Source organism: Panulirus ornatus, chromosome 47 (genome assembly GCF_036320965.1).
Source record: "Panulirus ornatus isolate Po-2019 chromosome 47, ASM3632096v1, whole genome shotgun sequence".
NCBI classification, from domain to species: domain Eukaryota; kingdom Metazoa; phylum Arthropoda; class Malacostraca; order Decapoda; family Palinuridae; genus Panulirus; species Panulirus ornatus.
In genome coordinates this window covers 17,082,482-17,324,859 of record NC_092270.1, presented here as the reverse complement: position 1 = coordinate 17,324,859, position 242,378 = coordinate 17,082,482, and the positions used below count along the sequence as shown (strand labels likewise).

Here is a 242,378-nt window from a genome sequence, read left to right as displayed (position 1 = left end):
TTTCTTTTCGAGCACCTGTTCTTACAGACACACTCGTCTTTAATAGTTTTTTTTATTGCCTTTTCCAGTATTGTGCAGACATGCATTTTCAAGAAGTGGTTAGTAGTTCGGGCAACTTTCCAATCTCCCTTCATAAAGATAGGCATGACATTTGTCCTCTTCCACTTCTGTCTCTTTTCTTGTCTTCCTTCAGTGATATCTTTGGAATACTACTCCTAATCCATGTTCACCCAGTGCCTCCACAAGTACCTTCCTCTGTCCTTGTTCATCTAATGCCTCCACAATGGCCACTCCTAGTTCTCCTTCATCCAGTACCTCTACAGTTGCCACTGTCAGTCCTTCTTCATTCAGTGTCTCTACAAGTACCACTCCAAGTCCTGGTTCATGGGGTGCCTCCACAACTGATACTCCAAGTCCTTTACATAGTTCCTCTACGAGTGCTACTTCCACCTCTGGACCTTCTCTTTGAGCTCTGTACTTCATTAGGTGTGATGACCAAATCTGAGAAGCATATTCTAGTTTTGACCTTCAGTAGGATATGAATAGTTTGTTAAATATTTCCTTATCCATACACTTGAAAGCTATCCTGACATTCACCATAAGACACTTGTCTCCCTCGCTATTCTCCTATCATGGGACTCTGGTGACAGGTTAGGATGATGTTGACTCTCAAGTCCTTCTTATGCATAGACTACTGAAGCTTGTTTCCTGCAAGGTAACAATCATACTAAGGTCATCTTCTGCTTTGTCTCATCATTACTTTACATTTGCTTTGGTTGAATTTCATCTACCACGACTCAAACCAACTTTGGAGTCTGTTTAGGTTCTCTTATAAGCTGATACAATCCTCCTTGCTTTTCACTTCTCTCATGACCTTTGTATCATTTGCAAACTTACCCAGGTAGGATTCCATACCTTTAGGCAAGTCATTAATATAGATTAAGATTAGTGGTCCCAGAACCAAACCCTAGGACACTGCTCCTCACCTCAAAACATCTGGAAAAGACTTCTCTAAAATGTGTCCTTTCTTTCCTCCCAATTAGATGATCTACTTTGCACTGAAGGAGTTTCTCCATTATTCCTGCCTTGTGATCCTCCTGTTTCTTAATCAGGCTGCCATGCAGTACAGTGACAAATGCTTCCTGACAGTCCAGGTTCATACAGTCCACCTAGTTTTCTCTCTTGTCCAGGACTGAGCTCACTCTCATAGAACTCTAAGAGGTTAGTTACAAATGAATTTCTTTCCCTAAAATCATACTGTCTTTCTCTTACGGAAATTTCTCCTCCAAAGAAAGTCATCCATTTCCTTTCTAACAATCTTTTTCAAAACCTTACACGCCACACTTGCTAGTATGACTGGTCTGTAGTTCAGTGTCTGTTTCCAGCCTCCTTTCTTATAAGTAGGTTTGACATAGCCCTCTTCCATTCCCTTGGCACTTTGCCTCTACCCAGTGACATCATGGAAAAATAATTCCAGCAGTTTATCTAGCATATCTGCACACACCTTTAGCTTACGTGGAGAATTTCATCAGGACTATGAGCCTTATATTGGTGTTCTTTTAGTATTCTGATGACATCTTATCTAATTATTTCATTGATTTCAAAGCTCCTTACCATTCCATTTTACTGGTGTTGTGCCTATAGCATCTTCCAAAGTGAAAACATTTTTGAACTTGTTAATGAGCTCCTCACATATCCCTATGCAATGCTCTGTAATTTTCCCCATGAATCCCTTGGCCTGATTAGCTGCACCTTAACTGTCAGCCGACTCCTGATGAATTTATGGAAAACTTTTGGATTTTATCTACTTTGTCCACAATATTCTTATCAAAGTTTCTTGATCCTTCTTGCTTATTCTGCTATACTCGTTCTGTGTTCTCCTGTCCCATGCAAATGCTGGCTAGCTAGAGTGCTGTCCATATCTTCACCACTGCACATCTAAAAGCTTCTTTCCTTTGTGATATCTTTTATCAAACCTTACCTTCCCTTTCTTACTGTTCCCTCTATATTTGCACTTTCATCATAAATTTCAAACATTCATCATTTAAATTCTCTCTTTTTTATGTTGAATACTGATTTGTACTGATAACATGCATATTTTCTTGGGATCACTTTCATACACTACTCACTTAAAAGGGGTCAATTCTAAGATTTCTTTCTCTTTTCTTTGCTCATACTTGAAAATAACACTCTTTGGGTTCTTTTCCATGTGTTGTATCATTCTATGGGCTATTTTTCTTTTGACTAATATCAATGCATTGATCTTTTTGGATTGATTCTAAAAAAAAAATTCTGTATTGTATTTGAAGACATCATTCCAGCTTGTACATGCAATCTGAATACTCTAATCACATTTCATTCTGTTTTTTCAAACTGGAAATTATTACTGGATCTACTTATATTTTCAATTACTGCCTCATGTTAATCTCACCATTTTTCAAGTTATGTGCTGAAGTCATTTCCATGATTTTATTATCAACAAGTTTGTTGTTTCAACTTCTAAGTCAGAGAACAGTGCCACATGATTTGAAAAGAGGTCTGCCATCTTGGTATGTTGTTTAAATTCCTTATGTTCCAGAATCATTATTCTGAGCCTCTTTCCTTCCATTTAACAATATAAATATTCACATTACCAGATATGTTTCAGGAAAGGAACCTGGATGTTTTGGCTCTGAGTAAAACAAAGCTCAAGGGTAAAGGGGAAGAGTGGTTTGGGAATGTTTTAAGAGTAAGTCAGGGGTTGGTGAGAGGCCAAGAGCAAGGGAAGGAGTAGCACTAGTGAAACAGGAGTGGTAGGAGTATGTGAGAGAGTGTAAGAAAGTAAACTCTAGATTGATATGGGTAAAACTGAAAGTGGATGAAGAGAGATGGGTGATTATTGGTGCCTATGCACCTGGGCATGAGAAGAAAGATCATGAGAAGCAAGTGTTTTGGGAGCAGCTGGGTGAGTGTGTCAGTGGTTTTGATGCACGAGACCGGGTTATAGTGATTTAAATGCAAAGGTGAGTAATGTGGCAGTTGAGGGAATAATTGGTGTACATGGGGTGTTCAGTGTTGTAAATGGAAATGGTGAGGAGCTTGTAGATTTGTGTGCTGAAAAAGGACTGGTGATTGGGAATACCTGGTTTAAAGAGAGATATAAATAAGTATATGTATGTAAGTAGGAGAGATGGCCAAAGAGTGTTATTTGATTACATGTTAATTAATAGGCATGTGAAAGAGAGACTTTTGGATGTTAATGTGCAGAGAGGTGCAACTGGAGGGATGTCTGATCATTATCTTGTGGAGGCAAAGGTGAAGATTTGCAGAGGTTTTCAGAAAAGAAGAATGTTGGGGTGAAGAGAGCGGTGAGAGTAAGTAAGCTTGGGAAGGAGACTCGTGTGAGGAAGTACCAGGATAGGCTGAGTGCAGAATGGAAAGAGTGAGAGGGTTAGGGAGGAGGATTTGGTAACAGAGAAGAGGTAGTAAAAGCTTTGCGGAAGATGACAGCCGGCAAGGGAGCAGGTTTGGATGGTATTGTAGTGGAATATATTAAAAAAGGGGGTGACTGTGTTGTTGACTGGTTGGTAAGGATATTAAATGCATGTACAACTCATGGTGAGGGGCCTGAAGATTGGCGGAATGCATGCATAATGCTATTCTACAAATGCAAAGAGGATAAATGTGAGTGCTTAAATTACAGAGGTATAAGTTTGTTGAGTATTACTGGGAAATTATATGGGAGGGTATTGATTGAGAGGGTGAAAGCATATACAGAGCATCAGATTGGGGAAGAACAGTGTGTTTCAAAAGTGGTAGAGGATGTGTGGATCAGGTGTTTGCTTTGAAGAATGTATGTGAGAAATTTGAGAGGATTTGCATGCATCATTTATGGATCTGGAGAAAGCATATGATAGAGTTGATAGAGATGCTCAGTGGAAGGTATTAAGAATATATGGTGCGGGAGGCAAGTTGCTAGAAGCAGTGAAAAGTTTTTATCGAGGATGTAAGGCTTGTGTACGTGTAGGAAGAGAGGAGAGTGATTGGTTCTCAGTGAATGTTGGTTTGTGGCAGGGGTATGTGATGTCTCCATGGTTGTTTAATTTGTTTATGGATGGGGTTGTTAGGGAGGTAAATGCAAGAGTTTTGGAAAGAGGGGCAAGTATGCAGTCTGTTTTGGATGAGACAGCTTGGGAAGGGAGTCAGTTGTTGTTCGCTGATGATACAGCAATGGTGGTTGATTCAGGTGAGAAACTGCAGAAGCTGGTGACTGAGTTTGGTAAAGTGTGTGAAAGAAGAAAGCTGAGAGTAAATGTGAATAAGAGCAAGGTTATTAGGTACAGTAGGGTTGAGGGACAAGTCAATTGGGAGGTAAGTTTGAATGGAGAAAAACTGGAGGAAGTGAGGTGTTTTAGATATCTGGGAGTGGATTTGGCAGCAGATGGAACCATGGAAGCAGAAGTGAGTCACAGGGTGAGGGAAGGGGTGAAAATGCTGGGAGTGTTGAAAAATGTGTGGAAGGCAAGAACATTATCTCGGAAAGCAAAAATGGGTATGTCTGAAGGAATAGAGGTTCCAACAATGTTGTATGGTTGCTAGGCGTGGGCTATGGATAGAGTTGTGTGGAGGAGAGTGGATGTGTTGGAAATGATATGTTTGAGGACAATATGTGGTGTGAGGTGGTTTGATCGAGTAAGTAATGTCAGGGTAAGAGAGATGTGTGGTATTAAAAAGAGTGTGGTTGAGAGAGTAGAAGAGGGTGTTTTGAAATGGTTTGGTCACATGGAGAGAAGGAGTAGGAAAGATTGACAAAGAGGATATATGTGTCAGAGGTGGAGGGAACGAGGAGAAGTGGGAAACCAAATTGGAGGTGGAAAGATGGAGTGAAAAAGATTTTGAGCGATCGGGGCCTGAACATGCAGGAGGGTGAAAGGTGTGCAAAGAATAGAGTGAATTGGAACAATGTGGTATACCGGGGTCAACGTGCTGTCAATGGATTGAACCAGGGCATGTTAAGCGTCTGGGGTAAACCATGGAAAGTTTTGTGTGGCCTGGATGTGGAAAGGGAGCTGTGGTTTCGGTGCATTATACATGACAGCTAGAGACTGAGTGTGAACGAATGTGTCCTTTTGTTGTCTTTTACCAGCACTACCTTGTGCTCATGCGGGGGAGAAGGGGTTGCCATTTCATGTGTGGCGGGGTGGTGACGGGAATGAATACAGGCAGCAAGTATGAATTGCGTACATATGTATATGTGTATATGTCTGTGTATGTATATGTATGTATAGGTTGAAATGTATAAGTATGTATATGAGCGTGTGTTTGAATGGAGAAAAACTGGAGGAAGTGAAGTGTTTTAGATATCTGGGAGTGGATCTGGCAGCGGATGGAACCATGGAAGCGGAAGTGGATCATAGGGTGGGGGAGGGGGCGAAAATTCTGGGGGCCTTGAAGAATGTGTGGAAGTCGAGAACATTATCTCGGAAAGCAAAAATGGGTATGTTTGAAGGAATAGTGGTTCCAACAATGTTGTATGGTTGCGAGGCGTGGGCTATGGATAGAGTTGTGCGCAGGAGGATGGATGTGCTGGAAATGAGATGTTTGAGGACAATGTGTGGTGTGAGGTGGTTTGATCGAGTGAGTAACGTAAGGGTAAGAGAGATGTGTGGAAATAAAAAGAGCGTGGTTGAGAGAGCAGAAGAGGGTGTTTTGAAGTGGTTTGGGCACATGGAGAGGATGAGTGAGGAAAGATTGACCAAGAGGATATATGTGTCGGAGGTGGAGGGAACAAGGAGAAGAGGGAGACCAAATTGGAGGTGGAAAGATGGAGTGAAAAAGATTTTGTGTGATCGGGGCCTGAACATGCAGGAGGGTGAAAGGAGGGCAAGGAATAGAGTGAATTGGAGCGATGTGGTATACCGGGGTTGACGTGCTGTCAGTGGATTGAATCAAGGCATGTGAAGCGTCTGGGGTAAGCTATGGAAAGCTGTGTAGGTATGTATATTTGCGTGTGTGGACGTATGTATATACATGTGTATGGGGGGGGTTGGGCCATTTCTTTCGTCTGTTTCCTTGCGCTACCTCGCAAACGCGGGAGACAGCGACAAAGTATAATAATAATAATAATATGAGCGTGTGTGGACATGTATGTATATACATTTGTATGTGGGTGGGTTAGGCCATTCTTTTGTCTGTTTCCTTGTGCTACTCTGCTAACGTGGAAGACAGTGACAAAGTATAATAAATACATAAATAAATCACCAGATAATACAACAATCACTTCAGGGTTATCTCAGCCATTCAGTGTCTCTTCGACTATTAATATTTCATTAAATCATTTTAGTTTTTGCTTTGAAGAATGTATGTGAGATACACTTAGAAAAGCGAATGGATTTGTACGTAGCATTTATGGATCTGGAGAAGGCATATGATAGAGTTGATAGAGATGCTCTGTGGAAGGTATTAAGAATATATGGTGTAGGAGGCAAGTTGTTAGAAGCAGTGAAAAGTTTTTATCGAGGATGTAAGGCATATGTACGTGTAGGAAAAGAGGAAAGTGATTGGTTCTCAGTGAATGTAGGTTTGCGGCAGGGGTGTGTGATGTCTCCATGGTTGTTTAATTTGTTTATGGATGGGGTTGTTAGGGAGGTGAATGCAAGAGTTTTGGAAAGAGGGGCAAGTATGCAGTCTGTTGTGGATGAGAGAGCTTGGGAAGTGAGTCAGTTGTTGTTCGCTGATGATACAGCGCTGGTGGCTGATTCATGTGAGAAACTGCAGAAGCTGGTGACTGAGTTTGGTAAAGTGTGTGAAAGAAGAAAGTTAAGAGTAAATGTGAATAAGAGCAAGGTTATTAGGTACAGTAGGGTTGAGGGTCAAATCATTTGGGAGGTAAGTTTGATTGGAGAAAAACTGGAGGAAGTAAAGTGTTTTAGATATCTGGGAGTGGATTTGGCAGCGGATGGAACCATGAAAGCGGAAGTGAATCATAGGGTGGGGGAGGGAGCGAAAATTCTGGGAGCCTTGAAGAATGTTTGGAAGTCGAGAACATTATCTCGGAAAGCAAAAATGGGTATGTTTGAAGGAATAGTGGTTCCAACAATGATGTATGGCTGCGAGGTGTGGGCTATGGATAGAGTTGTGCACAGGAGGGTGGATGTGCTGGAAATGAGATGTTTGAGGACAATGTGTGGTGTGAGGTAGTTTGATCGAGTAAGTAATGTCAGGGTAAGAGAGATGCGTGGAAACAAAAAGAGTGTGGTTGAGAGAGCAGATGAGGGTGTTTTGAAATGGTTTGGTCACATGGAGAGAATGAGTGAGGAAAGATTGACCAAGAGGATATATGTGTCAGAGGTGGAGGGAACGAGGAGAAGTGGGAGACCAAATTGGAGGTAGAAAGATGGAGTGAAAAAGACTTTGAGTGATCAGGGCCTGAACAAGCAGGAGGGTGAAAGGCATGCAAGGAATAGAGTGAATTGGAACGATGTGGTATACCGGGGTCGACGTGCTGTCAATGGATTGAACCAGGGCATGTGAAGCGTCTTGGGTAAACCATGGAAAGTTCTGTGGGGCCTGGATGTGGAAAGGGAGCTGTGGTTTCGGTGCATTATTACATGACAGCTAGAGACTGAGTGTGAACGAATGTGGCCTTTGTTGTCTTTTCCTAGCGCTACCTCGCACACATGAGGGGGGGAGGGGGTTGTTATTCCATATGTTGCAAGGTGGCGATGGGAATAAATAAAGGCAGATTGTATGAATTATGTACACGTGTATATATGTATATGTCTGTGTGTGTATATATACGTGTACATTGAGATGTATACGTATGTATATTTGCGCGTGTGGACGTGTATGTATATACATGTGTATGTGGGTGGGTTGGGCCATTCTTTCGTCTGTTTTCTTGCGCTACCTCGCTAACGCGGGAGACAGCGACAAAGCAAAATAAATAAATAATAAAACTTTTAGTTTCATTTTTCATGATCTATATGAATCGATGTTTACTGTGTTCATGACTGGGCTATTCACTGTAATATGCTAACAGTCAATGCGACAACTTCATCATCTGTTTTCCTTCATTTTTATGATGCATGTATGTATTTTACTACACTTCTACAACTTAATTGATTTTAACTCTATTCACTTAGAATGTTTAACATTGTTCCCAGTCTGATCTTTTCTCACTTTTTCTTTTCACCAACTTTCTGTCATATTACTAGTAAATTTACCAAGTGACTTTACTTTTAGTCCAGAATACTTTGCTATAAAGTTTTGTAAATTCTTAGATGAGATCTCCATGAGTTTTTGTAGATTTTTGCTGATTTGCCTTTGTATATTTATGCACAGTATCTTCCCTGGATTTCTGTAGTATTTACCTCATCTCCCACTGACTTTTGTAATTTTGTTCCTTAGTCATTTCTTTCAATTTCTTGTTTAGTTCCCACTTGAGTATTTTTCTTGTTTCGTTCTCACTTGGGAATATTTCTTTCTTTTGCTAGATAAATTTTTGTTATCACATGTGTTGCTTATTCTCACAAATGCTCTACCCTGAGTCTCCCTGCAATTTTCTTAATGGTTTTTTGGCTAAGAGGTTCCAACTGTTTGATGAGTTAGTGAAGGTAGTATAGCTCTGGTCGTTATATTACTGTGGTTTCTTGTTTTGTTCCAGAATAAGTTTCAAATACTTGCTTATATTGGTTTATGCCATCATCTCATCTTGATCTGTTTGGTGCTGGTAAAGGCACATCACTGAATTTCCAGAAACTGATGGTTCAGCACCTCCTTTAGTCCAGACAAGATTATGTGAGAGAACTTGAAATTACCACAGCCACCAGACTAATTAACGGGTCAGCCACTTGTGGCACTGTGTGTAGGGCGCACTTATTTACATTCTTTACACTGCACTTACTGGTGGTGATACCACAAATCTGTGAGATTCTTAGCTTATTTTGCTTAAATTCAAACCTAGCTATGGCTTCTAAGACATATGAGAGTGTCCGTCATGGTGTCAAACGTAAACATCAGTCCATATCGATCCAAAATAAATTAAAAGTTGAAAAAATGGACTGTGGTGTTTCGTTGCATAAGCTGTGTGACATCTACAGTATTGGTTCATCAACCGTTTATGATATAAAGAAGCAAAAGAAGAAAATATTGAAATTCTATGCAGACAGCGATTCCAAGAAGCAAATGACCATTAGAAAAACTATGAAAGATGGTAAGAGTACGGGGCACGATTGAGTGATGATGGAAGGGTTTCGACAGCATCAAAGTGATGGTTTGGACTTGTAAAGTAGCACGATAATGGACCAGGCTAAGTTGTTCCATAACACACTTAAATTACAACATGAGTGTGACTATAATGAAGGATGGCTTCAAAGATTCAAGCAGCATCATGGAATTTCCATGAACAAAATGTAAGGAGAAAAGCAGTCTGCAAACCATGAAGGAGCTGTTGAGTATGTGGACGAATTTGCACAACTTGTAGCTGATGAGCAACTCAGTCCTGAGCAGGCGTATAATGCAGATGAATACTTCAGACACATGGTATACTTTAGACACAAGGGAGATGTATAATTAGTGGGTTAGAGGTGTGTTGATGAATTATTATTAAGTGACCACGGTTTGTCCGGCAAAATGGTTAATCCAGCAAGGCTTTGGAACCAACAGTGCCAGAAAATCGGTGGTGTACCTGTACTGTGTATAGTTTTCTTATTCATGTTTTGAACACTTATAGTTATGTAAGAACATGGTATTTGTTTTATTGTTTTTCATTGATTTTTGGGGATGGAATCCATGTGGAGGGGAGGGGTGAATGTAAGAATTCTTTTATAAAATACATAGCTTTGTGAAGGAAAACATTCTGATAATCTTCATACATTTTGTCAGCTAGAAATGAAGTCTTTAATAATCCACACAACCCTATGTTTCAAGAGGCTGGAATAAAAACTGTCATGTAACGTGGAGTAGAAGCAATAACACACCTAAATGGTGGCTTTCTGTCTTCTGGGGAATATTGGTGAACTTTAGTTACCCACAGGAAACACTGAGAATGAGGAAACAGGATTGAAAAGTCCTTATTCTAGGCCACACTACAAAAGAGCTTGCCACTGTTGTTGTTGTCCCAACTTTGCATGTTTACCAAGCTGATGAACCTTAGGTATCAGTCAACCTGTACCACTTGCAACTGGAGATCTGCACAAGAGATTTGAAGATCTATCAGTGCTGGGTAAAGGAAGGGCAAGCACCAGCAATGATACCATGTGTTTGTTGGCATGGGAGTGTGGGCAGTGGGTTTATGAGATGGCTGAGCTTGTGCTGATATTTGGTAGAGGAGTGGATGGTGGCCAGAGTGGAATCTAGCTTAGTAAACTAATTTCACATGAAAGTGTTGCAAGGGTTGCAACGTGTTTGTGTATGTATGTACATGGTTGTATTGTATGTGAGTTGCTTTGTGGTCCAATTTTTGTTTAACTCTGTAGGAGTGAGGTTAAGCAAGAAGCGGGAGGGGTGTAAGGAATGTTGTTGGGCTGGAGCTATAAACTCAGTACCCTTCAGAGAAGAATTTCTGTTTTGGCTTTCATGAAGTTGATGGATTTGCTCCAGTATATTACTATCTGGAGTGCTTTGCTATGCCTTTTCTAAGGTTCACAAAAGTTCTTTGACGAGTAGTGGGAGCCCATATAATTTCCACAGTATACTACGGTATAGATTAACTGTTTATGTGTTATGCTGTAATCTTATTGTCAATGTAACTTACATGTTACGTGAATGATGTGTGTATCAAATGCATTGCCGAAATGGCTGGGCATGTACTGAGCAGTAATGGTCATCTGAATGGTGTGATGCTTGGAGTTCTGGATGCAGTCATATTTTCTTGAAGAAGACAGTTTTTTGATTCAGTTGTACTATTGAAGTGAGTTTGACTCTGTGATTTCAGGGTGTTTATAGGATGTCTGTTTAAAACAAAAGAATAAAGATTTAAGTGTTCAGAGGCCTCTTGGGTTTTAAGATGGAATAATGATAGAGGGGTATTTTACTGTGTGGAGTGTTTTAGATACCTTCTGGTGAACATGGAAATGGAAACAAAAGCGAATCTTTGGTGAGTGATGTATGAAGGTTCTGGAAGCACTGGGGAATGTGTGGGAATAGAGGTCATTATCTGGGAGGGCAAAAATGGGTGTGTTTGAAGGTATAGTAGTTCTAACTATGTTCTATGGATGAGAGGCATGGGCTACAGATGGGAATGGCTGGAGGGGGTTGAACCATAAGAAATAGAATATTCAAGGACAATATGTGTGTGAGGTGCTTTTTGTTAAGTAGGTAATAAAAGGGTACGAGAGAGGTATGGTAATATGAAAAGTAGAGTTGAGACAGCTGAAGAGAGTGCATGGATGTGGTTTGGATATATGAAGAGTATGAGTAATGAGGGGCTGACTAATCTGTTATATGTAAGAAGAGGAGGGAACAAGGAGAAAAGGGAAAGGCCATATTGGAGGTGGAAAGATGGAGTGAAAAAGATTTTCAGTGCCCCAGGCCTAAGCATACAGGTAAGTAAAACCCATGCATGGGATTGAGTGAACTGGAGTGATTTGGTATATAGGGGCCAACATTCTGTCAATGGACTGAACCAGTGCATATAAAGCAGCCAGGGAAAACCATACAAAGGTCTGAAGGGAGCAGTTTTGGTGCATTACACATGACAGCTAAAGAATGGACATGAATGAATGAGGTCTTTCTTTGTCTGTTCCTGGCACTAACATGCTAACATGGGAAACAGCGAAGTATGAAAAAATTTTTCAGCATATTATGCAGTGTGCACTAAATAACTGAATGGGTGTTCAGTGTTTAATAGTTAGCAAAATATCCACTAAAGTGAGAGAAACCTTTACTTTACTTTTTTTGTTCATGTAAAGGTAACATTTAATATGTAGCAGACTTAGAAAAAAAAAAAATTCATGAGTGACTGAAGGCAATGAAAAAACGTCATCAGCCACACTATTTGTGTGTTACAGGAATAGAGTTTTACACTAGTGATGACCTGTCTCTTACTCTTGTACATATGTATGGTGTGTGTGTGAACACACACACACACACACACCATAGCATGCGTCAGGTACCTATTTTATCAACCAGTCCTAAGGGAGGACAAGTAGATGGGTGGACTAAGGACTGGCTGTCAAAATTGGGGTTTGAACCTATGCAGGTATGATCCCAGGTGGCCTATGCATGTGTGATGATCAAAATGGCCACTCCAACATGCAGGTCTGTCATGTGCCACTGACGGCAGTGAGATGTGCTCATATTGAAATGTTATTTGTTGCAACAGCTATCCTGCTATGTACTGAATATGAAATTTTCCATTGAAAGAAACATAGGTCTACAAGTAACATGACATTCTGGTAAGGAAGACATATACTACCTGTGCATCTAAGAAACTTTTCTATTTTCATGGTGAAATAAAGAACAGTTACAAAAATAGTTTCAACTACAGATATAAAACTTCTAACTTTGACTAAAACTAATCATAAACTTGTTGAAAATACTGTCATGTTCTTAAGAATTTTCATCCTACTACATCTAATATTCATAGTTCTTTCCCTTTTATGTGGGCTAGTTTAGGTAAACATCTTGTAAAACATTTACATGTGTCTACAACATAATTACAGCAAGAATATAGGACAAAGCACACAGGTGACTACACTAACTACAGAACTTTCCATGCATTAATTTTGCACCATGATATATGTGCAAAATAAATTAATATGAAGTCCTCCAGTTGGTGTTAAAAAGTATTCAATGTCACCATTAAACATAATGCTCTTTATGCTCCATAAAAATATCTATGATAGGGAAGTACATATAAAGAGATTAATCTAGATTGTGCCCTTTTATGAAAATGCAATAGTGAATTCAATATTCTCTATATTGATATCTGACTCACAAGACTAAATAAATGTCAAATCCTGTAATCTGTGATATATTTCAGTTAAATGATAACTATTACTTTGCATGTAACTCTTCTGACCCAGGTAGTTATCTTTTCTTTCTGCCTCAACCTCACATGGACTGTTAGCATTCTGTCCAAGAACATACAATCTTTCCTTGTCACATAACACTTGACAACACTTAATTATCACTACTCATTCTCTGTAAATAGATTCTCCTGCAGTGAATCCTGTGGGATGGCCCTGCCTTTTGGCAAAATGACAGGAGCAATAGACAGAAGCAGGAATTAGGAACATTAAACAGGAGCATTAGACAGAAACATTGGGTAGGAGTAGCAGACAGGAACATTAGGCAGACAAAATACATAAAAGTAGTCAGGAGGAACATTAGGTAGGAGACTCTAAAAGCACTATCCTAGAGTTACCCTCTGCCAGTGGCCAGTTAAGGGTGAAGCACTAAAGGCTAAGAAGTGGCACAGGACTTTACCAGTTATGGAGACTATTTTGCTGTGATTAACCCTTTCAGGTAGGAAATGGGCATCAGAGATATAGATGGATAGATAGATAATATCAATGATAATAATGCCGTCAGTCTTATGAAAACACGGTAATTACATAATAATAGTCTAAATAAAATCAAGCTTGCCTTAGTATACAGTCATGAAAATTGTAATATGAATAAAGGAAAACATAGAGAAATCAAAAGGCGTTTCAACTGTTCTGTGCATTATTCTACTCATCATCTGATCCTTACAGATAACTCCTCTACGAGTCCACTATAACAGGAGAGGGAAAATCCTTCCAATTTGTCCAAGCGTAGCCCCAGTATTTTGGATTGGCAGTGGGATCCCAGGGTTTGTTACGTGGTGGAACAGCAGTTGCATTGTACCGCCTAAGTTTGATCTTCATTAAAGCTAAAACATCTGGGTAAGTTGCAGCTACATCTTTGTATTCACAAGGGTCAGTAGGAATGTGGAACAAGCAAGGTGATTCCTCAGAATCACAAGATGCTGTAGCATTTTCTGGAATCAAACCACAACTTACCTGCAAACAATCAGATTTCAAACAAATTACTATTTCCATGTCAAAATATTACAAATGAAGAAATCTATTTATACTTTACATGATAAAGAGAGGTATTATTATATGTAAGCAATCTAAGCACTTTCAAATATTCTCAGCCACTCCTTCCTGTACAACAAAATCCCTAACATATGGAAATTTGCCCAACTAATACCAATCCTAAAACCCCTTAAACCACCTAAATACCCTTCCTCCTACCACCTTTTGTCTCAGGTATTAAAACTCTGATAAATTGATCCACAACTGAATTAAGCACATATCCAACTCGTACATGCACAACTTGGCCTTAGAACCAACCATTCCACCATCACAGACCTCATAAAACACATCCTAGATGGCTTCAGTCAACCATAACTCCTGTCTCAAACAATGCATATGACAAAAAATATCAACAAAGCACTTGACATTATCTCCTGACATATCTTCACACTAAATATACTTGACACCACCCTCCACAAAGATGAAAAAAGTGGTTGGCTGACACTGTAGCCAGCTGCCATATAAGAGTCACTCACAAAAGTTTATCTCTAAAATCCTTTGGCTCTATAATGGAGGTCCCAAAGAAGCTCTTTCTTGAAGAGGGTCCTCAGTCTCTTCCTACATGATCTCCCATTTTCTCCAGCAAACCCAAATATGAAGGTCCTCCCATATTCCCATATCCAAACCTTTCAATCTCATCACAGCACCTTGACACCACGGTAGCAACAACAACCATCCAGCAGTCAATCACACAACTGGAACAATGGTTTGCCCATAAGACATTGTCTGCATCTTCACAGAAATCATCAATTACCTTTTTAACCCCAGAGAGATATGAATCCAACCTACTCCCTCCAGTTTCCTTGAATGGACCATAACTCCCTTTAAATGAAACATGATACTCATTTCCCAGAGGAAAACAACAAAAAAGCAGCATATAATTTCAGTGCCATCAGAACACTAATTGGTACCAGATTTGAACAAGAAAAAGAACTCAATATCTTTCACAAATAATTCATGTTTCACCCTAAAAGTAACTGCCTATTCATCCATCCTCTCAAAAGCAAATATAACAAAACCGCAAAGTATGAAAACAGTGCACCTAGAAAAATCACTAAGAGCCTAGCCACCACAAATGTATACACAATGAAATAAAGATCCTCTCTAGATACAATCCCACTTCAACATGCTTGGCACTCATTTTCCAACAACAGCACTAAAGACCTCATTTAAACCACTCTATACATAATCTTCAACCCCAAACAGAAATAAAAAGCTTACCCTTACCTGACAATTCAGCAACCTAGACTCACAGATCCTCCCCAACACCCCCAAAAAAAACAATGAAAAAACATATACATAGAGAAAGGACCCAGCAGGCACTAAACATTATTCTCCCAACTCAGTCTGAAGTGTCACTTTTACAGATATACACTCATCTAAAACCATGCTCCCCATACATACATCAGCTACACTTACCTATCTATGCTCTAGACATCATTTATCCCAATGACAAAGCAAGCAACAATTCAACATACTTTTAAAACCCCTCAGCCCCATGATGCATCTACCACAGTTAAGACACCAAACACTTACTGCTTATCTACCCTTATCTCTCTCTATACATTCACATCTCAACACTTTATAACCTGCTAAGGGAATCTTTCAGTGTAACAGTCTTCATTACTTTACATTTATGTGGATTGAGCTTCATCAAACATCAACCATGAAGTTTGTATATATCCCCTTGTACATTGATGTGCGTTTGTGAGAGTGTGTAATTACCTATTTTTACTGTCCAGGTAGGGAGTTTTTAAACCCATGGGGCCCCATCTTTTAAACATTCTCAGCTATCATACATCTTGAATTTATGTATGCTATCTGCATTAACCATATCCCCAGCCATATTATTCCATTTATCTACCACTCTCATACCATAAGAGTACTTCTTTCCAAGTTCCTTGTTTAATCTCATGTTGTGTCCTCTGCTTGCTTTATCCCTACATCACTTGAAAGACTGTTCACTGTCTGTATCGTCCTTCTGTTTTATAAACTTCAGGGTTGTTATCGAGTCTCCCCTCACTCCTCTCTCTTCTAAGGTGGGAATGTTAAAGTCTCTGACCTTTCCCTATAACTCAGCTCTTAAAATTCTCTGAATCTTCTCTATCAGATCATCCCCTCACACCTCTCTCTTCTAAGGTGGGAATGTTAAAGTCTCTGACCTTTCCCCATAACTCAGCTCTTAAAATTCTCTGAATCTTCTCTATCAGATCATGTGCTCCTTTAGGTGCAGTGACCAAACATAGAAGCATATTGTAGTGCTGGCCTGATGCTGGATAAGGAAAACTTGCTGAGTATTTCCTTATCCATATACATATTTGAATGCAATGCTAATATTTACTAGCAGACAATTGTCTCCTTTACTATTTCCTAAGGTAGAACTCTTGTAACAGTTGAGGAATGATGTCAACTACTGTTCCTTTCACACAGATTCCTGGTAGATAACATTCACTCTGAAGCCTTATTTCATTATGTCCCATCCTCATTACTTTAAATATTTCATGTCAAATTTCAACAGCCATATATCAAACAAACTGGTGTTTACCTAGATCCCCTTGTAGGCTGAACTAAAGCAATCCTCCTCACTTTATCCCTCCCTTATTACCCTGGAATCATTTGCAAACATATTTAGGCAGAAGGCTAATCCTTTTGGCAAGTCCTTCACATAGATCAAAGACAGCAATGGTCGCAAAAGAGTACCCTCCATCCAATATGAGAAGGCTCCACTGATATTCATCTCCTTTTCCTTCCAATGAGATAATTTTCTGTCCATCAGAGTAGTCTCCCACTTCCTGCCTGAAGACCTAACGCTTAACCAACCTCCCATGTGGCAAAGTGTCAAATATTTTCTGGCAGTCCAGATACAGACAATCCACCCAGCCTTCTCTATAATCTCAAGAGGAGCTCACTCTCTCATAGATATCTAAAAGGTTTATTACACGTGATCTTTTGCTGATGCTATATTATTGATCACATAAGTAGTTTTCCTTTGCAAGTAGTTATTCATTTGCTCTCTTATTACCTTTCTCAGTACTTTACAGACCATGCTCATTGGAGATACTGGTATGAAGTTCTGAACATCCTCTTAGTCTTCTCAAACATAAATATGAAGTTTGCTCTTTGTCATTCCCCTTGGCACTTTACCTTTCTCCTGTGACATCTTGAACAGGATTTCACAGGTTTGTCAAATGCATCAGCATACATATTCAGTGCATTTAGAGAAATTTAATCTTATATGGGTGAAAATCCTTTTGTATTCTATCCAGATTTTTCTAGTTATTTCAATGAGTTCTAAGATCTCCCCATTCCACCTCACTGGTGTTGTGGCTACTGAATTTTTCACAGTGAAAACACTTTTGAACTCGTCCTTCAGTTACTCAAATATCTCTACATCATCTTCTGCAACTCTTACCCCTTAATCACTTAGCCTGTGCATGTGTAAGCAGACTTCACCAGCAGGTGATAACACCAACAGCAAAAAGGCACCTTCAATGATGCTGAATCACTGTCAGCAAGTGGAAAAAAGTATACCAATGTAAAGAAGCTTCTTGCCCCAAACAAAGCTACTGTACCCTGCTCTCATATGAAGCACAGCCTAAGAACTGCTGAAGCTCCAAAAAAGGGGTACTAGGGTTACATAATAATATTAACGTGTTAATGCGTTAATCATGTCAAATGAAATCTAAAATTTCTTTTTGCATTTATAGGATATTCCCTAGTACAGAATCATATTTACAAGCTAATCTCAGTACAGATTTTTGGTATAATTAAGAAATTTATCTTTAAAATATAATGAAATAAATTTTTTTCTACACTAACCTCTGCTTTCTTTCTGAGAGATGTCATGTTTTCATAAACCTTGGGGTTCAGAGCTGTAACAGACTTGGCAACTCTAGAATTGAGGACTTGCTTCAGTATTACATCCAAGTCAGTTTCTGGCGCTGTCTCATTACGGCCAGATGGCCCAAACCAACCGTCCCAATGGTGGCCAAAGGATTGAGGATCTGCAAAAGACATGAAACTGATACTGCTGCTTCATTAAGTTGGCTTCCTCAAGTGATGAGATTTTCTGAACCTCTCTCTGAGCATTATGCATGTAACTATTTACAGTAAAACCATCAAAAAATATGTAAAAGGGAAAACATATAATTTTTACAATGTAGCAAAAGTACATCCAATATAGTTCCATCTCAATATCTAAGGAAGGTATAGCACTACTCCTGAAGCAGGAGTTGTGGGAGTATGAAATAGAGTGCAAGAAAGTAAATGCTAGATTGATGTGGGTAAAACTGAAAGTAGATGGGGAGAGATGTGTGGTTAATGGTGCCTATGCACCTTGTCATGAGAAGAAAGATCATGAGAGGCAAGTGTTTTGGGAGCAGCTGAGTGAGTGTGTTAGCAGCTTTGATGCACGAGACTGGGTTATAGTAATGGGTGATTTAAACATGAAGGTGAGTAATGTGGCAGTTGAGGGTATAATTGGTGTACATGGGGCATTCAGTGTTGGAAATGGTGGAGAACTTGTGGATTTGTGTGTTGGAAAAAGACTGGTGATTAGGAACACCTGGTTTAAAAAGAGAGATATAAGTATAGGAATGTGAGTAGGAGAGATGGTCAAAGGGCATTACTGGATTACATGTTTAGTTATAGGTGTGTAAAAGAGAGACTTTTGGATGTTAATGTGCTGAGAGGGGCAGCTGGATGGATGTCTGATCACTATTTTGTGGAGGCGAAGATGAAGATTTGTAGAGGTTTTCAAAAAAAGAAGAATGTTGGGGAGAAGAAAGTGGTGTGTAAATGAGCTTGGAAAGGAGACTTGTGTGAGGAAGTACCAGGAGAGATTGAGTGTAGAAAGGCAAAAGGAGAGATCAAATGACATGAGTGGAGTGGGTGAGGAATGGGATGTATTTAGGGAAGCAGTGTTGGCTTGTGCAAAAGATGCATGTGGCATGAGGAAAGTAGGAGGTGGTCAGATTAGAAAGGGTAGTGAATGGTAGGATGAAGAGGTAAGGCTGTTAGTGACAGAGAAAAGAGAGGCATTTGGATGATACTTGCAGGGAAGTAGAGCAAATGACTGGGAGATATATAAAAGAAAGCAGTAGCAGGTCAAGTGAAAGGTGCAAGGGTTAAAAAAGAGGGCATATGAGAGCTGGGTTGAAAGAGCATAATTAAACTTTAGAGAGAATAAAATGATGTTTTGGAAGGAGGTATATAAAGTGCATAAGACAAGAGAACAAATGAGAACATCGGTGAAGGGAGCAAATGGGGAGATAATAACAGGTATTGATGAAGTGAGGAGATGGAGTGAGAATTTTGAAGGTCTGTTAAGTGTGTTTGATGATAGAGTGGTAGATATGGTGTGTTTTGGTTGGGGTGGTGTGCGGAGTGAAAGGGTCATGGAGAATGGTTTGGTTAAGAGAGAAGAGGTAGTGAAAGCTTTTCGGGTTTGGATGGTATTGAAATGGAATTTATCAAAAAAGTGGGAGGCTCTGTTGTTGATTGGTTGGTAAGGATGTTCAATGGTTGCATGGACCATGGTGAAGTGCTTGAGGATTGGCAGAATGCATGCATAGTGCCATTCTACTAAGGCAAAGGGGGTGAAGGTGAGTTTTCAAACTACAGATGCATAGGTTTGTTGAGTATTCCTAAGAAATTATATGGGAGGGCATTGATTGAGAGGGTGAAAGCATGTATAGAGCAGTGTGGCTTCAGAAGTGGTAGAAGATGTGTGGATCAGGTGTTTGCTTTGAAGAATGTATTTGAGAAATACTTAGACAAACAGATGGATTTGTATGTAGCATTTATGGATCTGGAGAAGGCATATGATAGGGATGATACAGATGCTTTGTGGAAGGTTTTAAGAGCATATGGTGTGGAAGGTAAGTTGGTATAAGCAGTGAAAAGGTTTTACCAAGGATGTAAGGCAGAGAGGATGTTGGTGAATGTTTGTTTGCAGCAGGGGTGCGTGATGTCACCATGGTTCTTTAACCTGTATGCAGTCTATTGGGGATGAGAGGGCCAGGGAAGTGAGTCAGTTGTTGTTTGCCAATGATACAGCTCTAGTGGCTGATTTGTGTGAGAAACTGCGTAAGTTGGTGACTGAGTTTGAAAAAGTGTGTGGAGGAGAAAGTTGAGAGAAAATGTGAGTAAGAGCAAGGTTAGTAAGTTCAGTAGGATTGAGGGACAAGTAAATTGCAATGAAAGTTTGTATGGAGAAAAATCGGAGGAAGTGAAGTGTTTTAGATATCTGGGAGTGGACTTAGCAGCAGAAGGAACCATGGAAGCGAAAGTGAGTCACAGCATGGAGGAGGGTGTGAAGGTTCTGGGAGCGATGAAGAACGTGTGAAAGGAGAGCATGTTATCTGGGAGAGCAAAAATGGGTATGTCTGAAGGAATAGCAGTTCCAAAAATGTTATGTAGTTGTGAGGCATGGGCTTTAGGTAGGTGTGAGGAGGAAGGTGGATGTGTTAAAAACGAAATGTTTGAGGACAATATGTGGTGTGAGGTGGTTTGATTGAGTAAGTAATGAAAGGGTAAGAGAGATGTGTGGAAATAAAAAGAGTGTGGTTGAAAGAGCAGAAGACGGTGTGCTGTAATGATATGGACATATGGAGAGAATGAGTGAGGAAAAATTGCCAAAGAGGATACATGTGTCAGAGGTGGAGGGAACAAAGAGAGACAGGACATCAAATTGGAGGTGGAAGGATGGAGTTAAAAAGATTTTAAGTGATTGCCTGAACAAACAGGTGGGTGAGAGGCAGTCAAGGAATAGAGTAAATTGGAATGATGTGCCGTCAATGGATTGAACTAGGGCATGTGAAGCGTTTGGGGTAAACCATGGAAAGGTTTATGGGACCTGTGGATAGGGAGCTGTGGTTTTGTTGCATTACATATGACAGCTAGAGACTGAGCGTGAACGAATGTGGCCTTTTTTTGTATGTTTTCTTGGCTACCTCGCTGAAGCAGGGGGCAGTGATGCTGTTTCCTGTGGGGCAGGGTGATGAAGGAAAGTATGTATGCATATGCTTTGCAACAATACAATACTGTTGGAACTACTATTCCTTCAAACATACCAATTTTTGCTCTCCGAGATAATGTTCTCTCGTTCACACATTCTTCATTGCTCCCAGAACCTTTTCTCCCTCCCCCACCCTGTGACTCGCTGCTAAGTCCACTCCCACATATCTAAAACACTTCACTTCCTCAGATATTTCAAAAGTTTATTTATAAATGCATAAATTTTTGTTCATTAAATTTGAAATATCAATTTTTGTTGATTAAATATGAACCAAAAGAAAACTAAGATACCATATTTCTAAATATTTTCACTAAAATCCATCAAAATAATTTTCTTTGTCATCATCTTCAGCACCAAACAGCTCCTCCCAGTCCTCTCCTTGAACAGCATCGTCATATGGATCAACACCATCATCAGCCATAGGATCATCAATATCTTCATCCTCTATCATGATGTTATTAACCTCATAATCCCACAAGTCATCTTTTGTTCCATCAAGAACATTTGAAATCCCACATTCCTTAAAAGATTTCACCACAAGTTTTGGTCTGATTGTATCCGAGGCCTCTACAATTCATTCACATAATGTTACCAATGATGGAGCTTGGATGTTGCCTCCCATTGTGTATATCTTATCTCCTTCCGTCATCCAGTTGTTCCACTCTCATTGCATCTTTGAATGGTTTGCTTATGGGAACATCCAGTGGTTGGACAAGACATATATCCACCAGGAATCCCAGGTATATCTTTGTTTTCCTTCCTAATCCCAGCAGTAACACTGTAAAGAAGAAGTTATTGAAACGTATACTTTATTCACTGTTTGACTAATTAACATATAATTCATGAGCATTTTGTCCATGTTTCCATTACATGAGTCTCTATGCATTCATATTCCTGTGTTTGATTATGAACCTATGAAATCCAATTATATTGTCATCAAGTTCTTGTGGAAGACGTGATATTTTTTTCTCCTCAGTACAAAATAATTTCTTTGTGTAAATCTTGTGCACCAACCATGGCTAAGTTTAAAATCTGTGATGCTTAATTTCTTTCCTAGTTTCAAGGCAAAGATTTGAATTGATCCTCAGAAAACACCATATCCATTCTGTTGGTTTCCAATGACATACTTTGCCACTGTAACTTCCAACTGTGGCCACGTGTTACACTTTCCTCTGTCAGCACATTTGTTTTTTGGCATAGGCTGAAACTGTGCACCTGTCCCTAAAAATTCTTTTGGATGCCATAAATTACTTTGATGCTGCACAGTTGTTTGTCTGTTCAGCATATTCAATCATTTGGAGCTTGAACTATGCTGCGAACTTGTTTCTTCTTGAATCCAAGCTGAAGATGAGTCGAGCATGTTTGGTGTTTTCTGGCTGGAGAGTTACACAAATACCCGTATTGGTATTTGTTTGATGTCTGATATATGTATTTTCAAAAAAAAAAAATACTTGTAAATTAAAAGCACCGTAACACTTCTTTTCAGAAAAGAAGAGTGAATGTTGGGGTGAAGAGGGTGGTGAGAGTAAGTGAGCTTGAGAAGGAGACCTGTGTGAGGAAGTACCAGGAGAGACTGAGTACAGAATGGAAAAAGGTGAGAACAATGGAAGCAAGGGGAGTGGGGGAGGAATGGGATGTATTTAGGGAATCAGTGATGGATTGCGCAAAAGATGCTTGTGGCATGAGAAGAGTGGGAGGTGGGTTGATTAGAAAGGGTAGTGAGTGGTGGGATGAAGAAGTAAGAGTATTAGTGAAAGAGAAGAGAGAGGCATTTGGACGATTTTTGCAGGGAAAAAATGCAATTGAGTGGGAGATGTATAAAAGAAAGAGACAGGAGGTCAAGAGAAAGGTGCAAGAGGTAAAAAAAAAGGGCAAATGAGAGTTGGGGTGAGAGAGTATCATTAAATTTTAGGGAGAATAAAAAGATGTTCTGGAAGGAGGTAAATAAAGTGCGTAAGACAAGGGAGCAAATGGGAACTTCAGTGAAGGGCGCAAATGGGGAGGTGATAACAAGTAGTGGTGATGTGAGAAGGAGATGGAGTGAGTATTTTGAAGTTTTGTTGAATGTGTTTGATGATAGAGTGGCAGATATAGGGTGTTTTGGTCGAGGTGGTGTGCAGAGTGAGAGGGTTAGGGAAAATGATTTGGTACACAGAGAAGAGGTAGTGAAAGCTTTGCGGAAGATGAAAGCCGGCAAGGCAGCAGGTTTGGATGGTATTGCAGTGGAATTTATTAAAAAAGGGGGTGACTGTATTGTTGACTGGTTGGTAAGGTTATTTAATGTATGTATGACTCATGGTGAGGTGCCTGAGGATTGGCGGAATGCGTGCATAGTGCCATTGTACAAAGGCAAAGGGGATATGAGTGAGTGCTCAAATTACAGAGGTATAAGTTTGTTGAGTATTCCTGGTAAATTATATGGGAGGGTATTGATTGAGAGGGTGAAGGCATGTACAGAGCATCAGATTGGGGAAGAGCAGTGTGGTTTCAGAAGTGGTAGAGGATGTGTGGATCAGGTGTTTGCTTTGAAGAATGTATGTGAGAAATACTTAGAAAAGCAAATGGATTTGTATGTAGCATTTATGGATCTGGAGAAGGCATATGATAGAGTTGATAGAGATGCTCTGTGGAAGGTATTAAGAATATATGGTGTGGGAGGAAAGTTGTTAGAAGCAGTGAAAAGTTTTTATCGAGGATGTAAGGCATGTGTACGTGTGGGAAGAGAGGAAAATGATTGGTTCTCAGTGAATGTAGGTTTGCGGCAGGGTGTGTGATGTCTCCATGGTTGTTTAATTTGTTTATGGATGGGGTTGTTAGGGAGGTAAATGCAAGAGTTTTGGAAAGAGGGGCAAGTATGAAGTCTGTTGGGGATGAGAGAGCTTGAGAAGTGAGTCAGTTGTTGTTCGCTGATGATACAGCGCTGGTGGCTGATTCATGTGAGAAACTGCAGAAGCTGGTGACTGAGTTTGGTAAAGTGTGTGGAAGAAGAAAGTTAAGAGTAAATGTAAATAAGAGCAAGGTTATTAGGTACAGTAGGGTTGAGGATCAAGTCAATTGGGAGGTGAGTTTGAATGGAGGAAAACTGGAGGAAGTGAAATGTTTTAGATATCTGGGAGTGGATCTGGCAGCGGATGGAACCATGGAAGCAGAAGCGGATCATAGGGTGGGGGAGGGGGCGAAAATTCTGGGGGCCTTGAAGAATGTGTGGAAGTCGAGAACATTATCTCGGAAAGCAAAAATGGGTATGTTTGAAGGAATAGTGGTTCCAACAATGTTGTATGGTTGCGAGGCGTGGGCTATGGATAGAGTTGTGCGCGGGAGGATGGATGTGCTGGAAATGAGATGTTTGAGGACAATGTGTGGTGTTAGGTGGTTTGATCGAGTGAGTAACGTAAGGGTAAGAGAGATGTGTGGAAATAAAAAGAGCGTGGTTGAGAGAGCAGAAGAGGGTGTTTTGAAGTGGTTTGGGCACATGGAGAGGATGAGTGAGGAAAGATTGACCAAGAGGATATATGTGTCGGAGGTGGAGGGAGCAAGGAGAAGAGGGAGACCAAATTGGAGGTGGAAAGATGGAGTGAAAAAGATTTTGTGTGATCGGGGCCTGAACATGCAGGAGGGTGAAAGGAGGGCAAGGAATAGAGTGAATTGGAGCGATGTGGTATACCGGGGTTGACGTGCTGTCAATGGATTGAATCAAGGCATGTGAAGCGTCTGGGGTAAACCATGGAAAGCTGTGTAGGTATGTATATTTGCGTGTGTGAACGTATGTATATACATGTGTATGGGGGGGGGTTGGGCCATTTCTTTCGTCTGTCCTCGCAAACGCGGGAGACAGCGACAAAGTATAAAAAAAAAAAAAACACTGTATTATATACAAACTAGTCATATTTCTGGAAAATAAGACGCAAAACAATAAGAGGATAAACACAATTTCAATGTGCGGTAATATCAAAGGCTGCTTAGACAGGACAAATGCAAAGGCAAAGCCTTCGTGATCAGGGCCCTGCTGTATGAGCGAGATGGTATATTTTCTTAATTGTTTTCAGTTAAAAACTGTTATATCACAAGTATATTTTACCTTAACTGTACCTTAATGAATCTATTCTCAAAAATATATAGTAGTTTTGCTGAAAAGTGATGTATTTCAAAGTGAAATAGGATAAAATACATGACAAAAACAAAAGACCTTACCCAACTTTCTGATGTTCAAGAAATGTTACTCATTTTTCTAATATTTTTCAGTTATAATACTGTTATATTACAATGATATTCAATACATACTGTACTTGATATAATACATTCATTAAAATGTAATATTTGTGCTAAAATTATATACATTTTATGGTGGAAAAAGGGATAAAATCATGACGAAAGCAATTGACTTTCGCTCTCTTTCGTTGCTCAAAAATCTTTTACCATAATTGCTTTTCTAATTATTTTCCGTTAAAAAGCCTGTTGTATTACAGGTACATCACCAAATTTCTAGCAACTGATGGTTTGGCACCTCCTTTAGTCCAGACAAAATTACGAGAGGGCATTTGAAATCACCACGGCCCTCAGACTAGTTTACTAGGAGGCAACAGATGGCACTGTGTGTAGGGCACACTTATTTACATTCTTTACACTGCACTTGTTAGTGGTGATACTGCAGTTCTGTGAGATTCTTAGCTTATTTTTCTTATATTTAACCCTAGTTACGGCTTCTAAGACATATGAGAGTCTCAGCCGTGACGTCAAACGTAAACACCAGTCCATATCGATCCAAGATAAAGTAGAACTGTTGAAAAAATGGACCGTGTTGTTTTGGTGCATAAGCTGTGCAACATCTACAGTATTGGTTCATCGACTGTTTATGATATAAAGAAGCAAAAGGAGAAAGTATTGAAAGTCTATGCAGACAGAGATTCTAAGAAGCATGAAGGCTAGAAAAACTATGAAAGATGGTAAGAGTACTGGAATGGTTTCGACAGTGTCAGAGTGATGGAGTGGATTTGTCAGGTAGCATGATAATGGACCAGGCTAAGTTGTTCCATAAAGAATTTAAATTACAACAAGAGCGTGACTATATTGAAGGATGTCTTCAAAGATTCACGAAGCATCACGGAATTTCCATGAATAAAGTGTGCAGAGAAAAGTGGTCTCCACACCACAATGGAGCTGCCAAGAATGTGGAAGAATCTGCAAAACTCGTAGCTGATGAGCACCTCAGTCCTGAACAGATGTATGATGCAGATGAAACTGCATTATTCTGGCAATGCACACCTAGGAAAACATGAAAAACAGAAGATGAAAAAGACCCCACATGATTCAAACAATCTATGGACAGACTTACCATCTTAGGATGCTCAAACATTTAATATTTGTTTAATTCAAATTTCTAGCAGTGCATGGTATACTTTAGACACATGGAAGATGTATAATTAGTGGGTTAGAGGTGTGTTGATGAATTATCATTATGTGACCACGGTTGGTCTAGCAAAATGGTTAATCTGGCAAGGCTTTGGAACCCAGAGTGCCAGAAAATCGGAGGTGTACCTGTACCATGATGTTCCATCCTAAGTGACTTGAAAATATTTGAATGGAAATATGCAATATTTTTGCAAAAATTGCCCATGTTTCAGAGCAAAGTGCCAAAACAATAAATGGTAAACAATTTGCCTTTGGCACTTGGTGTTTCAGATTCAGTGACGCTCAGTATATAGGATGTAGAGTGTTTTTTAGTCAGGATTTTCTGAGATGAGTTTTATATGCCATAAAATATGGTGATTTATTACCCTAATTAGTTATTCCACTACCCTAAAAAATTTGGGTTGACCTATACACGAGGAATGTCACAAATTACTGATTTCTTGGCCAAAAATCAAGGGTCGGCCAATACACGAAGTAGACTTATAAACGAGTGCATACAGTATATATATTAATCATATATAAAACAAAGGTAATCCATCAACTGAAATACAAAAGGAACTAGCAAATGTATCCACCACCATCTTTGTTTACATTCTCTAAGCCAGTTGTGTACAGCCTGCCATAATTTGTGTCATTTCAGTTTCAGTCACTCTTGTTGTGTAATCTTCTACATGTAATTGGAGAACATTTCAAACCCATCACACCTGGAAAATGGCCCGCAAAATGTGAGTATAGGTATAGCACCTGATGTGCCCAGAAAAGTGATTAATACAGACTTAGAGAAGTGAAATGCATGGCTGTGGTAGGAAGGCATCAGACATATGTGGGTCATTCTCTCATGTCTGAGACACGAACCCATCATCATTCTCTCATGTCTAAGACTTGTACCCATTATCATTAGCTTCCTCTACCATTAAGAGAATATCTGATAACAGTAAGTGGAAAAAAAGATCCAGCCAGTCCACCACATTCTAAGTTGCAAAAATTTTTTCTCATGGAATAAATCACCGAAGATGTTGAAGACCAGGTCAGAAAGGTGTGGGTATGCTGCTGGAGCATTGAGCAGTGATCAAAAACACTGCAGGCCCCAACAAATTTGTGAATGTTGATTGAATTTAGTTTCAAGTGGTATTTCTATCAACAATGTCTTCATTCTATCTATAAAACTACAAAACAACATCTGCAGAGCCAGCAATGTTACTACAGGACACTATTCTATAGATACTACTAGTGTAAGAAGTGACAGTCAGGAATGCATCTCCACAGACACCATGTTGTAATGACCCCTATTATCAGATTTTTCACTTTGTGTACACTTCTCAAGAATGCGTCCCATCTGTTAAAAGAGGTCTCTGTGTATAAGAATGATAGATGGATGGAATAGAATGACTGAGGACATAATAAATGCAAACAGCATACTGTATGATAGAGAATGTTCAAGAGATAGGTCCCCACTCCCTCCCTGTATAATACAAATATGTAATTACACCTCTCTCTTACTACATAATATCTTATTTGATTAACCCTTCTCATATCACACTGTACTCAAGCATGTCACTTCCAACACACCCATTCTCTTCTGTACCTAGGGTCCAAACAAACAAACCAAACAAAACTGATAGGACCTCTGTATCATCAAACATATCTATCTTTGCCCGCTCAGGTGCTGACCTCTCTTCCTATACATATCTTAACATGCCTAGTTCATTCAGACACCCTATGTCCCACCTCAGCTCCCACAATTCTATCTGCTGCCATTTTCACCCCCAGGTATCTAAAACACTCCAATCCCTCCAGATTCTCTCCATTCAAATTCACACTCCAACCTACCTATGTCTCTCCACTTCTAAACGTAATAACATTGGTTTTATTCACATACACTTACAATTTTCTCCTTTCACATTCAATCTGACTGTGAGGACTGATCAGAGTGTGCTGAAATGACTCAAGCAAATAGAAAGGATGAATGCAGAAACACTAAGCAGATCTATGTATCAAAAGAGGATGAAGAAACCAAGAAGGTGATGAAAGGGTGAAGTAAAGGAGGCACTGGGGTGTCTAGGTCTGGACATTAAAAGGATTAAGAACTGTACTGTTTACAGAATGACCTGCATCAATATGGTATAAGGGGGCAATGTATTGTCAATGGGCTCAACCAGAGAATATGAAGTGGTCATAATAAATCACTGAGTAGTCTGTGGGACTTGCCTACTGATGACAAGCTTTGGTTTGGGTTCAGTAAACATGCCAGCTAAAGACTGGATGTATGCATATGTTTGTTTGTATCTGATACTACCCTAATAAGGTTGAAAAGGCAATCAGGTAAAAGAAAAAAGATAACGGATAGCTATTATACAGAAATTAGTATTAGCTGTACGGGATATTTACTTACTAAAAATCAGCTTCCAATCACCAACCCTAACTGCTCCACTATTCGTAACAGGGTCGATGTTCACCAGAAATTCCTTTCTGGGTGATGACAGATCTTGGGTTAATGTGTCCCACACATCCATTCCATCAACAGGACCCAAGGCTGAGAGGTTCCCGCCTGTAAAAGTTCAAAATGTTTCAAGCAATTGAATGAGGTTATTATCAAACAATATCTGCCTATCTTTCTATATCTCTAATGCCTTTTCTCTTTAGGAACTTCCTTAGGGGGTGGCCATGGCCAAAGAGTCTCCAAAGAGTTAATGAGAGGTATATTACTGGCCTGGGTATCAGGAGGGTAAGTGACAGTTGTGTAGTGAGCCAGTATTTCACTGGTTGTAATATTGCACTCCTATGACCCAAGTAGATGCCTTTTCCTTCTGCCTCACCTACATGTGAACTGCTGGCATTCTGTCCACATACAATCTCTCTTTGTCATTTATAACATTTGACATCATTTGACTCGCACAACTCATTCTTTGTAACTAATGATTTTCCTGGGGTGAGAACTATGCACATGCCCTACCTTTTGGAAAACTGGTAAGAGCAATAAATAAAAGCAGTAAGTACGAACATTAGGCAGGCAGTGCCAGATTTATAAGGATGCAAAGGGGCAACTGTCCTGGGCCACCTTGCCAGAAGAGGGGCCATCCTCTATACAAAAATATAATAAAGAAACTAGTTTACTGAGCCAAAATCTCAAGTGAACTTTGGCCAACTGTTCCATCAAAGCAGGATTTTCCTAAGACATAATCAAAGTGAAGTGAAGGTTAAGTAGCCTTATTTACAGCCAAACAAAGAAAAGATTTGTTGAAGCGGTGGACACAGATGCCAAGCGTAGAAAGAAAGACCTTTTGTAGTTATTGTAGTGTTTCTATGTATGTATGTATGTACCTTGTATAACATGCCAGTTCTAATTACATGCAAAGAACTGACATTGATTTGTAAATTTGGAGATTTGCCCTGTATTCTAATTTCTGTGTATGAGGGGCCCACCAAATCTGAGGTGCCTCAGGCCCCTCAAGGTCTCAATCCTGCCCTGTAAGTAGGAGCATTAGGGGGAAACATAGGTAGGAACATTAGGTAGAAGTTGTAAGTTTAAACAATAGGCAGGAACATTAGGTGGACACATTTGGTACAAGTAGTTGGTAGAAACATTGGTTAGGAGCCTCTGGACATACTACACTGAAGTTGCTCTTTGCCAGTGGCCTGTTAATGGTGAGGCATAAAGGCTAAGAAGCAGCACTGGAGTTTGCCATTATGGAGACTCTTTTGCCATGGTTACCCTGCTAAGGAAGTTCCCAGAGGGAATGGACATCAGAAATATAGATAGTTCATGAGAAGGAGAAACAAGAAGAAATTAGGAAATATTATTTTTTTTTTTTATTATACTTTGTCGCTGTCTCCCGCGTTTGCGAGGTAGCGCAAGGAAACAGACGAAAGAAATGGCCCAACCCCCCCCCATACACATGTATATACATACGTCCACACACGTAAATATACATACCTACACAGCTTTCCATGGTTTACCCCAGACGCTTCACACGCCTTGATTCAATCCACTGACAGCACGTCAACCCCGGTATACCACATCGCTCCAATTCACTCTATTCCTTGCCCTCCTTTCACCCTCCTGCATGTTCAGGCCCCGATCACACAAAATCTTTTTCACTCCATCTTTCCACCTCCAATTTGGTCTCTCTCTTCTCCTCGTTCCCTCCACCTCCGACACATATATCCTCTTGGTCAATCTTTCCTCACTCATTCTCTCCATGTGCCCAAACCACTTCAAAACACCCTCTTCTGCTCTCTCAACCACGCTCTTTTTATTTCCACACATCTCTCTTACCCTTACGTTACTCACTCGATCAAACCACCTCACACCACACATTGTCCTCAAACATCTCATTTCCAGCACATCCATCCTCCTGCGCACAACTCTATCCATAGCCCATGCCTCGCAACCATACAACATTGTTGGAACCACTATTCCTTCAAACATACCCATTTTTGCTTTCCGAGATAATGTTCTCGACTTCCACACATTCTTCAAGGCCCCCAGAATTTTCGCCCCCTCCCCCACCCTATGATCCACTTCCGCTTCCGTGGTTCCATCCGCTGCCAGATCCACTCCCAGATATCTAAAACACTTCACTTCCTCCAGTTTTTCTCCATTCAAACTCACCTCCCAATTGACTTGACCCTCAACCCTACTGTACCTAATAACCTTGCTCTTATTCACATTTACTCTTAACTTTCTTCTTCCACACACTTTACCAAACTCAGTCACCAGCTTCTGCAGTTTCTCACATGAATCAGCCACCAGCGCTGTATCATCAGCGAACAACAACTGACTCACTTCCCAAGCTCTCTCATCCCCAACAGACTTCATACTTGCCCCTCTTTCCAAAACTCTTGCATTTACCTCCCTAACAACCCCATCCATAAACAAATTAAACAACCATGGAGACATCACACACCCCTGCCGCAAACCTACATTCACTGAGAACCAATCACTTTCCTCTCTTCCTACACGTACACATGCCTTACATCCTCGATAAAAACTTTTCACTGCTTCTAACAACTTTCCTCCCACACCATATATTCTTAATACCTTCCACAGAGCATCTCTATCAACTCTATCATATGCCTTCTCCAGATCCATAAATGCTACATACAAATCCATTTGCTTTTCTAAGTATTTCTCACATACATTCTTCAAAGCAAACACCTGATCCACACATCCTCTACCACTTCTGAAACCACACTGCTCTTCCCCAATCTGATGCTCTGTACATGCCTTCACCCTCTCAATCAATACCCTCCCATATAATTTACCAGGAATACTCAACAAACTTATACCTCTGTAATTTGAGCACTCACTCTTATCCCCTTTGCCTTTGTACAATGGCACTATGCACGCATTCCGCCAATCCTCAGGCACCTCACCATGAGTCATACATACATTAAATAACCTTACCAACCAGTCAACAATACAATCACCCCCTTTTTTAATAAATTCCACTGCAATACCATCCAAACCTGCTGCCTTGCCGGCTTTCATCTTCCGCAAAGCTTTCACTACCTCTTCTCTGTTTACCAAATCATTTTCCCTAACCCTCTCACTTTGCACACCACCTTGACCAAAACACCCTATATCTGCCACTCTATCATCAAACACATTCAACAAACCTTCAAAATACTCACTCCATCTCCTTCTCACCTCACCACTACTTGTTATCACCTCCCCATTTGCGCCCTTCACTGAAGTTCCCATTTGCTCCCTTGTCTTACGCACTTTATTTACCTCCTTCCAGAACATCTTTTTATTCTCCCTAAAATTAGGAAATATATTAGAAAAATTTGAAGGGAGTGTAAAATCTGCCTTTTACAATGGGCTAGGTCATAGACAGCAGGAAAGACATTAGATGGTATGGATTTCCAATGCTTTGTGGTGTTGAAAAGTAACAAACATCATAACAGCCTCCCTTTGAGTTAACAATAGCCACAAAGTATTCATATGATAAGGCAGCTTGCTGAGAATTACATAGTCTAGCTAAAGGTAGGGGGCGTATAAACAGCCAATGCTCTTGAACAAAAACGAAAGTAGAGGGAAAGCAAACCAACACTGTGGCATAAAGTGAATAATGTTAGATCAAACTGGGATAGGTCATAAGATGGACTGATTTAGACTCAATTCTGCTTAGTAAACATGTAAAGCTAGAATCTCCAGGATATGAGAGCAACTATTTAGAAGATAATAATTTATGGCACTTGTGCTGGACTCTCAGTTTCTTAGAGGGAGATTTAACTAATTATACAATGTAAGGTTTACATAAAAGGTTAGATGCTACACTGATACAAAGTTTGTTCATTAAGTAGTGGCATGACAATTCCATTAAATAGAATAGGAAAGTTGTGAAGGGTTTTAGATAGAAAGATTGACAAAAATTGGGTTTCTGAAGCATTAATCTTAACCTGGCTGTATCTACCATGAAGTGTTCTGTCAATGTCTGAGTTTACATAGGAGGTTGTGTTAAGATGAGCTTCAGATCAAATGAGAGTGGAAGGAGCAGATCTGAAATAAATGAAGGAATGAAATACTGTGTTGACAGCATATAAGTGCATGTAGGTTACTTGCTGAATAAAGGAAATTTTGATACAGATAAGAAAGTGTAGAAGGATAAAATTTTGAGAAAAACTGCCACTGATAAGGAAAGGAGGATCCATCAACAACTACAGAGGCTCATTAGCCAGAAAGGCAGCCAGATATGATGGTGCAAAGTATGAGAGAAAACTAAAACAGGCAAGCTTGGAGATGAGACCCTTATGCCAATATCTAAATAATGTTTGCATTGTTGGAGTGATGGGTGGAGTCCAGGGTGACTCCATAAGTAGGAGGTGTGGTTTCTGACGGCATTTAAGGCTGGGTTGGGAGGACAGTTCTTATTTTACCTGGTGGCTGGTTATGGAATGGTTTGGCTGAGAACAGTAAAATGCAGCTGTAAAACAAATGAGTGCTTTGCACATTAAGGTAAGACTATAATGGAAGTATGTATTAGTGTTGTATATTTGTGACTGCTTGGTAGATGGTGATCATTCCAAGTGCTTTGTTCTATGTAGTTTGTAGCTTTGCTATATTTGCTTTTGACAGGGTGGGTAACCAGGCAAGTGGAGTACAGTTTAAGAAGTGGATGAATAGGAAAGGGATTTTTTTCCTTGTCTGAATCTGGTACCAGTAAGTGTTCTGGGAGCATCATGCTCATGTTTGTGGCATAGGCAGTAAATGTCAAGTGTGTTTCATCAGTTGTGCCCACTATAATTGGGGTTTTGTTGCATGGTAGAGGTTACCTATGTAGAGTGAAAGATATGTGCATGTTGGATTTATTATGTCCGTTAAGAGTTAAAAAGTGTTAGTGGACTTGTAGTGAGGCGAGCATTGTTGAGCAAGTGTTTAGATGCATATTGAAGGGTTGCATGTCTGTTATTGATTGGATAGTGCTAAGGAGCTGCGATGGGAATGTGTGGAACCTCCACATCAGAGGACCTTCACATTATGGTCTGTAGAAGGTAATAGAGGTAGATGAAAAAGAATTCTACCCATATATTCCTTACCTGTCATAGAAGGTGACTTAAGGGAGTGGGAGAGGGAGGCTGGAAACTCTCACCTTCTTGTATTCAATTTCTAAAAGAGGAAAGAAGAGCCAGATGGGGAGTGCTCATCCTCCCTGAAGGATCAGATTGGGGTCTCTGAATGTGTGTAAATGTAATCAAGATGAGAAGACAAGAGAGATATATAGTATGTTTGAGAAAAGAAACCTGTATGTTCTGGTTCTGAGTGAAATGAAACTCAAGGGTAAAGGGGAAGAATGGTTTGGACTGTCTTAGAAAAGAAGTCAGGGGTTGGTGAGATGACAAGAGCTAAGGATGAATTAGGAATACTGCTGAAGCAGAATTTGTGGGAGTGTGTGATGGAGCATAAGAAAGTAAATTCTAAACTGATGTGGGTAAAACTGAAAGTGGATGGAAAGAGATGGGTGATTACTGGTGCTTATGCACCTGGCCATGAGAAGAGAGATTATGAGATAAAATTGTTTTGGGAGCAGCTGAGTGAGTATATCAGCAATTTTGGTGCATGATTTACATGTGAAGGTAAGTAATGTAGGCAGTTGAGAGTATAATTGTTGTGCATGGGGTATTCAGTATTATAAATGGAAATGGTGAAGAGCTTGAGGAGCTGTGTGATGAAAAAAGACTGGTGATTTGCAATACCTGGTAAAAAAAGAGATATATACAGGTTTATGTATGTGAGTGGGAGAGATGGTTAATGGGCATTATTAGATTACATATAAATTGATGGGCATGTAAAAGAGAGGCTTTTGAATGTAAATGCATTGAAAGGGGCAGCTGATGGGATGTATGATCACTATCTTGTGGAAGCAAGGGTGAAGATTTGTAGATGTTTTCGAAAAAGAGAGAACACTGGGGAGAAGAGAGTAGTGAGAGTAAGTGAGCTTGGAAAGATGACTTGTATGAAAAGACACCATGAGTGATTAAGTGTAGAATGGCAAAAGGTGAGAGCAAATGAAGTGAGGGGAATGGATGAAGAATGGAAGGTATTTACGGGAGCAGTGATGGCATGTGCAAGAGATGCATGTGGCATGTGAAAGGAGGTAGGTGGGCAGATCAGAAAGGGTAGTGAGTGACAGTGGGATGAAAGACTACAGTTGTCGGTGAAAGAAAAAGACAGCTGTTTGGGCAGCACTTACAGGGATGGAGTGCAAAGGGTTGGGAGATCCATAAGACAAAGCAGAAGGAGGTCAAGAGGAAGATGTATAGGTTGAAAAAGAGGGCAAATGGAAGCTGAGGTGAGAGAGTATCATTAAACTTTAGGGAGAATAAAAAGACGTGTTTGAAGGAGGTAAATAATGGCAAAAGACAAGAGAAAAAATGGGAATATTGATGAAGGAGGTAAGGGGAGAAGTGATAACTGGTAGTGATGAAGTAAGGAGTCAGAGTGAGTACTCTAAAGGACTGTTAAATGTGTTTGATGATAGAGAGGCAAATATAGAGTGTTTTGGTCAGGGTGATACGTGAAGAAAGAGTGTCACGGAAAGTGGTTCAGAGAAGAGAGAAGGTGGCAGGAGTGAATGGTATTGCAGTTCAATATATTGAGAAAGGGGGTGACTGTGTTGTTGACTGGTTGTAAGGATATTCTATGTACGTATGGATCATGGTGAAGTGCCTGAGGATTGGTGGAATGCATGTATAGTGTCACTGTATAAAGGCAAAGGGGATAAAGTTCAAACTACAAAGGTATAAGCTTGGTGGGTATGCCTGTTAAATTGTATGGGATGGTACTGATTGAGAGGGTGAAGGCATGTATAGAGCATCAGATTAGGGTGGAGCAGAGTTGTTTCAGAAGTAGTAGAGGATGTGAGGATCAGATTTTGCTTTCAAGAATGTGCGTAAGAAATTCTTAGAGAACCACCTGGCTTTATATGTGGCATTTATGGATCTGGAGAAGGCATATGATAGGGTTGACATAGATGCCTCGTGGAAGGTCTTAAGAATATATGGAGTGGAAGTACACTGCTAATAGCAGAGAAGTTTTTATCAAGTGTGTAAAGTGTGTGTATGAGTAGAAAGAGAGGAGAGTGAAAGCGTATGAGTAGGAAGAGAGGGAAGTGATAGGTTATCAGTGAATGTCAGTTTACAGCAGGGGTGTGTGATGTCTCCATGGTTGTTAAATCTGTTTATGGATGGTGTGGTTAGGGAGGTAAATGCAAGAGTTTTGGAGAGAAGGGCAAGTATGCAGTCTGTTGTGGATGAGAGGGCTTGGGACGTGAGTCAGCTGTTTGCTGATGATACAGCGCTGGTGGCTGATTCGGGTGAGAAACTGCAGAAGTTGGTGTTTGAGTTTGGTAAAGAGTGTGAAAGAAGAAAGTTGAGAGTGAATGTGAATAACAGCAAGGTTATTAGCTTCAGTAGGGTTGAGGGACAAGTGAATTGGGAGGTAAGTATAAATGGAGAAAAACTGGAGGAGGTGAAGTATTTTAGATATCTGGGAGTGGATTTAGCAGCAGAAGTGAGTCACAGGGTGGGGGAGAGGGGTGAAGGTTCTGGGAGCATTGATGAACGTGTGGAAGGCAAGAATGTTATTTAGGAGAGCAAAAATGGGTATGTTTGAAGGAACAGTGGTTCCAACAATGTTATATGGCTGCCAGGCATGGGCTATAGATAGGGTTGTGCGGAGGAGGGTGGATGTATTGGGGTGCTATTCCATGTGTGGCGGGGTAACGAGAGGAATGGATGAAGGCTGCAAGTATGAATATGTACATCTGTATATATGTATATGTCTTTGTATGTATATGTATGTATACATTGAAATGTATAGGTATGTATATGTGTGTGTGTGTGGGTGTTTATGTATATACATGTGCATGTGGGCCATTCTTTTGTCTGTTTCCTTGCGCTAACTCATTAATGCGGGAGACGGCGATTAAGTATTATAATAACAATAATAATAATGGATTTGTATGTAGCATTTATGGATCTGGAGAAGGCATATGATAGAGTTGATAGAGATGCTCTGTGGAAGGTATTAAGAATATATGGTGTGGGAGGCAAGTTGTTAGAAGCAGTGAAAAGTTTTTATCGAGGATGTAAGGCATGTGTACGTGTAGGAAGAGAGGAAAGTGATTGGTTCTCAGTGAATGTAGGTTTGCAGCAGGGGTGTGTGATGTGAGAGTTTTGGAAAGAGGGGCAAGTATGAAGTCTGTTGGGGATGAGAGAGCTTGGGAAGTGAGTCAGTTGTTGTTCGCTGATGATACACCGCTGGTGGCTGATTCATGTGAGAAACTGCAGAAGCTGGTGACTGAGTTTGGTAAAGTGTGTGAAAGAAGAAAGTTAAGAGTAAATGTGAATAAGAGCAAGGTTATTAGGTACAGTAGGGTTGAGGGTCAAGTCAATTGGGAGGTGAGTTTGAATGGAGAAAAACTGGAGGAAGTGAAGTGTTTTAGATATCTGGGAGTGGATCTGGCAGCGGATGGAACCATGGAAGCAGAAGTGGATCATAGGGTGGGGGAGGGGGCGAAAATTCTGGGAGCCTTGAAGAATGTGTGGAAGTCGAGAACATTATCTCGGAAAGCAAAAATGGGTATGTTTGAAGGAATAGTGGTTCCAACAATGGTGTATGGTTGCGAGGCGTGGGCTATGGATAGAGTTGTGCGCAGGAGGATGGATGTGCTGGAAATAAGATGTTTGAGGACAATGTGTGGTGTGAGGTGGTTTGATCGAGTGAGTAACGTAAGGGTAAGAGAGATGTGTGGAAATAAAAAGAGCGTGGTTGAGAGAGCAGAAGAGGGTGTTTTGAAATGGTTTGGGCACATGGAGAGAATGAGTGAGGAAAGATTGACCAAGAGGATATATGTGTCGGAGGTGGAGGGATCGAGGAGAAGAGGGAGACCAAATTGGAGGTGGAAAGATGGAGTGAAAAAGATTTTGTGTGATTGGGGCCTGAACATGCAGGAGGGTGAAAGGAGGGCAAGGAATAGAGTGAATTGGAGCGATGTGGTATACCGGGGTTGACGTGCTGTCAGTGGATTGAATCAAGGCATGTGAAGCGTCTGGGGTAAACCATGGAAAGCTGTGTAGGTATGTATATTTGCGTGTGTGGACGTATGTATATACATGTGTATGGGGGTGGGTTGGGCCATTTCTTTCGTCTGTTTCCTTGCGCTACCTCGCAAACGCAGGAGACAGCGACAAAGCAAAAAAAAAAAAAAATAATAATGATAATAAAAATATATATATCTATTCATATTCTACTTTATTATACTCTGCCTCTGTCTCCTGTGTTAGTGAGGAAGCGCAAGGCAACAGACGAAAGAATGGCCTAACCACCCACATACACATGTATATACATACAAATCCACACATGCACATATACATACCTATACATTTCAATGTATAGGTATGGGGGGTGACTGTATTGTTGACTGGTTGGTAAGGTTATTTAATGTATGTATGACTCATGGTGAGGTGCCTGAGGATTGGCGGAATGCGTGCATAGTGCCATTGTACAAAGGCAAAGGGGATAAGAGTGAGTGCTCAAATTACAGAGGTATAAGTTTGTTGAGTATTCCTGGTAAATTATATGGGAGGGTATTGATTGAGAGGGTGAAGGCATGTACAGAGCATCAGATTGGGGAAGAGCAGTGCGGTTTCAGAAGTGGTAGAGGATGTGTGGATCAGGTGTTTGCTTTGAAGAATGTATGTGAGAAATACTTAGAAAAGCAAATGGATTTGTATGTAGCATTTATGGATCTGGAGAAGGCATATGATAAAGTTGATAGAGATGCTCTGTGGAAGGTATTAAGAATATATGGTGTGGGAGGCAAGTTGTTAGAAGCAGTGAAAAGTTTTTATCGAGGATGTAAGGCATGTGTACGTGTAGGAAGAGAGGAAAGTGATTGGTTCTCAGTGAATGTAGGTTTGCGGCAGGGGTGTGTGATGTCTCCATGGTTGTTTAATCTTTTTATGGATGGGGTTGTTAGGGAGGTAAATGCAAGAGTCTGGAAAGAGGGGCAAGTATGAAGTCTGTTGGGGATGAGAGAGCTTGGGAAGTGAGTCAGTTGTTGTTCGCTGATGATACAGCGCTGGTGGCTGACTCATGTGAGAAACTGCAGAAGCTGGTGACTGAGTTTGGTAAAGTGTGTGGAAGAAGAAAGTTAAGAGTAAATGTGAATAAGAGCAAGGTTATTAGGTACAGTAGGGGTGAGGGTCAAGTCAATTGGGAGGTGAGTTTGAATGGAGAAAAACTGGAGGAAGTGAAGTGTTTTAGATATCTGGGAGTGGATCTGTCAGCGGATGGAACCATGGAAGCAGAAGTGGATCATAGGGTGGGGGGAGGGGGCGAAAATTCTGGGGGCCTTGAAGAATGTGTGGAAGTCGAGAACATTATCTCGGAAAGCAAAAATGGGTATGTTTGAAGGAATAGTGGTTCCAACAATGTTGTATGGTTGCGAGGCGTGGGCTATGGATAGAGTTGTGCGCAGGAGGATGGATGTGCTGGAAATGAGATGTTTGAGGACAATGTGTGGTGTGAGGTGGTTTGATCGAGTGAGTAACGTAAGGGTAAGAGAGATGTGTGGAAATAAAAAGAGCGTGGTTGAGAGAGCAGAAGAGGGTGTTTTGAAGTGGTTTGGGCACATGGAGAGAATGAGTGAGGAAAGATTGACCAAGAGGATATATGTGTCGGAGGTGGAGGGAACGAGGAGAAGAGGGAGACCAAATTGGAGGTGGAAAGATGGAGTGAAAAAGATTTTGTGTGATCGGGGCCTGAACATGCAGGAGGGTGAAAGGAGGGCAAGGAATAGAGTGAATTGGAGCGATGTGGTATACCGGGGTTGACGTGCTGTCAGTGGATTGAATCAAGGCATGTGAAGCGTCTGGGGTAAACCATGGAAAGCTGTGTAGGTATGTATATTTGCGTGTGTGGACGTATGTATATACATGTGTATGGGGGTGGGTTGGGCCATTTCTTTCGTCTGTTTCCTTGCTCTACCCCGCAAACGCGGGAGACAGCGACAAAGTATAATAAAAATAAAAAAATAATCTATTCATATTCTATTTTATTATACTCTGCCCCTGTCTCCTGTGTTAGTGAGGAAGCGCAAGGCAACAGACGAAAAAATGGCCTAACCACCCACATACACATGTATATACATACAAATCCACACATGCACATATACATACCTATACATTTCAATGTATACATATATATACATACACAGACATATACATATATACACACGTACATAATTCATACTTGCTGTCTTTATTCATTCCTGTCGCCACCCCGCCATGCATGAAATAGCAACCCCCTCCTCCCCACATGCGTGTGAGGTAGTGCCAGGAAAAGATCACAAAGGCCACATTCATTCACACTCAGTCTCTAGCTGTAATGTATAATGCACCGAAACCACAGCTCCCTTTCCACATCCAGGCCCCACAAAACTTTCCATGGTTTACCCCAGATGCTTCACATGCCCTGGTTCAATCCAATGACAGCATGTTCACCCCGGTATACCACATCATTCCAATTCACGCTATTCCTTGCACACCCTTCACCCTCCTGCATGTCCAGGCTCTGATCGCTCAAAATCTTTTTCACTCCACCCTTCCACCTCCAATTTGGTCTCCCACTTCTCCTCGTTCCCTCCACCTCAGATACATATATCCTCTTTGTCAATCTTTTCTCACTCATTCTCTCCATGTGAACAAACCATTTCAAAACACCCTCTTCTGCTCTCTCAACCACACTCTTTTTATTACCACACATCTCTCTTACCCTTTCATTACTTACTCGATCAAACCACCTCACACCACATACTGTCCTCAAACTTCTTTCCTCCAACACATCCACCCTCCTCTCCACAACCCTATCTATAACCCACACCGTGCAACCATATAACATTGTTGGAACCACTATTCCTTCAAACATACTCATTTTTGCTCTCTGAGATAATGTTGTTGCCTTTCATACATTCTTCAACACTCCCAGAACCTTCATCCCCTCCCCTACCTTGTGACTTGCTTCCGCTTCCATGGTTCCATCCACTGCTAAATCCACTCCTAGATATCTAAAACAGTTCACTTCCTCCAGTTTTTCTCCATTCAAACTTACCTCCCAATTAACTTGTCCCTCAACCCTACTGAACCTAATAACCTTGCTCTTATTCACATTTATTCTCAACTTTCTTCTTTTACACACTTTACCAAACTCAGTCACCAGCTTCTGCAGTTCTCACCCGAATCAGCCCCCAGTGCTGTATCATTAGCGAATAACAACTGACTCACTTCCCAAGCCCTCTCATCCACAACAGACTGAATACTTGCCCCTCTCGCCAAAACTCTTGCATTCACCTCCCAAACAACCCCATCCATAAACAAATTAAACAGCCATGGAGACATCATGCACCCTTGCTGCAAACTGACATTCACTGGGAACCAATCACTTTCCTCTCTTCCTACTCGTACACATGCCTCGATAAAAAATTTTCATTGCTTCTAGCAACTTACATCCCTCACCATATACTCTTAATACCTTCCACAAAGCATCTCTATCAACTCTATCATATGCCTTCTCCAGATCCATAAATGCTACATACAAATCCATCTGTTTTTGTAAGTATTTCTCTCATACGTTCTTCAAAGCAAACACCTGATCCACACATCCTCTACCACTTCTGAAACCACACTGTTCTTCCCCAATCTGATGCTTTGTACATGCCTTTACCCTCTCAATCAGTACCCTCCCATATAATTTCCCGGGAATACGCAATAAACGTAGACCTCTGTAATTTGAACACTCACCTTTATCCACTTTGTCTTTATACAATGGCACTATGCATTTATTCCACCAAGCCTCGGACACTTCACCATAAGCCATACATACACTGAATATCCTTACCAACCAGTCAACAACACAGTCACCATCTTTTTTAATAAATTCCACTGCAATACCATCCAATCCACCGCCTTGTTGGCTTTCATCTTCCGCATAGCTTTCACTACCTCTTCTCTGTTTACCAAACTATTCTCCCTAACCCTCTCACTTTGCACACCACCTCGACCAAAACACCCTATATCTGCCATATTATCATCAAATGCATTCAACAAACCTACAAAATACTCACTCCATCTCCTCACTTCATCACTACTTGTGATTACCTCCCCATTACCCCCATTCACTGATGTTCTCATTTGTTCTCTTGTCTTACACACTTATCTACCTCCTTCCAAAAATTTTTATTCTCCCTAAAATTTAATGATACTCTCTCACCCCAACTCTCATTTGCCCTCTTTTTCACCTCTTGCATCTTTCTCTTTACCTACTGTTGCTTTCTTTTATACATCTCCCAGTCATTCGCACTACTTCCCTGCAAAAATCGTCCAAACGCCTCTCTCTTCTCTTTCACTAATAATCTTACTTCTTCATCCCACCACTCACTACCCTTTCTAATCTGCCCACCTCCCACTTTTCTCATGCCATAAGCATCTTTTGCACAAGCCATTACTGCTTCCCTAAATACATCTCATTCCTCCCCCATTCCACTTACATCATTTGTTCTTGCCTTTTTCCATTCTGCATTCAATCTCTCCTGGTACTTCCTCACACATGTCTCCTTTCCAAGCTCACTTACTCTCCCCACTCTCTTCACCCCAACATTCTCTCTTTTTTTCTGAAAACCTCTACAAAACTTCAGCTTCATGTCCACAAGATAATGATCAGACATCCTTCCAGTTGCCCCTCTCAGCACATTAACATCCAAAAGTCTCTCTTTCACATGGCCATCAATTAGCACGTAATCCAATAATGCTCTCTGGCCATCTCTCCTACTTACAAATGTATACTTATGTATATCTCTCTTTCTGAACCAGGTATTCTCAATCACCAGTCCTTTTTCAGCACACAAATCTACAAGCTCTTCACCATTTCCATTTATAATACTGAACACCTATGTACACCAATTATACCCTCAACTACCACATTACTCACCTTTGCATCGAAATCACCAATCACTATAACCTGGTCTCATGCATCAAAGCTGCTAACACATCCATTCAGCTGCTCCCAAAACACTTGCCTCTCATGATCTTTCTTCTCATGACCAGGTGCATAGACACCAATAATCACCCATCTCTCTCCATCCACTTTCAGTTTTACCCATATCAATCTAGAGTGTACTTTCTTACACTCTATCACATACTCCCACAACTCCTGCTTCAGGAGTAGTGCTACTCCTTCTTTTGCTCTTGTTCTCTTACCAACCACTGACTTTACTTCCAAGATATTCCCAAACACCCCATATTATCCAGGCTCCTTTCCTCAAATGTACTACATATCTCTCCTTTTTTCTCATCTTGGTTACATCCACACACATTTAGACACCCAAGTCTTAGCCTTCGAGGAGGATGAGCACTCCCCACATGACTCTTTCTTCAGTTTCCCCTTTTAGAAAGTTAAAATACAAAGAGGGATGGGTTTCTAGCCCCCCCCCCCATTTAGTCACCTATGACACGTGGGAAGTATTCTTTCTCCCCTCTCCCCAGGGATATATAAACATGTGTGTATGTGAATGGATGTATCTTTGTTCATCTGTTTTCTGCCACTACCTTGCTAATGTAGGAAACAGTGATCAAGTATGTAAAGATAAAAGGTAGTAGAATATTTTGTATGATGAGATTAAAGACGTTTGTGGAAAGAAATACTACTTGGGGAACTAAACTGTAAAGCCTGAGGGATTTGGAGGTGAAGCCTTTGTGAATTTGGCTTGACAACTAGCCATGAAATTGTCCAGCCACTTTCTGTCACTGTTGTGGAGGGTAATGTCAAGGATTTTGTATGTGAAGTTGTGTTAGGGACAATGTTAAATGCTCTGTTGACATCTCATGCCACTACGTTATGCAAGAGGAGGGTTGTAGTTTCCTGAAGTCTTCTAAGATGCATTATGTGAGGTCTGTGTGCAGTGCTGTAGTAAAGTGATCAAGTTTGAAGCCATGTGTAGGTGAGGGTAGGATATTCTGGGTGATTCTGTTGTAGATTAGTTCTTTAAGAAGTTTGGATACTTAAGGCAGTAGAGATACTGGGCAGTATATGGAGAGGGAGTTGAGTGGTTTGAAACATTTAAGGATGGGTATTATACTGGTAACCTAATCTTTTTTAAACATATCTGACATTTCCCACATTATCGAGGTAATGCCAAGAACAAACACAGAAAACAGACTTAATCACTCACATCTACTCTCAAGCTGTCATGTAGGCACCATATGCTTACTGTCTAACCAGGTTGAAGATATATATAAGAACTTGGTTGTAAAGGGGCTAAAGTGTTTTATAACAAAGTATGAAATGCTGTCTGGTTCTGATGCAGTAAAGTTGTTTAACACTTTTATGCACTTGTCACTTTACCTAAATTCATATTGCACGTAAATCCAAGTCTAAATCACCATGCATGGTACCTGTTTTGACAATAAATACAGTGAGTATTTGTAGTAATACTACTTGTTTTCAGTAGCTATGCTCCAAATTCAACTTTATGGGCTTGCTATGAAAATCAAGATTTCTCATGATTTAACTATAATAAGAAAGCCGGCAAGGCAGCAGGATTGGATGGTATTGCAGTGGAATTTATTAAAAAAGGGGGTGACTGTATTGTTGACTGGTTGGTAAGGTTATTTAATGTATGTATGACTCATGGTGAGGTGCCTGAGGATTGGCGGAATGCGTGCATAGTGCCATTGTACAAAGGCAAAGGGGATAAGAGTGAGTGCTCAAATTACAGAGGTATAAGTTTGTTGAGTATTCCTGGTAAATTATATGTGAGGGTATTGATTGAGAGGGTGAAGGCATGTACAGAGCATCAGATTGGGGAAGAGCAGTGCGGTTTCAGAAGTGGTAGAGGATGTGTGGATCAGGTGTTTGCTTTGAAGAATGTATGTGAGAAATACTTAGAAAAGCAAATGGATTTGTATGTAGCATTTATGGATCTGGAGAAGGCATATGATAGAGTTGATAGAGATGCTCTGTGGAAGGTATTAAGAATATATGGTGTGGGAGGCAAGTTGTTAGAAGCAGTGAAAAGTTTTTATCGAGGATGTAAGGCATGTGTACGTGTAGGAAGAGAGGAAAGTGATTGGTTCTCAGTGAATGTAGGTTTGCGGCAGGGGTGTGTGATGTCTCCATGGTTGTTTAATTTGTTTATGGATGGGGTTGTTAGGGAGGTAAATGCAAGAGTCCTGGAAAGAGGGGCAAGTATGAAGTCTGTTGGGGATGAGAGAGCTTGGGAAGTGAGTCAGTTGTTGTTCGCTGATGATACAGCGCTGGTGGCTGATTCATGTGAGAAACTGCAGAAGCTGGTGACTGAGTTTGGTAAAGTGTGTGGAAGAAGAAAGTTAAGAGTAAATGTGAATAAGAGCAAGGTTATTAGGTACAGTAGGGTTGAGGGTCAAGTCAATTGGGAGGTGAGTTTGAATGGAGAAAAACTGGAGGAAGTGAAGTGTTTTAGATATCTGGGAGTGGATCTGTCAGCGGATGGAACCATGGAAGCGGAAGTGGATCATAGGGTGGGGGAGGGGGCGAAAATTTTGGGAGCCTTGAAAAATGTGTGGAAGTCGAGAACATTATCTCGGAAAGCAAAAATGGGTATGTTTGAAGGAATAGTGGTTCCAACAATGCTGTATGGTTGCGAGGCGTGGGCTATGGATAGAGTTGTGCGCAGGAGGATGGATGTGCTGGAAATGAGATGTTTGAGGACAATGTGTGGTGTGAGGTGGTTTGATCGAGTAAGTAACGTAAGGGTAAGAGAGATGTGTGGAAATAAAAAGAGCGTGGTTGAGAGAGCAGAAGAGGGTGTTTTGAAATGGTTTGGGCACATGGAGAGAATGAGTGAGGAAAGATTGACCAAGAGGATATATGTGTCGGAGGTGGAGGGAACGAGGAGAAGAGGGAGACCAAATTGGAGGTGGAAAGATGGAGTGAAAAAGATTTTGTGTGATCGGGGCCTGAACATGCAGGAGGGTGAAAGGAGGGCAAGGAATAGAGTGAAATGGAGCGATGTGGTATACAGGGGTTGACGTGCTGTCAGTGGATTGAATCAAGGCATGTGAAGCGTCTGGGGTAAACCATGGAAAGCTGTGTAGGTATGTATATTTGCGTGTGTGGACGTGTGTATGTACATGTGTATGGGGGGGGGGGTTGGGCCATTTCTTTCGTCTGTTTCCTTGCGGTACCTCGCAAACGCGGGAGACAGCGACAAAGTATAAAAAAAAAAAAAAAAAAAAAAAAAAAAGAATATAATGCCTAAAACATTCTAGCATTTCAGTTTAAGTGAAAAACCCAGACAATTTGTATGACCATACTTTTAATAACTTGTCTACTATTAATCAGAATGTAATGTCTTGGGTACCCTAATTGTTTTTTATCATAAGTAGTTGATACTAGATACACTGTATATTACAGAGCAATTTTCATTTTCAATGTCTGAATGTTAAAAAATTTCTAATTCAGCATCAGACTTCTCTTCTTTTAAAGGGTGAGGACTAACTAACTGATAATGAGTTTATTGCAATACATATCCTTTTACAAAGCCTCCAACTGAAATCAAGTAATTTTCATCCTTACCAAAGTATGGTAAACACTTAGCTGCTATTATTGTACTCTAAACCTAAAAATAGTTAACTTTTTCATGTTCAGAAGACTGCCATTTTCATCACTAAAACAACAATACTCAATCATGTATCTTACAGGCCGGCTCTCACTCAATCCTAGTCCTTTATGACAAAGTAATGGTTACATCAATCTTCTTATAGAATTTCTACATTGAAAAAAGATAACCAGACAGTACCGGCAGCAGTAATTAGTGTAGGCAACCAATCAGTAATATGAACCATCTGGTCAGCCACTCTCCCAGGGTTGACTATGCTTGGAGACCACAGGAGTCCAGCTCCTCTTACTCCACCCTCCCATACAGAGGCTTTCACCTGAAAATGTTAAAAAATGTATAATACCCCAAGAACTTTCATCAAAACACTGAGCCCAGCTATCTTCATTGTTCATATAAAAAAATTCTTCCTTGACATCATAAGTAGAAAATAATAACAATGTGATAAAACAGATTGGGGATGCAAAAGATTATGAGTCTTATAAAAAGTACTTGCAGGGACAAAAGAATTTTCCTCTTGCAGAGAGTAGAATTCAAGCATTTGGGTTAGATTTTCAGAAAAACTTTGGTGAAAAAAACTGTGAAGAATGAGGAAGTCACAGAGTAGATATAATATCATGAAGATGCTGAGAAATGAACTAAATATGTAATTACAGGGACTAAATAACACTAAGATTAGATTCTGAAGTTTAGCATTCAAATATGCTTACAATATCTGTTCACTATATGAGAAAGTGCTGTGGATAAGTAGACTACAAGAGAGGTAGGGACATATTAAGATAGAATAAAAAAGTCTGAATATTATCAGAATAACACTGAGAGGGTAAAGAGTAAAAGGACCAAAGGTAATATGGAAGAATAGCATAAGATTATCACATAAAGACTATCCTGATGCAAAGTAAGAATGAAAATGTGCCAAAATATGAAACATGGGAGAGGTTCTGCATTAGTTACTCTGCTCTACTGTAGACAGCAAGGTACCAAGCTCAAGTGTGGGGGTATAAAGTTGAAAAGGAAGTAAGGAGGTAAATGGGATTTAGCAGTCTCTGAAGGATGATTTTGCATGTGTAAAATTATGAAAGATCATGTACAATGACCATCTTATTACAGAAAATATCTTTGCTAGAAATAATAAGAGCTGTAAATTTCTCCCCAAAGTCAAATTCACACGTCAGGATGATTAAATGTTATGATGACTTTCTTGAGGATGATGCTAAAAGGATAAGATATAGTTCAATATAAAGTTTTATCAGTAAAATCACAAGGATCGATAAGAGTCATCTAACATATTACCCCTCTTAGTGGCCAATTAGATGCAGCATTCTCGTTGAAGCCACCTGCTGGACCCCCATTATCAGTGGTGAAGAGGATTATTGAATTGTGAAGCATCTTCCTTGTATGAAGAGCCTCAACCACAAGCCCAACAGATTCATCCAATTTCCACAACATTCCTGCAACATACAAATTTCTCTTCATAAGCTTCTAAATAATGAATGAGAGAAACTAATATGAAATCATATTAAAGAAATAAGTAAACAAATGTAAATTTTATCAAGTAAAAAGACTTACCTTCATCCATTCCTGGCACTACCCCACCCCACAGGAAACATCATTGCTACCCCCTGCATCAGCAAGGTAGTGCCAGGAAAACAGACAAAAAAGGCCACATTCGTTCATACTCAAGTCTCTAGCTGTCATGAGTAATGCACCGAAACCACAGCTCCCTATCCACATCCAGTCCCCACAGATATTTCCACGGTTTACCCCAGAAGTTTCACTTGCCCTGATTCCGTCCATTGACAGCATGTCGACCACAGAATACCATATCATTCCAATTCACTCTATTCCTTGCATGCCTCTCACCCTCCTGTATGCTCAGGCCCCAATCGCTCAAAATCTTTTTCACTCCACCCTTCCATCTCCAACTTGGTCTCCCACTTCTTGTTCCCTCCACCTCTGACAAACATATCCTCATTGTCAATCTTTCCTCACTCGTTCGCTTTTTATGTCCAAACCATTTCAACACACCCTCTTCTCTCTCAACCACACTCTTTTCATTTCCACACATCTCTCTTACTCTTTCATTATCTACTCGATCATTCCACCTCACACCACATATAGTCTTCAAACATTTCATTTCCAACTCTTCCACCCCACTCTGTACAACCCTATCTACAGCCCATGCCTTGCAACCATATAACATTGTTGGAACTACTATTCCTTCAAACACCCATTTTTGCTCTCCGAGATAATATTTTCTCTTTCCACACATTTTTCATCACTCCCAGAACCTTCACCTGATACCCTACCTAATGACTCACTTCTGCTTACATGCTTCTATTCACTGTTAAATCCACTCCCAGATATCTAAAACACTTCGCTTCCTCCAATTTTTCTCCATTCAAACTCATATCCCAAATAACTTGTCCCTCAACCCTGCTGAACCTAATAACCTTGCTCTTATTTACATTTACTCTCAACTCTCTCCTTTCACACACTTTTCCAAACTCTCACCAACTTCTGCAGTTTCTCACTTGAATCAACCACCAGTGCTGTATTATTGGCAAACAGGTGACTCACTTCCCAGGCCCTCTCATCCCCAATAGACTGCATATTCACCCCTCTCTCCAAAACTTGCATTTACCTCCCTAACCACCCCATCCATAAACAAATCAAACCATGGAGACATCATACACCCCTGCAATGGATCGACCTTCACTGGAAACCAATTACTCTCCTCTCTTCCTACTCATATACATGCCTTACACCCTTGATAAAAACTTTTCACTGCTTCTAGCAGCTTACCTCCCACACCATATACTCTCAAGACCTTCCACAAAGTATCTCTATCAACCTTGTGACTCGTCAGATCCATAAATGCTTTGTACAAATCCATCTGCTTTTCTTCCATAAATGCTACATACAAATCTGTCTGTTTTTCTAAGTATTTCTCACACACATTCTTCAAACAAACACCTGATCCACACATCCTCTAACATTTCTGAACCACACCTGCTCCTCCCCAGACTGATACTCTGTACATGCCTTTACCCTCTCAATCAATACCCTCCCATACAATTTTCAAGGAATACTCAACAGACTTATGCCTCTGTAGTTTGAACACTCACCTTTATCCCTTTTGCCTTTGTACAATGGCACTACACATGCATTCTGCCAATCCTCAGGCACTTCATCATGATCCATACATACACTGAATATCCTTACCAACCAATCAACAACACAGTTTGGGAGAGTGTGTGAAAGGAGGAAGTTGAGAATATATTTGAATAATAGCAGGCTTATGAGGTTCAGCAGTGAAGAGGGACAGATAACTGGGGTGTGAGTTTATATGTAGGGAATTTAGAGGATGTGGTATTTCAAATACCTGGGAGTGATCATAATAGCAAATGGAACCAAGGGATGGTGAGGTGGCAAAGCTTCTGGTAGGACTGAGAAATGTGTGGCACAAGAGGTCATTATCTTAGAAGGCAAAATGGACATGTTTGAAGGTATAGTAGTTATAACAATGTTTTATGGATAATGCATGGGCAATGAATGAGAAAAATAGCTAAGGAGGGTGGATGTGACACAAATGAAATGTTTGAGAACAATATATGGTGCAAGATGGTTTGATTAAGTAATAAAAAGGTAAGAGAAAGATGTGTTAATGAGAAGAGTGTGGTTGAAAGAGTTCAAGAGGGAGTGCTAAAATGGTTTGGGCATATGGACTTCCGTGGTGTAGAGGTCAGCATTCTTGTTCATGATGCATTCACAGGCCACCCAGGATCAAGTGCACAGGTTCAAAACCCGTGTTGCGGCAGTCGGTCCATAGTCAATCAGGCTGTTGGTCAATAAAATGGGTGCCTGGCTCAGGCTAGGGTATCTATATTTCTAGAATTAATGGGATGGCCTATATTAGGGCCTCAGCTGCCCATGCTGTCTCAGCTAACATGCAGGGAGTGCTCATCCTCCTCGAAGGCTCAGATTGGGGTGTCTAAATGTGTGTGGATGTAACCAAGATGAGGAAAAAGGAGAAATAGGTAGAAACCTGGATGTTTTGGCTCTGAGTGAAATGAAGCTCAAGGGTAAAGGGAAGAGTGGTTTGGGAATGTCTTGGGAGTGAAGTCAGGGGTTGGTGAGAGGACAAGAGCAAAGGAAGGAGTAGAATTACTCCAGAAACAGGAGTTGTGGGAGTATGTGATAGAGTGTAAGAAAGTAAATTCTAGATTGATATGGGTAATACTGAAAGTGGATGGAGAGAGATGGGTGATTATTGGTGCCTATGCTCCTGGTCATGAGAAGAAAGATCATGAGAGGCATGAGACCGGGTTATAGTGATGGTGATTTGAATGCAAAGGTGAGTAATGTGGCAGTTGAGGGAATAATTAATGTACATGGGGTGTTCAGTGTTGTAAATAGAAATGGTGAAGAGCTTGTAGATTTGTGTGCTGAAAAAGGACTGGTGATTGGGAATACCTGGTTCAAAAAGGGAGATATACATAAATATACGTATGTAAGTAGGAGAGATGGCCAGAGAGCATTATTGGATTATGTGTTAATTGATAGGCATGTTAAAGAGAGACTTTTGGATGCTAATGTGCTGAGAGGGGCAGCTGGAGGGATGTCTGTTCATTATCTTGTGGAGGCAAAGGTGAAGATCTGTAGAGGTTTTCAAAGAAGAGAGAATGTTGGGGTGAAGAGAGTGATGAGAGTAAGTAAGCTTGGAAAGTAGACAAGCGTGAGGAAGTACCAAGAGAGACTGAGTGCAGAATGGAAAAAGGTGAGAGCAAATGGCATAAGGGTAGTGAGGGGAGGAATGGGATGTATTTAGGGAATCAGTGATGGCTTGCAAGAAAGATGCCTGCGGCATGAGAAAGGTGGGAGGTGGGCAGATTAGAAAGGGTAGTGAGTGGTGGGATGAAGAAGCAAGATTGTTAGTGAAAGAAAAGAGAGAGGCGTTTGGATGATTTCTGCAGGGAAGTAGTGAAAGTGACTGGGAGATGTATAAAAGAAAGCAGCAGGAGGTCAAGACAAAGGTGCAAGAGGAGAAAAGAGGGCAAATAAGAGTTGGGGTGAGAGAGTATCATTAAATTTTAGGGAGAATAAAAAGATGTCTTGGAAGGAGGTAAATAAAGTGGGTTTGACAGGAGAACAAATGGGAACATTGATGAAGGGGGCTAATGGGGAGGTAATAAAAGAAGCGGTGAAGTGAGAAGGAAATGGAGTGAGCATTTTGAAGGTTTGTTGAATGTGTTTGATAATAGAGTGGTAGATATATGGTATTTTGGTCGAGGTGGTGTGCAAAGTCAGGGGGTCAGGAAGAATGGTTTGGTAAACTAAGAAGAGGTAGTGAAAGCTTTGCGGAAGATGAAAGCCAGCAAGGTGGTGGGTTTGGATGGTACTGCAGTGGAATTTATTAAAAAAGGGGGGTGACTGTGTTGTTGATTGGCTGGTAAGGATATTCAATATATGTATGGTTCCTGGTGAAGTGCCTGAGGCTTGGTGGAATGCATGCATAGTGCCATTGTACAAAGGCAAAGGGGATAAAGGTGAGTGCTCAAATTACAGAGGTATAAGTCTGTTGAGTATTCTTGGGAAATTATACGGGAGGGTATCGACCGAGAGTGTAAAGGCATGTACAGAGCATCAGACTGGGGAAGAGCAAAGTGGTTTCAGAAGTGGTAGAGGATGTGTGGATCAGGTGTTTGCTTTGAAGAATGTATGTGAGAAATACTTAGAAAAACAGACAGATTTGTATGTAGCATTTATGGATCTGGAGAAGGCATATGATAGGGTTGATAGAGATGTTTTGTGGAAGGTATTAAGAGTATATGGTGTGGGAGGTTAGTTGCTAGAATCAATGAAAAGTTTTTACCAAGGATGTGAGGCATGTGTACAAGTAGGAAGAGAGGAAAGTGATTGGTTCCCAGTGAATGTCAGTTTGCGGCAGGGGTGCGTAATGTCTCCATGGTTGTTTAATTTGATTATGGATAGGGTGGTTAGGGAGGTGAATGCAAAAGTCTTGGAGAGAGGTTCAAGTATGCAGTCTGTTGTGGATGAGAGGACTTGGAAAGTGAGTCATTTGTTGTCTGCTGATGATTCAGCGCTGGTGGCTGATTCAGGTGAAAAACTGGAGAAGTTGGTGACTGAGTTTGGTAAAGTGCATGAAAGAAGGAAGTTGAGAGTAAATGTGAATAAAAGCAAGGTTATTAGGTTCAGTAGGGTTGAGGGACAAGTTAATTGGGAGGTAAATTTGAATGGAGAAAAACTGGAGGAAGTGAAGTGGTTTAGATATCTGGGGGTGAATTTAGCAGAGGTTGGAGCCATGGAAGCAGAAGTGAGTCACAGGGTGGGGGAGGGGGCAAAGGTTCTGGGAGCATTGAAGAATGTGTGGAAGGCGAGAACGTTATCTAGGAGCAAAAATAGGTATGTTTGAAGGAATAGTGGTCCCAACAGTGTAATATGGTTGCGAGGCATGGGCTATGGATAGGGTTGTAAAGAGGAGGGTGGATGTGTTGGAAATGAGATGCTTGAACACAATATGAGGTGTGAGGTGGTTTGGTCGAGTAAGTAATGAAAGGGTAAGAGAGATGTGTGGTAATAAAAAGAGAGTGGTTGAGAGAGCAGGGTGTGTTGAAGTGGTTTAGTCACATGGAGTGAATGAGTGAGGAAAGATTGACAGAGAGGATATACATGTCAGAGGCAGAGGAAACGAGGAGAAGCAGGAAACCAAATTGGAGGTGGAAGGATGGAGTGAAAAAGATTTTAAACAATCGAGGCCTGAACATACAGGAGGGTGAAAGGCGTGCAAGCAATATAGTGAACTGGAACGATGTGGTATACCGGGGTCGATGTGCTGTCAATGGATTGAACCAGGGCATGTGAAGCATCTGTGGGAAACCATGGAAAGTTTTGTGGGGCCTGGATGTGGAAAGGGAGCTGTGGTTTTGTTGCATTACACATGACAGCTAGAGAGTGATTGTGAACAAATGTGGCCTATGTTGTCTTTTCCTAGCACTACCTTGCACACACAGGGGAGGAGGGGGGTGCCATTTCATGTGTGGCCGGGTGGCAACAGGAATAGATGAAGGCAGCAAGTGTGGATATGTACACGTGTATATATGTATATGTCTGTGTATGTATATGTATGTATACGTTGAAATGTATAGGTACAGATATGTGTGCGTGTGTGGGTGTCTATGTACATCTGTTTCCTTGCACTACCTAGCTAACGTGGGAGACAGCGACAAAGTATGATAAAATAAATAAAATATATATTAGCAGGTAACTGGGTTTGATAAAGTGTGTGAACGAAGAAAGTTGAGAGTAAACATGAATAAGAGCAAGGTTATTAGGTTTGGTAGGGTTGAGGGACAAGTTAATTGGGAGGTAAGTTTGAATGGAGAAAAACTGGAGAAAGAGAAGTGTTTTAGATATCTGGGAGTGGACTTGGCAGCAGATGGAACCATGGAAGCAGAAGTGACTCACAGGATGGGTCAAGAAGAGAAGGTTCTGGGAGTGTTGAAAAATGTGTGGAAGGTGAGAATGTTATCTTGGAGAGCAACATTGGGTATATTTGAAGGAACAGTGGTTCCAACAATGCTATATGGTTGCAAGGCATGGTCTATAAATAGGGTTGCGTGGAGGAGGGTGGATGTATTAAAAATGAAATGTTTGAGGGTAATATGTGGTGTGAGGTAGTTTGATCAAGTAAGTAATGATAGGGTGAGAGAGATGTATGGTAATAAAAAGAGTGTGGTCGAGAGAGAAGAAGAGAGTGTGTTGAAATGGTTTGGACACATGGAGAGATTGAGTGAGGAAAGGATATATGTGTCAGAGGTGGAGGGAAGAAGAAGCAGGAGACCAAATTGGAGGTGGAAGGACAGAGTGAAAAAGATTTTGAGTGATTGGGGCCTGAACATACAGGAGGGTGAAAGGCATGCAAGGAATAGAGTGAATTGGAACCATGTGGTATACCGGGGTCAACGTGCTGTAAATGGATTGAACCAGGGCATGTGAAGTGTCTGGGGTAAACCATGGAACGGTCTGTGGGGCCTGAATGTGGAAAGGGAGCTGTGGTTTCGTTGCATTACACATGACAGCTAAAGACTGAGTGTGGGCAAATGTGGCCTTTTTCATTTGTTCCTGCTGCTGCCATGCTGGGGAGGATGCTATTTTGTGTGTGGTATGGTGGCAACAGGAATGGATGAAGCCTGCAAGTATGAATATGTACATGTGTATATATGTATATGTCTGTGTATGTATATGTATGTATATGTTGAAATGTATATGTATGTATATGTGCGTGTGTGGGCGTTTTTGTATATACATGTGTATGTGTCTGGGTTGGGCCATTCCTTGTTTGTTTCCTTGCGTTACCTTGCTAATGCGGGAGACGGCAGTTAAGTATAATAAATAAGAAATAAAAAATATATATGGAGAGAATGAGTAAGGAGAAGGTTCCTTGTTGTTATCCTACATATCCATTCTTCATTCATATCCACCACAGCACCTCTTACAGAGTTCTAGTTTTTCCAGTGGCTCCTGCAGCCCAAGGCTGCACTGCTTCCATCAGTACGGAAAAGTGGACTCCTTCGGTGTGAGAAGAAATGATACCACAATTATTTTCGTTTTTGCAAATGATGTAGCTCTAACTATAAACACTGAGGGCACAAATATGAGTATCTCTGACCATAATATGATTGGAATTTGCAATGAAATGAATACATGTAGAAAGAATGAGATAAAAGATATGTCTGGAAACTTCAATGTCTACTTTGAAAAAAACTGAATGGAACAAGGTAAATAACCCAATAGGTAAAACACAATGGTTGGACAGTAATGCAAAAACAAGCATACCAATTTTCTATCAACAAATTAATGAAATTAGTGTAAAATCATAGCTGAGTAATAAAAGAAAAATATAACATGAAGAGACAGATAACATGGGATAGAAAACAATGGATGAACAGATAAAGAGAATGGAAGAAAAACTATGATTTGCAATTAGCAAAGACATACTGTAACAGTTAGAACAGAAAATCAGTAATGCTGATGGGGAAATAATGGAATTACACAGAAGAAAACATAGGTTTAAGGAAGGAAACCCAAAGTCGTCTTTGCTTACATGAACAGAGAAAAGATAAAAAGTCAGAGACTAGACCACTCAAGAAAGAAGACAGTTGTGTAAATGACCCAAAAGGAATATGTCAAATATGAATTAACCAGTATAAAAGTCAGTGTTTAGTGCAAGAGAGCATGAAAAAATAAAAGATGAAATTCATAATGATTATGATGAGTAAGTACTAACATAAATAAACTCTAATCATAGTAACTGATCAACTTAAAGGCTTAGCCCCAGGGCCAGGTGGAATTCCAGCAATTCTTTTAAAGAAAATTAAAGAAACTGTAACAAAGCCTCTTACAATACTGCTGTGACAAAGCATAACTCAAGCATTGCAGACCTAAAAATATGGAATACATAATACCAATACACAAAAGAGCATCCAAATTACTGCTAAAACAATACAAACTTGTCAACCAAACTTCATACATAATCAAGGTATATGAGAGAGTAATAAAAAACTTATAATAAGACAGCTCATTTGATAAAACTCAAATAAAGGATAGCATGGATGTTCCAGTCAAAAACATACAAACACAACTACTGGCTCATTCATAAGAGCATACATATGAAACATGGATGAACACAAAAAAATGAACACTGTTTTTCTTACTTTGCAAAAGCATTCAATAGAATACACTATAGTGTTACTAAAAAAAGAGACTAGACAAAATGCAAAAGGAAAACTAAGAAAATGGATCAGAGAATTTCTAAGCAACAGAAAATTTAAAGTCAAAGCAAATGGAAACATGCCTGAGGAAGATGTATCATCAGGTAACACAAGGAACAATTCTGGCTACAATACTAATTGCAATAATGAGCCCTGACACAGATTAGAAGGTAAGAGAGAGTCTAGTCAAATGTTCCATAGATGACACAAGAGTAACTAAAATGATGGAAAATGTGTAGGATCAAGAAAAACTACAAAGGGATTTGGATAGTATCTACAAATGGGCAGATGTGAACTTAACAGAATTTAATAGAGAAATAACTGGGCAAATAATGCTATTCCAATGCCTCCATATAGAAGTCCTACAGGGAAGAAATACCATGAAAGAAACATTAGAGATCTAGGAATTCCAGTAAATTGAAAACTTGGGTTTAAGGAATACATTGAAAAGATTGTACTTTCAACCCAAAGAATGAGCGAAATGGTACCAAGAACATTTCGCAATAGGAGACAGACAATTAATGATGACACTGTTCAGTGTGTACACAACAAAACTGAATACTGCTGTGCTGTATGACCACCAGAAAAACAGACTGAACTAAACAAGACTGAGGGAATAGAGAAACAATTCACAGGCAAAACAAAAAGACTGGAATAAGGTACTACCATGAAAGATTAAAAGTGCTAGAACTATATCGCCTTAAATGATGTCAGGAGAGATTAATGATAATATAAGCCTGGTAATAAATAGAAGGAATAAAGTACAGGTACACCACCAAATTTCTGGCAACTGATGGTTCACCACCTCCTTTAGTCTGGACAAGATTATGTGAGGAACTTGAAATTACCGTGATCACCAGACTAATTTACTGGGCAGCCACAGATGGCGTGTATAGGGTGCACTTATCAACATTCTTTACAACGCACTTGTTCGTGGTGACACCGCAATTCTGTGAGATTCTTAGCTTCTTTTGCTTATATTCAACCCTAGCTATGGCTTCTTAGGCATATGAGAGTGTCAGTCGTGGTGTCAAATGTAAACACCAGCCCATATTGATCCAAGATAAATTAGAATTGTTGAAAAAAATGGACCGTAGTGTTTCAGCGCATAAGCCGTGTGACATGTACAGTATTGGTTCATCAACTGTTTATGATATAAAGAAGCAAAGGGAGAAAATAATGAAATTCTATGCAGACAGTGATCCCAAGAAGGTCCATATAAGATCTCCCCAAAGTCATCCCAGGTCTTACAGAGTCCTTCTCAAATCTTTCCCAGTTCCTCTAAAATCTTTCCTAAGTCGTTCCCAAGTGTTCCTTAGATCCTCCACATGTCTATCTAGTCCTTCCTTAACTTTTTCAAGAATCTTCCAAGATATTTAGTTATTTCTCAAGTATATTCCAGGTCTTCCAAAAATATTTCTGGATCTTTCCCAACTCTTCCCAGGCCCATCCCAAGTTTTCCTCACATTCGCCTTAAGTCTTCTTAGGTCTTCTACAAACCCACCTCAGGTCTTCTCCACGTCTTCACAAGTTTTCCCTAGGTCTTTCCCAAGTCTTTCTAGGTCCTCTCCAGGTTTTGCCAAGTCCTTCCTAAATCTTTTACATGTCTTCCTCAGGTCTTCTCTAAGCATTTCCCAAGTCTTTCCCTGATCCCTAAGGTCTTCTCAAGGATTCCCTAGGTCCATTCCATGTCTTCCATAAGAATTCCCAGGTCTTCCCCAAGTATTTCTCAGATCCTTCCAAGGTCCTTCCCAAGTCTTCTCAAGGTCCATTTTGTTGTTCCCTAAGTATTCCCAGGTTTCTCCCAAATCCTTCCCAGGTCATCCCAAGTTACTCAAGGCCTTTCCTAAGTCTTCCCAGGTCATCCCAAGTTACTCAAGGCCTCTCCTAAGTCTTCCCAGGTCATCCTAAGTTACTCAAGGCCATTCCTAAGTCTTCCCAGGTCCTTTCCTGGTCTTCCCTAGATTATCCACAGGTTTATCCTGTCTTCCTAAAGTATTCCCAGCCTTTTCCTATGTGCTTCTCAAGTCTTTCCCATATCCTGAGTTCTTCACTTGGTTTTTCTAAAGTCTTCCTAGGGCTTCCCCAGGTCCTTCCCTCATCTTTCCCAAGTCCTCAGATCTTTCTCATGTCTTCCCAAGGCTTATTGCAAGTCTTTCTCATCTTCCCAAGGTCTCCAAAGGTCCAATTCAAGTCTTCCTAAAGTATTCCCCTGATCTTCTCAGGTCCTCCTTGGGTTTTCCATAGGTCCTCTGGAAGACCATCCCAAGTTTTCCTCAGGTCTTCCTAAAGTCTTTCCAGGCCTTTAACAAATACCCCATGTCTTTCCTAGGCCCTCCTCATGGAATTTATTATGGAGTCAAAAAAGAGAACAATGCACCGGCAAAGATGAAAGAACAATTTAACAGGCTGATTAGCTTATAAAAGGCATACAACCAAATACAAATTATAAGCTAACCAACAAGAACTGATAACACAATCTGACAATCAGATTTTCACAAATGACAGCTTTGATTACGGACTCTCATCATAATATGATGTTTTCACTAGTCCCTTTTTCATACCTAATTATAACCTCCAATCACAATTCCAGTTCAAAGGTGGTGTTTGTGCTTATTCCAACATAAACACACCTGTTGCACACCTTGAGTCTCCAAACTTTGATGTTATGTGGCTCAAAACCTGTCCCCCTACTACTACACTTGTCCTCTGTTTCACCTATTGCTCCTGATTCTACAAATCTTATATCTTTCTTCAACTATCTGAATTCCTGCCATGAGATCCTCTACCTTAGGGATTTCAACATTCACCTTAGGAATGGTTGAATTCCTCCCATATGGATGGTGGAGGGATCGAAGCTCTTATGTTCTCCATTCTCAATGATTTACAGCAAAGTATCTCCCACCCTACCCATATACCTGATTGCTGTGGCCACTCCCCTAATATTCTGGATTTGTTTTCCACCTCTAGTCCATCTCGCTGTAAATACACAACCTCGCCCTCAATTGGTTAATCCAATCAAACTCATAAATGTATCTATTCTAATAGCACCTCCCCCTCCAGCAGCCCGTTCTAAGCTTAAATACTGGCACCTAATCGAAGCTGACTAGAATAACTTACATAACTTCTTTTCTGGCTTTCCTTGGGCAAATTACTGTCTCTCATGTGGTGATGATTCTGTCTCCACCAAACACATAGCACAGGTTATTCTTGCAGGAATCGAAGCATTTACACCCTCTTCCTAAAAGACTACTACTTCATCCAATCCATGGTTCAACCATCCCTGTTCTGAGGCCATTCAGAAAAGGTATCAAAGCCAGTCCCCCTACTACTACATTTGTCCTCTGTTTCACCTACTGCTCTCCTAATTCTACAAATGTTATATCTTTCTTCGATATCTATCTAAACTCCTGCCATGAGTCTGTGACATCCTCTCATCCTCAAGCTGAGATCCTCTACCTCAGGGATTTCAACATTCACCTCAGGAAATGGTTGAATTCCTCCCATACGGATGGTGGAGGGATCGAAGCTCTCACGTTCTCTATTCTCAATGATTTAGGGCAAAGTATCTCCCACCCTACCCATATACCTGATTGCTGTGACCACTCCCCTAATATTCTGGATTTGTTTTCCACCTCTAGTCTATCTCACTGTAAATACACAATCTCGCCCTCAATTGTTTCATCCAATCACACTCTCATAAATGTATCTATTCTAATGGCACCTCCCCCTCCAGCAGCCCATTCTAAGCTTAAATACTGGCACCTAAACAAAGCTGACTAGGACAACTTACATAACTTCTTTTCTTACTTTCTTTGGGCAAATTACTGTCTCTCATGTAGTGGTGATTCTGTTTCTGCCAAACACATAGCACAGGTTATTCTTGCAGGAATCGAAGCATTTATACCCTCTTCCTCCAAGACTACTACTTCATCCAATCCATGGTTCAACCATCCCTATTCTGAGGCCATTCAGATAAAGGATTAAGCATATGGAGATTGAAAAAACTCTCCTTCCTCTGGCTCCCATTTAGCTTTTATCACTCCATATAATCACTGCAAGCATGCTATCTGTGAGACAAAGCATTCCTCTATTCAAAAGAAGTACGATAACCTCTCCTTGTTATCATGTCTTTATGGTCTTTAGCTATGGACATCTCTAACAACTTCTGTCACTCTACCTTTCCCTCACTTTCCCATTCTGACAGTACTATAGCTGTCTCTCTCACTGACAAAGCAACTCTCTTTGGTCCCAATTTCTCCTCTAACTCCACCTTCAATGACTCTAACATTCCTTCACCCCCTGATGCTCCTCTTACTAATCCTATGCCTCTTCCCATAATTTCTTCTTGGACTGTCTGAAAAGCGCTTCCTTCTCTGGATACAAACAAGGCTTATGGTTCTGATGGCATCCATCCCCTTGTACTGAAAGACTGTGCCTTTGAACTTGTGCCTGTGCTTGCTCATCTGTCCCATTTCTGTTTAAAAACCAGAATTTTTCCTTCTCCTTGGAAACATATGTTATTACATCCTATCCTTGGGAAGTGAGACCATTGTGACCTCTCTAACTATTGTCCTATTGCTCTGATATATATCATTTCTAAAGTCTTTGAATCCCTCCTTAACTCCCATATCCTTAAGCACCTCAAAAATCAGTCATCTGTCTGATCACCAGTATGGCTTCTGTAAAGTAAGATCCACTGGTGATATTCCTTCCTATCTTATTAATGTCTGGTCATCATCCCTGAAAGATTTTGGGGAGTCATATGTAGCTGCCCTTGACATATCTAAGGCTTTTGGCAGGGTGTTACAGCAGGGTCTCATCTCTAAGCTCCCCTCTTTTGGCTTCCTTCCCTTACTTTGCTCCTTCATGTCTAGTGCCCTCTCCAGCCAATCTAACTCTATAGTTATTGAGGGATCAGCCTCCCTCCTTTTCTCCATCAAATGTGGTATCCCTCAAGGTTCTGTCCTGTCCCCTACAATTTTCTCCTTTTTCTCAACAATTTCCTCCCCTCCACAAAATAATCCAATGCCCTCATATGTTGATGACTCAACACCGCATTCATCCACATCCATCAATTCTGCTCCCTCTTCTCTTACTCGATCTGCATCTCATCTTGACACTGCTTCCTCAATAAACTCAGACTTGGACAGGATATCTCAGTGGGATACACAAAATCTTGTTAAATTTTATACCTCTAAGACCCAATTTCTAACCATCTTTCTGTCAAGAACTCCTCACAACTCTTGTCTCTCCTTTGACAGTTCTGTAATTCCACCTCTTGACTCAGTGAACATGCTTGGTATTTCTGAAACATCTACTCTTTTTAGGAAACCCACTTTACAAGAAAAACTAAGTCTGCCTCTAAGAAACTGGGTGTCCTGTTTACATGTTGAAACTTCTCTTTTGAACAGTTGCTCTGTTTACACACGGGAATGATTCATCCTTATATGAAGTACTACTCTCACATCTGGGGGGGTTCTAGCTCTGTATACTCACATGACGGAGGTGAGTCGAAAACAATCCGACTTATAAACTGTCTCAGGCTAACTTCCAAACTTGACCCACTTGCCTTCTGCTGCAATGTTGGTTCTTTTTCCCTCTTCTCTAGGTATTACTTTGGTTTTTGCTACCAAGATCTGGCTGCTTGTGTGCCCCCACCACCAGCTGGATCATGCAATACTATGGAAGCTGTTGCATCACATGATTATTTTGTGGCCCCAGTAACTCAAGGGTGAGCTGTTTTGATAACTGCTTCTTTACCTACACATCGAAGCTTTGACACTCTTTAGCTTCTAATGTCTTTCCCAATAACTATGACCTAACATACTTTAAAAGACAGGTCTTTCACTTTCTCAAAAATTTGTAAATGCTTTCCCTTGTCTTTTTCTGTTTCATAATTCTCTATATCTCAATTAAGACCTGGCCTTCATGTGGACTTTTGTCCATGACAAGAGCCTTCAACATAAAAAAAAAAAAGCTATGATGCTGAAATGAATATAGGTAGACAGGATGAAATAAAAGACGCATGAACATCAGGGAACTTCAACTTTTACTCTGAAAAATTAAAGTGAAACAAAGTAAATAATCTAACAGAATACATGCAATAGCTGGATAGTGTGAACAGCAGTAACGCAAAACAAACATGGATATCTTTTAACAGTATGTAAATAAAATGCCAGGTAAAAGAAAGCATAACATAAAGAGAAAGATACCATGAGTTACAAAACAGTCAATGAACAGATGGAGAACAAATGAAAATACTAGGATTTGCGACAAGCAAAAATCATATGGAACAATTAAGAGACAAAATAAGGAATGCAGGCAAGAAAATAACAGAATCAAGCTGAAGGGAACAGAGACTAAAAGAAGAAAAAATAGTATATAGCCCAATCCCTAATAATCCTGCTCCCTTACATGAACAGAGAAAAGAGCAAAGAAACGGAGATTGCACTACCATCTAAAGAAGATGATGGTCATGTAAATGACCCCAGAAGAATTTGTCAAATGTCAGTTACTTACCTCCAGTAAAATATTTAACTTTTACAATGTACTGTATTTTCTATGCATATTTTCCAAACATTTTTCTTCTGCAAGTTGTAACCTAACACATAAACTAATATTCATTCAATATTCACAAAAATAAGAGAAAATGGTTAGAAAAGGGAAAGCTATTGAGTGCAGGAACACTGGTGAGAGCAGGAAAGTTAGCATCCATAGCAAAATGTTTCTTATACTTTGTAAACAACAAAGTAAACTGCGTCCTTAACACTTTTTTCTAAATAAGTCTCTCCACTAGGTTGTTACTTAACTTGTGAAGTACAGTAATAATTACTCTGATATTTACAAAAATAAGGGAGAAATTGGGTGGTAGTGACAGTGGAACTGTTAAGCACAAAAATGCAAGAGAACAGAAGCTAGTGCCTACAGCAAAATGTTCTAACTGCATTTGGTATATGCTATAGCATACTGTATTTGGTATATGCTGCAGTGAAAAGATTTTACCAAGGATGTAAGGCATTTGTACAAATAGGAAGAGAGGAAAGTGACTGGTTCCCAGTGAATGTCAGTTAGCGGCAGGGGTGCATGATGCCTCCATGGTTGTATAATTTGCTTAATGGATGGGGTGGTTAGGGAGGTGAATGCAAGAGTTTTGGAGAGAGGGGCAAGTATGCAGTCTGTTGTGGATGAGAGGGCTTGGGAAATGAATAAGTTGTTTGCTGATGCTGCAGCGTTGGTGGATGATTCGGGAGAGAAACTGAAGAAGTTGGTAACTGAGTTTGGTAAAGTATGTGAAAGAAGAAAGCTGACAGTAAATGTGAATAAGAACAAGGTTATTAGGTTCAGTAGGGTTGAGGGACAAGTTACCTGGGAGGTGAGTTTGAATGGAGAAAAACTGGAGGAAATGAAGTGTTTTAGATATCTGGGAGTGGATTTGGCAATGGATGGAACCACGGAAGCAGAAGTGAGTCACAGGGTGGGGTAAGGGGCAAAGGTTCTGGGAGCGTTGAAGAATATGTGGAAGGCGAGAATGTTACCTCAGAGAGCAGAAATTGGTATGTTTGAAGAAGTAGTAGTTCCAACAATGTTATATGGTTGTGAGGCATGGGCTGTAGATAGGGTTGTGCAGAGGAGGGTGGATGTGTTGGAAATTAAGTGTTTGAGGACAATATGTGGTGTGAGGTGGTTTGATCAAGTAAGTAATGAAAGGGTAAGAGAGAATTGTGGTAATAAAAAGAGTGTGGTTGAGAGAGCAGAAGAGTTGTGTCTTGAAGTGGTTTGGTCACATGGAAAGAATGAGTGAGGTAAGATTGACAATGAGAATATATGTGTCAGAGGTAGAGGGAATGAGGAGAAGCGGGAGACCAAATTGGAGGTGGAAGGATGGAGTGAAAAAGAATTTGAACGATAAGGGCCTGAACATACAGGAGGGTGTGGAAGGATGGAGTGAAAAAGATTTTGAGCGATCGGGGCCTGAACATACAGGAGGGTGAAAGGCATGCAAGGAATAGAGTGAATTGGGATGATGTGGTATACCGGGGTTAATGTGCTGTCAATGGACTGAACCAGGGTATGTGAAGCGTCTGTGATAAACTATGGAAAGTTTTGTAGAGCCTAGATGTGGAAAGGGAGCTGTGGTTTGGGTGCATTAGACATGACATCTACAGACTGAGTGTGAACAAATGTGGCGATGGGAATGGATGAAGGCAGCAAGCATGAATATGTACAATTGTATATATGTATGTCTGTGTATGTATACATATATATATGTTGAAATGTATAGGTATGTATTTGTGCGTGAGTGGGTGTTTATGTATATACATGTGTATGTGGGTGGGTTGGGCCTTTCTTTGTCTGTTTCCTTGCGCTACCTCGTTAACGCAGGAGACGGCAATCAAGTATAATAAAACAAATAAATAATAAATATTGTATTAGGTATATGCTATAGTATATTGTATTTTTGCCTATTTTTTTTCAGCATATTTATATGTAATTAGTTCCTACCTAACTCATGAATTTATAATCATCCAAATACTGTATTCTCAATAACACCAAAGAAATGGAAAAAAACGAATTAGCACAGCAAGCCAGCTTCCAACTCTTGTGGAATCAGCAGATAATATTGCCAAACCCACATGACTTTAAGGCTTTAATGAAAACATCAAAAAATGTAATGAAGAGGGCTTGATGAAGCGGTGGAGTGGGATGGGTTGGAGTGAGGATTATTGGAATTAAATTTATTGGTGAGAGAATGAGGTACTATACTTGCTTATGTCACCCAGAGCATCTTTATATCACTCCCTGAATTATTCACTTCAACATCTGTTGCTAGATTGCAAGTAATCAAGATTTCACAGAGACCTGGGATTTTCTGAATGAAATACTAGCAATGGGATCAACATAATATCTCCCTCAGCATTCCCTCTATGGGGTCCTTAAACCATGAAGTAGCCTTTTCTTTCTTTCTTACATATGATCTTTGGGAGCCTTAAACCCTAAAGTAGTTTCTTCTTCCTTGTTTTTAGATATCCTGGCTGGCATGCTTTTCAGAATCAAATCAGGCTCATACATACAGAAACCTTGTTCAGGTATTAACCTCCTTCCTCAGAAATTCTCTCTTATCAAGCACAAAAAGCATGTAAAAGAAAAGATAAGTCTAGAAAGTCTTTGAACAATCACATTTCTATCTATAAGGTGACTGGTAGTGAGTAAGATATGAATGGAAACATTTTGCTGAATACTTTAAATGGTAACTAGAATTGTGAATTCTTTAAACTTCAGTCACAAATTTGAGAGCTTACACATCATTATCAGAGTCTGAAACCAAATTTTCAAATGTGACCACTGGAAATATCACCATACAAGCAATTCATTTCCCATGCCATCTTTTTCAGGGGGACAGAGAGAGAAAGAGAGAATAAGTGTAGTGACAGTAAGTGTACTTCCTAACTCCGCACTCACAATCTCCCTCCCACCAAAAATTACTTGAAAATTTAGAGATTCCCAATGAGAAAAAGGTCAGCAAGAGAAAATGTGAGGACAGACGAAACAGGGTATGCATATGATAGATGTGGATGGATGTTAAGACCAGCCCAGAAGCCTTTATGAGACAGAGTAATACAAGTAATACCAGCATTTTTGATATGGAAGGTGTATGATACTCCTGGGCACCTTTTAAGAATTTAACCCAATGCATTATGTTCTTTTTATTGGTTCTCTATTAACTGAGAGAACCTACTTGCAGATAGCAGATGGAAGGCAGCCACCAGCCAGGGAGGTATATCGTTGGTACTACCCAGCTGGGTATTGAAAGTTAGTGACAGCACTTCAGTGGATGCCAAGTTGCACTCCTTTGACCCTGGCAACTATCTTTTCTTTCTGCCTCATCTAAACATGAACTACTGGCATTCTGTCCACACACATACAATCTCCCCTTGTCACACATAACACATGACAACACTTAACTCACACACCTCATTCTTTGCAGCACTAGATTTTCCTGCACTGAGCACTCTGCACTAGCCTTGCCTTTTAGTGAAGTGGGTGAAGCAATAGACAGAAGCTGTAGGTAAGAACATTTGGTAGAATTACCAGGTTGGAACATTAAGCATGAATATTAGGTAGAAGCAGTTTGTAGGAACATTAAGTAGGAGCCTCTGAAAACACTGCACAAGAGTTGCCCTCTGCCAGTGGCCTGTTAAGGGTGACACTCAAGGATAAGAAGTGGCACTAGAGTTTCAACAATTATGGAGACTTTTGCTGTGGCCATCCCCTTGAAGGAGTTCCCAAATGAAACGGGCATGAAAGATACAGATAGACAGACAGAGAACTTATCACAGGTTTTAAATACTTCCTAATTTTGTGGCTGTTTTTAAAGCTATTTTTGGAAAGTCTCAACCACAGTGCTGTTTCAACCTCATACGTGGTAGGGTAAAACTTCATCAAAAGAACATACATTTGGAAATGGGTTTCCAAGGTTATTAAGGCTAGATTCTACATTTCATAACTGTTCATTGAATTCCTTTGGTCTTGTATCTAGTAGTTTATATACAAATCAGTTCAGCAATCAAGTTAAAGGTTTTGGTCTTAATAACTAAAATTTCTACCACAACGCAGAGGAATTCAGTTACGATGTTATAAGTGAATCTTTAATGCACACCCAAAATCCAACAAAAGTTCCTCCTATTCTGTAGTAAACAGGAACATGAGGTGGAAGCATTAGGTAAAAGTAATAGGTTGGAATACAAGGCAGGGACATTATGTAGACACTTTAGGTATTTGTTGGTAGGAACATTAGGTGAGAGCCTCTGAAAACACTGTGCTAGAGCTGCCCTCTGCCAGTGGCCTTTTAAGGGTGAGGCACTAAAAGATAAGAAGCAGCACAGTTCATCAATTATGGAGAATCTTTTGCTTTGGCCATCCTCTTAAAGGAGTAGCCAAAGGGAATGGACATCAGAAATGAAGATAAATAGACAGACATAATCTAATCACAAAAAGCTAAATGGCATACTGGATTTTTTAACAGTTACAATACTTCCTAAATAAGCTGACTGAATGGTATAATTTCCCCTCATCACCTACCAGCAAATTTGCGTCTATTCTCATCTTCTATATACGAGAACTTCTTAACCACTTCTTCGGGAGCCTGCAGTGGAGCATATGGGTTTCCAGAGTGGACGGCTAAGTGAGCCAGGTATAAGAACAGAGGCTGAGACGTGTTGTGTTCATTGATAATCTCCACAGCCTCAGCAGTAAATAGGTCTGTGGTGTATTTACCTGCAGGAAATAAAAGTAAATATGCTCTATTTCAGCAAACTGCATGAAATGCTATTATAAGCTATACATATCATATTATACCCAAAATAAGGAAAACAATTCAGTTAGAATTTGAGTAATGACCTAATCAAAAGCAGACATTAACAATCATGGTGTACAATACAAAGGGCTTAACTTCTAGGGCATATATGTTTTTAGAATGTAAAATATGTAGGTTTTAAAACATGGACAATTTTTCTCACCAAGGCAGTGTTCCATGAACATGACAGATTTTCTAGGATATTCTATACGAAATTGGGGCTAGGATTCTTCAACCCAGTCTTTCTGGTATAAAAACACTGGCTTACCAATCACTGCTTTCCCTCCAGCCACTCATTTTAGGTCCACCTTTGGCCAACCGAAGACTGCCACAGAGATGATGTTATCAATCCATTCACTCTTGGTGGCCTAGTAACTCAGAAATTGCAGATTGTGGGCATCAATCCACAAGTAGTTTGGAACAATGATAGATTCTTTGAAGAAAAGGATAGGGGTAGATAGAAAAGGGCAAAGAAACCAAGAAAAAAAGTGCCTGCACAACAACTACCCAGAAGGAAAAGGTTTGTCAAATATCAAAACCTACATTTCTCTCCTCTGTGGTCTGTTCACAAGCATGAGAGAATACTAACATGGAGGACAAGGGTTTAGATTTGATTTTGTAAAATTTGTAAAATGCTAAAACTTAATGGTTCATTTTTTTAGCATGACATAAATCTAAAAACTTATACTATTTTTACATATGCTTCTATTGTTTGACTTCCTTTTAAAGATATTCAAAGACTGAAACACTATCTACTGCAGATCCTCACTTAATCAACATTCAACTAACTGCAAAATGGTTTCACCACTTATTACTAACTGTGACCTGTACATTTAAGTGCCGAACCCCCTACCCATCTTCTCGCTGTGTTCTTAAAAAGCCTGTCACCTATGCAACAGTGTGTGTCAAGGTTACACTAAGCACCCATGTGTCTTCATCTGCATATCACCCTACATGATTGTTAAATGTCATTGTAACCCCCATAGCACTGCTTCACCCTTAAATTGCTATAATCAGCAAATGGTGATATATGATTCATTGGTATTATCATCAGGGACATTTTAATAGTTCCTGCCCTCATCTGAATTCCTAACCAGTGTTTGAAACCATCAATTATCTGTGGACAATTTTTTTTGTGTTCTTTTCTTATGGATTATATGTATATACTGTGTAAGATCTATTTTTTCACTCAAGAAAGAGTCCCTTAAGATTAAAATAGGGTTAATCCCTTACGAATAATTGTGTTTAAGGGTTAAAAACATTACACAGTTTTACTCAAGAGAACCTTGTTAAGCAACTCCCAGGCAGCTCTATCAGAAACACTGACTATGTATATATGTATATAATGTGTAAGATTTATTTTTTCACTCAAGAAAGAGTCCCTTAAGATTAAAAGCAAGTTTAGAGTTATTCCCTTAGGAATAATTGTGTTTAAGGGTTAAAAACATTACACAGTTTTACTCAAGAGAACTATGTTAAGCAACTCCCAGGCAGTTCTATCAGAAACACTGACCCTAATAACCTTAATGACACAATATCTTTTACCTTGAGTAGTCCAGCCATTTTTCAAACTAAACAAGAAATAAAACATTTCAAAGAGACTTGTAAAAAAGTGAAATCATAGATGAAGTGTACATTATTAAGTTTGCTTGGCAAAAGGTTATGGCACAGTCAGATAGCAGTTCGTAGGCAGCCACCAACAAGGGAGTTATCAAGAGAGTCAGTGATGGCTGCTTGGTGAGCCTGTGCTCCAGTGGTTGTCAAGCTGCACTCCACTGACTCAGGTAGCTGTCTTTTCTTTCTGCCTCACCTACATGTGGACTGCTGGCATTCTATCTACAAACATAAAATCTTTCCTTGTTACACATAACACTTGACAACACTTAACTCAAATAACTCATTCTTAGTAACACTAGAATTTCCTTTGGTGAGGACTATGCCCTAGCCCAGCCTTTTGGCAAAATGGTAGGAATAACAGATGGAAATAGTAGATAGAAACACTAGACACAAGTATTAGTTAAAAATATTAGGCAGAAGCAGTAAGTAGGAACATTAGGTGGGAGCATTATGTAGAACAGGTGGAAACATTAGGTAGAAAACACAATGCCAGAGTTGCCCTCTGCCAGTGGCCTTTTCAGGGTGAGGCATTAATGGTTAAGAAGTGGCACTGGAGTTCACCAGTTAGGGAGATCTTTTGCCATGGTCACCCTCTTGAAGGAGTTCCCACAGGAACACGCATCAGAAATACTGATACATAAATAGATAGATAAATAGATATAGATGGACAGATAGCATATAGATAGAAAATGGTAATAATAATAATAATAATAATAATAATAATAATCTAAGTATTTCTCACATACATTCTTCAAAGCAAACACCTGATCCACACATCCTCTACCACTTATGAAACCACACTGCTCTTCCCCAATCTGATGCTCTGTACATGCCTTCACCCTATCAATCAATACCCTCCCATATAATTTACCAGTAATACTCAACAAACTTATACCTCTGTAATTTGAGCACTCACTCTTATCCCCTTTGCCTTTGTACAATGGCACTATGCACGCATTCCGCCAATCCTCAGGCACCTCACCATGAGTCATACATACATTAAATAACCTTACCAACCAGTCAACAATACAGTCACCCCCTTTTTTAATAAATTCCACTGCAATACCATCCAAACCTGCTGCCTTGCCGGCTTTCATCTTCCGCAAAGCTTTTACTACCTCTTCTCTGTTTACCAAATCATTTTCCCTAACCCTCTCACTTTGCACACCACCTCGACCAAAACACCCTATATCTGCCACTCTATCATCAAACACATTCAACAAACCTTCAAAATACTCGCTCCATCTCCTCACATCACCACTACTTGTTATCACCCCCCCATTTGCGCCCTTCAGTGAAGTTCCCATTTGCTCCCTTGTCTTACGCACTTTATTTACCTCTTTCCAGAACATCTTTTTATTCTCCATAAAATTCAATGTTACTCTCTCACCCCAACTCTCATTTGCCCTCTTTTTCACCTCTTGCACCTTTCTCTTGACCTCCTGTCTGTTTCTTTTATACATCTCCCACTCAATTGCATTTTTTCCCTGCAAAAATTGTCCAAATGCCTCTCTCTTCTCTTTCACTAATAATCTTACTTCTTCATCCCACCACTCACTACCCTTTCTAATCAACCCACCTCCCACTCTTCTCATGCCACAAGCATCTTTTGCGCAGTCCATCACTGATTCCCTAAATACATCCCATTCCTCCCCCACTCCCCTTACTTCCATTGTTCTCACCTTTTTCCATTTTGTACTCAGTCTCACCTGGTACTTCCTCACACAAGTCTCCTTCCCAAGCTCACTTACTCTCACCACCCTCTTCACCCCAACATTCACTCTTCTTTTCTGAAAACCCATACAAATCTTCACCTTAGCCTCCACAAGATAATGATCAGACATCCCTCCAGTTGCACCTCTCAGCACATTAACATCCAAAAGTCTCTCTTTCGCGCGCCTGTCAATTAACATGTAATCCAATAACGCTCTCTGGCCATCTCTCCTACTTACATACGTATACTTATGTATATCTCGCTTTTTAAACCAGGTATTCCCAATCACCAGTCCTTTTTCAGCACATAAATCTACAAGCTCTTCACCATTTCCATTTACAACACTGAGCACCCCATGTATACCAATTATTCCCTCAACTGCCACATTACTCACCTTTGCATTCAAATCACCCATCACTATAACAAATGGATTTGTATGTAGCATTTATGGATCTGGAGAAGGCATATGATAGAGTTGATAGAGATGCTCTATGGAAGGTATTAAGAATATATGGTGTGGGAGGCAAGTTGTTAGAAGCAGTGAAAAGTTTTTATCGAGGATGTAAGGCATGTGTACGTGTAGGAAGAGAGGAAAGTGATTGGTTCTCAGTGAATGTAGGTTTGCGGCAGGGGTGTGTGATGTTTCCATGGTTGTTTAATTTGTTTATGGATGGGGTTGTTAGGGAGAAGAATGCAAGAGTTTTGGAAAGAGGGGCAAGTATGAAGTCTGTTGTGAATGAGAGAGCTTGGGAAGTGTCAGTTGTTGTTCGCTGATGATACAGCGCTGGTGGCTGATTCATGTGAGAAACTGCAGAAGCTGGTGACTGAGTTTGGTAAAGTGTGTGAAAGAAGAAAGTTAAGAGTAAATGTGAATAAGAGCAAGGTTATTAGGTACAGTAGGGTTGAGGGTCAAGTCAATTGGGAGGTGAGTTTGAATGGAGAAAAACTGGAGGAAGTAAAGTGTTTTAGATATCTGGGGGTGGATCTGGCAGCGGATGGAACCATGGAAGCGGAAGTGAATCATAGGGTGGGGGATGGGGCGAAAATCCTGGGAGCCTTGAAGAATGTGTGGAAGTCGAGAACATTATCTCGGAAAGCAAAAATGGCTATGTTTGAAGGAATAGTGGTTCCAACAATGTTGTATGGTTGCGAGGTGTGGGCTATGGATAGAGTTGTGCGCAGGAGGGTGGATGTGCTGGAAATGAGATGTTTGAGGACAATGTGTGGTGTGAGGTGGTTTGATCGAGTAAGTAATGTAAGGGTAAGAGAGATGTGTGGAAATAAAAAGAGCATGGTTGAGAGAGCAGAAGAGGGTGTTTTGAAATGGTTTGGGCACAGGGAGAGAATGAGTGAGGAAAGATTGACCAAGAGGATATATGTGTCGGAGGTGGAGGGAACAAGAAATGGGAGACCAAATTGGAGGTGGAAAGATGGCGTGAAAAAGATTTTGTGTGATCGGGGCCTGAACATGCAGGAGGGTGAAAGGCGGGCAAGGAATAGAGTGAATTGGATCAATGTGGTATTCCAGGGGTTGACGTGCTGTCAGTGGATTGAATCAGGGCATGTGAAGCGTCTGGGGTAAACCATGGAAAGTTGTGTGGGGCCTGGATGTGGAAAGGGAGCTGTGGTTTCGGGCATTATTGCGTGACAGCTGGAGACTGAGTGTGAACGAATGAGGCCTTTGTTGTCTTTTCCTAGTGCTACCTCGCACACATGAGGGGGGAGGAGGATGGTTTTCCATGTGTGGCGAGGTGGGGATGGGAATGAATAGGGGCAGACAGTGTGAATTGTGTGAATGGGTATATATGTATGTGTCTGTGTGTGTATATATATGTGTACATTGATATGTATAGGTATGTATATTTGCGTGTGTGGGCCTGTGTGAGTGTACATTGTGTATGGGGGTGGGTTGGGCCATTTCTTTCGTCTGTTTCCTTGCGCTACCTCGCAAACGCGGGAGACAGCGACAAAGCAAAATAAAAAAAAAAAAAAAAATAATAATAATAATAATAATAATAATAATAATAATAATAATAATAATAATAATATTTATTTATTTATCTATTTTGCTTTGTCACTGTCTCCCGCGTTAGCGAGGTAGCGCAAGGAAACAGATGAAAGAATGGCCCAACCCACCCACATACACATGTATATACATATACGTCCACACACGCAAATATACATACCTATACATCTCAACATATACATATATACATACACACACAGATATATACATATATACACATGTACATGATTCATACTGTCTGCCTTTATTCATTCCCATCGCCACCTTGCCACACATGAAATAACAACCCCCTCCCCCCTCATGTGTGCAAGGTAGCGCTAGGGAAAGACAACAAAGGCCCCATTCGTTCACACTCAGTCTCTAGCTGTCATGTAATAATGCACCGAATAATAATAATAATGATAATAATAAATGATAACAATAATGTGGCCTTTGCTGTCTTTTCCTAGCGTTACCCCGCGCATGCGTGCAAGGGGAGGGGAGTGCTGTTTCATGTGTGGTGGGGTGGCAATGGGAATGGATGAGGGCAGCAAGTATGAATATGTACATGTGTATATATGTGTATGTCTGTGTATGTATATGTATGTAAATGTTGAAATGTATAGGTGTGTATATGCGTGTGTGTGGGCATTTATGTATATGCATGTGTATGTGGGTGGGTTATGCCATTCTTTCGTCTATTTCCTTGTGCTATCTCATTAACATGGGAGACAGTGACTAAGTATTAGTAAATGAATAAAATAATGATAATAATAATGACAACAAAAATAAGAATATTTGCAATGCATCATAACCACAGCCCATTATCAACAACCAAGCCCTACAGATCTCTCTACAGTTTCCCCCTGGATGTTTCAAATGCCCTGGTTTAGTCCATCAGCATGCTGTCACTGGACTGAGCCAGAGAATGTGAAGCGGCCAGGGAAAACCATGGATAGGTCTGTAGGGTGTGTTTTAGAACAGGGGCTTGTGGTCCTGGTGCATTACACATGATAATTAGCAAATGGGAGTAAGCGGATAAGGTCTTTTCTTCACCTTTCTAGTGTGGGTAATGGTCAACAAGTGTAAAATAAATAAACACAATAATTCTTTTCATACATGTTGCCATTTCCCATGTGAGTGAGGCAGCATCATCAAGAACAGATGATATAACCTTAGAGGGAAATTCCCCACTTGGCCTTTGCTCAGTTCCTTTTTTTGGAAAGTAATACAAGAATGGGGGATTTCTAGCCACCTGCTCCTGGCCCTCTTCTATGATACACAAGGAATAAGTCGGTGATATTCTTTCTCCCCTATCCCTAGGAAGAAATAATAGTAAATGCTATTATTTAGAGGAGAAAGAATTTTACCTCCATACTCCCTGTGTGTTGCAGAAGGCAACTAATGGGGATGGGGGGCTGGAAACCCTCCCCTTAGTGTATTTCAACTTTTAAAAGAGGAAACAGGAGTCAAGGGGAGAGTGTTAATCCTCCTCTAAGGCTCAGATTGGGGTGTCTGAATGTGTATGGATGCAACTAAGATGAGAAGAAAGGAGAGATAGGTAGTACATTTAAGGAAAGAAACCTGGATGTTCTGGCTCTAAAAGAAACAAAGCTCAAGGGTAAAGGGGGCAAATGGTTTGGAAACATCTGAGTAAAGTCAGGGGTTGGTGAGAGGAAAAGAACTACAGAAGGAGTAACACTACTGAAGCAAGAGTTCTGGGAATGTGTGATAGAGTGTACAAAGTAAATTCTAGATTGATGTGGGTAAAACTGAAAGGGATGGTGAGAGATGAGTGATAATGGTGCTTATGCACCTGGTTATGAGAAGAAAGATCATGAGAGGCAAGTGTTTTGGGAGCAGCTGAGTGAGTGTGTCTGCAGTTTGGTGCACAAGGCTGGGTATTAGTGATGAATAATCTAAATACAAAGAAATGTGACAGATGGGATATAATTAGTGTGTATGGGGTATTCCGGGTTGTGAATGGAAATGGAAGAGCTTATGGATTTGCATGTTGAAAAAAGACTGGTGAGTGGGAATACCTGGTTTAAAAAGAGAGGTTTAGACAAGTATACATGTGTGAGAAGGAGAGATGGTTAAAAGGCATTACTAAATTATGTACTGATTGATAGGCATGTAAAAGAGAGACTTCTGGATGTAAATGTCCTGAGAGAGGCAGGTGGTGAGGTGTCTGATCATTATCTTGTGGAGTGAAGGTGAAGAGATGTAGCAGTTTTCAAAAAAGAGGAGAGAGTGTTGGGGAGAAGAGAGTGGTGACAAAAAGTGAGCTTGGAAAGAAGACTTGTGTGAAGGAGTAGTAGGAGAAATTGAATGCAGAATGGCAAAAGGTGAGGGCAAATGAAGTGAGGGGAGTGGGTGAAGTATGGGAGATATTGTGAGAGGCAATGATGGCATGTGCAAGAGATGCATGTCCCATGACAAAGGTGAGAGGTGGGCATATTAAAAATGTAGTGAGTGGTGGGATGAACAGGTAAAGTTGCTAGTGAAAGATAAAAGACAGGCATTTGGATGGTACTTACAAGGAAGGAGTCCAAGAGTTGAAAAAGGAGGCAAATGAGAGTTGGGGTGAGAGAGTATCATTAAACTTTGGGGAGAATAAAAATATGTTTTGGAGGGTGTAAATAATGTGCGAAAGACAAGAGATGGGAACATTGGGGAAGGGGGTAAGGCAGGAAATGCTAACAGGTAGTGGAGTGAGTATTTTGAAGGATTGTTGAATGTGTCTAAACAAAGTGGCAGATGTAGGGTGTTTTGGTCTGGGTTGTGTGTGAAGTGAGGGTGTCAAGGAGAGTGGTTTGATGAAGAGAGAATAGGTAGCGAAAGTCTTGTGGAAGATGAAATCAGACAAGGCAGCAGGAATGGATGGTATTGCAATTGAATTTATTAAGAAAAAGGGTAAATGTGTTATTGATAGGTTGGCAAGGATATTCACTGTATGTGTGGACATAGTGAAGTGCCTGAGGATTGGTGTAATGCATGTATAGTGCCAGTGTAAAATGGAAAAAGGGGATAAAGATGAGAGTTCAAACTACAGAGGCATGAGTTTCTTGAGTATACCTGGGGATAGGGGAGAAAGAATACTTCCCACGCATTCCTCACGTGTCGTAGAAGGCGACTAAAGGGGACGGAAGCAGGGGGCTGGAAACCCTCCCCTCCTTGTATTGTAACTTTCTAAAAGGGAAAACAGAAGAAGGAGTCAAGCAGGGAGTGCTCATCCTCCTCGAAGGCTCAGATTGGGGTGTCTAAATGTGTGTGGATGTAACCAAGATTGAGAAAAAAGGAGAGATAGGTAGTATGTTTGAGGAGAGGAACATGGATGTTTTGGCTCTGAGTGAAACGAAGCTCAAGGGTAAAGGGGAAGAGTGGTTTGGGAATGTCTTGGGAGTAAAGTCAGGGTTTAGCGAGAGGACAAGAGCAAGGGAAGGAGTAGCACTACTCCTGAAACAGGAGTGGTGGGAGTATGTGATAGAGTAGAAGAAAGTACACTCTAGATTGATATGGGTAAAACTGAAAGTGGATGGAAGAGAGATGGGTGATTATTGGTGCATATGCACCTGAGCATGAGAAGAAAGATCATGAGAGGCAAGTGTTTTGGGAGCAAATGAGTGAGTGTGTTAGCAGTTTTGATGCACGAGACCGGGTTATAGTGATGGGTGATTTGAATGGAAAGGTGAGTAATGTGGCAGTTGAGGGAATAATTGGAGTACATGGGGTGTTCAGTGTTGTAAATGGAAATGGTGAAGAGCTTGTAGATTTATGGGCTGAAAAAGGAATGGTGATTGGGAATACCTGGTTTAAAAAGAGAGATATACGTAAATATACATATGTAAGTAGGAGAGATGGCCAGAGAGCGTTATTGGATTACGTGTTATTTGATAGGCATGCGAAAGAGAGACTTTTGATGTTAATGTGCTGAGAGGTGCAACTGGAGGAATGTCTGATCATTATCTTGTGGAGGTGAAGGTGAAGATTTGTAGAGGTTTTCAGAAAAGAAGAGAGAATGTTGGGATGAAAAGAGTGGTGAGAGTAAGTGAGCTTGGGAAGGAGACCTGTGTGAGGATGTACCAGGAGAGACTGAGTACAGAATGGAAAAAGGTGAGAACAAAGGAGGTAAGGGGAGTTGGGGGAGGAATGGGATATATTTAGGGAAGCAGTGATGGCTTGTGCAAAAGATGCTTGTGGCATGAGAATCGTGGGAGGTGGGCAGATTAGAAAGGGTAGTGAGTGGTGGGATGAAGAAGTAAGATTATTAGTGAAAGAGAAGAGAGAGGCATTTGGACAATTTTTTGCAGGGAAATAATGCAAATGAGTGGGAGATGTATAAAAGAAAGAGGCAGGAGGTCAAGAGAAAGGTGCAAGAGGTGATAAAGAGGGCAAATGAGATTTGGGGTGAGAGAGTATCATTAAATTTTAGGGAGAATAAAAAGATGCTTTAGAAGGAGGTAAATAAAGTGCATAAGAAGGGAACAAATGGGAACTTCAGTGAAAGGGGTTAATGGGGAGGTGATAACAAGTAGTGGTGATGTGAGAAGGAGATGGAGTGAGTATTTTGAAGGTTTGTTGAATGTGTTTGATGATAGAGTGGCAGATATAGGGTGTTTTGGTCGAGGTGGTGTGCAAAGTGAGAGGGTTAGGGAAAATGATTTGGTAAACAAGAGAAGTAGTAAAAGCTTTGCGGAAGATGAAAGCCGGCAAGGCGGCAGGTTTAGATGGTAATGCAGTGGCATTTATTAAAAAAAGGGTGGGTGAATGTATTGTTGACTGATTGGTAAGGTTATAAGGTTATTTAATGTATGTATGATTCATAGTGAGGTGCCTGAGGATTGGCGGAATGCTTGCATAGTGCCATTGTACAAAGGCAAAGGGGATAAAAGTGAGTGTTCAAATTACAGAGGTATAAGTTTGTTGAGTATTCCTGGGAAATTATATGGGAGGATATTGATTGAGAGGGTGAAGGCATGTACAGATCATCAGATTGGGGAAGAGCAGTGTGTTTTCAGAAGTGGTAGAGGATGTGTGGATCAGGTGTTTGCTTTGAAGAATGTATGTGAGAAATACTTAGAAAAGCAAATGGATTTGTATGTAGCATTTATGGATATGGAGAAGGCATATGATAGAGTTGAGAGAGATACTCTGTGGAAGGTATTAAGAATATATGGTGTGGGAGGCAAGTCGTTAGAAGCAGTGAAAGGTTTTTATCGAGGATGTAAGGCATGTATACGTGTAGAAAGAGAGGAAAGTGATCGGTTCTCAGTGAACGTAGGTTTGCGGGAGGGGTGTGTGATGTCTCTATGGTTGTTTAATTTGTTTATGGATGGGGTTGTTAGGGAGGTGAATGCAAGAGGTTTGGAAAAGGGGGCAAGTATGCAGTCTGTTGTGGATGAGAGAGCTTGGGAAGTGAGTCAGTTGTTGTTCGCTGATGATACAGCACTGGTGGCTGATTCATGAGAGAAACTGCAGAAGCTAGTGAAAGAGTTTGGTAAAGTGTGTGAAAGAAGAAAGCTGAGAGTAAATGTGAATAAGAGCAAGGTTATTAGGTATAGCAGGGTTGAGGGACAAGTCAACTGGGAGGTAAGTTTGAATGGAGAAAAACTGGAAGAAGTGAAGTGTTTTAGTTATCTGGGAGTGGATCTGGCAGTGGATGGAACCATGGAGTGGAAGTGAATCATAGGGTGGGGGAGGGGGCAAAAGTTCTGGAGTGCTGAAGAATGTGTGGAAGTCGAGAACATTATCTCGGAAAGCAAAAATGGGTATGTTTGAAGGAATAGAGGTTCCAACAATGTCATATGGTTGCGAGGCATGGGCTATGGATAGAGTTGTGCGGAGGAGGGTGGATGTGTTGGAAATTAGATGTTTGAGGACAATATGTGGTGTGAGGTGGTTTGATCGAGTAAAGTAATAATAGGGTAGGAGAGATGTGTGGTAATAAAAAGAGTGTGGTTGAGAGAGCAGAAGAGGGTGTTTTGAAATGGTTTGGTCACATAGAGAGAATGAGTGAGGAAAGATTGACCAAGATAATATATGTGTCAGAGGCGGAGGGAATGAGGAGAAGTGGGAGACCAAATTGGAGGTGGAAGGATGGAGTGAAAAAGATTTTGAGTGATCGGGGCCTGAACATGCAGGAGGGTGAAAGGCGTGCAAGGAAGAGAGTGAATTGGAACAATGTGGTATACTGGGGTCAACGTGCTGTCAATGGATTGAACCAGGGCATGTGAAGCGTCTAGGGTAAACCATGGAAAGTTCTGTGGGACCTGGATGTGGAAAGGGAGCTGTGGTTTCAGTGCATTATTACATGACAGCTAGAGACTATGTGTGAGCGAATGTGGCCTTTGTTGTCTTTTCGTAGCGCTACCTCATGTACATGAGGGAGGAGGGGGTTGTTATTTCATGTGTGGCGGGGTGGCAATGGGAATGAATAAAGGCAGGGAGTATGAATTATGTACATGTGTATATATGTATATGTCAGGTGTGTGTATATACGTTGAGATGTATAGGTATGTATATGTGCATGTGTGAATGTGTATGTATGTACATGTGTATGTGGGTGGGTTGGGCCATTCTTTCATCTGTTTCCTTGCGCTACCTCGCTAATGCGGGAGACAGCGACAAAGCAAAATAAAAATTATAAACCTGGAAAATTGTATGGGAAGGTATTGACTGAGAGGGTGAAGGCATGTACAGATCATCAGATTGGAAAGGAGCTGTGTGGTTTCAGATGTGGTAGAGGATGTGTGGATCAGATGTTTGCTTCGAAGAATGTGTCTGATAAATACTTAGAAAAATTGATGGATTTGTGTGTAGCACTTATGGACCTGGAGAATGCATATGATTGGATTGATGTAGATGCTTTGTGGAAGGTCTTACGAATACATGGTGTGGGAGGCATCCTGCCAGAAGCAGTGAAAAGTATTCATTAAGGGTGTAAGGCATGTGTACAAGTAGGAAGGGAGGAAAGTATCTATTCTAACAGCACCTCCTCTCCAGTACCCTCTTCTAAGCATAAATATTGGCAAATAAACAAAGCAGATAGGAATAACTTATGTAACTTTTTTCTGGCTTTCCTTGGGTAAATTTCTCTCCTATGTGGTGAGACATCTGTCTCTGCCAAACACATAGCAGAGGTTATTCTTGTGGGAATGGAAGCATTAATCCCCTCTTCTTCCAAAACTACTTCTTTATCCAATCCATTGTTCAACCATTCCTGCACTGAGGCCATTCAGACAAGGGATCAGGCATATCGTCCTCGGAAAATCTCTCCTTCCTCTGGCTCCCATTTACCTTTTATCTCTCCCCATAATTGCTGCAAGCACGTTATCTGTGAGGCAAAGTATTCCTTTATTTTGGGGAGTCACATGTAGTTGCCCTTGACATATCTAAGGCTGCTGACAGGGTGTAGCATCAGGGTCTTGTCTCTAAGCTCCGCTCTTTTGGTTGCTCTTTTGGTTTCCCTCCCTACACTTTGCTCCTTCACATCTAGCTTCCTCTCCAGCTCATCTATCTCTGTGGTTGTTGATGGATCAGCCTTCCCCCTTTTCTCCATCAACAGTGGTAACCCTCAAGGTTCTGACCTGTCCCCTATAACTTTCTCCCTTTTTTTCAACAATTTTCTCTCCTTCACAAATAATTCAATGCACTCATAAGCTGACGACTCAATGCTGCATTCATCCATTTCCTGGAAATCTGCTTCCTCCTCTCTCACTTGATCTGCATCTCATCTCGACACAGCTTTCTCTATTAACTCAGATCTGGACAGGATATCTCATTGGGGTACACAAAATCTTGTTAAGTTTAATGCCTCTAAGACCCAATATCTACCCATCTCTCTATTGAAAACTCCTCACAACTCGTCTCTCTTTTGACAGTTCTGTAATTCCACCTCTTGACTCAATGAATATACTTGGTATTATGGTAACATCCACTCTTTCTTGGAAACCTCACATCATGGGAATAGCTACGTCTCCCTCTAAGTAACTGGGTGTACTGGTTAGATGTTGAAACTTCTCTTCTGAAAAATTGGTCCATTCATAAAAGGGATTTATTTGTCCTTGTATGGAGTACTGTTCTCACATTTGGGGTGATTTTAGCTCTGTATCCTTACCTGACAAAACCGAGTCAAAAGCAGCCTGATTTATAAACTGTCCTATGCTAACTTCCAAGCTTGACCCCCTTGCCCTATGCTGCAATGTTGGTTCACTTTCTCTCTTCTAAAGGTATCACTTTGGTTTTTGCTCCCAAGAGCTGGTGGCTTGTATGCCCTCACCACTAGCTAGATCACACAATACCTGGCAAGCTGCTGCGTCACATGATTATTGTGTGGCCGTCGGCAACACAAGGATGGGCTGTTTTGATATCTCCTTCTTTCCCTACATGTCGAAGCTTTGGAACACTCTACCTTCTCGTGTCTTTCCCAATAATCATGACCTAGCACATTTCAAAAGACAGGTCTTGCACTTTCTCAAAAATTCGTAAATACTTTCCCTAGTCTTTTCTTTTTGTTTCATAATTGCTCTATATTTCAATTAAAGCCTGGTCTTGATGTGAATTTTTGTCCATAACTGGAGCTTTCAAAATAGAAAAAAATCTAAATCTTTGATGCCTGTTCTCTTTACAAAATTCCCTCAAGATGGTGGCCATGGCAAAAGAGCCTCCATAACCGGTGAACTCCAGTGTCGCTTCTTAGCCATTAGTAACTCATCCTAAGCAGGCCACTGGCAAAGGGCAACTCTAGCACAGTGTTTTCATAGGCTCCTACCTAATGTTCCCACCAACACTATTACTTAATAAGTCACCTAAAGTCCTAACCTACTACTTCTGTCTATTGGTTCCAGTAATGTTCCAACCTACTGGTCCTAGATAATGTTCCTACCTACTGGTCCTAGATAATGTTCCTACCTGCTGGTCCTAGACAATGTTCCTACCTACTACTTCAACCCAATGTTTCCATCTAATGCTCCAGTCTAATCTTCCTACCTACTACTATCTATTGCTCCTACCATTTTGCCATAAGGGAGGGTTAGGGCCCAGCACTCTAGAGAAAAATCTAGTTGGGAAGAATAAGTTGTGTGAGTTAAGTGTTTATCAAAAGTTATGTGTGACAAGGAGATATTGTATTTTTGCAGGACAGAATGCCAGCAGTCAACAACATGTGGGTGAATCAAAAAGAAAAGAAAGCTACCTGGGTCAAAGGAGTGCAACTTGACAACCACTAAAGTGCTGGCTCACTAAACAGCCATCACTGACCCCCTCACAATACCCAGGTGGGTAGTACCAGTAATATATCTCCCTGGTCAGTGGCTGCCTGCCAGCTACTACCCACTTGTGTCATGAAAAATACACTACATATAAAAAAGATACAGAATGGACATCTCTGAAATGATGAAAAGTCAAAAATTCCTCCAAAAGGTAATGGCAGAAGTCAGCAAGCCACACTGCACAAGTGTGGATTTGAACTCCATGGATTCCAGAAAAGGAGACACCATCTTAACATCATACCATGACAATAATGACCTTAGCAGATTGCTGTATAGCAACTGATTCTCTATTGATAAGCTTTATCTGCACTTTTAGTACAATGGTGGTCAAAGAGGGTGATATTCTGGTGGATAAAACCTATTTTGGAGGTAAAACCATGTTTTAAATCCGTGAGCGAGTGCTCTCTTGCATGTTTATGGCATTCTGTTGAGAGGTGAGAAATAAGAAACGTAAAAATTAAAGTAAAAACATTTTGTTCAATAAAATGGGTAAGGTGAACAGATGGTAAATAATGAAGTCATGTAAGGCAGAATATAAGAAAAAGGAAGATGTTATCATGAAGTGTCAATGCAAATATCAAGTTTTCATCAAAGAAATACTTTAGGGTTGGGTTAAGAAACACTCACCATAGCAGTCATGTGCAAGACTCATGTTTCTTCTCATGTCATAGCCCCAGAAGCCTGGCTGGAAATTTAAAATTTTTTTTAGTTATGTTAATTCCTTTCAGTATGTCTTACCTTTCTAGATACAATAAAAGGTACTGTACTTCAACTCAGAGAAAATCATAAAGGTGAGAGTATCACAATAACTTTCATTTGTATAATCTGAAATTGCTGAGAAATTCAAATTATCAAAATTTAGCTTGAACAGAATATTTTCAATTATATACATATATATTTGTGTTGCATCCTGTGTTTTTAAGTGGAAAAACAGCATTTCCTACCAACATTACGAGACCACTTACTACAGAGATGCAAAGAGAAGGCACTTGACTACCCAAGAGCCCATTCATAAAGTATGTTAAGATACTAAATATGCAGAAGAAATATAATGAAAAATTTTAAATGTAATATAGTTTGCTTCCAAGAATCAGCAACAACAATGATTATGCATAAACAAAATCACCCACAATCTAAATACTGTAAACTTTCAGGTCATGAGAATATTCATATGCAGTGCAGTATGATTTAAGCTGTTCAAAATAAAACTTTATACACAAGGACTACCATTCACTTTGAAACAAGAAAGCCAACTGGATAACAAGCTCTATCAACTATTTGTAACTATCCTCCTACAACCAAACCTAACATGTATGATTAGTGTAATGATGTAAAGTTATGCCAGTATGTAACACAGTCTATGGGTTGGTTTTCCATATCAACTCCATCAGTAAACTGAACAACACACATTTGCTGTAAAATGATAGGTACAGCACACATCCTAGAGTAAAGTATATACAGAAATTCCCATACAAACTCTATTTTGATATAAGTGCATTGTTTTGATATGCTAAAATCTAAGACATCACACCAGAAGAGTGAGTACTAAAGAACTATTAACTTTTTCTCTGTGGGGCAATGTCCCACAAACTATGAAAGAATCACCAAGATCCCCATGGTCAGAAGCCTCCATCCCTTTGCCCTCTGGTGAGGTAAATGTCTTTCTCACCTTGCTAACCACCTATTCAGTAGTTGTGTCCTACAGCTCAGCCGAGGTCTTCCTTTCTGTTGATTCTTGTTCAGTAATGCTATTGTTACGCTAGCTGTCATACCAGTCACCTCATGGACATGGGTATCAATGGAAAATATATTCTCACACTACCTAGAGAAGCTTCTTTCATTCTTCACATTCACTTTTTTCTCCATGGCTGGTTTATCCCCCATGCTTTGAGAGCAATTCACAATGGACAATGAGAGTCAAGAGAAAAGTTTCTTAACCAAAAGAAATGTATGGTAAAAACAGTTACCTTAAAAGCCATCATGTAGTACAATAGTGGTACTCTGCCTCTAAGGTAGCAGAAATGATCTTCAACATCTAGAGCAAAAAAACATTACTCAAAACCCTTTGAGAAATGCCAAAGACCTCTTTTGTTAATCTCCAGAGAAAGCTCCCTCAGGAAGGCCAGAGTGGAAGCTACCTTCCACAGACCAAAGCCTGTCTAACATACAGACCAAGCTGGACCAGCAAAACAAATTGTCTTAAGCAAGATGAGGCATTCCATGCTTAGAGGGGTTTCAAGCTTTCTGTTTGAACAAATAGGGGTTTCCTTTCATAGTCTCTGACTACCTCAACAAATTTTCCCAGAGATTTAACTAGGTATAAGACAAGATATTCTCCAGCAGCAATCTTCCATGAATCAATTAAAATAAGGGTATTCTGGGACTTATGAATTTCACTCTTTCCCAAAACCATAGTCTTTACTGATCTTAATCTAAGATATGTCATAGTCAAAAATGAAAAGGTTCTTACAACTGGATAATGCATGCATCTCATAAACTCTTCTCTCAGCACTAAAAGCCATCAAGAAGAGTATTTTCATGAATAAACATTCAAGTGCTACACTACCAGAAAATCTTTTTGATTGCAACAAGTCCTGTATCTTTGATACCTCAAACTTTAAATGAAGTGGGAATCCAGCAAGTCTTCTCAAAAGGAATAACCTGAGAAGCTTATCCTAAGTAGGTTCAGATAGGTTTATTTCAAAACAAATGGACAGTTGCTCCTAAAAGGCACTCTTATAGAAGGCAATAGCATTATTAGCTCTGTTTTTAACAAGACCAAAGCCAAAAAAGAATTCTAAACAGAAGGCTTCTGATGTCCTCAAAGAATGTGAATCTTCAGAAAACAAATGAAAAATTTCTAAATTGAGTGATACTGTCTCTAATCAAAAATATTAACATTAAGAGGAGCATCATCAGCTTACCTGTTACATACTAACCAAACTATGTGTTTAAGATAATCCTTACATACATTCTAAAACCCAGCATTTCGATGCTAGGTTTCTGTGTGGTGGTCTAGGAAAACTTATGGTATCAGATAAGAAAAACTGCATGATTGAAAAACTTTCTGGCAATAAGACTATCTTTCCCACTTTGGGGCTAGAGGATGAAATAAACCCCAAAGACCAATTATTTGGGTATAACTCTTCAGATCATTTACTGGGGAAAACAGATAAATTTGATTCCAGCAATTCTAATCCACAATCAGGATGCAAGTTGCTACTACACCCTTGTTGAACACTGGATAGATATGGGGTGATATCAAGGAATTTGTTCTGGTTGCAGTGAGATCTACCTGATAGGCCACCTCCAATGAAAGGATGAAATTGAATACATCTCTCCTTGCAGACATAATACCTTAATCCAACACTTACATGACAGCGATGTGTAGGTTATTATGTATACATATACAAAAACTGTTTTAATATCATACTAGTACCAGAAAATAAAATAATGAGTATGTAGGCCTATTCGGTAATCATCCAGAAAATAAACTCTAAATGTAGCCTTTGGCTATGTGTAAGACAAGTACATATCAAAGGTCAAGAGAATTTCCTCTCCATGTACTTTTGACAAACAAATGTAGAATATAAAAACTGACAATGACTAAACAATTTAACAAACTGAAGGTGCAAATACCAAATCATCATTACGCCAAGGTATATCAAAAAGTTTGAAAGTTTGGCGAAATATTCTACCTACACTAAATCTCAAAATGTATATGGACACCAAATGAATGATCATTAGGAAAACTTAGAAAATTTCCTTTGCTTGCTTCCTTCTCACTGCCTCTGATATTATCAATCTATCTATCTATCTATCTATATCTCTGATGCCTGTTCCCTCCAGGAACTCCCAACAAGGGGTGGCCATGGCAAAAGAGTCTTCACTTAACCCTGTCCTTACATGCCTCTCTCGCATACACTATTCCATACATCCTTTCACTGTTTCTCTCCATCCAGTATTCCTCCAACCTATTTGTCTGTGTCACAGGTGGTCCTCCACTTACACCAATCTCTTTAATTGTACTATCATACACTCCTTGTAAACTCCCAGGCTTGCATTCTTTCCATATGCCCAAACCACCTCAAAATATTACATTTCACTAACTCTACTACATCCCAATGCACTCCCTTTGCATTCCCTGCTATATCATATCTTCATTCACCCTTTCATTTCTTTCTTCATTCCATCTAGTCACAGCACATGCTCTTCTCAAATATCTCATTTCCACAACCTGGATTCTTGACCTCTGTGACTCATTACATGTCCATTTTTTTGGCAGTATATGTCAGGGTTGGGAGGTCTATGCCATCCCTTAATCCTCTCTTCACTTCTATTCTTACAACTCTACCCTTCAATATTCTATTAAGGGACAAAATGAGTCTTCTACTCTGTACTGCTCATTCTCCCTTATCTTTTCTTCCATATCACCACACTTACCCAAGACAGCTCCTACATACTTAAATTTTCTTACTTCTTCCTGTCTTTTTCCCCCTACATCCACAGCACAATTTTGTACACTTTCTTCTTTCACTAAATATAGTTTTACGAAATCTATACTTCTGCTCAGTTTCCTGTCAAACACTATTACTTTACTTTTACTTGCATTCACCTTCAATAGCCTATGCTTACACACATCATAAAACACACATACAACCTTCTGCTACTCCTCTTCACTCTCAACAAACCAAGATGAGAAAAAAGGAGAGATAGGTAGTATGTTTGAGGAGAGGAACCTGGATGTTTTGGCTCTGAGTGAAACGAAGCTCAAGGGTAAAGGGGAAGAGTGGTTTGGGAATGTCTTGGGAGTAAAGTCAGGGGTTAGTGAGAGGACAAGAGCAAGGGAAGGAGTAGCACTATTCCTGAAACAGGAGTGGTGGGAGTATGTGATAGAGTGGAAGTAAGTAAATTCTAGATTGATATGGGTAAAACTGAAAGTGGATGGAGAGAGATGAGTGATTATTGGTGCATATGCACCTGAGCATGAGAAGAAAGATCATGAGAGGCAAGTGTTTTGGGAGCAGCTGAATGAATGTGTTAGTAGTTTTGATGCACGAGACTGGGTTATAGTGATGGGTGATTTGAATGCAAAGGTGAGTAATGTGGCAGTTGAGGGAATAATTGGTATACATGGGGTGTTCAGTGTTGTAAATGGAAAAGGTGAAGAGCTTGTAGATTTATGTGCTGAAAAAGGACTGGTGATTGGGAATACCTGGTTTAAAAAGAGAGATATACATAAATATACATAGGCAAGTAGGAGAGATGGCCAAAGAGCGTTATTGGATTATGTGTTAATTGATAGGCATGCGAAAGAGACTTTTGGATGTTAATGTGCTGAGAGGTGCAACTGGAGGGATGTCTGATCATTATCTTGTGGAGGCGAAAGTGAAGATTTGTAGAGGTTTTCAGAAAAGGAGGGAAAATGATGGGGTGAAGAGAGTGGTGAGAGTAACTGAGCTTGGGAAGGAGACTTGTGTGAGGAAGTACCAGGAGAGACACAGAATGGAAAAAGGTGAGAACAAAGGAGGTAAGGGGAGTGGGGGAGGAATGGGATGTATTTAGGGAAGCAGTGATGGCTTGCGCAAAAGATGCTTGTGGCATGAGAAGCGTGGGAGGTGGGCAGATTAGAAAGGGTAGTGAATGGTGGGATGAAGAAGTAAGATCATTAGTGAAAGAGAAGAGAGAGGTATTTGGATGATTTTTGCAAGGAAATAATGCAAATGAGTGGGAGATACATAAAAGAAAGAGGCAGAAGGTCAAGAGAAAGGTGCAAGAGGTGAAAAAGAGGACAAATGAGAGTTGGGGTGAGAGAGTATCATTAAATTTTAGGGAGAATAAAAAGATGTTTTGGAAGGAGGTAAATAGAGTGCGTAAGACAAGGGAATAAGTGGGAACCTCAGTGATGGGGGTTAATGGGGAGGTGATAACAAGTAATGGTGATGTGAGAAGGAGATGGAGTGAGTATTTTGAAGGTTTGTTGAATGTGTTTGATGATAGAGTGGCAGATATAGGGTGTTTTGGTCGAGGTGGTGTGCAAAGTGAGAGGGTTAGGGAAAATGATTTGGTAAACAGAGAAGAAGTAGTAAAAGCTTTGTGGAAGATGAAAGCCGGCAAGGCAGCGGGTTTGGATGGTATTGCTGTGGAATTTATTAAAAAAGGGGGTGAGTGTATTGTTGACTGGTTGGTAAGGTTATTTAATGCATGTATGACTCATGGTGAGGTGCCTGAGGATTGGTGGAATGCCTGCATAGTGCCACTGTACAAAGGCAAAGGGGACAAAGGTGAGTGCTCAAATTACAGAGGTATAAGTTTGTTGAGTATTCCTGGGAAATTATATGGGAGGGTATTGATTGAGAGGGTGAAGGCATGTACAGAGCATCAGATTGGGGAAGAGCAGTGTGGTTTCAGAAGTGGTAGAGGATGTGTGGATCAGGTGTTTGCTTTGAAGAATGTATGTGAGAAATACTTAGAAAAGCAAATGGATTTGTATGTAGCATTTATGGATCTGGAGAAGGCATATGATAGAGTTGATAGAGATGCTCTGTGGAAGGTATTAAGAATATATGGCGTGGAAGGTAAGTTGCTAGAAGCAGTGAAAAGTTTTTATCGAGGATGTAAGGCATGTGTATGTGTAGGAAGAGAGGAAAGTGATTGGTTCTCAGTAAATGTAGGTTTGCGGAAGGGGTGTGTGATGTCTCAATGGTTGTTTAATTTGTTTATGGATGTGTTGTTAGGGAGGTGAATGTAAGAGTTTTGGAAAGAGGGGCAAGTATGCAGTCTGTTGTGGATGAGAGAGCGTGGGAAGTGAGTCAGTTGTTGTTCGCTGATAATACAGCGCTGGTGGCTGATTCATGTGAGAAACTGCAGAAGCTGGTGACTGAGTTTGGTAAAGTGTGTGAGAGAAGAAAGTTGAGAGTAAATGTGAATAAGAGCAAGGTTATTAGGTACGGTAGGGTTGAGGGTCAAGTCAACTGGGACGTAAGTTTGAATGGAGAAAAACTGGAGGAAGAAGTGCTTTCGATATCTGGGAGTGGATTTGGCAGTGGATGGAACCATGGAAGCAGAAGTGAATCATAGGGTGGGGGAGGGGGCGAAAATTCTGGGAGCGTTGAAGAACGTGTGGAAGTCGAGAACATTATCTCAGAAAGCAAAAATGGGTATGTTTGAAGGAATAGTGGTTCCAACAATGTTGTATGGTTGCGAGGCGTGGGCTATGGATAGAGTTGTGCGCAGGAGGGTGGATGTGCTGGAAATGAGATGTTTGAGGACAATATGTGGTGTGAGATGGTTTGATCGAGTAAGTAATAATAGGGTAAGAGAGATGTGTGGTAATAAAAAGAGTGTGGTTGAGAGAGCAGAAGAGGGTGTTTTGAAATGGTTTGGTCACATGAAGAGGATGAGTGAAGAAAGATTGACCAAGAGGATATATGTGTCAGAGGTGGAGGGAACGAGGAGAAGTGGGAGACCACATTGGAGGTGGAAAGATGGAGTGAAAAAGACTTTGAGTGATCGGGGCCTGAACATACAGGAGGGTGAAAGGCGTGCAAGGAATAGAGTGAATTGGAACGATGTGGTATACCAGAGTTGACGTGCTGTCAATGGATTGAACCAGGGCATGTGAAGTGTCTGGGGTAAACCACGGAAAGTTCTGTGGGGCCTGGATGTGGAAAGGGAGCTGTGGTTTCGGTGCATTATTACATGACAGCTAGAGACTGAGTGTGAATGAATGGGGCCGTGTTGTCTTTTCCTAGCACTACCTCGCACACATGAGGGGGGAGGGAGTTGTTATTACATGTGTGGCGGGGTGGCAATGGGAATGAATAAAGGCAGACGGTATGAATTATGTACACGTGTATATATGTATATGTCTGTGTGTGTATATACACATGTATACGTTCAGATGTATAGGTATGTATAATTTGCGTGTGTGGACGTGTATGTATATACATGTGTATATGGGTGGGTTGGGCCATTCTTTTGTCTGTTTCCTTGCACTACCTCGCTAACACGGGAGACAGCGACAAAGCAAAATAAATAAATAAATATAAATAAATAATATATAAATATATATATATATATATTTTTTTTTTTGCCGCTGTCTCCCGCGTTTGCGAGGTAGTGCAAGGAAACAGACGAAAGAAATGGCCCAACCCACCCCCATACACATGTATATACATACGTCCACACACGCAAATATACATACCTACACTGCTTTCCATGGTTTACCCCAGACGCTTCACATGCCCTGATTCAATCCACTGACAGCACGTCAACCCCGGTATACCACATCGATCCAATTCACTCTACTCCTTGCCCTCCTTTCACCCTCCTGCATGTTCAGGCCCCAATCACACAAAATCTTTTTCACTCCATCTTTCCACCTCCAATTTGGTCTCCCACTTCTCCTCGTTCCCTCCACCTCCGACACATATATCCTCTTGGTCAATCTTCCTCACTCATTCTCTCCATGTGCCCAAACCATTTCAAAACACCCTCTTCTGCTCTCTCAACCACGCTCTTTTTATTTCCACACATCTCTCTCACCATTACGTTACTTACTCGATCAAACCACCTCACACCACACACTGTCCTCAAACATCTCATTTCCAGCACATCCATCCTCCTGCGCACAACTCTATCCATAGCCCACGCCTCGCAACCATACAACATTGTTGGAACCACTATTCCTTCAAACATACCCATTTTTGCTTTCCGAGATAATGTTCTCGACTTCCACACATTCTTCAAGGCTCCCAGGATTTTCGCCCCCTCCCCCACCCTATGATCCACTTCCGCTTCCATGGTTCCATCCGCTGCCAGATCCACTCCCAGATATCTAAAACACTTTACTTCCTCCAGTTTTGCTCCATTCAACCTTACCTCCCAATTGACTTGACCCTCAACCCTACTGTACCTAATAACCTTGCTCTTATTCACATTTACTCTTAACTTTCTTCTTTCACACACTTTACCAAACTCAGGCACCAGCTTCTGCAGTTTCTCACATGAATCAGCCACCAGCGCTGTATCATCAGTGAACAACAACTGACTCACTTCCCAAGCTCTCTCATCCCCAACAGACTTCATACTTGCCCCTCTTGCCAAAACTCTTGCATTTACCTCCCTAACAACCCCATCCATAAACAAATCAAACAACCATGGAGACATCACACACCCCTGCCGCAAACCTACATTCACTGAGAACCAATCACTTTCCTCTCTTCCTACACGTACACATGCCTTACATCCTCGATAAAAACTTTTCACTGCTTCTAACAACTTGCCTCCCACACCATATATTCTTAATACCTTCCACAGAGCATCTCTATCAACTCTATCATATGCCTTCTCCAGATCCATAAATGCTACATACAAATCCATTTGCTTTTCTAAGTATTTCTCACATACATTCTTCAAAGCAAACACCTGATCCACACATCCTCTACCACTTCTGAAACCACACTGCTCTTCCCCAATCTGATGCTCTGTACATGCCTTCACCCTCTCAATCAATACCCTCCCATATAATTTACCATATAATTCATTTATATATATTCTATTATACTTTGTTGGTCTCCCGCGTTAGCAAGGTAGCGCAAGGACACAGACAAAAGAATGACCCAACCCACTCACATACAAATGTATATACATACAGGTCCACACTCTCACATACATACCTATAAATCTCAATGTATACATACATATACATACACAGACATATACACATATACACATGTACATAATTTATACTTACGGCCTTTATTCATTCCCATCGCCACCCCGCTACACATGAAATGACAACCCCATCCCCCCACATGTGTGCGTGGTAGCACTAGGAAAAGACAACAAAGGCCACATTTGTTCACACTCAGTCTCTAGCTGTCGTGTATAATGCACTGAAACCACAGCTCATTTTGTAAATCCAGGTCCCACAAAACTTTCCATGGTTTACCCCAGACACTTCACATGCCCTGGTTCAATCCATTGACAGCATGTCGACCCCAGTATACCACATCGTTCCAATTCACTCTATTCCTTGCACACCTTTCACCCTCCTGCATGTTCAGGCCCCGATTGCTCAAAATCTTTTTTCACTCCATCCTTCCACCTCCAATTTGGTCTCCCACTTCTCATCATTCCCTCCACCTATGACATATATATCCCCTTTGTCAATCTTTCGTCACTCATTCTGTCCATGTGACCAAACCATTTCAATCCGCCCTTTTCTGCTCTCTCAAACACATTCTTTGTATTGCCACACATTTCTCTTACCCTTTCATTACTTATTCGATCAAACCACCTCACACCACATATTGTCCTTAAACATCTCATTTCTAACACATCCACCCTCCTCCACACAACCCTATCTATAGCCCATGTTAATTGATAAGCATGTGAAATAGAGACTTTTGGATGCTGATGTGCTGAGAGGGGCAACTGGAGGGATGTATGATCATTATCTTGTGGAGGCAAAGGCGAAGATTTGTAGAGGTTTTCAGAAAAGAAGAGAGAGGGTTGGGGTGAAGAGAGTGGTGAGAGTAAGTGAGCTGGAAAGGAAACTTGTGTGAGGAAGGACCAGGTGAGATTGAGTGCAGAATGGAAAAATGTGAGAGCAAATGACGTAAGGGGAGTGGGGGAGGAATGGGATGCACATAGGGAAGCAGAGATGGGTTGTGCAAATGATGCTTGTGGCATGAGAAAGGTGAAAGGTGGGCAGATTAGAAAGGGTAGTGAATGGTGGGATGAAGAAGGAAGACTGAAGAGAAAGGTGCAAGAGGTGAAAAAGAAGGCATATGAGAATTGGGGTCAGAGAGTATCGTTAGATTTTAGGAAGAATAAATAGATGGAAGGAGATAAATAAAGTGCGTAAGACAAGAGAATAAATGGGAACATCGGTGAAGGGGGGTTAATGGGGAGGTAATAACAAGTAGTGGTGAAGTGTGAAGGAGATGGAGTGAGTATTTTGAAGGTTTGTTGAATGTGTTTGATGACAGAGTGGCAGATATAGGGTGTTTTTGTCAATGTGGTGTGCAAAGTGAGAAGGTTAGAGCAGAGAAGAGGTAGTGAAAGCTTTGCAGAAGATGAAAGATGGCAAAGCAGCGGGCTGGGACAGGATTCCAGTGGAATTTATTAAAAAGTGGGTGACTGTGTTGTTGACTGGTTGGTGAGAATATTCAATGTATGTATGGTTCACGGTGAAGTGCCTGAGGATTGGCAGAATGCATGCATAGTGGCACTGTATAAAAGCAAAGGGGATAAAGGTGAGTGTTCATATCACAGAGGTATAAGTTTGTTGTGTCTTCCTGGGATGAATATGGGAGGGCATTGATTGAGAGGGTGAAGGCATGTATGGAGCTTCAGACTGGGGAAGAGTAGTATGTTTTCAAAAGTGGTAGAGGATGTGTGGATCAGGTGTTTGGTTTAAATAATGTATATGAGATATATTTAGAAAAACAGATGGATTTGTATGTACCATTTCTGGATCTAGAGAAGGCATACAATAGAGTTGATAGAGATATTCTGTGGAGGGTATTAAGAGTATAAGGTGTGGGAGGTAAGTTGCTTGAAGCAGTGAAAAGTTTTCACCGAGGGTGTAAGGCATGTGTACGAGTAGGAAGAGAGGAAAGTGATTGGTTCCCAGTGAATGTCAGTTTGTGCCAAGGGTGCGTGATGTCTCCATGGCAGTTTAATTTGTTTATGGATGGGGTGGTTAGAGAGGTGAATGCAAGAGTGGATCAGGTGTTTGGTTTAAATAATGTATATGAGATATATTTAGAAAAACAGATGGATTTGTATGTACCATTTCTGGATCTAGAGAAGGCATACAATAGAGTTGATAGAGATATTCTGTGGAGGGTATTAAGAGTATAAGGTGTGGGAGGTAAGTTGCTTGAAGCAGTGAAAAGTTTTCACCGAGGGTGTAAGGCATGTGTACGAGTAGGAAGAGAGGAAAGTGATTGGTTCCCAGTGAATGTCAGTTTGTGCCAAGGGTGCGTGATGTCTCCATGGCAGTTTAATTTGTTTATGGATGGGGTGGTTAGAGAGGTGAATGCAAGAGTTTTGGAGAGAGGCAAGTATGCAGTCTGTTGTGGATGAGAAGGCTTGAGAAGTGAGTCAGTTGTTGTTTGCTGATGATACAATGCTGATGGCTGATTCAGGAGAGAAACTGCAGAAGATGGTGACTGAGTCTGGTAAAGGGTGTGAAAGAAAAAAGTTGAGAGCAAATGTGAATAAGAGCAAGGTTATTAGGTTTAGAAGGGTTGAGGGATAAGTTAATTGGGAGGAAAGTTTAAATGGCAAAAAACAGAAGGAAGTGAAGTGTTTTAGATATCTGGGAGTGGATTTGCCAGTGGATGGAAACATGGAAGCGGAAGTGAGTCACAGGGTGGGGGAGGGGGAGAAGGTTCTGGAAGCATTGCAGAATGTGAGGAAGGCAAGAACACTATCTCGGAGAGCAAAAATGGGTGTGTTTGAAGGAATAGCGGTTCCAACAGTGTTATATCGTTGCGAGGCATGGGCTATAGTTGGGGTTGTGTGGAGGTGGGTGGATGTGTTGGAATTGAGATGTTTGAGGAGAATATGTGGTGCGATGTGGTTTGTTCGAGTAAGTAATAAAAGGCTTTGAGAGATGTGTGGTAATAAAAAGAGTGTGGTTGAGAGAGCAGAAGAGGGTGTTTTGAAATGGTTTGGTCACATGGGGAGAATGAGTGAGGAAAGATTGAGAGCTTTCACTACCTGTTCTCTGCTCACCAAATCATTCTTTCTGACCCTCTCACTTCGCACACTACCCCCACCAAAACACCCTAAATCTGCCACTCTATCATGAAACAAATTAAAAATTCCTTCAGAATATTCACTCCATCTTCTCATTTCATCACTACTTGTTATTACCTCCCCATTTGCACCCTTCACCAATGTTCTTATTTGTTCTCTTGTCTTACACACTTTATTTACCTATTTCCAAAGCAAATTTTCATTCTCCCTAAAATTTAATGATACTCACTCACCCCAACTCTCATTTGCCCTCTTTTTCACCTCTTACATCTTTCTCTTGACCTCCTGCTGTCTTCTTTTATACATCTCCTAGTCATTTGCACTACTTCCCTGCAAAAGTCATCCAAATCCCTCTCTCTTCTCTTTCACTAACAATCTTACTTCTTCATCCCACCATTCACTACACTTTTTAATCTGCCCATCTCCCACCTTTCTCATGCCATATGCATCTTTTGTGCAAGCCATCACTGCTTCCCTAAATACATCCCACATATATATATATATATATATATATATATATATATATATATATATATATATATATATATATATATATTCATATATAAATATAAATATATATATATATATATATATATATATATATATATATATATATATATATATATATATATTATCCCTGGGGATAGGGAAGAAAGAATACTTCCCACATATTCCCTGCGTGTCGTAGAAGGCGACTAAAAGGGGAGGGAGCGGGGGGGGCTGGAAATCCTCCCCTCTCGTTTTTTTTAATTTTCCAAAAGAGGGAACGGAGAAGGGGGCCAGGTGAGGATATTCCCTCAAAGGCCCAGTCCTCTGTTTTTAATACAACCTCGCTAACACGGGAAATGACGAAAAATTTGAAAGAAAAAGAAAAAGAAAAAGAATATATATATATATATATATATATATATATATATATATATATATATATATATTTTGTACAATGGCACTATTCACGCATTCCGCCAATCCTCAGGCACCTCACCATGAGTCATACATACATTAAATAACCTTACCAACCAGTCAACAATACAGTCATCCCCTTTTTTAATAAATTCCACTGCAATACCATCCAAACCTGCTGCCTTGCCGGCTTTCATCTTCCGCAAAGCTTTCACTACCTCTTCTCTGTTTACCAAATCATTTTCCCTAACCCTCTCACTTTGCACACCACCTCAACCAAAACACCCTATATCTGCCACTCTATCATCAAACACATTCAACAAACCTTCAAAATACTCACTCCATCTCCTTTTCACATCACCACTACTTGTTATCACCTCCCCATTTGCGCCCTTCACTGAAGTTCCCATTTGCTCCCTTGTCTTACGCACTTTATTTACCTCCTTCCAGAACATCTTTTTATTCTCCCTAAAATCTAATGATGCATAGTGCCATTGTACAAAGGCAAAGGGGATAAGAGTGAGTGCTCAAATTACAGAGGTACAAGTTTGTTGAGTATTCCTGGTAAATTATATGGGAGGGTATTGATTGAGAGGGTGAAGGCATGTACAGAGCATCAGATTGGGGAAGAGCAGTGTGGTTTCAGAAGTGGTAGAGGATGTGTGGCTCAGGTGTTTGCTTTGAAGAATGTATGTGAGAAATACTTAGAAAAGCAAATGGATTTGTATGTAGCATTTATGGATCTGGAGAAGGCATATGATAGAGTTGATAGAGATGCTCTGTGGAAGGTATTAAGAATATATGGTGTGGGAGGCAAGTTGTTAGAAGCAGTGAAAAGTTTTTATCGAGGATGTAAGGCATGTGTACGTGTAGGAAGAGAGGAAAGTGATTGGTTCTCAGTGAATGTAGGTTTGCGGCAGGGGTGTGTGATGTCTCCATGGTTGTTTAATTTGTTTATGGATGGGGTTGTTAGGGAGGTAAATGCAAGAGTCCTGGAAAGAGGGGCAAGTATGAAGTCTGTTGGGGATGAGAGAGCTTGGGAAGTGAGTCAGTTGTTGTTCGCTGATGATACAGCGCTGGTAGCTGATTCATGTGAGAAACTGCAGAAGCTGGTGACTGAGTTTGGTAAAGTGTGTGAAAGAAGAAAGTTAAGAGTAAGTGTGAATAAGAGCAAGGTTATTAGGTACAGTAGGTTTGAGGGTCAAGCCAATTGGGAGGTGAGTTTGAATGGAGAAAAACTGGAGGAAGTGAAGTGTTTTAGATATCTGGGAGTGGATCTGGCAGCAGATGGAACCATGGAAGCAGAAGTGGATCATAGGGTGGGGGAGGGGGTGAAAATTCTGGGAGCCTTGAAGAATGTGTGGAAGTCGAGAACATTATCTCGGAAAGCAAAAATGGGTATGTTTGAAGGAATAGTGGTTCCAACAATGTTGTATGGTTGCGAGGCGTGGGCTATGGATAGAGTTGTGCGCAGGAGGATGGATGTGCTGGAAATGAGATGTTTGAGGACAATGTGTGGTGTGAGGTGGTTTGATCGAGTAAGTAACGTAAGGGTAAGAGAGATGTGTGGAAATAAAAAGAGCGTGGTTGAGAGAGCAGAAGAGGGTGTTTTGAAATGGTTTGGGCACATGGAGAGAATGAGTGAGGAAAGATTGACCAAGAGGATATATGTGTCGGAGGTGGAGGGAACGAGGAGAAGAGGGAGACCAAATTGGAGGTGGAAAGATGGAGTGAAAAAGATTTTGTGTGATTGGGGCCTGAACATGCAGGAGGGTGAAAGGAGGGCAAGGAATAGAGTGAATTGGAGCGATGTGGTATACCGGGGTTGACGTGCTGTCAGTGGATTGAATCGGGGCATGTGAAGCGTCTGGGGTAAACCATGGAAAGCTGTGTAGGTATGTATATTTGCGTGTGTGGACGTATGTATATACATGTGTATGGGGGTGGGTTGGGCCATTTCTTTCGTCTGTTTCCTTGCGCTACCTCGCAAACGCGGGAGACAGCGACAAAGCAAAAAAAAAAATATATATATATATATATATTTTTTTTTTTTTTTTCAAACTATTCGCCATTTCCCGCGTTAGCGAGGTAGCGTTAAGAACAGAGAACTGGGCCACTGAGGGAATATCCTCACCTGGCCCCCTTCTCTGTTCCTTCTTTTGGAAAATTAAAAAAAATTGAGAGGGGAGGATTTCCAGCCCCCCGCTCCCTCCCCTTTTAGTCGCCTTCTACGACACGCAGGGAATATGTGGGAAGTATTCTTTCTCCCCTATCCCCAGGGATATATATATATATATATAATTAAAAATGGAGGTGACTGTATTATTGACTGGTTGGTAAGGACGTTTAATGTATGTATGACTCATGGTGAGGTGCCTGAGGATTGGCGGAATGTGTGCATAGTGCCATTGTACAAAGGCAAAGGGGATAAAAGTGAGTGCTCAAATTACAGATGTATATGTTTGCTGAGTATTCCTGGGAAATTATATGGGAGGGTATTCACTGAGAGGGTGAAGGCATGTACAGAGCATCAGATTGAGGAAGAGCAGTGTGGTTTCAGAAGTGGTAGAGGATATGTGGATCAGGTGCATGCTTTGAAAAATGTATGTAAGAAATACTTAGAAAAACAGATGGATTTGTATGTAACATTTGCTTTCCGAGATAATGTTCTCGACTTCCACACATTCTTCAAGGCTCCCAGAATTTTCGCCCCCTCCCCCACCCTATGATCCACTTCCGCTTCCATGGTTCCATCCGCTGCCAGCTCCACTCCATATATCTAAAACACTTCACTTCCTCCAGTTTTTCTCCATTCAAACTCACCTCCCAATTGAATTGACCCTCAACCCTACTGTACCTAATAACCTTGCTCTTATTCACATTTACTCTTAACTTTCTTCTTTCACACACTTTACCAAACTCAGTCACCAGCTTCTGCAGTTTCTCACATGAATCAGCAACCAGCGCTGTATCATCAGCGAACAACAACTGACTCACTTCTCAAGCTCTCTCATCCCCAACAGACTTCATACTTGCCCCTCTTTCCAAAACAATGTTGTATGGTTGCGAGGCGTGGACTATGGATAGAGTTGTGCGCAGGAGGATGGATGTGCTGGAAATGAGATGTTTGAGGACAATGTGTGGTGTGAGGTGGTTTGATCGAGTAAGTAACGTAAGGGTAAGAGAGATGTGTGGAAATAAAAAGAGCGTGGTTGAGAGAGCAGAAGAGGGTGTTTTGAAATGGTTTGGTCACATGGAGAGAATGAGTGAGGAAAGATTGACCAAGAGGATATATGTGTCGGAGGTGGAGGGAACGAGGAGAAGAGGGAGACCAAATTGGAGGTGGAAAGATGGAGTGAAAAAAATTTTGTGTGATCGGGGCCTGAACATGCAGGAGGGTGAAAGGAGGGCAAAGAATAGAGTGAAATGGAGCGATGTGGTATACCGGGGTTGACGTGCTGTCAGTGGATTGAATCAAGGCATGTGTATGGGGGTGGGTTGGGCCATTTCTTTCGTCTGTTTCCTTGCGCTACCTCGCAAACGCGGGAGACAGCGACAAAAAAAAAAAAAAATATATATATATATATATATATATATATATATATATATATATATATATATATATATATATATACCCTCTCAATCAATACCCTCCCATATAATTTACCAGGAATACTCAACAAACTTATACCTCTGTAATTTGAGCACTCACTCTTATCCCCTTTGCCTTTGTACAATGGCACCATGCACGCATTCCGCCAATCCTCAGGCACCTCACCATGAGTCATACATACATTGAATAACCTTACCAATCAGTCAACAATACAGTCACCCCCTTTTTTAATAGATTCCACTGCAATACCATCCAAACCTGCTGCCTTGCCGGCTTTCATCTTCCGCAAAGCTTTCACTACCTCTTCTCTGTTTACCAAATCATTTTCCCTAACCCTCTCACTTTGCACACCACCTCGACCAAAATACCCTATATCTGCCACTCTATCATCAAACACATTCAACAAACCTTCAAAATACTCACTCCATCTCCTTCTCACATCACCACTACTTGTTATCACCTCCCCATTTGCGCCCTTCACTGAAGTTCCCATTTGCTCCCTTGTCTTACGCACTTTATTTACCTCCTTCCAGAACATCTTTTTATTCTCCCTAAAATTTAATGATACTCTCTCACCCCAACTCTCATTTGCCCTTTTTTTCACCTCTTGCACCTTTCTCTTGACCTCCTGTCTCTTTCTTTTATACATCTCCCACTCAATTGCATTTTTTCCCTGCAAAAATCGTCCAAATGCCTCTCTCTTCTCTTTCACTAATACTCTTACTTCTTCATCCCACCACTCACTACCCTTTCTAATCAACCCACCTCCCACTCTTCTCATGCCACAAGCATCTTTTGCGCAATCCATCACTGATTCCCTAAATACATCCCATTCCTCCCCCACTCCCCTTACTTCCATTGTTCTCACCTTTTTCCATTCTGTACTGTCTCTCCTGGTACTTCCTCACACAGGTCTCCTTCCCAAGCTCACTTACTCTCACCACCCTCTTCACCCCAACACTCACTCTTCTTTTCTGAAAACCCATACAAATCTTCACCTTGGCCTCCACAAGATAATGATCAGACATCCCTCCAGTTGCACCTCTCAGCACATTAACATCCAAAAGTCTCTCTTTCGCACGCCTGTCAATTAAAACGTAATCCAATAACGCTCTCTGGCCATCTCTCCTACTTACATAAGTATACTTATGTATATCTCGCTTTTTAAACCAGGTATTCCCAATCATCAGTCCTTTTTCAGCACATAAATCTACAAGCTCTTCACCATTTCCATTTACAACACTGAACACCCCATGTATACCAATTATTCCCTCAACTGCCACATTACTCACCTTTGCATTCAAATCACCCATCACTATAACCCGGTCTCGTGCATCAAAACCACTAACTCACTCATTCAGCTGCTCCCAAAACACTTGCCTCTCATGATCTTTCTTCTCATGCCCAGGTGCATATGCACCAATAATCACCCACCTCTCTCCATCAACATTCAGTTTTACCCATATTAATCGAGAATTTACTTTCTTAAATTCTATCACATACTCCCACAACTCCTGCTTCAGGAGTAATGCTACTCCTTCCCTTGCTCTTGTCCTCTCACTAACCCCTGACTTTACTCCCCAGACATTCCCTAACCACTCTTCCCCTTTACCCTTGAGCTTCATTTCACTCAGAGCCAAAACATCCAGGTTCCTTTCCTCAAACATACTACCTATCTCTCCTTTTTTCACATCTTGGTTACATCCACACACATTTAGGCACCCCACTCTGAGCCTTCGAGGAGGATGAGCACTCCCCGCGTGACTCCTTCTTCTGTTTCCCATTTTAGAAAGTTAATACAAGGAGGGGAGGATTTCTGGCCCCCCGCTCCCGTCCCCTCTAATCGCTTTCTACGACACGCGAGGAATACGTGGGAAGTATTCTTTCACCCCTATCCCCAGGGATAATATACATATATATATACATATACACATACACACACATACACATACATACGCACATATACACACACACACACACATACATATATATACATATGAAAAATGTAAGAAACAATTTAGAAAACTGAAACTTCTAGCTTGAAATGAATGAAAAAAATGAATGTCACATAATGGTTCAACCTCTGGCTATGGAAAAAGGAAATGTATAATTTATTTACACAAACGTCAGAGCATCAGATTGGGGAAGAGCAGTGTGGTTTCAGAAGTGGTAGAGGATGTGTGGATCAGGTGTTTGCTTTGAAGATTGTATGTGAGAAATACTTAGAAAAGCAAATGGATTTGTATGTAGCATTTATGGATCTGGAGAAGGCATATGATAGAGTTGATAGAGATGCTCTGTGGAAGGTATTAAGAATATATGGTGTGGGAGGAAAGTTGTTAGAAGCAGTGAAAAGTTTTTATCGAGGATGTAAGGCATGTGTACGTGTAGGAAGAGAGGAAAGTGATTGGTTCTCAGTGAATGTAGGTTTGCAGCAGGGGTGTGTGATGTCTCCATGGTTGTTTAATTTGTTTATGGATGGGGTTGTTAGGGAGGTAAATGCAAGAGTTTTGGAAAGAGGGGCAAGTATGAAGTCTGTTGGGGATGAGAGAGCTTGGGAAGTGAGTCAGTTGTTGTTCGCTGATGACACAGCGCTGGTGGCTGATTCATGTGAGAAACTGCAGAAGCTGGTGACTGAGTTTGGTAAAGTGTGTGGAAGAAGAAAGTTAAGAGTAAATGTGAATAAGAGCAAGGTTATTAGGTACAGTAGGGTTGAGGGTCAAGTCAATTGGGAGGTGAGTTTGAATGGAGAAAAACTGGAGGAAGTGAAGTGTTTTAGATATCTGGGAGTGGATCTGGCAGCGGATGGAACCATGGAAGCGGAAGTGGATCATAGGGTGGGGGAGGGGGCGAAAATTCTGGGGGCCTTGAAGAATGTGTGGAAGTCGAGAACATTATCTCGGAAAGCAAAAATGGGTATGTTTGAAGGAATAGTGGTTCCAACAATGTTGTATGGTTGCGAGGCGTGGGCTATGGATAGAGTTGTGCGCAGGAGGATGGATGTGCTGGAAATGAGATGTTTGAGGACAATGTGTGGTGTGAGGTGGTTTGATCGAGTGAGTAACATAAGGGTAAGAGAGATGTGTGGAAATAAAAAGAGCGTGGTTGAGAGAGCAGAAGAGGGTGTTTTGAAGTGGTTTGGGCACATGGAGAGAATGAGTGAGGAAAGATTGACCAAGAGGATATATGTGTCGGAGGTGGAGGGAACGAGGAGAAGAGGGAGACCAAATTGGAGGTGGAAAGATGGAGTGAAAAAAATTTTGTGTGATCGGGGCCTGAACATGCAGGAGGGTGAAAGGGGGGCAAGGAATAGAGTGAATTGGAGCGATGTGGTATACCGGGGTTGACGTGCTGTCAGTGGATTGAATCAAGGCATGTGAAGCGTCTGGGGTAAACCATGGAAAGCTGTGTAGGTATGTATATTTGCGTGTGTGGACGTATGTATAAACATGTGTATGGGGGGGGGGTTGGGCCATTTCTTTCGTCTGTTTCCTTGCGCTACCTCGCAAATGCGGGAGACAGCGACAAAGTATAATAAAAAAAAATAATATATATACACACACACATATATATATATATATATATATATATACATATATATATATATATATATATATATATATATATATATATATATATATATATATATATATAATTCTTTGTGTTCAGTTAGTTCACTTAGAGGTTTTATTAGCCTTACAGAAAATTATGTTGAAGAAAGTGTGTTTGTTTATCCAACTCCTTTATGCTTTTTCAAAAAGAAAAAGAAAATCAAGTTGGATCAGGGAGCTGATATTCCTTTTACAACCATGGTTGTCTTTTAAAGCCATTGGTGCAAGTGAAGGGGCTCCTCCAGTGGCATTCTTTAGGAATCTCATTGTTGAGTTCAGGAAGGAGGTCTATGGCTTTCGACTAACTTCCTTATTGAGTGCTCACTCTGCTTAGGGCTAATTAACTCGTTAATGTCTCCTGACAGATGCTTATGTGAGCTAAGCACTGCCTCTAAACAGATATTTATGCAATGTTTCACACCTTGGTTTCAAGGTCATTTTAAAAAAGGTAACATGTTTCATACTTTGAGACTCTTGCAAATTGTGTCAACTGCCTTTATCTTTTGAAGGTCATAGGTATATACCTATAAATTCCTTATAACAAATGTTAGGTATGAACTTAGAAGTTTATATATATATATGTATGTATATGGGAATGAATAAAGGCAGACAGTATGCATTATGTACATGTGTATATATGTATATGTCTGTGTATATAGAGGTGAATAGAGGTGAATAGAGGTGAAAGAGGAGCCACCCCAGCTACGTGTCAGGAACTGTGGGAGTTAACGAGAGGAGGGCTACCGAGAGCAGAGACATCGATAAGACGTCTGAAGGCAAGACTGATTTCGACGATGAAGGCCTGCACTGTGGCTGAGAGATTGACTTGAGGAGGCAGAAGTGATATTGTGACAGTGATTGTGTCAGCGTCGCCTCGCCTCGCCGCAGTGTATCGAGACAGACTTCCCCAGAACTTTTAAAGGGGAAGTAAATGTTTATAGTTGTGTTACTGGAGTGATAGTTTTCATGCATGGTGTTTTTGACAAGAAAATAGTGAAGTTGGAGAAAAATGTAGCTTAGACATTGAAGCTTATTGATACAGTGGTGAAATTGATGAGAAATGCTATTGACGTTTGTGTGAATAAATTGTACATTTCCTTTTCCATAGCCAGAGGTTGAACCATTATGTGACATTCATTTTTTTCATTCATTTCAAGCTAAAAGTTTGTTTTCTAAATTGTTTCTTACATTTTTCATATGTATATATATGTATGTGTGTGTGTGTGTGTGTGTATGTGCGTATGTGTGTGTATGTGTGTGTGTGTGTATATGTATATATATATGTATATTATCCCTGGGGATAGGGGTGAAAGAATACTTCCCACGTATTCCTCGCGTGTCGTAGAAAGCGACTAGAGGGGACGGGAGCGGGGGGCCGGAAATCCTCCCCTCCTTGTATTAACTTTCTAAAATGGGAAACAGAAGAAGGAGTCACGTGGGGAGTGATCATCCTCCTCGAAGGCTCAGAGTGGGGTGCCTAAATGTGTGTGGATGTAACCAAGATGTGAAAAAAGGAGAGATAGGTAGTATGTTTGAGGAAAGGAACCTGGATGTTTTGGCTCTGAGTGAAACGAAGCTCAAGGGTAAAGGGGAAGAGTGGTTTGGAAATGTCTGGGGAGTGAAGTCAGGGGTTAGTGAGAGGACAAGAGCAAGGGAAGGAGTAGCAATACTCCTGAAACAGGAGTTGTGGGAGTATGTGATAGAATGTAAGAAAGTAAATTCTCGATTAATATGGGTAAAATTGAAAGTTGATGGAGAGAGGTGGGTGATTATTGGTGCATATGCACCTGGGCATGAGAAGAAAGATCATGAGAGGCAAGTGTTTTGGGAGCAGCTGAATGAGTGTGTTAGCGGTTTTGATGCACGAGACCGGGTTATAGTGATGGGTGATTTGAATGCAAAGGTGAGTAATGTGGCAGTTGAGGGAATAATTGGTATGCATGGGGTGTTCAGTGTTGTAAATGGAAATGGTGAAGAGCTTGTAGATTTATGTGCTGAAAAAGGACTGATGATTGGGAATACCTGGTTTAAAAAGCGAGATATACATAAGTATACTTATGTAAGTAGGAGAGATGGCCAGAGAGCGTTATTGGATTACGTGTTAATTGACAGGCGTGCGAAAGAGAGACTTTTGGATGTTAATGTGCTGAGAGGTGCAACTGGAGGGATGTCTGATCATTATCTTGTGGAGGCTAAGGTGAAGATTAGTATGGGTTTTCAGAAAAGAGGAGTGAATGTTGGGGTGAAGAAGGTGGTGAGAGTAAGTGAGCTTGGGAAGGAGACCTGTGTGGGGAAGTACCAGGAGAGACTGTGTACAGAATGGAAAAAGGTGAGAACAATGGAAGTAAGGGGAGTGGGGGAGGAATGGGATGTATTTAGGGAATCAGTGATGGATTGCGCAAAAGATGCTTGTGGCATGAGAAGAGTGGGAGGTGGGCTGTTTAGAAAGGGTAGTGAGTGGTGGGATGAAGAAGTAAGAGTATTAGTGAAAGAGAAGAGAGAGGCATTTGGACGATTTTTGCAGGGAAAAAATGCAATTGAGTGGGAGAAGTATAAAAGAAAGAGACAGGAGGTCAAGAGAAAGGTGCAAGAGGTGAAAGAAAGGGCAAATGAGAGTTGGGGTGAGAGACTATCAGTAAATTTTAGGGAGAATAAAAAGATGTTCTGGAATGAGGTAAATAGGGTGCATAAGACAAGGGAGCAAATGGGAACTTCAGTGAAGGGCGTAAATGGGGAGGTGATAACAAGTAGTGGTGATGTGAGAAGGAGATGGAATGAGTATTTTGAAGGTTTGTTGAATGTGTCTGATGACAGAGTGGCAGATATAGGGTGTTTTGGTCGAGGTGGTGTGCAAAGTGAGAGGGTTAGGGAAAATGATTTGGTAAACAGAGAAGAGGTAGTAAAAGCTTTGCGGAAGATGAAAGCCGGCAAGGCAGCAGGTTTGGATGGTATTGCAGTGGAATTTATTAAAAAAGGGGGTGACTGTATTGTTGACTGGTTGGTAAGGTTATTTAATGTATGTATGACTCATGGTGAGGTGCCTGAGGATTGGCGGAATGCGTGCATAGTGCCATTGTACAAAGGCAAAGGGGATAAGAGTGAGTGCTCAAATTACAGAGGTATAAGTTTGTTGAGTATTCCTGGTAAATTATATGGGAGGGTATTGATTGAGAGGGTGAAGGCATGTACAGAGCATCAGATTGGGGAAGAGCAGTGCGGTTTCAGAAGTGGTAGAGGATGTGTGGATCAGGTGTTTGCTTTGAAGAATGTATGTGAGAAATACTTAGAAAAGCAAATGGATTTGTATGTAGCATTTATGGATCTGGAGAAGGCATATGATAGAGTTGATAGAGTTGCAGGTTTGGATGGTATTGCAGTGGAATTTATTAAAAAAGGGGGTGACTGTATTGTTGACTGGTTGGTAAGGTTATTTAATGTATGTATGACTCATGGTGAGGTGCCTGAGGATTGGCGGAATGCGTGCATAGTGCCATTGTACAAAGGCAAAGGGGATAAGAGTGAGTGCTCAAATTACAGAGGTATAAGTTTGTTGAGTATTCCTGGTAAATTATAAGGGAGGGTATTGATTGAGAGGGTGAAGGCATGTACAGAGCATCAGATTGGGGAAGAGCAGTGCGGTTTCAGAAGTGGTAGAGGATGTGTGGATCAGGTGTTTGCTTTGAAGAATGTATGTGAGAAATACTTAGAAAAGCAAATGGATTTGTATGTAGCATTTATGGATCTGGAGAAGGCATATGATAGAGTTGATAGAGTTGCTCTGTGGAAGGTATTAAGAATATATGGTGTGGGAGGCAAGTTGTTAGAAGCAGTGAAAAGTTTTTATCGAGGATGTAAGGCATGTGTACGTGTAGGAAGAGAGGAAAGTGATTGGTTCTCAGTGAATGTAGGTTTGCGGCAGGGGTGTGTGATGTCTCCATGGTTGTTTAATTTGTTTATGGATGGGGTTGTTAGGGAGGTAAATGCAAGAGTCCTGGAAAGAGGGGCAAGTATGAAGTCTGTTGGGGATGAGAGAGCTTGGGAAGTGAGTCAGTTGTTGTTCGCTGATGATACAGCGCTGGTGGCTGATTCATGTGAGAAACTGCAGAAGCTGGTGACTGAGTTTGGGAAAGTGTGTGGAAGAAGAAAGTTAAGAGTAAATGTGAATAAGAGCAAGGTTATTAGGTACAGTAGGGTTGAGGGTCAAGTCAATTGGGAGGTGAGTTTGAATGGAGAAAAACTGGAGGAAGTGAAGTGTTTTAGATATCTGGGAGTGGATCTGTCAGCGGATGGAACCATGGAAGCGGAAGTGGATCATAGGGTGGGGGAGGGGGCGAAAATTTTGGGAGCCTTGAAAAATGTGTGGAAGTCGAGAACATTATCTCGGAAAGCAAAAATGGGTATGTTTGAAGGAATAGTGGTTCCAACAATGTTGTATGGTTGCGAGGCGTGGGCTATGGATAGAGTTGTGCGCAGGAGGATGGATGTGCTGGAAATGAGATGTTTGAGGACAATGTGTGGTGTGAGGTGGTTTGATCGAGTAAGTAACGTAAGGGTAAGAGAGATGTGTGGAAATAAAAAGAGCGTGGTTCAGAGAGCAGAAGAGGGTGTTTTGAAATGGTTTGGGCACATGGAGAGAATGAGTGAGGAAAGATTGAGCAAGAGGATATATGTGTCGGAGGTGGAGGGAACGAGGAGAAGAGGGAGACCAAATTGGAGGTGGAAAGATGGAGTGAAAAAGATTTTGTGTGATCGGGGCCTGAACATGCAGGAGGGTGTAAGGAGGGCAAGGAATAGAGTGAATTGGAGCGATGTGGTATACAGGGGTTGACGTGCTGTCAGTGGAGTGAATCAAGGCATGTGAAGCGTCTGGGGTAAACCATGGAAAGCTGTGTAGGTATGTATATTTGCGTGTGTGGACGTGTGTATGTACATGTGTATGGGGGGGGTTGGGCCATTTCTTTCGTCTGTTTCCTTGCGCTACCTCGCAAATGCGGGAGACAGCGACAAAGTATAAAAAAAAAAAAATATATATATATATATATATATATATATATATATATATATACGTTGAGTATCCCTGGGGATAGGGGAGAAAGAATACTTCCCACGTATTCCCTGCGTGTCGTAGAAGGCGACTAAAAGGGAAGGGAGCGGGAGGCTGGAAATCCTCCCCTCATTTTTTTTTTTTTTTCCAAAAGAAGAAACAGAGAAAGGGGCCAGGTGAGGATATTCCCTCAAAGGCCCAGTCCTCATCCTCTGTTCTTAATGCTACCTCGCTAATGCGGGAAATGGCGATTAGTATAAAAAAAAAATATATATATATATATATATGCAGTGAAAAGTTTTTATCGAGGATGTAAGGCATGTGTATGTGTAGGAAGAGAGGAAAGTGATTGATTCTCAGTGAATGTAGGTTTGCGGCAGGGGTGTGTGATGTCTCCATGGTTGTTTAATTTGTTTATGGATGGGGTTGTTAGGGAGGTGAATGCAAGAGTTTTGGAAAGAGGGGCAAGTATGAAGGCTGTTGGGGATGAGAGAGCTTGGGAAGTGAATCAGTTGTTGTTCACTGATGATACGGCGCTGGTGGCTGATTCATGTGAGAAACTGCAGAAGCTGGTGACTGAGTTTGGTAAAGTGTGTGAAAGAAGAAAGATAAGAGTAAATGTGAATAAGAGCAAGGTTATTAGGTACAGTAGGGTTGAGGGTCAAGTCAATTGGGAGGTAAGTTTGAATGGAGAAAAACTGGAGGAAGTAAAGTGTTTTAGATATCTGGGAGTGGATCTGGCAGCGGATGGAACCATGGAAGCGGAAGTGGATCATAGGGTGGGGGAGGGGGCGAAAATCCTGGGAGCCTTGAAGAATGTGTGGAAGTCGAGAACATTATCTCGGAAAGCAAAAATGGGTATGTTTGAAGGAATAGTGGTTCCAATAATGTTGTATGGTTGCGAGGCGTGGGCTATGGATAGAGTTGTGCGCAGGAGGATGGATGTGCTGGAAATGAGATGTTTGAGGACAATGTGTGGTGTGAGGTGGTTTGATCGAGTAAGTAATGTAAGGGTAAGAGAGATGTGTGGAAATAAAAAGAGCATGGTTGAGAGAGCAGAAGAGGGTGTTTTGAAATGGTTTGGGCACATGGAGAGAATGAATGAGGAAAGATTGACCAAGAGGATATATGTGTCGGAGGTGGAGGGAACGAGGAGAAGTGGGAGACCAAATTGGAGGTGGAAAGATGGAGTGAAAAAGATTTTGTGTGATCGGGGCCTGAACATGCAGGAGGGTGAAAGGAGGGCAAGGAACAGAGTGAATTGGATCGATGTGGTATACCGGGGTTGACATGCTGTCAGTGGATTGAATCAGGGCATGTGAAGCGTCTGGGGTAAACCATGGAAAGCTGTGTAGGTATGTATATTTGCGTGTGTGGACGTTTGTATATACATGTGTATGGGGGTGGGTTGGGCCATTTCTTTTGTCTGTTTCCTTGCGCTACCTCGCAGACGCTGGAGACAGCGACAAAGCAAAAAAAAATATATATATATATATATATATATATATATATATATATATATATATATATATATATATCCCTGGGGATAGGGGAGAAAGAATACTTCCCACGTATTCCCTGCGTGTCGTAGAAGGCGACTAAAGGGGGAGGGAGCGGGGGGCTGGAAATCCTCCCCTCTCGATCTTTTTTTTTTTTTTTTTTTTCTTAATTTTCCAAAAGAAGGAACAGAGAATTCGGCCAGGTGAGGGTATTCCCTCAAAGGCCCAGTCCTCTGTTCTTAACGCTACCTTGCTAATGCGGGAAATGGCGAATAGTTTGAAAGAAAGATATATATATATATTATTTTATTTTTTTATTATACTTTGTCGCTGTCTTCCACGTTTGCGGGGGGCCAGAAATCCTCCCCTCCTTGTATTAACTTTCTAAAATGGGAAACAGAAGAAGGAGTCACGCGGGGAGTGCTCATCCTCCTCGAAGGCTCAGAGTGGGGTGCCTAAATGTGTGTGGATGTAACCAAGATGTGAAAAAAGGAGAGATAGGTAGTATGTTTGAGGAAAGGAACCTGGATGTTTTGGCTCTGAGTGAAACGAAGCTCAAGGGTAAAGGGGAAGAGTGGTTTGGGAATGTCTGGGGAGTAAAGTCAGGGGTTAGTGAGAGGAAAAGAGCAAGGGAAGGAGTAGCAATACTCCTGAAACAGGAGTTGTGGGAGTATGTGATAGAGTGTAAGAAAGTAAATTCTCGATTAATATGGGTAAAACTGAAAGTTGATGGAGAGAAGTGGGTGATTATTGGTGCATATGCACCTGGGCATGAGAAGAAAGATCAAGAGAGGCAAGTGTTTTGGGAGCAGCTGAAAGAGTGTGTTAGTGGTTTTGATGAACGAGACCGGGTCATAGTGATGGGTGATTTGAATGCAAAGGTGAGTAATGTGGCAGTTGAGGGAATAATTGGTATACATGGGGTGTTCAGTGTTGTAAATGGAAATGGTGAAGAGCTTGTAGATTTATGTGCTGAAAAAGGACTGATGATTGGGAATACCTGGTTTAAAAAGCGAGATATACATAAGTATACTTATGTAAGTAGGAGAGATGGCCAGAGAGCGTTATTGGATTACGTGTTAATTGACAGGCGTGCGAAAGAGAGACTTTTGGATGTTAATGTGCTGAGAGATGCAACTGGAGGGATGTCTGATCATTATCTTGTGGAGGCTAAGGTGAAGATTTGTATGGGTTTTCAGAAAAGAAGAGTGAATGTTGGGGTGAAGAGGGTGGTGAGAGTAAGTGAGCTTGGGAAGGAGACCTGTGTGAGGAAGTACCAGGAGAGACTGAGTACAGAATGGAAAAAGGTGAGAACAATGGAAGTAAGGGGAGTGGGGGAGGAATGGGATGTATTTAGGGAATCAGTGATGGATTGCGCAAAAGATGCTTGTGGCATGAGAAGAGTGGGAGGTGGGTTGACTAGAAAGGGTAGTGAGTGGTGGGATGAAGAAGTAAGAGTATTAGTGAAAGAGAAGAGAGAGGCATTTGGACGATTTTTGCAGGGAAAAAATGCAATTGAGTGGGAGATGTATAAAAGAAAGAGACAGGAGGTCAAGAGAAAAGTGCAAGAGGTGAAAAAAAGGGCAAATGAGAGTTGGGGTGAGAGAGTATCATTAAATTTTAGGGAGAATAAAAAGATGTTCTGGAAGGAGGTAAATAAAGTGCGTAAGACAAGGGAGCAAATGGGAACTTCAGTGAAGGGCGCAAATGGGGAGGTGATAACAAGTAGTGGTGATGTGAGAAGGAGATGGAGTGAGTATTTTGAAGGTTTGTTGAATGTGTTTGATGATAGAGTGGCAGATATAGGGTGTTTTGGTCGAGGTGGTGTGCAAAGTGAGAGGGTTAGGGAAAATGATTTGGTAAACAGAGAAGAGGTAGTGAAAGCTTTGCGGAAGATGAAAGCCGGCAAGGCAGCAGGTTTGGATGGTATTGCAGTGGAATTTATTAAAAAAGGGGGTGACTGTATTGTTGACTGGTTGGTAAGGTTATTTAATGTATGTATGACTCATGGTGAGGTGCCTGAGGATTGGCGGAATGCGTGCATAGTGCCATTGTACAAAGGCAAAGGGGATAAGAGTGAGTGCTCAAATTACAGAGGTATAAGTTTGTTGAGTATTCCTGGTAAATTATATGGGAGGGTATTGATTGAGAGGGTGAAGGCATGTACAGAGCATCAGATTGGGGAAGAGAAGTGTGGTTTCAGAAGTGGTAGAGGATGTGTGGATCAGGTGTTTGCTTTGAAGAATGTATGTGAGAAATACTTAGAAAAGCAAATGGATTTGTATGTAGCATTTATGGATCTGGAGAAGGCATATGATAGAGTTGATAGAGATGCTCTGTGGAAGGTATTAAGAATATATATATATATATATATATTTTTCTTTTCTTTTCTTTCATACTATTCGCCATTTCCCGCATTAGCGAGGTAGCGTTGAGAACAGAGGACTGGGCCATTGAGGGAATATCCTCACCTGGGCCCCTTCTCTGTTCCCTCTTTTGGAAAATTAAAAAAAAAAGTGAGAGGGGAGGATTTCCAGCCCCCCGCTCCCTCCCCTTTTAGTCGCCTTCTACGACACGCAGGGAATACGTGGGAAGCATTCTTTCTCCCCTATCCCCAGGGATTATATATATATATATATATATATATATATATATATATATATATATATATATATATATATATATATATATACATCTATTTATTTACACTGATGTTATTTATTTTGCTTTGTCGCTGTCTCCCGCGTTAGCGAGGTAGCGCAAGGAAACAGATGAAAGAATGGCCAAACCCACCCATATACACATGTATATACATACATGTCCACACACACAAATATACATACCTATACATCTCAACTTATACATATATATACACACAGACATATACATATATACACATGTACATAATTCTTACTGTCTGCCTTTATTCATTACCATCGCCACCCTGCCACACATGAAATAACAACCCCCTCCCCCTCATGTGCACGAGGTAGCGGTAGGAAGACAACAAAGGCCCCATTCATTCACACTCAGTCTCTAGCTGTCATGTAATAATGCACCGAAACCACAGCTCCCTTTCCACATCCAGGCCCTACAGAACTTTCCATGGTTTACCCCAGATGCTTCACATGCCCTGGTTCAATACATTGACAGCACGTTGACCTCGGTATACCACATCGTTCCAATTCACTCTATTCCTTGCACGCCCTTCACCCTCCTGCATGTTCAGGCCCCGATCACTCAAAACCTTTTTCACTCCATCTTTCCACCTCCAATTTGGTCTCCCACTTCCCTCCACCTCTGACACATATATCCTCTTGGTCAATCTTTCCTCACTCATTCTCTCCATGTGACCAAACCATTTCAAAACACCCTCTTCTGCTCTCTCAACCACACTCTTTTTATTACCACACATCTCTCTTACCCTCTCATTACTTACTCGATCAAACCACCTCATACCACGTATTGTCTTGAAACATCTCATTTCCAGCACATCCACCCTCCTCCGCACAACCCTATCTATATCCCATGCCTCGCAACCATATAACATTGTTGGAACCACTATTCCTTCAAACATACCCATTTTTGCTTTCCAAGATAACGTTCTCAACTTCCACACAATTTTCAACGCTCCCAGAACTTTTGCCCCCTCCCCCACCCTATGATTCACTTCCGCTTTCATGGTTCCATCCGCTGCCAAATCCACTCCCACATATCTAAAACACTTCACTTCCTCCAGTTTTTCTCCATTCAAACTTACCTCTCAACTGACTTGTCCCTCAACTCCACTGTACCTAATAACCTTGCTCTTATTCCCTTTTACTCTCAGGTTTCTTCTTTCACACACTTTACCAAACTCAGTTACCAGCTTCTGCAGTTTCTCACATGAATCAGCCACCAGCGCTGTATCATCAGTGAACAACAACTGACTCACTTCCCAAGCTCTCTCATCCACAACAGACTGCATACTTGCCCCTCTTTCCAAAACTCTTGCATTCACCTCCCTAACAACCCCATCCATAAATAAATCAAATAAACATAGAGACATCACACACCCCAGCCGCAACCTACATTCACTGAGAACCAATCACTTTCCTCTCTTCCTACACGTACACATGCCTTACATCCTCGATACAAACTTTTCACTGCTTCTAACAACTTGCCTCCCACACCATATATTCTTAATACCTTCCACAGAGCATCTCTATCAACTCTATCATATGCCTTCTCCAGATCCATAAACGCTACATACAAATCCATTTGCTTTTCTAAGTATTTCTCACATACATTCTTCAAAGCAAACACCTGATCCACACATCCTCTACCACTTCTGAAACCACACTGCTCTTCCCTAATCTGATGCTCTGTACATGCCTTCACCCTCTCAATCAATACCCTCCCATATAATTTACCAGGAATACTCAACAAACTTATACCTCTGTAATTTGAGCCCTCACCTTTGTCCCCTCTGCCTTTGTACAATGGCACTATGCAAGCATTCTGCCAATCCTCAGGCACCTCACCATGAGTCATACATACATTAAATAACCTCACCAACCAGTCAACAATACACTCACCCCCTTTTTTAATAAATTCCACTGCAATGCCATCCAAACCCGCTGCCTTGCCGGCTTTCATCTTCCGCAAAGCTTTTACTACCTCTTCTCTGTTTACCAAATCATCCTCCCTAACCCTCTCACTTTGCACATCACCTCGACCAAAACACCCTATATCTGCCACTCTATCATCAAACACATTCAGCAAAACCTTCAAAATACTCACTCCATCTCCTCACATCACCACTACTTGTTATCACCTCCCCATTAGCCCCCTTCACCGATGTTCCCATTTGTTCCCTTGTCTTATGCACTTTATTTACCTCCTTTCAGAACATCTTTTCATTCTCCCTAAAATTTAATGATGCTCTCTCACCCCAACTCTCATTTGCCCTCTTTTTCACCTCTTGCACCTTTCTCTTGATCTCCTGCCTCTTTCTTTTATACGTCTCCCACTCATCTGCATTATTTCCCTGCAAAAATCATCCAATGCCTCTCTCTTCTCTTTCACTAATAATCTACTTCTTCATCCCACCACTCACTACCCTTTCTAATCAACCAATCTCCCACACTTCTCATGCCACAAGCATCTTTTGCGCAAACCATCACTGCTTCCCTAAATACATCCCATTCCTCCCCCACTCCCCTTACCTCCTTTGTTCTCACCTTTTTCCATTCTGTGTCTCTCCTGGTACTTCCTCACACAAGTCTCCTTCCCAGCTCACTTACTCTCACCACTCTCTTCACCCCAACATTCTCTCTTCTTTTCTGAAAACCTCCACAAATCTTCACCTTTGCCTCCACAAGATAATGATCAGACATCCCTCCAGTTGCACCTCAGCACATTAACATCCAACATATATGTATATATCGGAGGAAGCACAAGGAAACAGATGAAAGAATGGTCCAACCCACTCATATACATATGCATATACATAAATGCCTACATACGCACATATACATACCTATACATTTCAATGTATACATACATATGCATTTAAAAACATATACATATATACACATGCACATATCAATATTTGCTGCCTTCATCCATTCTCGTCGCCACCTTGCCACATGTGAAATGGCACCTCCCTACCCCCGCGCACGTGCGAGGTAGTGCTAGGAAAAGAAAACACAGGCCACATTCATTCACACTCAGTCTCTAGCTGTCATGTGTAATGCACGGAAACGAAAGCTTCCTTTAGAACCAGGCCCCACAAAACTTTCCATGGTTTACTCAGACACTTTACGTGCCCTGGTTCAATCCATTAAAAGCATGTCGACCCCAGTATACCACATCGTTCCAATTCACTCTATTCCTTGCATGCCGTTCACCTTCCTGTATGTTCAGGCCCCGATCACACAAAATCTTTTTCACTCCATCCTTCCATCTACAATTTGGCCTCCCACTTCTCGTTCCCTTCACCTCTGACACATATATCCTCTTTGTCAATCTTTCCTCACTCATTCTGTCCATGTGACCAAACCATTTCAATACATCCTCTTCTGCTCTCTCACCACACTCTTTTTATTACCACACATCTCTCTTGCATATGATAGAGTTGATAGAGATGCTCTGTGGAAGGTATTAAGAATATATGGTGTGGGAGGCAAGTTGTTAGAAGCAGTGAAAAGTTTTTATCGAGGATGTAAGGCATGTGTACGTGTAGGAAGAGAGGAAAGTGATTGGTTCTCAGTGAATGTAGGTTTGCGGCAGGGGTGTGTGATGTCTCCATGGTTGTTTAATTTGTTTATGGATGGGGTTGTTAGGGAGGTAAATGCAAGAGTCCTGGAAAGAGGGGCAAGTATGAAGTCTGTTGGGGATGAGAGAGCTTGGGAAGTGAGTCAGTTGTTGTTCGCTGATGATACAGCGCTGGTGGCTGATTCATGTGAGAAACTGCAGAAGCTGGTGACTGAGTTTGGTAAAGTGTGTGGAAGAAGAAAGTTAAGAGTAAATGTGAATAAGAGCAAGGTTATTAGGTACAGTAGGGGTGAGGGTCAAGTCAATTGGGAGGTGAGTTTGAATGGAGAAAAACTGGAGGAAGTGAAGTGTTTTAGATATCTGGGAGTGGATCTGTCAGCGGATGGAACCATGGAAGCGGAAGTGGATCATAGGGTGGGGGAGGGGGCGAAAATTTTGGGAGCCTTGAAAAATGTGTGGAAGTCGAGAACATTATCTCGGAAAGCAAAAATAGGTATGTTTGAAGGAATAGTGGTTCCAACAATGTTGTATGGTTGCGAGGCATGGGCTATGGATAGAGATGTGCGCAGGAGGATGGATGTGCTGGAAATGAGATGTTTGAGGACAATGTGTGGTGTGAGGTGGTTTGATCGAGTGAGTAACGTAAGGGTAAGAGAGATGTGTGGAAATAAAAAGAGCGTGGTTGAGAGAGCAGAAGAGGGTGTTTTGAAATGGTTTGGGCACATGGAGAGAATGAGTGAGGAAAGATTGACCAAGAGGATATATGTGTCGGAGGTGGAGGGAACGAGGAGAAGAGGGAGACCAAATTGGAGGTGGAAAGATGGAGTGAAAAAGATTTTGTGTGATCGGGGCCTGAACATGCAGGAGGGTGAAAGGAGGGCAAGGAATAGAGTGAATTGGAGCGATGTGGTATACAGGGGTTGACGTGCTGTCAGTGGATTGAATCAAGGCATGTGAAGCGTCTGGGGTAAACCATGGAAAGCTGTGTAGGTATGTATATTTGCGTGTGTGGACGTATGTACATGTGTATGGGGGGGGGTTGGGCCATTTCTTTCGTCTGTTTCCTTGCGCTACCTCGCAAACGCGGGAGACAGCGACAAAGTATAAAAAAAAAAAAAAAAAAAAAAAAAAAATCTCTCTTGCCCTTCCATTGCTTACTCAATCAAACCACCTCACACCACATATTGTCCTCAAACATTTCATTTCCAACACATCAACCCTCCTTCACATAACCCTATCTATAGCCCAGGCAACCATATAACATTGTTGGAACCACTATTCCTTCAAACATACCTATTTTTGCTCTCCAAGATAACGTTCTTGCCTTCCACACATTCTTCAACGCCCCCAGAATGGGGTGAAAAAGATTTTGAGTGATCAGGGCCTGAACAAACAGTAAGGTGAAAAGCATGCAAGGAATAGAGTGAATTGGAATGATGTGGTATACCAGGGTCAACATGCTGTCAACAGATTGAACCAGGGCATGTGAAGCGTCTGGGGTAAACCATGGAAAGTTTTGTGGGGCCCAGATGTGGAAAGGGAGCTTTGGTTTCAATGCACTACACATGACACCTGGAGACTGAGCGGGAACGAATTTGGCCTTTGCTGTCTTTTCCTAGCACTACCTTGCATGCATGCAGAGGGAGGGGGGTGCCATTTCATGTGAGGTGGGGTGACGGCGAGAATGGATGAAGGCAGCATATATGAATATGTACATGCGTATACATGTATGTGTCTGTGTATGTATATGTTGAAATGTATAGGTATGTATACATGCGTATGCAGGCTTTTATATATATACATGTGTATGTGTATGGGTTGGGCCATGCTTTCATATGTTTCCTTGTGCTACCTCACTAAAGCGGGAAACAGCGACAAAGTATAGGGGAGAAAGAATACTTCCCACGCATTCCTCATGTGTCGTGGAAGGTGACTAAAGGGGACGGGAGCGTGGGGCAGAAAACCCTCCCCTCCTTGAATTCTAACTTTCTAAAAGGGGAAACAGAAGAAGGAGCCACGCAGGGAGTGCTCATCCTCCTCGAAAGCTCAGATTGGGGTGTCTAAATGTGTGTGGATGTAACCAAGATGAGAAAAAAGGAGATAGGTAGTATGTTTGAGGAGAGGAACCTGGATGTTTTGGTTCTGAGTGAAACGAAGCTCGAGGGTAAAGGGGAAGAGTGGTTTGGGAATGTCTTGGGAGTAAAGTCAGGGGTTAGTGAGAGGACAAGAGCAAGGGAAGGAGTAGCACTACTCCTGAAACAGGAGTGGTGGGAGTATGTGATAGAGTGTAAGAAAGTACACTCTAGATTGATATGGGTAAAACTGAAAAAGGATGGAGAGAGATGGGTGATTATTGGTGCATATGCACCTGGGCATGAGAAGAAAGATCATGAGAGGCAAGTGTTTTGGGAGCAGCTGAGTGAGTGTGTTAGTAGTTTTGATGCACGAGACCAGGTTATAATGATGGGTGATTTGAATGCAAAGGTGAGTAATGTGGCAGTTGAAGGAATAATTGGTGTACATGGGGTGTTCAGTGGTGTAAATGGAAATGGTGAAGAGCTTGTAGATTTATGTGCTGAAAAAGGACTGGTGATAGGGAATACCTGGTTTAAAAAGAGAGATATACATAAGTATACGTATGTAAGTAGGAGAGATGGCCAGAGCGCGTTATTGGATTATGTGTTAATTTATAGGTGCGTGAAAGAGAGACTTTTGATGTTCATGTGCTGAGAGGTGCAACTGGAGGAATTCTGATCATTATCTTGTGGAGACAAAGGGGAAGATTTGTAGAGGTTTTCAGAAAAGAAGACAGAATGTGAAAGGTATCAAGAATATATGGTGCGGGGGGCAAGTTGTTAGAAGCAGTGAAAAGTTTTTATCGAGGATGTAAGGCATGTGTACGTGCAGGAAGAGAGGAAAGTGATTAGTTCTCAGTGAATGTAGGTTTGCGGCTGGGGTGTGTGATGTCTCCATGGTTGTTTAATTTGTTTATGGATGGGGTTTTAGGGAGGTGAATGCAAGAGTTTTGGAAAGAGGGGCAAGTATGCAGTCTGTTGTGGATGAGAGAGCTTGGGAAGTGAGTCAGTTGTTGTTCGCTGATGACGCAGCGCTGGTGGCTGATTCGTGTGAGAAACTGCAGAAGCTGGTGACTGAGTTTGGTAAAGTGTGTGAAAGAAGAAAGCTGAGAGTAAAAGTCAATAAGAGCAAGGTTATTAGGTACAGTAGGGTTGATGGACAAGTCAACTGGGAGGTAAGTTTGAATGGAGAAAAACTGGAGGAAGTGAAGTGTTTTAGATATCTGGGAGTGGATTTGGCAGTGGATTGAACTATGGAAGTGAAAGTGAATCATACGGTGGGGAAGGGGGCAAAAGTTCTGGGAGCGTTGAAAGATGTGTGGAAGTCGAGAACATTATCTCGGAAAGCAAAAATGGGTATGTTTGAAGGAATAGGGGTTCCAACAATGTTAAATGGGTGCGAGGCGTGGGCTATAGATAGAGTTGTGCGGAGGAGGGTGGATGTGCTGGAAATGAGATGTTTGAGGACAATATGTGGTGTGAGGTGGTTTGATCGAGTAAGTAATGTAAGGGTAAGAGAGATGTGTGGTAATAAAAAGAGTGTGGTTGAGAGAGCAGAAAAGGGTGTTTTGAAATGGTTTGGTCACATGGAGAGAATGAGTGAGGAAAATTTGACCAAGAGGATATAAGTGTCAGCGGTGGAGGGAATGAGAGAAGTGGGAGACCAAATTGGAGGTGGAAAGATGGAGTGAAAAATATTTTGAGTGATCGGGGACTGAACATGCAGGAGGGTGAAAGGCGTGCAAGGAATAGAGTGAATTGGAATGATGTGGTATACCGGGGTCGATGTGCTGTCAATGGATTGAACCAGGGCATCTGAAGCGTCTAGAGTAAACCATGGAAAGTTTTGTGGGGCCTGAATGTGGAAAGGGAGCTGTGGTTTCGGTACATTATTACATGACAGCTAGAGACTAAGTGTGAGTGAATGTGGCCTTTGTTGTCTTTTCAAAGCGCTACCTCGCGCACATGCGGGGGGAGGGGGTTATCATTTCATGTGTGGCGGGGTGGCGATGGGAATGAATAAAGGCAGATGGTATAAATTATGTACATGTGTATATATGTATTTGTCTGTGTGTGTATATATATATGTATACGTTGAGATGTATAGGTATGTATATTTGCATGTGTGGACGTTTATGTATATACATGTGTATGTGGGTGGGTTGGGCCATTCTTTCGTCTGTTTCCTTGCGCTATCTCGCTAACGCGGGAGACAGTGACAGAGTAAAATAAATAATAAACAAATAATATACACATTGGAAAGGATCACAATTTTGCGCGTGATCAAGTATATTCCTATGAGTCCACTGGGATAATGAAACATGATAAGTTCCCAAGTGCACTTTCGTGTAATAATCACATCATCAGGGGAGATACAAGAAAGAAATATGTCAGGTGATATACAATGAAGAGACATAGCTAGGATGCTATTTGGTAAACATGTGATTGTCCAAGACAGACAACGAGCGTATCATAAAATTATTATGTGGACAAGAAGGGGATTGTTTACAATTTTTATGAGGAACAAAGCTATCCAATAGTAAGTTTATGATACACCCTTGTCTGTCTTGGACAATTACGTGTTTATGAAATGGCAACCTAGCTACGTCTCTTCATTGTATATTCGCATATATATGTGCATTAATAAAATAATATATCACACTTGATCGCTGTTTCCTGCATCAGCAAAGTAGTGCCAGGAAACAGACAAAGAACAGCCCATCCACTCATATCATCCCTTTATTATAGTTGATCGCTATTTCCCACATCAGTTAGGTAGCACCAGGAAACAGATGAAGAATGGCCAAACCACTCATATACACATATGTATACATAAAGGTCCATACATGCACATATACATACATATGCGTATACATATCAACATATACGCATATACATACTTATACATACATATTTTCTTGCTTTCATCTATTCCTAGTGCCACCCCACCCCAAATGAAACAGCATCGCTACCCCCTGCTTCAGCAAAGTAGCACTAGGAAAAGACAAAAAAGGCCACATTCATTCACACTCATTCTCTTGCTGTCAAGTGTAATGCACCAAAACTAAAGCTCCCTATCCACATCCAGGCCCCAGAGACCTTTCCATGGTTTACCCCAGATGTTTCACATGCCCTCATTTAGTCCAAAGACAGCACATTGACCCCGGTATACCACTTTGTTCCAATTCACTCTATTCCTAGCACTCCTCTCACCATCCTGTATGTTCAGGCTCTGATCACTTAAAATCTTTTTCACTCCATCCTTCCACCTCCAATTTGATCTCCTGCTTCTCCTTGTTCCCTCCATCTCTGACAAATATATCCACTTTGTCAATCTTCTCTCACTCATTCACTCCATATGTCCAAACCATTTCAACACACCCTCTTTTGCTCTCAACCACTCTTTTTATTTCATCCCATCTCTCTTACCCCTTCATTACTTATCGATCAAACCACCTCACACTACATATTGTCCTTAAACATTTTATTTCCAATACATCCACCCTCCACCGTACAACCTCATCTATAGCCCATGCCTCGTAGCCATATAGTATTGTTGGAACTACTATTCCTTCAAACATACCCATTTTTGCTCTTCAAGACAATGTTCTCTCCTTCCACATATTCTTCATCACTCCCTGAACCTTCGCCCCTCCCCCACCCTGATTTGCTTCTGCTGTTAAGTCTACTCCCACATATCCAAAACACTTCACTTCCTCCAATTTTTCTCCATTCAAACATACATCCCAATTCACTTGTCCCTCAACCCCACTGAACCTAATAACCTAGCCCTTATTCACATTTACTCTCAAATTTCTCATTTCACACACTTTTGAAAACTCAGTCACCATCATCTGCAGTTTTCACTTGAATAAGCTACCAGAGCTGTGTCATCAGCAAACAACAACTGACTCACTTCCCAAGCCCTCTCATCCATAACAGACTGCATACTCACCCCTCTCTCCAAAAGTCCTGCATTTACCTCCTTAACCACCCGATCCATAAATAAGTTAAACAACCATGGGGATAACACACACGCCTGCCACAGACCGGCACTTACTGGGAACCAATCACTCTCCTCTCTTCCTACTCATACACATGCCTTACATCCTTGGTAAAAGCTTTTCACTGCTTCTAGCAACTTACCTCCCATGCCATATACCCTTAAGACCTTCCACAAAGCATTTCTATCAACCCTATCATATGCCTTCTCCAGATCCACAAACACTACATACAAAGCCATCTGTTCCAAGTATTTCTCACACACACACTTTAAAGCAAACAACTGATCCACACATCCTCTACCACTTCAGAAACCACCTGCTCTTCCTCAGTCTGATGCTCTGTACATGCCTTCACTCTCTCAATCAATATCCTCCCACATAGTCTCCAAGGAATACTAAACAAACTTATGCCTCTGTAGTTTGAACACTCACCTTTATCCCTTTTGCCTTTGTACAGTGGCATTATGCATGCATTTTGCCAATCCTCAGGCAATTCACCATGAACCATACATATACTGAATATTCTTACCAACCAATCAACAACACAGTCACCCATATTCTTTATAAATTCTACTGCAATACCATCCGAACTTACCACCTTCCCGGATTTCATCTTCCTCAAAGCTTTCACTACCTCTTCTCTTTTAACCACACCATTCTCCCTGACTCTCTCATTTCACACACCACCATGACCAAAACACCCTATATCTGCCACTCTATCATCAAACACATTCAACAAACCTTCAAAATACTCACTCCATCTCCTTCTAACTTCACTACCTGTTACTACTTCCCAACTTGCCCCCTTCACCGATGTTCCATTTGTTCTCTTGTCTTATGCACATTATTTACCACCTTCCAAAACTTTTTATTATTTATCTTTATTTATTTTGCTTTGTCGCTGTCTCCCACGTTTGCGAGGTAGCGCAAGGAAACAGACGAAAGAAATGGCCCAACCCACCCCCATACACATGTATATACACACACGTCCACACACGCAAATATACATACCTATACATCACAATGTACACATATATATACACACACAGACACATAAATATATACCCATGCACACAATTCAAACTGTCTGCCTTTATTCATTCCCATCGCCACCTCGCCACACATGGAATACCTTCCCCCTCCCCCCTCATGTGTGCGGGGTAGCGCTAGGAAAAGACAACAAAGGCCCCATTCGTTCACACTCAGTCTCTAGCTGTCATGCAATAATGCCCGAAACCAAAGCTCCCTTTCCACATCCAGGCCCCACACAGCTTTCCATGGTTTACCCCAGACGCTTCACATGCCCTGATTCAATCCACTGACAGCACGTCAACCCTGGTATACCACATCGATCCAATTCACCTTGCCCACCTTTCACCCTCCTGCATGTTCAGGCCCCGATCACTCAAAATCTTTTTCACTCCATCTTTCCACCTCCAATTTGGTCTCCCACTTCTCCTCGTTCCCTCCACCTCTGACACATATATCCTCTTGGTCAATCTTTCCTCACTCATTCTCTCCATGTGCCCAAACCATTTCAAAACACCCTCTTCTGCTCTCTCAACCACGCTCTTTTTATTTCCACACATCTCTCTTACCCTTACATTACTTACTCGATCAAACCACCTCACACCACCCATTGTCCTCAAACATCTCATTTCCAGCACATCCACCCTCCTGCGCACAACTCTATCCATAGCCCACGCCTCGCAACCATACAACATTGTTGGAACCACTATTCCTTCAAACATACCCATTTTTGCTTTCTGAGATAATGTTCTCGACTTCCACACGTTCTTCAACGCTCCCAGAATTTTCGCCCCCTCCCCCACCCTATGATTCACTTCCGCTTCCACGGTTCCATCCGCTGCCAGATCCACTCCCAGATATCTAAAACACTTTACTTCCTCCAGTTTTTCTCCATTCAAACTTACCTCCTAATTGACTTGACCCTCAACCCTACTGTACCTAATAACCTTGCTCTTATTCACATTTGCTCTTAGCTTTCTTCTTTCACACACTTTACCAAACTCAGTCACCAGCTTCTGCAGTTTCTCACATGAATCAGCCACCAGCGCTGTATCATCAGCGAACAACAACTGACTCACTTCCCAAGCTCTCTCATCCACAACAGACTTCATTTTTGCCCCTCTTTCCAAAACTCTTGCATTCACCTCCCTAACAACCCCATCCATAAACAAGTTAAACAACCATGGAGACATCACACACCCCTGCCGCAAACCTACATTCACTGAGAACCAATCACTTTCCTCTCTTCCTACACGTACACATGCCTTACCTCCTCGATAAAAACTTTTCACTGCTTCTAACAACTTGCCACCCACACCATATATTCTTAATACCTTCCACAGAGCATCTCTATCAACTCTATCATATGCCTTCTCCAGATCCATAAATGCTACATACAAATCCATTTGCTTTTCTAAGTATTTCTCACATACATTCTTCAAAGCAAACACCTGATCCACACATCCTCTACCACTTCTGAAACCACACTGCTCTTCCCCAATCTGATGCTCTGTACATGCCTTCACCCTCTCAATCAATACCCTCCCATATAATTTACCAGGAATACTCAACAAACTTATACCTCTGTAATTTGAGCACTCACTCTTATCCCCTTTGCCTTTGTACAATGGCATTATGCACGCATTCCGCCAATCCTCAGGCACCTCACCATGAGTCATACATACATTAAATAACCTTACCAACCAAGTCAACAATACAGTCACCCCCTTTTTTAATATATTCCACTGCAATACCATTCAAACCTGCTGCCTTGCTGGCTTTCATCTTCCGCAAAGCTTTTACTACCTCTTCTCTGTTTACCAAATCATTTTCCCCAACCCTCTCACTTTGCACACCACCTCGACCAAGACACCCTATATCTGCCACTCTATCATCAAACACATTCAACAAACCTTCAAAATACTCACTCCATCTCCTTCTCACATCACCACTACTTGTTATCACCTCTAATGACACTCTCTCACCTCAACTCTCATTTGCCCTCTTTTTCAACCCTTGTACCTTTCTCTTGATCTCCTGCCACTTTCTTTTATACATCCCCCAGTCATTTACACTCTTTCTTTGTAAGTATCGACCAAACACCCTTTTTCTCTTTCACTAACAAACTTATTTCTTCATCCCACCACTCAGTATCCTTTCTAATCTGCCCACCTCCCACCTTTCTCATGGTACATGCATCTTTTGCACATGCTATCACTGTTCCCTTAAATACATCCCATTGCTCATCCACGACCCTCACATCATTTGCACTCACCTTTTGCTAATCTACACTCAATCTCTTCTAGAACTTCCTCACACAGGTCTCTTCTCCAAGCTCACTTACTCTTACCACTCTCTTCTCCCCAAGATTCTCTCTTCTTTTTTGAAAACCTCTACAAATCTTCACATTTGCCTCCACAAGATAATGTTTAGACATCCCTCCAGTTGCCCCTCTAAGCACATTTATGTCCAAGTCTCTCTTTTACAATCCTATCAATTAAAACGTGATTCAATAATGCCCTTTGACCATCTCTCCTACTCACAAATGTATAATTATGTATATCTCTCTTTTCAAACCAGGTATTTCCAATCATCAATCTTTTTTCAGCACACAAATCCACAAGCTCTTAATTATTTCCATTTACTACATTGAATACCACATGTACTACAATTATACCCTAAACTGCCACACTACTCACCTTTACATCTAAATCATCCCTTACTAAAATCCGGTTTTGTGCATCAAAGCTGCTGACACTCAGTCAGCTGCTTTCAAAACACTTGCCTCTCATGATCTTTCTTCTCATGACCAGGGGCATAAGCACCAATAATCACCTATCTCTCTCCATCCACTTTCAGTTTTACCCACATCAATCTAGAATCTATTTTCTTACACTCCAACACACACTACCACAACTCCATCACACATTACCACAACTCCTGCTTCCGGAGTAGCGCTACTCCTTCCTTAGATCTTGTCCTCTCACCAACCCCTGACTTTACTCCCAAGACTTTTCTAAACCAATCTTCTCCTTTACCCTTGAGTTCCATTTCACTCAGAGCCAGAACATCCAGGTTTCTTTCCTCAAACATACATCCACACACATTTAGAAACCTCAATCTGAGTCTATGAGGTGAATGAGCACTCCCTGCTAAACTCCTTCTGTTTTCCCTTTTAGAAATTGAAAATGCAAGGAGGGGAGGGTTTCCAATCCCCCGCTCTCATCCCCTTTAGTTGCCCTCTACGACATGCTGGGAATACGTGGGAAATAATCTACTGATAACCATAAGGAAAATTAAACACAAAAAGTTCCCAAGCTCAATTTTGTGTAATCATAGCACGAAAGTGCTCCCAGGAACTCATCGCATTTCATTATCCTCCTCATCATCAGCAAACACTAGATCACATGCACCACTGTGACCTACTGCAATATACAAAGTAAATAATGTATATAATATGCATATATAATATATATAATGCAAGTGTTATAAAAATCTATCAACATCGTCATGAATTCCATTCTTCCTTTGCATAATCCACACCCTAAAATTTCACATATCTTTGATCTTTTATTCACTAATACTGCAAAAGAAACTCTGACCTCATTCCCACTCTCTATCTCCTATAATAATCCTATTCATATTCACTGTTTGCATAACCATCACCCGGCTAAAATCAACTACTACGGACTTCTTCTACCTACCTGTAGTACCACAATATATTTGACCTACTTGTTCAAGTGATGTGTGGTCAAAATAGTCTATCCGTCCAGTCCAGTATCCGAAATGACTCTCAAAGCCCCTGAATATAGGAGTGTAAGTCTCCTGGAAGAAACCCAGATGCCATTTCCCCACATGATGATTTGTGTAGCCGAGGGAGGCCAAGTAGGTGGGGAGGAGGATTTCTGAGAGGGCTAACCCATAAGGATGTGGTCCACCTATAGTAGAATGTTGTAAACCTTTATCCAAAGACAAAAAATTAATTAGATAAATGAAGAGATAAATCTTAACAGCAGTTAATACATATATCTTATTATCATTACACTTCTTCACCGTTTTCCACATTAGTGAGCTAGCGCCAGGAAACACATGAATAAAGACCCGTCCATTAAGGTACACATACATACACATACACGTATGTATCATTATTATCATCATCATCGTTATCATTATTACTTATCTTTTATTTGTTATACTTTGTCGCTGTCTCTCGCGCCATTGAGGCTGCGCAAGGAAACAGACAAAAGAATGGCCCAACCCACCCACATAGATATGTATATACATACACGTCCACACATGCACATATACATACCTATACATCTCAATGTATAAAAAAAAAAAAAAAAAAAAAAAAAAAAAAAATCTCAATGTATACATATATATTTTTTTTTTTTTTTATACTTTGTCGCTGTCTCCCGCGTTTGCGAGGTAGCGCAAGGAAACAGACGAAAGAAATGGCCCAACTCCCCCCCATACACATGTATATACATACGTCCACACACGCAAATATACATACCTACACAGCTTTCCATGGTTTACCCCAGACGCTTCACATGCCTTGATTCAATCCACTGACAGCACGTCAACCCCGGTATACCACATCGCTCCAATTCACTCTATTCCTTGCCCTCCTTTCACCCTCCTGCATGTTCAGGCCCCGATCACACAAAATCTTTTTCACTCCATCTTTCCACCTCCAATTTGGTCTCCCTCTTCTCCTCGTTCCCTCCACCTCCGACACATATATCCTCTTGGTCAATCTTTCCTCACTCATTCTCTCCATGTGCCCAAACCACTTCAAAACACCCTCTTCTGCTCTCTCAACCACGCTCTTTTTATTTCCACACATCTCTCTTACCCTTACGTTACTCACTCGATCAAACCACCTCACACCACACATTGTCCTCAAACATCTCATTTCCAGCACATCCATCCTCCTGCGCACAACTCTATCCATAGCCCACGCCTCGCAACCATACAACATTGTTGGAACCACTATTCCTTCAAACATACCCATTTTTGCTTTCCGAGATAATGTTCTCGACTTCCACACATTCTTCAAGGCCCCCAGAATTTTCGCCCCCTCCCCCACCCTATGATCCACTTCCGCTTCCATGGTTCCATCCGCTGCCAGATCCACTCCCAGATATCTAAAACACTTCACTTCCTCCAGTTTTTCTCCATTCAAACTCACCTCCCAATTGACTTGACCCTCAACCCTACTGTACCTAATAACCTTGCTCTTATTCACATTTACTCTTAACCTTCTTCTTCCACACACTTTACCAAACTCAGTCACCAGCTTCTGCAGTTTCTCACATGAATCAGCCACCAGCGCTGTATCATCAGCGAACAACAACTGACTCACTTCCCAAGCTCTCTCATCCCCAACAGACTTCATACTTGCCCCTCTTTCCAAAACTCTTGCATTTACCTCCCTAACAACCCCATCCATAAACAAATTAAACAACCATGGAGACATCACACACCCCTGCCGCAAACCTACATTCACTGAGAACCAATCACTTTCCTCTCTTCCTACACGTACACATGCCTTACATCCTCGATAAAAACTTTTCACACATATATATATATATATATATACAGACACATACATATATACACATGTACATAATTCATAGTCTGCCCTTATTCATTCCCGTCACCACCCCGCCACACATGAAATGACAACTCCCTCCCCCTGCATATGTGCAAGATAGCTCCCTTTCCATATCTAGGCCCCACAAAACTTTCCATGGTTTACCCCAGATGCTTCACATGCCCTGGTTCAATCCACTGACAGCATGTCGACCCTGGTATACCACAGCATTCCAATTCACTCTATTCCTTGCACGCCTTTCACCCTCCTACATGTTCAGACCCTGATCACTCAAAATCATTTTCACTCGATCTTTCCACCTCCAATTTGGTCTCCCATTTCTCCTTGTTCCCTTCACCTCTGACACATATATCCTCTTTGTCAATCTTTCCTCACTCATTCTCTCCATATGACCAAACCATTTCGAAACACCTTCTTCTGCTCTCTCAACCACACTGTTTTTATTACCACACATCTCTCTTACCCTTTCATTACTTACTCGATCAAACCACCTCACACCACATATTGTCCTTAAACATCTCATTTCCAGCATATCCACCATCCTCCGCACAACTCTATCTATAGCCCACGCCTTGCAAGCATATAACAATGTTGGAACCACTATTCCTTCAAACATACCCGTTTTTGCTTTCCAAGATAATGTTCTGGACTTCCACACATTTTTCAATGCTCCCAGAACTTAAGCCCCCTCCCCCACCCTACGATTCACTTCCGCTTACATGGTTCCATCTGCTGCCAAATCCACTCCCAGATATCTAAAACACTTCACTTCCTCCAGGTTTTCTCCATTCAAACTTACCTCCCAACAGACTTGTCCCTCAACCCTACTGTACCTAATAGCCTTGCTCTTATTCACATTCACTGTCAGCTTTCTTCTTTCACACACTTTACCAAACTCAGTCACCAGCTTCTGAGGTTTCCCACCCGAATCAGCCACCAGCACTGTATCATCAACAAACAACAACTGACTCACTTCCCAAGCTCTCTCATCCACAACAGACTCTGTATTTGCCCCTCTTTCCACAACTGTTGCATTCACCTCCCTAAGAACCCCATCCATAAACAAATTAAACAACCATGGAGACATCACGAACCCCTGCTGCAAACCTACATTCACTGAGAACCAATCACTTTCCTCTCTTCCTACTCATACACATACCATACATCCTTGATAAAAACTTTTCACTGCTCCTACCAACTTGCCTCCCACACCATATATTCTTAATACCTTCCACAGAGCATCTCTATCAACTCTATCATATGCCTTCTCCAGATCCATAAATCTTACATACAAATCCATTTGCTTTTCTAAGTATTTCTCACATACATTCTTCAAAGTATTTCTCACATACATTCTTCTTTGGGAGCTGTGGTTTCGGTGCATTATTACATGACAGCTAGAGACTGAGTGTGAACGAATGGGGCCTTTGATGTCTTTTCCTAGCGCTACCTCGCACACATGAGGAAGGAGGGGGTTGTTATTCCATGTGTGGTGGGAGGGCGTTGGGAACAAATAAAGGCAGACAGTATGAATTATGTACATGTGTATATATGTATATGTCTGTGTGTATATATATGTGTACATTGAGATGTATAGGTATGTAAATTTGCGTGTGTGGACGTGTATGTATATACACGCTACCTCGCTGACGTGGGAGACAGCGACAAAGCAAAATAAATAAATAAAAAAAAAAATTCTTCAAAGCAAACACCTGATCCACACATCCTCTACCACATCTGAAACCACACTGCTCTTCCCCAATCTGATGCTCTGTACATGCATTCACCCTCTCAATCAATATCCTCCATATAATTTCCCAGGAATACTCAACAAACTTATACCTCTGTAATTTAAGCACTCATTTTTATCCCCTTTGCCTTTGTACAATGGCACTATGCAAGCATTCTGCCAATCCTCAGGCACCTCACCATGAGTCATATACATTAAATAACCATACTAACCAGTCAACAATACAATATACTATTATTATCATTATTCTATTTATTCATTTATTTATTTATTTTGCTTTGTCGCTGTCTCCCACGTTAGCAGGGTAGCGCAAGGAAACACACGAAAGAATGGCCCAACCCACCCCATACACATGTATATACATACACGTCCACACACGCAAATATACATACCTATACATCTCTAACGTATACATGTATATACACACACAGACATATACATATATACATGTATACATAATTCATCCTGTCTGTCTATTCATTCCCATCACCACCCCGCCACACATGTAATAACAACCCCCTCCCCCCTCATGTGTGCGAGGTAGTGCTAGGAAAAGACAACAAAGGCCACATTCGTTCACACTCAGTCTCTAGCTGTCATGTGTAATGCACCAAAACCAGAGCTCTCTTTCCACATCCAGGCCCTACAAAACATTCCATGGTTTACCCCAGACGCTTCACATGCCCTGGTTCAATCCACTGACAGTACGTCGACCCTGGTATACCACATCGTTCCAATTCACTCTATTCCTTACACGCCTTTCACCCTCCTGCATATTCAGGCTCTGATCGCTCAAAATCTTTTTCACTCCATCTTTCCACCTCCAATTTGGTCTCCCACTTCTTGTTCCCTTCACCTCTGACACATTTATCCTCTGTCAATCTTTCCTCACTCATTCTCTCCATGTGACCAAACCGATTCCATACACCCACTTCTCCTCTCTGAACCACACTCTTTCCATTACCACACATCTCTCTTACCCTTTCACTACTTAATCAATTAAACTACCTCACACCACATATAGTCCTCAAACATTTCATTTCCAACATATCCACCTCCTCCATTCAACCCTATCTGTAGCCCATGCCTTGCATACATATAACATTGTTGGAACCACTATTCCTTCAAACATACCCATTTTTGCTTTCTGAGATAATGTTCTCGCCTTCCGCACATTTTTCAATGCTCCCAGAACTTTCGCCCCCTACACCACCCTTTGACTTACTTCCTCTTCCATGGTTCCAACTGATGCTAAATCCACTCTCAGATATCTAAAACCTTTCATATCCTCCACTTTTTCTCCATTCAAACTCATCTCCAAAGTAACTTGTTCCTCAACCCTTCTGAACCTAATAAACTTGCTCATATTCATATTTACTCGACTCAACTTTCTTCTTTCACACACTTTACCAAACTCAGTCACTAACTTCTGAAGTTTCTCACCCGAATCAGCCACCAGCGCAGTATCATCAGCAAATAACAACTGACTCTTTTCCCAAGCCCTCTCATCCATAACAGACTGCATACTTACCCATCTCTTCAAAACTCTTGCATTCACCACCCTAACAACCCCATCCATAATCAAATTAAACAACCATGGAGACGTCACGTACCCCTGCCGCAAACCGACACTCACTGGGAACCAATCACTTTCCTCTCTTCCACCTCATACACATGCCTTACATCCTTGGTAAAAATGTTTCACTGCTTCTGGCAACTTGCCTCCCACACCATATACTCCTAATACCTTCCATAGAGCATCTCTATCAACTCTATCATATGCCTTTTCCAGATCCATAAGTGATACATACAAATCCATGCGTTTTTCTAAGTATTTCTCACATACATTCTTCAAAGCAAACACATGATCCACCCATCCTCTACCACTTCTGAAACCACACTGCTCTTCCTCAATCTAATGCTCTGTACATGCCTTCACTCTCTCAGTCTGAAGCAGTTGTGGGAGTATGTGATAGAGTGTAAGAAAGTAAATTCTAGATTGATATCAGTAAAACTGAAAGTGGACGGAGAGAGATGGGTGATTATTGGTGCCTATGCACCTGGGCATGAGAAGAAAGATCATGAGAGGCAAGTGTTTTGGGAGCAGCTGAGTGAGTGTTAACAGCTTTGATGCATGAGACCGGGTTATAGTGATGGGTGATTTGAATGCAAGGTGACTAATGTGGCAGTTGAGGGAACAATTGGTGTACATGGGGTGTTCAGTGTTGTAAATGGAAATGGTGAAGAGCTTGTAGATTTGTGTGCTGAAAAAGGACTGGTGATTGGGAATACCTGGTTTAAAAAGAGATATACATAAATATATGTATGTAAGTATGTTGTTCGCTGATGATACAGCGCTGGTGGCTGATTCATGTGAGAAACTGCAGAAGCTGGTGACTGAGTTTGGTAAAGTGTGTGGAAGAAGAAAGTTAAGAGTAAATGTGAATAAGAGCAAGGTTATTAGGTACAGTAGGGTTGAGGGTCAAGTCAATTGGGAGGTGAGTTTGAATGGAGAAAAACTGGAGGAAGTGAAGTGTTTTAGATATCTGGGAGTGGATCTGGCAGCGGATGGAACCATGGAAGCGGAAGTGGATCATAGGGTGGGGGAGGGGGCAAAAATTCTGGGGGCCTTGAAGAATGTGTGGAAGTCGAGAACATTATCTCAGAAAGCAAAAATGGGTATGTTTGAAGGAATAGTGGTTCCAACAATGTTGTATGGTTGCGAGGCATGGGCTATGGATAGAGTTGTGCGCAGGAGGATGGATGTGCTGGAAATGAGATGTTTGAGGACAATGTGTGGTGTGAGGTGGTTTGATCGAGTGAGTAACGTAAGGGTAAGAGAGATGTGTGGAAATAAAAAGAGCGTGGTTGAGAGAGCAGAAGAGGGTGTTTTGAAGTGGTTTGGGCACATGGAGAGAATGAGTGAGGAAAGATTGACCAAGAGGATATATGTGTCGGAGGTGGAGGGAACGAGGAGAAGAGGGAGACCAAATTGGAGGTGGAAAGATGGAGTGAAAAAGATTTTGTGTGATCGGGGCCTGAACATGCAGGAGGGTGAAAGGAGGGCAAGGAATAGAGTGAATTGGAGCAATGTGGTATACCAGGGTTGACGTGCTGTCAGTGGATTGGATCAAGGCATGTGAAGTGACTGGGGTAAACCATGGAAAGCTGTGTAGGTATGTATATTTGCGTGTGTGGACGTATGTATATACATGTGTATGGGGGGGGGTTGGGCCATTTCTTTCGTCTGTTTCCTTGCGCTACCTCGCAAACGCGGGAGACAGCGACAAAGTATAATAAAAAAAATAATAAAAAGTAGGAGAGATGGCCAGAGAGCATTATTGGATTATGTGTTAATTGATAGGAGCGTGAAAGAGACTTTTGGTTGTTAATGTGCTGAGAGAGGCAACTGGAGGGATGTCTGATCATTACCTTGTGGAGGCGAAGGTGAAGATTTGTAAAGGTTTGCAGAAAAGAAGACAGAATGTTGGGGTGTAGAGAATGGTGAGTGAGTGAGTTTGGAAAGGATACTTGTGTGAGGAAGTACCAGGAGAGATTGAGTGCAGAATGGAAAAAGGTGAGAGCAAATGACATAAGGGGAGTGGGGGAGAAATGTCATGTATTTACGGAAGCAGTGATGGCTTGAGCAAAAGATGCCTGTGGCATGAGAAAGGTGGGAGGTGGGCAGATTAGAAAGGGTAGTGAGTGGTCAGATGAAGAAGTGAGATTGTTAGTGAAAGGGAAGAGAGAGTCATTTGGATGATTTTTGCAGGGAAATAGTGCAAATGACTGGGAGATGTGTAAGAGAAAGAGGCAGGAGGTCAAGAGAAAGGTGCAAGAGGTGAAAAAGAGGGCAAATGAGAGTTGGGGTGAGAGAGTAACACTGAATTTTAGGGAGAATAAAAAGATGTTTTGGAAGGAGGTAAATAAAGTGCATAAGACAAGAGAACAAATAGGAACATTGGTTAAGGGGGATAATGGGGAGGTAATAACAAGTAGTGGTGAAGTAAGGAGATGGAGTGAGTATTTTGAAGGTTTGTTGAATGTATTTGATGATGAGTGGCAGATATAGGGTGTTTTTGTCGAGGTGGTGTGCTAAGTGAGGGGGTATGGAGGAATGGTTTGGTAAACAGAAAACAGGTAGTGAAAGCTTTGCGGGAGATGAAAGCCAGCAAGGCAGCGGGTTTGCATGGTATTGCAGTAGAATTTATTAAAAAAGGGAGTGGCTGTTTTGTTGACTAGTTGGTGAGGATATCCAATGCATGTATGGTTCATGGTGAGATGCCTGAGGAATGGCAGAATGTATGCATAGTGCCATTGTACAAAAGCAAAGAGGATTAAGGTGATTGTTCAAATTGGAGAGGTAAAAGTTTGTTGAGTATTCCTGGGAAATTATATGGGAGGGTATTGATTGATAGGGTCAAGGCATGTACAGAGCATCAGATTGGGGAAGAGCAGTGTGGTTTCAGAAGTGGTAGAGGATGTGTGAATCAGGTGTTTGCTTTGAAGAATGTACGTGAGAAATACTTAGAAAAACAGATGGACTTGTATGGAGCATTTACGGATCGGGAGAAGGCATATGATAGAGAGGACAGAGATGCTCTGTAGAAGGTATTAAGAGTATATAGTGTGGGAGTAAGTTGCTAGAAGCAGTGAAAAGTTTTATCAAGGATGTAAGGCATGTGTATGAGTAGGAAGAGAGGAAAGTGATTGGTTCCCAGTAAATGTCAATTTGTGGCAGGGTTGTTTAATTTGTTTATGAATGGGGTTGTTAGGGAGGGAGGTGAATGCAAGAGTTTTGGAAAGAGGGGCAAGTATGCAGTCTGTTCTGGATGAGAGGGCTTGGGAAGTGAGTCAGTTGATGTTCACTGATGATACAGCGCTGGTGGCTTATTCGGGTGAGAAACTGCAGAAGCTGGCGACTGAGTTTGGTAAAGTGTGTGAAAGAAGAAAGTTTATAGTAAATGTAAATAAGAGCAAAGTTATTAGGTTCAGTAGGGCTGAGGGACAAGTAAATTGGAAGGTAAGTTTAAATGGAGAAAAACTAGAGGAAGTAAAGTGTTTTAGATATCTAGGAGTGGATTTAGCAGTGGATGGAACCATGGAAGAGGAAGTGAGTCACAGGGTGGGGGAGGATGCGAAGGTTCTGCGAATGGTGAAGAATGAGTGGAAGGTGAGAATGTTTTCTCGGAGAGCAAAAACGGGTATGTTTGAAGGAACAGTGGTTCTAACAATGTTATATGGTTGTGAGGTGTGGGCTATAGATAGGGTTGTGGGGGGAGGGTGGATGTGTTGGAAATGAGATGCTTGAGGGCAATATGTGGTGTGAGGTGGTTTGATTGAGTAAGTAATGAAAGGGTAAGAGAGATGTGTGGTAATAAAAAGTGTGGTTGAGAGAGCAGAAGAGGTGATTGACAAAAGATTGACAAAGAGGATACATGTGTCAGAGGTGGAGGGAATGAGAAGTGGGAGACCAAATTGAAGGTGGAAGGATGGAGTGAAAAAGATTTTAAGCGACTGGGGCCTGAACATACAGGAGGGTGAAAGGCGTGCAATGAATAGAGTGAATTGGTACGATGTGGTATACTGGGGTTGACGTGCTGTCAATGGATTGAACCAGGGCATGTGAAGCATCTGGGGTAAACCATGGAAAGTTTTGTGAGGCCTGTATGTGGAAAGGAAGCTGTGGTTTCGGTGCAACACACATGACAGCTAGAGACTGAGTGTGAACAAATGTGGCCTTTGTTGTCTTTTCCTAGCACTAGATCTCACACACATGGGGGGAGGGGGGGTGCCATTTCAAGTGTGGCGGTGTGGCAACGCGAATGGACAAAGGCAGCAAGTATGAATATGTACATGTGTGTGTATATATATATATATATATATATATATATATATATATATATATATATATATATATATATCACCACTACTTGTTATCACCTCCCCATTTGCGCCCTTCACTGAAGTTCCCATTTGCTCCCTTGTCTTACGCACTTTATTTACCTCCTTCCAGAACATCCTTTTATTCTCCCTAAAATTTAATGATACTCTCTCACCCCAACTCTCATTTGCCCTTTTTTTCACCTCTTGCACCTTTCTCTTGACCTCCTGTCTCTTTCTTTTATACATCTCCCACTCAATTGCATTTTTTCCCTGCAAAAATCGTCCAAATGCCTCTCTCTTCTCTTTCACTAATAATCTTACTTCTTCATCCCACCACTCACTACCCTTTCTAATCAACCCACCTCCCACTCTTCTCATGCCACAAGCATCTTTTGCGCAATCCATCACTGATTCCCTAAATACATCCCATTCCTCCCCCACTCCCCTTACTTCCATTGTTCTCACCTTTTTCCATTCTGTACTCAGTCTCTCCTGGTACTTCCTCACACAGGTCTCCTTCACAAGCTCACTTACTCTCACCACCCTCTTCACCCCAACATTCATTCTTCTTTTCTGAAAACCCATACAAATCTTCACCTTAGCCTCCACAAGATAATGATCAGACATCCCTCCAGTTGCACCTCTCAGCACATTAACATCCAAAAGTCTCTCTTTCGCACGCCTGTCAATTAACACGTAATCCAATAACGCTCTCTGGCCATCTCTCCTACTTACATAAGTATACTTATGTATATCTTGCTTTTTAAACCAGGTACTCCCAATCATCAGTCCTTTTTCAGCACATAAATCTACAAGCTCTTCACCATTTCCATTTACAACACTGAACACCCCATGTATACCAATTATTCCCTCAACTGCCACATTACTCACCTTTGCATTCAAATCACCCATCACTATAACCCGGTCTCGTGCATCAAAACCACTAACACACTCATTCAGCTGCTCCCAAAACACTTGCCTCTCATGATCTTTCTTCTCATGCCCAGGTGCATATGCACCAATAATCACCCACCTCTCTCCATCAACTTTCAGTTTTACCCATATTAATCGAGAATTTACTTTCTTACATTCTATCACATACTCCCACAACTCCTGTTTCAGGAGTATTGCTACTCCTTCCCTTGCTCTTGTCCTCTCACTAACCCCTGACTTTACTCCCCAGACATTCCCAAACCACTCTTCCCCTTTACCCTTGAGCTTCGTTTCACTCAGAGCCAAAACATCCAGGTTCCTTTCCTCAAACATACTACCTATCTCTCCTTTTTTCACATCTTGGTTACATCCACACACATTTAGGCACCCCACTCTGAGCCTTCGAGGAGGATGAGCACTCCCCGCGTGACTCCTTCTTCTGTTTCCCATTTTAGAAAGTTAATATAAGGAGGGGAGGATTTCTGGCCCCCCGCTCCCGTCCCCTCTAGTCGCTTTCTACGACACGCGAGGAATACGTGGGAAGTATTCTTTCACCCCTATCCCCAGGGATAATATGCATATATACATACATATACACATACACACACATGAGTATTTTGAAGGTTTGTTGAATGTGTTTGATGATAGAGTGGCAGATGTAGGGTGTTTTGGTCGAGGTGGTGTGCAAAGTGAGAGGGTTAGGGAGGATGATTTGGTAAACAGAGAAGAGGTAGTGAAAGCTTTGCGGAAGATGAAAGCCGGCAAGGCAGCAGGTTTGGATGGTATTGCAGTGGAATTTGTTAAAAAAGGGGTGACTGTATTGTTGACTGGTTGGTAAGGTTATTTAATGTATGTATGACTCATGGTGAGGTGCCTGAGGATTGGCGGAATGCGTGCATAGTGCCATTGTACAAAGGCAAAGGGGATAAGAGTGAGTGCTCAAATTACAGAGGTATAAGTTTGTTGAGTATTCCTGGTAAATTATATGGGAGGGTATTGATTGAGAGGGTGAAGGCATGTACAGAGCATCAGATTGGGGAAGAGCAGTGTGGTTTCAGAAGTGGTAGAGGATGTGTGGATGAGGTGTTTGCTTTGAAGAATGTATGTGAGAAATACTTAGAAAAGCAAATGGATTTGTATGTAGCATTTATGGATCTGGAGAAGGCATATGATAGAGTTGATAGAGATGCTCTGTGGAAGGTATTAAGAATATATAGTGTGGGAGGAAAGTTGTTAGAAGCAGTGAAAAGTTTTTATTGAGGATGTAAGGCATGTGTACGTGTAGGAAGAGAGGAAAGTGATTGGTTCTCAGTGAATGTAGGTTTGCGGCAGGGGTGTGTGATGTCTCCATGGTTGTTTAATTTGTTTATGGATGGGGTTGTTAGGGAGGTAAATGCAAGAGTTTTGGAAAGAGGGGCAAGTATGAAGTCTGTTGGGGATGAGAGAGCTTGGGAAGTGAGTCAGTTGTTGTTCGCTGATGATACAGCGCTGGTGGCTGATTCATGTGAGAAACTGCAGAAGCTGGTGACTGAGTTTGGTAAAGTGTGTGGAAGAAGAAAGTTAAGAGTAAATGTGAATAAGAGCAAGGTTATTAGGTACAGTAGGGTTGAGGGTCAAGTCAATTGGGAGGTGAGTTTGAATGGAGAAAAACTGGAGGAAGTGAAGTGTTTTAGATATCTGGGAGTGGATCTGGCAGCGGATGGAACCATGGAAGCGGAAGTGGATCATAGGGTGGGGGAGGGGGCGAAAATTCTGGGGGCCTTGAAGAATGTGTGGAAGTCGAGAACATTATCTCAGAAAGCAAAAATGGGTATGTTTGAAGGAATAGTGGTTCCAACAATGTTGTATGGTTGCGAGGCAGTGGGCTATGGATAGAGTTGTGCCAGGAGGATGGATGTGCTGGAAATGAGATGTTTGAGGACAATGTGTGGTGTGAGGTGGTTTGATCGAGTGAGTAACGTAAGGGTAAGAGAGATGTGTGGAAATAAAAAGAGCGTGGTTGAGAGAGCAGAAGAGGGTGTTTTGAAGTGGTTTGGGCACATGGAGAGAATGAGTGAGGAAAGATTGACCAAGAGGATATATGTGTCGGAGGTGGAGGGAACGAGGAGAAGAGGGAGACCAAATTGGAGGTGGAAAGATGGAGTGAAAAAGATTTTGTGTGATCGGGGCCTGAACATGCAGGAGGGTGAAAGGAGGGCAAGGAATAGAGTGAATTGGAGCGATGTGGTATACCAGGGTTGACGTGCTGTCAGTGGATTGAATCAAGGCATGTGAAGTGACTGGGGTAAACCATGGAAAGCTGTGTAGGTATGTATATTTGCGTGTGTGGACGTATGTATATACATGTGTATGGGGGGGGTTGGGCCATTTCTTTCGTCTGTTTCCTTGCGCTACCTCGCAAACGCGGGAGACAGCGACAAAGTATAATAAAAAAAATAATAAAAAGTAGGAGAGATGGCCAGAGAGCGTTATTGGATTATGCGTTAATTGATAGGAGCGTGAAAGAGACTTTTGGTTGTTAATGTGCTGAGAGAGGCAACTGGAGGGATGTCTGATCATTACCTTGTGGAGGCGAAGGTGAAGATTTGTAAAGGTTTGCAGAAAAGAAGACAGAATGTTGGGGTGTAGAGAATGGTGAGTGAGTGAGTTTGGAAAGGATACTTGTGTGAGGAAGTACCAGGAGAGATTGAGTGCAGAATGGAAAAAGGTGAGAGCAAATGACATAAGGGGAGTGGGGGAGAAATGTCATGTATTTACGGAAGCAGTGATGGCTTGAGCAAAAGATGCCTGTGGCATGAGAAAGGTGGGAGGTGGGCAGATTAGAAAGGGTAGTGAGTGGTCAGATGAAGAAGTGAGATTGTTAGTGAAAGGGAAGAGAGAGTCATTTGGATGATTTTTGCAGGGAAATAGTGCAAATGACTGGGAGATGTATAAGAGAAAGAGGCAGGAGGTCAAGAGAAAGGTGCAAGAGGTGAAAAAGAGGGCAAATGAGAGTTGGGGTGAGAGAGTAACATTGAATTTTAGGGAGAATAAAAAGATGTTTTGGAAGGAGGTAAATAAAGTGCATAAGACAAGAGAACAAATAGGAACATTGGTTAAGGGGGATAATGGGGAGGTAATAACAAGTAGTGGTGAAGTAAGGAGATGGAGCGAGTATTTTGAAGGTTTGTTGAATGTATTTGATGATGAGTGGCAGATATAGGGTGTTTTTGTCGAGGTGGTGTGCTAAGTGAGGGGGTATGGAAGAATGGTTTGGTAAACAGAAAACAGGTAGTGAAAGCTTTGCGGGAGATGAAAGCCAGCAAGGCAGCGGGTTTGCATGGTATTGCAGTAGAATTTATTAAAAAAGGGAGTGGCTGTTTTGTTGACTAGTTGGTGAGGATATCCAATGCATGTATGGTTCATGGTGAGATGCCTGAGGAATGGCAGAATGTATGCATAGTGCCATTGTACAAAAGCAAAGAGGATTAAGGTGATTGTTCAAATTGGAGAGGTAAAAGTTTGTTGAGTATTCCTGGGAAATTATATGGGAGGGTATTGATTGATAGGGTCAAGGCATGTACAGAGCATCAGATTGGGGAAGAGCAGTGTGGTTTCAGAAGTGGTAGAGGATGTGTGAATCAGGTGTTTGCTTTGAAGAATGTACGTGAGAAATACTTAGAAAAACAGATGGACTTGTATGGAGCATTTACGGATCGGGAGAAGGCATATGATAGAGAGGACAGAGATGCTCTGTAGAAGGTATTAAGAGTATATAGTGTGGGAGTAAGTTGCTAGAAGCAGTGAAAAGTTTTATCAAGGATGTAAGGCATGTGTATGAGTAGGAAGAGAGGAAAGTGATTGGTTCCCAGTAAATGTCAATTTGTGGCAGGGGTTGTTTAATTTGTTTATGAATGGGGTTGTTAGGGAGGGAGGTGAATGCAAGAGTTTTGGAAAGAGGGGCAAGTATGCAGTCTGTTCTGGATGAGAGGGCTTGGGAAGTGAGTCAGTTGATGTTCACTGATGATACAGCGCTGGTGGCTTATTCGGGTGAGAAACTGCAGAAGCTGGCGACTGAGTTTGGTAAAGTGTGTGAAAGAAGAAAGTTTATAGTAAATGTAAATAAGAGCAAAGTTATTAGGTTCAGTAGGGCTGAGGGACAAGTAAATTGGAAGGTAAGTTTAAATGGAGAAAAACTAGAGGAAGTAAAGTGTTTTAGATATCTAGGAGTGGATTTAGCAGTGGATGGAACCATGGAAGCGGAAGTGAGTCACAGGGTGGGGGAGGATGCGAAGGTTCTGCGAATGGTGAAGAATGAGTGGAAGGTGAGAATGTTTTCTCGGAGAGCAAAAACGGGTATGTTTGAAGGAACAGTGGTTCTAACAATGTTATATGGTTGTAAGGTGTGGGCTATAGATAGGGTTGTGGGGGGAGGGTGGATGTGTTGGAAATGAGATGCTTGAGGGCAATATGTGGTGTGAGGTGGTTTGATTGAGTAAGTAATGAAAGGGTAAGAGAGATGTGTGGTAATAAAAAGTGTGGTTGAGAGAGCAGAAGAGGTGATTGACAAAAGATTGACAAAGAGGATACATGTGTCAGAGGTGGAGGGAACGAGAAGTGGGAGACCAAACTGAAGGTGGAAGGATGGAGTGAAAAAGATTTTAAGCGACTGGGGCCTGAACATACAGGAGGGTGAAAGGCGTGCAATGAATAGAGTGAATTGGTACGATGTGGTATACTGGAGTTGACGTGCTGTCAATGGATTGAACCAGGGCATGTGAAGCATCTGGGGTAAACCATGGAAAGTTTTGTGAGGCCTGTATGTGGAAAGGAAGCTGTGGTTTCGGTGCAACACACATGACAGCTAGAGACTGAGTGTGAACGAATGTGGCCTTTGTTGTCTTTTCCTAGCACTAGATCTCACACACATGGGGGGAGGGGGGGTGCCATTTCAAGTGTGGCGGTGTGGCAACGCGAATGGACAAAGGCAGCAAGTATGAATATGTACATGTGTGTATATATATATATATATATATATATATATATATATATATATATATATATATATCACCACTACTTGTTATCACCTCCCCATTTGCGCCCTTCACTGAAGTTCCCATTTGCTCCCTTGTCTTACGCACTTTATTTACCTCCTTCCAGAACATCCTTTTATTCTCCCTAAAATTTAATGATACTCTCTCACCCCAACTCTCATTTGCCCTTTTTTTCACCTCTTGCACCTTTCTCTTGACCTCCTGTCTCTTTCTTTTATACATCTCCCACTCAATTGCATTTTTTCCCTGCAAAAATCGTCCAAATGCCTCTCTCTTCTCTTTCACTAATACTCTTACTTCTTCATCCCACCACTCACTACCCTTTCTAATCAACCCACCTCCCACTCTTCTCATGCCACAAGCATCTTTTGCGCAATCCATCACTGATTCCCTAAATACATCCCATTCCTCCCCCACTCCCCTTACTTCCATTGTTCTCACCTTTTTCCATTCTGTACTCAGTCTCTCCTGGTACTTCCTCACACAGGTCTCCTTCCCAAGCTCACTTACTCTCACCACCCTCTTCACCCCAACATTCATTCTTCTTTTCTGAAAACCCATACAAATCTTCACCTTAGCCTCCACAAGATAATGATCAGACATCCCTCCAGTTGCACCTCTCAGCACATTAACATCCAAAAGTCTCTCTTTCGCACACCTGTCAATTAACACGTAATCCAATAACGCTCTCTGGCCATCTCTCCTACTTACATAAGTATACTTATGTATATCTCGCTTTTTAAACCAGGTACTCCCAATCATCAGTCCTTTTTCAGCACATAAATCTACAAGCTCTTCACCATTTCCATTTACAACACTGAACACCCCATGTATACCAATTATTCCCTCAACTGCCACATTACTCACCTTTGCATTCAAATCACCCATCACTATAACCCGGTCTCGTGCATCAAAACCACTAACACACTCATTCAGCTGCTCCCAAAACACTTGCCTCTCATGATCTTTCTTCTCATGCCCAGGTGCATATGCACCAATAATCACCCACCTCTCTCCATCAACTTTCAGTTTTACCCATATTAATCGAGAATTTACTTTCTTACATTCTATCACATACTCCCACAACTCCTGTTTCAGGAGTATTGCTACTCCTTCCCTTGCTCTTGTCCTCTCACTAACCCCTGACTTTACTCCCCAGACATTCCCAAACCACTCTTCCCCTTTACCCTTGAGCTTCGTTTCACTCAGAGCCAAAACATCCAGGTTCCTTTCCTCAAACATACTACCTATCTCTCCTTTTTTCACATCTTGGTTACATCCACACACATTTAGGCACCCCACTCTGAGCCTTCGAGGAGGATGAGCACTCCCCGCGTGACTCCTTCTTCTGTTTCCCATTTTAGAAAGTTAATATAAGGAGGGGAGGATTTCTGGCCCCCCGCTCCCGTCCCCTCTAGTCGCTTTCTACGACACGCGAGGAATACGTGGGAAGTATTCTTTCACCCCTATCCCCAGGGATAATATACATATATACATACATATACACATACACACACATGAGTATTTTGAAGGTTTGTTGAATGTGTTTGATGATAGAGTGGCAGATGTAGGGTGTTTTGGTCGAGGTGGTGTGCAAAGTGAGAGGGTTAGGGAGGAAGATTTGGTAAACAGAGAAGAGGTAGTGAAAGCTTTGCGGAAGATGAAAGCCGGCAAGGCAGCAGGTTTGGATGGTATTGCAGTGGAATTTGTTAAAAAAGGGGGTGACTGTATTGTTGACTGGTTGGTAAGGTTATTTAATGTATGTATGACTCATGGTGAGGTGCCTGAGGATTGGCGGAATGCGTGCATAGTGCCATTGTACAAAGGCAAAGGGGATAAGAGTGAGTGCTCAAATTACAGAGGTATAAGTTTGTTGAGTATTCCTGGTAAATTATATGGGAGGGTATTGATTGAGAGGGTGAAGGCATGTACAGAGCATCAGATTGGGGAAGAGCAGTGTGGTTTCAGAAGTGGTAGAGGATGTGTGGATGAGGTGTTTGCTTTGAAGAATGTATGTGAGAAATACTTAGAAAAGCAAATGGATTTGTATGTAGCATTTATGGATCTGGAGAAGGCATATGATAGAGTTGATAGAGATGCTCTGTGGAAGGTATTAAGAATATATAGTGTGGGAGGAAAGTTGTTAGAAGCAGTGAAAAGTTTTTATTGAGGATGTAAGGCATGTGTACGTGTAGGAAGAGAGGAAAGTGATTGGTTCTCAGTGAATGTAGGTTTGCGGCAGGGGTGTGTGATGTCTCCATGGTTGTTTAATTTGTTTATGGATGGGGTTGTTAGGGAGGTAAATGCAAGAGTTTTGGAAAGAGGGGCAAGTATGAAGTCTGTTGGGGATGAGAGAGCTTGGGAAGTGAGTCAGTTGTTGTTCGCTGATGATACAGCGCTGATGGCTGATTCATGTGAGAAACTGCAGAAGCTGGTGACTGAGTTTGGTAAAGTGTGTGGAAGAAGAAAGTTAAGAGTAAATGTGAATAAGAGCAAGGTTATTAGGTACAGTAGGGTTGAGGGTCAAGTCAATTGGGAGGTGAGTTTGAATGGAGAAAAACTGGAGGAAGTGAAGTGTTTTAGATATCTGGGAGTGGATCTGGCAGCGGATGGAACCATGGAAGCGGAAGTGGATCATAGGGTGGGGGAGGGGGCGAAAATTCTGGGGGCCTTGAAGAATGTGTGGAAGTCGAGAACATTATCTCGGAAAGCAAAAATGGGTATGTTTGAAGGAATAGTGGTTCCAACAATGTTGTATGGTTGCGAGGCGTGGGCTATGGATAGAGTTGTGCGCAGGAGGATGGATGTGCTGGAAATGAGATGTTTGAGGACAATGTGTGGTGTGAGGTGGTTTGATCGAGTGAGTAACGTAAGGGTAAGAGAGATGTGTGGAAATAAAAAGAGCGTGGTTGAGAGAGCAGAAGAGGGTGTTTTGAAGTGGTTTGGGCACATGGAGAGAATGAGTGAGGAAAGATTGACCAAGAGGATATATGTGTCGGAGGTGGAGGGAACGAGGAGAAGAGGGAGACCAAATTGGAGGTGGAAAGATGGAGTGAAAAAGATTTTGTGTGATCGGGGCCTGAACATGCAGGAGGGTGAAAGGAGGGCAAGGAATAGAGTGAATTGGATCGATGTGGTATACCGGGGTTGACGTGCTGTCAGTGGATTGAATCAAGGCATGTGAAGCGTCTGGGGTAAACCATGGAAAGTTGTGTAGGTATGTATATTTGCGTGTGTGGACGTATGTATATACATGTGTATGGGGGGGTTGGGCCATTTCTTTTCGTCTGTTTCCTTGCGCTACCTCGCAAACGCGGGAGACAGCGACAAAGTATAATAAAAAAAAAAATAATATATATATATATATATATATATATATATATATATATATATGTCTGTGTATGTATATGTTGAAATGTATAGGTATGTATATGTGTGTGTGTGAGTGTGTATGTAGGTGGGTTGAGCCATTCTTTCCTCTGATTCCTTGTGCTACCTCGCTAACATGGGAGACAGCGACAAAGTATAATAAATATAAGTAATGAAAAAAAAAGAATAAATATATCAAAAGCTTCCTCTTCCGCTCATTTTAATGCACATCACACCGTAATTCATCCTTGAACCTACTGTCATGCATATAATCCTTGTCCACCAACACTTACCTTCAATCTATACCAAACCCATCTCAATCTCACTTTAATCATTCCTTAATCATTCTTCTCCCCATCTATTCAGTCTTATTGCAAAATCCATTTCAACACTGGTTGTAAGTCTATGGCAGTTTATTCTGTTTTCTACTGTTGAGTTTCACTACCAAGAAAATGTTCAGAAGCATGTTTCATTAGCCAATGAGGTCAAAAGAATGTTATATATGACACATAACAAGCAAAGAGGTTGATTGTGTGTCAAAGGATGATTTGTATAATAAGATTCAGCCTGGGTTAAAGATACTATAGTGTAAAAACAAAAATCATCCCATCCCTGGCAGTTCAACTGCTAAAACATCATAGTAAGTAGTTTAGCAGAAAAGAACTATTGCTCAATCCCTCTTTGAATATTTCCAGAGGCCTGCATAGGTGTCGTATGTCACCCCTAACTCTAACTAGCATGCAGAGCAATCACCAAGCTTCTGTTACCCACCTTGTCCCCCATCTTATCATACAGTGTAATGAGATTTTACATAGTTTCAGATGACAAAAACAGGCATTTATCATAATTACACAATTCTGTAAACCATGAAGAGTGATTTTCAATGTATGACAAAGACTGAATCTACAAGCACAGAGAGTTATGACACATGAAGAAATATGTGCTGGAGTCATTGGGTACATACTAGGATTAAATGGAAATGTGAAACGAAGATTCAAATTCCTTCCTGGTGGGTAAATGTTAGAATGTCCATGTGGCACTGTTTAAATGGCTGGGGTTGTCTAAATGGTTTATAATACTTGTCCTTTATTAATGCAAGTACAGGTACAAAACCGAATTTCCAAAAACTGATGGTTCGGCACCTCCTTTAGGCTGGACAAAATTATGTGAGGGAACTTGAAATTACTGCGACCACCAGACTAGTTTACTGGGCGACCACAGATGGTGTTGTGTGTAGGGCGCGCTTATCTACATTCTTTACACAGGATTTCATGTATCAAAGGAAAAGGTTGTTGTTCATGAGTTGCTTGAGTATGCTAAAAGTGTTAAAGAACTTGTTGCAAAGAATATGGCCAGTAATCATAATGAAGAAAATCTAAGCAGAGGATGAATGTCGATGACAAAACACTGGTTGTGTATCATCTTCCAGACTCTGAAATTATAGACACTGCTCCGAATGCTAATAAAAACATAGGAAGTGATGAAGTGATAGTGATCAAGATGAAAGAGATGTAGCTGAAAGACTTTCCATTGAAAAGTGAATTGAGTTGATGAGTGAATTAATCAAAGGGCTAGAGCATCATAACTTTGTTATGAGACAAGAAATATTGACTTTTCATTTGAAGCACTAAAAATTACACAGGGAAAAAATCTAGACTCATAAAGCAACTTCACTTGGATGAAATGTTTAAAAAGATAGCAAAGAAGAATGTGTCTCACAGCAGTAAGCCTACCAGTACATCTGTAAATCCTGTGGCTTCAACTTCAAGTACCCCAGATGACTCACCTGCAACATCAGATATGCAAGATGAAACTATCAACTATGAAAAAGACAGTAATTCTGACTGCCCTCAACTTCCAGACCTTTGTGATTAGCTTTACAGTTCCAGTAAAAGTCTAAAATCTGCCACTTTGGGGGCAGCAGTGCTGTAGCATTCTTTGTAAGTAAAAAAATTTGTAAATTTGCATCTAATTTTTGTTTAATTGTTTAATTAATACCTGTAATCTTGTTTCACTAATGTACTATTGTACAAGTACCTGTATTTCAACTATTTATTCTACATTTAATGTTAAATTCTAATTTCTAGTAGGCCATGGTATACTTTAGACACACGGGAGATGTATTATTTGTGGGTTAGAGGTGTGGTGATGAATTATCATTACGAGACCTTGGTTGGTCCTGCAAAATGGTTAATCCCACAAGGTTTTGGAACTAAGAGTGCTAGAAAATCAGTGGTGTACCTGTATTGCTAAAAATCTGTTGTCTATGGGAGACAATTCTGGAAATCTGCCATCCTGAGAAAGTAAAGGAAAAATCCTGCTGAGAATAAGGACTGTACTGTACTTCTACTAAACTTTACTCCCTAAGAGCTATACCTATTCATAACTTAAAGATTTTCAATATGCAAAGTAAACTTGCATCTGACCTCCCTACCTTTTTCAAAAACTAGCGTTTTATTTTCAATCACATTCACCTTCAGGATCCACCTCCTACACATATCATTCAAATGACCTACAATATTAGTCAACTGTTTCTCTGATGTCACTAACACTACAGCATCATATGCATACATACAAAGTCTATGGCAACTCCTCATCTGTTAGACTACAGTTAAGAACTATATCACCTCCAAGTCACTCGTTTTTACACGATGCCCTATCCATAGAGCATTGAGTAACCACAAAAACATTACACAACCTTAATGCACTTTTCCTTGGCATCGGATTTGTCTTATCTTAGTTCTAAAATGATAGATTGTGATCAGGCTCTGTTCCTTAATAAACTGTCTATTACCGTACTGTAAAAGTCAATTATCTAATGTTTGTTACCAGCTGACTCCTCTAATCACATTTCAATTTGCTTCCTAAAAATATTGACAATGAATCTGTCCAAAATCATATTTGCTTTCCTCTTAAAACTGTGTGTGTAAATCTCTAAATTTATGTTTTTGTGCAAGCTCTGCATAATGTAGTATTTAATAGCAGCAGAATGGTTTGCTACTTAAATGTGGGTAGCAATAAGAGGTTCATAATCTTGATATAATGATTTAAATCTGACTTAGTATATACTGAAGTCAGGTTTACATATGGAATTAAAAATATAAAAAGTGAACTTTGTGGAATGAATATCTCCCAGATCTCTGGGGTTAGAAGCCTTTAATCTCCTATATTTTGTTGATAATGCCTCTCATCCTTTGCTATCCAGTCAAGTGTGAGTAGCAGGTATGGCTTGCTCTGGAAGCATTTCCCTCCACTCTACAGTCAATCATCATTCTACTAGCAGTCAGGCTGCACCAGGTTGAGTATCTCATAATTCTTCGGGACAAAATCACCACCAAAATAAGAGGAAAGGAAGGATAGGAAATAACTGGAAAATCTGTTGATGGGACACAACCCTAAAAAGAAGTTTTTCATTCTTCAAACTTATTTTTCTCTCCAGGGTCAGTCTGTTTCACGAGCTCTGAGGGAATAACAGCATGGAGGTGGAGGTTAGAGAAAATCATTTCTTTTCATACTTGTCTGCAGTTTTCTGAGTTAGCCAGGTAGCACCAGGTACAGATAAAGAAAGGCCACATTTTCTTACATCCATTCTCTACCTGTCTTGTGCAATACACCAAAACTACTTACTCTTACCCACAAGCAGGTCCAATGGGCTCTTCCATGGTTTCCTTCAGCTGCTTTACATACCCTGGTTCAGTCCACTGATAGCACACTGCCTCCTCTATACTATATTTCAATTCACACTATCCCATGCATGTGTTGCACCCTCCTGCATGTTTAGGCCCCAACCACTCAAAATATTTTTCACACTATCCTTCTATCTTCAGTTTGATCTCCTTTTCCCCTCCAATTCTGACACACACATCCTCTTTGTTAATCTTTCCTCACTCATTCTCTCCATGTGTCCATACCATTTCAGCATAACTTCTTTTAGCTCTTAACCACATTCTTCTATTATCACACCTCTCTCTTACCTCTTTATTACTTCCTTAATCTCATCACATCATACCACATACTGTCCTCAAACATTTCATGCACATTCATCCTCCTCTGCATATCCTCATTCTTCTTAACCAAGAGAAAAGATAATCAAAACATACCCTAACATGAGTGTTGACATCCACAAGATTGATCTTTGGCATTTAGACCAAGGTATGGCTGACAAGGTGTTGAGGAATGTCAAAGACCTCCGTAAAACTTCCAGGAGAAGCTTCCTCAGAAAAGTTCACAAAGAAGTATCCATTTGATATGCCTCTAACACAGAGGCCAGGTTGACCCAACAAAACTAGTCTTTTAACCCCTTTATACCTCTAGACAAATATTTTTGTGAGTTGGACAAGTCCTGTGAATGTAAATCTATTCATCAAGTTTTGCATCCCTAATATATTCTTATGAGTGTTCTACAAAGGAAACTGAGTGGCCTTCAGCAAGATTTCAAGGGCCAGGCAGATGAATCTGAGTTACCTGATGATTATGATGATCTATCTTCAGATCATGCAGAAAATAATTTTATGGAAAGTGACTATTCCATCAGTGAAAGTTGACTAATATGAGACAAGAGATGTTTCAGCAAAAGTGGAGGCAATATTGCCAGCCTCCTGCTGATCTAAAAAAAAAAGGTATCTAACTGGTGCAGCTGGTAATTCTACAGACTTATAACTTTGCTATAATGATCATTTTATCAATGAATCACATTGATTATAACAATTAAAGATTTATTTCTAAGATAAACATGATAATAACCAGAAATTTTTTGGTGTAAGTACAATAAATGATGAAGCATATGCAACAGTATATCACTTGACATTCAGCCCTTACTACTACACTCATTAGCATGTGCTGAAACATCTACAGAGCTTCTACACATTATGAGGGTGACATTAGCAGATGAAATATACTTTTAAAATTATCTTTTTTTACTATTCTGTAAATAATATCTTTGAAATTGTTGGGATAAATAAATTTTTAAACAACCTGAAAAAAAGAGTCACAGGACTGGAAAGGAGTTAAAGGGTTAATCCAAAATGAAATGTTCCTCAGAGAGATTTTTTACTACCTTGGTGAACCAAAAATAAAGAAAAATAGTTCCTCATGCTATCCTCTGAAGTTCTCAGGGGATTCTCTGAGATATCTAGCCAGACTAAAGCCATAAAGTTATTCAAAAGTAGTCTTCAAAGGGATAACATTGGGAATATGAATCTTATAAACCCTGGGTTGGAAAGATCTTAACACAAAACATATAATTGTTAAGAATGGAAAGAGTCTTATAGCCAGCAAAACCCTTGAATCTAACATCAAGACCTTTGCTAACCCCCAGTTAGGCTGCATGGAAAGGGATGGTCTTATCAAGAAAAATGATCAGAGAAGCTGATCAGTTAAACACAAAGCCACTGACAGTGAGACCAGGTATTCTCATAAAAGACAAAAGTATTACTAAGCCCCTCTCCCTTCCTTTTCTTAATGGTGGAAATATAAAGAGAGATTCTTAAAAACCCTGAAACAATTTGCAACTTAATGAACAGTGGAAAAGGTTCCAAAACTGATTGATAAAGTATATTTTATTATTGCTTTGTCGCTGTCCCCTGCGTTAGCGAGGTAGTGCAAGGAAACAGACGAAAGAATGGCTCAACCCACCCACATACACATGTATATACATACACATTCACACATGCAAATATACATACGTATACATCTCAACGTATACATATATATACACACACAGACATATACATATATAAACATGTACATAATTCATACTGGCTGCCCTTATTCATTCCCATCGCCACCCCGCCACACATGAAAATAACCACCCCCTCCCCCATATGTGTGCGAGGTAGCACTAGGAAAAGACAACAAAGGCCACATTCATTCACACTCAGTGTCTAGATGTCATGTAATAATGCACCAACACCACAACTCCCTTTCCACATCCAGGCCCCACCGAACTTTCCAGGTTTACCCAAGATGCTTCACATGCCCTGGTTCAATCCACTGACAGCACGTTGACCCCGGTATACCACATCGTTCCAATTCACTATATTCCTTGCATGCATTTCACCCTCCTGCATGTTCAGGCCCCAATCACTCAAAATTTTCTTCACTCCATCTTTCCACCTGCAATTTGGTCTCCCACTTCTCCTCATTCCCTCCACCTCTGACACATATATCCTCTTGGTCAATCTTTCCTCACTCATTCTCTCCATGTGACCAAACCATTTCAAAATACCCTCTTCTGCTCGCTCAACCACACTCTTTTTATTACCACACATCTCTCTTACCCTATTATTACTTACTCGATCAAACCACCTCACACCACATACTGTCCTCAAACATCTCATTTCCAGCACATCCACCCTCCTGCGCACAACTCTATCTATAGCCTTTGCCTCGCAACCATATAACATTGTTGGAACCACTATTCCTTCAAACATACCCATTTTTGCTTTCGGAGATAATGTTCTTGACTTCCACACATTCTTCAAGGCCCCCAGAACCTTCGCCTCCTCCACCACCCTATGATTCACTTCCGCTTTCATGGTTCCATCCGCAGCCAAATCCACTCTCAGATATCTAAAACACTTCACTTCCTCCAGTTTTTCTCCATTCAAACTTACCTCCCAATTGACTTGTCCCTCAACCCTACTGTACCTAATAACCTTGATCTTATTCACATTTACTCTTGGCTTTCTTCTTTCACACACTTTACCAAACTCAGTCACCAGCTTCTGCAGTTTCTCACATGAATGAGCCACCAGCGCTGTATCATCAGCGAACAACGACTGACTTACTTCCCAAGCTCTCTCATCCACAACAGACTGCATCCTTGCTCCTCTTTCCAAAACTCTTGCATTCACCTCCTTAACAACCCCATCCATAAACAAATTAAACAACCATGAAGACATTACACACCCCTGCCACAAACCTACATTCACTGAGAGCCACTCACTTTCCTCTCTTCCTACACGTACACATGCCTTACATCCTCGATAAAAACTTTTCACTGCTTCTAACAACTTGCCTACCACACCGTATATTCTTAATACCTTCCACAGAGCATCTCTATCAACTCTATCATATTCCTTCTCCAGATCCATAAATGCTACATACAAATCCATTTGCTTTTCTAAGTATTTCTCACATACATTCTTCAAAGCAAACATCTGATCCACACATCCTCTACCACTTCTGAAACCACACTGCTCTTCCTCAATCTGATGCTCTGTACATGCCTTCACCCTCTCAATCAATACCCTCCCATATAATTTACCAGGAATACTCAACAAACTTATACCTCTGTAATTTGAGCACTCACTTTTATCCCCTTTGCCTTTATACAATGGCACTATGCAAGCATTCCGCCAATCCTCAGGCACCTCACCATGAGTCATACATACATTAAATAACCTTACCTACCAGTCAACAATACAGTCACCCTCTTTTTTAATAAATTCCACTGCAATACCATCCAAACCTGCTGCCTTGCCGGCTTTCATCTTCCGCAAAGCTTTTACTACCTCTTCTCTGTTTACCAAATTATTCTCCCTAACCCTCTCACTTTGCACATCACCTCAACCTAAACACCCTATATCTGCCACTCTATCATCAAACACATTCAACAAACCTTCAAAATACTCACTCCATCTCCTTCTCACATCACCACTACTTGTTATCACCTCCCTATTAGCCCCCTTCACTGAAGTTCCCATTGATTCCCTTGTCTTACGCACTTTATTTACCTCCTTCCAAAACATCTTTTCATTCTCCCTAAAATTTAATGATACTCTCTCACCCCAACTCTCATTTGCCCTCTTTTTCACCTCTTGCACCTTTCTCTTGGCCTCATGCCTCTATCTTTTATACATCTCCCAGTCATTTGCATTATTTCCCTGCAAAAATCGTCCAAATGCCTCTCTCTTCTCTTTCACTAACAATCTTACTTTTTCATCCCACCACTCACTACCCTTTCTAATCTGCCCACCTTCCACGCTTCTCATGCCACAAGCATCTTTTGCGCAAGACATCACTGCTTCCCTAAATACATCCCATTCCTTCCCCACTCCCCTTATGTCCTTTGTTCTCACCTTTTTCCATTCTGTACTCATTCTCTCCCGGTACTTCCTCACACAAGTCTCCTTCCCAAGCTCACTTACTCTCACCACTCTCTTCACCCCAATATTCTCTCTTCTTATCTGAAAACCTTTACAAATCTTCACCTTTGCCTCCACAAGATAATGATCAGACATCCCTCCAGTTGCACCTCTCAGCACATTAACATCCAAAAGTCTCTCTCACGTGCCTATCAATTAACACGTAATCCAATAACGCTCTCTGGCCATCTCTCCTACTTACATATGTATACTTATGTATATCTCTCTTTTTAAACCAGGTATTCCCAATCACCAGTCCTTTTTCAGGATATAAATCTACAAGCCCTATCCCTGGGGATAGGGGAGAAAGAATACTTCCCACACATTGCTCACGTGTCGTAGAAGGCGACTAAAGGGGATGGGAGCAGGGGCTGGAAACCCTCCCCTCTTTGTATCTTAACTTTCTAAAAGGAGGAAACAGATCGATAAAGTATGAGGCAATATATTGACCTAAATTTCAGGTTGCAAGTTTTGCAAAAATCCATAGACGTAAATTTCACAACCCAGCGCTTCAATTCTGAGCCTATGGTCCCAGGATAGGGGAAAATGCACAGCTGAAATAGCTCTGACACCAAATATAATAGATACAGAAAAATCAGAGTTAGGGAGAACTCACTCCAGAAGATTAACTAGAGAAAAGAGGTTAATGTGGGTCCAATACTTCTGAACCACAACCAGGGAAACTATAACTAGAAAAGAGGTAAATATGGATCCAATCGTTCTAAACTACAAACAGGGCAACTGTAACCATTGTTCCTTGTTGAACTAATGAGAGTCATAGGATGTCAAAACTGCATTTGCTTGGAGGTGAAGAGATCCACCAGTGGGTCACTCACAAAAGAAAAGATACAGTTGAATACCTTTCTCCCTAAATATATTTCTATTATCATGGACACCAGCTGGAAAGGGCACTGGCCAACACTTGACATACTTCTTGATGGGAAGCAAAACCTGAAAAAACAACCCTGTCTATTGTAGATTTTCTTTTTAAGCAGGTTGAGCATACCTAATCCGAAAATCTGAAATCCAAAATGCTACAAAATCCGAAACTTTTTTGAGTGGTGACATGATGTTACAAGTAGAAAATTCCACACCTGACCTCATTTGCCCATGCTGGGCTCTACCACTCTGTTGGCATTAGTTTGTTACAAACCATCATCACCACCAGACTTGCATTACTCACAGTGTTTTTTTGCTTATTCTCTGTTCTGTGGTACAAAGATATTGTTAAAAATGTCAAAAAGGTCTGCAGATACCCATATGGGTAAAATTGATAAGAAAAGCAGGAAGCATTTATATTATCTAATAGCACAGAAAGTCAAGCTATTGGAAAACTGGACAGAGGTGTAAGCAGCAGAGATCGAGTTTTTTCTATCTGGTAAAGGCAAAACATCATCTTCACCTAAAATGCTATCTTTGAGCATAACATGAACATCAACAATATTGTGTTCAAATTTTTCTCAAAGTTAGTTTTCATTAAATTTAAAGCTACCTGTAATTATCATAAATCAAATGCTTATTTGTTTTAACATCTCAAATAACACCTAAAAAATTCAATACAATCTAATGTTTTAATCAAAACACAGCATCATAGGTGAAACTGAAAACCTGCAGTACTTTGTTGCTGTTATTGTTTCATAGCTGACACATGTCTTACATCCTTGCTATAAACTTTTCACTGCTTCTTGCAACTTACCTCCCACACCATATACTCTTAATACCTTCCACAAAGCATATCTATCAACCCTATCATAGGCCTTCTCCACATCCAAAAACACTACATACAAATCCATCTGTTTTCTAAGTATTTCTCACAACCATTCTTCAAAGTAAACTCCTGATCCACACATCCTCTACCACTTCTGAAACAAAACTGCTCTTCCCCAGTATGATGCTCTGTACATGCCTTCACCCTCTCAATCAATACCCTTCCATATAATTTCCCAGGAATACTCAACAAACTTATGCCTCTGTAGTTTTAGCACTCACCTTCATCCCCCATGTCTTTGTACAATGGCACTATGCATGCATTCTGCCAATCCTCAGGCACTTCACCATGATCCATACATACACTGAATATCCTTACCAACCAACCAACAACACATTCACCCCCTTTTGTGAAAAAATTCCACTCCAATATCATCCAACCCTACCATCTTACCGGATTTCATTTCTGCAAAGCTTTTACTATCTCTGCTCCCTTAACCAAACCAGTCTTCCTGACCCCTCTCACTTCACACATCACCCCGACCAAAACATCCTATATCTGCCAATGTATTATCAAACATACAATAAACCTTCAAAATACTCCATCTATATCTTTCTCACTTCATTACTACTTGTTATCACCGCCCCACTTGCCCCTTCACCGGTGTTCCCATTTGTTCTCGTCTTATGCACGTTATTTATCTCCTTCCAAGAAAACTTTTTATTCTCCCTAATATCTTATGATACTCTCTCACCCCAACTCTCATTTGTCTTCTTTTTCACCTTTTGTATCTTTCTCTTGACCTCCTGTCACTTTCTTATATACATCTCCCACTCAACTGCACTACTTCCCTGCAAGCATAGTCCAAACGATTCTCTTTTCTCTTTCACTAACAACCTTACTTCTTCCCACCACTCACTACCTTTTCTAATCTGCCCACCTCCCACCTTTCTCATGCCACATGCACCTTTTGTGCAAGCCATCATTGCTTCCTGAAATATATCCCATTCTTCACCCACTTTCTCCCATCATTTGCTCTCATCTTTTTCCATTCTACGCTCAATCTCTCCTGGTACCTCCCCACACAAGTTTCCTTTCCAAGTTCATTTACCCTCACCACTCTCTTCTCCCTACATTCTCTCTTTTTTCTGGAAACCTCAACAAATCTTCACCTTTGCCTCCACAAGATAGTGATTAGACATCCCTCCAGCTGCCACTCTCAGCATATTACGTATGCGAGCAGATATGCCTTTCTTAGTCTATTTCCTGGCGCTACTTCGCTAACATGGGGAATGGAAATCAAGTATGAAAAAAATCTCCTGCATGTCATGGAAGGGATGGGAGTGGGCTGGAAATCTTCCCTTCTACTACTTTTACTCACCAAAAGTGGGAACAGAAGGAGCAAAATACGGATTTCTCCTCTAAGGCTTATTCTTCTGCTCCTATCACTTCCTTATGAAGGCAAGAAATAGCAAGCAGTTATGAAAGAAAGATATCTTGTCTTCCATCTATATGCTTCCATGAATATATCATCACATATCTTTCTAATTTTCATGTTAGTTCAAGCATTCCATACCCTCAAAACACTTCTAGAATGTTTCTGAATCTTCTTGTTCTAAACTATTTCAGCTTATTTGGTTGGTGACCAAACAATACAATTGTATTCAAATTTGCTTCTTGTGTAAACATTAAAATTTTCGTCATGTGCCTTTTATCTCTCATAGTGAAAGTTCTCATTATCATACCATGCATTACTTGGCTTGACAGATCACCTTATCAGTAAACTCTTTGAAATTACCTTTTTCATTAATGATTGCTTCTAAATTTTTGACAGCTACTTCACTTTCTATCTCCTTCCCTGTTGGTCCTTTGCATGTTGTCACTCATGATACTAATCTCCAAAAAGGCAATAAGTCATGGCCCAGAAATTTTCATCTAATAAGCTCAATCTCTTGGATGAGAAAACTTATGGAAACCCTCATTTGGGACAAAAATTAAACAATTTACAGGGCCACCACATAAAAAATAATTTTTAGCATGGTTTTCAACAAAATTGCTTCTGTCTGACAAATCTGCTTGATTTCTTAAATGACAAATTCAACATGAATGATGAAAGTAAGCCAGATGATGTCATCTACTTTGATTTCTAAAAAGTATTCATTAGATTCTTCGCCAAAGATTACTCACACAAGTTAAGTCACATGGTTTAGATGGAGGTGTACTTTAGTGGTTAGGAAACTGGTTGACTGGACATGAAAAAAGTGTAGCAATGCAATTCTATCCATCTATCTATATCTCTGATGCTTGTTCCCTCTGGGATCTCCCATCAAGGGGTGGCCACAGGAAAGGAGTCTCCACATATTCCTGTCCTTACATGTTTCCCTCATATACGCCATTCCAAGCATTCCTCCACCCTATTTGTCTATGTCACAGGTGGTCTTCCTCTTACACCAACCCTTTTAACTGTACTATCATACACTCTCCTGTAAACTCCCACTCTTGCATTCTTTCCACATAGCCAAACCACCTCAAAGTACAGGTACATCACCGATTTTCTGGCACTCTTGGTTCCAAAGCCTTGCTAGATTAACCGTTTTGCTAGACCAACCGTGGGCACGTAATAATAATTCATCAACACACCTCTAACCCACTAAATATACATCTCCTATGTGCCTAAAGTATACCATGTGTCTAAAATATTCATCTGCATTATACACCTGCTTAGGACTGAGGTGCTCGTCAGCTACGAGTTTCACAAATTTATCCACATACTTGGTAGCTCCTTCATGGTTTGCAGACCACTTTTCTCCACACACTTTATTCATGGAAATTCAATGATGCTTCTTGAATCTTTGAAGCCGTCCTTCACTAAAGTCATGCTCATGATGCAATTTAAGTTTTCTATGGAACAACTTAGCCCGGTCCATTATCATGCTACCTGACAAGTCTACTCCATCACTCCAACGCTGTCGAAACCATTCCATCATCACTCGATCATGCTCAGTACTCTTACCATCTTTCATAATTTTTCTAATAGTCATTTGCTTCTTGGAATCACTTCTGCATAGAATTTCAATATTTTCTCCCTTTGCTTCTTTATATCAAAAACAGTTGATGAACCAATACTGTAGATGTAACATAGCTTATGCACCAAAAACCACGGTCCATTTTTTCAACAGTTCTTCTTTATCTTGGATCGATATGGACTGATGTTTATGTTTGACACCACGGCTCACACTCTCATATGTCTTAAAAGCCATAGCTACGGTTAAATTACAGCAAAATAAGCTATGAATCTCACAGAATTGCAGTATCACCACTAACAAATGCAGTGTAAAGAATGTAAATAAGCGTGCCCTACACACAATGCCATCTGTGGCCGCCCAGTAGACCAGTCTGGTGGCCACGGTAATTTCAAGTGCCCTCATGTAATTCTGTTTGGACTAAAGAAGGTGCTAAACCAATCAGTTGCCGGCAATTTGGTGGTGTACCTGTATTACGTTTCACCCATTCTACCACTCCATAATTCATTTCCTTTACATTCCCTGCCATAACACATCTCTCATACACCCTTTCATTTCTTCCTTTATTCTATCTAGTCACACCACATGCTCTTCTCAAACAGTTCACTTCCGCAGCCTGTATCTATGACCTATGTGACTCATTCCAAGTCCATGTTTTGGCTGCATAGGTCAGGATCGGGAAGACTATGCTGTCCCTCAATCCTCTCTTCACTTCCATACTTACACCTCTAACCTTCATCATTCTGTTAAGGGACCCAGTGACTCTTCTAACCTGTACTGCTCTCACCTTTATCTCCTTCCACATCACCAAACTTACCGAAGACAGGATACTTAAACTCTCATTTCTTCCAATCTTTCTCCTCTCCATATCCAAAGCACAATTTAGTACGCTTTCTTCTTTCACTCTATATGCTTTTACAAAATCTATACTTTCACTCTGTTTCCTTTCAAACATCATTACTTTACTTTGACTTGCATTTACCTTCAATTACCCATGCTTACACACATTACAAAACACCTAAAACCTTCTGCAACCCCTCTTCACTCTCCACAAACAACACAGTATCATCCGCAAACAAGCTTGCTACTATCCATCCAATCTCATCACAACACTCCCTAGTTTTCTTTTCAGCTCTCTCATCACTCCATACATATACTATTATTTATTTTATTATACTTTGTCGCTGTCTCCCGCGTTAGGGAGGTAGTGCAAGGAAACAGACGAAAGAATGGCCCCACCCACCCACATACACATGTATGTACATACACATCCACACATGCACATATACATACCTATACATCTCAACATATACATATATATACACACACAGACATATACATGTATACACATGTACATAATTCATACTGTCTGCCCGTATCCATTCCTGTTGCCACCCTGCCACACATGAAATGACAACCCCCTCCCCCCGCATGAGCGTGAGGTAGCGCTAGGAAAGGACAACAAAGGCCACATTCGTTCACACTCAGTCTCTAGCTGTCATGCATAATGCACCGAAACCACAGCTCCCTTTCCACATCCAGGCCCCACAAAACTTTCATTGGTTTACCCCAGATGCTTTACATGCCCTGGTTCAATCCACTGACAGCATGTCGACCCCAGTATACCACATCATTCCAATTCATTCTATTCCTTGCACACCTTTCACCCTCCTGCATGTTCAGGCCCCGATCACTCAAAATCTTTTTCACTCCATCTTTCCACCTCCAATTTGGTCTCCCACTTCTCGTTCCCTCCACCTCTGACACATACATCCTCTTTGTCAATATTTCCTCACTCATTCCCTCCATGTGACCAAACCATTTCAAAACACCCTCTTCTGCTCTCTCAACCACACTCTTTTTATTACCACGCATCTCTCTTACCCTCTCATTACTTACTCGATCAAACCACCTCATACCACGTATTGTCCTGAAACATCTCATTTCCAGCACATCCATCCTCCTCCATACAACTCTATCTATAGCCCATGCCTCACAACCATATAACATTGTTGGAACCACTATTCCTTCAAACATACCCATTTTTGCTTTCCAAGATAACATTCTCGACTTCCACACAATTTTCAACGCTCCCAGAACTTTTGCCCCCTCCCCCACCCTATGATTCACTTCCACTTCCATGGTTCCATCCGCTGCCAGATCCACTCCCAGATATCTAAAACATTTCACTTCCTCCAGTTTTTCTCCATTCAAACTTACCTCCCAACTGACTTGTCCCTCAACCCCACTGTACCTAATAACCTTGCTCTTATTCCCCTTTACTCTCAGGTTTCTTCTTTCACACACTTTACCAAACTCAGTTACCAGCTTCTGCAGTTTCTCACCCGAATCTGCCACCAGTGCTGTATCATCAGCAAACAACAACTGACTCACTTCTCAAGCTCTCTCATCCACAACAGACTGCATACTTGACCTCTTTCCAAAACTCTTGCATTCATCTCTCTAACTACCCCAGCCATAAACAAATTAAACAACTATGGAGACAACACGCACCCCTGCCGCAAACCAACATTCACTGGAACCAATCACTTTCCTCTCTTCCTATACATACACATACCTTACATCCTCGATAAAAACTTTTCACTGCTTCTAACAACTTACATGCCACACCATATATTCTTAATACCTTCCACAGAGCATCTCTATCATCTCTATCATATGCCTTCTCCAGATCCATAAATGCTACATACAAATCCATTTGCTTCTCTAAGTATTTCTCACATACATTTTTCAAAGCAAACACCTCATCCACACATCCTCTACCGCTTCTGAAACCACACTGCTCTTCCCCAATCTGATGCTCTGCACACGTACTCAACAAACTTATACCTCTGTAATTTGAGCACTCACTCTTATTCCCTTTGCCTTTGTACAGTGGCACTATGCAAGCATTCTGCCAGTCCTCAGGCAACTCACCATGAGTCATACATACATTAAATAACCTTACCAACAAGTCAACAATACAGTCACCCCCTTTTTAATAAATTCCACTGCAATACCATCCAAACCCGTTGCCTTGCCAGCTTTCATCTTCCGCAAAGCTTTTACTACCTCTTCTCTGTTTACCAAATCATTCTCCCTAACCCTCTCACTTTGCACACCATCTCGACCAAAACACCCTATATCTGCCACTCTATCATCAAACACATTCAACAAACCTTCAAAACACTCACTCCATCTTCTCACATCACCACTACTTGTTATCACCTCCCCATTAGCCCCCTTCACTGATGTTCCCATTTGTTCCCTTGTCTTACGCACTTTATTTACCTCTTTCCAAAACATCTTTTTATTCTCCCTAAAATTTAATGATACTCTCTCACCCCAACTCTCATTTGCCTTCTTTTTCACCTCTTGCACCTTTCTCTTGACCTCCTGCCTCTTTCTTTTATACATCCCCCACTCATTTACATTATTTCCCTGCAAAACTCATCCAAATGCCTCTCTCTTCTCTTTCACTAATAATCTTACTTCTTCATCCCACCACTCACTACCCTTTCTAATCTGCCCACTTCTCACGCTTCTCATGCCACAAGCATCTTTTGCACAAGCCATCACTGATTCCCTAAATACATCCCAATCCTCTCCCACTCCCCTTATGTCCTTTGTTCTCACCTTTTTCCGTTTTGTACTCAGTCTCTCCTGGTACTTCCTCACACAGGTCTCCTTCCCAAGCTCACTTACTCTAACCACTCTCTTCACCCCAATATTCTCTCTTCTTTTCTGAAAACCTCTACAAATCTTCACCTTTGCCTCCACAAGATAATGATCAGACATCCCTCCAGTTGCACCTCTCAGCACATTAACATCCAAAAGTCTCTCTTCACGCACCTATCAATTAACATGTAATCCAATAATGCTCTCTGACCATCTCTCCTACTTACATACGTGTACTTATGTATATCTCTCTTTTTAAACCAGGTATTCCCAATCACCAGTCCTTTTTCAGCACATAAATCTACAAGCTCTTCACCATTTCCATTTACAACACTGGACACCCCATGTACACCAATTATTCTCTCAACTGCCACATTACTCACCTTTCCATTCAAATCACCCATCGCTATAACCCAGTCTTGTGCATCAAAACTACTGACACACTCACCTAGCTGCTCCCAAAACACTTGCCTCTCATGATCTTTCTTCTCATGTCCAGGTGCATATGCACCAATAATCATCCATCTCTCTCCATCCCCTTTCAGTTTTATCCATATCAATCTAGAGTTTACTTTCTTACACTCTATCACATACTCCCACCACTCCTGTTTCAGGAGTAGTGCTACTCCTTCCCTTGCTCTTGTCCTCTCACTAACCCCTGACTTTACTCCCAAGACATTCCCAAACCACTCTTCTCCTTTATCCTTGAGCTTTGTCTCACTCAGAGCCAAAACATCCAGGTTCCTTTCCTCAAACATACTACCGAACTCTCCTTTTTTCTCATCTTGGTTACATCCACACACATTTAGACACCCCAATCTGAGCCTTCGAGGAGGATGAGCACTCCCTGCGTGACTCCTTCTTCTGTTTCCCCATTTAGAAAGTTAAAATACAAGGAGAGGAGGGTTTCTAGCCCCCGCTCCCGTTCCCTTTAGTCGCCTTCTGCGACCCATGAGGAATGTGTGGGAAGTATTCTTTCTCCCCTATTAAATAGCCACATTGACATCACACAAACCTGCCTCACACCTACATGGATCCCAAACCTTTCACTCAACTCTCCATTCACTCTTTTACATGCATTTGCTCCTCTATAAAAGGCTTTCACACCATCAAACATTAAAAAGTGAAGGGTTTCAACATAAAGAAATTGGCAGAATTTGGCAACGAGAACAAACTGAGGCTGGAGCTAAACCAAGCGCAAAAGACATATGTTTAGTTTCTTTTTGATGTTAATATGCATAAATTGGAAAGGGATAGACAGGGTAGGAAGATGATACATGCATGAAGATGATACAATATTAGTGAGGAGAAAGAAAAACACTATGAGAATATCAAGTATACAAAAGAAAAGGGACCTTGACAGTAAAAATCAACAAACTGTGTAAGGCAGCAGTTCTTAAAAATGGACATCAATATATGACTTATGGTGGAAAGGTGAGAAGCTAGAAAGGGTTTAAATCTTCACACATCTAAGGAAGTGTGTTAGTAAAGATGGAAGAATGGATAGAGGCATATCTTAGGCTGATGGAAAGAAAAATGAGCTGCAAGCAGCCTGCGAAAGTTATGAGTGGTAGTAGAGACATGAGTGTGAAGGTGAGGCAGAACCTATCAAAAAGTATACTTTAGCCCACCCTGACACAGTTAAGAAGAATTGCATAAGAATAAGAAGTGCATTAAGAAGAAAGAACAAAAGGCAGCAAAGAATCTCAGAATGAGGTACTAAAAAGTGGTTGTGAAAGTATATCATGCACTGCAGAAATGCTTTGAACATAAGAAGAATAGCAGTATGAAGGAAGACTATGAGAATCATTGCAAATTAGGTGAAAAGCAAATGGAGGGGAAAAGAGCAAACAGAAAGACAGACTGAAATACTTAAAGGTGGAGAGGAGAGTAAGCAAAAAAGTAGAGATTAGAGTTATGCTCACATATGGGTGAATGGAAGAAAATTCTTAGTCTAAATTTCTGGACAATGGGTGATGATACATTGAGATTAAAAAAATACTGAAAAATACATGTGATGAAAAATAGGCCTGTTAAATAGGTGCTTGTATATTAATTTTGTCAAATACTGATGACAAAAAAATTGTCAGAGATAAACCCATATGGATAAAACTCTAAAATCAGAGTAAATCTCAAGAAATAAAAGCAATGCAAGGTAAACAAAAAGGTACCCATACCCCTTCCTGAGATGTGTGATCATAATAATCTTGGTGACCTGTCCAGTAGCCAAAATGAGACATAAAGCCTCTATAGGTGGGGGTTAATTCACGAATGGCCATTCCAAGGTGCCACTTTCCAACAAGATGAGTAGCATAACCCAATTTTAGCAAGTGTTGTGGTAGCAGCTTCACACCAAGTGGGATTCCATAGGGCTGGGGCCCATATATAACATCATGGTTAAGACCTAAGACCAAAAGAATCTGGTTAATGATAAACTGAAAAAAAAAAATTGGAAGTATCCAAGATAAGCAGCATACTACATAATGGTGCAATAGATATACATTTATCTTATCTATCATACTTGATTACTGTTTCCTGCACCAGCAAGGTAGTGCTGGGAAACTGACAAAGAATGGCCCATCCACTTATATACACACATATACACATAAACTATCATACACACACACATATACATATACATATCAACATATAAACACATACATGCATATACCTACACATACACAGACATACACATATATACATATGTACATAGTCATATATGCTTGCCTTCATCCATTCCTGGCACTACCCTGCCCCACAGGAAACAGTATCACTACCCCCTGCTTCAGCGAGGTAGTGCCAGGATAACAGACAAAAAGACCACATTCACTCCACTCTCACTCAGTCTCTAGCTGTCATGTGTAATGCACCGAAACACAGCTCTCTATCCACATCCAGGACCCACAGACCTTTTCATGGTTTACCCTAGATGTTTCACATGCCCTGGTTCAGTACAATGACAGCATGTCGACCCCAGTACAACACATCATTCCAATTCACTCTATTCCTTGCACACCTCTCATCCTCCAGTATGTTCAGGCCCTGATCACTCAAAATCTTTTTCACTCCATCCTTCTACTTCTAATTTGGTCTCCCACTTCTCCTTGTTCCCTCCACCTCTGACAAATATATCCTTTTTGTCAACTTTTCCACACTCATTCTCTCCAAACCATTTCAGCATACCCTCTTTTGCTCTCTCAACCACACTTTTTTTCATTTCCACACATCTCTTTTTCCCTTTCATTACTTACATATTGCCCTCAAACATTTCATTTATAACACATCCACCCTCATCCGTACAACTCTATCTATAGCCCATGCCTTGCAACCATATAATATTGTTGGAACTACTATTTCTTCAAACATACCCATTTTTGCTCTCCGAGATGTTTTCTCCTTCCACACATTCCTCTTTGCTCCAAGAACCTTTGCCCCTCCCCCACCCTGTGACTCACTTCGGCTTCCATGGTATCATTTGCTGCTAAGTCCACTCCCAGATATCTAAAACACTTCACTTCCTCCAGTTTTTCTCCATTCAAACCCACATCCCAACCAACTTGCCTCTCAACCCTGCTGAACCCAACAACCTTGCTCCAACCACATCCACTCTCTCCCCTTACACACCTTTCCAAACTCAGTCACCAACCTCTGCAGCCTCTCACTCGAACCAGCCACCAGCACTGCACCCTCGACAAACAACACATATAGGGCGGTGGTAAGCACAGAACATCTGACTCGGGAAAATAATGTTGTCTTAGGAATGACAGATATGTGGATCATGTGTATGCTTCAATAGATGTCTGTGAGAAATCCTTGGAGAAACAGATGGATATGTATGTGGTATTAATGGATCATGACAAAGCATATAATAAGGTTGACAGAGATGTTTTGTGGAAGGTTTTACAAATATATAGTGTAGGAGGAATGCTGTCTGAAGTAGTGAGGAGTTTATATTAAGAGTATTAAGGCATGTGTGTGAGTAGGTAGAGAGAAGGATGAATCATTCCAAGGAATGGTGGGTCTGTGGCAAGGGTCTGTCACCATGTCATCATGGCTGTTTAATTTGTTTATGGATGGGGTGGTAAGGAAGCTAAATGCAAGTCTTGCAGAGAAGGGTAGGTATGCAGTCTGTATTAGATGAGGATGCCTGGAAAATGAGTCAGTTGTTGTTGGCTGATGACCAAGCGCAAGAGGCAGAATTGAGACAAAAACTGCAAAAGTTGGTGTCTGAGCTTGGAAGAGTGAGTGAAACGAGAAAATTGAGAGTAAACGAGAATAAAATCAAGTTTATCAAGTTTAACAATACAAAGAAACAGGTTAGTTAGGGTGTGAGTTTAAATGAAATGGGATGTTTTGGACACCTGGCAGTGTATGGAACCATGGAAGCGGAGGTGAGTCACAGAGTGAGTGACAGGGGTGAGGGTTTTTTGAGCACTGTGGAATGTGTGGAAAGAGAGATCACCATCTAGGAAGGCAAAAACAGGTATGTTTGAATGTATAGTAGTCCTAATGATGTATGGTTGCTATAGATGTGATTAGAACATTCCCCATTATCACCCTTGTCTTCATACAGTGGCATTAAACATGCATTCTGCCAATCCTCAGGCACTTCTGTATGATGCATACATACAATGAAAATCCTAACTAACCAACTAACAACACAGTCACTCCACCTCCTTTCTTCAGAAATTCAGCTGCAATACTCCAGCCACATTGCTACATTTCATCATAGTCAAGGCTTTCATCAACTCTTCTGTCTTCATGAAACCATTTTTCTTAACTCTCTCACTTTGCATACCTCCTTAACCCAAACACCCTACATTTGACACCCTATCATCAAATACATTTTAACAATCTTTTAAAGTACTTGCTCCATCTCACCTCACCTGAACACTTCCTTTTACCACTTTTTGCCCCTTCACCAATATTCCCATTTCTTCTCTTGTTTTTCTCACACTATTAACGTCCTTCCAAAATATTTCTGTCCTTGAGATGTACTGATACTTGCTCATCCCATCTCACATTTGCCCTCTTTTTAAACCCTTTGCACCCTCCTCTTGACATCCTGTCAACTTCTCTTGTACAGCTCCCAATCATTTGCACTCCTATATTATAAGTAACATCCATACACCTTTTCTTATCTTCCAGCCCCAGAAGTCCCTTCTATCCTTATGATGCTCCTGCAGCACTTAGGAAGCTGGCCATGTCCACAAGTTGGGGCCACAGGTCATGAAGTGTTGATATGTTGTGTGTGCGTCTATGTGCAGAAAGTGCAAGGCACTTGAGTAGTAAGCGCTCAGTGTTTTCTTTATGGAAGATGAATCATGGGCATAAAGAGTCTTGGGACATGCTGAAAAGATGTTTGTAGTGTTGCAGAGGTGCGTGATGTCCAGAGTATAAGTGGGAGAATGAGACTGTGTTTGTCTAGGGAGTGTGGTTTCTGATGGATGGATCTGTGTTTAAGACCAAGTCAGGAGGCGGGTTGCTGAGTGCTTCCTTAGTTTATTTCAGTGTGTATTTGATTTATCTGAGTTATGTTTGTTTCTGAAGGGGAGATCTATGAGCAGAGGTTACTGGAGTGTGAGGCAATGGCTAAGTTGGGGGCTGGTGGTTAGTTATGGGGGTATGGGGGGAAAGGGCTAGTGATGTTGTATAGAACTGAGTGCTAAGGGGGAAAGGGCTAGTGATGTTGTATAGAACTGAGTGCTAAACATGTCATGGTGGAGCTGCATTGGGGGATCTTTGCTTCATTGTGAAGTTGCTGAGTATTCATGGTTGATAAGCAGCAAGTGATTTTTCTGAGAACAATAATAAGTGCAATTTGCAGCTCTGTTAGGTTTGCTTTTGAAAGGTTGGAAAACCAAGCAGGTGATGTAATAGTTGGGAGCAAAGAGGTTGATTTGCTTGTGCTGGACTCTGAGGAATCTTTTTCTTGTCCAAATCTGATGCCAGTTTGTGATCTGAGGGCATTTAGAGAATTAAGTATGTGTGTAGCTTTTGTCTTAATCTTACTGGTGTGGGGAGTGAATATCATGTGTGTGCCATATGTGATGCCTAAAATGATTGGTGTTTTGCTCAGTGGGAGAGACTGTCCATTCAAGGTGACTGGTGGGTGTGAGCTGGATTCATACTGGTTGGGGTTAAGAGTGATTGAAAATTTCTATAAAGATGCAGTCAGCACGTTCTGGATGAACCATTATTCTAACTGTGTAATGTAGTGCTGCATGTTTGATGTTGCTACAGTGGTGTCAGGGTATTGTGATGTGAATGTGAGGTCATCTGCATAGGAAAGGACCTTCATGTTTGAAGCGATTGATGAGAGCTGGAGAAGGATCAACTCCTTGGGGAAACTACTGGGAGTTACCCTGGCATGGCAGCTGGCTATGAAGATGGTCAACCACTTTTTGTCATTGTTCTGGTGGGTGGTGTTGTGTGAGGTCAGTGTGTAGTGAGGTGGTATAGTGTTTGACTCTGAAGTCATACTGTATAAGTGGGTGAGACTGGGATGTTTTATCTGATTCTGTTGGAGACAATATTTTTCACAGAGTCTGAATACTGTTGATAGAAATGTCAAATAATTCAGGATCATCATCTGCCTGGTCCTCTAAATCTAGCTAAAATCTGTTCGGTTTCCTTCCTAAAAAAAAAAAGTCACTCAAATATTCTCTCACTGGCATGGTTAGATGATGAATAACTGTGGGGAGATATCATTGCACACTGCCACTTTTGCTATCACCTAAACTTAGTGCATGGTCTTGAAACAGAGACATGAAACACAACATGTAAATATCTGTCTAGATGCAATGCTTTGCCCAAGTAAAAAAATTCATCTGGAAGGGTTAAAGGGTTAATATGGCTAAACTTAACCTGTGGGATATACTTAGCCTTACGCATATCACTCTTAATTGTCAAGTTTTCTTGCCTGTCTATATAGTCCTCAAGATATTTCCATGCTGGGATGGATTGGCATGTGTCAATAAGTGCCTCTTGTACCATTCAAACTTAGACTTTCATTCAACACAGCTTTATACATAAAATTGGGGACTACCACTGTCATCATTTTGAATTTTTTTCTATATTTGCTTATTGATAAAAAAAAAGAACTAGTCATACTAAAATGAAAAGAAAAAAAATGCAAAGTAAGGACAAAAAGTAGTAAAAGACTGATCTTCATGACAAAGAACATCACCTTCACTTTACGACAACTGACATGGATGTTTTCTCACTAATTCTCAAAATATAAGAAAACACTATGCATGCCCTGGTAATCTCATGAATAATATAATATACCCATCTGTCATGTAAACACAAGAAAAGATATCACAAGCTATATTAAGCCATGGAAAACAAGAGTGCACTGCACCAGACAAGGCAAGTGAAAACTGTGGCTAACTACTTCATGCCACCTCACCTTTGCCCTTTAAGGTCATAGGCATGAATAGGCTACTGTAAGGTTGTTAAGACCACCGCATGTGAATGACTATCCACTAGCTTACTGTGATGCTTGATGGGCATAAGACAGTGTCTTAATACAACCATCAGGTATTCTTTTAAATGCTCATAAGGATATGTCCATAGATGAGAAAAAAGGCTAAATATCTTCTACGCTAATTAAGTTTGAAATGTGGAAACATCACATGGCTAAGTTAATTTTAACCCAGACAAAATGCCCATGTGATCATAATCAAATATAAAAGTAATTCAGTATTCAATTTGAGTCCCCATAAATAAATATACATAAAGTACTTAGAAAAGAAAGTTTCATGAACTGAAATTTTTTAACTTTTTTCAGTCATTACTGTCATAAAACTGCTGAATCAAGTAATATGATATGGAGAGACTTTGTCACTGTCACCTTAGGCAAGTCACTAATCAACTCCTGTCTCTTATGATTAATGTAAAACTCTTATATATATTTTTATTCATTATACTTTGTCACTGTCTCCCACATCAGCGAGGCAGCACAAGGAAACAGACAAAAGAATGGCCCAAGCCAACCACATACACATGTATATACATACAAATCCACACACACACATATAAATACTATACATCTCAACATATACATTTTTTTTTTTTTTTTGCTGTCTCCCGCGTTTGCGAGGTAGCGCAAGGAAACAGACGAAAGAAATGGCCCAACCCACCCCCATACACATGTATATACATACGTCCACACACGCAAATATACATACCTACACAGCTTTCCATGGTTTACCCAGACGCTTCACATGCCCTGATTCAATCCACTGACAGCACATCAACCCGGTATACCACATCGCTCCAATTCACTCTATTCCTTGCCCTCCTTTCACCCTCCTGCATGTTCAGGCCCCGATCACACAAAATCTTTTTCACTCCATCTTTCCACCTCCAATTTGGTCTCCCTCTTCTCCTCGTTCCCTCCACCTCCAACATATATATCCTCTTGGTCAATCTTTCCTCACTCATTCTCTCCATGTGCCCAAACCATTTCAAAACACCCTCTTCTGCTCTCTCAACCACGCTCTTTTTATTTCCACACATCTCTCTTACCCTTACGTTACTTACTCGATCAATATATATATATATATATATATATATATATATATATATATATATATATATATATATATATGTGTATATATATGTGTATATATATATATATACATACATATATATCCTCCCTGGGGATAGGGGAGGATATATGTATGTATATATATTTATGGATGGGGTTGTATATATATATATATATATATATATATATATATATATATATATATATACTTTTTTTTTTTTTTTTTGCTTTGTCGCTGTCTCCCGCGTTTGCGAGGTAGCGCAAGGAAACAGACGAAAGAAAATGGCCCAACCCACCCCCATACACATGTATATACATATGTCCACACACGCAAATATACATACCTACACAGCTTTCCATGGTTTACCCCAGACGCTTCACATGCCCTGATTCAATCCACTGACAGCACATCAACCCGGTATACCACATCACTCCAATTCACTCTATTCCTTGCCCTCCTTCCACCCTCCTGCATGTTCAGGCCCCGATCACACAAAATCTCTCTCACTCCATCTTTCCACCTCCAATTTGGTCTCCCTCTTCTCCTCGTTCCCTCCACCTCCGACACATATATCCTCTTGGTCAATCTTTCCTCACTCATTCTCTCCATGTGCCCAAACCATTTCAAAACACCCTCTTCTGCTCTCTCAACCACGCTCTTTTTATTTCCACACATCTCTCTTACCCTTACGTTACTTACTCGATCAAACCACCTCACACCACACATTGTCCTCAAACATCTCATTTCCAGCACATCCATCCTCCTGCGCACCACTCTATCCATAGCCCACGCCTCGCAACCATACAACATTGTTGGAACCACTATTCCTTCAAACATACCCATTTTTGCTTTCCGAGATAATGTTCTCGACTTCCACACATTCTTCAAGGCTCCCAGAATTTTCGCCCCCTCCCCCATCCTATGATCCACTTCCGCTTCCATGGTCCCATCCACTGCCAGATCCACTCCCAGATATCTAAAACACTTTACTTCCTCCAGTTTTTCTCCATTCAAACTCACCTCCCAATTGACTTGACCCTCAACCCTACTGTACCTAATAACCTTGCTCTTATTCACATTTACTCTTAACTTTCTTCTTTCACACACTTTACCAAACTCAGTCACCAGCTTCTGCAGTTTCTCACATGAATCAGCCACCAGCGCTGTGTCATCAGCGAACAACAACTGACTCACTTCCCAAGCTCTCTCATCCCCAACAGACTTCATACTTGCCCCTCTTTCCAAAACTCTTGCATTCACCTCCCTAACAACCCCATCCATAAACAAATCAAACAACCATGGAGACATCACACACCCCTGCCGCAAACCTACATTCACTGAGAACCAATCACTTTCCTCTCTTCCTACACGTACACATGCCTTACATCCTCGATAAAAACATTTCACTGCTTCTAACAACTTGCCTCCCACACCATATATTCTTAATACCTTCCACAGAGCATCTCTATCAACTCTATCATATGCCTTCTCCAGATCCATAAATGCTACATACAAATCCATTTGCTTTTCTAAGTATTTCTCACATACATTCTTCAAAGCAAACACCTGATCCACACATCCTCTATATATATATATATATATATATATATATATATATATATATATATATATATATATATACATATATATATATATATATATACACATGTACATAATTTATACTGTCTGCCCTTATTCATTCCCATTGCCACCCCGCCACATATGAAATGACAACCCCCTCCCCCCACATGTGCGCGAGGTAGACTAGGAAAAGACAACAAAGGCTGTATTCGTTCACACTCAGTCTCTAGCTGTCATCTATAATGCACCGAAGCCACAGCTCCCTTTCCACATGCAGGCGCCACAAAACTTTCCATGGTTTACCCTAGACACTTCACATGCCCTGGTTCAATCCATTGACAGCACATCGACCCCAGTGCACCACATCATTCCAATTCGCTCTATTCCTTGCACGCCTTTCACCCTCCTGCATTTACAGGCATCGATCACTCAAAATCTTTTTCACTCCATCTTTCCACCTCCAATTTGGTCTCCCACTTCTCTTCGTTCCCTCCACCTCTGACACATATATCCTCTTGGTCAATCTTTCCTCACTCATTCTCTCCATGTGACCAAACCATTTCAAAATATCCTCTTCTGCTCTCTCAACCACTCTTTTTATTACCACACATCTCTCTTACCCTTCCATTACTTACTCGATCAAATCACCTCACATCACATATTGTCCTCAAACATCTCATTTCCAGCACATCCACCCTCCTCCACACAACTCTATCTATAGCCCATGCCTCGCAACCATATAACATTGTCAGAGCCACTATTCCTTCAAACATACCCATTTTTGCTTTCCAAGATAACGTTCTCGCCTTCCACACATTTTTAAACGCTCCCAAAACTTTCGCCCCCCTCCCCCACCCTATGATTCACTTCCATGGTTCCATCTGCTGCCAAATCCACTCCCTGATATCTAAAACATTTCACTTCCTCCAGTTTTTCTCCATACCAACTTACCTCCCAATTGACTTGTCCCTCAACCCTACTGTACCTAATAACCTTGCTCTTATTCACATTTACTGCCAGCTTTCTTCTTTCACACACTGTACCAAACTCAGTCACCAGCTTCTGCAGTTTCTCACCCGAATCAGCCATTGAACTATATGATAAAATTGCATTAAAAAGGAAATAAAATTCTCTTAAAAACTGAAGACCTTTAAGCATCCACAAAGAACAAAACTTCAATTTTCATATTGCATAAATCGAAATAATTGAGAGGAATGAGGCAAGAAAAGACCAGGGTGAAGTTAAACCATTCCAAAAATTATATGATACATCTCACATGCACAGTGGAGAAAACGATGAAAGTTTTCTGAAACTGGGTAAGTAGTTGGCAGAAATGGTGTATAAAATGTAGCTAATCTACAAAATGAGTATAAATGGGAATAGCTATAACAGGATGTAAAGAAATGGTGTGAGGGAACAAGCATACAGGTGGGAAGTAAGTACAGCTGAAAATGCCAAGTTGGGCAAGTGTTCAACTATCTGCAGAAATTTCAACACACTCCTTCCTTTAAATATAGAAAAAGGTTAATTTCACAATCATATACAAGCATTTACAGAAATAAAGCAAAACCGAAAATACAGTTTAAGAGATTCCTACCCACCATGATGATGTGTGAAAATAATCCTTATGACTTCTGCAGAACCTAACATGCACCTGAAACCCTCACTGTACAAGAGTAAAGTTTTCTGTTTAGAATCCCACATACCACTTGCCAACAGCATGTGTACTGTATCTTCATGTGTAAGATGTTGGGGTGAATATAATGGAAGGAGACAGACCCTAAGGTTAATCAGTGATGATAACACTCTGCTACATCCCTGAGATTTTCAGTAGTACCAAGGATTTATCAGTCTCATACTATGCTACAAACAACTCTTCACAAAAGAATGCATATATGTATGCACTTAACAACAGAATTAATGGTAATAAAGACAACAATAGAACAGGAATCTCAAGCAATGTATCTGTGAAAAACATACACAGGAGAATCTAATCAAGGAAGAACTTATTCTTAATATATAGGAAACAAAAAGAAAACAATCAAGATGCAAAGTACAGTACCAATTAGAATATAACTACATCAAAAATGTACTAAAAATGTGTTCACTGGACAAGACTGCCCTAGTGTACATACATGCTCAACAGCAGACTTGGACACAAAACCTACACAAAGATCACCACAAACACACACACAAACAAATGTTGGTTCTTTGGCATACATGCATACACCACCTAAATATAAATGTCCCAAGCTGTATCTGGCTGTAGCTCACAACACAAATGACCTTCTCTACACAGAATATTTATATTTGTATCTAATTCATTACCTAACAGAAGTCCCTTGCCAGCCACTGGGGTTACATTCCTGGGCAACCCTATGATTGGCAAAGCAATGGCAAGGTACAGGTCCTATGGGACTTGGAGGTTTGGGGAGTGATCCTCAAGATACATACCTTAAGTCCTATGATAAACAATTAAGGGCTAAAAATAAGCTTGTTATACTTTAAAATCAATGTGTTTTTCTGTAGGAGTACAAAGAAATTGTACAAAACTATAAGGCAATAATAGGATGGCAATATGTCACCCCTGATACTGTGTCTCCATATTACCACAGAACAGACATCAAAACCATAGCACACAGAAACTACCTTGATGCTCATCCTTGCAACACCACCTTATTATAACCTCTCCGTAGAAATGGTGGTCTACCAGATTGGGCCACAAACAGCTCATGGCCAAATGACATATACCTAAAGCATGGATAAAATACGGGTTATGCCTTTGAAAACCATAGATATACAAACTTGATGCTATGGTTGGTAAAATGGTATACATTAATGTAAGCATGTATACTCAGTGATGTGGTTGGCAAAATCACGGCAAGAGAGGGACCTTTGAACACTCCTTTGTACTTAGGACTGAAGCTGGTGTTCCTAACTTTTTCATGCATAAACCACTTGAGAATTCCCAGCTAGGCTTGTGGACCATCCTCCACTTCTTTAGGGTGTACAGGTACAGCAACTAAAACTATTGCTCATTACAGTGAATACAGCATAATTTATGAAGTTATTGGTGTTATACACACCACTTGAAAGGTGGGAACAAAGGACAGCAACTAAATTCTACTTGCTGACTTTTAACAGATCAAAGGCAATATTTTTGGCAACATACAAATTAAATATAGCTGATGTATTATGAATGGTATGAATAAGGCAAAATTCAACAACAGAAAAAACTATATTCAATCACTGAGAGAAATGACATTGCTTCTTTACCAACGGAGCTAAAATATTTGGCCAAGCAACTGATAAAGCACATTCAAGATAAGGCTGAATGTCACAACAGAGTGGTACTGCTTTATGATACCAATAGCATTGGGAAACCAGACTCACACAGATTTACTGAGGATATGAGACTGAAAATTCCTAAAACAAGATGCCCAGCTCCTAGATCTTTTTATTTCATTCTTTCATACCTGATGCCATTTCCTGTATTAGTGAGACAGCAACAGGAACACATGAAGAAAGAAACATACACTCACATCCATTCTCTAGCTGTCATGCACTATGTACCAACACCACAGCTTCTCCTCCACAACCAGGCCCCACATGCTTTTACGAGGTTTACCCCGGCCACATCACATACCCTGGTTTAGTCCACAGCACAGCAACCCCTGTATACCACATCTTTCCAATTCAATCTATTCTGTGCATATCTTTCCCCATCCTGCATGTCTAGACCCCCATCACACAAAATCTTTTTCTTTACCTCTTTCCACCTCCAACTTCGTTTCTCCCTTCTTGTTTCATCCACTTCTGACATGTCATATATATATATAATCTCTTTTTCTCAACCTTTCCTCACTCATTCTCTCCATTTGTCTAAACCGTTTCAGCATATCCTCTTCAGCTATCTCAACTACACTCGTTTTATTAACACACCTCTCCCTTAACCTTTTATCACTTAATCAAACCACCTCACACCACATACCATCCTCAAACACTTCATTTCCAACACATCCACCCTTCCCTGTCCATCCTCATCTATAGCCCATCATTGCATCCATATAATATTGTTTTTTTTTTTTTTTTTTTTTTATACTTTGTCGCTGTCTCCCGCGTTTGCGAGGTAGCGCAAGGAAACAGACGAAAGAAATGGCCCAACCCCCCCCCCCATACACATGTACATACACACGTCCACACACGCAAATATACATACCTACACAGCTTTCCATGGTTTACCCCAGACGCTTCACATGCCTTGATTCAATCCACTGACAGCACGTCAAACCCTGTATACCACATCGCTCCAATTCACTCTATTCCTTGCCCTCCTTTCACCCTCCTGCATGTTCAGGCCCCGATCACACAAAATCTTTTTCACTCCATCTTTCCACCTCCAATTTGGTCTCCCTCTTCTCCTCGTTCCCTCCACCTCCGACACATATATCCTCTTGGTCAATCTTTCCTCACTCATTCTCTCCATGTGCCCAAACCATTTCAAAACACCCTCTTCTGCTCTCTCAACCACGCTCTTTTTATTTCCACACATCTCTCTTACCCTTACGTTACTTACTCGATCAAACCACCTCACACCACACATTGTCCTCAAACATCTCATTTCCAGCACATCCATCCTCCTGCGCACAACTCTATCCATAGCCCACGCCTCGCAACCATACAACATTGTTGGAACCACTATTCCTTCAAACATACCCATTTTTGCTTTCCGAGATAATGTTCTCGACTTCCACACATTTTTCAAGGCTCCCAAAATTTTCGCCCCCTCCCCCACCCTATGATCCACTTCCGCTTCCATGGTTCCATCCGCTGACAGATCCACTCCCAGATATCTAAAACACTTCACTTCCTCCAGTTTTTCTCCATTCAAACTCACCTCCCAATTGACTTGACCCTCAACCCTACTGTACCTAATAACCTTGCTCTTATTCACATTTATTCAATAATATTGTTAGGACTACTATAACTTCAAACATACCCATTTTTCCCTCCTAGAAGACAATCCCTCTTTTCACACATTCTTCAGTGCTTCCAGAACCTTTGCTCCTCTTACCTCTCAAAAACACCCTGACCTTACAGTAGCAACAACAAACATGCAGCAAAACATTACAAGATTAGAACAATGGTTCACCCAGAACAAAATGTCAGCCTCTTCATAAAAACATCAGTCACTCTTTCAATCCCAGATAGACATGAATCCAGCTTACACCCCCTAGTCACCCTGAATGGAGTCACTTCCTCTGAACAAAATACCAACTATTATAGGCATTACATACAACATATGTGACATTCACTATCCACATTAATAACATTAACACAAAAGCAACACACAAACAAAGTGCCCTCAGAACACTAGCTGGTACCAGATTTGGACAACAAAAAGAATTCCTCAACATCCTATACAAAAATTTCATCCACTTCATGTTAAACAATGTTTCACCTGCCTGGTCTTCCACCCTCTCAAAATCAAATACAACAAAGCTGCAAATCACACAAAATAGTGCACTTAAAACAATCAGTGGCTGCCTAGCAACCACAAACACTCAATATCTTCACAATGAAACATAGATCCTCCCAATACAGTCCCCTCTTAATATTCTTGGCACTCAATTCTATACAACAGCACTAAATCCTTCCCATCCAAACTACTCTACGACTAACCACCATCCCCCAAGTAGAATTAAAAAGCTTACCTCATCCTTGCCACACACTTCAGTAACCTCTAATGAAAAACTTCCCCCATCCTCAACAAATATAACACTGACAAAACACATACATACTGAAATAATCAGGCAAACATTAAACAACCAACCTCATAACTCAATCTCAAACCCCCAACTCTTTGGACAATCACTATCAGAAATCATACTTCTCATACAAATACGATTCATACTCACCTGCTTATGCTCTGAACATAACCCATCACTACATCACTACAAGCAACTTTTTAACATATCCCGAGACCCTTCATATCCAAAGTGCAACTACTATACAGAAGACACTGGTCACCTATGACTTGACTGCCCTGCACTTTCTGCACATATGCAGTGCTGCAGGAGCCATTAAGAATAGAAGGGACTCCTACGGCAGAAAGATAAGGTATATACCATGAATGAGATGACCTTGATTAGGACATTCAGTTGCCTAAGTCATCTCAGCTAACACTTCTGCTTATCAAATACATTTTATCATTTAACCTTGTCCTTCTTTTTCACAATCTAGTCCCAATAATATGATTATCAAACTGTTTGGAAACTTTCTTTTCCCATCCACACTTTCTTATGGCAGTATGTTTCCCCTCATATTACATGGTGCTTTTTTCACATCTTTTGCTTGTTGGCAATTGAGCTGGAGAGACAGGTAGGATGGGGAGGTGCCTTCTCTTCACTATCTTTTTTCTACAACCATACTGGTCTAGTTTTTCAGTAAATAACCTTATTGTGGATCATCAGGTCTTTTGTCGTCTGTGCTTCCCACACACTCCCATGCACACTTTCTTCCCTCCACTTCCAATGCAGTATCCTCTTAGTCTCCTTTCACTCACCTCTCCTCCTCTGTCCAAACAACTTTAGCACAACCTGCTCAACCATCTCTAATATACCCAGCTTACTACCATACCTCTCTCTATCAATCTTTCTACATATGATACCTATTTCCACCTGGAACTCCTTCAAGGGGTTGGCCACAGCAATAGTTTCTATAACACTAGTGAACTCAGATGCTGCATCTCAGCCTTTAGTACCTCACCCTTAACAGGCCACTGTCAGAAGGCACCTCTACTGCAGTATTAGCAGAAGACCTAGAGACATGCAAGCATGTATAAAATTTTCAAGATAAATACTATCATACCTCTCTCTCATTATCTCATTCTTTACTCAATCAAACCTCCTCACACCATATGTCATCTTCAGAAATTTCATTCCCAACACTTCTACCTTCAGTACTTATGCATTTAAGTCCCATGAATCATATCCAATACAGTGATGTCTTGGATACTATATTATCAAACAAGCCCATCTTTGCCCTTAATGACAATGACCCTACCTTCCTATGCAGCCAGCCTCATGAACAAATGTGGATTGTAAAACCCTGAAAAAGATAATCATATAGCAAATGAATGACTATCTCTAAAAGAGAAACTTTCTAACTGGGAGGCAACACTGTTTTAAGGAAAAGAAATCAAGGACAACCAGTCACAGTAGTAGTCTATACTGTGACAAGGAGAGCTCAGTTTTGGATCAAAGAAAGGGAAGAGTAGACTGTGTTTTTTGACAGCCAGAAAGCCTTTGATACTGTTCCCCACTGGAGTTGGCATAGAAAGCTCGATCTACAGGAAAGAATAAGGCATAGGCTCTTTCACTGCATAAAAGATGACCTTATCAGGAGGAAGCAAGGTACACAGGTAAGAGATGCATCCTCAAAGTGGGCTGGGATTACAATTGGTGTGTCACATGGCTCAGTCCTAGGTCCACTCCTATTCTTGTTGTGCATGAATGACTTGTCAGATGCACTAGAATCACAACCAAACATGTTTGCTAATGATGCCAAAGTTATGAGAGAAATAAAGAATGATGATAATTGCATCAGTCTAGGGGGAGACCTAAACAAACTCCAAAGCCACACTGGATAAAAGACAATCTTATTAGAAGGAAGCAAAGTACATAGAAAAGAGGTGCATCCTTGAAGTGGGCTGGAGTTACAATGGGTGTGCCGCAGGGTTTGGTCTTAGGCTCACACCATTCTTGGATTATGAGAATGACTTGCTGATGGAAGAGAAATGTAACTAAACATGATTGCCAATGATATCAAAGTCATGAGAGAAATACAGAATGATGATTGCATCAGCCTACAGGGAGACCTGGACTACCTCCAAAGTTGGTCAGGTAATTGGAAAAGTGTGAGGTAATGAGGATGGAAGAAATGGGAAAGCGAATCTCAGCACAATCATCACCCAGTGGAAAATAAATAAAAAAAATTGCAAGTGAATGAGACCTACATGTCAAAATTGTGCCTAATCTGTCACCACAAATACACATAAGAAGAATTCTTAGAGGCAAACACTCTGCTGGCAAAAAGAAGAATCACATTTAAGTATATGGACAAGGACAAGTTCGGTAAATTATTCACTACACATATCAGACTAAAACTGGAGTATCCCTTCAGTCTGGTCATTACATCTAAAGAAGCAAACACATCTGAATGAAAGAGTAGAAAGAAAAGCAATTAAGATGGTACCTAAATACAAAAGAAATGAGATAATGAGAGGCTGAAGGCTACAAAACTGTCCACCATGTAAAGTGAAAAGGGGATGAGACCTGATAACAGTCCTCAAATTTCAAAACCACCTGGATGATACTGACACTGAACAGTTCTTTAAGAGATGCAGCATCAAAATAACCTCATACCATGAAAAAAAGCTGGGCAAAAAAATTTCATTAGAAAGGATGTTAAAAAGTACTGGTTTTGTGTAAAGTGGTGGATAGTTGAACTATATCTTCATTATCCTATAATCAACTTCTATGAAAGAGTCCTGGTGTTACTTAGGACCTTTCTAAAGGCTCCTGCAACTCAAGGATGCACTACTTCCAGCAGAAGGGAAACATTGACTTCTTTGGAGTGAAAAGATCTTTGACAAAAGTGTACTCCCAATGATACAGCCTTGCCAAAGGTGACATTTTAGTCATGGTATAACCTTAAGCATGTGGAGTCTGGGAACAGTTTTGGTTGGAATACACTCACTAATGAGACAGTGAATGCTGGAAATTTGCAAAGGTTTAAAACGCTACTGATGGCACAGAAAGTTCAGGTAATGGGACCTCTTGAGTGTACAAACAAGTAATTACAAATAAGTAATTACCCAGGACCTTTATCTCCTCTTCCACACTATGGTTTAATTCCACTCCCAGATCTCCATCTGCTGCCATGTTTACTCTCAGACACTCAAAACACCTAACTTCCTCTATGTTCTTGCCATTCAAACTCACACTCAAACTGAACTGTCTTCCTCCCTTACTAAACCTCAAGACCTAATCTTTCTTTATTCACATAACTAAGATCTTAACTTCCTCCTTTCACACATTCTCTCAAACTCAGACACTGGATTCTGCAGTTTCTAGGTGTCTGCTGGCAGATCCATGTCAACTGCAATACAACTAACTCACAATCCAGCTCCCCATTCTACCCCACCTCATCCCAACAGAGTGCAGACCCATTCCTCTCTCCAAAATCCTTGCTTTTATCTCTATCACACCATCCAGAAACACATTAAACAGCAATGGTGACAAAGACCCATCCACATCTGAAATCGAAATAAATGAAACCCCCTTTGTGTTAGAATAAATCGTCCAGTCTAGTTTGTGTATTCAGTTTTACAATGAACATGGAAAAATATCCCAGCATCAAATTTTCATCCAGTTACATGTCTAAAGAGAATTTAAAGTATTTCATGAAAAAGTAATGATAATTTTCAATGAAAAATTTCCTTGTCCCTTAATGGGAAGACTGATGTGAGGCTATCTACCCATACTGTAATCTAGAACAAGGGAAAAGTGAGGGCAAGATAGAGTTACCAAGAAGAAATCCTATTATAAAAAGATCACATTCTAGACTGGTAAAATATGTTTGAAAATGCAAAACATATATGTATCTGTTAGGCAGTTATTAGTGATATTCTACACAAAGAATGTCAGGAACACACAAAGTTTGCCTACTAAATCAACAGTTTTCACCTTTGAAGGCTTAATACTTTGTCAGACCTCATTTGTTGTACATAAAAAAAAATTTTGTCTGTTGCTGAAATAATCATATTACAATAATGCTTGATCATTTACAACTGATAAACCACTTTTAACAAAAAAGTGGTCAGGGCTTGGCCAGTCTAGTGCCAATACATACCAGTAACTTGATTTACATCTCTGCCAGTGAGGAGGGTTCAGTTACAAGGAGTACAGGTTGTATCTCTCTAATCCAGCACTCTGCGGTCCAGCAACTCCTATGGTCCAGTATGTTTTTGAATTTGCCACCATTAATTATCAGTTTGTGGATCTGCCACCAGGGCCACGCTATTAGCAGCGCTAAGGTGCCAAAATCTGTTTACACTGCAGCTGAGCTGATCAACATTCCTGATAATTTCTTATATTCAGCTGTATTCTAGCCCTTTGGGATGTCATCCACGAGACCAAGAATTGCAGAAGATGGTAATAGTGCTAACAAACATAAGCAGAGGAATAAGAGAATCATGCCAGTGGAGATTTCCGCGTTAAAGGAGATTGTGATTATCCTCAAACCTATTCATAAGGCCATGGAAGTTGTGGAGAGGCAGAAGAAGGTGACCATATCTGCTATTGGACCAGTGATTCAGTTTCTCAAACACTCAATGGAGAACCTAGTTCATAATCATAACACCCAATTACAGTACTGTGAACAAATGTCCGACTGGACTCTTTGAAGAAAAGGTTGAATCCTTACATGGAAATGAGAGATGTTCAAGTAGGGACTTTTTTTATCCTGGGTTTAAACCAGAATGGTTTCTATTAAAAGAGAAAAAGGACCAAGTGCTGATAGATGTCAAGGAAATGCTTGAGGAATTATAGGTAGTTTCAGGAGGGGTCAACATCAACAATAGATAAAGAGAGTAACTAGGATTATAAAGCAGAAGGACTGCCTGAATCAAAAAGACCCAAACTTCTCTCCTTCATACCCAAATGTTCTATGGAATTCCAAAATCAACAATGATCAAAGGGAAGTACAGTGTCAATGAGTCTATTATTGAAGCAATAAGTAAAGGAAGGGACTCTGTCATTATCAAGTGATCCAATGCTATACTGGAAAGAATAGTCCCAAACTTTGCATCCACTGAAGAACCTTGCAAGAGAGGTGACTGGGTGTACTGCTACATTTGCTACTACATCTGCTCCATCAGAGCTAGTTTTCAGCAGTGCTGGAAATTATTTTTACTGCTAACAGAGCTCAACTTGGTGTCACTTCTTTCTCTTCAGTGTTATTCATAAAGTGCAATACGTAATTGCTTGAAAAACTACCAGTTTTTTAGTTATCATCTGCAGCCTCTACTAAAATGAAATCTCTAGTTTTGCTTTCAAAATAGTTTTTGAAACTTGTAAATAAAGGATGACCTTACAATGCCAACTTAATTTTTTTATCAAAATTATTCTTTTTTTCAAACCTGGGAAATTGTAATTATAACTGTAATTGTAATTGAGTTTGTTCTGTGGTAATTATAATTTAATTGCTACATTTACTTATCATATTTCATGTACTATACTTAATTGCTGTTTCCCACATCAGAGAGGTAGCATCAGGAAACAGACAAAAAATGGCCCATCCACTCTTATACACATATATACATAAATGCCCATACACACATATACATACATATACATATCAACATATACATACACATACACAGACATATACACATATACACATGTACATATTCATACATGCTTGTTATAACTGCAATAAAAAAATGGAAAGTATTTGTAATTGTAGCTGTAATTTAATTTTCAAAATATACAGGTACTTTTATTACCCAAGACAGCCAATTTCCCCAAGCACTGGTAATCCCTTATCAACTTATGAATAACTACTCACCTGTATGTATAGGATGTTTTCCAGTCATTAGAGCACTCCTTGAGGGTGTGCATATAGGTTGCACATAGTAATTATTTAAGATGACTCCAGAATAAGCTAAAGCATCTATATTTGGAGTTGGAATCTGAGTAGAGCCATGAAATCCCACATCGTTGAAACCCTGAAAAAGCAGATAGTTGATTCTGAAGAAAAAAGAATATCTAATAAAAACTTAGTTTGAGAAACAAGTGAGTTATTCTTCATAGCCATACTCATGTGGATATGACTAATACCTATTTGTGGTACGAACTGTTAAAATGAATACAGTGCTTGTATGAGAATAAGTGATGAAAGTCATGGTCTGAAATACAATTGGGAAGGAATTATGAAATCTTAGCACATATCATTATCCTGCAGATGTTTAACGCATATGGATGGGGTCTTACAGATGAGAGTGAGATGGAATGATTGCAAGGTACAGCTACACCATAGCAAGAAAGGATGGGGATTATCAATTATTGTATGCATATGATGCCATTCTGCTGGCTGAATTAGATCAAGAGTTGGACAAAATTCTTTCTCTTTGGTAATTTACAAAAGAAAAGGAAGAATTTTAATCTATGATCATCTTTTTCTTTGTTCTTTTCTTTCTTCTTTCTTTTAGATGGGTAATCACTGTGTAATATCTGACAAGAGGGGGAATTCTAAGTTGTGAATTAGTTTAGATATCCATGAGCTGAGGGTAAAGTCAAACTAAAGGGATAAAATGGAGGTACATTCAGAGTTAAGTTCAGAAAAATTTAATTGTATAATTTGGAAGAAACTTGCATAATAGAGTACTTCTTTTACAATGATTACTGTGATTACTATTTGTAATTACTATTTGTATGATGAGAGGAGAGAGTTGTTCCATCTCTTAACCTTGATTACATGTACCACGTCCTTACTCCTTTGTATATATGCACACAGACACACAGACACACACACACACACACAAACACACACTAACTAAACCCAGATACCCATTTACTGACAAGCCCCAAATGTAGGTAGAACACCTGGGTTGGGTACAGGCCAACTGCCACATCAAGGATTCAAACCCATGTGAGTCCAAACCCAAGCTGGTCCATGGACTCATGGTCAGCAAGGCTAACCAAAAGACCATGGAGCCCATGGATTTTTCATATTCCTAGGCACAGAAAGTTATACAATAAAAACAGGACAATGGGTAACATATGCAATAAATTAAGAATTCTGACAACAGCTACAAAATGGAGACAAGAGACTGGTATAGGACAAAGAATTAACTGAAATGCACATGGTAAAGTACTGCTATGATAACATGGTCACAGGATGTATAAAACATGGTTAGTTGATGGAGGTCCATGGTTGATGCAAAGATAAAATGCTGATGATGGACAAATTAAATGAATTAATTATTCAAGATGATTCAATCACAGATTTTTTTTCATCTTGCATTATCAAGGTATTTGGAGCATGAAGGTGAAGACATGACTAAAGACAATAATGTTTCATGAATCAACCTGAGGAAAAATCAATTCCAAAGAAAAATGGTACGATGCACATCTGTTTATTTCAACACAGTGGAATCAGTGATATGAAAGTAAGTTAAAGTAAGCTAAAGAGATAATGTATGATCTTGATCCAACACATATAATGAGTACAGAGTTAAAAGGCAAGTTAGAGATACTTGTGAATGAGTCATTTTACAATCTTTATTTCTTCCATATCGAAAACGAAAAAGTTTTTATCTTGCACATCAAATTTTCTCATAAGCCTATATCTGCACTAGGTTTTTTGAAAAATATAAAAAAATGAACAGAAGAGTTTTGGCTAACTGAGGAGAACATTTGCAACAAACAATTCTTACGAGATCATCAGCAACAATGACGATAACATGTGGACGATCTGGATCAGCTCCCCGACAAGTATGTGTTAACAGCTTGAGTCCAAGGAACAACAAAAGAAGACTATAGTGGCTCTTCATCCTACTCAAACACCTGCAAACAAGGAAAACATGTGATATGAGACATCTGAGAGTGAAGAGAAGTTACAAAGGGTTGTAAGTTTGTTTTATGATGCAGGTAAGTACAGGTGATTGAAGGCAAATGAGGGCAAAAGTACACTAATGGTGTTTGAAAGGAAATACAATGAAAGAATAGGTTTTACAAAGTAATATAAAGTGAGAGAAGAAAGTGTACTAAACTGTGTTATTGATATGGGGGAGAAAAAGTAGGTTATGTATCTGAGAGAAATCTTGGTTAAGTTTGGTGACATAGAAGGAGAGACAAGGGAAAGAGCAATACATGATAGATGAGTCATTGGGCTCCTTAACAGAATAATGAAGGGTAGAGGTCAGAGTATGGAAGTGATGAAAGGATTTAGGGACAGCATGGTCCTCCCAACCCTGACCTATGCAGCCAAAACAAGGACATGAGATGAGTCACATAGGTTAAGAGTCCAGGCTGAGGAAATGAGTTATTTGAGAGGAGCATGTGGTATGATGAGATGGAATCAAGAAAGTAACTAGGGGTACATATGAGATTTGGTATGGCAGAGAATAGAAAGGAAACAAATTGTGAAGCAGTATAGTGGGTGAAGTGTAATACTATAAGGTGGTTTTGGCATGTGGAAAAAATGCAAGATGTGGAGTTTACAAGGAGAGTGTGTGATAGTATTATTAAAGAGGTTGGTGTGAGAGGCAGAGCACCTGTGACATGGAGAAATAGGGTGGAAAAATAGTGAAAGGAAAGAAATGATGGGAGAATGCATGGAATGATGTAAGTGAGGGCAGCATGTAAGGACAGGAATAAGTGGAGACTCTTTTGCAGTGGCTACCCCCTTGTAAGGAGTTCCCAGAAGGAACTCTAAAGGAACTTTCTAAAAGGAAAAAAAACAGAAGAAAGAGTCATGCAGGGATTGCTCATCCTCCTCGAAGGCTCAGACTGGGGTGTCTAAATGTGTGTGGATGTAACCAAGATGAGAAAAAAGAAGAGATAGGTAGTATGTTTGAGGAAAGGAACCTGGATGTTTTGGCTCTGAGTGAAACAAAGCTCAAGGGTAAAGGGGAAGAGTGGTTTGGGAATGTCTTGGGAGTGAAGTCAGGGGTTGGTGAGAGGACAAGAGCTAAGGAAGGAGTAGCACTACTCTTGAAGCAGGAGTTGTGGAAGTATGTTATAGATTGTAAGAAAGTAAACTCTAAATTAATATAGGTAAAACTGAAAGTGCATGGAGAGAGATGGATTATCATTGGTGCCTATGCACCTAGTCATGAGAAGAAAGATCATGAAAGGCAAGTATTTTGGGAACAGCTGAGTGAGTGTGTTAGCAGCTTTGATGCTTGAGACTGGGTTATAGTGATGGGTGATTTGAATGCAAAAGGGAGTAATGTGGCAGTTAGGGGTATAACTGCTGTACATGTGGTGTCCAGTGTTGTAAATGGAAATGGTGAAAAGCTTTTAGATATGTCTGCTGAAAAAGGACTGGTGGTTGGGAATACCTGGTTTAAAAAGAGATATACATAAGTGTATGCATGTAAGAAGGAGAAATAGCTAGGGAGTGTTATTGGATTACATGTTGATTGATAGGCATGTGAAAGAGAGACTTTTGGATGTTAATGTGCTGAGAGGGGCAACTGAAGGGATGTCTGATCATAATCTAGTGGAGGCACAGGTGAAGATTTGTACAGGTTCTCAGAAAAGAAGAAAGGATGATGGGGTGAAGAGAGTGGTGAGAGTAAGTGAGCTTGGAAAGGAGACTTGTCTGAGGAAGTACCAAGAGAGACTAGTCCAGAAAGGAAAAAGGTGAGAGCAAATGATGTGAAGGGAGTCGGGGAGGGATGGTATGTATTTAGGGAAGCAGTGATGCCTTGTGCAAAAGATGCCTGTGGCATGAGAAAGGTGGGAGATGGGCAGATTAGAAAGGGTAGTGAGTGGTTAAATGAAGAGGTAAGATTGTTAGTGAAAGAGAAGAGAGAGGCATTTGGACGATTTTTGCAGGGAAGTAGTGCAATGACTGGGAGATGTATAAAAGATAGAGGCAGGAGGTCAAGAGAAAGGTACAAAAGGTGAAAAAGAGGACAAATGAGAGATGGAGTGAGAATCATTGAATTTTAGGGAGGGTAAAAAGATGTTTTGGATGGAGGTAAATAAAGTGCATAAGACAAGAGAACAAACGGGAACATCGGTGAAGGGGGCTAATGGGGAGGTAATACCAAGTAGTGGTGAAGTGAGGAGATGGGGTGAGCAATTTGAAGGTTTGTTGAATGTGTTTGATGATAGAACGGCAGATGTAGGATGTTTTGGTTAAGGAGGTGTGTGAAATGAGAGGGTCAGGGTGAATGGTTTGGAAAACAGAGATGAGGTAGTGAAGACTGCGGAAGATGAAAGCTGGCAAGGCGGCGGGTTTGGATGGTATTGCAGTGGAATTTATTAAAAAAGGGAGTGACTGTGTTGTTGACTGGTTGGTGAGGATATTCAATGTATGTATGGTTCATGATGAAGTGCCAGAGGATTGGCGGAATGCATGCATAGTGCCACTGTACAAAGGCAAAGGGGATAAAGATGAGTGTTCAAATTACAGAGGTATAAGTTTATTGAGTATTCCTGGGAAATTATACGGGAGGGTATCGATTGAGAGGGTGAAGGCATGTACAGAGCATCAGGCTGGGGAAGAGCAGTGTGGTTTCAGAAGTGGTAGAGGATGTGTGGATCAAGTGTTTGCTTTGAAGAATGCGTGAGAAATACTTAGAAAAACAAATGGATTTGTATGTGGCATTTATGGATCTGGAGAAGGCATATGATAGAGTTGATAGAGATGCTCTGTGGAAGGTATTAAAAGTATATAGTGTGGGAGGTAAGTTGCTGTAAGCAGTGAAAAGTTTTTATCATGGATGTAAGGCATGTGAACGGGTAGGAAGAGAGGAAAGTGACTGGTTCCCAGTGAATGTCAGTTTGTGTCTCCATGGTTGTTTAATTTGTTTATGGATGGGGTTGTTAGAGAGGTGAATGCAAGAGTTTCGGAGAGAGGGGCAAGTATGCAGTCTGTTGTCAATGAGAGGGCTTGGGAAGTGAGTCAGTTGTTGTTCGCTGATGATATAGTGCTGGTGGTTGATTCACAAGTTGGTGACTGAGTTTGGTAAAGTGTGAGAAAGAAGAAAGCTGAGAGTAAATGTGAATAAAAGCAAGGTTATTAGGTTCAGTAGGGGGGAGGGACAAGTCAACTGGGAAGTAAGTTTAAATGGAGAAAAACTGAAGGAAGTGAAGTGTTCTAGACATTTGGGAGTGGAATTAGCAGAGGATGGAACCATGGAAGTGAGTCACAGGATGAGGAAGGGGTGAAGGTTCTGGGAGCACTGAAGAATGTGTGGAAGGTGAGAACGTTATCTCAGAAAGCAAAAATGGGTATGTTTGTAGGAATGCTGGTTCCAACGATGTTATATGGTTGTGAGGCGTGGGCTATTGATAGGGTTGAGCGGAGCAGGGTGGATGTGCTGGAAATGAGATGTTTGAGGACAATATGTGGTGTGAGGCAGTTTGATCGAGTAAGTAATGAAAGGGTAAGAGAGATGTGTGGTAATAAAAAGTGTGGTTGAGAGAGCAGAAGAGGGTGTATTGAAATGGTTTGGTCATATTGAGAGAATGAGTGAGAAAAGATTGACAAAAAGGATATATGTGTCAGAGGTGGAGGGAACAAGGAGAAGTGGGACACCAAACTGGAAGTGGAAGGATGGGGTGAAAAATATTTTGAGCGATCAGGGCCTGAACATACAAGAGGGTGAAAGGCGTGCAAGGATAGAGTGAAATGGAGTGATGTGGTATACCAGGGTCGACATGCTGTCAATGGATTTAACCAGGGCATGTGAAACATCTGAGGTAAACCATGGAAAGTTTTGTGGGGCCTATATGTGGAAAGAAAGCTGTGGTTTGGGTGCATTACACATGACAGCTAGAGAGTGAGTGTGAACGAATGTAGCTTTTGTTTTCTTTACCTAGCGCTACCTCATGTGCACACGGGGGGGGTGGGGGATGCCATTTCATGTGTGATGGGGTGGCGACGGAAATGAATGAAGGCAGCAAGTATGAATATGTACATGTGTATATATGTATAACCTCTGTAATTTGAGCACTCACTCTTATCCCCTTTGCCTATGTACAATGGCACTATGCACGCATTCCGCCAATCCTCAGGCACCTCACCATGAGTCATACATACATTAAATAACCTTACCAACCAGTCAACAATACAGTCACCCACTTTTTTAATAAATTCCACTGCAATACCATCCAAACCTGCTGCCTTGCCGGCTTTCATCTTCCGCAAAGCTTTTACTACCTCTTCTCTGTTTACCAAATCATTTTCCCTAACCCTCTCACTTTGCACACCACCTCGACCAAAACACCCTATATCTGCCAGAGCATCAAATTGGGGAAGAGCAGTGTGGTTTCAGAAGTGGTAGAGGATGTGTGGATCAGGTGTTTGCTTTGAAGAATGTATGTGAGAAATACTTAGAAAAGCAAATGGATTTGTATGTAGCATTTATGGATCTGGAGAGGGCATATGATAGAGTTGATAGAGATGCTCTGTGGAAGGTATTAAGAATATATGGTGTGGGAGGCAAGTTGTTAGAAGCAGTGAAAAGTTTTTATCGAGGATGTAAGGCATGTGTACGTGTAGGAAGAGAGGAAAGTGATTGGTTCTCAGTGAATGTAGGTTTGCGGCAGGGGTGTGTGATGTCTCCATGGTTGTTTAATTTGTTTATGGATGGGGTTGTTAGGGAGGTGAATGCAAGAGTTTTGGAAAGAGGGGCAAGTATGAAGTCTGTTGGGGATGAGAGAGCTTGGGAAGTGAGTCAGTTGTTGTTCGCTGATGATATAGTGCTGGTGGCTGATTCATGTGAGAAACTGCAGAAGCTGGTGACTGAGTTTGGTAAAGTGTGTGAAAGAAGAAAGTTAAGAGTAAATGTGAATAAGAGCAAGGTTATTAGGTACAGTAGGGTTGAGGGTCAAGTCAATTGGGAGGTGAGTTTGAATGGAGAAAAACTGGAGGAAGTGAAGTGTTTTAGATATCTGGGAGTGGATCTGGCAGCGGATGGAACCATGGAAGCGGAAGTGGATCATAGGGTGGGGGAGGGGGCGAAAATTCTGGGAGCCTTGAAGAATGTGTGGAAGTCGAGAACATTATCTCGGAAAGCAAAAATGGGTATGTTTGAAGGAATAGTGGTTCCAACAATGTTGTATGGTTGCGAGGCGTGGGCTATGGATGGAGTTGTGCGCAGGAGGATGGATGTGCTGGAAATGAGATGTTTGAGGACAATGTGTGGTGTGAGGTGGTTTGATCGAGTAAGTAACGTAAGGGTAAGAGAGATGTGTGGAAATAAAAAGAGCGTGGTTGAGAGAGCAGAAGAGGGTGTTTTGAAATGGTTCGGGCACATGGAGAGAATGAGTGAGGAAAGATTGACCAAGAGAATATATGTGTCGGAGGTGGAGGGAACGAGGAGAAGAGGGAGACCAAATTGGAGGTGGAAAGATGGAGTGAAAAAGATTTTGTGTGATCGGGGCCTGAACATGCAGGAGGGTGAAAGGAGGGCAAGGAATAGAGTGAATTGGAGCGATGTGGTATACCGGGGTTGACGTGCTGTCAGTGGATTGAATCAAGGCATGTGAAGCGTCTGGGGTATGTATGTATGTATGTAGGTATGTATATTTGCGTGTGTGGACGTATGTATATACATGTGTATGGGGGTGGGTTGGGCCATTTCTTTCGTCTGTTTCCTTGCGCTACCTCGCAAACGCGGGAGACAGCGACAAAGCAAAAAAAAAAAAAAAAAAGTATATATGTATACGTCTGTGTATGTATATGTATGTATGGGTTGAAATGTATGGGTATGTATATGTGCGTGTGTGGGCGTGGATGTATATACATGTGTATGTGGGTGGGTTGGGCCATTCTTTCGTCTGTTTCCTTGCACTACCTTGCTAATGCAGGAGACAGTGACAAAGCACAATAAAAAAAATTATAATAAGATATCTGTTGATTAGATATCTGTTGATTAGAAAGGGTAGTGAGTGGTAGGATGAAGAAGTAAGAGTATTAGTGAAAGAGAAGAGAGAGGCATTCGGACGATTTTTGCAGGAAAAAATGCAACTGAGTGGGAGATGTATAAAAGAAAGAGACAGGAGGTCAAGAGAAAGGTGCAAGAGGTGAAAAAAAAAGGGCAAATGAGAGTTGGGGTGAGAGAGTATCATTAAATTTTGGAGAGAATAAAAAGATGTTCTGGAAGGAGGTAAATAAAGTGCGTAAGACAAGGGAGCAAATGGGAACTTCAGTGAAGGGCGCAAATGGGGAGGTGATAACAAGTAGTGGTGATGTGAGAAGGAGATGGAGTGAGTATTTTGAAGGTTTGTTGAATGTGTTTGATGATAGAGTGGCAGATATAGGGTGTTTTGGTCGAGGTGGTGTGCAAAGTGAGAGGGTTAGGGAAAATGATTTGGTAAACAGAGAAGAGGTAGTGAAAGCTTTGCGGATGATGAAAGCCGGCAAGGCAGCAGGTTTGGATGGTATTGCAGTGGAATTTATTAAAAAAGGGGGTGACTGTATTGTTGACTGGTTGGTAAGGTTATTTAATGTATGTATGACTCATGGTGAGGTGCCTGAGGATTGGCGGAATGCGTGCATAGTGCCATTGTACAAAGGCAAAGGGGATAAGAGTGAGTGCTCAAATTACAGAGGTATAAGTTTGTTGAGTATTCCTGGTAAATTATATGGGAGGGTATTGATTGAGAGGGTGAAGGCATGTACAGAGCATCAGATCGGGGAAGAGCAGTGTGGTTTCAGAAGTGGTAGAGGATGTGTGGATCAGGTGTTTGCTTTGAAGAACGTATGTGAGAAATACTTAGAAAAGCAAATGGATTTGTATGTAGCATTTATGGATCTGGAGAAGGCATATGATAGAGTTGGTAGAGATGCTCTGTGGAAGGTATTAAGAATATATGGTGTGGGAGGAAAGTTGTTAGAAGCAGTGAAAAGTTTTTATCGAGGATGTAAGGCATGTGTACGTGTAGGAAGAGAGGAAAGTGATTGGTTCTCAGTGAATGTAGGTTTGCGGCAGGGGTGTGTGATGTCTCCATGGTGGTTTAATTTGTTTATGGATGGGGTTGTTAGGGAGGTAAATGCAAGAGTTTTGGAAAGAGGGGCAAGTATGAAGTCTGTTGGGGATGAGAGAGCTTGGGAAGTGAGTCAGTTGTTGTTCGCTGATGATACAGCGCTGGTGGCTGATTCATGTGAGAAACTGCAGAAGCTGGTGACTGAGTTTGGTAAAGTGTGTGGAAGAAGAAAGTTAAGAGTAAATGTGAATAAGAGCAAGGTTATTAGGTACAGTAGGGTTGAGGGTCAAGTCAATTGGGAGGTGAGTTTGAATGGAGAAAAACTGGAGGAAGTGAAGTGTTTTAGATATCTGGGAGTGGATCTGGCAGCGGATGGAACCATGGAAGCGGAAGTGGATCATAGGGTGGGGGAGGGGGCGAAAATTCTGGGGGCCTTGAAGAATGTGTGGAAGTCGAGAACATTATCTCGGAAAGCAAAAATGGGTATGTTTGAAGGAATAGTGGTTCCAACAATGTTGTATGGTTGCGAGGCGTGGGCTATGGATAGAGTTGTGCGCAGGAGGATGGATGTGCTGGAAATGAGATGTTTGAGGACAATGTGTGGTGTGAGGTGGTTTGATCGAATGAGTAACGTAAGGGTAAGAGAGATGTGTGGAAATAAAAAGAGCGTGGTTGAGAGAGCAGAAGAGGGTGTTTTGAAGTGGTTTGGGCACATGGAGAGAATGAGTGAGGAAAGATTGACCAAGAGGATATATGTGTCGGAGGTGGAGGGAACGAGGAGAAGAGGGAGACCAAATTGGAGGTGGAAAGATGGAGTGAAAAAGATTTTGTGTGATCGGGGCCTGAACATGCAGGAGGGTGAAAGGAGGGCAAGGAATAGAGTGAATTGGAGCGATGTGGTATACCGGGGTTGACGTGCTGTCAGTGGATTGAATCAAGGCATGTGAAGCGTCTGGGGTAAACCATGGAAAGCTGTGTAGGTATGTATATTTGCGTGTGTGGACGTATGTATATACATGTGTATGGGGGTGGGTTGGGCCATTTCTTTCGTCTGTTTCCTTGCGCTACCTCGCAAACGCGGGAGACAGCGACAAAGTATAATAAAAAATAAAAAATAAATAAAATAAGATATCTGTACATATAAATGGTAAAATGAAGCCCACATGTAGGTCTACAGGTCATAAAAATCATATGGTGTTCCAAATGCCACTCAAGTGAAGCTGCATATTTGCAAGGCACAAAGAACGATTTACTAAAGGTTATAAAATTCAGTAGCTGCAAGTCAAGAGTGCACTGATTCAGTCATACAAGTTGCTAATTGCAAAATTACATCTTTTCTAGAAATGAGCTGAAAGTTAGAATCAAAGTCTTAAAGGCCACATCTCCAAACACTAAAGTTGTCTATGTAAAACAAATGTGACAGATATGATACACTCTAACATATATCAGTGTTCTGGCACTAGCAAAAGTACTGTATCTATATAGTACAAGCAAAGAACTCTATATTTATGGATTACCATGTCTTGAACTTTCTAAAGCACATAGCTATTACTGTGACTCTGAAGAAGGATATGATTGACGGAGAAGGTAAAGTTGTTGAAATGGGTGAAGTTAAGAGTGGGAAAAGACTGCATAGTAATAACATTCAAATCAAGATACGATGTTTATCAGTAATTCAGACAACTGAAAGGTTAAGGTTATGTTACTTTAGGTCATGTTTATGTCGTGCTTGGTGAAGCTTATGCTAATTTAGATTATGTTATGTGGGCTAGATTAAGGTTAAGTTACTTTAGGTTATGTTATGCATGCTAGGTTAAGGTTAGGTTACTTTATATTATGTAACACTAAGTTAAGGTCAAGGTTAGGTTACTTTAGGTTGTTACGCTGTTAAGGTCAGCTAGGTCATGTTACTTTTGGTTTACATTAAGGTTATGTTACTTTGGGCTATGTTGAGTTTATGTTTGACCAGATTAGGTTAGGTAGTTTTAGGTTAGGGTAGGTTAGGTTAAGAAGTGTTAGGTTAAGTTGACTACTTTTAGGTTGACTACTTTAAGCCTAGAATGAATTAAATTTAGTTGTTATACATCAAACCTACAACGACAAGTTTAAAATTGTGGTATATTTTTATGCATTATATATCCTTCTTTTCTTTGAAAATTGTCTGGCTATTCCCACACTAGCAAGGAAGTTCCAGGAACAGATGAAAAGGCCTCATTCACACATCCATTCTCAAGCTGTCATGTGTCATGCACCAAAACTACTACCATTATCTATATTTGCTTGAAAACCCTGCCCACTATAGGAAACTCAACATTCTTAAATAGCTGGATTGTTTCTGTTAATTTTGCACCAAAAATGAGTCTTACTAATTATTTTGAGTCTGCCTACACCAATATCATGTCAATATAGGCAAAATCAACAATGTGGAACTAAAGTGATGTGACCAACCGGAGCTACAATGTCAGGCTGGGGGTTACAAGCTTGTGTGCCAGGTGGAAGAAAAATTCATGATTTCATTATAGCCTATAAAAGTCTCACGCTACAGGGATGACACTGATAGTGAACAACTCACTACTTCCCCCCAATTTTTTTTCTGAGGAGACCAGCCATTCAAGGAGTGACCATTGTCGTACCCCATCACCCCTCGATTAGTTAAGCTAAAGAATTTTCTTCCTTCTCTGGTCTTGCCTCTTGCTAAAATCCTCCTTCATTTAGGAGTCTATGATCTCTTGTGGAGCCCAAATTATATCTATTACTATCTTTAGATTTCTAAGATAACCTTTGACTGAGGTATATATCAGTTGTGCCATATCGGCCATTATCAAGGGAGAGACAGATAAGGAAAGATAGACAGATAGATACAGAGGAATTACAGACTGAGCTTTTAATAGTCAACTCAGGTATGTCACAATGGTTGATGATCCATCATGTGTAGAACCTCAAGTACATACATGGTTCTGGGGTATACATGGTTCTGAGGTATACATGGTTCTGGGGTATACATGGTTCTGAGGTATATATGGTTCTGGGGTATACATGGTTCTGGGGTATACATGGTTCTGAGGTATATGTGGTTCTGAGGTATAATGGTTCTGGGTATACATGGTTCTGGGGTATACATGGTTCTGAGGTATACATGGTTCTGGGGTATACATGGTTCTGAGGTATATGTGGTTCTGAGGTATAATGGTTCTGGGGTATACATGGTTCTGGGGTATACATGGTTCTGAGGTATACATGGTTCTGGGGTATACATGGTTCTGGAGTATACATGGTTCTGAGATACACATGGTTCTGGGGTATACATGGTTCTGAGGTATATGTGGTTCTGGGATATAATGGTTCTGGGGTATACATGATTCTGAGGTATAATGGTTCTGGGGTATACATGGTTTTGGGGTATACATGGTTGAGGTTTATATGGTTCTGGGGTATACATGGTTCTGAGGTATAATGGTTCTGGGGTATACATGGTTCTGGGGTATACATGGTTGAGGTTTATATGGTTCTGGGGTATACATGGTTCTGAGGTATAATGGTTCTGGGGTATACATGGTTTTGGGGTATACATGGTTGAGGTTTATATGGTTCTGGGGTATACATGGTTCTGAGGTATAATGGTTCTGGGGTATACATGGTTCTGGGGTATACATGGTTGAGGTTTATATGGTTCTGAGGTATACATGGTTCTGAGGTATATGTGGTTCTGGGGTATAATGGTCTGGGGTACACATGATTCTGGGGTATACATGGCTCTGAGGTATGCATGCTTCTTCTGGGTATACATGGTTCTTCTGGGGTATACATGGTTCTTCTGGGGTATACATGGTTGAATATTCTGAGGTATACATGGTTCTGGGGCATAAGTTCATCTATACATACCAAAATTATTCCATACAACGATATTCCACTGTCAAAAATATGTCAATGTAAAAATTCTCATAATATGAACACATGAAACGTGTATAATATTTCCTAAGGCATAAATATTCATGATAATTAATGTAAGCTATAATCCAGGTCTACAAAACATGTGTTAGTAACTGTACTCACTTGGTTATCTTTAGTTATCAAAATAAAATTATGATAATCGCTTTAGATCGTGTCTAAATCATATTTCACACATTTTCATAATTATTCGTTAGAGTCATCATTCATATATGTATATATATATATATATATATATATATATATATATATATATATATATATATATATATATATATATATATATATAATCCAATATAAACCTGGTTATCAAGTAAGAACTAGAGGAAGTCTGATCATGATGGCAGATGTCACCAGTTTACAGATGTTTCCAAAGTTACATAATGATGTTGAGGGATTACACATGTCCACACCTGTCTGCCAGTATTGCTCCCACTGGTAATGTTAACATATGTTAATCTGTTAACCTGGAACTTCCAACCTCCTGTCTCATATCACTTCATCCGGATTTGTACAACACAAATCCGGATTTCAGTCATTTAAATCCTTATTTACATTATTTAAATCCGGATTCCCTGGATTGTATTCTTATCGGCCACCTGAAGCTAGGATCCGGCTAGGATTCATGCAGGTGTCAGCAACACGTACTTGGATTCATACAGGTGTTCATATGTATAACAAGTACCTGGGATTCATACAGGTGTTCATGGAAACTACAAGGACTTTGGATTCGTACAGATGTTCATGGGAGCAACAAGTACTTGGGATTCATACAGGTGTTCATGGGAAAAATAAGTACTTGGGATTCATACAGGTGTTCATGGGAGCAACAAGTACTTGGGATTCATACAGGTGTTCATGGGAATAATAAGTACTTGGGATTCATACAGGTGTTCATGGGAATAATAAGTACTTGGGATTCATACAGATGTTCATGGGAACAACAAGGACTTGGGATTCATACAGGTGTTCATGGGAATAATAAGTACTTGGGATTCATACAGGTGTTCATGGGAACAACAAGGACTTGGGATTCATACAGGTGTTCATGGGAATAATAAGTACTTGGGATTCATACAGATGTTCATGGGAATAATAAGTACTTGGGATTCATACAGGTGTTCATGGGAACAACAAGGACTTGGGATTCGTACAGGTGTTCATGGGAGCAACAAGTACTTGGGATTCATACAGGTGTTCATGGGAATAATAAGTACTTGGGATTCATACAGGTGTTCATGGGAACAACAAGGACTTGGGATTCGTACAGGTGTTCATGGGTATAACAAGTACTTGGGATACATACAGGTGTTTATGGGAATAATAAGTACTTGGGATTCATACAGGTGTTCATGGGAATAATAAGTACTTGGGATTCGTACAGATGTTCATGGGAATAAGTACTTGGGATTCATACAGGTGTTCATGGGAATAATAAGTACTTGGGATTCATACAGGTGTTCATGGGTATAACAAGTACTTGGGATTCATACAGGTGTTCATGGGAATAATAAGTACTTGGGATTCGTACAGATGTTCATGGGAATAAGTACTTGGGATTCATACAGGTGTTCATGGGAATAATAAGTACTTGGGATTCATACAGGTGTTCATGGGAGCAACAAGTACTTGGGATTCATACAGGTGTTCATGGGAATAATAAGTACTTGGGATTCATACAGATGTTCATGGGAGCAACAAGTACTTGGGATTCATACAGGTGTTCATGGGTATAACAAGTACTTGGGATTCATACAGGTGTTCATGGGAATAATAAGTACTTGGGATTCATACAGGTGTTCATGGGAATAATAAGTACTTGGGATTCATACAGGTGTTCATGGGTATAACAAGTACTTGGGATTCATACAGGTGTTCATGGGAGCAACAAGGACTTGGGATTCATACAGGTGTTCATGGGTATAACAAGTACTTGGGATTCATACAGGTGTTCATGGGTATAACAAGTACTTGGGATTCATACAGGTGTTCATGGGTATAACAAGTACTTGGGATTCATACAGGTGTTCATGGGAGCAACAAGGACTTGGGATTCATACAGGTGTTCATGGGTATAACAAGTACTTGGGATTCATACAGGTGTTCATGGGTATAACAAGTACTTGGGATTCATACAGGTGTTCATGGGAATAATAAGTACTTGGGATTCATACAGGTGTTCATGGGAGCAACAAGGACTTGGGATTCATACAGGTGTTCATGGGTATAACAAGTACTTGGGATTCATACAGGTGTTCATGGGTATAACAAGTACTTGGGATTCATACAGGTGTTCATGGGAATAATAAGTACTTGGGATTCATACAGGTGTTCATGGGAGCAACAAGGACTTGGGATTCATACAGGTGTTCATGGGTATAACAAGTACTTGGGATTCATACAGGTGTTCATGGGTATAACAAGTACTTGGGATTCATACAGGTGTTCATGGGAATAATAAGTACTTGGGATTCATACAGGTGTTCATGGGTATAACAAGTACTTGGGATTCATACAGGTGTTCATGGGTATAACAAGTACTTGGGATTCATACAGGTGTTCATGGGAGCAACAAGTACTTGGGATTCATACAGGTGTTCATGGGAATAATAAGTACTTGGGATTCATACAGGTGTTCATGGGTATAACAAGTACTTGGGATTCATACAGGTGTTCATGGGAATAATAAGTACTTGGGATTCGTACAGGTGTTCATGGGTATAACAAGTACTTGGGATTCATACAGGTGTTCATGAGAATAATAAGTACTTGGGATTCATACAGGTGTTCATGGGAGCAACAAGGACTTGGGATTCATACAGGTGTTCATGGGTATAACAAGTACTTGGGATTCATACAGGTGTTCATGGGTATAACAAGTACTTGGGATTCATACAGGTGTTCATGGGAATAATAAGTACTTGGGATTCATACAGGTGTTCATGGGTATAACAAGTACTTGGGATTCATACAGGTGTTCATGGGTATAACAAGTACTTGGGATTCATACAGGTGTTCATGGGAGCAACAAGTACTTGGGATTCATACAGGTGTTCATGGGAATAATAAGTACTTGGGATTCATACAGGTGTTCATGGGTATAACAAGTACTTGGGATTCATACAGGTGTTCATGGGAATAATAAGTACTTGGGATTCATACAGGTGTTCATGGGTATAACAAGTACTTGGGATTCATACAGGTGTTCATGAGAATAATAAGTACTTGGGATTCATACAGGTGTTCATGGGAATAATAAGTACTTGGGATTCGTACAGATGTTCATGGGAATAATAAGTACCTGGGATTCATACAGGTGTTCATGGGAATAATAAGTACTTGGGATTCATACAGGTGTTCATGAGAATAATAAGTACTTGGGATTCATACAGGTGTTCATGGGAATAATAAGTACTTGGGATTCGTACAGATGTTCATGGGAATAATAAGTACTTGGGATTCATACAGGTGTTCATGAGAATAATAAGTACTTGGGATTCATACAGGTGTTCATGGGAGCAACAAGGACTTGGGATTCATACAGATGTTCATGGGAATAATAAGTACCTGGGATTCATACAGGTGTTCATGGGAATAATAAGTACTTGGGATTCATACAGGTGTTCATGGAATAAGTACTTGGGATTCATACAGGTGTTCATGGGAATAATAAGTACTTGGGATTCATACAGGTGTTCATGGGTATAACAAGTACTTGGGATTCATACAGGTGTTCATGGGTATAACAAGTACTTGGGATTCATACAGGTGTTCATGGGAGCAACAAGGACTTGGGATTCGTACAGATGTTCATGGGAATAATAAGTACCTGGGATTCATACAGGTGTTAATGGGAATAATAAGTACTTGGGATTCATACAGGTGTTCATGAGAATAATAAGTACTTGGGATTCATACAGGTGTTCATGGGAATAATAAGTACTTGGGATTCGTACAGATGTTCATGGGAATAATAAGTACCTGGGATTCATACAGGTGTTCATGGGAATAATAAGTACTTGGGATTCATACAGGTGTTCATGTGAGCAACATGTACCTGGGATACATACAGGTGTTCACGGGTATAACAGGTCGTCATCTGCCTGTTGGCCAGATGACCCCAGATGTCAACTAGTAATCATGACTGAGTTAGGTACGGGTCATGATGATGTCAACACCAGCATCTATTGATTTCGAATTAATTCCTTGTATGGCTTCTTTAACGGCCTTTTACTGTTAGCACAGCTCAATACGTCCTTGCAGAAATTATTGCAGGTTATATATATATGTTTTGGCTCTGAGTGAAACGAAGCTCAAGGGTAAAGGGGAAGAGTGGTTTGGGAATGTCTTGGGTGTAAAGTCAGGGGTTAGTGAGAGGACAAGAGCAAGGGAAGGAGTAGCAATACTCCTGAAACAGGAGTTGTGGGAGTATGTGATAGAGTGTAAGAAAGTAAATTCTCGATTAATATGGGTAAAACTGAAAGTGGATGGAGAGAGGTGGGTGATTATTGGTGCATATGCACCTGGGCATGAGAAGAAAGATCAAGAGAGGCAAGTGTTTTGGGAGCAGGTGAGTGCGTGTGTTAGTGGTTTTGATGCACGAGACCGGGTTATAGTGGTGGGTGATTTGAATGCAAAGGTGAGTAATGTGGCAGTTGAGGGAATAATTGGTGTACTTGGGGTGTTCAGTGTTGTAAATGGAAATGGTGAAGAGCTTGTAGATTTATGTGCTGAAAAAGGACTGGTGATAGGGAATACCTGGTTTAAAAAGAAAGATATACATAAGTATACGTATGTAAGTAGGAGAGATGGCCAGAGAGCGTTTTTGGATTACGTGTTAATTGATAGGCGCGCGAAAGAGAGACTTTTGAATGTTAATGTGCTGAGAGGTGCAACTGGAGGGATGTCTGATCATTATCTTGTTTAGGCGAAGGTGAAGATTTGTAGAGGTTTTCAGAAAAGAAGAGTGAATGTTGGGATGAAGAGAGTGGCGAGAGTAAATGAGCTTGGGTAGGAGACTTGTGTGAGGGAGTACCAGGAGAGACTGAGTACAGAATGGAAAAAGGTGAGAACAAAGGACGTAAGGGGAGTTGGGGAGAAATGGGATGTATTTAGGGAAACAGTGATGGCTTGCGCAAAAGATGCTTGTGGCATGAGAAACGTGGGAGGTGGGCAGATTAGAAAGAGTAGTGAGTGGTGGGATGAAGAAGTAAGATTATTAGTGAAAGAGAAGAGAGAGGCATTTGGACGATTTTTGCAGGGAAATAATGCAAATGACTGGGAGATGTATAAAAGAAAGGGGCAGGAGGTCAAGAGAAAGGTGCAAGAGGTGAAAAAGAGGTCAAATGAGAGTTGGGGTGAGAGAGTATCATTAAATTTTAGGGAGAATGAAAAGATGTTCTGGAAGGAGGTAAATAAAGTGCGTAAGACAAGGGAACAAATGGGAACGTCAGTGAAAGGGGCGAATGAGGAGGTGATAACAAGTAGTGGTGATGTGAGGAGATGGAGTGAGTATTTTGAAGGTTTGTTGAATGTGTTTGATGATAGAGTGGCAGATATAGGGTGTTTTGGTCGAGGTGGTGTGCAAAGTGAGAGGGTTAGGGAGGATGATTTGGTAAACAGAGAAGAGGTAGTAAAAGCTTTGCGGAAGATGAAAGCCGGCAAGGCAGCGGGTTTGATGGTATTACAGTGAATTTATTAAAAAAAAAAGGGGGTGACTGTATTGTTGACTGGTTGGTAAGGTTATTTGATATATGTATGACTCATGGTGAGGTGCCTGAGGATTGACGGAATGCTTGCATAGTGCCATTCTACAAAGGCAAAGGGGATAATAGTGAGTGCTCAAATTACAGAGGTATAAGTTTGTTGAGTATTCCTGGGAAATTATATGGGAGGGTATTGACTGAGAGCATCAGATTGGGGAAGAACAGTGTGGTTTCAGAAGTGGTAGAGGATGCGTGGATCAAGAGTTTGCTTTGGAGAATGTACGTGAGAAATACTTAGAAAGAGCAAATGGATTTGTATGTAGCTTTTATGGATCTGGAGAAGGCATATGATAGAGTTGATAGAGATGCTCTGTGGAAGGTATTAAGAATATATGGTGTGGGAGGCAAGTTGTTAGAAGCAATGAAAAGTTTTTATCGAGGATGTAAGGCATGTGTACGTGTAGTAAGAAAGGAAAGGAATTGGTTCTCAGTGAATGTAGGTTTGCGGCAGGGGTGCGTGATATCTCCAAAGTTGTTAATTTCTTCATGGATGGGGTTGTTAGGGAGGTGAATGCAAGAGTTTTGGAAAGAGGGGCAAGTATGCAGACTGTTGTGGATGAGAGAGCTTGGGAAGTGAGTCAGTTGTTGTTCGCTGATGATACAGCGCTGGTAGCTGATTCGGGTGAGAAACTGCAGAAGCTGATGACTGAGTTTGGTAAAGCGTGTGAAAGAAGAAAGCTGAGATCCCTTTCCAAATCCAGGCCCCACAAAACTTTCCATGGTTTACCCCAGACGCTTCACATGCCCTGGTTCAATCCATTGACAGCACGTCGAACCCGGTATACCAATCGTTCCAATTTACTCTATTCCTTGCACGCCTTTCACCCTCCTACATCTTCAGGCCCGATCGCTCAAAATCTCTTTCACTCCATCTTTCCACCTCCAATTTGGTCTCTCACTTCTCGTTCTCTCCACCTCTGACACATATATCCTCTTTGTCAATCTTTCCTCACTCATTCTCTCCATGTGACCAAACCATTTCAATACACCCACTTCTGCTCTCTCAACCACACTCTTTTTATTACCACACATCTCTCTTACCCTTTCATTACTTACTCGATCAAACCACCTCACACCACATATTGTCCTCAAACATCTCATTTCCAACACATCCATCCTCCTCCGCACAACCCTATCTATAGCCCATGTCTAGCAACCATATAACATTGTTGGAACCACTATTCCTTTAAACATACCCATTTTTGCTTTCCGAAATAATGTTCTCGCCTTCCACACATTTTTGTAACGCTCCCAGAACTTTCGCCCCCCTCCCTAACCCTTTGACTCACTTCCACTTCCATGGTTCCATCCGCAGACAAATCCACTCCCACATATCTAAAACACTTCGCTTCCTCCAGTTTTTCTCCATTCCAACTTACCTCCCAATTGACTTGTCCCTCAACCTAACTCTCTCTGATAACCTTGCTCTTATTCACATTTACTCTCAGCTTTCTTCTTTCACAAACTTTCCCAAACTCAGTCACCAGCTTCTGCAGTTTCTCACCCGAATCAGCCACCAACGTTGTATCATCAGCAAACAACAACTGACTCACCTTCCAAGCCATCTCATCAACAAGAGACTGCATACTTGCCCCTTTCTCCAAAACTCTTCCATTCACCTCCTTAACAACCCCATCCATAAACAAATTAAACAACCATGGAGACATCACGCACCCCTGGCGCAAACCAACATACTCTGAGCATCAATCACTTTCCTCTCTTCCTACTTGTACACATGCCTTACATCCTTGAGAACAACTTTTCAATGCTTCTAGCAACTTCCCTCCCACACCACATACTCTTAATACCTTCCGCAGAGCATCTCTATCAACTCTATCATATGCCTTCTCCAGATCCATAAATGCGACATACAAATCCATTTGTTTTTTCTAAGTATTTCTCACATACTTTCTTCAAAGCAAACACCTGATCCACACATCCTCTACCACTTCTGAAACCACACTGCTCTTCCCCAATCTGATGCTCTGTACATGCCTTCACCCTCTCAATCAATACCCTTCCATATAATTTCCCAGGAATACTCAACAAACTTATACCTCTGTAATTTGAACACTCACCTTTATCCCCTTGCCTTTGTACAATGGCACTATGCACGCATTCCGCCAATCTTCAGGCACTTCACCATGAGTCATACATAAAATGAATATCCTCACCAACTAGTCAACAACACAGTCATCCCCTTTTTTAATGAATTCCACTGCAATACCATCCAAACCCGCCGCCTTGCCGGCTTTTACCTTTCGCAAAGCTTTCACTACCTCTTCTCTGTTTACCAAATCATTCTCCCTGACCCTCTTACTCCGCACACCACCTCGACCAAAACATCCTATATCTGCCACTCTATCTTCTAACACATTCAACAAACCTTCAAAATACTCACTCCATCTCCTTCTCAAATCACCACTACTTGTTATTACCTCCCCATTAGCTCCCTTCACCGATGTTCCCACTTGTTCTTTTGTCTTACGCACTTTATTTACCTCCTTCTAAAACATCTTTTTATTCTCCCTAGAATTAAATGATACTCTTTCACCCCAACTCTCATATGCCCTCTTTTTCACCTATTGCACCTTTCTCTTGACCTCCTGCCCCTTTCTTTTATACATCTCCCAGTCATTTGCACTTTTTCCCTGCAAAAATCGTCCAAATGCCTCTCTCTTCTCTTTCACTAATAATCTTACTTCTACATCCCACCACTCACTACTCTTTCTAATCTTCCCACCTCCCACGCTTTTCATTCCACAAGCATCTTTTGCGCAAGCCATCACCGCTTCCCTAAATAAATCCCATTCCTCCCCCATTCCCCTTACGTCCCTTGCTCTCACCTTTTTCCATTCTGCACTCAGTCTCTCCTGGTACTTCCTCACACACGTCTCCTTCCCAAGCTCACTTACTCTCACCACTCTCTTTACCCCAACATTCTCTTCTTTTCTGAAAACCTCCGCAAATCTTCACCTTCCCTTCCAAAAGATAATGATCAGACATCCCTCCAGTTGCACCTCTCAGAACATTAACATCCAAAAGTCTCTCTTTCACTCGCTTATCAATTAACACGTCGTCCAATATACTTATGTATATCTCTCTTTTTGAACCAGTTATTCCCAATCACCCGTTCTTTTTCAGCGCACAAATCTACGAGCTCTTCACCATTTCCATTTACAACACTGAACACCCCATGTACACCAATAATTCCCTCAACTGCCACATCACTCACCTTTGCCTTCAAATCACCCATCACTATAACCCTATCTCGTGCATCAAAACTGCCAACACACTCACTCAGCTGTTCCCAAAACTCTTGCCTCTCATGATCTTTTTTCTCATGCCCAGGTGCATAGGCACCAATAATCACCCATCTCTCTCCATCCACTTTCAGTTTTACCCATATCAATCTAGAGTTTACTTTCTTACACTATATCACATACTCCCCCAACTCCTGTTTCAGGAGTAGTGCTACTCCTTCCTTTGCTCTTGTCCTCTCACCAACCCCTGACTTTACTCCCAAAACATTCCCAAACCACTCTACCCTTTACCCTTTACGAATATTATTACATTTAATATCTAAGGTTAATAACATTATCACGGATATTATTACATTTGATATCTAAGACTACTAGCATTATCACGGTTATTATCACATTTGATACCTACGACCTTAACTGGTGCACGGGAAGACCCCCACTGTTGTACGACCTTAACTGGTGCACGGGAAGACCCCACTGTTGTACGACCTTAACTGGTGCACGGGAAGTCCCCACTGTTGTACAACCTTAACTGGTGCACGGCACGACCCCACTGTTGTACGACCTTAACTGGTGCACGGGAAGTCCCCACTGTTGTACGACCTTAACTGGTGCACGGGAAGTCCCCACTGTTGTACGACCTTAACTGGTGCACGGGAAGACCCCACTGTTGTACGACCTTAACTGGTGCACGGGAAGTCCCCACTGTTGTACGACCTTAACTGGTGCACGGGAAGTCCCCACAGTTGTACGACCTTAATTGGTGCACGGGAAGACCCCACTGTTGTACGACCTTAACTGGTGCACGGGAAGACCCCACAGTTGTACGACCTTAACTGGTGCACGGGAAGACCCCCACTGTTGTACGACCTTAACTGGTGCACGGCACGGCCCCCACTGTTGTACGACCTTAACTGGTGCACGGGAAGACCCCCACTGTTGTACGACCTTAACTGGTGCACGGGAAGACCCCCACTGTTGTACGACCTTAACTGGTGCACGGCACGACCCCCACTGTTGTACGACCTTAACTGGTGCACGGGAAGTCCCCACTGTTGTACGACCTTAACTGGTGCACGGCACGACCCCCACTGTTGTACGACCTTAACTGGTGCACGGGAAGACCCCCACTGTTGTACGACCTTAACTGGTGCACGGCACGACCCCCACTGTTGTACGACCTTAACTGGTGCACGGGAAGACCCCCACTGTTGTACGACCTTAACTGGTGCACGGCACGACCCCCACTGTTGTACGACCTTAACTGGTGCACGGGAAGTCCCCACTGTTGTACGACCTTAACTGGTGCACGGGAAGACCCCCACTGTTGTACGACCTTAACTGGTGCACGGGAAGACCCCACTGTTGTACGACCTTAACTGGTGCACGGGAAGACCCCCACTGTTGTACGACCTTAACTGGTGCACGGCACGACCCCCACTGTTGTACGACCTTAACTGGTGCACGGGAAGACCCCCACTGTTGTACGACCTTAACTGGTGCACGGGAAGTCCCCCACTGTTGTACGACCTTAACTGGTGCACGGCACGACCCCCACTGTTGTACGACCTTAACTGGTGCACGGGAAGTCCCCACTGTTGTACGACCTTAACTGGTGCACGGGAAGACCCCCACTGTTGTACGACCTTAACTGGTGCACGGGAAGACCCCACAGTTGTACGACCTTAACTGGTGCACGGGAAGACCCCCACTGTTGTACGACCTTAACTGGTGCACGGCACGACCCCCACTGTTGTACGACCTTAACTGGTGCACGGGAAGACCCCCACTGTTGTACGACCTTAACTGGTGCACGGCACGACCCCCACTGTTGTACGACCTTAACTGGTGCACGGGAAGACCCCACAGTTGTACGACCTTAACTGGTGCACGGGAAGTCCCCACTGTTGTACGACCTTAACTGGTGCACGGGAAGTCCCCACTGTTGTACGACCTTAACTGGTGCACGGGAAGACCCCACTGTTGTACGACCTTAACTGGTGTACGGCACGACCCCCACTGTTGTACGACCTTAACAGGTGCACGGCACGACCCACACTGTTGTACGACCTTAACTGGTGCACGGCACGACCCCCACTGTTGTACGACCTTAACTGGTGCACGGGAAGTTCCCACTGTTGTACGATCTTAACTGGTGCACGGCACGACCCTAACCCGTCGTACCGTACAGGTGCCTCTGAGCTAACCTCTCTCTCTCGACACGTAACCATTGGTTAGCCTCGCCAGCTGGCTTGGTTGCCTCACATCATAACTGTGTAACGTAGGTAGATGTGGCTTACCGGGATTCCTGGAGATGATAATGCTATACCACGCAGGAAGGTCACATCCCATGGGATAAGATACTCACTGATACTCTCTACTGCCTAACATGGGAGATATATATATAAATGTTGGGGTTACCTACACGATGATTTCAGTTTTCATGATGAATTACTTCATGAATCCACTTTGTTACTTTAACACACACGATTTATGTCCGATATCATGTGTTAGTGTCCCGCTGGACATTATTATCTGAGCTGTGGACAACTGGACATTATCCACACAGCTTAATGCTATGTGGTAATGCTATGGCAGGTCTCATGTGTTCTGTTTAACAATTTACTTTCTATAATTAACCTACAGCTATATTCATGATACATAATATGGATACCTATAATTCATTTACGTTAATTCTTACACTATGATAATTCATTCTTTATTGGCTATATGATTTTACAAGAGAATTTATACATGGCATCTTTCCACCCACGTCCACCCCGGTGCCACAGTGTTAACCCTGGGGTAGTGATCAACACTGTGGGGACAGTGTTAACCCTGGTGTAGTGATCAACACTGTGGGGACAGTGTTAACCCTGGGGTAGTGATCAACACTGTGGGGACAGTGTTAACCCTGGGGTAGTGATCAACACTGTGTGGACAGTGTTAACCCTGGTGTAGTGATCAACACTGTGTGGACAGTGTTAACCCTGGGGTAGTGATCAACACTGTGTGGACAGTGTTAACCCTGGGGTAGTGATCAACACTGTGGGGACAGTGTTAACCCTGGTGTAGTGATCAACACTGTGTGGACAGTGTTAACCCTGGGGTAGTGATCAACACTGTGTGGACAGTGTTAACCCTGGGGTAGTGATCAACACTGTGTGGACAGTGTTAACCCTGGGGTAGTGATCAACACTGTGGGGACAGTGTTAACCCTGGGGTAGTGATCAACACTGTGGGGACAGTGTTAACCCTGGTGTAGTGATCAACACTGTGGGGACAGTGTTAACCCTGGGGTAGTGATCAACACTGTGGGGACAGTGTTAACCCTGGGGTAGTGATCAACACTGTGGGGACAGTGTTAACCCTGGTGTAGTGATCAACACTGTGGGGACAGTGTTAACCCTGGGGTAGTGATCAACACTGTGGGGACAGTGTTAACCCTGGGGTAGTGATCAACACTGTGTGGACAGTGTTAACCCTGGGGTAGTGATCAACACTGTGGGGACAGTGTTAACCCTGGGGTAGTGATCAACACTGTGGGGACAGTGTTAACCCTGGGGTAGTGATCAACACTGTGTGGACAGTGTTAACCCTGGGGTGGTGATCAACACTGTGTGGACAGTGTTAACCCTGGGGTAGTGATCAACACTGTGGGGACAGTGTTAACCCTGGGGTAGTGATCAACACTGTGTGGACAGTGTTAACCCTGGGGTAGTGATCAACACTGTGTGGACAGTGTTAACCCTGGGGTAGTGATCAACACTGTGGGGACAGTGTTAACCCTGGGGTAGTGATCAACACTGTGTGGACAGTGTTAACCCTGGGCCACTGGTCAACACTGTGTGGACAGTGTTAACCCTGGGCCACTGGTCAACACTGTGGGGACAGTGTTAACCCTGGTGTAGTGATCAACACTGTGGGGACAGTGTTAACCCTGGGGTAGTGATCAACACTGTGTGGACAGTGTTAACCCTGGGCCACTGGTCAACACTGTGTGGACAGTGTTAACCCTGGGCCACTGGTCAACACTGTGGGGACAGTGTTAACCCTGGGGTAGTGATCAACACTGTGGGGACAGTGTTAACCCTGGGGTAGTGATCAACACTGTGTGGACAGTGTTAACCCTGGGCCACTGGTCAACACTGTGTGGACAGTGTTAACCCTGGGGTAGTGATCAACACTGTGGGGACAGTGTTAACCCTGGGGTAGTGATCAACACTGTGGGGACAGTGTTAACCCTGGGGTAGTGATCAACACTGTGGGGACAGTGTTAACCCTGGGGTAGTGATCAACACTGTGTGGACAGTGTTAACCCTGGGCCACTGGTCAACACTGTGTGGACAGTGTTAACCCTGGGGTAGTGATCAACACTGTGTGGACAGTGTTAACCCTGGGCCACTGGTCAACACTGTGTGGACAGTGTTAACCCTGGGGTAGTGATCAACACTGTGGGGACAGTGTTAACCCTGGGGTAGTGATCAACACTGTGGGGACAGTGTTAACCCTGGGCCACTGGTCAACACTGTGGGGACAGTGTTAACCCTGGGCCACTGGTCAACACTGTGTGGGTTACCAATATATGGTCTCACCATCACAGTGGCTCATGTGATCATGTATATTGTTACCTGCAAGTTGTAATATTACTAATATAACAATAACAATTAAACGTCACAAATGATAAACTATAATACAGATTACACAGATGTGACTATATCATGTTGGGGACAGATGGATCGTATATACACATTTGTCATAAACATCCACATTTATATTGTCGATTTCATCCACATCCACATCTTGACCCCACACACACACATCAACAGTATGTGGTACACATACACAACAAGACTGATCAACAACAAGTGGCAGTGGTGGTGGCTTGTTATCCCCCACCACACAGTGTTAACGTGTAGTGGTGCAGGTGGGGTGAGTCACCACACAGTGTTAACCTGTTGTGGTGCAGGTGGGGTGAGTCACCACACAGTGTTAACCTGTTGTGATGCAGGTGGGGTGAGTCACCACACAGTGTTAACCTGTTGTGGTGCAGGTGGGGTGAGTCACCACACAGTGTTAACCTGTTGTGGTGCAGGTGGTGTGAGTCACCACACAGTGTTAACCTGTTGTGATGCAGGTGGGGTGAGTCACCACACAGTGTACCCCGCAGTGTTAACATGTTGTGATGCAGGTGGTGTGAGTCACCACACAGTGTACCCCGCAGTGTTAACCTGTTGTGGTGCAGGTGGGGTGAGTCACCACACAGTGTACCCCGCAGTGTTAACCTGTTGTGGTGCAGGTGGGGTGAGTCACCACACAGTGTACCCCGCAGTGGTAACCTGTTGTGATGCAGGTGGGGTGAGTCACCACACAGTGTACCCCGCAGTGTTAACCTGTTGTGGTGCAGGTGGGGTGAGTCACCACACAGTGTACCCCGCAGTGTTAACCTGTTGTGGTGCAGGTGGGGTGAGTCACCACACAGTGTACCCCGCAGTGTTAACGTGTTGTGGTGCAGGTGGGGTGAGTCACCACACAGTGTACCCCGCAGTGGTAACGTGTTGTGGTGCAGGTGGGGTGAGTCACCACACAGTGTACCCGCAGTGGTAACGTGTTGTGGTGCAGGTGGGGTGAGTCACCACACAGTGTACCCCGCAGTGGTAACGTGTTGTGGTGCAGGTGGGGTGAGTCACCACACAGTGTACCCCGCAGTGTAACGTGTTGTGGTGCAGGTGGGGTGAGTCACCACACATGTACCCCGTAGTGGTAACGTGTTGTGGTGAGGTGGGGTGAGTCACCACACAGTGTACCCCGCAGTGGTAACGTGTTGTGGTGCAGGTGGGGTGAGTCACCACACAGTGTACCCCGCAGTGGTAACGTGTTGTGGTGCAGGTGGGGTGAGTCACCACACAGTGTACCCCGCAGTGTTAACGTGTTGTGGTGCATGTGGGGTGTCACCACACAGTGTACCCCGCAGTGGTAACGTGTTGTGGTGCAGGTGGGGTGAGTCACCACACAGTGTACCCCGCAGTGTTAACCTCTTGTGGTGCAGGTGGGGTGAGTCACCACACAGTGTACCCCGCAGTGGTAACGTGTTGTGGTGCAGGTGGGGTGAGTCACCACACAGTGTACCCCGCAGTGTTAACGTGTTGTGGTGCAGGTGGGGTGAGTCACCACACAGTGGTAACGTGTTGTGGTGCAGGTGGGGTGAGTCACCACACAGTGTTAACGTGTTGTGGTGCAGGTGGGGTGAGGCACCACACAGTGTACCCCGCAGTGGTAACGTGTTGTGGTGCAGGTGGGGTGAGTCACCACACAGTGTACCCCGCAGTGGTAACGTGTTGTGGTGCAGGTGGGGTGAGTCACCACACAGTGTTAACGTGTTGTGGTGCAGGTGGGGTGAGTCACCACACAGTGTACCCCGCAGTGGTAACGTGTTGTGGTGCAGGTGGGGTGAGTCACCACACAGTGTACCCCGCAGTGGTAACGTGTTGTGGTGCAGGTGGGGTGAGTCACCACACAGTGTACCCCGCAGTGGTAACGTGTTGTGGTGCAGGTGGGGTGAGTCACCACACAGTGTACCCCGTAGTGGTAACGTGTTGTGGTGCAGGTGGGGTGAGTCACCACACAGTGTAGAGGAGTCAGACCTTCCTCACGGGTGGATGACCGTAAACAACCCAACAAATAAGACGTCGAGCAGCTTTGCTCACGGCTGCCAGTGTGGCAGTCCACCACACAGCAGCTGGAAGTGAAATCATCCACTTCACCAAGATCTACTAACTCTCTCTTCTTTATGCACAATGGCGTCAAGAAACATTAATTGTGGAAGTAGTTTGTGGTACGACCAAATAACTTGGGGTAGTGCCACAATACAGGCTGAAGCTGCTTCACAATACAAGCTTGAACTGCTCCACAATACAAACTAAAGCTGTTCCACAATACAGGCTGAAGCTGCTCCACAAAACAATCTACAACTGCTCTACAATACAGGCTGAAGCTGCTCCACAATACAGGCTGAAGCTGCTCCACAATACAAACTAAAACTGCTCCAAAATACAAACTAAAACTGCTCAACAATACAGGCTGAAGCTGCTCCACAACAGAAGCTAAAACTGCTCCACAATACAGGCTGAAGCTGCTCCACAATACAGGCTGAAGCTGCTCCACAATACAGGCTGAAACTGCTCCACAATACAGGCTGAAGCTGCTCCACAACACAAACTAAAACTGCTCCACAATACAGGCTAAAGCTGCTCCACAAAACAAGCTAAATCTCCTCCACAATACAGGCTAAAACTGCTCCACAATACAGGCTGAAGCTGCTCCACAATACAAGCTAAAACTGCTCCACAATACAGGCTAAAACTGCTCCACAATACAGGCTGAAACTGCTCCACAATACAAACTAAAAGTGCTCCACAATACAGGCTAAAGCTGCTCCACAAAACAAGCTAAAACTCCTCCACAATACAGGCTGAAGCTGCTCCACAAGAAAATTAAAAATGCTCCACAATACAGGCTAAAGCTGCTCCACAAAACAAGCTAAAACTCCTCCACAATACAGGATGAAGCTGCTCCACACTAAAAACTAAAGCCTCCACAATACAGGCTAAAGCTGCTCCACAAAACAAGCTAAAACTCCTCCACAATACAGGCTGAAGCAGCTCCACAATACACACTAAAACTGCTCCACAATACAGGCTGAAGCTGCTCCACAATACAGGCTGACGCTACTCCACAATACAGGCTGACGCTACTCCACAATACAAGCTAAAACTGCTCCACAATACAGGCTAAAGCTGCTCCACAATGCAGGCTGAAGCTGCTCCACAATACAGGTTGAAGCTGCTCCACAGTACAGGCTGAAACTGCTCCACAATACAAACTAAAACTGCTCCACAATACAAACTAAAACTGCTCCACAATACAAAAACTAAAACTGCTCCACAATACAGGCTGAAGCTGCTCTACAATACACTCTAAAACTGATCCACAATACAGGCTGAAGCTGCTCCACAATACAGGCTGAAACTGCTCCACAATACAAACTAAAACTGCTCCACAATACAAACTAAAACTGCTCCACAATACAAACTAAAACTGCTCCAAAATACAAAAACTAAAACTGCTCCACAATGCAGGCTGAAGCTGCTCTACAACACAAGCTAAAACTGCTCCACAATACAGGCTGAAGCTGCTCCACAATACTGGCTGAAGCTGCTTCACAACTTCAGGCTGAAGCTGCTCCACAATATAAGCTGAAACTGCTCCACAGTATAAGCTAAAACTGCTCCACAATACAAACTAAAACTGCTCCACAATACAGGATGAAGCTGCTCCACAATACAAGCTAAAATGCTCCACAATACAGGCTGAAGCTGCTCCACAATACAAATTAAAACTGCTCACAATACAAGCTAAACCTGTTCCACAATACAGGCTGAAGCTGCTCCACAATACAGGCTGAAGCTGCTTCACAAGCTGAAAGTGCTCCACATTACAGGCTGAAGCTGCTCCACAATACAGGCTTGAAGCAACAAAACTTTTATACTTCATTGATATACATTGATATGTATGACTCAGATTATCTTTTTATGAATAAATGGATTGCTTTCATAAGTGAGGTGTGGTCAGGTACTTCAGCAGGTGTTTCATTGCTGAGCCTAACTGCTCGTGCTATCAATAAGACTTTGAAAGAATGAATTTTGTGTTATTTTCAAAAATGAAGGTGAGTGTTGTTACAACTCATTATTACTTGACAGTTGTTGATGATGATCAAGTAATATTACAATGAGAGCCCATAAGCTATAATTAAAGTAAAACCCCTTAATAACATTAATGACCCAACTAGGATATTGGACAGCCAAGCATACTGTGACCGCTCACTTTCCTGTAGAAATAATATGCCATATAACCTAACACACCTGCTGGTAATAACTACAACATTCTAATTCACAATTGTTAGGCTAATTTAGGCAATGAACTTAAACACTTCAAAACCAGAGATACAATACTGACTAGTGCTCTGCTTAGTCTCTGGTGGTAAGAGTTCACTAATTAACTGGTTACGCATGTCCTTCCAGTAAGTCAGTCTGTACGTGCACGGGGGTCCGGGCGTGCAGCAATCCTTGCTAAGCAACGGCCCACGTTCCCCAGGCTAAGTTGGCCTGTACGTGCACTACTCACATGCTTGTGGTACTGCCCTCCAGGTTCAAGTACCGCTTGTGGTACTGCCCACTAGGTCCACGTACCACTTGTGGTACTGCCCACCAGGCCCACATACCGCATATGGCACTGACCACCAGGTCCAAGTACCACTTGTGGTACTGCCCACAAGGTCCACGTACCGCAAGTGGTACTGCCCACCAGGCCCACATACTGTATGTGGCACTGCCCACCAGGTCCAAGTACCACTTGTGGTACTGCCCACCAGGTCCATGTACTGCATGTGGTACTGCCCACCAGGCCCATTTTCTGCATGTGGCACTGCCCACCAAGTCCAAGTACCACTTGTGGTGCTGCCCATCAGGTCCACATACCACTTATGGTACTGCCCACCAGGTCTATATACTGCTTGTAGTACTGCCCACCAGTCCATGTACTGCTTGTAGCACTGTCCACCAGGTCCACGTACTGCTTGTGGTACTGCCCACCAGGTCCACGTACTGCTTGTAGTACTGCCCATCAGGTCCACGTGCTGCTTGTAGCACTGCCCACCAGGTCCAAGTACCGCTTGTGGTACTGCCCACCAGGTCCACATACTGCTTGTAGTACTGCCCACCAGGTCCAAGTACCGCTTGTGGTACTGCCCACCAGGTCCACATACTGCTTGTAGTACTGCCCACCAGGTCCACATACAGCTTGTGGCACTGCCCATCAGATTTAAGTACTGCTTGTGGTACTGCCTACTAGGTCCATGCACCACTTGTGTTACTGCCTACCGGGTCCAAGTACCGCTTGTGGTACCACCCACAGGGTCCAAGTATCACTTGTTGTACTGCCCACCAGGCTGCCCAACAAAGCAGCCCCACATAGCAACAGCTCCTATAAGATTAGAAACTAGCCCCAGAAGATTGGCAACCAGCCCTAGAAGATTAGCAACTAGCCCTAAAAGATTAAGAGCCAGCCCCAAGAAGATATGTAAACAGTCCCTAGAGGATTAACATCTAGCCCCCAAAAATAATCATCCAACTCCCAGAAGAGTAGCAACCAGACCCAAAATACGAGAAACCAGCCTCTAGAATATGAGCAACCAGCCCCAAAAAAGTAGCAACCAGGTCTCAGAAGATTAGCAAATGGTGACCAAAAGATCAGCAACTAGCCTCAGAAGATTAGCAACAAGCTCCCTGAAGATTAGCAACCAGCCCCCAGAATATGAGCAACTAGCACCAAAAGATTAACAACCATCCCTCAGAAGATAGCAACTAGCCCCAAAAGATTAGCAACCAGTCCCAGAAGACAAACAACCAGCCACCATAAAATTAGCAACTAATCTCCATAAGATTAGCAACCAGCCTCAAGAATAGCCACTAGGCACAGAAGATTAGCAACCAGTCTTCAGAAGATGGGCAACGAACCCTCAGAAGATTACTGACCAGTTGCTAGTATATTAGCAACTACCACCAGAAGATTAGGAAAACAGCTGCCAGAAGATTAGCAATCAGCCCCCAGAAGATTAGCAACCAGCTCAACTCAGGAAGATTAGCAAAGCAGCCCCCATAAGATTAACAACCAGCTCCTAGAAGATTAACAATCAGCCTAAAGAAAATTAACAACTAGCCCTAGAAGATTAGCAACCAGCCCCAACAGATTACCAATCAACCCCCAAAAGATTAGCAGACAGTCCCTAAAAGATTAGCACCCAGCCCCAAGAAGATTACCGTCCAGCACTTAAAATTAGCAACCAGACCCAGAAGATTAGCAACCAAACCCCAGAAAATTAGCAACCAGTCTCAGAAGATTAGCAACCAAATCCCAGAAAATTAGCAACCAGTCCCGAGAAAGTTAGCTACCAGGCCTCAGAAGATAAGCAAATGGCAACCAGAAGATTTACAGCAAGCCCTCAGAAGATTAGCAACCAGCCCCAGCAAACGATGCCCAAAAGATTAGCAATTAGCCTTTGGAAGATTAGCAACAAGCCCCCAGAAAATAAACAACCAGCTTCCGGAATAAGAGAAACTTGCCCTGAAAAGATTAACAACTGGCTTCAAAAGATTCGCAACCAGTCAGTAGAAGTCCAGCAACCAGCTCCCCAGACGATTAGCTTTCCTCTCCCAGAAGGTTAGCAGCCAGGCCCAGAAGATTAGCAACCAGCCTCCAAAAGACTAGCTACCAGCTCCAGAAGATTAACAACCAGCAATTACAAGATTCAACATCGAACATCGGCCCTCAGAAGATTAACATCCAGCCCTAAAAGATTAGTAACAAGCCCCCAGAAATACTCATCCAGCCCCAGAAAATTAGCAACCGGCTCTCAGAGGGTTCGTCCCTAGCCTCCAGAAGATTAACAACCAGTCCCCAGAAAAGCAGCAATCACTCACCAGAAGATTAGCAACCAGTCCCTAGAAGATCAACAAGCCCTCAGAAGATAACCAACCAGCTACTAGTATACTAGCAACCAGCTCCTAAAGATTATCAACCAGCCTCAAGAATAGCCACCACTGCAGAAGATTAGCAACCAGCCCCCAGAAGATAACCATCCAGCCCCCAGAAGATTAGTAAACAGCCCCCAGAAGACTAATAATGAGATCAAGAATATTAAACAAACCCAAAAGATTAGCAACCATCCCTAGAAGATTAGCATCCAGCCATAGAAGATAAGCAACCAGCCCCCAGAAGATAAGCAACCAACCACAGATTAGCAAACAGTCCCTAGAACATAAGCAACCAGCCCTCAGAAAACTGGTAACGAACTCAAGAAGAATAACAACCAAGCCTCAAAAGATTAGAACAGCCCCCAGAAGATCAGCAACCAGTCCCCAGAATATGAGTAACCAGCCCCAAAAGATTAGCAACAAGCCCCCAGAAGATTGGCAACCAGTATCCAGGCCCTAGATAATTAGCAACAAGCCCCTAGAAGGTTGGCAACCAACCTTAGAAGATTGGCTATCAGCCCCAAAGATTAGCAACTAACCTACTGAAGATTTGCAATGAACTCTCAGAAGATTAGCAACCAGTCAGCAGAAGAGTCAGCTAGAGACTGAGTGTGAACGAATGTGGCCTTTGTTGTCATTCCCTAGCGCTACCTCGCACACACGCGGGGGGGTGGGGGTCATTTCATGTGTGGCAGGGTGGTGGCAGGAATGGATGGTGGCAGCATATATGAATATGTTATTATTATTATTATTATACTTTGTCGCTGTCTCCCGCATTTGTGAGGTAGCGCAAGGAAACAGACGAAAGAAATGGCCCAACCCCCCCCCATACACATGTATATACATACATCCACACACGCAAATATACATACCTACAAAGCTTTCCATGGTTTACCCCAGACGCTTCACATGCCTTGATTCAATCCACTGACAGCACGTCAACCCCTGTATACCACATCGCTCCAATTCACTCTATTCCTTGCCCTCCTTTCACCCTCCTGCATGTTCAGGCCCCGATCACACAAAATCTTTTTCACTCCATCTTTCCACCTCCAATTTGGTCTCCCTCTTCTCCTCGTTCCCTCCACCTCCGACACATATATCCTCTTGGTCAATCTTTCCTCACTCATTCTCTCCATGTGCCCAAACCACTTCAAAACACCCTCTTCTGCTCTCTCAACCACACTCTTTTTATTTCCACACATCTCTCTTACCCTTACGTTACTCACTTGATCAAACCACCTCACACCACACATTGTCCTCAAACATCTCATTTCCAGCACATCCATCCTCCTGCGCACAACTCTATCCATAGCCCACGCCTCGCAACCATACAACATTGTTGGAACCACTATTCCTTCAAACATACCCATTTTTGCTTTCCAAGATAATGTTCTCGACTTCCACACATTCTTCAAGGCCCCCAGAATTTTCGCCCCCTCCCCCACCCTATGATCCACTTCCGCTTCCATGGTTCCATCCGCTGCCAGATCCACTCCCAGATATCTAAAACACTTCACTTCCTCCAGTTTTTCTCCATTCAAACTCACCTCCCAATTGACTTGACCCTCAACCCTACTGTACCTAATAACCTTGCTCTTATTCACATTTACTCTTAACTTTCTTCTACCACACACTTTACCAAACTCAGTCACCAGCTTCTGCAGTTTCTCACATGAATCAGCCACCAGCGCTGTATCATCAGCGAACAACAACTGACTCACTTCCCAAGCTCTCTCATCCCCAACAGACTTCATACTTGCCCCTCTTTCCAAAACTCTTGCATTTACCTCCCTAACAACCCCATCCATAAACAAATTAAACAACCATGGAGATATCACACACCCCTGCCGCAAACCTACATTCACTGAGAACCAATCACTTTCCTCTCTTCCTACACGTACACATGCCTTACATCCTCGATAAAAACTTTTCACTGCTTCTAACAACTTTCCTCCCACAGCATATATTCTTAATACCTTCCACAGAGCATCTCTATCAACTCTATCATATGCCTTCTCCAGATCCATAAATGCTACATACAAATCCATTTGCTTTTCTAAGTATTTCTCACATATGAATATGTACGTGTGTATATATGTATATGTCTGTGCATGTATATGAATGTATATGTTGAAATGTATATGTATGTATATGTGAGTATGTGGGCGTTTATGTATATACATGTGTATGTGGGTGGGTTGGGCCATTCTTTCACCTGTTTCCTTGCACTACCTTGCTAATGCGGGAGACAGCGTCAAAATAATAAATATAAATAAATATATAATATATTCTTATCATATTTATTATATTGTACTTTGTCGCTGTCTTCCACATTAGTGAGGTAATACAAGGAAACAGAAAAAAGAATGGCCCAACCCACCTACATACACATGTATATACATACACATCCACACATGCACATATACATACCTATATATTTCATCGTATACATATATATACATACACGGACATATACATATATACACATGTACATAATTCATACTTGCTGCCTTTATTCATTTTCGTCGTCACCTCGCCACAAATGAAATGACAACCCCCTCCCCCCAAACATGCATGAGGTAGCGCTAGAAAAAAACAATAAAGGCCACATTTGTTCACGCTCAGTCTCTAGGTGTCATGTATAATGCACGGAAACCACAGCTCCCTTTCCATATCCAGGGCCCACAAAACTTTCCATGGTTTACTCCAGACGCTTCACATGCCCTGGTTCAATCCATTGACAGCACGTTGACCCCAGTATACCACATCATTGAAATTCACTCCATTCCTTGCTAGCCTTTTACCATCCTGCATGTTCAGGCCCCGATCACTCAAAACTTTTTCACTCCATCCTTCCATCTCCAATTTGGTCTCCTGCTTCTCTTCGTTCCATCCACCTCAGACACATATACCCTCTTTGTCAATCTTTCCTCACTCATTCTCTCCATATGATCAAATCGTTTCAAAACACCCTCTGCTGTTTTCTCAAGCACACTTTTTATTACCACACATCTCTCTTACCCTTTCATTACTTACTCAATCAAACCACCTCACACCACATGTTGTCCTCAAACATCTCATTTCAAACATATCCATCCTCCTCCGCATAACCCTATCTACAGCCCACGCCTCACAACCATATAACACTGTTGGAACCTCTATTCCTTCAAACATACCTATTTTTGCTTCCTGAGATAAAGTTCTCACCTTCCACACATTTTTCAACGCTCCCAGAACTTTTGCCCCCCCAGCCTGTGACTCACTTCCGCTTCCATGGTTCTATCCGGTGCCAAATCCCTCCCAGATACCTAAAACACTTCACTTCCTCCAGTTTTTTTCCATTCAAACTTGCCTCCCAATTGACTTGTCCCTCAACCCTACTGTACCTAATAACCTTGCTCTTATTCACATTTACTCTCAGCTTTCTTCTTTCACACACTTTACAAACCTCGGTCACCAGCTTCTGCAGTTTCTCACCCGAATCAGCCAACAGCATTGTATCATCAGCGAACAACAACTGACTCGCTTCCCAAGCCCTCTCATCCACAAGAGACCGCATACTTGCCCTTCTCTCCAAAACTCTTGCATTCACCTCCCTAACAATCCTATCCATAAACAAATTAAACAACCATGGAGACATCACGCACCCCTGCCACAAACCAACATTCACTGAGATGGGAGATTATTGGTGCATATGCACCTGGGCATGAGAAGAAAGATCATGAAAGGCAAGTGTTTTGGGAGCAGATGAGTGAGTGTGTTAGTAGTTTTGATGTACGAGACCAGATTATAGTGATGGGTGATTTGAATGCAAAGGTGAGTAATGTGGCAGTTGAGGGAATATTTGGTGTACATGGGGTATTCAGTGTTGTAAATGGAAATGGTGAAGAGCTTGTAGATTTATGTGCTTAAAAAGGACTGGTGATTGGGAATACCTGGTTTGAAAAGAGAGATATACATAAGTATACATATGTAAGCAGGAGAGATAGCCAGAGAGTGTTATTGGATTACATGTTAATTGATAGGTGCATGAAAGAGACTTTTGGATGTTAATGTGCTGACAGGTGCAACTGGAGGGATGTCTGATGATTATCTTGTGGAGGCGAAGGTGAAGATTTGCAAAGGTTTTCAGAAAAGAAAAGAGAATGTTGGGGTGAAGAGAGTGGTGAGAATAAGTGAGCTTGGGAAGGAGACTTGTGTGAGGAAGTACCAGGAGAGACTGAGTACAGAATGGAAAAAGGTCAGAACAAAGGACATAAGGGGAGTGGGGGAGGAATGGGATGTATTTAGGGAAGCAGTGATGGCTTGCACAAAAGATGCTTGTGGCATGAGAAGCGTGGAAGGTGGGTAGATTAGAAATGGTAGTGAGTGGTGGGATGAAGAAGTAAGATTATTCGTGAAAAAGATGAGAGAGGCATATGGACAATTTTTGCAGGGAAATAATGCAAATGAGTGGGAGATGTATACAAGAAAGAGACAGGAGGTCAAGAGAAAGGTGCAAGAGATGAAAAAGAGGGCAAATGAGATTTGGGTGAGAGAGTATCATTAAATTCTAGGGAGAATAAAAAGATGTTTTGGAAAGAGGTAAATAAAGTGCATAAGACAAGGGATCAAATGGGACCATCAGTGAAGGGGGCTAATGGGGAGGTGATAACAAGTAGTGGTGATGTGAGAAGGAGATGGAGAGAGTATTCTGAAGGTTTGTTGAATGTGTTTGATGATAGAGTGGCAGATATAAGGTGTTTTGGTCGAGGTGGTGTGCAAAGTGAGAGGGTTAGCGAGAGTGATTTGGTAAACAGAGAAGAGGTAGTAAAAGCTTTGTGGAAGATGAAAGCCAACAAGGCAGCGGGTTTGGATGGTACTGCAGTGGAATTTATTAAAAAAGGGGGTGACTGTATTGTTGACCGATTGGTAAGGTTATTTAATGTATGTATGACTCATAGTGAGGTGCCTGAGGATTGGTGGAATGCTTGCATAGTGCCATTGCACAAAGGCAAAGGGGATAAAAGTGAGTGCTCAAAATACAGAGGTGTAAGTTTGTTGAGTATTCCTGGGAAATCAAGTGGGAGGGTATTGATTGAGAGGGTGAAGATATGTACAGAGCATCAGACTGAGGAAGAGCAGTGTGGTTTCAAAAGTGGTAGAGGATGTGTGGATCAGGTGTTTGCTTTGAAGAATGTATGTGAGAAATACTTAGAAAAGCAAATGGATTTGTATGTAGCATTTATGGATCTGAAGAATGCATATGATAGAGTTCATAGAGATAATCTGTGGAAGATATTAAGAATATATGGTGTGGGAGGCAAGTTGTTAGAAGCAGCAAAAAATCTTTATCGAGGATGTAAGGCATGTGTACGAGTAAGAAGAGAGGAAAGTGATTGGTTCTCAGTGAATGTTGGTTTGCGGCAGGGGTGTGCGATATCTCCATGGTTGTTTAATTTGTTTATGGATGGGGTTGTTAGGGTGGTGAATGCAAGAGTTTTGGGAAGAGGGGTAAGTATTCAGTATGTTGTGGATGAGAGAGCTTGGGAAGTGAGTCAGTTGTTGTTCACTGATGATACAGCGCTGGTGGCTGATTCGGGTGAGAAATTGCAGAAGCTGGTGACTGAGTTTGGTAAAGTGTGTGAAAGAAGAGAGCTGAGAGTAAATGTGAATAAGAGCAAGGTTTTTAGGTACAGTAGGGTTGAGGGAAAAGCCAATTGGGAGGTAAGTTTGAATGGAGAAAAACTGGAGGATGTGAAGTGTTTTAGATATATGGGAGTGGATTTGGCAGCAGATGGAACCATGGAAGCGGAAGTGAGTCACAGGGTGGGGGAGGGGGCAAAAGTTCTGGGAGCGTTGAAGAATGTGTGGAAGTTGAGAACATTATCTTGGAAAGCAAAAATGGTTAATTTTGAAGGAATAATGGTTCCAACAATGTTATATGGTTATGAGGCGCGGGCTATAGATAGAGTTATGTGGAGGAGGGAGGATGTACTGGAAATGAGATGTTTGAGGACAATATGTGGTGTGAGGTAGTTTGATCGAGTAAGTAATGAAAGAGTAAGAGGGATGTGTGGTAATAAAAAGAAAGTGGTTGAGAGAGCAGAAGAGGATGTTTTGAAATGGTTTGGTCATATGGAGAGAATGAGTGAGGAAAGATTGACAAAGAGGATATATGTGTCAGAGGTGGAGGGAACGAGGAGAAGTGGGAGACCAAATTGGAGGTGGAAAGATGGAGTGAAAAAGATTTTGAGTGATCGATGCCTGAACATGCAGGAGGGTGAAAGGCGTGCAAGGAATAGAGCGAATTGGAACGATGTGGTGCACTGGGGTCGACGTGCTATCAATGGATTGAACCAGGGCATGTCAAGCATCTGGGGTAAACCATGGAAAATTCTGTGGGGCCTGGATGTGGAAAAGAAGCTGTGGTTTCGGTGCATTATTACATGACAGCTAGAGACTGAGTGTGAACAAATATGGCCTTTGTTGTCTTTTCCTAGCGCTACCTCGCGCACATGAGGGGGAGGGGGTTATTTCATGTGAGGTGGGGTGGCAGTGGGAATGAATAAAGGCAGATAGTATAAATTAAGAACATGTGTATGTATGTATATGTCTGTGTGTGTGTATATATATGTATACGTTGAGATGTATAGGTATGTATATTTGTGTGTGTGGACGTGTATGTATATATATGTGTATGTGGGTAGGTTGGGCCATTTCTTTTGTCTGTTTCCTTGTGCTACCTCACTAATGCAGGAGACAGCAACAAAGCAAAATAAATAATTATATATATTTGTGTATTTGTGTAGTGAAGACAATTGAGAAACATCATAAGCCAATATTCCAGTTTCATGATAAGAGAAGAGTGGACCAGGCAGTATGATACAGTGGTTGAATTGATGAAAACTACTATGACGTTTGTGTAAATAAATTATACATTTCTCGTTTTCCATAGCCAGAGGTTGAACCACTATGTGACATCCATTTTTCATTTCATTTCCAGCTAGAAGTTTCAGTTTTCTAAATTATTTCTTACATTTTTCATATATATATTATCCCTGTGGATATTGGAGAAAGAATACTTCCCACGCATTCCTCACGTGTCGTAGAAGGTGACTAGAGGGGACGGGAGCGAGGGGCCAGAAATCCTCCCTCCTTGTATTTCAACTTTCTAAAATGGGAAACAGAAGAAGGAGTCACGCGGGGAGTGCTCATCCTCCTCGTAGGCTCTGATTGGGGTGTCTAAATGTGTGTGGATGTAACCAAGATGTGAAAAAAGGAGAGATAGGTAGTATGTTTGAGGAAAGGAACCTGGATGTTTTGGCTCTGAGTGAAACGAAGCTCAAGGGTAAAGGAGAAGAGTGGTTTGGGAATGTCTTGGGAGTAAAGTCAGGGGTTAGTGAGAGGACAAGAGCAAGGGAAGGAGTAGCACTACTCCTGAAACAGGAGTGGTGGGAGTATGTGATAGAATGTAAGAAAGTAAATTCTAGATTAATATGGGTAAAACTGAAAGTGGATGGAGAGAGATGGGTGATTATTGGTGCATATGCACCTGGGCATGAGAAGAAAGATCATGAGAGGCAAGTGTTTTGGGAGCAGCTGAATGAGTGTGTTAGTGGTTTTGATGCAAAAGACCGGGTTATAGTGATGGGTGATTTGAATGCAAAGGTGAGTAATATGGCAGTTGAGGAATAATTGGTATACATGGGGTGTTCAGTGTTGTAAATGGAAATGGTGAAGAGCTTGTAGATTTATGTGCTGAAAAAGGACTGGTGATTGGGAATACCTGGTTTAAAAGTGAGATATACATAAGTGTACATATGTAAGTAGTACAGATGGCCAGAGAGTGTTATTGGATTGCATGTTAATTGACAGGCGCGCGAAGAGAGACTTTTGGATGTTAATGTGCTGAGAGGTGCAACTGGAGGGATGTTTGATCATTATCTTGTGGAGGCATAGGTGAAGATTTGTATGTGTTTTCAGAAAAGAAGAGAGAATGTTGGGGTGAAGAGGGTAGGTGAGAGTAAGTGAGCTTGGGAAGGAGACTTGTGTGAAGAAGTACCAGGAGAGACTGAGTACAGAATGGAAAAAGGTGAGAACAAAGGACGTAAGGGGAGTGGGGGAGGAATGGGATGTATTTAGGGAAGCAGTGATGGCTTGCACAAAAGATGCTTGTGGCATGAGAAGCGTGGGAGGTGGGTTGATTAGAAAGGATAGCGAGTGGTGAGATGAAGAAGTGAGATTATTAGTGAAAGAGAAGAGAGAGGCATTTGGACGATTTTTGCAGGAAAAAAATGCAAATGAGTGGGAGATGTATACAAGAAAGAGACAGGAGGTCAAGAGAAGGGTGCAAGAGGTGAAAAAGAGGGCAAATGAGAGTTGGGGTGAGAGAGTATCATTTAATTCTAAGGAGAATAAAAAGATGTTCTGGAAGGAGGTAAATAAAGTGCGTAAGACAAGGGAGCAAATGGGAACTTCAGTAAGGGGGCAAATGGGGAGGTGATAACAAGTAGTGGTGATGTGAGAAGGAGATGGAGTGAGTATTTTGAAGGTTTGTTGAATGTGTTTGATGATAGAGTGGCAGATATAGGGTGTTTTGGTCGAGGTGGTGTGCAAAGTGAGAGGGTTAGGAAAAATGATTTGGTAAACAGAGAAGAGGTAGTAAAAGCGTTGCGGAAGATGAAAGCTGGCAAGGCAGTAGGTTTGGATGGTATTGCAGTGGAATTTATTAAAAAAGGGGGCAACTGTATTGTTGACTGGTTGGTAAGGTTATTTGATGTATGTATGATTCATGGTGAGGTGCCTGAGGATTGGCGGAATGCTTGCATAGTACCATTGTTCAAAGGCAAAGGGGATAAGAGTGAGTGCTCAAATTACAGAGGTATAAGTTTGTTGAGTATTCCTGGTAAATTATATGGGAGGGTATTGATTGAGAGGGTGAAGGCATGTACAGAGCATCAGATTGGGGAAGAGCAGTGTGGTTTCAGAAGTGGTAGAGGATGTGTGGATCAGGTGTTTGCTTTGAAGAATGTATGTGAGAAATACTTAGAAAAGCAAATGGATTTGTATGTAGCATTTATGAATCTGGAGAAGGATTATGATAGAGTTGATAGAGATGCTCTGTGGAAGGTTTTAAGAATATATGGTGTGGGAGGCAAGTTGTTAGGAGCAGTGAAAAGTTTTTATCGAGGATGTAAGGCACGTGTACGTGTAGGAAGAGAGGAAAGTGATTGGTTCTCAGTGAATGTAGGTTTGCGGCAGGGGTGTGTGATGTCTCCATGGTTGTTTAATTTGTTTATGGATGGGGTTGTTAGGGAGGTGAATGCAAGAGTTTTGGAAAGAGGGGCAAGTATGCAGTCTATTGTGGATGAGAGAGCTTGGGAAGTGTGTCAGTTGTTGTTCAGTGATGATACAGCGCTGGTGGCTGATTCATGTGAGAAACTGCAGAAGCTGGTGACTGAGTTTGGTAAAGTGTGTGAAAGAAGAAAGTTAAGAGTAAATGTGAATAAGAGCAAGGTTATTAGGTATAGTAGGGTTGAGGGTCAAGTCAGTTGGGAGGTAAGTTTGAATGGAGAAAAACTGGAGGAAGTAAAGTGTTTTAGATATCTGGGAGTGGATCTGGCAGCGGATGGAACGATGGAAGCGGAAGTAAATCATAGGGTGGGGGAGGGGGCGAAAATCCCGGGAGCCTTGAAGAATGTGTGGAAGTCGAGAACATTATCTTGGAAAGCAAAAATGGGTATGTTTGAAGGAATAGTGGTTCCAACAATGTTGTATGGTTGCGAGGCGTGGGCTATGGATAGAGTTGTGCGCAGGAGGGTGGATATGCTGGAAATGAGATGTTTGAGGACAATAAGTGGTGTGAGGTGGTTTGATCGAGTAAGTAATGGAAGGGTAAGAGAGATGTGTGGAAATAAAAAAAGCGTGGTTGAGAGAGCAGAAGAGGGTTTTGAAATGGTTTGGCACATGGAGTGAATGAGTGAGGAAAGATTAACCAAGAGGATATATGTGTCGGAGGTGGAGGGAACGAGGAGAAGTGAGAGACCAAATTGGAGGTGGAAAGATGGAGTGAAAAAGATTTTGAGTGATCGGGGCCTGAACATGCAGGAGAGTGAAAGGCAGGCAAGGAATAGAGTGAATTGGATCAATGTGGTATACCGGGGTCGACGTGCTGTCAGTGGAGTGAATCAGGGCATGTGAAGCGTTTGGGGTAAACCATGGAAAGTTCTGTGGGGCCTGGATGTGGAAAGGGAGCTGTGGTTTTGGGCATTATTGCATGACAGCTGGAGACTGAGTGTGAGCGAATGGGGCCTTTGTTGTCTTTTCCTGGCGCTGCCTCGTGTACATGAGGGGGGGAGGGGGATGTTATTCCGTGTGTGGTGGCGTGGTGATGGAGGCGAGTAGGGGCAGACAGTGTGAATTGTGTGCATGTGTGTATATGTGTGTGTCTGTGAATGTATATATGTGTGTACGTTGGGATGTGTGGGTGTGTATGTTTGCGTGTGTGGACGTGTGTGCGTGTGCATGTGTGTGGGTTGGGCCACTTCTTTCGTCTGTTTCCTTGCGCTACCTTGCAGGTGCGGGAGACTGCGACAAAGCAAAATAAAAATAAATATTGTATATTTATCAGATTGGGGAAGAGCAGTGTGGTTTCAGAAGTGGTAGAGGATGTGTGGATCAGGTGTTTCCTTTGAAGAATGTATGTGAGAAATACTTAGAAACATAAATTTATGGATCTGGAGAAGGTATATGATAGAGTTGATAGGATGCTCTCTGGAAGGTATTAAGAGTATATGTGTGGGAGGGAAGTTGCTCAAAGCAGTGGAAAATCATAATTGAGGATGTAAGGTATGTGTACAAGTAGGAAGAGAGTAAGTAATAAAAGGGTAAGAGGGATGTGTGGTAATAAAAAGAGAGTAGTTAAGAGAGCAGAAGAAGAGTGTATTGAAATGGTCTGGTCACATGGAAAGAATGAGTGACGAAAGATTGACAAAGAGGATATATGTGTCAAAGGTGGAGGGAATGAGAAATGGGAGACAAAACTTGAGGTGATAGGATGGAGTGAAAAAGATTTTGAGTGATCAGGACCTGAACATGCAGTAGGGTGAAAGGCATGCAAGGAATAGAGTGAATTGGAACGATGTGATATACCGGGGTCAACGTACTGTCAATGGATTGAACCAGGGCATGTGACACATCTGGGGTAAACCATGGAAAGTTTTGTGGGGCCTGGATGTGAAAAGGGAGCTGTGGTTTAGGTGCATTACATATGACAGCTAAAGACTGAGTGTGAACAAATGTGGCCCTTGTTGTCTTTTCCTAGCGATAACTCGTGCGTGTGCAGCGGGAGGGGGGTGCCATTTCATGTGTGGCAGTGTGGCGATGGAAATGAATATATAGGCAGACAGTATGAATCATGTACATGTGCATTTATGTATATGTCTGCGTGTGTATATATATATATATATATATGTATATGTTGAAATGTTGTTTTAATGATCTATTTTGCTTTGTCGCTGTCTCCCGCATTAGCGAGGTAGCGCAAGGAAACAGACGAAAGAATGGCCCAACCCACCCATATACACATGTATATACATACATGTCCACACACACAAATATACATACCTATACATCTCAATGTACACATATATATACACACACAGACATATACATATATACACATGTACATGTGGTGTGAGGTGGTTTGATCAAGTAGGTGATGGTAGGGTAAGAGAGATGTGTGGTAATAAAAAGAGTGTGGTTGAGAGAGCAGAAGAGGGTGTTTTGAGATGGTTTGGTCACATGGAGAGAATGAGTGAGGAAAGATTGACAAAGAGGATATATGTGTCAGAGGCGGAGGGAATGAGGAGAAGTGGGAAACCAAATTGGAGGTGGAAAGATGGAGTGAAAAAGATTTTGAGTGATCGGGGCCTGAACATGCAGGAGGGTGAAAGGCGTGCAAGGAATAGACTGAATTGGAATGATGTGGTACCCCGGGGTCGACGTGCTGTCCATGGATTGAACTAGGGCATGTGAAGCGTCTGGGGTAAACCATGAAAAGTTCTGTGGGGCCTGGATGTGGAAAGGGAGCTGTGGTTTCGGTGCATTATTACATGACACACTGAGTGTGAATGAATGTAGCCTTTGTTGTCTTTTCCTAGCGCTAACTCATGCACATGAGGGGGGAAGGGGTTGTTATTCCATGTGTGGTGGGGTGGTGATGGGAATGAATAAAGGCAGACAGTATGAATTATGTACATGTGTATATATGTATATGTCTGTGTGTGTATATATATGTATACATTGAGATGTATAGGTATGTATATTTGCATGTGTGGACATGTATGTATATTTGCATGTGTGGACATGTATGTATATACATGTGTATGTGGGTGGGTTGGGCCATTCTTTCGTCTGTTTCCTTGTGCTTCCTCGCTAACGCATGAGACAGCAACAAAGCAAAATAAATAGAATTAATAAATAAATAAATCTCTTAGAAGCCCATCATGTATTGAATAGCTGAGAAAGAATAAAAGTTAAGTAAAACTGAGCATTAGTGACAATCCTACCTTTCCTATAACACATTGAAATGTGACATATATATAAATTGAGGCAATATTTTTTGGTCAAGATTAAAATACAATTCACAATTAAACATTCTAATGTTAAAACATACATTTGACAATAAGACAGTTCTACTGTAAGTCTAATCAGATTTATCACCAAAGTAACTAACTTTCCATAAGCTGATGTTGTATTTAAGGAGAGGAAGAATGTCAGTTTGTATAATATACACCGTTTATGATGGTTTACATGAGTGACTTGAACATGCAATATCTCTTTCAGCTATGGCAGGAGAATGTTTATAAAATCAATGGATAATTGGTGAAATTAAGTATTAGCTAGAAATTCAAATGAGCATGGAAACAATTACACTGATTATAACAACTGGATGTTACCAAATTCTGCCTGTATGAAATTACACCACAACTGAAGTCACCTTTGGTAAGGCTGTATTGCTGTCACTGGACACATGCGTATAATCTCATTGAAGAACTTGCTTTAAAGGCATTCATCATTTCCCTGCTAATGATTTCAGCAAGGCATTAGAGATGCACAAAAGGATTTCTAAGATTATATAAATAAAAAACATACATAATCGAGTAAAGATTATTGCATGTTAAGAACATCCTAAAGCTTAGTTTAACAACAAAGTAAGTAAGACCAACAATGTGCCATAATAAAGATAGATCTCTTACTGTGTTGGGGATGCATTCCTAGTCAAAAACTTGAGAGTGAATTCAGCACTTAAGGAGTTCATTTTGACATGATTCCATAAGAAATGAGTACCAACATTCACCTGAGAGGGCTTCACTGTGTTACTGGTTACAGGACATATGATGATTGTATATACAAGATATATGTTTGAAAACAACCTATATACAATAAGACAAATATCTAAACATACGGGAGAAAACAAGAAATAGTAATTTAAGGTACACCACTCCACATGCCCAGCCATTTCTCCTGGAGTGATCACCATCTTAGAAACTAAGAAAGAGGTAAAGTACACAGAATTTCTGACCTTGTTCCTATTCTCTAACACTGATCTCACTGAAGACATACCAATCCCAAGCTCTGGCAGACATTAAACTGACATCCAGCTGCTTCAGTGTGCCTTATCTACATTTTCAAACTAGCCTGTTGCCTTTCTTAAGTGACTTTATCCAGACATTAGGGGTGTCTCAAGCACAAAAAAGCACACAGAAATGATGAAAAATGAAGTAACCACACTGGAGTATACATGACAATGAGGAGAACATTCAAGTGAGGAGAACTTTCAAGACGTGGCCTGAGCCACTGACTGGCTGCATTCAAAATACTGTATTGTTTTTCACTAGCTGATCATACAGCCAGGATATAAGAAGAGGATAACTGTATACCTTAACCATCATCTGTACCACCTTATAACCTGCACTTTTTACATCTAACTGTTGCTTTTCCTCAAATGCTTTCACCATATTACCATGTTTGTACTTTTGCTTAGGATAAAGTATAAAGAAATACTTGAAATAAATCCATCATGCTCCTGAAAACTTAATAAAATATGATTACTAGTTTCATTTTGCCTTAAAACTTGAATATTCATATTTCTTAATGCTTGCCCACACTTCCAACACTAACACCTACATGTCATTTGCCAGACATTATGGGTCCCTTGTGCAGGAAAAAGTAAGAAAAATAACTAGAAATAAATATATCATGCAGAGGTAAATATGACAGACAGGAAAGTAATGATCAGCATGTGCTCTTCCCATTGGCTAAGCTCACAGCTCAGACCGGAGACCTGTGTGCTGAAAATTTTTGGAAGACTTTTGAACTGCTCAAAAGATTTTGATAATTTTCTCTTCTACTTCTACCTATATCTCTTATGCCCATTCCAATTGGAACTACCTCAAATGGGTGGCCACAACAATAGTCTCCATAACTAGTGAACTCCAATGCTGCTTCTTAGCCTTTATGCCTCACCCTTAACAAGCCACTGGCAGAGGGCAACTCTAGCACAGTGTTTAGTGAGGCTCCTACCTAATGTTCCTACCGACTACTTCTATCTAATGCTCTTCCAAGAGGAAGATGGTGGATCAGACTGCTGATAGCATAGACAGAAGTAGGTTGAGAGGCAGCAGTTAGATGACAGTTCGATACTCTTACCTTACTGACTGACACAGTAGAACCCCCAGCACCACTCACCTTCCAGTGTGGCCAGTCATATGGGAGTAGCAGACGACCCTGCCAAGGCGCCCACTGCTTGCTATGACAATTTGCCCTCAGGAACTGGTACCTGCCCTTGGAGCTTCGGGAGAAGAGCCTAATCCCGCTCACCACAAGCGCACAAAAGGGGAACCACCCTCACCACCCCAGACATCAGATTTATAAGGCAGGCCCGATTGCAAACCTATGCTCTTGGACCACATCCTGTAAAGGGAGTGGGTCCAGGTTAGGGCTTTTACTGAGCACACCTCTAGGTCCCGGTAAGTAAGCCCTAACCCTCTGAGAGCACTCGCACTTTCTTGGCACCATGCGCCATGCCAATTTAATGTGGCAGATGTCATGTGCACGGTGCCTTTTCTGGTGAAATCCCATACGCCCTGAAGGACTTTCGGGGTGCCATAATAGCTACACTTGTACTTGTGTGTAGCTGAAAGTGCGAAATGGACACCAGAGACTTGGGTGTCGATGATAAAAGTCTCTTTGCCTTTGGAGGCCATGATGTCCAGCTTCCTAAAGGACCCCAAAATCGGAATGCGAGGCAAACAGGATGCCCCGTACCTCTACATCTCGATTGCCTGGCCAAATAGGCACTGATGTTATCGTGCCTCTTTAGCCTAACACCATGGGTACCTGGGCACATCTGAGCAATATGCCGAAGTGTACCGAGCTTATGACATGTGTCACACAGGCTGTTGATCTCGGGCCAGCCTCTGGAAGCCCTGGTGGGGGTGGGTAAAGCGCCAATCCTCACTTGGATGGCCTTCACATAATCAGACCCAGACAGGAAGTGGTTCCCACTATTAACCCATCCACTAACCTGAGGCACGGTAGTAGATGGAGCGAGACCTGCACCATCACCGGTGCTGATCAGATTGGCCCTCCATACGCGATGGCATTCGAGTTTATTACTCGCCTGCCAACCTGCAATGGACGCAGGTCCAGTCCAGTGCTGCAGCTTGCTCAACACTGCAGGCTCCCAGATAGCCACCTTAATCACGGGGTCAGTCGAGGTGAGCAATTTCTCGAACCTGGCTTGTTTATTTAGTTGGACAGTTGAGACAAAGTCTGGTATACCAAGCCCACCATCTCCTGCCACTGAGTGGAAGTAAGCACAGGGCACGTCATGGGCTAGATGGAGCTAATGGCACTAAGTGTCCCATGAGCAACGCAATCCACTGTTGAGGGGCTCTGGTGATGTTATGGAGCCCCTCTTCTAGCAGGGCACCGTAGAATTTACACATTCCTCCTGCTCCGACAAGAATGCAAATGCCGAGGTACTTATCGTCATCCTCAGCATTCATGGAGCCCATAGCGCTATCCAAGACTTGGAACATCCTACTTTTGTTAATGAACCAAGTCTTGTGCTTGCCGTCGACCTCCATGCTGAGGGAACAACACTTTCCCTCACCTGCGGTAATAACCTCTACTAGTTGTCCATGTTCTGAGTCGCAATTGGTAATGACATGCTCATCTGGCTCAGATGGGTGAGAGAAGAGGGCTCCCCAAAAGGGGTAGAGGCTTTCCGGCCCCACCAAAGTTGGCGGTACCTCCCAGTCACCTTTTAGGACCAGTCCAGCGGCCACAGACTTATTCTGTCGGTAAAGTCTCTGTACTTTCTGGTATTGTTCCCACCTGAGCCGGTTTTTGTACTTAGGAACCTCCTCTGTATGGCATACGCTGCCAGAGTTCGCTGACTGTCTTGGTCTATCTCCCCCACGATTCTGGTGGCCTTGGGGTGAGTGACAGGAGCTAATCAGTTACCTAGCATGCTCTATGGCTACCCTGATCGAGGCAAGGCTGTCACCCTGACGCTAGTGGTTCAAGGCAACAATTAAGACATCCTCTCCCCATGATGGAGTTGTGGGGCCAGGTTCAGGCGTATCGAGATAGGTGGCAGTCTCTGCAACAATGGAAGCAACAGATTGGGATTGGGGAACCCGTGGAGTGTTGGGGACAAATAAAACCATGGGATCGGCCTCATGGCCAGAAGCGGTAGGCTCCTCTCCTCCGAGGACAGCCCCCTCTCCTGCACCTGTGAAGCTTTCACCACTGGCGTTGGCATGCACATGCCTACTTGCATGTGGTGCTTTCTTCAGGACACCACTCCACGTGTTGCTTCCTGGAGTTGCTGGGACACGCCTCCCATCTGACATACTACTAGTCACCTCATCTTCACCGGTGTCCTGATGGAGATTTATGTCCAAGACCAGTTCCTGAACTCTGGTCGTATACGAAGCTTTCTTTCTAAGGCCTTTGATCGCTTCAACCATCCTAGAGGGCATAATTGCCTGCAACTGCTGGTTAAGGCCTAGGCCAGCAACTAGTGAAGGACCAGCTGCCATCTTCGCCTCTGCCCTAGTGAGGTGCTCTACTTCCTCATCGGTCCATCAAGCCTTTGATAAGATGTGTCATGTAGCCAAATCTTGGTGGAAAGACTTGGGGTGTGCCTGCCTTTCGTGGACCCACAATGTGGGCAAGTGGGAGAACAGTCGTCGGCCGCTCCCCCTTGGCTGTTATTGGCACCCGACATACCAACAGTGGCTGGTACGCTAGTCCATGAGGAATGGTTATGCGCAGCAGGTGCCACAGAACGAAAACCCATGACAAGGGTGGACACTCCGATAGGGATCACACAGTACTGCTGCCCAAAGGAAGTAGAGAACTGCAGTCAGGAGATGGAGGCTGCTGCTGTGCTTTAGTCCTAGAATTGCCTTTTAGTAGTTGTCCTACTGTACCAGCAAACGGATCTGGACAACTTCCGACTCTCAGCTGTTGGTTGATATGGGCTGGATACTCAATCAACAAAGCTAGGGCTTTAAGTTTGCAATCACTCAAGTTCCTGAGCTTGGAAGGCTTTATAAAGTGAGCAATAATCCTTTTGCAACTCTACCTAAAGCTCTTGCCTACTACTTCTATCTACGGCTCCTACCATTTTGACAAAAGGCAGGGCTAGCACATAGTGCTCTCCACATGAAAATCTAGAATTATGAAGAATGAGATGAGAGTTAAGTGCTGTCAAGTGTTATGTATGACAAGGAGAGATTGTACTTTTGTGGAGAGAATGCCAGTAGTCCATGTGTTAGTAAGGGAGAAAGAAAAAGACAGCTACCTGGGTTAGAGGAGTATAACTTGACAACCACTGAAGAGCTGGCTCACTAAGCAGATGTCACTATCCCTCCCAGTACCCAGGCGGGTAGTATTGGTAATATACCTCCCTGGTCAATGGCTGCCTATCATCTTCTCTTTTGCTTTGTAGCGAAAAAAATGGAAACTCCCAATAAGACACAGATTTATAACAAATCTGCACTGCATAAACCTGTGCAATACTAGACCTATCTGTAAGGAGCTTTTTTTCTTTAAGCCAGCACTACTACCTTAGTGACAAAGGTCTGATTAAAAGGATTGAAACTGACCACAGTAATAAATCTGTGATGCTATGCATAGACCTAAAAGTATCACTCTAACATATTGTGTTTCCTTGCCTACTTACACTAATTCTCAGGTACTTCCTCATTTTGGGATGAATTAGTACAAGCCATGAGGTATCCTTCAAATCCAGCCATACTTGGACTACTATTATTCTATTTGTATATTCAATATCAAAGATCTAGAAACACCTTATAAGAGATATTAAAATGCAAGCAGTGATTAACCTGACCATCACCAAAAAGTATGAAGTATTATATTGTAGTAGCTGATGCCAGTTTTGCCTACAGATCACTAGTTCCAAATGTAGGTAGCAGTTGGAAGGCAGCCTCCAAAAAGGGAGGTATATTACCAGTACTACCCACCTTGGTATTGGGAGGATTAGTGATAGCTATGTAGTGAGCCAGCACTTCAGCGTTTGTCAAGTTGCATTCCTATGACCCAGAAAGCTGTCTTTTCATTCTGCCTTTAACAATGTGGACTGCTGGTATTCTGTCCACAAACACATAATCTCTCCTTGTCACAAATAACACTTGACAACATTTAACACGCAAAACTCTAGATTTTCCACAGTGAGCACTTTGTGCTAGCCATGTCTGTTGGCAGAATGTTAGGAGCAATAGACATAAATAGTAGGTGGTAATGCCAGACAGGAACTTTAGGTAGAAACATTAGGTAGAAGTAGTTGGTAGATGTATTAGCTTGGAGCTTTAGGTAGAAACTTTAGGTAGAAGTAGTAGGTAGATGCATTAGCTGGGAGCTTTAGGTAGAAGTAGTAACTTGTAACATTAGGTTCGAATATTAGGTAGACACACTGGATGGAAGATATTGCTAGAAACATAAAGTAGGAGCCTAGGAAAACACTGCACTAGAGTTGCCCTCTGCCAGTGGCCTGTTAAGGGTGAGGCACTAAAGGCTAAGAAGCTGCACTGGAGTTCAACAATCATGGAGACTCTTCTGCTGTGGCCACCTAGTTGAGGGAGTTCCCAAAGGGAGCTGGAGTTAGAGACAGAAAGATAGATACACAAGCTTAAAATAAACAACAAAGTACCATTTGTGTCAAAGGAAACTCATGCGCAAAAGAAACACTTCTTAAAAAGCCATAAACAAGAATGGAAACACAGCATACCAACATCAAAGAATAGTGAACAGGTTCCAACAGCGCCAGCATGCATCTATGAACCACCTCAAGCTTTTACCACGAAGTTACAGGCCTAGACAGCAAGCTGTATGGTTGCTGAATCCTAGGAATATAAATCCACCATCCTCATATGTTTTATGATTCTACATGTGTGTGTGTGTGTGTGTGTGGGGGGGGGGGGGGGTCCTCATGGATACACTTGATGGGAGGGGGTAAATGGAGATTCAACCTCCAGTAAGAAATTGCTCTCTCAAACGCTTACAAGGCTCTATCCATGGGTGAAAAATCACTGTTGCAATCTCTCCTGAAGTGGTAATTGCCTTGCACACAAAAGAGACACTATATGCATTATATACTTAAAATGATGACAAGTAAAAACCACAGAATCATACAAGAGATATTATAACTCCTCAAAATATCCATGATCAAGTTCACTGTCTGTCAGGTGAGTGGTTTCTTCATCAAATGATGCCTCATTGAATGGTAAGTTTTTTATGGGCCACCATACTCATATTGTTTGCAGATCTTCAATTTAGGGATCACCTTCAAAGAGATCTAAAGTCTTCTTTAACACTGTTAATGTCATTTGTCTGTACCTCTAAGGATGCTTCAGGGTTAATTATGGCCTGTTCTGAACAATAGTACATCTTACACATGATAGATTCTTCACCACTACCAATGTTCTGCTTCACTATTTCATTAGCATTAGATTTTCTGTACTATCCAGTGATGAATTAAATGGTCCTTGGATATTTACGGGCAGGACATAATCTTGTCAAACTGACTATTGATGTGAAAGGAAATGTGAAGCGTCTAACAAGCCTCATATGGGAAGCCTCAATCAGAGTAAACACAAGTGAACATATTCCCTTCTGTGTGAACTTTCATGAGTTGCATTAGGTAACTACTCTAGGTCTTATGACACTGTGAACACTCATATGGGTTCTCTCCTACAAGAATCGTCTTCTGCTCCTTTGAAGTATTCAGAAACTGTGAACATTCATATGGCTTGTCTCCAGGATAGTCTTCTACTCTACATACACAGGACAAGTGTCAGTAGGGTCAGTATTTGCATGGCCACTGTTCTTTATGAACATTCATGTGCTGCACCAAAGCACTCATCTGAAAGTAAGTCTTTAAGACGTGAAGATTCGTTAAGGCTTCTCTCCTGTGTGAGTAGTCATATGCTACAATTAATTACACTCATGGGAGGCTTTATGACTTTGAACATTCATGTAGCGTATCTGCATGATCATCCATGTGCCGCATAAAAATACTTCTGCAAGAGGTCTTTAAGCAATTTGAACTTCCACGTGCTCCACCAAATCATAATTGTGTGAGAAGGTCTTTTGGAACTGTGAACTTTCATAAGATTCTTTTGTATGTGGTATGTGTAATGAATTAAATGATTTTCCCAAGAGGTCTTCAGGCACAGTGAATATCAATATGATTCCTTTTCTGAATGAACAGTTAAGTGTTGCACTAAATCATTCTCCTGTGAAAAAGATTTTTGACAATGTGAAGATGTGTATGACTTTACTCCTGTATGAGTGGTCATGTGCTTCACCAAATACCGCCTTAGTGAAAATGTTTTTTGGCACAGTGAGCGCTCGTATGGCTTTTCTCCAGTATCAGTAGTCATGTGCTGCACTAAGTGAATTCTCTGGGTGAAGCCCTTTTGGCAACATGAACATTTATATGGTTTCTCTCCTGTATGAAGAGTTATATGTTTCACTAATGTATTCCTCAGGGAAAAAGCCTTCTGGCGATGCGAACATTCATATGGTTTCTTTCTTGTATGAGTTATGTGTTTCACAAGAGATATCTTCTGTGAGAAAGTCTTTTGGCACTGTGCATTCATATGGCTTCTCTCCAGTATGAACTGTCATATGTTGCACTAGATTACTCCTTTGGGAGAAGGTCTTGTGGCAATCTGAACATTCATATGGCTTTTCTCCTGTATGAATTATCATGTGCTTCATCAAATATCTTCTCGAGGAAAAGCTCTTCAGGCATTGTGAACATTCATTTAACTTTTTTCCAGTATGAATAATCATGTGTTTCACTAAGTTACTCTTCACAGAGAATGACTTTTGGCACTTTGTACATTTGTATGGCCTCTCTCCTGTATGAATAGTCATGTGCTGCACTAAATTACTCTTCACAGAGAATGACTTATGGCAATGTGAGCACTTAAATGGCTTCTCTCCTGTATGTACCATCATATGCTTCATTAAATTACCTTTCTGTGAAAAGGTCTTTTGGCATTGTGAACATGTGAATGGTTTATCTCAAGTATGAACAGCCATGTGCTGCACTAAATGACTCCTGAGAGAGAAGGTTTTCTGGCACAGTGAACATTCATGTGGCCTCTCTCCTGTATGAAGGATAATGTGTTGTACTAAACTACTCCTCAAGGAGAAAGTCTTTTGGCATTGTGAACATTCATATGGCTTCTCTCCTGTATGAACAGTCATATGCTGAACAACATGGCCCCTCTGGGAGAAGGATTTTTGACAGTATGAGCATTCATATGGCTTCACTCCAGTATGAATAACCATATGCTTCACTAAACATATCCTTCGGGAGAAGGATTTTTGGCACTGTGAACATTCATGCAGCTTGTCTCCTGTGTGAACTGTCATGTGCTGCACTAAAGAGCTTCTATGACAGAAGGTCTTGTGGCACTGTGAACACTCATTTGACTTTTCTCTATTATGGGTAGTCATGTGCTGCATCAAATAACCTTCATGCGAGAAGGTCTTTTGGCACTGTGAACAAGTGTATGATTTCACTCCTGTATGAATAGTTATATGTTGCATTAAATGGCTCCTTTGGGAGAAGGCCTTTTGGCACTGTGAACATTCATATGGTTTTTCTCCAGTATGAACACTCATATGCTTTGTGAAATTACTCCTCTGGGAGAAGGTCTGGCAAACTGAACATTTGTGTGGTTTCTCCCCTGTATGAAGAGTCATGTACTGCTTTGCAGTACTCTGATGTGAGAAAGTCTTTGGGCACTGTAAACAATGATATAGCTTCTCTTGTGTGTGAAAACACACATTCTGCTCTAAAACACTTCTTAAGGAGGACTTTTGGAACTGTGAACATTCAAATTGTTTCTCTTCATGACTTTCCATATGTCTTCCATAGCTACACGATGGGTAAAGCTCTTCTGACAATGAACACTTGAAAGAAGTCTCACTTTTGCCTGTAAGCATAAGCCTCTCCATTTCTCAATTAATCAATATTGTTTTACCACGTGAATCTAACAATCATCTGAACTGCATAAATCAATCTTGTGCAATATCAATATCAAAGTCTACAGCTGCAGCCTGTTACATCCTCGTATGTTCAGTGAACACTAGAGGTGGTATAAATGACCCAACTAGCATGGTGTGTGGGATGTGCACAAAATCATTAAATGGAGCACTATAATCTCAACACACTCTGCTCCCGGTCACCAATAACTGAGTGCCATGAGATGAAATTCTCACAACCAAGGTATAAAGAACATAGCAGTAGCTTTGAACCAAAATCAATTATGGTCCTTCTCATAAAGATATCTGGCTAATTACAGAATAATCTTATCAAGTATCAACACATGTTTCTACTAAATAACAAATACAATTCTTATCATGAATAAATGAGGCTAATGACATAATTTTGATAATCATGAAGTCTGACTATACTTAAACATTAACTAAAGTCATGAAGAAATATGGCTGGTGATACATTTTAATACTTATAAAGAATTTTTTTGTAATAAGAATATACTGTAGTTCTCATTAATAGTAAAACCTTGTATTTAGAATGTTCTGACACCTCAGTTAGTAATCTTTACTGTTCATGCTCATGATAACTTGTTCTGTTTCTATTTTTGTTATATACTCTTATTGTCACTGATCTTCATCTGCTTCTAATGTTGTTGTTGCCCTAACCAATACATTTTTCTTTTATTGCTACATCTGCTTAGTAACGGACTTTGTAATTGTTACATGTTGCCATTGTAAGATTCTTCATACTGTACAATTGTTATAATTTGTTCTTGAGGCAGTATCTCCATCAGGAGAGTTTGATAGCATATAACATACACTTAACATACACATAACATACAACATATATATATATATATATGCAAGAGTCCTGGAAAGAGGGGCAAGTATGAAGTCTGTTGGGGATGAGAGAGCTTGGGAAGTGAGTCAGTTGTTGTTCGCTGATGATACAGCGCTGGTGGCTGATTCATGTGAGAAACTGCAGAAGCTGGTGACTGAGTTTGGTAAAGTGTGTGGAAGAAGAAAGTTGAGAGTAAATGTGAATAAGAGCAAGGTTATTAGGTACAGTAGGGGTGAGGGTCAAGTCAATTGGGAGGTGAGTTTGAATGGAGAAAAACTGGAGGAAGTGAAGTGTTTTAGATATCTGGGAGTGGATCTGTCAGCGGATGGAACCATGGAAGCGGAAGTGGATCATAGGGTGGGGGAGGGGGCGAAAATTTTGGGAGCCTTGAAAAATGTGTGGAAGTCGAGAACACTATCTCGGAAAGCAAAAATGGGTATGTTTGAGGGAATAGTGGTTCCAACAATGTTGTATGGTTGCGAGGCGTGGGCTATGGATAGAGATGTGCGCAGGAGGATGGATGTGCTGGAAATGAGATGTTTGAGGACAATGTGTGGTGTGAGGTGGTTTGATCGAGTAAGTAACGTAAGGGTAAGAGAGATGTGTGGAAATAAAAAGAGCGTGGTTGAGAGAGCAGAAGAGGGTGTTTTGAAATGGTTTGGGCACATGGAGAGAATGAGTGAGGAGAGATTGACCAAGAGGATATATGTGTCGGAGGTGGTGGGAACGAGGAGAAGAGGGAGACCAAATTGGAGGTGGAAAGATGGAGTGAAAAAGATTTTGTGTGATCGGGGCCTGAACATGCAGGAGGGTGAAAGGAGGGCAAGGAATAGAGTGAATTGGAGCGATGTGGTATACCGGGGTTGACGTGCTGTCAGTGGATTGAATCAAGGCATGTGAAGCGTCTGGGGTAAACCATGGAAAGCTGTGTAGGTATGTATATTTGCGTGTGTGGACGTATGTATATACATGTGTATGGGGGGGGGGTTGGGCCATTTCTTTCGTCTGTTTCCTTGCGCTACCTCGCAAGCGCGGGAGACAGCGACAAAGTATAATAAATAAATAAATATAAAATATATATATATATATATATATATATATATATATATATATATATATATATATATATATATATAGGGCATGTGAAGCATCTG

General features: G+C 41.5%; 1 protein-coding gene across 8 annotated transcripts; it reads right to left on the bottom strand.

The window, feature by feature from the left end:
- Positions 1 to 12,400: 12,400 nt before the first annotated feature.
- Positions 12,401 to 208,653, bottom strand: LOC139763619 (arylsulfatase B). Of its 8 annotated transcripts, none has more exons than XM_071689845.1 (11): positions 208,619 to 208,653; positions 185,984 to 186,113; positions 184,114 to 184,273; positions 126,932 to 127,158; positions 83,014 to 83,071; positions 67,505 to 67,699; positions 47,922 to 48,079; positions 46,812 to 46,947; positions 28,865 to 29,020; positions 17,865 to 18,049; positions 12,401 to 13,967 (listed from the first exon to the last, which is right to left on the bottom strand). In XM_071689845.1, the coding sequence occupies exons 1-11, from the start codon at positions 208,636 to 208,638 to the stop codon at positions 13,689 to 13,691; spliced, it is 1,704 nt and encodes a 567-aa protein (XP_071545946.1). In that variant the 5' UTR covers positions 208,639 to 208,653; the 3' UTR covers positions 12,401 to 13,688. The 8 variants fall into 8 exon arrangements, with proteins under 8 accessions (XP_071545946.1, XP_071545950.1, XP_071545948.1 ...); XM_071689849.1 differs by lacking the exons at positions 126,932 to 127,158; positions 208,619 to 208,653 and adding exons at positions 164,524 to 164,750; positions 208,494 to 208,571; XM_071689847.1 differs by lacking the exon at positions 208,619 to 208,653 and adding an exon at positions 208,494 to 208,560.
- Between the last annotated feature and the right edge of the window lie 33,725 nt (positions 208,654 to 242,378).

Bases quoted from the DNA above. Each gene is read 5' to 3' on its own strand.
- LOC139763619 (XM_071689843.1), bottom strand. From the start codon at position 197,616: ATGTTAACATTACCAGTGGGAGCAATACTGGCAGACAG. The intron at 186,114-197,578 runs GTGTGGACATGT...CCTTGTTTGCAG, and splicing joins GGAGCAATACTGGCAGACAG to GTGTTTGAGTAGGATGAAGA. The intron at 184,274-185,983 runs GTAAGAATTGTT...CTGCTTTTTCAG, and splicing joins TCATTGTTGCTGATGATCTC to GGTTTCAACGATGTGGGATT.